Below are 288358 nucleotides of genomic sequence, written 5' to 3'. Positions count from 1 at the left end.
GAAACTCTCCCCTCTCTAAACAGTAACTCTCCACTCTCTCCCCTCCCTCATCAGTAACTCTCCCCTCCCTCATCAGTAACTCTCCCCTCCCTCATCAGTAACTCTCCCCCTCCCTCAACAGAAACTCTCCCCTCTCTAAACAGTAACTCTCCACTCTCTCCCCATCCCTCATCAGTAACTCTCCCTCCCTCATCAGTAACTCTACTCCTCCCTCAACAGAAACTCTCCCCTCTCCCCCTCCCTCATCAGTAACTCTCCCCTCTCCCCCTCCCTCATCAGAAACTCTCTCCTCCCTCAACAGTAACTCTCCACTCTCTCCCCCTCTCTCATCAGTAACTCTCGCTCCCTCATCAGTAACTCTACTCCTCCCTCAACAGAAACTCTCCCCACTCTAAACTGTAACTCTCCACTCTCTCCCCCCTCCCTCAACAGTAACTCTCCACTCTCTCCCCTCCCTCATCAGTAACTCTCCACTCTATCCCCTCCCTAATCAGTAACACACTTGTTTTGCTTTCTGTTGCACAACGATTTGAAAGTAGTTTCAATGCACTCACTTCTGCCAACAGGTTATCTCTTGTACAGTGTTATCAGTGAATGACGAGAGAGAGAGTGTGTGTGTTAGCATTCATTAGTTCTTTATAAAGCTTATGCTGACACGAGTCAGTGGCCCAATATTTAAGTGTTTCCAATATGGAAGTGTTTCCAATAGGGAAGTGTTTCCAATAGGGAAGTGTTTCCAATAGGGAAGTGTTTCCAATATGGAAGTGTTTCCAATATGTAAGTGTTTCCAATATGTAAGTGTTTCCAATATGTAAGTGTTTCCAATTTGTAAGTGTTTCCAATTTGTAAGTGTTTCCAATATGTAAGTGTTTCCAATTTGTAAGTGTTTCCAATTTGTAAGTGTTTCCAATATGTAAATGTTTCCCAATATGTAAGTGTTTCCAATATGTAAGTGTTTCCAATATGTAAGTGTTTCCAATATGTAAGTGTTTCAAAGCTAGTCGGCTCTAAATTCACAATCCTTCTAAGTATGTGTGTGAAGTGATAATGTTTTGTCAATCTTCATTTAGGCTCAATAAAATATCTGTCAAAACACAAACAACTGTGTCAGTCTCAGTAGAACAAGCCATGTGAAACATGTTCTCTTTTCTCTGTCTTAAAAAGTGTTCAACCACATAGAGATCAAAATGAATGAAAAGAACATTGTTTATAAATCACAATCTCTAGGTTCAATTTCTGTATTAGAAAATCATGGAAGAATAATGTACCTTATGCGACTATCCCCTCCTCTTCCCCCTCCTCATCCTCCCCCATCCTCCTCTTCCCCCTCCTCATCCTCCCCTTCTCCTCCTCTTCCCCCTTCTCATCCTCTTCCCCCTCCTCCTCCTCTTCCCCCTCCTTCTCTTCCTCCCTATAGAGCTACTGCCTTGCTGACAGTTACCATATCCATTGAAAACTAAATATATACTGAATCCAGTAGACAAGACATACTTCAACACATTCAATGGTCCACTGCTGTGTGGCTGTTTGTCTACAGTCTGTCTCTTCCATCTAACACTCTCTCTTGTCTTCCTCACAGTTTGACTGAGGAGAACAGATTTGGTCCTCTGTCTCTCTTTAACATGTCTAGCCAAAGAATAGCCTGTTTTATAGACGGCGTGTGTGTGAGCTTCTGGTGGGTTGTTTCACGACACATACACATACACAGACACACGTGAAAGTGTGTAAAGTGTAAGGGGATCTGAGGCTGGCAGGGATGGGGGATAAATGGAGGTTGAGGCTGGTAGGGATGGGGGATAAATGGAGGTCTGAGGCTGGTAGGGATGGGGGATAAATGGAGGTCTGAGGCTGGTAGGGATGGGTGATAAATGGAAGTTGAGGCTGGTAGGGATGGGGGATAAATGGAGGTATGAGGCTGGCAGGGATGGGGGATAAATGGAGGTCTGAGGCTGGCAGGGATGGGGGATAAATGGAGGAGAGAGGAAGAGAGGAACAGAGGGGGTACAATCTCCAATGGACAATGACAATGATTGAGTCTGATAAGTCTGCTCTCAGCTGTGTGATGCTCTAATGACCCGAGCTTTGGTAGTAGCAGGGTCTGTAGTGTGTGTATGTGTGATTTGCGATGGTGTAATTACCAGAGGGTTTAGTACTACGGGTCTGCAGCGTCATCATCATCTGCCGCCTATGTCACTATGACAACCAGCTGCTCTCTCTCTGTCCATCTTTCATTACACACATACCCATGGTGCTGGATAGTAAAGGCAGCTGATAGCAGTGTGTTACACTTTGGAAATGGAAAAACATGTCCCCTGCTGCAACTCCTCACACTGCATCCATCTACCTCACTGCATCCATCTACCTCACTGCATCCATCTACCTCACTGCATCCATCTACCACACTGCATCCATCTACCACACTGCATCCATCTACCTCACTGCATCCATCTACCTCACTGCATCCATCTACCACACCGCATCCATCTACCTCACTGCATCCATCTACCTCACTGCATCCATCTACCTCACTGCATCCATCTACCACACCGCATCCATCTACCTCACTGCATCCATCTACCACACCGCATCCATCTACCTCACTGCATCCATCTACCTCACTGCATCCATCTACCTCACTGCATCCATCTACCTCACTGCATCCATCTACCACACTGCATCCATCTACCTCACCGCATCCATCTACCACACTGCATCCATCTACCTCACTGCATCCATCTACCACACCGCATCCATCTACCTCACTGCATCCATCTACCTCACTGCATCCATCTACCACACTGCATCCATCTACCTCACTGCATCCATCTACCTCACTGCATCCATCTACCTCACTGCATCCATCTACCTCACCGCATCCATCTACCACACTGCATCCATCTACCTCACTGCATCCATCTACCACACTGCATCCATCTACCTCACTGCATCCATCTACCTCACTGCATCCATCTACCTCACTGCATCCATCTACCTCACTGTAGCCCACTGCTTCTGATCGTATTGAAACTCCCTGATGTTTTATTTACTTAACAGTTATTTAACTAGGCAAGTCATTTAAGAACAAATTCTTATTTACCTTATTTATAACGACGGCCTACCCCAGCCAAACCCGAACGATGCTGGGCCAAATGTGCACTGCCCTACGGGACTCCCAATCACGGCCGGTTGTTATACAGTCTGGAATCCAACCAGGATCTGTAGTGACGCCTCAAGTACTGAGATGCAGTGCCTTAGAGCGCTGCACCAATCGGGAGCCCGATATATTTTGTCTAATAACATCTGTAAATATTTTAAATAGATGCTCAATAACTTATAGAATAATATTTACAGTTGAAGTCAGAAGTTTACATACATCTTTACCAAATACATTTAAACTCAGTTTTTCACAATTTCTGACATTTAATCAGAGTAAATATTCCCTGTCTTAGGTCAGTTAGGATCACCACTTTATTTTAAGAATGTGAAATGTCAGAATAATAGTAGAGAGAATTATTTATTTCAGCTTTCATTTCTTTCATCACATTCCCAGTGGGTCAGAAGTTTACATACACTCAATTAGTATTTGGTAGCATTGCCTTCAAATTGTTTAACTTGGGTCAAATGTTTCGGGTAGCCTTCCATAAACTTCCCACAATAAATTGGGTGAATTTTGGCCCAATCCTCCTGACAGATCTGGTGTAACTGAATCAGGTTTGCTCCTTGCTCACACACGCTTTGTCAGTTCTGACCACAAATCTTCTATAGGACTGAGGTCAGGGCTTTGTGATGACCACTCCAATACCTTGACTTTATTGTCCTTAAGCCATTTTTCCACAACTTTGGAAGTACGCTTGGCTCCATTGTCCATTTGGAAGACCCATTTGCGATTTCCTGACATGTCTTGAGACGTTGCTTCAATATATCTGCAGAATTTAAATTACATCTATTTTGTGAAGTGCACCAGTCCCTCCTGCAGAAAAGCACCCCCACAACATGATGCTGCCACCACCATGCTTCAGGGTTGGGATGGTGTTCTTCAGCTTGCAAGCCACCCCCTTTTTCCTCCAAACATAACGATGGTCATTATGGTCAAAAAGTTATATTTTTGTTTCATCAGACCAGAGGACAATTCTCCAAAAAGTACAATATTTGTTCCCATGTGCAGTTGCAAACCGTAGTCTGGCCATTTTTGGCGGTTTTGGAGCAGTGGCTTCTTCTTCCTTGCTGAGCGGCCTTTCAGGTTATGTCGAAATAGGACTCGTTTTACTGTGGATATAGATACTTTTGTACCTGTTTCCTCCAGAATTGTCACAAGGTCCTTTGCTGTTGTTGTGGGATTGATTTGCACTTTTCGCACCAAAATAAGTTCATCTCTAGGACATAAAATGCGTCTCCTTCCTGAGCGGTATGACGGCTGCGTGGTCCCATGGTGTATATACTTGCGTACTTTGTTTGTACAGATGAACGTCGTACCTTCAGGCATTTGGAAATTGCTTCCAAGTCTCAACGACTCAACGATTTGAACGACCAGACCTCCAATTGACTCAAATGATGTCAATTGGCCTATCAGAAGCTTCTAAAGCCATAACATCATTTTCTGGAATTTTCCAAGCTGTTTAAAGGCACAGTCAACTTAGTGTATGTAAACTTCTGACTCACTGGAATTGTGATAAAGTGAAATAATCTGTCTGTAAACAATTGTTGGAAGAATGACTTGTGTCATGCACAAAGTAGATGTCCTAACCAATTTGCCAAAACTATAGTTTGTTAACAAGACATTTGTGGAGTGGTGAAAAATGAATTTTAATGACTCCCGTCTAAGTGTTTGTAAACTTCCGACTTCCACTGTATAGTCGGCTAACTCCAATATTTTTCTGTTGTTCAAGGCTCAAACCATGAATCCATTCAGCAAAACCCCTCCCACAATCACCAATGAAGTTGCAGCTCTGGCTGCCGTTGTGCCCTTTCCAAATATATTTTTAAAGTGACTTGTAAATATTAGACTTTTTATTAGTTCCAATAGGCGTAAAGTGTTGTTGGATGGTTGCTTGTACAGTTGCTCAGGTTTGTTAGCTTTGATTGTCAATTTTTTTTCTTCTCCAGATGCAGCAGGGTTAGCTACTTAGCTAGATAGCATTGCTAACATTAGCGCCAAAGATACAGGCTTCAATCATGAGAGACCTCGATTCTGTAGTGATTTGCCTGTGTTACGTTCCCCAGTTTCTGTGTTGTAGTTTGTTAGGTGTGTATTTCAGGATGGCTTCCTGAAATCCCCCCAAGCAGCTGATTGGTCAATTCCATGACAAATTGGAGAGCTGACCCCGCCCCCTCGTCAGGACGCAGCTGTCTCCAATTACCAATGCCTTCTGAAGCAATATAAAAACCATTGTTCTGTTGCTCAGAAAGAAAAAAAAACACTGCTGAGGCTGATGGCTGAGAGAGGAGGCTAATGGCTGAGAGAGGAGGCTAATGGCTGAGAGAGGAGGCTAATGGCTGAGAGAGCAGGCTAATGGCTGAGAGAGGAGGCTGATGGCTGAGAGAGGAGGCTGATGGCTGAGAGAGGAGGCTGATGGCTGAGAGAGGAGGCTGATGGTTGAGAGAGGAGGCTGATGGCTGAGAGAGGAGGCTGATGGCTGAGAGGGGAGGCTGATGGCTGAGAGAGGAGGCTGATGGCTGAGGGTTATAGCATATGTTGGTTGTTTCTCAGAAAGAAATTTGGTATGTATTGTGTTAGTTGTTGCTGAGGGAGCTGATTGGTTATGTATTTGTGTCAATAGGATGCAGTGTTTTGATTATTGAAATAGTTTGTTATTCTTGTCACAGGCCGGCTCATAGCCTGTGGCAAAAGTGAGGGGACACGAACAACAAGTATAGGCCAATCAAAAAGGTTCTTTATTGTAAACCAAAACTGAACTTTAAACAAAGAAAAGGAATGAGGTGTGAAAGTATCATAATGTGAGGTGTATGTAAAGTGCAGGCATGCGTGAATCTGTGTGTGTGAATGACTGAGTGAAAACAATGCAAAACTACAAAGGAACAGGTGACTCCAATCACTAACGACCCTCCTCTGCCTGCAGGAGGAACCGCCCCTGCACTGCAGAGGAGGGGCCGTGACATTCTGTTTCATTTGTTCCCAGGGGGGAAGGGGAATGCACCGAGGGAGTGCTTAGGCAAGAGATCCGCGGGCATACATATACCCACAATATATTCACTGTTAAGGCACACTAGGTAAGACCTGGGCAGAACACCCCCTGTATTTCGGTTAGGGCACCAGGTGGTGCTAAATTAGGTAAGTAGTGGGCAGGCAGGTAAGGTAGGAGAGGTTAGGTAAGTAGTGGGTAGGCAGGTAAGGTAGGAGAGGTTAGGTAAGTAGTGGGTAGGCAGGTAAGGTAGGAGAGGTTAGGTAAGTAGTGTGTAGGCAGGTAAGGTAGGAGAGGTTAGGTAAGTAGTGTGTAGGCAGGTAAGGTAGGAGAGGTTAGATAGGTAGTGAGTAGGCAGGTAAGGTATGAGAGGTTAGGTTAGGTAAGTAGTGGGTAGGCTGGTAAGGTAGGAGAGGGTAGGTTAGGTAAGTAGTGGGTAGGCAGGTAAGGTAGGAGAGGGTAGGTGGGTAGGCAGGTAAGGTAGGAGAGGTTAGGTAAGTAGTGTGTAGGATGGTATGGTAGGAGAGGGTAGGTTAGGTAAGTAGTGTGTAGGCAGGTAAGGTAGGAGAGGTTAGATAGGTAGTGGGTAGGCTGGTAAGTTAGGAGAGGGTAGGTTAGATAAGTAGTGGTTAGGCAGGTAAGGTAGGAGATGGTAGGTTAGGTAAGTAGTGGGTAGGCAGGTAAGGTAGGAGAGGGTAGGTGGGTAGGCAGGTAAGGTAGGAGAGGTTAGGTAAGTAGTGTGTAGGATGGTATGGTAGGAGAGGGTAGGTTAGGTAAGTAGTGGGTAGGCAGGTAAGGTAGGAGAGGTTAGGTAAGTAGTGGGAAGGCAGATAAGGTAGGAGAGGTTAGGTAAATAGTGGGAAGGCAGGTAAGGTAGGAGAGGTTAGGTAAGTAGTGGGTAGGCAGGTAAGGTAGGAGAGGGTAGGTTAGGTAAGTAGTGGGTAGGCAGGTAAGGTAGGAGAGGGTAGGTTAGGTAAGTAGTGGGTAGGCAGGTAAGGTAGGAGAGGGTAGGTTAGGTAAGTAGTGGGCAGTCAGGTAAGGTAGGAGAGGGTAGGTTAGGTAAGTAGTGGGCAGTCAGGTAAGGTAGGAGAGGTTAGGTAAGTAGTGGGAAGGCAGATAAGGTAGGAGAGGTTAGGTAAATAGTGGGAAGGCAGGTAAGGTAGGAGAGGTTAGGTAAGTAGTGGGTAGGCAGGTAAGGTAGGAGAGGGTAGGTTAGGTAAGTAGTGGGCAGTCAGGTAAGGTAGGAGAGGGTAGGTTAGGTAAGTAGTGGGCAGTCAGGTAAGGTAGGAGAGGAGGCTTTGACATTTACTTCCTTTGCTTTGGTTCCGTCCAGCCCCTTTTCCCCATATTACCGTGTGAAGTGATAAATTCCTTGTAAACAGTACCACTGTCTGCCTTTGTCATCCTTACTCACACCTACAGTCCCATACCTCTTTCACTTCACGGGGAGTTGAGTGGTAGCAGGGTGTTGCGTTCCCCCTTCACAGAGGAGTGTGTAACAGCCTGCAAATGTCATTCTAAATGTTGTAACAGACCTACATGCTGATTGGACTGTTTAAGACAGTAACTTTTGGTATCTATATCAATTTTTTTGTTGAGTAATCCAGTTGATTGGTGACAATGACATGAACATATAGTCATTGTGATATTCATGCAAGCATTCTAATATATATGCTGAACAAAAATACAAATGCAACATGTAAAGTGTTGGTCTTAGGTTTCATGAGCTGAAATAAAATGTTCCTACAAGCTTATTTCTCTCTAATGTTGTGTACAAATGTGCTTACGTCCCTGTAGTGAGCATTTCTCATTTGCCAAGATAATCCCAACCACCTGACAGGTGTGGCATATCAAGAAGCTGATTAAACAGCATGATCATTCCAGAGGAGCACCTTGCGCTGGGGACAATAAAAGGCCACTCTAAAATGTGCAGTTGTGTCACACAACAAGCATGCTGACTGCAGGAATGTGAACCAGACCTGTTGTCAGATAATTGAATATTCTCTACCATAAACCACCTCCAACGTCATTTTAAAGAATTTGGCAGACGTCCAACCAGCCTCACAACTGCAGACCACGTGTAACCACGGCAGCCCAGGACCTCCACATCTGGCTTTAATTTTGTTATTTTTATGTAACCTTTATTTAATTAGGTAAGTCAGTTAAGAACAAATTACTATTTACAATGACAGCCTACAGGGGAACAGTGTGTTTAACTCATTTTGATTGGGTGTGCCTATGCCCTCCCAGGCCGACCCATGGCTGCACCCTTGCCTAGTCATGTGAAATCCATAGATTATTTCAATTTACGGATTTCCTTATATGAACTGTAACTCAGTAAAATCGTTGAAATTGTTGCGTTTACATTTATGTTCAGTATAATTACAACCCAAAAGTAATCTGAAATGCACTCATAATTTATGACATAAACTTCGTCTGCAGACTGGGCGGAGCATTGCATCCTGTGAGGTGAAATGCACTCTAGGAATTGTAGTATACCGTAGACGAGGGCAATGCAGAAGCTTCAAAAATGACAAAAACAAAATGTGTATCATATCTTACAGTAGTGCAAGTATACTAACAACATAACTGGTTATAAAGGGTGGAATTGTACTTTAAGCATGCAAGCGCACACACACACACACACACACACACACACACACACACACACACACACACACACACACACACACACACACACACACACACACACACACACACACACACACACATTTTCTCCAATCTCTATTGGTCTCTTTCTAGGAACAGATTGCACACTGAGCGGGTTCATTTAGTTAATGCAGGTTCACCATTGTTTACAGTAAAAGGCATTGGCACATGAAGGCTGAGATCAGACACACACACAGAGAGAGATCAAGCATGCTGTGGTGTTCAGTTCATGTTGCTGGGCTTTCAACAAGACACCCACACACTGTTCCTACTGTCTGTGTCTAGCTGTCTGTCTGACTAACTGATGGAGCTGTCTGTCTGTCTGTGATGGAGCTGACTGTCTGATTCATGGAGCTAACTGTCTATCTCTGTCTATTGATCTCTCTGTTCTTCCTTTCTAATGGGTCGGAGTGTTGGTCTTTGTGTCTGTTGGAAGGAGATTCTACCCCAAACATTACACAGTGAACAGCACGTCTGGGTTATACTTCTGAACGACAGCCATAATAGACTATATCTAACCACTGACCATCCATGTATTGTAGCCAACTGCTCAGTTTTGTAAAGTTCAGTATCTGTATTCAGAAGTTGGTTACTGAAGGTTGTGTCACGGTGCAAATTAGAATCCAAATCATTATACTGGATACTGTGACTGACATACAGCAAACGGCTATCCTTGGACCGGACACACACACACACACACACACACACACACACACACACACACACACACACACACACACACACACACACACACACACACACACACACACACACACACACACACACACACACACACACACACACACACACACACACACACACACACACACACACACATATACAGACACACACACACACACAGTAATATTGTTGTATTGTACAATTTTTATTATAAATGTTTAAAAAAGTAATAATAATAATGTCTTGGTGTAGGCTGTTCTTACGGTTTGTTGTAATGTCATTTTTTTAAATCCCGTTTCGAACCCCAGGAAGAGAAGCTGCTGCCATGCAACAGCTAATGGGGATCCTAATACATACACACCGAAATACACAAAAATAAGGGCAGACCTCTACAGAACTGTGTGTGTGTGTGTGTGTGTGTGTGTGTGTGTGTGTGTGTGTGTGTGTGTGTGTGTGTGTGTGTGTGTGTGTGTGTGTGTGTGTGTGTGTGTGTGTGTGTGTGTGTGTGTGTGTGTGTGTGTGTGTGTGTGTGTGTGTGTGTCCTCTCCTGAAGATAATTGATCAGCTGGTAGGTGAGCCATAGAAACTGATCAGGTCAAGAGCCTTGGCTGCTGACTGGAATGGGGCACACTTGTTCACAGGAACACTGACATCCAGAACTCTCTGCAGTCTCACAGGACCACTGACATCCAGAACTCTCTGCAGTCTCACAGGACCACTGACATCCAGAACTCTCTGCAGTCTCACAGGACCACTGACATCCAGAACTCTCTGCAGTCTCACAGGACCACTGACATCCAGAACACTCTGCAGTCTCACAGGACCACTGACATCCAGAACTCTCTGCAGTCTCACAGGACCACTGACATCCAGAACTCTCTGCAGTCTCACAGGACCACTGACATCCAGAACTCTCTGCAGTCTCACAGGACCACTGACATCCAGAACTCTCTGCAGTCTCACAGGACCACTGACATCCAGAACTCTCTGCAGTCTCACAGGACCACTGACATCCAGAACACTCTGCAGTCTCACAGGACCACTGACATCCAGAACTCTCTGCAGTCTCACAGGACCACTGACATCCAGAACTCTCTGCAGTCTCACAGGACCACTGACATCCAGAACACTCTGCAGTCTCACAGGACCACTGACATCCAGAACTCTCTGCAGTCTCACAGGACCACTGACATCCAGAACTCTCTGCAGTCTCACAGGACCACTGACATCCAGAACACTCTGCAGTCTCACAGGACCACTGACATCCAGAACTCTCTGCAGTCTCACAGGACCACTGACATCCAGAACACTCTGCAGTCTCACAGGACCACTGACATCCAGAACTCTCTGCAGTCTCACAGGACCACTGACATCCAGAACACTCTGCAGTCTCACAGGACCACTGACATCCAGAACACTCTGCAGTCTCACAGGACCACTGACATCCAGAACACTCTGCAGTCTCACAGGACCACTGACATCCAGAACTCTCTGCAGTCTCACAGGACCACTGACATCCAGAACTCTCTGCAGTCTCACAGGACCACTGACATCCAGAACTCTCTGCAGTCTCACAGGACCACTGACATCCAGAACTCTCTGCAGTCTCACAGGACCACTGACATCCAGAACTCTCTGCAGTCTCACAGGACCACTGACATCCAGAACTCTCTGCAGTCTCACAGGACCACTGGCTATTTAGGATTCACTGGTACCAACACACATACATAGGCGTGTGCATACGTTGTCATGGGCACGCACACTCACACATTTTCAGTCACACACACTCTGTCATAAACACATACATTTTATTTTCAGGGTAGCAGGCCAGGCCGTTGGTGGAAGACTGCTACTCTGGGATCGCACATGACTGGCTGTCAGTGCCTGTTACCATGCCACCCAGATGACAAGCTCTCAAGCATGTCAGTCAGTCACTGTCATCACCTACAGAGATCACAACAGTACAGTAATCGCCAACATAGATCACAACAGTACAGTAATCACCTACAGAGATCACAACAGTACAGTAATCACCTACAGAGATCAAAACAGTACAGTAATCACCCAGAGAGATCACAACAGTACAGTAATCACTTCGCAGAGATCACAACAGTACAGTAATCGCCTACAGAGATCACAACAGTACAGTAATCGCCGACAGAGATCACAACAGTACAGTAATCGCCTACAGAGATCACAACAGTACAGTAATCACCTACATAGATCACAGCAGTACAGTAATCACCTAGAGAGATCACAACAGTACAGTAATCACCTAGAGAGATCACAACAGTACAGTAATCACTTAGCAGAGATCACAACAGTACAGTAATCGCCTACAGAGATCCCAACAGTACAGTAATCACCTACAGAGATCACAACAGTACAGTAATCACTTCACAGAGATCACAACAGTACAGTAATCGCCTACAGAGATCACAACAGTACAGTAATCGCCTACAGAGATCACAACAGTACAGTAATCTCCTACAGAGATCACAACAGTACAGTAATCACCTACAGAGATCACAACAGTACAGTAATCACCTACAGAGATCACAACAGTACAGTAATCGCCTACAGAGATCACAACAGTACAGTAATCGCTGACATAGATCACAACAGTACAGTAATCACCTACAGAGATCACAACAGTACAGTAATCACCTACAGAGATCACAACAGTACAGTAATCGCCTACAGAGATCACAACAGTACAGTAATCACTGACATAGATCACAACAGTACAGTAATCACCTACAGAGATCACAACAGTACAGTAATCGCCTACAGAGATCACAACAGTACAGTAATCACCTACAGAGATCATAACAGTACAGTAATCACCTCACAGAGATCACAACAGTACAGTAATCACCCAGAGAGATCACAACAGTACAGTAATCACCTCGCAGAGATCACAACAGTACAGTAATCACTTCGCAGAGATCACAACAGTACAGTAATCGCCTACAGAGATCCCAACAGTACAGTAATCACCTACAGAGATCACAACAGTACAGTAATCACTTCGCAGAGATCACAACAGTACAGTAATCGTCTACACAGATCACAACAGTACAATAATCTCCTACAGAGATCACAACAGTACAGTAATCACCCAGAGAGACCACAACAGTACAGTAATCACCTACAGAGATCACAACAGTACAGTAATCGCCTACAGAGATCCCAACAGTACAGTAATCACCTACAGAGATCACAACAGTACAGTAATCACTTCGCAGAGATCACAACAGTACAGTAATCGTCTACACAGATCACAACAGTACAATAATCTCCTACAGAGATCACAACAGTACAGTAATCACCCAGAGAGATCACAACAGTACAGTAATCACCTACAGAGATCACAACAGTACAGTAATCACCTACAGAGATCACAACAGTACAGTAATCACCTCACAGAGATCACAACAGTACAGTAATCACCTCACAGAGATCACAACAGTAGAGTAATCACCTACAGAGATCATAACAGTACAGTAATCACCTACAGAGATCACAACAGTACAGTAATCACCTCACAGAGATCACAACAGTACAGTAATCACCTCACAGAGATCACAACAGTACAGTAATCACCTACAGAGATCACAACAGTACAGTAATCACCTACAGAGATCACCACAGTACAGTAATCTCCTACATAGATCACCACAGTACAATAATCTCCTACAGAGATCACAACAGTACAGTAATCACCTACAGAGATCACAACAGTACAGGAATCACCTACAGAGATCACAACAGTACAGTAATCGCCTACAGAGATCACAACAGTACAGTAATCGCTGACATAGATCACAACAGTACAGTAATCACCTACAGAGATCACAACAGTACAGTAATCGCCTACAGAGATCACAACAGTACACTAATCGCCTACAGAGATCACAACAGTACACTAATCGCCTACAGAGATCCCAACAGTACAGTAATCACCTACAGAGATCACAACAGTACAGTAATCACCTCACAGAGATCACAACAGTACAGTAATCGCCTACAGAGATCACAACAGTACAGTAATCGCCTACAGAGATCCCAACAGTACAGTAATCACCTACAGAGATCACAACAGTACAGTAATCACTTCACAGAGATCACAACAGTACAGTAATCGCCTACAGAGATCACAACAGTACAGTAATCGCCTACAGAGATCACAACAGTACAGTAATCTCCTACAGAGATCACAACAGTACAGTAATCACCTACAGAGATCACAACAGTACAGTAATCACCTACAGAGATCACAACAGTACACTAATCGCCTACAGAGATCACAACAGTACAGTAATCGCTGACATAGATCACAACAGTACAGTAATCACCTACAGAGATCACAACAGTACAGTAATCACCTACAGAGATCACAACAGTACAGTAATCGCCTACAGAGATCACAACAGTACAGTAATCGCTGACATAGATCACAACAGTACAGTAATCACCTACAGAGATCACAACAGTACAGTAATCGCCTACAGAGATCACAACAGTACAGTAATCACCTACAGAGATCATAACAGTACAGTAATCACCTCGCAGAGATCACAACAGTACAGTAATCACTTCGCAGAGATCACAACAGTACAGTAATCGCCTACAGAGATCCCAACAGTACAGTAATCACCTACAGAGATCACAACAGTACAGTAATCACTTCGCAGAGATCACAACAGTACAGTAATCGTCTACACAGATCACAACAGTACAATAATCTCCTACAGAGATCACAACAGTACAGTAATCACCCAGAGAGACCACAACAGTACAGTAATCACCTACAGAGATCACAACAGTACAGTAATCACCTACAGAGATCACAACAGTACAGTAATCGCCTACAGAGATCACAACAGTACAGTAATCGCTGACATAGATCACAACAGTACAGTAATCACCTACAGAGATCACAACAGTACAGTAATCGCCTACAGAGATCACAACAGTACACTAATCGCCTACAGAGATCAGAACAGTACACTAATCGCCCACAGAGATCACAACAGTACAGTAATCGCCTACAGAGATCACAACAGTACAGTAATCGCCTACAGAGATCACAACAGTACAGTAATCTCCTACAGAGATCACAACAGTACAGTAATCACCTACAGAGATCACAACAGTACAGTAATCACCTACAGAGATCACAACAGCACACTAATCGCCTACAGAGATCACAACAGTACAGTAATCGCTGACATAGATCACAACAGTACAGTAATCACCTACAGAGATCACAACAGTACAGTAATCACCTACAGAGATCACAACAGTACAGTAATCGCCTACAGAGATCACAACAGTACAGTAATCGCTGACATAGATCACAACAGTACAGTAATCACCTACAGAGATCACAACAGTACAGTAATCGCCTACAGAGATCACAACAGTACAGTAATCACCTACAGAGATCATAACAGTACAGTAATCACCTACAGAGATCACAACAGTACAGTAATCACCTACAGAGATCACAACAGTACACTAATCGCCTACAGAGATCACAACAGTACAGTAATCGCTGACATAGATCACAACAGTACAGTAATCACCTACAGAGATCACAACAGTACAGTAATCACCTACAGAGATCACAACAGTACAGTAATCGCCTACAGAGATCACAACAGTACAGTAATCGCTGACATAGATCACAACAGTACAGTAATCACCTACATAGATCACAACAGTACAGTAATCACCTACAGAGATCACAACAGTACACTAATCGCCTACAGAGATCACAACAGTACACTAATCGCCTACAGAGATCCCAACAGTACAGTAATCACCTACAGAGATCACAACAGTACAGTAATCACCTCACAGAGATCACAACAGTACAGTAATCGCCTACAGAGATCACAACAGTACAGTAATCGCCTACAGAGATCCCAACAGTACAGTAATCACCTACAGAGATCACAACAGTACAGTAATCACTTCACAGAGATCACAACAGTACAGTAATCGCCTACAGAGATCACAACAGTACAGTAATCGCCTACAGAGATCACAACAGTACAGTAATCTCCTACAGAGATCACAACAGTACAGTAATCACCTACAGAGATCACAACAGTACAGTAATCACCTACAGAGATCACAACAGTACACTAATCGCCTACAGAGATCACAACAGTACAGTAATCGCTGACATAGATCACAACAGTACAGTAATCACCTACAGAGATCACAACAGTACAGTAATCACCTACAGAGATCACAACAGTACAGTAATCGCCTACAGAGATCACAACAGTACAGTAATCGCTGACATAGATCACAACAGTACAGTAATCACCTACAGAGATCACAACAGTACAGTAATCGCCTACAGAGATCACAACAGTACAGTAATCACCTACAGAGATCATAACAGTACAGTAATCACCTCGCAGAGATCACAACAGTACAGTAATCACTTCGCAGAGATCACAACAGTACAGTAATCGCCTACAGAGATCCCAACAGTACAGTAATCACCTACAGAGATCACAACAGTACAGTAATCACTTCGCAGAGATCACAACAGTACAGTAATCGTCTACACAGATCACAACAGTACAATAATCTCCTACAGAGATCACAACAGTACAGTAATCACCCAGAGAGACCACAACAGTACAGTAATCACCTACAGAGATCACAACAGTACAGTAATCACCTACAGAGATCACAACAGTACAGTAATCGCCTACAGAGATCACAACAGTACAGTAATCGCTGACATAGATCACAACAGTACAGTAATCACCTACAGAGATCACAACAGTACAGTAATCGCCTACAGAGATCACAACAGTACACTAATCGCCTACAGAGATCAGAACAGTACACTAATCGCCCACAGAGATCACAACAGTACAGTAATCGCCTACAGAGATCACAACAGTACAGTAATCGCCTACAGAGATCACAACAGTACAGTAATCTCCTACAGAGATCACAACAGTACAGTAATCACCTACAGAGATCACAACAGTACAGTAATCACCTACAGAGATCACAACAGCACACTAATCGCCTACAGAGATCACAACAGTACAGTAATCGCTGACATAGATCACAACAGTACAGTAATCACCTACAGAGATCACAACAGTACAGTAATCACCTACAGAGATCACAACAGTACAGTAATCGCCTACAGAGATCACAACAGTACAGTAATCGCTGACATAGATCACAACAGTACAGTAATCACCTACAGAGATCACAACAGTACAGTAATCGCCTACAGAGATCACAACAGTACAGTAATCACCTACAGAGATCATAACAGTACAGTAATCACCTCACAGAGATCACAACAGTACAGTAATCACCCAGAGAGATCACAACAGTACAGTAATCACCTCGCAGAGATCACAACAGTACAGTAATCACTTCGCAGAGATCACAACAGTACAGTAATCGCCTACAGAGATCCCAACAGTACAGTAATCACCTACAGAGATCACAACAGTACAGTAATCACTTCGCAGAGATCACAACAGTACAGTAATCGTCTACACAGATCACAACAGTACAATAATCTCCTACAGAGATCACAACAGTACAGTAATCACCCAGAGAGATCACAACAGTACAGTAATCACCTCGCAGAGATCACAACAGTACAGTAATCACTTCGCAGAGATCACAACAGTACAGTAATCGCCTACAGAGATCCCAACAGTACAGTAATCACCTACAGAGATCACAACAGTACAGTAATCACTTCGCAGAGATCACAACAGTACAGTAATCGTCTACACAGATCACAACAGTACAATAATCTCCTACAGAGATCACAACAGTACAGTAATCACCCAGAGAGACCACAACAGTACAGTAATCACCTACAGAGATCACAACAGTACAGTAATCACCTACAGAGATCACAACAGTACAGTAATCGCCTACAGAGATCACAACAGTACAGTAATCGCTGACATAGATCACAACAGTACAGTAATCACCTACAGAGATCACAACAGTACAGTAATCGCCTACAGAGATCACAACAGTACACTAATCGCCTACAGAGATCAGAACAGTACACTAATCGCCCACAGAGATCACAACAGTACAGTAATCGCCTACAGAGATCACAACAGTACAGTAATCGCCTACAGAGATCACAACAGTACAGTAATCTCCTACAGAGATCACAACAGTACAGTAATCACCTACAGAGATCACAACAGTACAGTAATCACCTACAGAGATCACAACAGCACACTAATCGCCTACAGAGATCACAACAGTACAGTAATCGCTGACATAGATCACAACAGTACAGTAATCACCTACAGAGATCACAACAGTACAGTAATCACCTACAGAGATCACAACAGTACAGTAATCGCCTACAGAGATCACAACAGTACAGTAATCGCTGACATAGATCACAACAGTACAGTAATCACCTACAGAGATCACAACAGTACAGTAATCGCCTACAGAGATCACAACAGTACAGTAATCACCTACAGAGATCATAACAGTACAGTAATCACCTCACAGAGATCACAACAGTACAGTAATCACCCAGAGAGATCACAACAGTACAGTAATCACCTCGCAGAGATCACAACAGTACAGTAATCACTTCGCAGAGATCACAACAGTACAGTAATCGCCTACAGAGATCCCAACAGTACAGTAATCACCTACAGAGATCACAACAGTACAGTAATCACTTCGCAGAGATCACAACAGTACAGTAATCGTCTACACAGATCACAACAGTACAATAATCTCCTACAGAGATCACAACAGTACAGTAATCACCCAGAGAGACCACAACAGTACAGTAATCACCTACAGAGATCACAACAGTACAGTAATCACCTACAGAGATCACAACAGTACAGTAATCGCCTACAGAGATCACAACAGTACAGTAATCGCTGACATAGATCACAACAGTACAGTAATCACCTACAGAGATCACAACAGTACAGTAATCGCCTACAGAGATCACAACAGTACAGTAATCACCTACAGAGATCATAACAGTACAGTAATCACCTCACAGAGATCACAACAGTACAGTAATCACCCAGAGAGATCACAACAGTACAGTAATCACCTCGCAGAGATCACAACAGTACAGTAATCACTTCGCAGAGATCACAACAGTACAGTAATCGCCTACAGAGATCCCAACAGTACAGTAATCACCTACAGAGATCACAACAGTACAGTAATCACTTCGCAGAGATCACAACAGTACAGTAATCGTCTACACAGATCACAACAGTACAATAATCTCCTACAGAGATCACAACAGTACAGTAATCACCCAGAGAGACCACAACAGTACAGTAATCACCTACAGAGATCACAACAGTACAGTAATCACCTACAGAGATCACAACAGTACAGTAATCGCCTACAGAGATCACAACAGTACAGTAATCGCTGACATAGATCACAACAGTACAGTAATCACCTACAGAGATCACAACAGTACAGTAATCGCCTACAGAGATCACAACAGTACACTAATCGCCTACAGAGATCCCAACAGTACAGTAATCACCTACAGAGATCACAACAGTACACTAATCGCCTACAGAGATCCCAACAGTACAGTAATCACCTACAGAGATCACAACAGTACAGTAATCGCTGACATAGATCACAACAGTACAGTAATCGCCTACAGAGATCACAACAGTACACTAATCGCCTACAGAGATCACAACAGTACAGTAATCACCTACAGAGATCATAACAGTACAGTAATCACCTACAGAGATCATAACAGTACAGTAATCACCTCACAGAGATCACAACAGTACAGTAATCACCTCACAGAGATCACAACAGTACAGTAATCACAGTACTCAAAGATTAGTGACCTGAGAGAAAACAATAAATAATCACTTTGGAAGGAGGGAAACAGTGAGTGAACATTCTCTTTTTCCTATGCTTTGGATCTTGCTTTAGTCCAACTCCTTTTAATAATGTTGATCTGTGTAAAATCCCCTCCATTCACTGAGGTGAACCATCACCTCAGAGCTCAAAGTAGACAATAGGGATGAGATTGGTAATCAGCTCTTTTCTCTGAATATATATCAATGATGTCGCTCTTGCTGCTGGTAATTCTCTGATCCACCTCTACACAGACGACACCATTCTGTTACATCTGGCCCTTCTTTGGACACTGTGTTAACAAACATCCAAACGAGCTTCAATGCCATACAACTCTCCTTCCGTGGCCTCCAACTGCTCTTAACTGCTAGTAAAACTAAATGCATGCTCTTCAACTGATTGCTGCCCGCACCTGCCCGCCCGTCCAGCATCACTACTCTGGACGGTTCTTATTTCGTAACAAAGCCTCCTTCTCTCATGCTGCCAAACATACCCTCGTAAAACTGACTTTCCTACCGATCCTTGACTTCGGCGATGTCATTTGCAAAATAGCATCCGACACTCTACTCAGCAAACTGAATGTAGTCTATCTCCTGTTTCGTCACCAAAGCCTCATATACTACCCACCACTGCGACCTGTATGCTCTTGCTGGCTGGTCCTCGCTACATATTCGTCGCCAAACCCACTGGCTCCAGGTCATCTATAAGTCTTTGATAAAGCTCCACCTTATCTCAGCTCACTGGTCACCATAGCAACGCCCACCCGTAGCACGCGATTCCAGCAGGTATATTTCAGCAAGTATACTTCACTCCAGCAGAGAATTTTCTATCCCCAAAGCAGACATCTCCTTTGGCCGCCTTTCCTTCCAATTCTCTGCTGCCAGTGACTGGAACGAATTGCAAAAATCACTGAAGTTGGAGACTTATATCTCCCTCACTAACTTTAAGCATCAACTGTCAGAGCAGCTTACAGATCGCTGCATCTGTACACAGGCCATCTGTAAATAGCCCATCCAACCAACTACCTACCTCATCCCTCATATTTGTTTTTGTTTTTCTGCTCTTTTGCACACCAGTATTTCTATTTGCACATCCTCATCTGTACATATATCACTCCAGTGTAATTACTTTGCAACTGTTGGCCTATTTATTGCCTTACCTCCTTATTTCATTTGCACACTGTATGCAGATTTCTGTTATGTTATTGACTGTATGTTTGTTTATCCCATGTATAACTCTGTTGTTGTTTTTGTCACACTGCTTTGCTTTATCTTGGCCAGGTCACAGTTGTAAATGAGAACGTGCTCTCAATTGGCCTACCTGGTTAAATAAAGGTGAAATAAAATACATTTAAAAATCATCAGGGCTGCGTCTACCTGCGTCATCACAACCAGTCAGCTCTCTCTTTCTCTGCTCTCTCTCTCTTTCTGCTCTCTCTCTGTCTGCTCTCTCTCTGTCTGCTCTCTCTCTCTCTGTCTGCTCTCTCGCTCTGTCTGCTCTCTCTCTGTCTGCTCTCTCTCTGTCTGCTCTCGCTCTGTCTGCTCTCTCTCTGTCTGCGCTCTCTCTCTCTGTCTGCTCTCTCTCTGTCTGGTCTCTCTCTCTCTCTGTCTGCTCTCTCTCTACTATCTCTCTGTTTTCTCCCTCTCTCTGCCTCTGTTTTGTCTCACCTCTCTACTTCTCTCTATCTACTTCTCTTTCTCTCTCTCTCTCGCTCTCAGCCTCTCCTCTACCTTTTGTCATGACATAGTTGGCCTGGGGGTAGGTTTATGAAAGTCATAAATACCTCTTCCCCCCTTTTTCCTCTCTCTACCCTACTGATGTGAAATTTTAAAATCCCTTGAGTTATCAGAGATTCTGGGAACATCAGAAGGTGGGGTGAAATTAACTATATTCTGGTAATCCGACCAATTGAACATATGCGGTGGTACTTAATGAATATGATGTCAGTTCGGTTGTCATCTGAGACATTCTCATCAATGATAAGATGACATAAACTCTACAGTGGAAAGTCTGCACATTGTAGTTATCGGATTCACATGGAATTGTTGTTCAATTTAAATGTTTGAATATAAAATTATTGGTGAAGAGATTAAATGTAATTTTAGCTTCCAAATGAGAGATTTGGGTTTTCACAAGGTTAAAGGAGCATTTATAGGGCTCTGCTCAATCAGTGGCCCGCCCCTGTGAAGGGACATGGGTTATAAAACTTTTCAAACACGGCCTCCTCTCCCTTCCTATATAACCTCCTGTTCTGAGGATGTGAGGAAGACTGTCCGATGTCAGAATGGTTCAGATGATAACTACAGAATGAAGCCAACATCAGCGTGAGCTTTGGTTGCGAATGGTATGAACTTTGAACTCTTATTCACTACAGAAGTGATACCTCCTAGCTGTTGATTTAGCAACAGCAGCTGCAAACGATGGTTAGGAAGGAACAGACAGATTATCCCGTCTATCACACAACAACGTTACTACAACGTATCCAATTGACCACCAGAGACATTCTTCAAAGGACAAAGGACTCGGTTTGGCAACACGGCCTTCCATCTACCACCAACCTACCGAAGCGCAGTTCAGAGTAAATATTTATTGCATTTTCCTTTTCCAAATGGGTGGTAATTTAGAATGCATAAGATACTGTATTTACAATAGCACAGCTTTTTCCCTTTGTTCCTCAGTCTTCCCGCTCTTTCACTCAAACCCAGCCCTTTTCTTTTGTGTAACAAGCTGTCATATCTGTTCCGCCCGCTAGGGACGTTTTCCTTTATGACGTAATTTGTAATCAAGGTATAATTCATTCTTTGTATATGTAATTCTGTGTGATTAGTTAGGTATTTAGTAAATAAATAATTAAACCCAATTTTGTATTGCTGATTCAACCTGTTAGCCAGGGTTCGTGAAGATAACCAAGAATTTACAACTTTCAGATAAGACTGAATTAAGGTGATGACTAATATTGACTGCTATTGATGTAAAATATTACTAGGTCTTTAAGAGTTTATTCGGAAGACGACAGCTCTATAAATATTATTTTGTGGTGCCCAGACTCTCTAGTTAATTACATTTACATGATTAGCTCAATCAGGTAATATTTATTACGGAGAAATTATTTTATAGAATAGCATGTCATATCACTTAATCCGACATAGCCAAAGACACGACACTCTCCAGCTCTGGCCCCTAGATTACAGATTACATTTTACACACTCGGCTGAAATGGACACTCTTCCCATCAGCCAGTGGGTCTGGGCAGGGGCCACTCTCAGATAGATGGACGGACAGACAGACATAGGGAGACATCCTGAAACCACTGGCCTGAGTCACAAAGTCGACACCTCTGAAAGACTGGAGACTCCTTAACAGGCAGGCTGAACTGTAATATATGCTACTTTACACTTACCGAATTGTACTATACATTGTATCACTAAATACACCGTGCTTTAGTTGGATGTATCTTTTATGTAAAAGCTCATTGGTAAGCTACCTGTCTTCAGAGAACCTAAGACCTCTGGAACACACGGAGCTAGCCCTCTTAGTACCCAGGTTTATGACCACACACACACACACACACACACACACACACACACACACACACACACACACACACACACACACACACACACACACACACACACACACACACACACACACACACACACACACACACACACACACACACACACACACACACACACACACACACACACACACACAGGGCCTGATTGCAGCCATTTGTTAATTGCTCAGGTTTATTTTGGTGGCTGCCCTCCTGCTAGTTATTTAGTATTTTGGTGCTCCTTTGCTTAATGAGGACTGGCACTTGGCTGTTCTCCCTCTCTCAATTCCTCCATCCACCCAGTCTCCTTCTCCCCTCTCCCTCCATCCCCTCTCCCTCCATCCTCTCGCCTCAACCTCCATCCCCTCTCCCTCCATCCCCTCTAAGTCTATCCCCTCTCCCTCCATCCCCTCTCCCTCCATCCCCTCTCCCTCCATTCTCTCACCTCTGCCTCTATCCCCTCTCCCCCCATCCCCTCTACGTCAGGGAGGTAGTGAAAAGGGGCTGGGGTGGTTACAGTATGCATGTGTTGAGGTTATAATGCTGGTCTCAAGCATCTTTAGGCCTGGCAGAGCAAGGCCAAGCTACAGAGGTGGTTCAGTAGTCTCTCAGAGCACGTCCAGCCAGCTTGACTATGCTGCAGTGCAGAGGTTACGCAGCCAGGGAAGAGAGTAGAGGATGAAGGGAGAGGGGAGAGGATAGAGGATGGAGGTAGAGGGAAACTGGGTGGATGGAGGAGGGTAGAGAGGGAGAGAAGGGAGATTGTGGGCAGCTGTGCTGTTATTGATGCGGAGGAAGAGGTAAAGGAGGGAGAAAGAGAGAAGTGGCGCAGGGTGAAGAAGGGAGGAGGGAGAAGAGAGAGAGAGAGAGAGAGAGAGAGAGGGGAACAGCCAAGTGCCAGTCCTCATTAAGCAAAGGAGCACCAAAATACTCGACTCTCACTATGAGAGTGATGACAGACTGTCTGTATGATGATGGTACTGTAGGGGACATGAACCATAACTAGTCTCTCCACTATGAGAGTGATGACAGACTGTCTGTATGATGATGGTACTGTAGGGGACATGAACCATAACTAGTCTCTCCACTATGAGAGTGATGACAGACTGTCTGTATGATGATGGTACTGTAGGGGACATGAACCATAACTAGTCTCTCCACTATGAGAGTGATGACAGACTGTCTGTATGATGATGGTACTGTAGGGGACATGAACCATAACTAGTCTCTCACTATGAGAGTGATGACAGACTGTCTGTATGATGATGGTACTGTAGGGGACATGAACCATAACTAGTCTCTCCACTATGAGAGTGATGACAGACTGTCTGTATGATGATGGTACTGTAGGGGACATGAACCATAACTAGTCTCTCCACTATGAGAGTGATGACAGACTGTCTGTATGATGATGGTACTGTAGGGGACATGAACCATAACTAGTCTCTAAACTCCACACACACAGAAACACGTGCACACACCCATGAGTCACACAGACAAAACTACTTGTCCTGATTAGGAACTCTCCTTTCACTGGTATACTGGGACAGGTTGCCCCCTTTTACTGGTATACTGGGACAGGTAGCTCCCTTTTACTGGTATACTGGGACAGGTGTCCCTTTTACTGGTATACTGGGACAGGTTGTCTCCTTTTACTCGTATACTGGGACAGGTTGCCCCCTTTTACTGGTATACTGGGACAGGTTGCCCCCTTTTACTGGTATACTGGGACAGGTTGTCTCCTTTTACTGGTATACTGGGACAGGTTGTCTCCTTTTATTGGTATACTGGGACAGGTTGTCTCCTTTTACTGGTATACTGGGACAGGTTGTCTCCTTTTACTCGTATACTGGGACAGGTTGTCTCCTTTTATTGGTATACTGGGACAGGTTGTCTCCTTTTACTGGTATACTGGGACAGGTTGTCTCCTTTTACTGGTATACTGGGACAGGTTGCCCCCTTTTACTGGTATACTGGGACAGGTGTCCCCCTTTTACTGGTGTACTGGGACAGGTTGTCTCCTTTTACTGGTATACTGGGACAGGTGTCCCCCTTTTACTGGTATATGGGGACAGGTTGTCTCCTTTTACTGGTATACTGGGACAGGTTGTCTCCTTTTACTGGTATACTGGGACAGGTTGCCCCCTTTTACTGGTATACTGGGACAGGTTGTCTCCTTTTACTGGTATACTGGGACAGGTTGTCTCCTTTTACTGGTATACTGGGACAGGTTGCCCCCTTTTACTGGTATACTGGGACAGGTTGTCTCCTTTTACTGGTATACTGGGACAGGTTGTCTCCTTTTACTGGTATACTGGGACAGGTTGTCTCCTTTTACTGGTATACTGGGACAGCTTGTTTCCTTTTACTGGCATACTGGGACAGGTTGTCTCCTTTTACTGGAATACTGGTACACGTTTACTCTTTTTACTGGTACACTGGGAAAGGTTGTCTCCTTTTACTGGGACAGGTTGTCTCCATTTACTGGTATACTGGGACAGGTTGTCTCCTTTTACTGGTATACTGGGATAGGTTGTCTCTGTTTACTGGTATACTGGGACAGGTTGTCTCCTTTTAATGGTATAATGGGACAGGTTTACTCTTTTTACTGGTATACCGGGACAGGTTAACTCTTTTTACTGGTACACTGGGACAGGTTCACTCCTTTTACTGGTATACTGGGACAGGTTGTCTCCTGTTACTGGTATACTGGGACAAGTTGTCTCCTTTATCTGGTGTACTGGGACAGGTTGTCTCCTGTTACTGGTATACTGGGACAAGTTGTCTCCTTTATCTGGTGTACTGGGACAGGTTGTCTCCTGTTACTGGTATACTGGGACAAGTTGTCTCCTTTATCTGGTGTACTGGGACAGGTTGTCTCCTTTTACTGGTACACTGGGACAGGTTGTCTCCTTTATCTGGTGTACTGGGACAAGTTGTCTCCTTTATCTGGTGTACTGGGACAGGTACCCTATGATTTTCACTTCAACTGCCATCCATCAAGATTTTCAAAAACAGGTTTTGCTAAATGGATGCAGCAAGAGTAGGCCTATGAGTCGAATAGATATACTGTATCTTGTCATGATTTCTCTTAGGTGCTACTGCTGTAGATGTCTGGCAATGTGATGATGTACTGTTGCCACTACAGAACAGTAGCTAGATGTTGGTTTGTGTAGAAACCACAGCATTCCATTTTAAGGAGAGCTGTAGCAAAGACTAGCTGCCCTCTCTTAGCTAGTTTCTCTGAGCTGCTGTGTTGGCTACGAAAGACGAGCTGAGCTGTCATATATCTAGACTAGCTGCTGGGCTGTGAGCTGCTAGGTTGGCACCATCAACCTTCATTTCCTCTGCCATGCTGAGGATAAACCCACCTAACCTTGCCACCACTCACGCTCACAGTCAGACTGCAGATATTACCACACAGACGTTTCACACCGAGACATTAGCAACTGACTTATTGGAGTCAACAATAGGAGATGAAAACGGAACCCTCTACCTTACTCATTCCCTTTGTATGATCTGCTTACTGTGGTCACGTTGTTGTGTTAGAGTAGACAGGCTGTATACAGGATGATGTTCATCATCATCATAGCTATGCTATCTTCATCCTCACCTTCATCTTAATGTGTATGTAGTGGAGAGGTGACTGGAGCCCAGATACTCAGATGGTAGTGGAGAGATGACTGGAGCCCAGATACTCAGGTGGTAGTGGAGAGATGACTGGAGCCCAGATACTCAGATGGTAGTGGAGAAATGACTGGAGCCCAGATACTCAGATGGTAGTGGAGAGATGACTGGAGCCCAGATACTCAGATGGTAGTGGAGAGATGACTGGAGCCCAGATACTCAGGTGGTAGTGGAGAGATGACTGGAGCCCAGATACTCAGATGGTAGTGGAGAGATGACTGGAGCCCAGATACTCAGATGGTAGTGGAGAGATGACTGGAGCCCAGATACTCAGATGGTAATGGAGAAATGACTGGAGCCCAGATACTCAGATGGTAGTGGAGAGATGACTGGAGCCCAGATACTCAGATGGTAGTGGAGAGATGACTGGAGCCCAGATACTCAGATGGTAGTGGAGAGATGACTGGAGCCCAGATACTCAGATGGTAGTGGAGAGATGACTGGAGCCCAGATACTCAGATGGTAGTGGAGAGATGACTGGAGCCCAGATACTCAGATGGTAGTGGAGAGATGACTGGAGCCCAGATACTCAGATGGTAGTGGAGAGATGACTGGATCTCCTGCTGGGAAGATAATACTGGAGTACGCAGGCTCTGCGAGTGTGAGTGAGATGATTTGTGGCCCTCAAGTCTCTAGCAGCAGCTGCTGACCGCACTCTAGCACAGAGCAAAACCAGACAACCGGCCTGGTATACACACACACACACACACACACACACACACACACACACACACACACACACACACACACACACACACACACACACACACACACACACACACACACACACACACACACACACACACACACACACACACACACACACACACACAACACACACACACACACACACACACACACACACACACACACACACACACACACACACACACAAACACGCTAATTAATAGCATAGATTGTGATTCCATATGACAGCTGGCTATGGGCCCAGGACCAGGAACAGGACCAGACCTGGTAGGAAGGAGACTGGGCCCTGATGCCTGCTCAATGATGCCTGCTTAAGGCCTTGAACTCATTATATAATACTCATTGTATTCTCCAGATCCTCTTAAACCCCTACCATACAAGATGAGATTTTTTCTGAATAAAAATATATATGCAAGCATTCGGACCCAATCATAGCTACAAGTGAGCAAAGCAAAAACACAAATGATGATGAAAGCAGCAACAACAGTTTATTTGGTCTTGAGTATCTTTGTGCTTAGTATCTCTGTCTATGTACTAGTATATCTGTCCTTAGTATCTCTGTCCTAGTATCTCTGTCCTGGTGTCTATGTACTAGTATATCTGTCCTTAGTATCTCTGTCCTTAGTATCTCTGTCCTAGTATCTCTGTCCTTAGTATCTCTGTCCTAGTATATCTGTCCTGGTGTCTATGTACTAGTATCTCTGTCCTAGTATCTCTGTCCTAGTGTCTATGTACTAGTATCTCTGTCCTTAGTATCTCTGTCCTAGTATATCTGTCCTGGTGTCTATGTACTAGTATCTCTGTCCTAGTATCTCTGTCCTAGTGTCTATGTACTAGTATCTCTGTCCTAGTATCTCTGTCCTTAGTATCTCTGTCCTAGTATATCTGTCCTGGTGTCTATGTACTAGTATCTCTGTCCTAGTGTCTATGTACTAGTATCTCTGTCCTAGTATATCTGTCCTTAGTATCTCTGTCCTAGTATATCTGTCCTGGTGTCTATGTACTAGTATCTCTGTCCTAGTATCTCTGTCCTAGTATATCTGTCCTAGTATATCTGTCCTAGTATCTCTGTCCTAGTATATCTGTCCTTAGTATCTCTGTCCTAGTATATCTGTCCTGGTGTCTATGTACTAGTATCTCTGTCTTAGTATCTCTGTCCTAGTGTCTATGTACTAGTATCTCTGTCCTAGTATCTCTGTCCTAGTGTCTATGTACTAGTATCTCTGTCCTAGTGTCTATGTACTAGTATCTCTGTCCTAGTATCTCTGTCCTAGTGTCTATGTACTAGTATCTCTGTTCTAGTATCTCTGTCCTAGTGTCTATGTACTAGTATCTCTGTCCTAGTATCTCTGTCCTAGTGTCTATGTACTAGTATCTCTGTCCTAGTATATCTGTCCTGGTGTCTATGTACTAGTATCTCTGTCCTTAGTATCTCTGTCCTAGTGTCTATGTACTAGTATCTCTGTCCTAGTATCTCTGTCCTGGTGTCTATGTACTAGTATCTCTGTCCTAGTATCTCTGTCCTAGTGTCTATGTACTAGTATCTCTGTCCTAGTGTCTATGTACTAGTATCTCTGTCCTAGTATCTCTGTCCTAGTGTCTATGTACTAGTATCTCTGTACTAGTATCTCTGTCCTTAGTATCTCTGTCCTAGTATATCTGTCCTGGTGTCTATGTCCTCAGTATCTCTGTCTTAGTATCTCTGTCCTAGTATATATGTTCTGGTGTCTATGTGCTAGTATATCTGTCCTTAGTATCTCTGTCCTCAGTATCTCTGTCCTAGTATATCTGTCCTGGTGTCTATGTCCTCAGTATCTCTGTCTTAGTATCTCTGTCCTAGTATCTCTGTCCTAGTATCTCTGTACTAGTATCTCTGTCCTAGTATCTTTGTCCTAGTATCTCTGTACTAGTATCTCTGTCCTAGTATCTCTGTCCTAGTATATCTGTCCTAGTATATCTGTCCTTAGTATCTCTGTCCTAGTATATCTGTCCTTAGTATCTCTGTCCTTAGTATCTCTGTCCTAGTATCTCTGTCCTTAGTATCTCTGTCCTAGTATATCTGTCCTTAGTATCTCTGTCCTAGTATATCTGTCCTAGTATATCTGTCCTAGTATATCTGTCCTTAGTATCTCTGTCCTAGTATATCTGTCCTTAGTATCTCTGTCCTTAGTATCTCTGTCCTAGTATCTCTGTCCTAGTATATCTGTCCTAGTATATCTGTCCTGGTGTCTATGTCCTCAGTATCTCTGTCTTAGTATCTCTGTCCTAGTATCTCTGTCCTAGTATCTCTGTACTAGTATCTCTGTCCTAGTATCTCTGTCCTAGTATCTCTGTACTAGTATCTCTGTCCTAGTATCTCTGTCCTAGTATATCTGTCCTAGTATATCTGTCCTTAGTATATCTGTCCTTAGTATCTCTGTCCTAGTATCTCTGTACTAGTATCTCTGTCCTAGTATCTCTGTCCTAGTATATCTGTCCTAGTATATCTGTCCTTAGTATCTCTGTCCTAGTATATCTGTCCTTAGTATCTCTGTCCTAGTATATCTGTCCTTAGTATCTCTGTCCTTAGTATCTCTGTCCTAGTATCTCTGTCCTAGTATATCTGTCCTAGTATATCTGTCCTTAGTATCTCTGTCCTAGTATATCTGTCCTAGTATATCTGTCCTCAGTATCTCTGTCCTAGTATATCTGTCCTTAGTATCTCTGTCCTAGTATCTATGTACTAGTATCTCTGTCCTAGTATATCTGTCCTTAGTATCTCTGTCCTAGTGTCTATGTACTAGTATCTCTGTCCTAGTATATCTGTCCTTAGTATCTCTGTCCTAGTATATCTGTCCTTAGTATCTCTGTCCTAGTGTCTATGTACTAGTATCTCTGTCCTAGTATATCTGTCCTTAGTATCTCTGTCCTAGTGTCTATGTACTAGTATCTCTGTCCTAGTATATCTGTCCTCAGTATCTCTGTCCTAGTATATCTGTCCTTAGTATCTCTGTCCTAGTATCTATGTACTAGTATCTCTGTCCTAGTATATCTGTCCTGGTGTCTATGTACTAGTATCTCTGTCTTAGTATCTCTGTCCTAGTATATCTGTCCTAGTATATCTGTCCTAGTATATCTGTCCTTAGTATATCTGTCCTAGTATATCTGTCCTTAGTATATCTGTCCTAGTATATCTGTCCTAGTATATCTGTCCTTAGTATATCTGTCCTAGTATATCTGTCCTAGTATATCTGTCCTTAGTATATCTGTCCTAGTATATCTGTCCTAGTATATCTGTCCTAGTATATCTGTCCTAGTATATCTGTCCTTAGTATATCTGTCCTAGTATATCTGTCCTAGTATATCTGTCCTTAGTATATCTGTCCTAGTATATCTGTCCTAGTATATCTGTCCTTAGTATATCTGTCCTAGTATATCTGTCCTAGTATATCTGTCCTTAGTATCTCTGTCCTAGTATATCTGTCCTTAGTATCTCTGTCCTAGTATCTCTGTCCTAGTATATCTGTCCTGGTGTCTATGTCCTTAGTATCTCTGTCCTAGTATCTCTGTCCTAGTATATCTGTCCTGGTGTCTATGTACTAGTATATCTGTCCTTAGTTTCTCTGTCCTAGTTTATCTGTCCTAGTATATCTGTCCTGGTGTCTATGTCCTTAGTGTCTCTGTATTGGTGTCTATGTACTAGTATATCTGTCCTTAGTATCTCTGTCCTAGTATCTCTGCCCTAGTATATCTGTCCTGGTGTTTATGTCCTCAGTATCATGGTCCTAGTATATCTGTCCTGGTGTCTATGTCCTCAGTATCTCTGTCCTAGTATATCTGTCCTGGTGTCTATGTCCTAGTATCTCTGTCCTAGTATATATGTCCTAGTATCTCTGTCCTAGTATATCTGTCCTGGTGTCTATGTCCTCAGTATCTCTGTCTTAGTATATCTGTCCTAGTATATCTGTCCTGGTGTCTATGTACTAGTATATCTGTCCTTAGTCTCTGTCCTAGGATCTCTGTCCTAGTATATCTGTCCTGATGTCTATGTCCTCACTATCTCTGTCCTAGTATCTCTGTCCTAGTATATCTGTCCTTAGTATCTCTGTCATAGTATCTTTGTCCAAGTGTCTATGTACTAGTATCTCTGTCCTAGTATCTCTGTCCTAGTGTCTATGTACTAGTATATCTGTCCTTAGTATCTCTGTCCTTAGTATCTCTGTCCTAGTATATCTGTCCTGGTGTCTATGTCCTCAGTATCTCTGTCTTAGTATCTCTGTCCCAGTATATCTGTCCTGGTGTCTATGTCCTCAGTATCTCTGTCTTAGTATCTCTGTCCCAGTATATCTGTCCTGGTGTCTATGTCCTTAGTATCTCTGTCCTAGTATCTCTGTCCTAGTATATCTGTCCTGGTGTCTATGTACTAGTATATCTGTCCTTAGTATCTCTGTCCCAGTATATCTGTCCTGGTGTCTATGTCCTCAGTATCTCTGTCTTAGTATCTCTGTCCCAGTATATCTGTCCTGGTGTCTATGTCCTTAGTATCTCTGTCCTAGTATCTCTGTCCTAGTATCTCTGTCCTGGTGTCTATGTCCTCAGTATCTCTGTCCTAGTATATCTGTCCTGGTGTCTATGTCCTCAGTATCTCTGTCCTAGTATCCCTGTCCTAGTGTCTCTGTCCTAGTATCTCTGTTCTCAGTATATCTGTTCTTAGTATCTCTGTCCTAGTACCTGTGTCTTAGTATCTGTGTCTTAGTATCTGTGTCTTCGTATCTCTGTCCTAGTACCTGTGTCTTAGTATCTGTGTCTTAGTACCTGTGTCTTAGTATCTGTGTCTTAGTATCTGTGTCTTCGTATCTGTGTCCTAGTATCTGTGTCTTAGTATCTCTGTCCTAGTATCTCTGTCTTAGTATCTGTGTCTTAGTATCTCTGTCTTAGTATCTGTGTCCTAGTATCTCTGTCTTAGTATCTGTGTCTTAGTATCTGTGTCTTAGTATCTCTGTCCTAGTACCTGTGTCTTAGTATCTGTGTCCTAGTATCTGTGTCTTAGTATCTCTGTCCTAGTATCTCTGTCTTAGTATCTGTGTCTTAGTGTCTCTGTCCTAGTATCTCTGTTTCCAGTATCTCTGTTCTTAGTATCTCTCTCCTTGTATCTCTGTCTTAGTATCTGTGTCCTAGTATCTCTGTCTTAGTATCTGTGTCCTAGTATCTGTGTCTTAGTATCTCTGTCCTAGTATCTCTGTCTTAGTATCTCTGTCCTAGTATCTCTGTCTTAGTATCTGTGTCTTAGTGTCTCTATCCTAGTATCTCTGTTTCCAGTATCTCTGTTCTTAGTATCTCTCTCCTTGTATCTCTCTCCTTGTATCTCTGTTCTCAGTATCTCTGTTATCAGTATCTCTGTCTTAGTATCTGTGTCCTAGTATCTCTGTCTTAGTATCTGTGTCCTAGTATCTGTGTCTTAGTATCTCTGTCCTAGTATCTCTGTCTTAGTATCTCTGTCTTAGTATCTCTTTTCTTAGTATCTCTGTTCTCATTATCTCTCTCCTGGTATCTCCGTTCCCAGTATCTCTGTTATCAGTATATCTGTCCTAGTATCTCTGTTCTCAGTATCTCTGTCCTAGTATCTGTGTCTTAGTATCTGTGTCTTAGTATCTGTGTCTTAGTATCTGTGTCTTAGTGTCTCTGTCCTAGTGTCTCTGTCCTAGTGTCTCTGTCCTAGTATCTCTGTCCTAGTATCTGTGTCATAGTATATCTGTCCTAGTACATCTGTCCTTGTATCTCTGTCCTAGTATCCCTGTCCTAGTATCTCTGTCATTGTATCTCTGTCCTAGTATCTCTGTCCTAGTATATCTGTCCTCGTATCTCTGTCCTAGTGTCTCTGTCCTAGTATCTCTGTCCTAGTATATCCGTCCTAGTATATCTGTCCCAGTATCTCTGTCCTAGTATCTCTGTAGTAGTGTCTCTGTCCTAGTATATCTGTCCTAGTATCTCTGTCCTAGTATCTCTGTCCTAGTATATCTGTCCCAGTATCTCTGTCCTAGTATATCTGTCCCAGTATCTCTGTCCTAGTATCTCTGTCCTAGTATATCTGTCCCAGTATCTCTGTCCTAGTATCTCTGTTCTAGTATATCTGTCCTAGTATCTCTGTCCTAGTATCTCTGTCCTAGTATATCTGTCCCAGTATCACTGTCCTAGTATCTCTGTCCTAGTATCTCTGTCCTAGTATCTCTGTCCTAGTATATCTGTCCCAGTATCTCTGTCCTAGTATCTCTGTCCTAGTATCTCTGTCCTAGTATCTCTGTCCTAGTATATCTGTCCCAGTATCTCTGTCCTAGTATCTCTGTCCTAGTATCTCTGTCCTAGTATCTCTGTCCTAGTATCTCTGTCCTAGTATCTCTGTTCTAGTATATCTGTCCCAGTATCTCTGTCCTTGTATCTGTCTCCATAGAGGAGGAAGTGCTGTAGTCTGCAAAGTTTGTTTATCAAGCCTGTTCTGACCTTTTCTCTATTGTTTTGAAACAATAATGTACTGCAGAGTGAGGTCTCAGGTCGAGGTGAGTGACTGCCTTTCTCTTCTAGACACAACCAAGACAGGGCTCTCATGGTCAGACAGAGAGTGTTAGCTTTATCTCGGATACAAGACTGAATAACTCTCTCACACACACACACACACACACACACACACACACACACACACACACACACACACACACACACACACACACACACACACACACACACACACACACACAAACTGAAAACAATATATGCTCAGCTCAGCTTCACAGATCTGTTGGGTGAGTACCTTCTGTGATCTCTGCTGTGTTGTTATGGGAAGATTATTTTCCAGTCCTCTATCAAGTGGTTCTCCAGGGAAAACTAACTAGCGAGAACATCTAATCAGGCAGAGTCAGAGTGTTACTCTGCACTGTCTGCATAACTCAAGCCAACTGTGTTTTCCCGTGATTCACTTAGATCAGTGGTTCACAAACGTTTATAGTCCCGTACCACTTCAAACATTCCACCTCCAGCTGCGTATCCCCTCTAGCACCAGGGTCAGCTGTACCCCCTCTAGCACCAGGGTCAGCTGTACCCCCTCTAGCACCAGGGTCAGCTGTACCCCCTCTAGCACCAGGGTCAGCTGTACCCCCTCTAGCACCAGGGTCAGCTGTACCCCCTCTAGCACCAGGGTCAGCTGTACCCCCTCTAGCACCAGGGTCAGCTGTACCCCTCTAGCACCAGGGTCAGCTGTACCCCCTCTAGCACCAGGGTCAGCTGTACCCCTCTAGCGCCAGGGTCAGCTGTACCCCCTCTAGCACCAGGGTCAGCTGTACCCCCTCTAGCACCAGGGTCATCTGTACCCCTCTAGCACCAGGGTCAGCTGTACCCCCTCTAGCACCAGGGTCAGCTGTACCCCCCTCTAGCACCAGGGTCAGCTGTACCCCTCTAGCACCAGGGTCAGCTGTACCCCTCTAGCACCAGGGTCAGCTGTACCCCCTCTAGCACCAGGGTCAGCTGTACCCCCTCTAGCACCAGGGTCAGCTGTACCCCCTCTAGCACCAGGGTCAGCTGTACCCCCTCTAGCACCAGGGTCAGCTGTACCCCCTCTAGCACCAGGGTCAGCTGTACCCCTCTAGCACCAGGGTCAGCTGTACCCCTCTAGCACCAGGGTCAGCTGTACCCCCTCTAGCACCAGGGTCAGCTGTACCCCCTCTAGCACCAGGGTCAGCTGTACCCCCTCTAGCACCAGGGTCAGCTGTACCCCCTCTAGCACCAGGGTCAGCTCACTCTCCAATGTTGCTTTTTGCCATCATTGTAAGCCTGCCACACATACTATACGATACATGTATTAAACATAAAAATTAGTTTGAGTTTTTGTCACAACCCGGCTCGTGGGAATTGCTCTTATAGGACCAGGGCACAAATAATAATATAATAATAATCAATCATTTTACTCTTTATTTAGCCATCTGTCAATTAAAACCTTATTTGTTCTTCAAAAATGGTGAATACCTCACCACAGATCAATGAGAAGGGTGTGTTTGAAAGGATGCACATAACTCTGCAATGTTGGGTTGTATCGGAGAGAGTCTCAGTCTTAAATCATTTTCCACACACAGTCTGTGCCTGTATTTAGTTTTCATGCTAGTGAGGGCAGAAAATCCACTTTCACATTGGTACGTGGTTGCAAAGGGCATCAGTGTCTTAACAGCACAATTTGTAGACGCAAGAAACTCTGAGCGCAGCCCTATCCAGAAATCTGGCAGTGGCTTCTGATTAAATAACATTTTCACAGAACCGCTTGTTGCAATTTTGATGAGACTCTCTTGTTCAGATATCGGTAAATGGACTGGAGGCAGGGCATGAAAGGGATAACAAATCTAGTTGTTTGTGTCGTCCGTTTAGGGAAAGTAGCTACAGAATTGTGCACCCAACTCACTCAAGTGCATGTGCTTGATAACCAGCACACTTCTGTATGTTATAAAAGCGTTACATGATCGCTGCCCGTATCATTGCATAGTGCAGAAAATACAGGAGAGTTCTGGGGCCTTGCTTTAACAAAGTTAACCATTTTCACTGTAGTGGCCAAAACGTCTTTCAAGTGGTCAGGCATTCCCTTGGCAGCAAGAGCCTCTCGGTGGATGCTGCAGTGCACCCAAGTGGGGTCGGGAGCAACTGTTTGCAGGCGCGTTACAACTCCACTATGTCTCCCTGTCATGGCTTTTGCGCCATCAGTACAGATACCAACACATCTTGACCACCAAAGTCCATTTGATGTCACAAAGCTGTCCAGTACTTTAAAAAATCCTCTCATGTTGTCCAGGTTTCCATTGGTTTGCAGAAGAGGATGTCTTCCTTAATTGACCTCAATAACATAACGGACATATACCAGGAGCTGTGCCAGGCCTGTCACGTCTGACTCATCCAGCTGTAACAGACATATACCAGGAGCTGTGTCAGGCCCGCCACGTATGTTGACTCATCCAGCTGTAACAGACATATACCAGGAGCTGTGCCAGGCCTGCCACGTCTGTTGACTCATCCAGCTGTAACAGACATATACCAGGAGCTGTGTCAGGCCCACCACGTCTGTTGACTCATCCAGCTGTAACAGACATATATACCAGGAGCTGTGCCAGGCTGTTGACTCATCCAGCTGTAACAGACATATACCAGGAGCTGTGTCAGGCCCACCACGTCTGTTGACTCATCCAGCTGTAACAGACATATACCAGGAGCTGTGCCAGGCCTGTTGACTCATCCAGCTGTAACAGACGTATACCAGGAGCTGTGTCAGGCCTGCCACGTCTGTTGACTCATCCAGCTGTAACAGACATATACCAGGAGCTGTGTCAGGCCTGCCACGTATGTTGACTCATCCAGCTGTAACAGACATATACCAGGAACTGTGCCAGGCCTGCCACGTCTGTTGACTCATCCAGCTGTAACAGACATATACCAGGAGCTGTGCCAGGCCTGTTGACTCATCCAGCTGTAACAGACATATACCAGGAGCTGTGTCAGGCCTGTTGACTCATCCAGCTGTAACAGACATATACCAGGAGCTGTGCCAGGCCTGCCACGTATGTTGACTCATCCAGTTGTAACAGACATATACCAGGAGCTGTGCCAGGCCCACCACGTCTGTTGACTCATCCAGCTGTAACAGACATATACCAGGAGCTGTGCCAGGCCCTCCACGTCTGTTGACTCATCCAGCTGTAACAGACATACCAGGAGCTGTGCCAGGCCCGCCACGTATGTTGACTCATCCAGCTGTAACAGACATATACCAGGAGCTGTGCCAGGCCCACCACGTATGTTGACTCATCCAGCTGTAACAGACATGTACCAGGAGCTGTGCCAGGCCCTCCACGTCTGTTGACTCATCCAGCTGTAACAGACATACCAGGAGCTGTGCCAGGCCCGCCACGTATGTTGACTCATCCAGCTGTAACACATAGAATTCACTGGCTTGTATGCAAATCAGTAATTGTTTCAAAACATCTCCTGCCATGTCTGTCATGCAGGTGAAGGAGGACCCAAACGCGACTTAACAGAAACAGAGTTTATTAATGTTCAAAACCGAATAACTGAAATCCTCTAGATTAGTAGAGGGGAAAACAACTGGAGAAGCGGCCACAGACTGCAGGTCGCTTCGGGTAGGCGCGGGCCGTAGTCAACTGAGACACCTGCTCACACGCAGCGTCTGAAGAAGGCACAAAACACGACAGGACAGGGTGATACACAATCACGGCAAAAAACACGACAGGACAGGGCGAAACGCAATCACAGCATGGAATACAAAACAAGGAACCGATGGAACAGGAACGGATCACAAAGGAATAAATAGGGAGTCTAATCAGGGGAAAGGATCGGGAACAGGTGTGGGAAGGCTAAATGATGATTAGGGGAATAGGAACAGCTGGGAGCAGGAACGGAACGACAGAGAGAAGAGAGAGCGAGAGAGTGAAAGGAGGAGGGGGAGAGAGAGGGATAGAACCAAACAAGACCAGCAGAGGGAAACGAATAGCATGGGGAGCACAGGGACAAGACATGACAATAAATGACAAACATGACAGTACCCCCCCACTCACCGAGCGCCTCCTGGCGCACTCGAGGAGGAATCCTGGCGGCAACGGAGGAAATCATCGATGAGCGAACGGTCCAGCACGTCCCGAGACGGAACCCAACTCCTCTCCTCAGGACCGTAACCCTCCCAATCCACTAGGTATTGGTGACCCCGTCCCCGAGAACGCATGTCCATAATTTTATGTACCTTGTAAATAGGTGCGCTCTCGACAAGGACGGGAGGGGGAGGGAAGACGAACGGGGGTGCGAAGAAAGGGCTTAACACAGGAGACATGGAAGACAGGATGGACGCGACGAAGATGTCGCGGAAGAAGCAGTCGCACAGCGACAGGATTGACGACCTGGGAGACACGGAACGGACCAATGAACCGCGGAGTCAACTTACGAGAAGCTGTCGTAAGAGGAAGGTTGCGAGTGGAAAGCCACACTCTCTGGCCGCAACAATACCTTGGACTCTTAATCCTGCGTTTATTGGCGGCTCTCACCGTCTGTGCCCTGTAACGGCAAAGTGCAGACCTCACCCTCCTCCAGGTGCGCTCACAACGTTGGACAAACGCTTGAGCGGAGGGAACGCTGGACTCGGCAAGCTGGGATGAGAACAGAGGAGGCTGGTAACCCAGACTACTCTGAAACGGAGATAACCCGGTAGCAGACGAAGGAAGCGAATTGTGAGCGTATTCTGCCCAGGGGAGCTGTTCTGCCCAAGACGCAGGGTTCCTGAAAGAAAGGCTGCGTAGTATGCGACCAATCGTCTGATTGGCCCTCTCTGCTTGACCGTTAGACTGGGGATGAAACCCGGAAGAGAGACTGACGGACGCACCAATCAAACGACAGAACTCCCTCCAAAACTGTGACGTGAATTGCGGACCTCTGTCTGAAACGGCGTCTAACGGGAGGCCATGAATTCTGAATACATTCTCAATAATGATTTGTGCCGTCTCCTTAGCGGAAGGAAGTTTAGCGAGGGGAATGAAATGTGCCGCCTTAGAGAACCTATCGACAACCGTCAGAATCACAGTCTTCCCCGCAGACAAAGGCAGACCGGTAATGAAGTCTAAGGCAATGTGAGACCATGGTCGAGAAGGAATGGGGAGCGGTCTGAGACGACCGGCAGGAGGAGAGTTACCCGACTTAGTCTGCGCGCAGTCCGAACAGGCAGCCACGAAACGGCGCGTGTCACGCTCCTGAGTCGGCCACCAAAAGCGCTGGCGAATAGACGCAAGAGTGCCTCGAACACCGGGATGACCCGCTAACTTGGCAGAGTGAGCCCACTGAAGAACAGCCAGACGAGTGGAAACAGGAACGAAAAGGAGGTTACTAGGACAAGCGCGCGGCGACGCAGTGTGCGTGAGTGCTTGCTTAACCTGTCTTTCAATTCCCCAGACTGTTAACCCGACAACACGCCCATAAGGAAGAATCCCCTCGGGATCAGTAGAAGCCACAGAAGAACTAAACAGACGGGATAAGGCATCAGGCTTGGTGTTCTTGCTACCCGGACGGTAAGAAATCACAAACTCGAAACGAGCGAAAAACAACGCCCAACGAGCTTGACGGGCATTAAGTCGTTTGGCAGAACGGATGTACTCAAGGTTCTTATGGTCTGTCCAAACGACAAAAGGAACGGTCGCCCCCTCCAACCACTGTCGCCATTCGCCTAGGGCTAAGCGGATGGCGAGCAGTTCACGGTTACCCACATCATAGTTGCGCTCAGATGGCGACAGGCGATGAGAAAAATAAGCGCAAGGATGAACCTTATCGTCAGACTGGAAGCGCTGGGATAGAATGGCTCCCACGCCTACCTCTGAAGCGTCAACCTCGACAATGAATTGTCTAGTGACGTCAGGAGTAACGAGGATAGGAGCGGACGTAAAACGTTCTTTTAGAAGATCAAAAGCTCCCTGGGCGGAACCGGACCACTTAAAACACGTCTTGACAGAAGTAAGAGCTGTGAGAGGGGCAGCAACTTGACCGAAATTACGAATGAAACGCCGATAGAAATTAGCGAAACCTAAAAAGCGCTGCAACTCGACACGTGACCTTGGAACGGGCCAATCACTGACAGCTTGGACCTTAGCGGAATCCATCTGAATGCCTTCAGCGGAAATAACGGAACCGAGAAAAGTAACGGAGGAGACATGAAAAGAGCACTTCTCAGCCTTTACGTAGAGACAATTCTCTAAAAGGCGCTGTAGAACACGTCGAACGTGCTGAACATGAATCTCGAGTGACGGAGAAAAAATCAGGATATCGTCAAGATAGACAAAAACAAAAATGTTCAGCATGTCTCTCAGAACATCATTAACTAATGCCTGAAAAACAGCTGGCGCATTGGCGAGACCGAACGGCAGAACCCGGTACTCAAAATGCCCTAACGGAGTATTAAACGCCGTTTTCCACTCGTCCCCCTCTCTGATGCGCACGAGATGGTAAGCGTTACGAAGGTCCAACTTAGTAAAGCACCTGGCTCCCTGCAGAATCTCGAAGGCTGATGACATAAGGGGAAGCGGATAACGATTCTTAACCGTTATGTCATTCAGCCCTCGATAATCCACGCAGGGGCGCAGAGTACCGTCCTTCTTCTTAACAAAAAAGAACCCCGCCCCGGCCGGAGAGGAAGAAGGCACTATGGTACCGGCGTCAAGAGACACAGACAAATAATCCTCGAGAGCCTTACGTTCGGGAGCCGACAGAGAGTATAGTCTACCTCGAGGAGGAGTGGTCCCCGGAAGGAGATCAATACTACAATCATACGACCGGTGAGGAGGAAGGGAGTTGGCTCGGGACCGACTGAAGACCGTGCGCAGATCATGATATTCCTCCGGCACTCCTGTCAAATCGCCAGGTTCCTCCTGAGAAGTAGGGACAGAAGAAATGGGAGGGATGGCAGACATTAAACACTTCACATGACAAGAAACGTTCCAGGATAGGATAGAATTACTAGACCAATTAATAGAAGGATTATGACATACAAGCCAGGGGTGACCCAAAACAACAGGTGTAAACGGTGAACGGAAAATCAAAAAAGACATAGTCTCACTGTGGTTACCAGATACTGTGAGAGTTAAAGGTAGTGTCTCAAATTTGATACTGGGAAGATGACTACCATCTAAGGCAAACATGGGCGTAGGCCTGTCTAACGGTCTGAAAGGAATGTTATGTTTCCGAGCCCATGCTTCGTCCATGAAACAACCCTCAGCCCCAGAGTCAATCAAAGCACTGCATGTAGCACCCGAACCGGTCCAGCGTAGATGGACCGACATAGTAGTACAAGATCTAGATGAAGGGACCTGAGTAGTAGCGCTCACCAGTAGCCCTCCGCTTACTGATGGGCTCTGGCCTCTTACTGGACATGAAATAACAAAATGTCCAGCAACTCCGCAATAGAGGCACAGGCGGTTGGTGATCCTCTGTTCCCTCTCCTTATTCGAGATGCGAATCCCTCCCAGCTGCATGGGCTCAGTCTCAAAGCCAGAGGAGGGAGATGGTTGCGATGCGGAGCAGGGAAACACCGTTGATGCGAGCTCTCTTCCACGAGCCCGGTGACGAAGATCTACCCGTCGTTCTATGCGGATGGCGAGAGCAATCAAAGAGTCCACATCTGAAGGAACCTCCCGGGAGAGAATCTCATCCTTAACCGCTGCGTGGAGTCCCTCCAGAAAACGAGCGAGCAGCGCCGGCTCGTTCCACTCACTAGAGGCAGCAAGAGTGCGAAACTCAATGGAATAATCCGTTATGGACCGTTCACCTTGGCATAAGGAAGCCAGGGCCCTAGAAGCCTCCTCACCAAAAACTGAACGGTCAAAAACCCGAATCATCTCCTCTTTAAAGTTCTGGAATCTGTTAGAGCAATCAGCCCTTGCCTCCCAGATAGCTGTGCCCCATTCTCGAGCCCGGCCAGTAAGGAGTGAAATGACGTAAGCAACCCGAGCTCTCTCTCTAGAGTATGTGTGGGGTTGGAGAGAGAACACAATCTCACACTGCGTGAGAAAGGAGCGGCACTCAGTGGGCTGCCCGGAGTAGCAAGGTGGGTTATTAACCCTGGGTTCTGGAGGCTCGGCAGGCCAGGGAGTAACAGGTGGCACGAGACGTAGACTCTGGAACTGTCCAGAGAGGTCGGAAACCTGAGCGGCCAGGTTCTCCACGGCATGGCGAGCAGCAGACAATTCCTGCTCGTGTCTGCCGAGCATGGCTCCTTGGAACTCGACGGCAGTGTAACGAGCGTCTGAAGTCGCTGGGTCCATTCTAAGATCGGTTCCTTCTGTCATGCAGGTGAAGGAGGACCCAAACGCGACTTAACAGAAACAGAGTTTATTAATGTTCAAAACCGAATAACTGAAATCCTCTAGATTAGTAGAGGGGAAAACAACTGGAGAAGCGGCCACAGACTGCAGGTCGCTTCGGGTAGGCGCGGGCCGTAGTCAACTGAGACACCTGCTCACACGCAGCGTCTGAAGAAGGCACAAAACACGACAGGACAGGGTGATACACAATCACGGCAAAAAACACGACAGGACAGGGCGAAACGCAATCACAGCATGGAATACAAAACAAGGAACCGATGGAACAGGAACGGATCACAAAGGAATAAATAGGGAGTCTAATCAGGGGAAAGGATCGGGAACAGGTGTGGGAAGGCTAAATGATGATTAGGGGAATAGGAACAGCTGGGAGCAGGAACGGAACGACAGAGAGAAGAGAGAGCGAGAGAGTGAAAGGAGGAGGGGGAGAGAGAGGGATAGAACCAAACAAGACCAGCAGAGGGAAACGAATAGCATGGGGAGCACAGGGACAAGACATGACAATAAATGACAAACATGACAATGTCACTGATGCGTCGTGAAACAGGGTTGTTTGATGAAGACATTGTCTGTATAGTCTTTTGACCTTTTCCCCCAGCATTGTCCCAGCCATATGCACGGCAGCAGGAAGAATGAAGTCCTCCACAATAGTATGGGACTTGCCTGTCCTAGCCACTCGGTAACTCACCATATAAGACGCTTCTAGCCACTTCTTATTAATGGTATCTGTTGCTTTTATACATGTCTTACTACTAGAAAGTTGTCCTATATAAATATATATATAAATAAATATAGGACAAAACAAACATCAAAACAAGAGAGACAATACTACATAAAGAGAGACCTAAGACAACAACATAGCAAGTTGTTGATGACAACACAGCATGGTAGCAAAACAACATGGTAGCAGCACTAAACATGGAACACACATTATTGGGCAAAGTCAACAGCACAATGTGCAAGAAGGTAGAGACAACAATGCATCACACAATGCAGTCACAACTGTCAGCAAGAGTGCCCATGATTTAGTCTTTGAATGAAGAGATTGAGATAAAACATTTTGAGTGTTTATTGCAGCTCGTTACAGTCGCTAGCTGGAATTGAGGCCTAAGAGGGTTTTATAAATAAGCATTAATAAGTGGGTCTTGCAACAGGTATACAGAGATGACCAGTTTACAGAGGAGTATAGAGTGCAGTGATGTGTCCTATAAGGAGCATTGGTGGCAAATCTGATGGCCAAATGGTAAAGAACATCTAGCCGCTCTCGAGCACCCTTACCTGCCACTCTATAAATGATGTCTCCGTAATCTAGTATGGGTAGGATGGTCATCTGAATCAGGGTTCGTTTGGCAGCTGGGGTGAAAGAGGAGCGATTACGATAGAGGAAACCAAGTCTAGATTTAACTTTAGCCTGCAGCTTTGATATGTGCTGAGAGAAGGACAGTGTACCGTCTAGCCATACTTCCAAGTAACTGTATGAGGTGACTACCTCAAGCTCTAAACCCTCAGAGGTAGTAATAACACCTGTGGGAAGAGGGGCATTCTTCTAACCAAACCACATAACCTTTGTTTTGGAGGTGTTCAGAACAAGATTAAGGGTAGAGAAAGCTTGTTGGACACTAAGACAGCTTTGTTGTAGAGCATTTAACACAACATCTGGGGAAGGGCCAACTGAGTATAAGACTGTATCATCTGCATATACAGTGCCTTGCAAAAGTATTCCTTTAGTGTTTTTCCTATTTTGTGGCATTACAACTGGAAATGTAAATGGATTTTTATTTGGATTTCATGTAATGTACAAAAACAAAATAGTCCAAATTGATGAAGTGAAATGAAAAAAAATGACTTGTTTCAAAACATTTGAAAAAAAAAAGTTTTAAAAAACTGGTGCGTGCATATATATTCACCCCCTTTGCTATGAAGCCCCTTAATAAGATCTGCTGCTGCCAATTACCTTCAGAAGTCACATCATTAGTTAAATAAAGTCCACCTGTGTGCAATCTAAGTGTCACATGATCTGTCACATGATCTCAGTATATATACACACACCTGTTCTGAAAGACCCCAGAGTCTACAACACCACTAAGCAAGCGGCACCATGAAGACCAAGGAGCTCTTCAAACAGGTCAAGGACAAAGTTGTGGAGAAGTACAGATCAGGGTTGGGTTATAAAAAAATATCAGAAACTTTGAACAACCCAAGGAGCACCGTTAAATCCATTATTAAAAAATGAAAAGAATATGGCACCACAACAAACCTGCCAAGAGTGGGCTGCCCAAAACTCACGGACCAGGCAAGGAGGGCATTAATCAGAGAGGCAACAAAGAGACCGAAGATAACATTGAAGGAGCTGCTAGGCTCCACAGCAAAGATTGGAGTATCTGTCCATAGGACCAGTTTAAGCCGTACAATCCACAGAGCTGGGCTTTACAGAAGAGTGGTCAGAAAAAGATATTGTTAAATAAAAAAAGAAGCAAACACATTTGGTGTTCGCCAAAAGGCATATGGGAGACTCCCCAAACATATGGAAGAAGGTAGTCTGGTCAGAGGAGACTAAAATGGAGCTTTTGTGCCATCAAGGAAAACGCTATGTCTGGCGCAAACCCAACACCTCTCATCACCCCGAGAACACCATCCACACAGTGACGCATGGTAGTGGCAGCAGGTTCACCCTCCAGCAGGACAATGACCCTAAGCATACTGCTAAAGCAACACTCGAGTGGTTTAAGGGAAACATTTAAATGTCTTGGAATGGCCTACACAAATCCCAGACCAAAATCCGTGGTATGACTTAAATATTGCTGTACACCAGCGGAACCCATCCAACTTGAAGTAGCTGGAGCAGTTTTGCCTTGAAGAATGGGCAAAGATCCCAGTGGCTCGCGGTGCCAAGCTTATAGACAAACCCCAAGAGACTTGCAGTTGTAATTGCTGCGAAAGGCTCTACAAAGTATTGACTCTGTTTTTTTGTCATATCTTGTTTGTTTCACACACAAAAAAATATTTTGCATCTTAAAAATGGTAGCCATGTTGTGCATTTCAAATGATACACAACCCCCAAAAAATATATTTTAATTCCAGGTTGTAAGGCAACAAAATAGGAAAAATGTCAAGAGGGGGTGAATAATTTTGCAAGCCACTGTAAATGCATGAGAGAGCTTCCTTCTGCCTGAGCTATGTTGTTGATGTAAATTGATAAGAGTGTGGGGCCTAGGATTGAGCCTTGGGGTACTCCCTTGGTGACAGGCAGTGAATGAGACAGCAGATTTTCTGACTTTATGCACCGCACTCTTTGAGAGAGGTAGTTATCAAACCAGGCCAAAGACAATTCAGAGACACCAATACTCCTTAGCCAGCCCACAAGAATGGATTGGTCTACCGTATCAAAAGCTTTGGCTAAGTCAATAAAAATAGCAGCACAACCTTGCTTTAAATCAAGGACAATGGTGACATCATTGAGGAGCTTTAAGGTTGCAGTGACACATCCATAATATAAATGTACATTTTTTTAATGTGAATTTTTATTTGGCATACCCCCGACGGCATTGCTCTCTAGTTTGGGAATACCTGACTTAGACAATTATAGATTATTAATTATATATTATTATTAATTATTAATTATTATTGATTGTTAATTATATACATTACACGATTATCTGGAACTAACACTTGTTTATGGGATGTGTTTCTACTCTGTAGCAAAACAAAAACAAGTGTTTTTCTTTATCTGTTTTTTCAAATGTTCAAATTTGGACTCATCAGACCAAAGGTCAGATTTCCACCGGTCTAATGTCCATTGCTCGTATTACTTGGCCCAAGCAAGTCTCGTTTTCTTATTGGTGTCCTTTAGTAATGGTTTCTTTTCATTAATTCAACCATGAAGGCCTGATTTACACAGTCTCCTCTGAACAGTTGATGTTGAGGTGTGTCTGTTACTTGAACTCTGTGAAGCATTTATTTGGACTGCAATCTGAGGTGCAGTTAACTCTAATTAACTTGTCCTTTGCAGCAGAGGTAACTCAGGGTCTTCCTTTCCTGTGGTGGTCCTCATGAGAGCCAGTTTCATCATAGCGCTTGATGGTTTTTGCAACTGCACTTGAAGACATTTTCCGGGATTGACTGACCTTCTTGTCTTAAAGTAATGATGGACTGTCGTTTCTCTTTCCTTATTCGACCTGTTCTTGCCATAATATGGACTTGGTATTTCACCAAATAGGGCTGTCTTCTGTATGCCACCTCTACCTTGTCACAACACAACTGATTGGCTCAAACGCAGAAGAAGGAAAGAAATTCCACAAATGAACTTTTAACAAGGTACAACTAACCTGTTAATTGAAATGCATTCCAGGGCACTACATTATGAAGCTAGTCGAGAGAATGCCAAGAGTGTGCAAAGCTGTCATCAAGGCAAATTGTGTCTACTTTGAAGAATCTCAAATATCAAATATATTTAGACTCTTTTGGTTACTACATGATTCCAAATGTGCTATTTCATCATTTTAATTTCTTCACTATAAGTCTACAACGTAGAAAATAGTACAAATAAAGAAAAACCCTGGAATGAGTAGATGTGTCCAGATGTTTGACTGGTACTGTATATAATAATCACAATGGACAAATGAGACCAACAAGTCATGATGATGATGATGTCATGATGATACACCATTTCAGTGCTCTTAGAGAGAACAACATACCAGGATGTAGTTGTGAAGTAAACACATAGTGTGCCAGTCAGGCATGTACTGTACGTGCTCATCTCATTATTGCTGGCAGCATGATGCTGAAGGAGGAAGACAGATAAGCTCAATGTGGAGGTGCATGGAATTTCTAGAATTATTTTTCCTCAGATCTCTATTGGTCTCTCATACTTTCTCTGTCTCCCTGCTCTCTAACTTAATCTCCATCTCTCCCTCTCCTGGAGATTCTTTCTAAACAAGGTATGGAATGAACTTTTGTGTTTACTAATTAGTTCCCTCTATCTTCTGTTCAGGGCGTTTCCAAACACAGCTGGGAGAGAGAGAGAGAGAGAGAGAGAGAGAGAGAGAGAGAGAGAGAGAGAGAGAGAGAGAGAGAGAGAGAGAGAGAGAGAGAGAGAGAGAGAGAGAGAGAGAGAGAGAGAGAGAGAACGGGCAGGGGAAGAGAGAGAGAGGGCCAGGGGAAGAGAGAGAGGGCCAGGGGCAGAGAGAGAGGGCCAGGGGCAGAGAGAGAGGGCCAGGGGAAGAGAGAGAGGGCCAGGGGCAGTGAGAGAGGGCCAGGGGCATAGAGAGAGAGGGCCAGGGGCAGAGAGAGAGGGCCAGGGGCAGTGAGAGAGGGCCATGGGCAGAGAGAGAGGGCCAGGGGCAGAGATAGAGGGCCAGGGGCAGAGAGACAGGGCCAGGGGAAGAGAGAGAGAGGGCCAGGGGAAGAGAGTGAGGGCCATGGGAAGAGAGAGAGGGCCAGGGGAAGATAGTGAGGGTCAGGGGCTGACAGAACGGGCAGGGGAAGAGAGAGAGAGGGCCAGGGGCAGAGAGAGAGGGCCAGGGGCAGAGAGAGAGGGCCAGGGGAAGAGAGAGAGGGCCAGGGGAAGAGAGAGAGGGCCAGGGGCAGAGAGAGAGGGCCAGGGGAAGAGAGTGAGGGCCAGGGGAAGAGAGAGAGGGCCAGGGGAAGAGAGTGAGCGCCAGGGGCTGACAGAACGGGCAGGGGAAGAGAAAGAGAGGGCCAGGGGCAGAGAGAGAGGGCCAGGGGCAGAGAGAGAGGGCCAGGGGAAGAGAGAGAGGGCCAGGGGAAGAGAGAGAGGGTCAGGGGAAGAGAGAGAGGGCCAGGGGCAGAGAGAGAGGGCCAGGGGAAGAGAGTGAGGGCCAGGGGCTGACAGAACGGGCAGGGGAAGAGAGAGAGAGGGCCAGGGGCAGAGAGAGAGGGCCAGGGGCAGAGAGAGAGGGCCAGGGGAAGAGAGAGAGGGCCAGGGGCTGAGAGAGAGGGCCAGGGGCAGAGAGAGAGGGCCAGGGGAAGAGAGAGAGGGCCAGGGGAAGAGAGAGAGGGTCAGGGGAAGAGAGAGAGGGCCAGGGGCAGAGAGAGAGGGCCAGGGGAAGAGAGTGAGGGCCAGGGGCTGACAGAACGGGCAGGGGAAGAGAGAGAGAGGGCCAGGGGCAGAGAGAGAGGGCCAGGGGCAGAGAGAGAGGGCCAGGGGAAGAGAGAGAGGGCCAGGGGCTGAGAGAGAGGGCCAGGGGCAGAGAGAGAGGGCCAGGGGCAGAGAGAGAGGGCCAGGGGCAGAGAGAGAGGGCCAGGGGAAGAGAGAGGGGGCCAGGGGAAGAGAGAGAGGGCCAGGGGAAGAGAGTGCGGGCCAGGGGCTGACAGAACGGGCAGGGGAAGAGAGAGAGAGGGCCAGGGGCAGAGAGAGGGGGCCAGGGCAAGAGAGTGAGGGCCAGGGGCAGAGAGAGAGGGCCAGGGGCAGAGATAGAGGGCCAGGGGAAGAGAGAGAGGGCCAGGGGCAGAGAGAGAGGGCCAGGGGAAGAGAGAGAGGGCCAGGGGAAGGGAGAGAGGGTCAGATGAAGAGAGTGAGGGCCAGGGAAGGAGAGAGAGGGCCAGGGGCAGAGAAAGAGGGCCAGGGGAAGAGGGAGGGGGCCAGGGGAAGACAGAGAGGGCCAGGGGAAGAGAGAGAGGGCCAGGGGAAGAGAGAGAGGGCCAGGGGCAGTGAGAGAGGGCCAGGGCAGAGAGAGAGGGCCAGGGGCAGTGAGAGAGGGCCAGGGGCAGAGAGAGAGGGCCAGGGGAAGAGAGTGAGGGCCAGGGGCTGAGAGAGAGGGCCAGGGGCAGTGAGAGAGGGCCAGGGGCAGAGAGAGAGGAGGTTGGTGGCAGGGGGAGAGAGAGAGGGCCAGGGGAAGAGAGGGCCAGGGGGAGAGAGAGGGGGCCAGGGGCAGAGAGAGAGGGACAGGGGAAGAGAGTGAGGGCCAGGGGGAGAGAGAGAGGGCCAGGGGGAGAGAGTGAGGGCCAGGGGCTGAGAGAGAGGGCCAGGGGCAGTGAGAGAGGGCCAGGGGCAGAGAGAGAGGAGGTTGGTGGCAGGGGGAGAGAGAGAGGGCCAGGGACAGTGAGAGAGGGCCAGGGGCAGAGAGAGAGAGGGCCAGGGGAAGAGAGAGAGAGGGCCAGGGGCAGTGAGAGAGGGCCAGGGGCAGAGAGAGAGGGCCAGGGGCAGTGAGAGAGGGCCAGGGGCAGTGAGAGAGGGCCAGGGGCAGAGAGAGAGGAGGTTGGTGGCAGGGGGAGAGAGAGAGAGGGCCAGGGGCAGTGAGAGAGGGCCAGGGGCAGAGAGAGAGGGCCAGGGGAAGAGAGAGAGAGGGCCAGGGGCAGTGAGAGAGGGCCAGGGGCAGAGAGAGGAGGTTGGTGGCAGGGGGAGAGAGAGAGGGCCAGGGGCAGTGAGAGAGGGCCAGGGGCAGAGAGAGAGAGGGCCAGGGGAAGAGAGAGAGAAGGCCAGGGGAAGAGAGAGAGAGGGCCAGGGGCAGAGAGAGAGGGCCAGGGGAAGAGAGAGAGAGGGCTAGGGGCAGAGAGAGAGGGCCAGGGGAAGAGAGAGAGAGGGCCAGGGGCTGAGAGAGAGGGCCAGGGGCAGTGAGAGAGGGCCAGGGGCAGTGAGAGAGGGCCAGGGGCAATGAGAGAGGGCCAGGGGCAGAGAGAGAGGAGGTTGGTGGCAGGGGGAGAGAGAGAGGGCCAGGGGCTGAGAGAGAGAAGCCTCCACTGCTGTCTACACAGACTTTGATCTACTGTACTACACATCTGGTCTCTCGCTCAGTGTATTCCTAGAATGTCTGCAGTCTAGGTTAATGCACAGCTGCATGTCTCCCAGGTGGTTCTGTAGTGTAGAATGATGCTTAGTTGTGTCAATGAATAAATGGCCATTTAGCAGCCAAATCTTTTATCGAAAGCTACTTATCGAATGGTCAACATTGACTGTGACAGATGGTTTAAATCCCATGCAATCAAACCAACAACCCCAGTGTAACAGGAACCATCTTTAATCCTACTGAGACATTAGAACCAATGCAAACAGTATTATCATAAAGCCAGTATCTAGGCTGAACAAAATAATCCCACTGAGACATTAGAACCAATGCAAACAGTATTATCATAAAGCCAGTATCTAGGCTGAACAAAATAATCCCACTGAGACATTAGAACCAATGCAAACAGTATTATCATAAAGCCAGTATCTAGGCTGAACAAAATAATCCCACTGAGACATTAGAACCAATGCAAACAGTATTATCATAAAGCCAGTATCTAGGCTGAACAAAATAATCCCACTGAGACATTAGAACCAATGCAAACAGTATTATCATAAAGCCAGTATCTAGGCTGAACCTGTAAGGTGTTTGTCTCATGTTACCATCTGCCTGGTACAGTTGAAACCAGGATTCATCCGTGAAGAGCATCCTCCTCCAGCGTGCCAGTGGCCATCCAAGGTGAGCATTTGCCCACAGAAGTCGGTTTCGATGCCAAACTGCAATCAGGTCAAGATCCTGGTGAGGACGACGAGCCTGAGACGGTTTCCGACAGTTTGTGCAGAAGTTCCTCGGTTATGCAAACCCACAGTTTCACCAGCTGTCCGTGTTGCTGGTCTAAGACGATCCCGCAGGTGAAGAAACCGGATGTTGAGGTCCTGGGCTGCAGTGGTTACATGCGGTCTTTGGTTGTGAGGTCGGCTGGTAACAGCTCCGGGGGACATTCCTGCAGTCAGCACGCTCCCTCAAAACTTGAGAGGTCTGTGGCATTGTGTTGAGTGACACAACTGCACATTTTAGAGTGGCCTTTTATTGTCCCCAGCGCAAGGTGCTCCTCTGTAAGGATCATGCTGTTTAATCAGCTTCTTGATATGACACACTTGTCAGGTGGATGGATTATCTTGGCAAATGAGAAATGCTCACAAACAAATTTGTGCACAAAATTTAAGAGAAATAAGCTTTTTGTGTGAATAGAACATTTCTGGGATCTTTTATTTCAGCTCATGAAACATGGGACCAACACTTTACATGTTGCACTTATATTTTGGTTCAGTATATTTCAATTGACTGAATTCCTTATATGAACTGCACCTTAGTTAAATCTTAGACATGTTTTCATGTTGCTTTAATATTTCTGTTCAGTGTAGTAGTGTAGAAAGCAAGTATATAGTAGTGTAGAGAGCCAGTATAAAGTTGTGTAGAGAGCCAGTATATAGTAGTGTAGAGAGCCAGTATATAGTAGTGTAGAGAACCAGTATATAGTAGTGTAGAGAGCCAGTATATAGTAGTGTAGAGAGCCAGTATATAGTAGTGTAGAGAGCCAGGATATAGTAGTGTAGAGAGCCAGTATATAGAGAGCCAGTATATAGAAGAGCCAGTATATAGTAGTGTAGAGAGCCAGCATATAGAAGTGTAGAGAGCCAGTATATAGAGAGCCAGTATATAGAAGAGCCAGTATATAGTAGTGTAGAGAGCCAGGATATAGTAGTGTAGAGAGCCAGTATATAGTAGTGTAGAGAGCCAAGATATAGTAGTGTAGAGAGCCAGTATATAGAAGAGCCAGTATATAGTAGTGTAGAGGGCCAGTATATAGAGAGCCAGTATATAGAAGAGCCAGTATGTAGTAGTGTAGAGGACCAGTATATAGTAGTGTAGAGGGCCAGTATATAGAGAGCCAGTATATAGAAGAGCCAGTATATAGTAGTGTAGAGGGTCAGTATATAGAGAGCCAGTATATAGAAGAGCCAGTATGTAGTAGTGTAGAGGACCAGTATATAGTAGTGTAGAGGGCCAGCATATAGTAGTGTAGAGAGCCAGTATATAGAGAGCCAGTATATAGAAGAGCCAGTATATAGAAGAGCCAGTATATAGTAGTGTAGAGAACCAGAGTATAGTTGTGTAGAGAGCCAGTAAATAGTAGTGTAGAGAGCCAGTATATAGAAGAGCCAGTATATAGAAGAGCCAGTATATAGTAGTGTAGAGAACCAGAGTATAGTTGTGTAGAGAGCCAGTAAATAGTAGTGTAGAGAGCCAGTATATAGTAAGTAGTGTAGAGAGCCAGTATATAGAGAGCCAGTATATAGAAGAGCCAGTATATAGTAGTGTAGAGAACCAGAGTATAGTTGTGTAGAGAGCCAGTAAATAGTAGTGTAGAGAGCCAGTATATAGAAGAGCCAGTATATAGAAGAGCCAGTGTGTAGTAGTGTAGAGGACCAGTATATAGTAGTGCAGAGAGCCAGTATGTAGTAGTGTAGACAGACAGTATAGAGTAGTGTAGAGAGACAGTATATAGTTGTGTAGAGAGACAGTATATAGTAGTGTAGAGGGCCAGTATATAGTAGAGTAGAGAGCCAGTATATAGTTGTGTAGAGAGCAAGTACATGTATATAGTTGTGTAGAGAGCCAGTATATAGTTGTGTAGAGGGCCAGTATATATGTGTGTAGAAGGCCAGTATATAGTAGAGTAGAGAGCCAATATACATGTGTATAGAGAGACAGTATATAGTTGTGTAGAGGGCCAGTATATAGTAGAGTAGAGAGCCAATATATATGTGTGTAGAGAGCCAGTATATAGTTGTGTAGAAGGCCAGTATATAGTAGAGTAGAGAGCCAATATACATGTGTGTAGAGAGCCAGTATATAGTTGTGTAGAAGGCCAGTATATAGTAGAGTAGAGAGCCAATATACATGTGTGTAGAGGGCCAGTATATAGTTGTGTAGAGGGCCAGTATATATGTGTGTAGAAGGCCAGTATATAGTAGAGTAGAGAGCCAATATACATGTGTGTAGAGAGACAGTATATAGTTGTGTAGAGGGCCAGTATATAGTAGAGTAGAGAGCCAATATATATGTGTGTAGAGAGCCAGTATATAGTTGTGTAGAAGGCCAGTATATAGTAGAGTAGAGAGCCAATATACATGTGTGTAGAGAGTCAGTATATAGTTGTATAGAGGGCCAGTATATAGTAGAGTAGAGAGCCAATATACATGTGTGTAGAGAGCCAGTATATAGTTGTGTAGAGGGCCAGTATATAGTAGAGTAGAGAGCCAATATACATGTGTGTAGAGAGCCAGTATATAGTTGTGTAGAGGGCCAGTATATAGTAGAGTAGAGAGCCAATATATATGTGTGTAGAGAGCCAGTATGTAACAGTGGCTGGATCAGTGTGCTACTGTGTACACAGAGCAGATGGATGGGCTGTTGAGGGTGACACCCTGGTGATTATTTTTACTCTAGTTATTGTTCCTAGGCAGTCTCCATCCGTCCATCCGCCCCCCGCCTCCCTCTCTTTCTCTCTCTATATCTCTCTCTCTGTGTGTGTAGGGCAATGCTGCAGGGGACTCGTATACCCCTCTGTGGGAGCGCTGTGCTGATTCCCTCTGATAGTCCTTCATTATGCCTCCCAGGCATCATCTCAGCTCAGTCTGTTCCTCCCTCACTCTCTCCTTGTTGCTGGGGAAAAGCTCAGAGAAAACAGATGCAGGTGAAAGCTTGGGGGCCGATGAGGGAGCGGGCGAGGTGGGACGTTGTGGTAAACACATCAACCAAAGCAGCCGCTCAGATGAAGAGGAGCCACTCAGATGAAGAGGAAGGCATCGATAGAAAATGAAAGGAGAAGCATAGTTCTCTATAATTTTTCTATTCTGCTGCTGACAGCAGTGCCTGCCTCTCTAGACTGATTACTCCCACACTCCATATACCTCTCCTCCCCTACTCCATATACCTCTCCTCCCCTACTCCATATACCTCTCCTCCCCTACTCCATATACCTCTCCTCCCCTACTCCATATACCTCTCATCCACTACTCCATATACCTCTCCTCCCCTACTCCATATACCTCTCCTCCCCTACTCCATATACCTCTCCTCCACTACTCCATATACCTCTCCTCCCCTACTCCATATACCTCTACTCCATATACCTCACACACACACACACACACACACACACACACACACACACACACACACACACACACACACACACACACACACACACACACACACACACACACACACACACACACACACACACACACACACACACACACACACACACACACACACACACACACAAAGACACAGACATACACACACACAAACACACAGACAGACACAGACATACACACAGTTGTGCATGGTAGTCCTTTTATTTCTTGGGCGAAAGTAAAGTAGGGCAGGAGGTTTTAGGGATTGGGGTTGGGGTAAGGTAGGAGGTTTTAGGGGTTGGGGTAGGGTAGGGTAGGGCATGAGTTTTAGGGGTTGGGGTAGGGTAGGGTAGGAGGTTTTAGGGGTTGGGGTGGGGTAGGAGGTTTTAGGGGTTGGGGTAGGTAGGAGGTTTTTAGGGGTTGGGGTAGGGTAGGGTAGGAGTTTTAGGGGTTGGGGTTAGGTTAGGTTAGGAGGTTTTAGGGGTTGGGGTAGGGTATGAGGATGTTATGGGTTGGGGGTAGGTAGGAGGTTTTTAGGGGTTGGGGTAGGTAGGAGTGGACTGGGTAGGAGGTTTTAGGGGTTGGGTAGGGTGGGGTAGGAGGCTTTTAGGGGTTGGGGTAGGGTAGGAGGTTTTAGGGGTTGGGGTAGGGTAGAAGGCTTTTAGGGGTTGGGGTAGGTAGGAGGTTTTTAGGGGTTGGGGTAGGGTAGGAGGTTTTAGGGGTTGGGGTAGGGTAGGAGGCTTTTAGGGGTTGGGGTAGGTAGGAGGTTTTTAGGGGTTGGGGTAGGGTAGGAGGTTTTAGGGGTTGGGGTAGGTAGGAGGTTTTAGGGGTTGGGGTAGGGTAGGGTAGGGGTTTTTGAGTGGTTGAGGTAGGGTAGTAGGCTTTTAGGGGTTTGGGTAGGGTAGGAAGTTTTAGGGGTTGAGGTAGGGTAGGGGGTTTTTAGTGGTTGGGGTACGGTAGTAGGCTTTTAGGGGTTTGGGGTAGGGTATGAGGTTTTAGGGGTTGAGGTAGGGTAGGGTAGGGGTTTTTAGTGGTTGGGGTAGGGTAGTAGGCTTTTAGGGGTTGGGGATAGGTAGGAGGTTTTTAGGGGTTGGGGTAGGGTATGGGTAGGGTAGGGTATGAGGTTTTTAGAGATTGGACTGGGAAGGAGGTTTTAGGGGTTGGGGTAGGGTAGGGGTTTTAGGGGTTGGGGTAGGGTGGGAGGCTTTTAGGGGTTGGGGTAGGGTAGGAGGCTTTTAGGGGTTGGGGTAGGGTAGAAGGCTTTTAGGGGTTGTGGTAGGGCAGGAGGTTTTAGGGGTTGGGGTAGGGTAGGAGGTTTTAGGGGTTGAGGTAGGGTAGGGTAGGGGTTTTTTAGTGGTTGGGGTAGGGTAGTAGGCTTTTAGGGGTTGGGGTAGGGTAGGAGGTTTTACGGGTTGGGGTAGGGTAGGAGGTTTTAGGGGTTGTGGTAGGGTAGGAGGTTTTAGGGGTTGGGTATGTAGGAGGTTTTTAGGGGTTGGGGTGGGGTAGGGTAGGGTAGGAGGCTTTTATGGGTTAGGATAGGTAGGAGGAGGCTTTTAGCGGTTGGGGTAGTTAGGTGGAGGTTTTTATGGGTTGGGGTAGGGAGGAGGAGGCTTTTAAGGGAAGGGTTAGGGAGGAGGAGGCTGTCGTTGGTTCAGGGAGAGGCTAGGAGAAGCAGGGAGCAGAGCTACAGCTGCTCAATAACTCTATGACTTACGACCCCCGTCTTCTCAGAGGCCAAGATGAGCTAGCCTGGCACCAAACAACAAAACACTTCAACAATGCTACAGGCCTGCGCAGTTCTGACCAAATACTAAAAACATCACCAGGTTGGATGCTTCCTGTCAGATTATGAAATATGACTCAAACTAACAGCCAAACACTTTCATGATTTTTCATGCCTTTAATCATTTTATATTAAAATGGTTTTAGGGGTTGGGGTAGTGTAGGAGAATTTTAGGGGTTGGGGTAGGGTAGGAGGCTTTTAGGGGTTGGGGTAGGTAGGAGGTTTTAGGGGTTGGGGTAGGGGTAGGGTATGAGGTTTTTAGAGGTTGGAGTAGGGTAGGAGGTTTTAGGGGTTGGGTTAGGGTAGGGTAAGAGGCTTTTAGGGGTTGGGGTAGGGTAGGAGGTTTTAGGGGTTGAGGTAGGGTAGGGTAGGGATTCTTTAGTGGTTGGGGTAGGGTAGTAGGCTTTTAGGGGTTGGGGATAGGTAGGAGGTTTTTAGGTGTTGGGGTAGGGTAGGGTAGGGTATGAGGTTTTTAGAGATTGGACTGGGAAGGAGGTTTTAGGGGTTGGGGTAGGGTAGGAGGTTTTAGGGGTTGGGGTAGGGTAGGAGGCTTTTAGGGGTTGGGGTAGGGTAGGAGGTTTTTAGGGGTTGGGGTAGGGTAGGAGGCTTTTAGGGGTTGGGGTAGGGTAGAAGGCTTTTAGGGGTTGGGGTAGGGCAGGAGGTTTTACGGGTTGGGGTAGGGTAGGAGATTTTAGGGGTTGGGGTAGGGTAGGAGGTTTTAGGGGTTGGGTATGTAGGAGGTTTTTAGGGGTTGGGGTAGGGTAGGGTAGGGTAGGGTAGGAGGCTTTTAGGGGTTGGGGTAGGTAGGAGGAGGCTTTTAGCGGTTGGGGTAGTTAGGTGGAGGTTTTTATGGGTTGGGGTAGGGAGGAGGAGGCTTTTAAGGGAAGGGTTAGGGAGGAGGAGGCTGTCGTTGGTTCAGGGAGAGGCTAGGAGAAGCAGGGAGCAGAGCTACAGCTGCTCAATAACTCTATGACTTACGACCCCCGTCTTCTCAGAGGCCAAGATGAGCTAGCCTGGCACCAAACAACAAAACACTTCAACAATGCTACAGGCCTGCGCAGTTCTGACCAAATACTAAAAACATCACCAGGTTGGATGCTTCCTGTCAGATTATGAAATATGACTCAAACTAACAGCCAAACACTTTCATTATTTTTCATGCCTTTAATCATTTTATATTAAAATGGTTTTAGGGGTTGGGGTAGTGTAGGAGAATTTTAGGGGGTTGGGGTAGGGTAGGAGGCTTTTAGGGTTTGGGGTAGGTAGGAGGTTTTAGGGGTTGGGGTAGGGGTAGGGTATGAGGTTTTTAGAGGTTGGAGTAGGGTAGGAGGTTTTAGGGGTTGGGGTAGGGTAGGGTAGGGTAGGAGGCTTTTAGGGGTTGGGTTAGGGTAGGATGTTTTAGGGGTTGGGGTAGGGTAGGGGTTTTTAGAGGTTGGAGTAGGGTAGGAGGTTTTAGGGGTTGGGGTAGGGTAGGGTAGGGTAGGAGGCTTTTAGGGGTTGGGGTAGGGTATGATGTTTTAGGGGTTGGGGTAGGGTAGGGTAGGGGTTTTTAGGGGTTGAGGTAGGGTAGGAGGCTTTTAGGGGTTGGGGTAGGGTATGATGTTTTATGGGTTGTGGTAGGGTAGGGTAGGGGGTTTTTAGGGGTTGGGGTAGAGTAGGAGGCTTTTAGGGGTTGGGTAGTGTATGATGTTTTAGGGGTTGGGGTAAGGTAAGGTAGGGTTTTTTTAGGGGTTGGGGTAGGGTAGGCGGTTTTAGGGGTTGGGGTAGGGAGGAGGAGGCTTTTAGCGGTTGGGGTAGGGTATGATGTTTTATGGGTTGTGGTAGGGTAGGGTAGGGGGTTTTTAGGGGTTGGGGTAGAGTAGGAGGCTTTTAGGGGTTGGGTAGTGTATGATGTTTTAGGGGTTGGGGTAAGGTAAGGTAGGGTTTTTTAGGGGTTGGGGTAGGGTAGGAGGTTTTTAGAGGTTGGAGTAGGGTAGGCGGTTTTAGGGGTTGGGGTAGGGAGGAGGAGGCTTTTAGCGGTTGGGGTAGGGAGGAGGATGCTTTTAAGGGTTGGGTTAGGGAGGAGGAGGCTGTCGTTGGTTCAGGGAGAGGCTAGGAGAAGCAGGGATCAGAGCTACAGCTGCTCAATAACTCTATGACTTACGACCCCTGTCTTCTCAGAGGCCAAGATGAGCTAGCCTGGCACCAAACAACAAAACACTTCAACAATGCTACAGGCCTGCGCAGTTCTGACCAAATACTAAAAACATCACCAGGTTGGATGCTTCCTGTCAGATTATGAAATATGACTCAAACTAACAGCCAAACACTTTCATTATTTTTCATGCCTTTAATCATTTTCTATTAAAATGGTTTTAGGGGTTTTAGGGTTTGGGGTAGTGTAGGAGAATTTTAGGGGTTGGGGTAGGTAGGAGGTTTTAGGTGTTGGGGTAGGGGAAGGGTATGAGATTTTTAGAGGTTGGAGTAGGGTAGGAGGTTTTCGGGGTTGGGGTAGGGTGGGGTTGGAGGCTTTTAGGGGTTGCGGTAGGGTAGGAGGTTTTAGGGGTTGGGTATGTAGGAGGTTTTTAGGGGTTGGGGTAGGGTAGGGTAGGAGGCTTTAGGGTTTGGGTTAGGTAGGACGTTCTAGGGGTTGGGTATGAGGTTTTTAGAGGTTGGAGTAGTGTAGGAGGCTTTAGGGGTTGGGGTAGGGTAGGAGACTTTAGGGGTTGGGGTAGGGTAGAAGGCTTTATGGGTTGGGGTAGGGTAGGAGGCTTTAGGGGTTGGAGTAGGGTAGGAGGTTTTAGGGGTTGGGGTAGGGTAGGAGTCTTTTAGGCATTGGGGTAGGGTAGGATGTTTTAGGGGTTGGGTTAGGGTAGGGTAGGGTGCTTTTTTAGGGGTTGGGGTAGGGTAGGAGTCTTTTAGGGGTTGGGTAGGGTGTGATGTTTTAGGGGTTGTGGTAGGATAGGGGGTTTTTAGAGGTTGGAGTAGGGTAGGAGGTTTTAGGGGTTGGGGTAGGGTAGGGTAGGGTGCTTTTTTTAGGGGTTGGGGTAGGGTAGGAGTCTTTTAGGGGTTGGGTAGGGTGTGATGTTTTAGGGGTTGTGGTAGGATAGGGGGTTTTTAAAGGTTGGAGTAGGGTAGGAGGTTTTAGGGGTTGGGGTAGGGTAGGAGGCTTTTAGGGGTTGGAGTAGGGTAGGCGGTTCTAGGGGTTGGGGTAGGGGTAGGGTAGGGTAGGAGGTTTTTAGGGGTTGGGGTCGAGAGGAGGAGGCTTTTAGCGGTTGGGGTAGGGAGGAGGAGTCTTTTAAGGGTTGGGTTAGGGAGGAGGAGGCTATCTTTGGTTCAGGGAGAGGCTAGGAGAAGCAGGGAGCAGAGCTACAGCTGCTCAATAACTCTATGACTTACGACACCTGCTCCTCCTCTCTCTGTCCATCTCTTTCACCCCCACAGTGGGCTCCTCCTCTCTCTCTCTGTCCATCTCTTTAACCCCCACAGTGGGCTCCTCCTCTCTCTCTATCCATCTCTTTCACCCCCACAGTGGGCTCCTCTCTCTCTGTCCATCTCTTTCACCCCCACAGTGGCTCCTCCTCTCTCTCTGTGTCCATCTCTTTCACCCCCACAGTGGGCTCCTCCTCTCTCTGTGTCCATCTCTTTGACCCCCACAGTGGGCTCCTCCTCTCTCTCTGTCCATCTCTTTTACCCCCACAGTGGGCTCCTCCTCTCTCTGTGTCCATCTCTTTGACCCCCACAGTGGGCTCTTCCTCTCTCTCTGTCCATTTTTTTACCCCCACAGTGGGCTCGTCCTCTCATGCTGAGTAGTATCCACCACCAGCTCCCGGTCACTGCCAAACACTAAACGTTCAACAGTAAAAGCTCATGTTTATGCATGTCATTAGCCTCCCGGGTGTCTCACACACACACCACACATTCACATATCATCAAGTTGTACTAAGGAACCCATTGATTTTGTTCATCCATAGCTAAGCATTGATTAGAAAGATTGGAGTTGTTTGTCTTGACTTGGTGGCTGCTTGGAGGTTTATTGAGGTCCAGATTGCTCCATTGATTTGACTGTTTGTATTCTGCAACGACTGCATTGCAGTCACCACCCTTGATGGAGGGGATGGAGCGGAGCAAGAGACGGGGAAGGGAGGGAGGACAGGAAGCTTTCGTTCTATTGGCATACATTACTGACGAATATCTCAGCCAGTCTCGTTAGCCTACTCCTCTAGGTCATGAATATCTCAGCCAGTCTCCTTAGCCTACTCCTCTAGGTCATGAATATCTCAGCCAGTCTCCTTAGCCTACTCCTCTAGGTCATGAATATCTCAGCCAGTCTCCTTAGCCTACTCCTCTAGGTCATGAATATCTCAGCCAGTCTCCTTAGCCTACTCCTCTAGGTCATGAATATCTCAGCCAGTCTCCTTAGCCTACTCCTCTAGGTCATGAATATCTCAGCCAGTCTCCTTAGCCTACTCCTCTAGGTCATGAATATCTCAGCCAGTCTCCTTAGCCTACTCCTCTAGGTCATGAATATCTCAGCCAGTCTCCTTAGCCTACTCCTCTAGGTCATGAATATCTCAGCCAGTCTCCTTAGCCTACTCCTCTAGGTCATGAATATCTCAGCCAGTCTCCTTAGCCTGCTCCTCTAGGTCATGAATATCTCAGCCAGTCTCCTTAGCCTACTCCTCTCGGTCATGTGTGACATTAAGGTGACATTTAATCACAAATAGTAGCCTTTTCCCTGTAAAGTGCACTACTATTGACCAGAGCCCTATGGGAATACGGTGCCATTTGGGACGCAGACCCTTATGATGATGTGAGACGGATCTCTGTGACCATCTCCTCTACCATCCTCTCGTTTATCTGACAAGTCTACCAGGGTTACTCACCATTACAGAATGAGTGAGACCAGCATGGGATTCTAGACAGGATTCTAGAACAGCATGTGGCTCTAGACAGGATTCTAGAATAGCTGGGGATTCTAGACAGGATTCTAGAATAGCAGGGGATTCTAGACAGGATTCTAGAATAGCAGGGGATTCTAGACAGGATTCTAGAATAGCAGGGGATTCTAGACAGGATTCTAGAATAGTAGGGAATTCTAGACAGGATTCTAGAATAGTAGGGGATTCTAGACAGGATTCTATAATAGCAAGGGATTCTAGACAGGATTCTAGAATAGTAGGGGATTCTAGACAGGATTCTATAATAGCAAGGGATTCTAGACAGGATTCTAGAATAGCAGGGGATTCTAAGCAAGCGAATAATACTGCAATATGCAGAGACAACATTGTTGAGAACTGGGACCGCATGGCACATCCAGAACCACATTTTCTACTGTTTTACCTCCAAACAGCACAACACAAACGGAAGCAACCCTGGCCACGTGTAGTCAGCTTTCAGTCAGCCGTCTGAAAGAGCTTACCCTAACAGAACAAGGAACCTTATCCAGGTTACACTGAGCTATCGAGTATGGAAGCAGCACACTTCTATAGTAGCCTAGTGCATCAACTACTCACGGGATGCTAAGCCAGTGCTAACCACATGGACTTAATCTGTAAAGTAAGTCTAGATCTGGCCTCATATTGATATTCCAAATGTAATTTTGTTAGTTTCCCAAAAGCACCAGTCATTAAAGTAGATCAAGGTCTTTCCTAGTTATTACTGGCAAATATAAATCATCTGGTTTTATTGGATTAACACACAGTAACTTCATGTTGGATCAAAACGAGTCTATATTAACTTCATGTTGGATCAAAACAAGTCTTATAGTAACTTCATGTTGGATCAAAACAAGTCTAATAGTAACTTCATGTTGGATCAAAACAAGTCTTATAGTAACTTCATGTTGGATCAAAACAAGTCTAATAGTAACTTCATGTTGGATCAAAACAAGTCTAATAGTAACTTCATGTTGGATCAAAACAAGTCTAATAGTAACTTCATGTTGGATCAAAACAAGTCTAATAGTAACTTCATGTTGGATCAAAACAAGTCTAATAGTAACTTCATGTTGGATCAAAACAAGTCTAATAGTAACTTCATGTTGGATCAAAACAAGTCTAATATTAACTTCATGTTGGATCAAAACAAGTCTAATAGTAACTTCATGTTGGAATATAACAAGTCTTACAGTAACTTTGTGTGGGATCAAAACAGTAAAAAGGCTACCCAGCAGCTTTTTCCACCAGCAATAGATTACGTTCATTCTCATTTATCGACTTAAAAACTCAAAACTTACAAGAGAGAGAGAGAGAATGAGAGCAAGAGAGGGAAAGGGGTAGGGACAGAGAGAGAGAGTAGCTGTTTTGACTAAAATAGCTTGCTGTTTGAGGTGGTGGAATTCTTCAGAGTAGCCAAGTCTGAAGAATCAGCTCCAACCCCTGGTGTTTTAATCCATCCACGTGCTGCACCTATTTAGCCAACACAGACACCCAGATGGGTGATACCTCTCTCAAGGACCTAAACACACACAAACTGACACGCAATATTTTTCTTCTCTCCATATTACCAGTAGATTCTGTGACTTCTACATGCCCTGTCCCTGCCTCTCTCTACAGTACACAAGCAAATACACACACACTATTCTAGGCCCTGTCCCTGCCTCTCTCTACAGTACACAAGCAAATACACACACACTATTCTAGTCCCTGTCCCTCGTCCCTGTCCCTGTCTCTCTACAGTACACAATCACACATCTGTTGCTCCAGCTGGGGGCAGTGTGGAGGAGAGGAGCAATAGGCACACTTAAACTATTAGTACACACTACACAGTACACTCTCCCTGCAGAACAGAGAACCAGATAAGGAGGTGGTGGCTGGACATCTGAGCAAATATGGCAGAGATGGACGAAAATGAACTGACAGTGATATTACAGGGAAGAAGAGCTGACAAGTTACAAATCTGTCATCCTGCCCCTGAACAGGCAGTTAACCCACTGTTCCTAGGCCATCATTGAAAATAAGAATGTGTTATTAACTGACTTGCCTAGTTAAATAAAGGTAAAATAGAAAATGAGAAGGGTAGTAGTTGGGTTGTTGAATCACACAGACACATGCATACACACACAATATATAAACACACACACACACAACAGCAGACGTGTGTGTATTGTACTACTAACCTCTGACCCGGGCATAGCAGCAGCCACACTTGATCAGGACTTTACGGAATAAGTGTTGGCAGGCACAGCCCCTGTGGAGGTGGCCCCCTTTTAATGATGTACCCCTGGCGCTGGATGACCGGCCACCAGTGGCGGGCATGGCCCAGCGAACACACAAACACACTAGACCCTCGCGGTGCGGTCCGAGTAAATCACAAAGGAATGTCCAGAGAGTGTCCACAGATAACAACACAGAGGAAGCAGAAAGTCCAGGTAAAACGCCGAATCAGAGGAACCTCTCTTAGAGAAACAAACTTTCATACTGAAAGACAGAAAGTCATGAGAATAATTATTTTTCTCTTTCTCCTTCTCTTTTTCTTTCCAGTTGCTGAGCTCTCTCCTCTGTTAACTGCCTGGTCAGACGACAGAGTAGCAGACTTCCTCAGCGACAGAGAGAGAGAGAGTGAGATGGGGAAAGAGGAAGAGATGAAGCGAGAGGGGAGGGGTTGAGGGGGAGGAGTCTGTTACAGCTCTAGTTGCTGCCTGGCTATTCCAGGGTACTGTTCTCACTCCCCTTCTTTCCTTCTCTCCTCTCTTCCTGTCAAGTTTGTCTTCTGTTTCTCTTGGCGACCCTTCTCTCCTCTCTCTTTTTCTCTTCTTTCTGCCATCCCTCTGTCCCTCTCCTCTCCTGCTCCCTCTCTCCTTCACTCACCTCCTCCACCAGTCTCTCTCTCTCTCTCTCTCTCTCTCTCTCTCTCTCTCTCTCTCTCTCTCTCTCTCTCTCTCTCTCTCTCTCTCTCTGTCTGTCTGTCTGTCTGTCTGTCTGTCTGTCTGTCTGTCTGTCTGTCTGTCTGTCTGTCTGTCTGTCTGTCTGTCTGTCTGTCTGTCTGTCTGTCTGTCTGTCTGTCTGTCTGTCTGTCTGTCTGTCTGTCTGTCTGTCTGTCTGTCTGTCTGTCTGTCTGTCTGTCTGTCTGTCTGTCTGTCTGTCTGTCTGTCTGTCTGTCTGTCTGTATTATTTGCTATGTTCTTTCTACATGGCTGGATGCTGGATGTGACTTTGGCAGACTGACTTAACACCTCTAACCTAACACCCTGAAGGACTCCTATTAGAAACCCAACACTTCCCACAGGCTAGCTGAAATGCCTCTCTCTCTTTCTCATTCAGATTGCTTTATTGGCATGAAATACAATTAGTAGATTTTGCCAAAGCAGTGTAGTGGTACACAATGTTCCCACTTTTTGTTTTCAGTACTGAGCAGATGTCAGGTCTGCTGAGTGCAAACTTGAACATTGTGAAAATTCTGTGCAACATCTGGTATGTGTTCACTATGAACACTGAGGCTGTACCTAATTTAAGTTACAGTTTTAACAGTGGTCAAGTAGGCTACTGTGGCTATTTGATCATAATGTGGGACTACCAGAGCAGCCTACCATCAACAACAATGGAGAAAATGCATCCCATCACATTTTAACATGGAAATAGCTGTTCTATCATTCAGCCTACAGCAGCAGCCAATGTGTGGTGTTCAATGTAGACCTGCATTCCATGAGACTTAAAAAACATGCAGGACTTGACATTAACCTGTTAAGCCACTTGTCCTTCAGACAAAGTGACTAAACATGTTGTTGTGTTGTTTGATGCAAGAAATAAATGTACAAAATAAAAAGCATTATTATTCCCATACCATTATTACAGAGAATCAGACACATTATGCTCCCCTCTGCCTATTGGCTGATTAGATTATTCAAGCCTGTCTCAAAATACAACACTGGCCCTTGAAGACAGTGTGGCTTTGTTGGGTTGTGGATGACTTTCAACCTTCGTCTCTCCCAAGTCCGTACGGGAGTTGTAGCGATGAGACAAGATAGTAGCTACTAAACAATTGGACACCACGAAATTGGGGAGAAAAGGGGGTAAATTCAACAAAAAATAAATAAATAACAATTCTTATACTAGTAAGTTATATACAATGGAAGTACTTCAGGGAATTCCTGATAGGCCGTCCCCAGGTGGTGAAGGTAGGCAACAACACCTCCACTACACTGAACCTCAACACAGGAGCCACACAGGGATGCATGCTCAGCCCCTTCCTGTAATCCCTGTTTATGCAGCCCCGCATGCCTCCAACTCAATCACCAAGTTTGCAGACACCACAACAGTGGCAGACCTGATTGTTTTATTTTACTAGGCAAGTCAGTTAAGAACAAATTCTTATTTTCAATGACGGCCCTTGTCAGCTCAGGGATTCGAACTTGCAACTTTTCGGTTACTAGTGCAACACTCTAACCACTAGGCTACCCTGCTACCCTTACCAACAATGATGAGACAGCCTACAGGGAGGAGGTGAGGTCCCTGGTGGAGTGGTGTCAGGAAAATAATCTCTCCCTCAATGTCAACAAAAGGAGGAGCTGATCATGGACCAGGACACAACAGAGGGAGCACGCCCCCATCCACATCAACGGGGCCACCTCATGTGGCTGGAGTGTGTCAGCAGTTCCTGCAAGAGGAAGGCATTGATGCTATGGACTGGCCCGCCCGTTCCCCAGACCTGAATCCAATTGAGCACATCTGGGACATCATGTCTCGCTCCATCCACCAACGCCACGTTGCACCACAGGCTGTCCAGGAGTTGGCGGATGCTTTAGTCCAGGTCTGGGAGGAGATCCCTCAGGAGACCATCCGCCACCTCATCAGGAGCATACCCAGGCGTTGTAGAGAGGTCATACAGGCACGTGGAGGCCACACACACTACTGAGCCTCATTTTGACTTGTTTTAAGGACATTACATCGGAGTTGGATCAGCCTGTAGTGTGGTTTTCCACTTTCATTTTGAGTGTGACTCCAAATCCATGCCTCCATGGGTTGATTTACTTGATTTCCATTGATCATTTTCGTGTGATTTTGTTGTCAGCACATTCAACTATGTAAAAAAAAGTATTTAATAAGAATATTTCATTCATTCAGATCTAGGATGTGTTATTTTAGTGTTCCCTTTACTTTTTTGAGGAGTGTACATATCTAGCAGTAATATTTGCAGTTTTCTCTCAGCTTTATGTCATTAGTAAATGCACAGAAGTTGGGAATTGAATTGAATTAGATATCTTCTTTAAAAACCTATTTTCTCATTTGGAAGTATTTCACAGTAGAGGAAACAGTCTCTCCTCCCCAGTCATGCAGAGACCACATAGACGCTACTCTTGTCTAGCCATGTCTTTTTGTGTCTCCCTTTTTCTATAGCCAATTGGTGGTCGCTGTATTTGGTCTGTTTGTTTTGTGTCTCTGACAGAGTAGAGATATTCTGACAGAGTAGAGATATTCTGTAGAGGTATTCTGACAGAGTAGAGATATTCTGTAGAGATATTCTGACAGAGTAGAGATATTCTGACAGAGTAGAGATATTCTGTAGAGATATTCTGACAGAGTAGAGATATTCTGTAGAGATATTCTGACAGAGTAGAGATATTCTGTAGAGATATTCTGACAGAGTAGAGATATTCTGACAGAGTAGAGATATTCTGACAATTAGTATTCTCAAATAGCCATTTAGTTCATTCTGTGTTTATGTTTCATTTTAACAATTTGTCAAATAGGAGATTTTAATTTCTGTGACAATTCTATTGATTTCCCTGTGTGTTTGGATAATAGGGCTGTTTAATGTTTTTAATAGCCGATTTAGGGTCTCTCTCTCTCTCTCTCTCTCTCTCTCTCTCTCTCTCTCTCTCTCTCTCTCTCTCTCTCTCTCTCTCTCTCTCTCTCTCTCTCTCTCTCTCTCTCTCTCTCTCTCTCTCTCTCTCTCTCAGAGTAAAATAAAAACATGCTGGTCATAAGTGTAATAATACATTGATGTAAGTATTTCTATGCTAAAGAGGTGATACATGATTCTATTTGAAGTAGGTCTATGTTAGGAGGAAATGGCTCCTCACCCTGTCCTGTAAGTCAGTTAATGCTGGTATTATGAGAGGCACACACACACAGGGAGTATTTTGGTCTGTTTACTGTTAGTGTTGTCTCCATGGATCATAGTGGTGGGATTTTCTTCCTGAAAGGTTAGCGCTGGATATTGACTTGTGTGTTCGTTTATGATAGAGGGGCCAACAGGGAAACAGAGCTCTCTCTCTCTCTTCCATGGAGCTCTAGGCTACAATTTCACGTGTGTGCATGCATAGTGTGTGAAGGGAGGTAATCCTAGTCATTCACCCTAACATTTCAACATCAGCAGTGGGAGAGTCAAACTAAGGGGAGTTCCTAAGTGAAAAGGGGCCCTGAAAGTCTACTGAGAGCAGGATTGGGGGCATGATACTAACAGTGTGTGTAAATATCTTACTTAGCCAACAGAACATGGAAACCTCTACAGGCCACTCATTCAGATAGATCTGGGACTTAGACAACACTCAAACCTAGTGAAGAACTTGGTGGACGGGATATTCTTTAGGTTAGGTTTTACTGGATATTCTTTAGGTTAGGTTTCACTGGGTATTCTTTAGGTTAGGTTTCACTGGGTATTCTTTAGGTTAGGTTTCACTGGGTATTCTTTAGGTTAGGTTTCACTGGGTATTCTTTAGGTTAGGTTTCACTGGATATTCTTTAGGTTAGGTTTCACGGGATATTCTTTAGGTTAGGTTTCACTGGCTGTCTCTTTGCCCTGGTCTAAACGCCCTCTTCTGGTCAGCTGGTAAAGTGCAATGCTGAGGTAAATGAATGACAATAGCTGGGCTATAGTTTGTTTTTAAACACATGAACTTTCCAGATGGATCTCATATCAGCAACAGAAGCAGAGACAGAGACAAAGGCAGTAAGAAAATGTTAAAGCTTACACACACACACACACACACACACATCAACCAAAGCAGCCGCTCAGATGAAGAGGAGCCACTCAGATGAAGAGGAAGGCATCGATAGAAAATGAAAGGAGAAGCATAGTTCTCTATAATTTTTCTATTCTGCTGCTGACAGCAGTGCCTGCCTCTCTAGACTGATTACTCCCACACTCCATATACCTCTCCTCCCCTACTCCATATACCTCTCCTCCCCTACTCCATATACCTCTCCTCCCACACTCCATATACCTTTCCTCCCCTACTCCATATACCTCTCCTCCCCTACTCCATATACCTCTACTCCCCTACTCCATATACCTCTCCTCCCCTACTCCATATACCTCTCCTCCCCTACTCCATATACCTCTCCTCCCCACTCCATATACCTCTCCTCCCTACTCCATATACCTCTCCTCCCCTACTCCATATACCTCTCCTCCCCTACTCCATATACCTCTCCTCCCCTACTCCATATACCTCTCCTCCCCTACTCCATATACCTCTCCTCCCCTACTCCATATACCTCTCCTCCCCTACTCCATATACCTCTACTCCATATATCTCTCCTCCCCTACTCCATATACCTCTCCTCCCCTACTCCATATACCTCTCCTCCCCTACTCCATATACCTCTCCTCCCCTACTCCATATACCTCTCCTCCCCTACTCCATATACCTCTCATCCACTACTCCATATACCTCTCCTCCCCTACTCCATATACCTCTCCTCCCCTACTCCATATACCTCTCCTCCCCTACTCCATATACCTCTCCTCCACTACTCCATATACCTCTCCTCCCCTACTCCATATACCTCTACTCCATATACCTCACACACACACACACACACACACACACACACACACACACACACACACACACACACACACACACACACACACACACACACACACACACACACACACACACACACACACACACACACACACACACACACACACACACACACACACACAGAAAGGCAGAGATGGAGAGAAAGAGAGGCAGTCTGTGTTCCCACAGTGTTTGTAGATGAGGTGGTTGGTCAGGACTTTGTTTAACCTTGCTGAGAGCTGATATGTACTGAGAGATTAACTATAGTTTTAGTTGTGATTTTATATGTGTACTGTAGCATATGATGTTGTATGCTGATGGTTTGATGTTGAGAGAGAGAGAGAGAGAGAGAGAGAGAGAGAGAGAGAGAGAGAGAGAGAGAGAGAGAGAGAGAGAGAGAGAGACTTTCCAACACGGAATCAGATATAGAACCCATTGCCCTTGATGGTTGCGAGGTCTGGGTTCCGCTCACCAACCAAGAATTCACTAAATGGGACAAACACCACATTGAGACTCTGCATGCAGAATTCTGCAAAAATAAAGAGAGAGTACACATTGGCAGAATACCTGACCAGGGTGACGACCCAAACTTAAGGAAAGCGTTGTTGACTATGGACAGACTCAGTAAGTGTTACGCCCTGACCTTAGAGATCCTTTATTCTCTATTTTGGTTAGGTCGGGGTGTGACTAGGGTGGGCATTCTAGTTTCTTTATTTCTAGGTTGGCTCGGTATGGTTCCCAATCAGAGGCAGCTGTCTATCGTTGTCTCTGATTGGGGATCATATTTAGGCAGCCTTTTCCCACCTGTTGGATGTGGGATCTTATTTGTGTGTAGTTGCCTTGATCACTGCATAGTGACACGTTCCTTTCTTTCTTCTTCATTGTTTTTATTATTCACCTTAAATAAAGATGAACCAAAACCACGCTGCATTTTGGTCCGATTCTTACAGCAACGTTTGTGACAGTAAGCATAGATTTGCTATTGAGAAAGGTTGCCGTAGGCAGACCAGGCTCTCAAGAGAAGACAGGCTATGTGCACACTGCCCACAAAATGAGGTGGAAACTGAGCTGCACTTCCTAACCTCCTGCCCAATGTATGACCATATTAGAGACACATATTTCCCTCAGATTACACAGATCCACAAAGAATTTGAAGAGAACCCAGATTTTGATAAAGTCCCATATCTACTGGGTGAAATACCACAGTGTTCCATCACAGCAGCAAGATTTGAAGACCCGTTGCCACAAGAAAAGGTCAACCAGTGGAGAACAAACACCATTGTAAACACAACCCATATTTATGTTTATTTAATTTCCCTTTTGTACTGTAACCATTTGTACATTGTTACAACACCGTATATATATAGATAATATGACATTTGTAATGTCTTTATTCTTTTGGAACATCTGTGAGTGTAATGTTTACTGTTCATTTTTATTGTTTATTTCACTTTTGTATATTAATGCAACCGCTGTATCAGGTTTTTTCTTTACTTTCCTGAAAAAGCACAATCTGAGGACAGCGCTCAGAGCCCAAAATCCCAAATCGCGTTCAGGTCCAGTTGGACGAAAAGTTCAAAAAGTTATATTACAGGTCGAAGAAACTTGTCAAACTAAGTATAGAATCAATCTTTAGGATGTTTTTATCATAAATATTCAATAATGTTCCAACCGGAGAATTCCATTGTCTGTAGAAAAGCAATGGAACGAGAGATTGACTGAGAACGAGGCTGCTGGCAGACCCCTTAGTCAAACAGCTCCCATCCGGCCCCCCTTCACACGAGCAGCCTGAAACAACGTTCTAAAGACGGTCGTCATCTGGTGGAAGCATTAGGAAGTGCAACATAACCCATATCCCACTGTGAATTCGATAGGGGCTGAGTTCAAAAACTACAAACCTCAGTTTCCCACTTCCTGTTTGGATTTTTGTGCAAATATTAGCATCTGGGACTGAGTAGGAGGAGGCAGTTCACTCTGTGCACACTATTCATCCAAAAGTGAAAATGCTGCTCCCTACTTCACTTGCTTTGGCAATGTTAACATATGTTTCCCATGCCAATAAAGCCCCTTGAATTGAATTGACTAATGTGTGATAGAGGAAAATATAGTTTAGATGGTCAATTATGTATACATTAATGATTAGAAACATTCATGCTAATACTATTATATTATGATTTGAAAAGTATGGGTTCTTAATTGTACTGTTACTGAAAATGTAAGCAGAAATTAATTGTGTCTGTGTCTCCTGGGAAAGTTTTAAAGCAGAGATAAGATAGTACTTCAAACAGATAAGAATGTTTTGGTTGGATTCCATTAGCAGAGAGAAGTATATCCTTTAGGCAGGTTGGAATGTAGTTTATGAGGGAGTGAAACTATCTCCAGGACCGAATACTACGCCATTGTAAGACTGGGAGAGGGGGTGTAACTGATGACGTCATTTTATGTCTTCTTCAGATGTAAAATGTAATGTTCTTTGTATTTTGGGTCAGTACTCATCAAGAATAAATGCTGAACTTGTTTTTTAAGACTGGTCTCTTGCTAATTCATGCAAAGGATAAACTTACAACTTATCATGAATTAGAAATGAGTGCGAATTTAATTGGTTTTGGCAATAAAACATAAGGGAATTTAAAATTCCTCTATCAATTTGGTCCTTCGAAGCCGGATCTAAATATCTTTATCTGTTATCTGAAGGTAATACGCTGAAAATCGTGCACGGACGAGTTTGACTCGTTTTACTAAAGACCTGACCTCTGAATTGAGGTTAACTTAAACAGGCCTGCGTATTATCACAGAGAACAGAGAGAGTGACTAGATAAAATGAACATTGCTTTCCCAGTCGGCGATAAGGTCAGTATTTTTTATTCTTGATTTTGGGGGAATTGAGTTTTTTAATTGATGTTGTGAGAATTCATCAATAGTGAGAACTTTGCTATCCCCACAAGGGTGTATGATCATCATACAATGGGTTTTGTAGAACCGATATATACGGAAGCAGGTTCGAAAATAACCTGTGGTAAGGTGCACTACCATAAATAAACTAAAGCTTAGTCATGAGTGGCACACCAGCCCGAGATTAAGAAGGGATATTAAATAGGTATTGGGAGATAGGACGGGATCTTGTACAAATACTGGGCGTAGAGAGACGGCAAGAATGCGCAAGATAACTGGATGGGTCATGTAAATAGTGGCAGCATTGATCACCGTCCCGATTCAACTAATACTATGGAAAATATCCAAATGAGGAGGAGAGGGAAACTTAAATCTAAAGAAATGAGATAAAAGCCATATCTATAGACATGACAGTTCCAGGCGAGAGGGAAACTTAAATCTAAAGAAATGAGATAAAAGCCATATCTATAGACATGACAGTTCCAGGCGAGAGGGAAACTTAAATCTAAAGAAATGAGATAAAAGCCATATCTATAGACATGACAGTTCCAGGCGAGAGGGAAACTTAAATCTAAAGAAATGAGATAAAAGCCATATCTATAGACATGACAGTTCCAGGCGAGAGGGAAACTTAAATCTAAAGAAATGAGATAAAAGCCATATCTATAGACATGACAGTTCCAGGCGAGAGGGAAACTTAAATCTAAAGAAATGAGATAAAAGCCATATCTATAGACATGACAGTTCCAGGCGAGAGGGAAACTTAAATCTAAAGAAATGAGATAAAAGCCATATCTATAGACATGACAGTTCCAGGCGAGAGGGAAACTTAAATCTAAAGAAATGAGATAAAAGCCATATCTATAGACATGACAGTTCCAGGCGAGAGGGAAACTTAAATCTAAAGAAATGAGATAAAAGCCATATCTATAGACATGACAGTTCCAGGCGAGAGGGAAACTTAAATCTAAAGAAATGAGATAAAAGCCATATCTATAGACATGACAGTTCCAGGCGAGAGGGAAACTTAAATCTAAAGAAATGAGATAAAAGCCATATCTATAGACATGACAGTTCCAGGCGAGAGGGAAACTTAAATCTAAAGAAATGAGATAAAAGCCATATCTATAGACATGACAGTTCCAGGCGAGAGGGAAACTTAAATCTAAAGAAATGAGATAAAAGCCATATCTATAGACATGACAGTTCCAGGCGAGAGGGAAACTTAAATCTAAAGAAATGAGATAAAAGCCATATCTATAGACATGACAGTTCCAGGCGAGAGGGAAACTTAAATCTAAAGAAATGAGATAAAAGCCATATCTATAGACATGACAGTTCCAGGCGAGAGGGAAACTTAAATCTAAAGAAATGAGATAAAAGCCATATCTATAGACATGACAGTTCCAGGCGAGAGGGAAACTTAAATCTAAAGAAATGAGATAAAAGCCATATCTATAGACATGACAGTTCCAGGCGAGAGGGAAACTTAAATCTAAAGAAATGAGATAAAAGCCATATCTATAGACATGACAGTTCCAGGCGAAAGAGGGAAACTTAAATCTAAAGAAATGAAATAAAAGCCATATCTATAGACATGACAGTTCCAGGCGAGAGGGAAACTTAAATCTAAAGAAATGAGATAAAAGCCATATCTATAGACATGACAGTTCCAGGCGAGAGGGAAACTTAAATCTAAAGAAATGAGATAAAAGCCATATCTATAGACATGACAGTTCCAGGCGAGAGGGAAACTTAAATCTAAAGAAATGAGATAAAAGCCATATCTATAGACATGACAGTTCCAGGCGAGAGGGAAACTTAAATCTAAAGAAATGAGATAAAAGCCATATCTATAGACATGACAGTTCCAGGCGAGAGGGAAACTTAAATCTAAAGAAATGAGATAAAAGCCATATCTATAGACATGACAGTTCCAGGCGAGAGGGAAACTTAAATCTAAAGAAATGAGATAAAAGCCATATCTATAGACATGACAGTTCCAGGCGAGAGGGAAACTTAAATCTAAAGAAATGAGATAAAAGCCATATCTATAGACATGACAGTTCCAGGCGAGAGGGAAACTTAAATCTAAAGAAATGAGATAAAAGCCATATCTATAGACATGACAGTTCCAGGCGAGAGGGAAACTTAAATCTAAAGAAATGAGATAAAAGCCATATCTATAGACATGACAGTTCCAGGCGAGAGGGAAACTTAAATCTAAAGAAATGAGATAAAAGCCATATCTATAGACATGACAGTTCCAGGCGAGAGGGAAACTTAAATCTAAAGAAATGAGATAAAAGCCATATCTATAGACATGACAGTTCCAGGCGAGAGGGAAACTTAAATCTAAAGAAATGAGATAAAAGCCATATCTATAGACATGACAGTTCCAGGCGAGAGGGAAACTTAAATCTAAAGAAATGAGATAAAAGCCATATCTATAGACATGACAGTTCCAGTTCAGGCGAGAGGGAAACTTAAATCTAAAGAAATGAGATAAAAGCCATATCTATAGACATGACAGTTCCAGGCGAGAGGGAAACTTAAATCTAAAGAAATGAGATAAAAGCCATATCTATAGACATGACAGTTCCAGGCGAAAGAGGGAAACTTAAATCTAAAGAAATGAGATAAAAGCCATATCTATAGACATGACAGTTCCAGGCGAGAGGGAAACTTAAATCTAAAGAAATGAGATAAAAGCCATATCTATAGACATGACAGTTCCAGGCGAGAGGGAAACTTAAATCTAAAGAAATGAGATAAAAGCCATATCTATAGACATGACAGTTCCAGGCGAGAGGGAAACTTAAATCTAAAGAAATGAGATAAAAGCCATATCTATAGACATGACAGTTCCAGGCGAGAGGGAAACTTAAATCTAAAGAAATGAGATAAAAGCCATATCTATAGACATGACAGTTCCAGGCGAGAGGGAAACTTAAATCTAAAGAAATGAGATAAAAGCCATATCTATAGACATGACAGTTCCAGGCGAGAGGGAAACTTAAATCTAAAGAAATGAGATAAAAGCCATATCTATAGACATGACAGTTCCAGGCGAGAGGGAAACTTAAATCTAAAGAAATGAGATAAAAGCCATATCTATAGACAGTTGAAACTTAAATCTAAAGTTCATATCTATAGACATGACAGTTCCAGGCGAGAGGGAAACTTAAATCTAAAGAAATGAGATAAAAGCCATATCTATAGACATGACAGTTCCAGGCGAGAGGGAAACTTAAATCTAAAGAAATGAGATAAAAGCCATATCTATAGACATGACAGTTCCAGGCGAGAGGGAAACTTAAATCTAAAGAAATGAGATAAAAGCCATATCTATAGACATGACAGTTCCAGGCGAGAGGGAAACTTAAATCTAAAGAAATGAGATAAAAGCCATATCTATAGACATGACAGTTCCAGGCGAGAGGGAAACTTAAATCTAAAGAAATGAGATAAAAGCCATATCTATAGACATGACAGTTCCAGGCGAGAGGGAAACTTAAATCTAAAGAAATGAGATAAAAGCCATATCTATAGACATGACAGTTCCAGGCGAGAGGGAAACTTAAATCTAAAGAAATGAGATAAAAGCCATATCTATAGACATGACAGTTCCAGGCGAGAGGGAAACTTAAATCTAAAGAAATGAGATAAAAGCCATATCTATAGACATGACAGTTCCAGGCGAGAGGAAACTTAAATCTAAAGAAATGAGATAAAAAATCTAAATGAAATGAAACTTAAATCTAAAGAAATAAAAGCCATATCTATAGACATGACAGTTCCAGGCGAGAGGGAAACTTAAATCTAAAGAAATGAGATAAAAGCCATATCTATAGACATGACAGTTCCAGGCGAGAGGGAAACTTAAATCTAAAGAAATGAGATAAAAGCCATATCTATAGACATGACAGTTCCAGGCGAGAGGGAAACTTAAATCTAAAGAAATGAGATAAAAGCCATATCTATAGACATGACAGTTCCAGGCGAGAGGGAAACTTAAATCTAAAGAAATGAGATAAAAGCCATATCTATAGACATGACAGTTCCAGGCGAGAGGGAAACTTAAATCTAAAGAAATGAGATAAAAGCCATATCTATAGACATGACAGTTCCAGGCGAGAGGGAAACTTAAATCTAAAGAAATGAGATAAAAGCCATATCTATAGACATGACAGTTCCAGGCGAGAGGGAAACTTAAATCTAAAGAAATGAGATAAAAGCCATATCTATAGACATGACAGTTCCAGGCGAGAGGGAAACTTAAATCTAAAGAAATGAGATAAAAGCCATATCTATAGACATGACAGTTCCAGGCGAGAGGGAAACTTAAATCTAAAGAAATGAGATAAAAGCCATATCTATAGACATGACAGTTCCAGGAAACTTAAATCTAAAGAAAGAGGGAAACTTAAATCTAAAGAAATGAGATAAAAGCCATATCTATAGACATGACAGTTCCAGGCGAGAGGGAAACTTAAATCTAAAGAAATGAGATAAAAGCCATATCTATAGACATGACAGTTCCAGACATGACAGAGAGGGAAACTTAAATCTAAAGAAATGAGATAAAAGCCATATCTATAGACATGACAGTTCCAGGCGAGAGGGAAACTTAAATCTAAAGAAATGAGATAAAAGCCATATCTATAGACATGACAGTTCCAGGCGAGAGGGAAATCTAACAATTAGTGGTGTGAGATAACGATTATTAGAGTTCTTTACTGACAACCGGAAAATAAGATTTTAACTAGGGCCTTACAAACCCTGGGCTTATAGTTGTTAGGTTAGACCTAAAAGTCTGATTCAAAAGTCAAAGCTATTGGTAAGATATCCATAAAAGAGCTAAACTTAAATCATGAGAAAAGCACCCGACCGAGATGGAAAATACATACTGATTATTTTTAAAGGAACACACACATAGGCAGACAGGATAGTAACTAGAAGTAACTAAGTAACGGTAAATTACAAATTTATAGAACTGCACGCACATAGAATTTAAAATTATATAGAAAGGCATAGATAAGTGATTAGATACCATAGCTACAAAAGAACGGCAAGGATTTATAATGGGTAGTAACACTTCTAAACTGCTTTCTGCAAAGACGGAAGATTACCGTTATATGAAACAAAAAGATAGAAGGAATGTAGATTTCTGTCCTAAATGGGAAAAGGGTATGGTTTTGACGGACGCCTAGATGTCGAAAAGTTAGAACCCCTTCTAAAACAGATACAAATGGAGCGAGATTAATGAGAATCCTAAACTGAGAGAAAACGTTGGCGTTTAAATTTGGGCTATTTTCTGTTGTCTAGATGTCGGAGTAACAAATACAATTAACTATGAAAATGGGCTACCCTTTCCACTACTGTTCCATCGATGTGGATAGGGGGGTGTTCCCTCTGCTGTTTCCTGAAGTCCACAATCATCTCCTTTGATGTTGAGTGTGAGGTTATTTTCCTGACACCACACTCCGAGGGCCCTCACCTCCTCCCTGTAGGCCGTCTCGTCGTTATTGGTAATCAAGCCTACCACTGTTGTGTCGTCCGCAAACTTGATGATTGAGTTGGAGGCGTGCGTGGCCACGCAGTCGTGGGTGAACAGGGAGTACAGGAGAGGGCTCAGAACGCACCCTTGTGGGGCCCCCGTGTTGAGGATCAGCGGGGAGGAGATGTTGTTGCCTACCCTCACCACCTGGGGGCGGCCCGTCAGGAAGTCCAGTACCCAGTTGCACAGGGCGGGGTCGAGACCCAGGGTCTCGAGCTTGATGACGAGCTTGGAGGGTACTATGGTGTTGAATGCCGAGCTGTAGTCGATGAACAGCATTCTCACATAGGTATTCCTCTTGTCCAGGTGGGTTAGGGCAGTGTGCAGTGTGGTTGAGATTGCATCGTCTGTGGACCTATTTGGGCGGTAAGCAAATTGGAGTGGGTCTATGGTGTCAGGTAGGGTGGAGGTGATATGGTCCTTGACTAGTCTCTCAAAGCACTTCATGATGACGGAAGTGAGTGCTACGGGGCGGTAGTCGTTTAGCTCAGTTACCTTAGCTTTCTTGGGAACAGGAACAATGGTGGCCCTCTTGAAGCATGTGGGAACAGCAGACTGGTATAGGGATTGATTGAATATGTCCGTAAACACACCGGCCAGCTGTTCTGCGCATGCTCTGAGGGCGCGGCTGGGGATGCCGTCTGGGCCTGCAGCCTTGCGAGGGTTAACACGTTTAAATGTCTTACTCACCTCGGCTGCAGTGAAGGAGAGACCGCATGTTTTCGTTGCAGGCCGTGTCAGTGGCACTGTATTGTCCTCAAAGCGGGCAAAAAAGTTATTTAGTCTGCCTGGGAGCAAGACATCCTGGTCCGTGACTGGGCTGGGTTTCTTCTTGTAGTCTGTGATTGACTGTAGACCTTGCCTCATGCCTCTTGTGTCTGAGCCATTGAATTGAGATTCCACTTTGTCTCTGTACTGACGCTTAGCTTGTTTAATAGCCTTGCGGAGGGAATAGCTGCATTGTTTATATTCGGACATGTTACCAGACACCTTGCCCTGATTAAAAGCAGTGGTTCGCGCTTTCAGTTTCACGCGAATGCTGCCATCAATACACGGTTTCTGGTTTGGGAATGTTTTTATCGTTGCTATGGGAACGACATCTTCGACGCACGTTCTAATGAACTCGCACACCGAATCAGCGTATTCGTCAATATTTCCATCTGATGCAATACGAAACATGTCCCAGTCCACGTGATGGAAGCAGTCTTGGAGTGTAGAGTCAGCTTGGTCTGACCAGCGTTGGACAGACCTCAGCGTGGGAGCCTCTTGTTTTAGCTTCTGCCTGTAGGCAGGGATCAGCAAAATGGAGTCGTGGTCAGCTTTCCCGAAAGGGGGGCGGGGCAGGGCCTTATATGCGTCGCGGAAGTTAGAGTAACAATGATCCAAGGTTTTACCACCCCTGGTTGCGCAATCGATATGCTGATAAAATTTAGGGAGTCTTGTTTTCAGATTAGCTTTGTTAAAATCCCCAGCTACAATGAATGCAGCCCCCGGATAAATGGTTTCCAGTTTGCAAAGAGTTAAATAAAGTTCGTTCAGAGCCATCGATGTGTCTGCTTGGGGGGGGGATATATACGGCTGTGATTATAATCGAAGAGAATTCTCTTGGAAGATAATGCGGTCTACATTTGATTGTGAGGAATTCTAAATCAGGTGAACAGAAGGATTTGAGTTCCTGTATGTTTCCTTCATCACACCATGTCCCGTTAGTCATGAGGCATACGCCCCCGCCACTCTTCTTACCAGAGAGATGTATGTTTCTGTTGGCGCGATGTGTGGAGAAACCCGTTGGCTGCACCGCCCTGGATAGCGTCTTCCCAGTAAGCCATGTTTCCGTGAAGCAGAGAACGTTGCAGTTTCTGATGTCCCTCTGGAATGCCACCCTTGCTCGGATTTCGTCAACCTTGTTGTCTAGAGACTGGACATTGGCAAGAAGAATGCTGGGAAGTGGTGCGCGATGTGCCCTTTTTCGGAGTCTGACCAGAACACCGCCGCGTTTCCCTCTTTTTCGGAGTTGTTTCCTTGGGTCGCTGCATGCGATCCATTCCGTTGTCCTGTTTGTAAGGCAGAACACAGGATCCGCATCGCGGAAAACATATTCTTGGTCGTACTGATGGTGAGTTGACGCTGATCTTATATTCAGTAGTTCTTCTCGACTGTATGTAATGAAACCTAACATGACCTGGGGTACTAATGTAAGAAATAACACGTAAAAAAAAAAAAACTGCATAGTTTCCTAGGAACGCGAAGCGAGGCGGCCATCTCAGTCGGCGCCGGATGCTTTGTAGTCCTGTTCTGATGAAGGCGGTGCTATGCTTTGCAGTACATGCGCGGCAGCACCCCCTTTGATCTCTAATTAGTGAGCCACACGTACACACACACACTCTTGCTCTCACACACACAAACACTTGGTTATCCCAAGCCATGTCCTGCCATTGTGCTGTTTCGTGCCTGTGCTGTTAATCTTCAGCATCTTAAAATGTAACCCTCTGTCTCTGTGCCCTTACCAGCACATGGGAGAGAACACACAAACTTAACCTAAAGAATATCCTGTAAAGCCTCACCTGGCACATTTCACTTTAGCCTCCAATCATTCTCTCCGCTGTGAAACAGACTTAAGGACGAAATGAACATTGACTTTGTCTTGAGAGGCATGTGTGTAGAGTCGGGAACGTCAGTGGAAGTATGGAAAAATTGCATTCTTCCAATAAACCGCTTGTTTCCAGTAAAAAAGAAGGATGAAAGGAGGGAGGGAAAGGAGGGAGGGAAAGGAGGGAGGGAAAGGAGGGAGGATGAGAGGTGAAGCATTGACTCCCATCCATCTCATTTCCTTCTCTCTCTCTCTCTTCCTACCTCTCCTCTGTCTCTCCCTGCTCTCTCTTCCTACAACAACTCCTCTCGCTCTCCCTCCTCTCTAGATAACTCCCTCTCCTCTCTACCTCCTCTCTAGATAACTGCCTCTACTCTCTACCTCCCTCTCTATATATAACTCCCTCTCCTCTCTATATATAACTCCCTCTCCTCTCTATATATAACTCCCTCTCCTCTCTATATATAACTCCCTCTCCTCTCTATATATAACTCCCTCTCTTCTCTATATATAACTCCCTCTCCTCTCTATATATAACTCCCTCTCCTCTCTCTATATATAACTCCCTCTCCTCTCTCTATATAACTCCCTCTCCTCTCTATATATAACTCCCTCTCCTCTCTATATATAACTCCCTCTCCTCTCTCTATATAACTCCCGCTCCTCTCTCTATATAACTCCCTCTCCTCTCTATATATAACTCCCTCTCCTCTCTATATATAACTCCCTCTCCTCTCTCTATATAACTCCCTCTCCTCTCTATATATAACTCCCTCTCCTCTCTATATATAACTCCCTCTCCTCTCTCTATATAACTCCCTCTCCTCTCTATATATAACTCCCTCTCCTCTCTATATATAACTCCCTCTCCTCTCTATATATAACTCCCTCTCCTCTCTATATATAACTCCCTCTCCTCTCTATATATATAACTCCCTCTCCTCTCTATATATAACTCCCTCTCCTCTCTATATATAACTCCCTCTCCTCTCTAAATATAACTCCCTCTCCTCTCTCTATATAACTCCCTCTCCTCTCTATATATAACTCCCTCTCCTCTCTCTATATAACTCCCTCCCCTCTCTATATACAACTCACTCTCCTCTCTATATATAACTCCCTCTCCTCTCTATATATATAACTCCCTCTCCTCTCTCTATATATAACTCCCTCTCCTCTCTATATATAACTCCCTCTCCTCTCTCTATATATAACTCCCTCTCCTCTCTCTATATATAACTCCCTCTCCTCTCTAAATATAACTCCCTCCCCTCTCTATATACAACTCCCTCTCCTCTCTCTATATATAACTCCCTCTCCTCTCTAAATATAACTCCCTCTCCTCTCTCTATATAACTCCCTCTCCTCTCTATATATAACTCCCTCTCCTCTCTCTATATATAACTCCCTCTCCTCTCTCTATATAACTCCCTCTCCTCTCTCTATATAACTCCCTCTCCTCTCTCTATATAACTCCCTCTCCTCTCTATATATAACTCCATCTCCTCTCTATATATAACTCCCTCTCCTCTCTATATATAACTCCCTCTCCTCTCTATATATAAGTCCCTCTCCTCTCTATATATAACTCCCTCTTCTCTCTATATATAACTCCCTCTCCTCTCTATATATAACTCCCTCTCCTCTCTATATATAACTCCCTTTATCTAAATTCCTGCCACCTGCCACCTGCACACTCTAAACATGATTCATCCTTACACACATCGTCAAGCATAAACACAGACGTCTAGACGTAGCTGGCAAGCATACTGAGCACGCTGAGGGAAGAAGGGAAAATCTATATAATGTCCATACTGGAACACACTACATATAAACTAGCCCAAACTGGAATACACAGCTACATATACACCAGTCCATACTGGAATATACACTACATATACACTACCCCATAGTGGAATACAAACTACACATACACTAGTCCATACTGGAATACACACTACATATAACCCATACTGGAATCCACACCACATATACACTAGTCCATACTGGAATATACACTACATATACACTACCCCATACTGGAATACACTACATATACTCCATACTGGAATACACACTACATATACCCAATACTGGAATACACACTACATATACACTAGTCCATACTGGAATTCACACTACATATACACTAGTCCATAGTGGAATACAAACTACACATACACTAGTCCATACTGGAATACACACTACATATAACCCATACTGGAATCCACACCACATATACACTAGTCCATACTGGAATATACACTACATATACACTACCCCATACTGGAATACACTACATATACTCCATACTGGAATACACACTACATATACCCAATACTGGAATACACACTACATATACACTAGTCCATACTGGAATTCACACTACATATACACTAGTCCATACTGGAATATACACTACATATACACTAGTCCGTACTGGAATACACACTACATATACACTAGCCCATACTGGAATATACACTACATATACACTATTCCATACTGGAATATACACTACATATACACTAGTCCATACTAGAATTCACACTACATATAAACTATTCCATACTGGAATATACACTACATATACACTATTCCATACTGGAATATACACTACATATACACTAGTCCGTACTGGAATATACACTACATATACCCCATACTGGAATATACACTACATATACACTAGTCCATACTGGAATATACACTACATATACTCCATACTGGAATATACACTACATATATCTCATACTGGAATACACACTACATATACACTAGTCCATACTGGAATACACACTACATATACACTAGTCCATACTGGAATACACACTACATATACCCCATACTGGAATATACACTACATATACAGTAGTCCATACTGGAATACACACTACATATACACTAGTCCATACTGGAATACACACTACATATACCCCATACTGGAATACACACTACATATACACTAGCCCATACTGGAATACACACTACATATACACTAGTCCATACTGGAATACACACTACATATACACTAGCCCATACTGGAATACACACTACATATACACTAGTCCATACTGGAATACACACTACATATACACTAGTCCATACTGGAATACACACTACATATACCCCATACTGGAATACACACTACATATACACTAGTCCATACTGGAATACACTACATATACGTCATACTGGAATACACACTACATATACACTAGTCCATACTGGAATACACACTACATATACCCCATACTGGAATACACACTACATATACACTAGCCCATACTGGAATACACACTACATATACACTAGTCCATACTGGAATACACACTACATATACACTAGTCCATACTGGAATACACACTACATATACCCCATACTGGAATATACACTACATATACACTAGTCCATACTGGAATATACACTACATATACACTAGTCCATACTGGAATACACACTACATATACACTAGTCCATACTGGAATACACACTACATATACCCCATACTGGAATATACACTACATATACACTAGTCCATACTGGAATATACACTACATATACCCCATACTGGAATACACACTACATATACACTAGTCCATACTGGAATACACACTACATATACACTAGTCCATACTGGAATATACACTACATATACACTACCCCATACTGGAATACACACTACATATACACTAGTCCATACTGGAATACACACTACATATACACTAGTCCATACTGGAATACACACTACATATACCCCATACTGGAATACACACTACATATACACTAGCCCATACTGGAATACACACTACATATACACTAGTCCATACTGGAATACACACTACATATACACTAGTCCATACTGGAATACACACTACATATACCCCATACTGGAATATACACTACATATACACTAGTCCATACTGGAATATACACTACATATACACTACCCCATACTGGAATACACACTACATATACACTACCCCGTACTGGAATACACACTACATATACACTAGTCCATACTGGAATATACACTACATATACACTACCCCGTACTGGAATACACACTACATATACACTACCCCATACTGGAATACACACTACATATACACTACCCCGTACTGGAATACACACTACATATACACTAGTCCATACTGGAATATACACTACATATACCGCATACTGGAATACACACTACATATACACTACCCCATACTGGAATACACACTACATATACACTAGTCCATACTGGAATACACACTACATATACCCCATACTGGAATATACACTGCATATACACTAGTCCATACTGGAATATACACTACATATACACTAGTCCATACTGGAATATACACTACATATACACTAGTCCATACTGGAATATACACTACATATACACTAGTCCATACTGGAATACACACTACATATACCCTATACTGGAATATACACTACATATACACTAGTCCATACTGGAATATACACTACATATACACTAGCCCATACTGGAATACACACTACATATACACTAGTCCATACTGGAATACACACTACATATACACTAGCCCATTCTGGAATATACACTACATATACACTAGCCCATACTGGAATACACACTACATATACACTAGCCCATTCTGGAATACACACTACATATACACTAGCCCATTCTGGAATACACACTACATATACACTAGTCCATACTGGAATACACACTACATATACACTAGCCCATTCTGGAATACACACTACATATACACTAGTCCATACTGGAATACACACTACATATACCCTATACTGGAATATACACTACATATACACTAGTCCATACTGGAATATACATGACATATACCGCATACTGGAATACACACTACATATACACTAGTCCATACTGGAATACACACTACATATACACTAGCCCATTCTGGAATACACACTACATATACACTAGTCCATACTGGAATACACACTACATATACCCTATACTGGAATATACACTACATATACACTACATATACACTAGTCCATACTGGAATATACATGACATATACCGCATACTGGAATACACACTACATATACACTACCCCATACTGGAATACACACTACATATACCCTATACTGGAATATACACTACATATACACTAGTCCATACTGGAATATACACTACATATACACTAGTCCATACTGGAATATACATGACATATACCGCATACTGGAATACACACTACATATACACTACCCCATACTGGAATACACTACATATACACTAGTCCATACTGGAATATACACAACATATACCCCATACTGGAATATACATTACATATACACTAGTCCATACTGGAATATACACTACATATACAGTAGTCCATACTGGAATACACACTACATATACACTAGCCCATACTGGAATACACACTACATATACACTAGCCCATGTACCATGTTGTTATGTACCATGTATGTATGTACCGTGTATGTATATACCATGCCTGTATGTGCTATGTCTGTATGTACCATGTCTGTGTATTCCATATTCTGTTTTATGTCTGTATGTTGCGTGTTTTTAACATGTATCACATGTACACACTGCAACCACACATGTGCAATAGCATACATGCATTATGAACATTGCCACTAATCAAGCAAATGTAGTTGGTTATTCAGATTACGTCTCCTCACCCCTACCGTCAACCCCACCCCCTCTCTCTAATGCACATTAAAGTCTCTCTCCCACCACAGTCCCCTGTTGAATGCAATCCAAGAAATGTGCCTTTTTATACATTTACATTTACATTTAAGTCATTTAGCAGACGCTCTTATCCAGAGCGACTTACAAATTGGTGCATTCACCTTATGACATCCAGTGGAACAGTCACTTTACAATAGTGCATCTAAATCTTAAAGGGGGGGGGGTGAGAGGGAATACTTATCCTATCCTAGGTATTCCTTAAAGAGGTGGGGTTTCAGGTGTCTCCGGAAGGTGGTGATTGACTCCGCTGTCCTGGCGTCGTGAGGGAGTTTGTTCCACCATTGGGGAGCCAGAGCAGCGAACAGTTTTGACTGGGCTGAGCGGGAGCTGTACTTCCTCAGTGGTAGGGAGGTGAGCAGGCCAGAGGTGGATGAACGCAGTGCCCTTGTTTGGGTGTAGGGCCTGATCAGAGCCTGGAGGTACTGAGGTGCCGTTCCCCTCACAGCTCCGTAGGCAAGCACCATGGTCTTGTAGCGGATGCGAGCTTCAACTGGAAGCCAGTGGAGAGAACGGAGGAGCGGGGTGACGTGAGAGAACTTGGGAAGGTTGAACACCAGACGGGCTGCGGCGTTCTGGATGAGTTGAAGGGGTTTAATGGCACAGGCAGGGAGCCCAGCCAACAGCGAGTTGCAGTAATCCAGACGGGAGATGACAAGTGCCTGGATTAGGACCTGCGCCGCTTCCTGTGTGAGGCAGGGTCGTACTCTGTGGATGTTGTAGAGCATGAACCTACAGGAACGGGCCACCGCCTCGATGTTGGTTGAGAACGACAGGGTGTTGTCCAGGATCACGCCAAGGTTCTTAGCGCTCTGGGAGGAGGACACAATGGAGTTGTCAACCGTGATGGCGAGATCATGGAACGGGCAGTCCTTCCCCGGGAGGAAGAGCAGCTCCATCTTGCCGAGGTTCAGCTTGAGGTGGTGATCCGTCATCCACACTGATATGTCTGCCAGACATGCAGAGATGCGATTCGCCACCTGGTCATCAGAAGGGGGAAAGGAGAAGATTAGTTGTGTGTCGTCTGCATAGCAATGATAGGAGAGACCATGTGAGGTTATGACAGAGCCAAGTGACTTGGTGTATAGCGAGAATAGGAGAGGGCCTAGAACAGAGCCCTGGGGGACACCAGTGGTGAGAGCGCGTGGTGAGGAGACAGATTCTCGCCACGCCACCTGGTAGGAGCGACCTGTCAGGTAGGACGCAATCCAAGCGTGGGCCGCGCCGGAGATGCCCAACTCAGAGAGGGTGGAGAGGAGGATCTGATGGTTCACAGTATCGAAGGCAGCCGATAGATCTAGAAGGATGAGAGCAGAGGAGAGAGAGTTAGCTTTAGCAGTGCGGAGCGCCTCCGTGATACAGAGGAGAGCAGTCTCAGTTGAATGACTAGTCTTGAAACCTGACTGATTTGGATCAAGAAGGTCATTCAGAGAGAGATAGCGGGAGAGCTGGCCAAGGACGGCACGTTCAAGAGTTTTGGAGAGAAAAGAAAGAAGGGATACTGGTCTGTAATTGTTGACATCGGAGGGATCGAGTGTAGGTTTTTTCAGAAGGGGTGCAACTCTCGCTCTCTTGAAGACGGAAGGGACGTAGCCAGCGGTCAGGGATGAGTTGATGAGCGAGGTGAGGTAAGGGAGAAGGTCTCCGGAAATGGTCTGGAGAAGAGGGGAGGGGATAGGGTCAAGCGGGCAGGTTGTTGGGCGGCCGGCCGTCACAAGACGCGAGATTTCATCTGGAGAGAGAGGGGAGAAAGAGGTCAGAGCACAGGGTAGGGCAGTGTGAGCAGAACCAGCGGTGTCGTTTGACTTAGCAAACGAGGATCGGATGTCGTCGACCTTCTTTTCAAAATGGTTGACGAAGTCGTCTGCAGAGAGGGAGGAGGGGGGGGAGTGGGAGGAGGATTCAGGAGGGAGGAGAAGGTGGCAAAGAGCTTCCTAGGGTTAGAGGCAGATGCTTGGAATTTAGCGTGGTAGAAAGTGGCTTTAGCAGCAGAGACAGAGGAGGAAAATGTAGAGAGGAGGGAGTGAAAGGATGCCAGGTCCGCAGGGAGGCGAGTTTTCTCCATTTCCGCTCGGCTGCCCGGAGCCCTGTTCTGTGAGCTCGCAATGAGTCATCGAGCCACGGAGCGGGAGGGGAGGACCGAGCCGGCCTGGAGGATAGGGGACATAGAGAGTCAAAGGATGCAGAGAGGGTGGAGAGGAGGGTTGAGGAGGCAGAATCAGGAGATAGGTTGGAGAAGGTTTGAGCGGAGGGAAGAGATGATAGGATGGAAGAGGAGAGAGTAGCGGGGGAGAGAGAGCGAAGGTTGGGACTGCGCGATACCATCCGAGTAGGGGCAGTGTGGGAGGTGTTGGATGAGAGCGAGAGGGAAAAGGATACAAGGTAGTGGTCGGAGACTTGGAGGGGAGTTGCAATGAGGTTAGTGGAAGAACAGCATCTAGTACGTATTGCCTGCCTTGTGAGTAGGGAGTAGGGGGGGGGAAGGTGAGAGGGTGAGGTCAAAAGAGGAGAGGAGTGGAAAGAAGGAGGCAGAGAGGAATGAGTCAAAGGTAGACGTGGGGAGGTTAAAGTCGCCCAGAACTGTGAGAGGTGAGCCGTCCTCAGGAAAGGAGCTTATCAAGGCATCAAGCTCATTGATGAACTCTCCGAGGGAACCTGGAGGGCGATAAATGATAAGGATGTTAAGCTTGAAAGGGCTGGTAACTGTGACAGCATGGAATTCAAAGGAGGCGATAGACAGATGGGTAAGGGGAGAAAGAGAGAATGACCACTTGGGAGAGATGAGGACCAGAAGCTCTCGCTGACCAGAAGCTCTCGGGGTGTGCGAGAACACGTGGGCGGACGAAGAGAGAGCAGTAGGAGTAGCAGTGTTGTCTGTGGTGATCCATGTTTCCGTTAGTGCCAAGAAGTCGAGGGACTGGAGGGAGGCATAGGCTGAGATGAACTCTGCCTTGTTGACCGCAGATCGGCAGTTCCAGAGGCTACCGGAGACCTGGAACTCCACGTGGGTCGTGCGCGCTGGGACCACCAGATTAGGGTGGCCGCGGCCACGCGGTGTGGAGCGTTTGTATGGTCTGTGCAGAGAGGAGAGAACAGGGATAAACAGACACATAGTTGACAGGCTACAGAAGAGGCTACGCTAATGCAAAGGAGATTGGAATGACAAGTGGACTACTCGTCTCGAATGTTCAGAAAGTTAAGCTACGTAGCAAGAATCTTATTGACTAAAATGATTAAAATGATACAGTACTGCTGAAGTAGGCTAGCTGGCAGTGGGTGCGTTGTTGACACTACACTAATCAAGTCGTTCCGTTGAGTGTAATAGTTTCTGCAGTGCTGCTATTCGGGGGCTAGCTGGCTAGCTAGTAGTGTTGTTTACGTTACGTTGCGTTAAAAGAACGACAATAGCTGGCTAGCTAACCTAGAAAATCGCTCTAGACTACACAATTATCTTTGATACAAAGACGGCTATGTAGCTAGCTACAATCAAACAAATCAAACCGTTGTACTGTAATGAAATGAAATGAAAATGTGATACTACCTGTGAATGCGACCGGGTTGTTGAGTTCTATTCAGTAGACGTTGGCTAGCGTTGGCTAGCTGTTGGCTAGCTAGCAGAGTCTCCTACGTTAAGGACGACAAATAGCTGGCTAGCTAATCTCGGTAAATTAAGATAATCACTCTAAGACTACACACTCTAAACCTAAACAACACAATTATCTTGGAACGAAGATACGAAGACAGCAAAGACAGCTATGTAGCTAGCTAACACTACACTAATCAAGTCGTTCAGTTGAGTGTAATAGTTTTTCCAGTGCAGCTAATCAGTGGACGTTAGCTAGCTGGCTAGTGAAGACTACGTTAGGACGGCGAAATACGATAATTACGCAATTATCTTTGATACAAAGACGGCTATGTAGCTAGCTGAGAAGAAATTGCTAAGATTAGACAAATCAAACCGTTGTGCTATAATGAAATATAATGAAATGTAATGAAATGTAATGAAAAAGTTATACTACCTGCGGGAGCGAAGTGCGATGCGACCACTCGCTCCAAACCGACAGGATGATTTATTATTAGATTTCATATTTTTACTCAGATCTCATCACTTCACTCTCTGAATGTCTTTGGAGGGAGGGAGCAGTGTGTACGTGTCCTGTTCCATCCAGTACCTCCCACTGTCCTGTTCCATCCAGTACCTCCCACTGTCCTGTTCCATCCAGTACCTTCCACTGTCCTGTTCCATCCAGTACCTCCCACTGTCCTGTTCCATCCAGTACCTTCCACTGTCCTGTTCCATCCAGTTCCTCCCACTGTCCTGTTCCATCCAGTACCTCCCACTGTCCTGTTCCATCCAGTACCTCCCACTGCTCCTTCCACTGTCTTGTTCCATCCAGTACCTCCCCTGCTCCTTCCACTGTCCTGTTCCATCCAGTACCTCCCCTGCTCCTTCCACTGTCCTTCCACAGTACCTCCCACTCCTGTTCCATCCAGTACCTCCTTCCACTGTCCTGTTCCATCCAGTACCTCCCACTGTCCTTCCACTGTCCTGTTCCATCCAGTACCTCCCACTGCTCCTTCCACTGTCCTGTTCCTGTCCCTGCTCCTTCCATTCCATCCAGTACTGCTCCTTCCACTGTCCTGTTCCATGCTGCTCCTTCCACTGTCCTGTTCCATCCAATACCTCCCACTGCTCCTTCCACTGTCCTGTTCCATCCAGTACCTCCCACTGCTCCTTCCACTGTCCTGTTCCATCCAGTACCTCCCCTGCTCCTTCCACTGTCCTGTTCCATCCAATGTTCCACCTCCCACTGCTCCTTCCACTGTCCTGTTCCATCCAATACCTCCCACTGCTCCTTCCACTGTCCTGTTCCATCCAGTACCTCCCCTGCTCCTTCCAGTTCCATCCTACCCCACTGCTCCTTCCACTGTCCTGTTCCATCCAGTACCTCCCACTGCTCCTTCCACTGTCCTGTTCCATCCAGTACCTCCCACTGCTCCTTCCACTGTCCTGTTCCATCCAGTACCTCCTTCCACTGTCCTGTTCCATCCAGTACCTCCCCTTCCACTGTCCTGTTCCATCCAATACCTCCCACTGCTCCTTCCACTGTCCTGTTCCATCCAGTACCTCCCACTGCTCCTTCCACTGTCCTGTTCCATCCAGTACCTCCCACTGCTCCTTCCACTGTCCTGTTTCCACTGTCCTGTTCCTGTTCCATCCAGTACCTCCTTCCACTGTCCTGTTCCATCCAGTACCTCCCCTGCTCCTTCCACTGTCCTGTTCCATCCAGTACCTCCCCTGCTCCTTCCACTGTCCTGTTCCATCCAGTACCTACCTCCCCTGCTCCTTCCACTGTCCTGTTCCATCCAGTACCTCCCACTGTCCTGTTCCATCCAGTACCTCCCACTGTCCTGTTCCATCCAGTACCTCCCCCTGCTCCTTCCACTGTCCTGTTCCATCCAGTACCTCCCACCTCCTTCCACTGTCCTGTTCCACTGTCCTGTTCCCAGTACCTTCCACTGTCCTGTTCCATCCAGTACCTACCCCCTGCTCCTTCCACTGTCCTGTTCCATCCAGTACCTCCCCTGCTCCTTCCACTGTCCTGTTCCATCCAGTACCTCCCCTGCTCCTTCCACTGTCCTGTTCCATCCAGTACCTCTTCCACTGTCCTGTTCCTTCCACTGCTCCTTCCTGTTCCATCCAGTACCTCCCACTGTCCTGTTCCATCCAGTACCTCCCCTGCTCCTTCCACTGTCCTGTTCCATCCAGTACCTCCCACTGCTCCTTCCACTGTCCTGTTCCATCCAGTACCTCCCACTGTCCTGTTCCATCCAGTACCTCCCCTGCTCCTTCCACTGTCCTGTTCCATCCAGTACCTCCCACTGTCCTGTTCCATCCAGTACCTCCCACTGTCCTGTTCCATCCAATACCTCCCCCTACTCCTTCCACTGTCCTGTTCCATCCAGTACCTCCCACTGCTCCAACACACACACTGTCTCTGGAACACACACACACACACTGTCTCTGGAACACACACACACACTGCCTCTGGAACACACACACACACACTGTCTCTGGAACACACACACACCACACTGTATCTGGAACACACACACACTGCCTCTGGAACACACACACACACACACACTGTCTCTGGAGCACACATACACACTGCCTCTGGAACACACACACACTGTCTCTGGAACACACACACACACACACTGTCTCTGGAACACACACAAACACACACTGTCTCTGGAACACACACAAACACACACTGTCTCTGGAACACACACACACACACTGCCTCTGGAACACACACACACACTGTCTCTGGAACACACACACACACACTGTCTCTGGAACACACACACACACTGCCTCTGGAACACACACACACACTGTCTCTGGAACACACACACACACTGTCTCTGGAACACACACACACACTGTCTCTGGAACACACACACACACTGCTCCACACACACACACACACACACACACACACACACACACACACACACACACACACACACACACACACACACACACACACACACACACACACACACACACACACACACACACACACACACACACTCTATCTCTGGACACAGACACACACACTCTGCCTCTGAACACAGACACACACACACACTCTGCCTCTGGACACACACACACACACTCTACCTCTGGACACAGACACACACACTCTGCCTCTGGACACAGACACACACACTCTGCCTCTGGACACACACACACACAGCCTCTGGAACACACACACACACTGTCTCTGGAACACACACACACACACAGCCTCTGGAACACACACACACTGTCTCTGGAACACACACACACACACTGTCTCTGGAACACACACACACACTCTGCCTCTGGAACACACACACATACACACACACACACACACACACACACACACACACACACACACACACACACACACACACACACACACACACACACACACACACACACACACACACACACACACACACACACACACACACACACACACACACACACACACACACACACACACACACACACACTCTGCCTCTGGACACAACACACACACACTGTCTCTGGAACACACACACACTGTCTCACACACACTGCCTTTGGAACACACACACACACTGCCTCTCTGACAGTCTCTGGAACATGGCTGTGTAGCGTATATACACCAGAGCTGTGTTTGAGTGATGAATGTGTCGAGGGTTTAAATCTGAACTAAAACATCTCCCTGAAGGAGTGAACATTTGCTAAACACTGTTCACATGTTCAGCCGCCTAACGTTGGCCACACATGAAGTGTAAAGACCTAGGCAGCCCTTGTCATTTACTTCAACCAGAACCTTTTCTACAAACTTTTATAAAAGTGAAATTAGTCAATAAGTGTTTTTCCTCCACTCTCTGCCATTAATAATGTATTTGTTCCAAATCTTGCTCTGGTAGATAAACTTTATGTTGAGGGTAATTTTTCACAATTATAATCATGAGATGGAACCGGTTCAGGGAACAGAACAGAAAACCAGAAGGAAAAAAAACGGAATTCTTCGAGGAACAGAACCAGAACAGAGAACGAAAGTGAGCTATACTGTTCTGGAGCAGAACAGTTACTTTAAAAGCATGGGAACTGGTTAATAACATGCTTTTAGTTTCTAGGGGGGGGGGCAACAAAGTGCCTAGGCAAAGCCCTCACTGTCACTCAGAAACGTATTCCAGTGTCTGCCTGCCAGTGCAGGTGCATTTATACGGAGACTTGATTACACACAGGTGGATTGTATTTATCATCATTGGTCATTTAGGTCAACATTGGATCATTCAGAGATCCTCACTGAACTTCTGGAGAGAGTTTGCTGCACTGAAAGTAAAGGGGCTGAATAATTTTGCACGCCCAATTTTTCAGTTTTTGATTTGTTAAAAAAGTTTGAAATATCCAATAAATGTCGTTCCACTTCATGATGGTGTCCCACTTGTTGTTGATTCTTCACAAAAAAATACAGTTTTATATCTTTATGTTTGAAGCCTGAAATGTGGCAAAAGGTCGCAAAGTTCAAGGGGGCCGAATACTTTCGCAAGGCACTGTAGTTAAGGATACTATATTTATCACATTTCACTTTGGATTTATTAACTACAAAAAGGCAAGACCTTATTTTCTGGTGCTGCTCTGCACACACAAGCTTGTTAGCTAGCTCTGGTCTAGCTCTCAAACTCTAGGCGGCATTATGTGTAATGGAACTGAGAGTCATGATCAAGGGCAAGCTCTGGTTCAACGTTAGTTAAGCCAACTCTCTGAAGTTCAAAGACATTCAAAATTACTTCATAGAAGCCACTCCTCCGTAGGTATAATTCTGTGGGCCTAATTCAGATAATGCATGTCATAACAACAAGATGCCCAACCCTCTCACTCAGCCCTTTCCATAAAATGTCAAATGTCGCACCCTACTATGCACTTGTCTGTCCAATGCATATAAATAGCTTGCTCGCTCATTAGCAAGCTGCTCTATCCATTAATTAATTAATTTAATGTTGAGCTAAATTAAAAAATATATATATTTCAGAGGTTTAAAAAGGAACAGAAACTAACAATATAAACCATTACTTTTTGGGGGTTCGAATCGGTTCAGAACTTTATTTTTGCTGGTCGGAACAGTGGAATGTAACAAATAAAATTGGGTCTGTTCAGAATCAAAACGTTTGAAAAATATTTCAGTTCTAACCCCTGTTTACAATGCAATCAGCTGAAAAAGTTAAGCTTTTTTCTTTACTTCCTAGTAAAGAAAAGCAGATCTAAATGTCAGCCGTATTCTGGAGCAGTGGTCTGTAAGGAAGTATTTTCTCCAATCAGCTGAAAAAGTTCAGCTTTTTGACAGGTGATGATCATGATCATTACATGACCCCCTCCTTAGGACCATCTGGCAGAACGCCCAGAATATGTTCTATAAGTTAAGATAGGAGACGATGCCAAACACATACAGGAACCAACCGTATGTAACTTGTCTGTGTAAGCAGTATATAAGAGATCTAACGGGACTGAGTTCACTTCAGACCTGTACTTTATGCATTTAAGTTTGACTGTGACCTCTCCAGTTCACTGTTAATAAACAATGGTTCATTTAAGATTGACTTTGATTGTCCCAAGTGTAGAATTTACACGACAATTTGGCATCAACGAACAGGATGATTGATTCTGCCTGCGGTGCTTTCAAGTGACAGTCTGCGAGGAAAACCAGTAGCGCATTTCATAAAGCGTAAGGGGAATTCCCATCTGACCAAAAGAGGAAGAGGACCCGCCCAGACCAGACCCTTACTGTGAGCTGTCCAAGAGGAGACACATCGTCCGCAAACAATTGAGGGACATGTCTTCCGAATTTCAGTAAGTTAATTTAAATGAATTTGTACAAAAATGTTTCAATAAAATGATAAAACCAATTAAATTAAAGTGAGTAACGCATAAAAAAAGGTACCCACAGTCTTATATAAGAGAAAGCTATTTACTGGTCTAATGAGAAGACTAGAGCGAGAGTGTAACAGTACTATGGAAAGCCCCACTGACAGCTGCCTGTAGGCATTTATAAGAGAAGTGTCTACGTGGTCTGCAGCCACTACTAATAGCATGTGGTGTTATTATATATGTATGTGAAAGATACTTCCTATGCACCATATGTAATGACAGAGAGTCGTTGAAGATGCACATAGGGTAACAAGGGAGATTACGGAGTGTGGTTGAGAATAGTACTAAGTGAATGAAGATAGGAAAGTTGTGTGAGTGTGGAAACGATTTGGATATTAAGCTGACTGAAATTTAGATAACAAGAGAATTGAAATTTGGATAATAAGCTGATTGAAATTTGGATAATAAGAGATTTGAAATTAACCTATTTAGTACTGAGTGAATGAGAGCTGTCAGGGCACTAGCTCCGGTGTGAAAGAGGTCTGAATGAATACCCAAACCAGTTCTGTTTGTGCTGCGTTTTTCGATCTCTAACATTATCTACGGTTCTGTTATCTAGATGTTCCGTCCACTAGGGTCAACTAGGATCCTAGTTGAAGGAAACAGATATGGAGGCTAGTGAAAGTAACAACATGAATGGAAATATTAGTGGCTTTCAGGTCGCACTCAATAATACAATAGCTTAGTAATTTGAAGAAGTAAATGTTTCATACAAGGTCACATGACGAACAGAGGGACTGAGCATTGGGACTGATATTAAATTAGAGATAAGTTTGATGGGGAATAATAGATTGCAGCAAGTAATCACTGAACTTAAACAGACACCATTTGATGTCGACATCCACTGGCTATGCTAACTGTGATGTCAACATCCACTGGCTATGCTAACTGTGATTTCGACATCCACTGGCTATGCTAACTGTGATGTCGACATCCACTGGCTATGCTAACTGTGATGTCGACATCCACTGGCTATGCTAACTGTGATGTCGACATCCACTGGCTATGCTAACTGTGATGTCGACATCCACTGGCTATGCTAACTGTGATGTCGACATCCACTGGCTATGCTAACTGTGATGTCGACATCCACTGGCTATGCTAGCTGTGATGTCGACATCCACTGGCAATGCTAGCTGTGATGTCGACATCCAATGGCTATGCTAACTGTGATGTCGACATCCAATGGCTATGCTAACTGTGATGTCGACATCCACTGGCTATGCTAACTGTGATGTCGACATCCACTGGCTATGCTAACTGTGATGCTGACATCTACTGGCTATGCTAACTGTGATGTCGACATCCACTGGCTATGCTAACTGTGATGTCGACATCCACTGGCTATGCTAACTGTGATGTCGACATCCACTGGCTATGCTAACTGTGATGTCGACATCTACTGGCTATGCTAACTGTGATGTAGACATCTACTGGCTATGCTAACTGTGATGTCGACATCCACTGGCTATGCTAACTGTGATGTCGACATCCACTGGCTATGCTAACTGTCTTTCTTTGCTCTATGTTGTTCTTCTGACTCACCGTTATTATTATGTTGATATTCCACCCAGGGATGTGTTGTAATGTGTTGCAGTGTAGCTGAGACTATTACCATAGTATTTTATAATTTATCATATTCAAACCCAGAGAGGAATCCTAAAATGAAAGACAACAGAGTGTCCAGATGTTTTAAGTACTTTGTAAAGTATAGAAGTCTTTATAAAGTTGCATGGATTTAAATCAGTGGAGGCTGGTGGGTGGAGCTATAAGATAATGGGCCGTGTGTACTGGCTGGAATGGAATTCATAGAATGGAGTCAAACATGTGCTTTCCACATGTTTGATGAGTTTGATACCGTTCCATTAATTTCATTCCAGCCATTACAATGAGCCTGTCCTCTTATAGCTCCTCCAACCAGCCTCCAATGATTTAGATAGAATAATTCGCCAGACTACCATTGACAACATGTCTTGATACTACTCTGTAGCATACATATTCAATGCCTCCGTAGCCCATATTAAACATCTGATGAAAATAGGTTATAAGAGTCTGTGTATTCTCTGCTGCTGTTGTAACTCTCCAACATTACTCTGTGCAATACAGATCTATCTACCATAATACTACTTGTTACATATCAGTTTGGCCTTCATATGTCCTGTATGTCATCACTATGTCTGTTCTGCTGGACCTAAAGCTACATGAAGTCATGTGTGCTGTATCTGTGTGTGTGAACACTTTGCACTGGCTACAGGTCGACTGTGAGCACTTTGCCAAGGTTACGGTTCAGGAAGAGGACATGGAGGAAAAGAGAGGAAGATGGAGGGAAAGAGAAGGAAGATGAGAGAGGAAGGATAGGAAAGAGAGGAAGAGGTAAGGGTAGGAAGGAAAAGAGGAAGTGGAAAGGAAAGGAGAGTGAATTATCTTCCTCCTATGTGCTGCGTCATGTGGTTGTGGTTCCTGTGAAGCCACCAGATGCTTCTCCTGTCCTCTCCCCTCCTCTCCTGTCCTCTTTCCTTCTATCCTCTCCTGTCCTCTCCCCTCCTCTATGACCTTTCCTCTCCTCTCCCCTCCTCTCCTCTCTGTTCTCTGAAACCCCACAAAACTAGAGGACACACACAAAGGGTGAATGGGCAGAGGGACACACGTCACTGAGAATGTAATCTTTAAAATGCCATGGTGTAAATATGGGATATTGTGTCAGTTATAAAGAATCAGTTGACAAAAACATACAATGGACTAGACCTGGGTTCAAATAATATTGTTCCGTGCTGTGATTGAGTTGACCTGGATCAATGGAGACAATGGAATAGTTCCAAAAGTGCAAACCCTACCAATCTGACACCCCAGACAAGGTCAAGCAAATGCCCAGTATTTAAAATGATATTTGACCACAGGTCTGCAATGGACCAAACAGGACTGGCACAAACAAGCAACCACCGAGCTCTAACTCTCCTCCACACATCCATTCATGGACTATGAAACCATGCATTTCTGCACTCGCCTGAGGGAAGGCTAAGATAATATTTGGCTGCATTTGCTTCGCCAGCACAAGCCGTGTAAGTACAGCCATTATACATAAACATCGCTGACAGCTTCCTCCTCTGTCTCTCACACACACACACACACACACACACACACACACACACACACACACACACACACACACACACACACACACACACACACACACACACACACACACACACACACACACACACACACACACACACACACACACACACACACACACACATGCACACTCACACACACACGTACACGCCAAACAAACATCATGTTCTGCTCTGCACACGACTTAGTGGTTTGGTTACAGCCACATGGTAGTACGTTAGACAACCACCCACCCCACACACTCCAATCCTCCATCCAGCTACAAAGCTCCTTTTGTTCGGTTGCACTCAAGGAAAATGGGAATGCATACAAACCTTCTCAGAGCTAAGTCAACCAAGAATGGCTGCCTGCAACCAATAGTGGGATTTTCCTCAACATTTCCCCACATCTGGAAACAGTGGGCCACACATCCTCACTACTCTGGCACACACAAACACATGCTGGCACGCAAACACAAACACACTGATTCCAACTTTCCTATATGGTACATTAACCGGGTTAACTAGGCACCGATCCTCCCATTGGTCAGATTAGGTCCTCTGTCATCCTATCAGTACTAACACTGCAGATACAGGGAGGTAGTTCATTACCTGCTAACCACCAAGCTTCAGGAAGCTGTGGGTGACTCCCATCTGATTACACACCTGCTCATTATCTAAAATGAGGTCAGATAGATCTATTTTAGGTACATTTACAAGCAGAGGTGTAATGGAGGGTAAACACGTGAATGTACAGTCATGGCCAAAAGTTGAGAATGACACAAATATTAATTTTCACAAAGTCTGCTGCCTCAGTTTGTATGATGGCAATTTGCATATACTCCAGAATGTTACAAAAAATTATCAAATGAATTGCAATTAATTGCAAAGTCCCTGATTGCCATGCAAATGAACTGAATCCCCCTAAAATATTTCCACTGCATTTCAGCCCTGCCACAAAAGGACCAGCTGACATCATGTCAGTGATTCTCTCGTTAACACAGGTGTGAGTGTTGACGAGGACAAGGCTGGAGATCACTCTGTCATGCTGATTTAGTTAGAATAACAGACTAGAAGCTTCAAAAAGAAGGTGGTGCTTGGAATCATTGTTCTTCCTCTGTCAACGTTGGTTACCTGCAAGGAATTGCTTTTCATTGCTTTGCACAAAAAGGGCTTCACAGGCAAGGATATTGCTGCCAGTAAGATTACACCTAAGTCAACCATTTATCGCATCACCAAGACCTTCAAGGAGAGATGTTCAATTGTTGTGAAGAACGCTTCAGGGCACCCAAGAAAGTTCAGCAAGTGCCAGGACCATCTCCTAAAGTTGATTCAGCTGTGGGATCAGGGCACCACCACTACAGAGCTTGCTCAGGAATGGCCGCAGGCAGGTGTGAGTGCATCTGCACGCACAGTGAAGCGAAGACTTTTGGAGGATGGCCTGGTGTCAAGAAGGGCAGAAAAGAAGTCACTTCTCTCCAGGAAAAACATCAAGGACAGACTGATATTCTGCAAAGGGTACAGGGATTGGACTGCTGAGGACTGGGGTAAAGTCATTTTCTCTGATGAATCCCATTTCCGATTGTTTGGGGCATCCGGAAAAAATCTTGCCCGGAGAAGACAAGGTGACCGCTACCATCAGTCCTGTGTCACGTGTGGGGTTGCTTCTCAGCCAAGGGAGTGGGCTCACTCACAATTTTGCCTAAGAACACAGCCATGAATAAAGAATGGTACCAACACATCCTCCGAGAGCAACTTCTCCCAACCATCCACAAACAGTTTGGTGACAAACAATTCCTTTTACAGCATGACGGAGCACCTTGCCATAAGGCAAAAGTGATAACTAAGTGGCTCGGGGAACAAAACTGTCATGTTTGTCATTTATTATCATGTCTTGTCCCTGTGCTCCCCATGCTATTCGTTTCCCTCTGCTGGTCTTATTTGGTTCTTTCCCTCCTTCTATCCCTCTCTCTCCCCCTCCCTCTCTCACTCTCTCGCTCTCTCTTCTCTCTATCGTTCCGTTCCTGCTCCCAGCTGTTCCTATTCCCCTAATCATCATTTAGTCTTCCCACACCTGTTCCCGATCCTTTCCCCTGATTAGAGTCCCTATTTATTCCTTTGTGATCCGTTCCTGTCCCGTCGGTTCCTTGTATTGTATTCACCATGCTGTGATTGCGTTTCGCCCTGTCCTGTCGTGTTTTTGCTATGATTGTGTATCGCCCTGTCCTGTCGTGTTTTTTGCCTTCATCAGATGCTGCGTGTGAGCAGGTGTCTCTGTCGACTACGGCCTGCGCCTACCCGAAGCGACCTGCAGTCTGTGGCCGCTTCTCCAGTTGTTTCCCCTCTACAAGTCTAGAGGATTTCTGTTATTCCGTTTTGGACTTAAATAAACTCTGTTTCTGTTAAGTCGCTTTTGGGTCCTCTTTCACCTGCATGACAGAAGGAACCGACCAAGGAATGGACCCAGCGACTACAGACGCTCGTTACACTGCCGTCGAGATCCAAGGAGCCATGCTCGGCAGACACGAGCAGGAATTGTCTGCTGCTCGCCATGCCGTGGAGAACCTGGCCGCTCAGGTTTCCGACCTCTCTGGACAGTTCCAGAGTCTACGTCTCGTGCCACCTGTTACTTCCTGGCCTGCCGAGCCTCCAGAACCTAGGGTTAATAACCCACCTTGCTACTCCGGGCAGCCCACTGAGTGTCGCTCCTTTCTCACGCAGTGTGAGATTGTGTTCTCTCTCCAACCCAACACATACTCTAGAGAGAGAGCTCGGGTTGCTTACGTCATTTCACTCCTTACTGGCCGGGCTCGAGAATGGGGCACAGCTATCTGGGAGGCAAGGGCTGATTGCTCTAACAAATTCCAGAACTTTAAAGAGGAGATGATTCGGGTTTTTGACCGTTCAGTTTTTGGTAGGGAGGCTTCTAGGGCCCTGGCTTCCTTATGCCAAGGTGAACGGTCCATAACGGATTATTCTATTGAGTTTCGCACTCTTGCTGCCTCTAGTGAGTGGAACGAGCCGGCGCTGCTCGCTCGTTTTCTGGAGGGACTCCACGCAGTGGTTAAGGATGAGATTCTCTCCCGGGAGGTTCCATCAGATGTGGATTCTTTGATTGCTCTCGCCATCCGCATAGAACGACGGGTAGATCTTGTACTACTATGTCGGTCCATCTACGCTGGACCGGTTCGGGTGCTACATGCAGTGCTTTGATTGACTCTGGGGCTGAGGGTTGTTTCATGGACGAAGCATGGGCTCGGAAACATAACATTCCTTTCAGACCGTTAGACAGGCCTACGCCCATGTTTGCCTTAGATGGTAGTCATCTTCCCAGTATCAAATTTGAGACACTACCTTTAACTCTCACAGTATCTGGTAACCACAGTGAGACTATTTCTTTTTTGATTTTCCGTTCACCGTTTACACCTGTTGTTTTGGGTCATCCCTGGCTAGTATGTCATAATCCTTCTATTAATTGGTCTAGTAATTCTATCCTATCCTGGAACGTTTCTTGTCATGTGAAGTGTTTAATGTCTGCCATCCCTCCCGTTTCTTCTGTTCCTACTTCTCAGGAGGAACCTGGCGATTTGACAGGAGTGCCGGAGGAATATCATGATCTGCGCACGGTCTTCAGTCGGTCCCGAGCCAACTCCCTTCCTCCTCACCGGTCGTATGATTGTAGTATTGATCTCCTTCCGGGGACCACTCCTCCTCGAGGTAGACTATACTCTCTGTCGGCTCCCGAACGTAAGGCTCTCGAGGATTATTTGTCTGTGTCTCTTGACGCCGGTACCATAGTGCCTTCTTCTTCTCCGGCCGGGGCGGGGTTCTTTTTGTTAAGAAGAAGGACGGTACTCTGCGCCCCTGCGTGGATTATCGAGGGCTGAATGACATAACGGTTAAGAATCGTTATCCGCTTCCCCTTATGTCATCAGCCTTCGAGATTCTGCAGGGAGCCAGGTGCTTTACTAAGTTGGACCTTCGTAACGCTTACCATCTCGTGCGCATCAGAGAGGGGGACGAGTGGAAAACGGCGTTTAACACTCCGTTAGGGCATTTTGAGTACCGGGTTCTGCCGTTCGGTCTCGCCAATGCGCCAGCTGTTTTTCAGGCATTAGTTAATGATGTTCTGAGAGACATGCTGAACATTTTTGTTTTTGTCTATCTTGACGATATCCTGATTTTTTCTCCGTCACTCGAGATTCATGTTCAGCACGTTCGACGTGTTCTACAGCGCCTTTTAGAGAATTGTCTCTACGTAAAGGCTGAGAAGTGCTCTTTTCATGTCTCCTCCGTTACTTTTCTCGGTTCCGTTATTTCCGCTGAAGGCATTCAGATGGATTCCGCTAAGGTCCAAGCTGTCAGTGATTGGCCCGTTCCAAGGTCACGTGTCGAGTTGCAGCGCTTTTTAGGTTTCGCTAATTTCTATCGGCGTTTCATTCGTAATTTCGGTCAAGTTGCTGCCCCTCTCACAGCTCTTACTTCTGTCAAGACGTGTTTTAAGTGGTCCGGTTCCGCCCAGGGAGCTTTTGATCTTCTAAAAGAACGTTTTACGTCCGCTCCTATCCTCGTTACTCCTGACGTCACTAGACAATTCATTGTCGAGGTTGACGCTTCAGAGGTAGGCGTGGGAGCCATTCTATCCCAGCGCTTCCAGTCTGACGATAAGGTTCATCCTTGCGCTTATTTTTCTCATCGCCTGTCGCCATCTGAGCGCAACTATGATGTGGGTAACCGTGAACTGCTCGCCATCCGCTTAGCCTAGGCGAATGGCGACAGTGGTTGGAGGGGGCGACCGTTCCTTTTGTCGTTTGGACAGACCATAAGAACCTTGAGTACATCCGTTCTGCCAAACGACTTAATGCCCGTCAAGCTCGTTGGGCGTTGTTTTTCGCTCGTTTCGAGTTTGTGATTTCTTACCGTCCGGGTAGCAAGAACACCAAGCCTGATGCCTTATCCCGTCTGTTTAGTTCTTCTGTGGCTTCTACTGATCCCGAGGGGATTCTTCCTTATGGGCGTGTTGTCGGGTTAACAGTCTGGGGAATTGAAAGACAGGTTAAGCAAGCACTCACGCACACTGCGCCGCCGCGCGCTTGTCCTAGTAACCTCCTTTTCGTTCCTGTTTCCACTCGTCTGGCTGTTCTTCAGTGGGCTCACTCTGCCAAGTTAGCTGGTCATCCCGGTGTTCGAGGCACTCTTGCGTCTATTCGCCAGCGCTTTTGGTGGCCGACTCAGGAGCGTGACACGCGCCGTTTCGTGGCTGCTTGTTCGGACTGCGCGCAGACTAAGTCGGGTAACTCTCCTCCTGCCGGTCGTCTCAGACCGCTCCCCATTCCTTCTCGACCATGGTCTCACATTGCCTTAGACTTCATTACCGGTCTGCCTTTGTCTGCGGGAAGACTGTGATTCTGACGGTTGTCGATAGGTTCTCTAAGGCGGCACATTTCATTCCCCTCGCTAAACTTCCTTCCGCTAAGGAGACGGCACAAATCATTATTGAGAATGTATTCAGAATTCATGGCCTCCCGTTAGACGCCGTTTCAGACAGAGGTCCGCAATTCACGTCACAGTTTTGGAGGGAGTTCTGTCGTTTGATTGGTGCGTCCGTCAGTCTCTCTTCCGGGTTTCATCCCCAGTCTAACGGTCAAGCAGAGAGGGCCAATCAGACGATTGGTCGCATACTACGCAGCCTTTCTTTCAGAAACCCTGCGTCTTGGGCAGAACAGCTCCCCTGGGCAGAATACGCTCACAATTCGCTTCCTTCGTCTGCTACCGGGTTATCTCCGTTTCAGAGTAGTCTGGGTTACCAGCCTCCTCTGTTCTCATCCCAGCTTGCCGAGTCCAGCGTTCCCTCCGCTCAGCGTTTGTCCAACGTTGTGAGCGCACCTGGAGGAGGGTGAGGTCTGCACTTTGCCGTTACAGGGCACAGACGGTGAGAGCCGCCAATAAACGCAGGATTAAGAGTCCAAGGTATTGTTGCGGCCAGAGAGTGTGGCTTTCCACTCGCAACCTTCCTCTTACGACAGCTTCTCGTAAGTTGACTCCGCGGTTCATTGGTCCGTTCCGTGTCTCCCAGGTCGTCAATCCTGTCGCTGTGCGACTGCTTCTTCCGCGACATCTTCGTCGCGTCCATCCTGTCTTCCATGTCTCCTGTGTTAAGCCCTTTCTTCGCACCCCGTTCGTCTTCCCTCCCCCTCCCGTCCTTGTCGAGCGCACCTATTTACAAGGTACATAAGATCATGGACATGCGTTCTCGGGGACGGGGTCACCAATACCTAGTGGATTGGGAGGGTTACGGTCCTGAGGAGAGGAGTTGGGTTCCGTCTCGGGACGTGCTGGACCGTTCACTCATCGATGATTTCCTCCGTTGCCGCCAGGATTCCTCCTCGAGTGCGCCAGGAGGCGCTCGGTGAGTGGGGGTACTGTCATGTTTGTCATTTATTATCATGTCTTGTCCCTGTGCTCCCCATGCTATTCGTTTCCCTCTGCTGGTCTTATTTGGTTCTTTCCCTCCTTCTATCCCTCTCTCTCCCCCTCCCTCTCTCACTCTCTCGCTCTCTCTTCTCTCTATCGTTCCGTTCCTGCTCCCAGCTGTTCCTATTCCCCTAATCATCATTTAGTCTTCCCACACCTGTTCCCGATCCTTTCCCCTGATTAGAGTCCCTATTTATTCCTTTGTGATCCGTTCCTGTCCCGTCGGTTCCTTGTATTGTATTCACCATGCTGTGATTGCGTTTCGCCCTGTCCTGTCGTGTTTTTGCTATGATTGTGTATCGCCCTGTCCTGTCGTGTTTTTTGCCTTCATCAGATGCTGCGTGTGAGCAGGTGTCTCTGTCGACTACGGCCTGCGCCTACCCGAAGCGACCTGCAGTCTGTGGCCGCTTCTCCAGTTGTTTCCCCTCTACAAGTCTAGAGGATTTCTGTTATTCCGTTTTGGACTTAAATAAACTCTGTTTCTGTTAAGTCGCTTTTGGGTCCTCTTTCACCTGCATGACAAAAACATTGATATTCTGACATAATTATCTAAAGACACTGAAGCAGCAAACTTTGTGAAAATTAATATTTGTGTCATTCTCAAAACTTTTGACCACGACTGTAGTACAAGACATGCACACAAGACAAGTGGGTGACAGAAATTAAGTCCTAAGAATATTCTAGTATTTCTCAAGAGGCCAGGTGATTGAGTGGTCAACCAACTTGCTTTTTAATGTCACTGAAAGGACACCTGAAACCCTACCGCCCTGGGCATTGGAACAAGGAGCAGACCAAAACATGGACGTTCGTTTTCCACGTGGGGTCAAATGGTTGGATGGAGCTAGACATGTTAGGTGAGGCCATTGTTTGGCCTGGCAATTGTCTATAACACTGTGTGCATTAAAACACATATCCCTATTCTATCCTGAACTTTGTTGAACCTAGGGAAACTATTTTCTAAGGACCATTCTTATTGGTTCTGGCAGAGCCTATTGAAGGTTAATGGAGATGGACGCAATGAGGTATCACTCCTCTTCAGAGAGAGAGAGAAAAGAGGAGAAATTAGAAAAGGGGAGCGAGAGAAGAGGGGTATAGCGATACAGAGAGAGGAGGAGAGAGAAAGAGGGAGAACGAAGGGGAGAGACAGAAGGAGAGAGAGGAAAAGAGAGAGAGAGAGAGAGAGAGAGAGAGGGGGATCATTACCATGTAGTCAGTCACTACACCCGTGAGAAAAGAGCAAGAGGAGAGAGGGAGGAGAGAAAGGAGAGGAGGGAGATAGAGAAGGAGAGAGGGGAAGAGAGAGATGGAGAAGAGGGAGAGGAGAGGAGGGAGATAGAGAAGGAAGGAGGCGAAGAGAGAGAGGGGAAAGAGAGAGAGGAGAGAGAGCGAAGGGGGAGGGGAAGAGAGAGAGGGAGAAGAGGGAGAGGAGAGGAGGGAGATAGAGAAGGAGGGAGGGGAAGAGAGAGAGGGAGAAGAGAGAGAGAGAGGAGAGGGAGATAGAGAAGGAGGGAGGGGAAGAGAGAGAGGGAGAAGAGAGAGAGGAGAGGAGAGGAGGGAGATAGAGAAGGAGGGAGGGGAATAGAGAGGGATCATAATTTTTTGTTCCATCTCTAGGGGAGGAAATAATTTATCTGAATAGCTAGATAGTCACTTTGTGTTAGGAGAGGAAGCCACTGGTCTCTGCTGTCCCTGTTGCCTCGTGCTCTGTTCACAATCTGATGAAGTGCAACTTGCTGTCCAAACCTTGCTTAATTGTTATTAAATGGAAAGTCACCTTTATATTTTTGACAACTTTTATATCACCACATTCCTAAAGAAAATTATGTACTTTTTACTCCATATATTTTCCATGACACCCCAAAGTACTCGTTACATTTTGAATGCTTAGCAGGACAGGAAAATTGTCTAATTCACAGGCTTATCAAGAGAACATCCCTAGTCGTCCCTACTACCTCTCACTAAACACATGCTCTGTTTGTAAATTATGGCTGAGGTTGGAGAGTGCCCCTGGCTATCTGGTTTGCTTTATATAAGGTATTTGAATTATTTATACTTTTACCTTCACGTTTGATACTTACGTATATTTAAAACCAAATACATTTAGACTTTACTCAAGTAGTATTTTACTGGGTGACTTTCACTTTTACTTTAGTCATTTTCTATTAAGGTATCTTTCATGCACCGGCAGAACAGAGACACTACTTTTGGTAAGACGAGGGGTGAGGGTGTGTGCCTATTTGTCAGCAGCTGGTGTCAACAGCTGGTGCGCGATGTCTAATATCAAAGAAGTCTTGAGGTATTGCTCGCCTGAGGTAGGGTACCTTATGATAAGCTTTAAGCTATAAACCACACTATCTACCAAGAGACTTCTCATCTATATTATTCATAGCCATCTATTTACCACCACAGAACGAAGCTGGCAATAATACCGCTCTCAACCAACTCTATAAGGCCATAAGCAAAGAAGAAAATGCTCACCCAGAAGTGGTCCTCCTAGTGGCCGGGGACTTTAATGCAGGCAAATTTAAATCAGTTTAACCAGAATTTTTTCCAGCATGTCACATGTGCAACCAGAGAGAAAAATCCTAGAGCACCTTTACTCCACCTACAGAGATGCTTACAAAGCTCTCCCCCCGTCCTTCATTTGGCAAATCTGACCATAATTATATCCTCCTGATTCCTGCTTTCAAGCAAAAACTAAAGCAGGATGTACTAGTGACTCGCTCAATACGGAAGTGGTCAGATCATGGATGCTACGCTACAGGACTGTTTTACTAGCACAGACTGGAATATGTTCCGGGATTCATCCAATGATATTAATGAGTACACCACCTCAGTCATCGGCTTCATCAATAAGTGCATCGACGACGTCGTCCCCACAGTGAATGTATGTACATACCCAAATCAGAAGCCACGGATTACAGGCAACATCCGCATCGAGCTAAAGGCCAGAGCTGACACTTTCAAGGAGCGGGAAACTAATCCAGACGCTTATAATAAATCCCGCTATGCCCTCAGACGAACCATCAAACAAGCAAAGCGTCAATACAGGATTAAGATTGAATCCTACTACACCGGCTCTGATGCTCGTCGGATGTGGCAGGGCTAGAAAACTATTACGGATTACAAAGGGAAACCCAGACGCAAGCTGCCCAATGACGCGAGCCTACCAGACGAGCTAAATCATAGCATCAGCTTTTCCGGACGACTGTGTGATCACCTTTAAACAGGTCAATATTCACAAAGCTGCGGGGCCAGATGGATTACCAGGACGTGTGCTCCGGGCATGTGCTGACCAACTGGCAGGTGTCTTCACTGACATTTTAAACATGTCCCTGATTGCGTCTGTAATACCAACATGCTACAAGCAGACCACCATAGTCCCTGTGCCCAAGAACACAAAGGCAACCTGCCTAAATGACTACATACCTGTGACACTCCCGTCCGTAGCCATGAAGTGCTTTGAAAGGCTGGTAATGGCTCACATCAACTGTAGTGGAGCAGGTTGAGAACTTCAAATTCCTTGGTGTCCACATCAACAACAAACTAGAATGGTCCAAACACACCAAGACAGTCATGAAGAGGGCACGACAAAGCCTATTCCCCCTCAGGAAACTAAAAAGATTTTGCATGGGTCCTGAGATCCTCAAAAGGTTCTCCAGCTGCAACATCGAGAGCATCCTGACCGGTTGCATCACTGCCTGGTACAGCAATTGCTCGGCCTCCGACCGCAAGGCACTTCAAAGGGTAGTGCGTACGGCCCAGTACATCACTGGGACAGAACTGCCTGCCATCCAGGACCTCTACACCAGGCGGTGTCAGAGGAAGGCCCTGAAAATTGTCAAAGACCCCAGCCACCCCAGTCATAGACTGTTCTCTCTACTACCGCATGGCAAGCAGTATCGGAGTGCCAAGTCTAGGACAAAAAGGCTTCGCAACAGTTTTTACCCCCAAGCTATAACACTCCTAACCAAATGGTTACCCGGACTATTTGCATTGTGTGCCTCCCCAACCACTCTTTTACGCTGCTGCTACTCTCTGTTTATCTTATATACATAGTCACTTTAACTATACATTCATGTACATACTACCTCAATATATATATTTACAACTTTCTCCGCATACCTTTTTATATATATTTTTTATTTTCCATAAACTCATCTTCAAAACATTCTTCTGCAACCCGCCTCACCAATTTATATTTTAAAAAATGAAAGTATTATTTACCTCAAATCTGTAATCCTCCATAGAAGCTATCCAGGAGCTAACCAGAAGCTAATCTAGAAGCTAGCCAGAAGCTAGCTATTTTTTTAAAATGCCTTCCTAACCATCTTAAATAAGCATGCCCCATTCAAGAAATTTAGAACCAGGAACAGATATAGCCCTTGGTTCTCCCCAGACCTGACTGCCCTTAACCAACACAAAAACATCCTATGGCGTTGTGCATTAGCATCAAACAGCCCCCGTGATATGCAGCTGTTCAGGGAAGCTAGAAACCATTATATACAGGCAGTAAGAAAAGCCAAGGCTAGCTTTTTCAAGCAGAAATTTGCTTCCTGCAACACTAACTCAAAAAAGTTCTGGGACACTGTAAAGTCCATGGAGAATAAGAAAACCTCCTCCCAGCTGTCCACTGCACTGAAGATAGGAAACACTGTCACCACTGATAAATCCAATATAATTGAGAATTTCAATAAGCATTTTTCTACGGCTGGCCATGCTTTCCACCTGGCTACCCCTTCTAAGGTCTTCGAAAGCCAAGTCAACAAACAGATTACCGACCATTTCGAATCTCACCATACCTTCTCTGCTGTGCAATCTGGTTTCAGAGCTGGTCATGGGTGCACCTCAGCCACGCTCAAGGTCCTAAACGATATCTTAGCCGCCATCGATAAGAAACATTACTGTGCAGCCGTATTCATTGATCTGGCCAAGGCTTTCGACTCTGTCAATCACCACATCCTCATCGGCAGACTCGACAGCCTTGGTTTCTCAAATGATTGCCTCGCCTGGTTCACCAACTACTTCTCTGATAGAGTTCAGTGTGTCAAATCGGAGGGTCTGCTGTCCGGACCTCTGGCAGTCTCTATGGTTGGTGCCACAGGGTTCAATTCTTGGACCGACTCTCTTCTCTGTATACATCAATGATATTGCTCTTGCTGCTGGTGAGTCTCTGATCCACCTCTACGCAGACGACACCATTCTGTATACTTCTGGCCCTTCTTTGGACACTGTGTTAACAACCCTCCAGGCAAGCTTCAATGGCATACAACTCTCCTTCCGTTGCCTCTAATTGAGCTTAAAACACAAGTAAAACTAAATGCATACTCTTCAACCGATCGCTGCCTGCACCTGCCGCCTGTCCAACATCACTACTCTGGACGGCTCTGACTTAGAATACGTGGACAACTACAAATACCTAGGTGTCTGGTTAGACTGTAAACTCTCCTTCCAGGCCCACATCAAACATCTCCAATCCAAAGTTAAATGTAGAATTGGCTTCCTATTTCGCAACAAATCATCCTTCACTCATGCTGCCAAACATACCCTTGTAAAACTGACCAAATCAAATCAAATCCAATTTTATTTGTCACATACACATGGTTAGCAGATGTTAATGCGAGTGTAGCAAAATGCTTGTGCTTCTAGTTCCGACAATGCAGTGATAACCAACAAGTAATCTAACTAACAATTCCAAAACTACTGTCTTATACACAGTGTAAGGGGATAAGGAATATGTACATAAGGATATATGAATGAGTGATGGTACAGTGATGGTACATCCCTCCCCCTCTCTCTGTCATTTCCTTCTACCTCTCCCCCTCTCTCTGTCGTCTCCTTCTATCCCTCCCCCTCTCTCTATCGCCTCCTTCTATCCCTCCCCCTCTCTCTGTCGCCTCCTTATATCCCTCCCCTCCCTCTGTCATTTCCTTCTATCCCTCCCCTCTCTCTATCGCCTCCATATATCCCTCCCCTCCCTCTGTCATTTCCTTCTATCCCTCCCCCTCTCTCTATCGCCTCCTTCTATCCCTCCCCCTCTCTCTGTCGCCTCCTTATATCCCTCCCCTCCCTCTGTCATTTCCTTCTATCCCTCCCCCTCTCTCTATCGCCTCCTTCTATCCCTCCCCCTCTCTCTATCGCCTCCTTCTATCCCTCCCCCTCTCTCTGTCGTCTCCTTATATCCCTCCCTTCCCTCTGTCATTTCCTTCTATCTCTCCCCCTCTCTCTGTCGTCTCCTTCTATTTTATAACCTCAATATTCATTAGGACTCTGGAAAGAATTTGCATCCAGACAACTGAATCTGCATGGATGGGAACATCAGGAAGTATCTGGTTTGGAAGATGTTTGCAAAAATATCCTCCCTTGGAAAAATATAGAATTCACATGCTGAACTGTGTTTAATTTTCTCCTCAACCAGTAAAATCCCCAATTTTCAGTTCGTTTCCACTGTGAAAACGTAAAACATGGCTTTACTAACCAACTGTTGTCGCATCCATCGACGATATGGTTGGTGCAGGTGGACTATACTCTGCTGCCACCATCTGGTACTGGTTGAAATTGCAGTATGTAGTGAATAGGGTGCCGTTTGGGACTCATCTCATGTGTATTTTGGCCTCTTCACTGCTCCCACTTCATTAGATGAAAAAGCCAGGCTGGTCCTACATAGATTTGCCCTCGGATTTCTAGATTCAGTCCATAGTTCTAACTATTATGCCATAGAACCAGTTGGTGAGATGATAGTATCCAAATAGCACCTCTGTCCATAGGGACTACCTCTTATTGCGGTATGGATCTTTTAGTTTAGTAAAAATAACAGCATTATGTTATTTTGAAAGATAATTTTACTGGTACCACAAAATTGATCTGACAGTAGAGAAAAGGCCGTTTTTATGAACGGTGGAACATCTTCAATGCGGTGACTTCATCTGGTTTAAACGTCTCCAGAGACAATATCTCTCTCATCATTACTCAATGCCTAGGTTTACGTCCAATGTACTCACATCCTACCATACCTCTGTCTATACGCCTTGAATCTATTCTATCATGCCCAGAAACCTGCTCCTTTTACTCTCTGCTTCGAACGCACTAGACGACCAGTCCTGATAGCCTTTAGCCCTCATCCTACTCCTCCTCTGTTCCTCTGGTGATGTAGAGTTTAATCCAGGACCTGCAGTGCCTAGCTCCACTCCTATTCCCCAGGTGCTCTCATTCGTTGAATTCTGTAAACGTAAAAGCATTGGTTTCATGCATGTTAACATTAGAAGCCTCCTCCCTAAGTTAGTTTTATTCACTGCTTTAGCACACTCTGCAACCCCGGCCGTCCAAGCCTTGTCTGAATCCTGGCTTAGGAAGACCACCAAAACCCCTGAAATTTCCATCCCTAACTATAACATTTTCCGACAAGATAGAACTGCCAAAGGGGTTGCGATCTACTGCAGAGATAGCCTACAGAGTTCTTTTAGGGGTGCAGATTTAAAAATCCACCTTTCCAGAAACAAGTCGCTCACCATTGCCACTTGCTATAGACCACCCTCTGCTCCCAGCTGTGCCCTGTACACCATATGTGAATTGATTGCCCCCACCCCATCGATCTTCAGAGCTCGTGCTGTTAGGTGACCTAAACTGTGACATGCTTAACACCCCTGCCCATCCTACAATCTAAGCTTGATGCCCTAAATCTCACACAAATTATCAATAAACCCACCAGGCACAACCCCAAATCCGTAAACACGGGCACCCTCATAGATATCATCCTACCAACTTGCCCTACAAATACACCTCTGCTGTTTTGTCAACCAAGATCTCAGCGATCACTGCCTAATTGCCTGCATCCGTAATGGGTCTGCGGTCAAACGACCACCCCTCATCACTGTCAAACGCTCCCTAAAACACTTCAGTGAGCAGGCCTTTATAATCGATCTGGACAGGGTATCCTGAAAGGATATTGACCTCATCCCGTCAGTAGAGGATGCCTGGTTATTCTTTAAAAGTGCCTTCCTCTCCATTAAATAAGTATGCCCCATTCAAAAAATGTAGAACCAGGAACAGATATAGCCCTTGGTTCTCTCCTGACCTGACTGCCCTTGACCAGCACAAAAACATCCTGTGGCTTTCTGCATTAGCATCGAATAGCCCCCGTGATATGCAACTTTTCAGGGAAGTTAGGAACAAATGTACACAGGCAGTTAGGAAAGCTAAGGCTGGCTTTGTCAAGCAGAAATGTGCATCCTGTAGCATAAACTCAAAAAAGTTCTGGGACACTGTAAAGTCCATGGAGAATAAGAGCACCTCCTCCCAGCTGCCCACTGCACTGAGGCTAGGAAACACTGTCACCACCGATAAATACACTATAATTGAGCATTTCAATAAGCATTTTTCTACGGCTGGCAATACTTTCCACCTGGCTACCCCTACCCCGGTCAACAGCCCTGTACCCCCCACAGTAACTCGCCCAAGCCTCCCCCATTTCTCCTTCACCCAAATCCAGATAGCTGATGTTCTGAAAGAGCTGCAAAATCTGCACCCCTACAAATCAGCCAGGCTAGACAATCTGGACCCTCTCTTTCTAAAATTATCTGCCCTGAAATTGTTGCCACCCCTATTACTAGCCTGTTCAACCTCTCTTCCGTGTCATCTGAGATTCCCAAAGATTGGAAAGCAGCTGCGGTCATCCCCCTCTTCAAAGGGGGGGACACTCTTGACCCAAACTGCTACAGACCTATATCTATCCTACCCTGCCTTTGTAAGGTATTCGCAAAGCCAAGTTAACAAACAGATCACAGACCATTTCGAATTCCACCGTACCTTCTCTGCTATGCAATCTGGTTTCAGAGCTGGTCATGGGTGCACCTCAGCCACGCTCAAGGTCCTAAATTATATCTTAACCGTCATCGATAAGAGACATTACTGTGCAGCCGTATTCATCGACCTGGCTAAGGCTTTCGACTCTGTCAATCACAATATTCTTATTGGCAGACTCAACAGCCTTGGTTTCTCAAAAGATTGCCTCGCCTGGTTCACCAACTACTTCTCTGATAGAGTTCAGTGTGTCAAATCGGAGGGCCTGTTGTCCGGATCTCTGGCAGTCTCTATGGGGGTGCCACAGGGTTCAATTCTCGGGTCGACTCTCTTCTCTGTATACATCAATGATATTGCTCTTGCTGCTGGTGAGTCTCTGATCCACCTCTACGCAGACGACACCATTCTGTATACTTTTGGCCCTTCTTTGGACACTGTGTTAACTAACCCCCAAACGAGCTTCAATGCCATACAACTCTCCTTCCGTGGCCTCCAACTGCTAACTAAATGCATGCTCTTCAACTGATCGCTGCCCGCACCTGCCCGCCCGTCCAGCATCACTACTCTGGATGGTTCTGACTTCTGAATATGTGGACTACTCCAAATACCTTGGTGTCTGGTTAGACTGTAAACTCTCCTTCCAGACTCACATTAAACATCTCCAATCCAAAATTAAATCTAGAATCGGCTTCCTATTTCGCAACAAATCATCCTTCACTCATGCTGCCAAACATACCCTCGTAAAACTGACTATCCAAATTAGCCTCCAACACTCTACTCAACAAATTGGGTGCAGTCTATCACAGTGCCATCTGTTTTGTCACCAAAGCCCCATATACTACTCACCACTGTGATCTGCATGCTCTGGTTGGCTGGCCCTCGCTTCATACTCATCGCCAAACCCACTGGCTCCAGGTCATTTACAAGTCTCTGCTAGGTAAAGCCCCGCCTTATCTCAGCTCACTGGTCACCGTAGCACTCGCTCCAGCAGGTATATCTCACTGGTCACCCCCAAAGCCAACTCTTCCTTTGGCCGCCTCTCCTTCCAGTTCTCTGCTGCCAATGACTGGAACGAACTGCAAAAATCACTAAAGCTGGAGACTTATCTCCGTCACTAGCTTTAAGCACCAGCTGTCAGAGCAGCTCACAGATCACTGCACCTGTACATAGCCCATATGTAAATAGCCATCCAACTACCTCATCCCCATAATGTGTTTATTTAATTACCTTGCTCCTTTGCACCCCAGTATCTCTGCTTGCACATTCATCTTCTGCACATTCTACAGTGTTTTAATTGCTATATTGTATTTACTTCACCACCATGGCCTATTTATTGCCTTTACCTCCCTTATCTTACCTCATTTGCACACACTGTATATAGACTTTTTCTACTGTGTTATTGATTGTATGTTTGTTTATTCCATGTGTAACTCTGTGTCGTTCTGTGTCGAACTGCTTTGCTTTATCTTGGCCAGGTCACAGTTGTAAATGAGAACACTTTCTCAACTAGCCTACCTGGTTAAATAAAGGTGTTCTCAACTAGCCTACCTGGTTAAATAAAGGTGTTCTCAACTAGCCTACCTGGTTAAATAAAGGTGTTCTCAACTAGCCTACCTGGTTAAATAAAGGTGTTCTCAACTAGCCTACCTGGTTAAATAAAGGTGTTCTCAACTAGCCTACCTGGTTAAATAAAGGTGTTCTCAACTAGCCTACCTGGTTAAATAAAGGTGTTCTCAACTAGCCTACCTGGTTAAATAAAGGTGTTCTCAACTAGCCTACCTGGTTAAATAAAGGTGTTCTCAACTAGCCTACCTGGTTAAATAAAGGTGTTCTCAACTAGCCTACCTGGTTAAATAAAGGTGTTCTCAACTAGCCTACCTGGTTAAATAAAGGTGTTCTCAACTAGCCTACCTGGTTAAATAAAGGTGTTCTCAACTAGCCTACCTGGTTAAATAAAGGTGTTCTCAACTAGCCTACCTGGTTAAATAAAGGTGTTCTCAACTAGCCTACCTGGTTAAATAAAGGTGTTCTCAACTAGCCTACCTGGTTAAATAAAGGTGTTCTCAACTGGCCTACCTGGTTAAATAAAGGTGTTCTCAACTGGCCTACCTGGTTAAATAAAGGTGTTCTCAACTAGCCTACCTGGTTAAATAAAGGTGTTCTCAACTAGCCTACCTGGTTAAATAAAGGTGTTCTCAACTAGCCTACCTGGTTAAATAAAGGTGTTCTCAACTAGCCTACCTGGTTAAATAAAGGTGTTCTCAACTAGCCTACCTGGTTAAATAAAGGTGTTCTCAACTAGATAAAGGTGAAATCTAAAAAATAGGTGAATGACATTTGATTGACAGGGATTGGAAGCCAGAAACAGCAGTGAGGTGTTGTTAGCATCAGCAGTTGTCTGTCTAATTAACTCTTAATACGAGATCAACTGACAGATCTCAACCTGTCACAGTGTTGACGGGTTGTTAGAGCAGGGGCTTCAATTGGCGATATCTGCCATACTTTCATTGTTCATTTTATGAGTAAAGCTACAGGGTTTTTGAAAAGAAAGAGATTTGCCCTTCCATCGCTCTATGAGGCATAGTGATGTAAATGTAGTTGTTGGTGCATTCGTATTGTCCATGTGGTCACCTCAGTGAGAGGAGGGGCAGAGAGCTCAGAGAGCACAGGTACCTTCGGTTGTGGCTAATGTCCTTAGGCCTGTTTTAAAAGGCTCAGCTTAACAGTGCCCTGAAATATACACTCAGTCTATTTTAGTTATCCTAAGACATGGGCCCTTCTGTTGCTGTATGGTGAAGTTGGTAGAATATTCCACTTTCAACATCAGGATTGTGGTATAATTCCCTCTTGGGCCACCCATGCAAAAATGTATGCAGGCGCTACTGTTAGTCATTTTGTATAAAAGTGTTTGCTATACGGCATGTGTATATTACACTTTGAACACCTGTAGCACCTGATCGAATGGACAGGACTGTCCTGGAGATGTAGTGATTCTCTTTAAAACCAGCAGGGGTCAGACTGCTCTCTCTCCATTACTTGGTAACTGGAGCTCTGTGCTAAACTGGTGTGTCCCCACATCAGGGCATAAGGCATAAAGCTAAAGAACTCAGTCGTGTCTCAACATACAGTTGAGAGTTAGAATAGTAGAATACAGCAGGTGCACTTTCAAAATGTGGTTGTGCATCAGTAGTTTTGCCAGTTTGTCAGCTATCTAAAGTTGTAGTAATCATGACCGAATACCGACTGGGCACACAGGGCATGTGCCCAGGGGCCCTGACCTCCATGGGACCCCCATTGATTTTGTTAGTGACTCTCACTTAGATATCATTAACATGGCATAAGTCATGGAAAAATGGGTAGAATGGCAGGATATCTGTCATAAAATTACAACAACTTGTCCCTGCCCCATGGCAAAATGTGTAGAATTGCAGGGAATTACCTTTAAAACGAAAATGTTTCTCTCCATCATCAAGAGAGGGGCCACTAAAATGTATTTCCTGCGAGGTAGGGGGTCCTTCCAACCAAATCTCGCTTATGGCCCCCAAAAGGCTCGGGCCGGGCCTGACCCTGATTACACATTGAAATATCTTTATGTGAACATGTTGTGTGTGAATGTGGACGGACATGTGCCTCTACCTTCCTCTGTGTGTGTGTGTGTGTGTGTGTGTGTGTGTGTGTGTGTGTGTGTGTGTGTGTGTGTGTGTGTGTGTGTGTGTGTGTGTGTGTGTGTGTGTGTGTGTGTGTGTGTGTGTGTGTGTGTGTGTGTGTGTGTGTGTGTGTGTGTGTGTGTGTGTGTGTGTGTGTGAACTGACGAGGCCCCTGTCTCTCAGTAACAGGTTAGTTTGTTTCCCTTCCAATGGCTTTACATGGTAAAACTGCTAGGCTAACAGGCTCCAGGCTGTGTGTACTTCTCTGGAGCTGTTCACTGTCACAAAAAGACTGGGAGTGGGATTATACAACCGGACAGGGGGGCAGGGGATCAGGGCGTACACACACACACACACCGGGTCCATTCCACTACAACAGACTGACTTACATAACGTGTGATTAAATCATAGGACTTATCTTAGACCTTTAGAGAGGTTGTCTATGACAGAAGAAGAGATATTGAGAATGCCTGATAGAGGTAGAAGAGTAGGAGAGAGAATGGGAGGAGGGAGAGGGAGAAAGAGAAAGAAAGGGGGAGAGAAAGAGGGAGGGCGAGAGAGATTGAGAATGCCTGATAGAGGTAGAAGAGTAGGAGAGAGAATGGGAGGAGGGAGAGGGAGAAAGAGAAAGAAAGGGGGAGAGAAAGAGGGAGGGCGAGAGAGATTGAGAATGCCTGATAGAGGTAGAAGAGTAGGAGAGAGAATGGGAGGAGGGAGAGGGAGAAAGAGAAAGAAAGGGGGAGAGAAAGAGGGAGGGCGAGAGAGATTGAGAATGACTTGGAGAGACAGAGGGAGAGAGAGAGCAGTCCCTCCTGCTCAGCTTCTAGCCAGCCTGTCAGGTGAAATGCTCTCCTTCCACTGTTTCTTTCCTTCTAATCCTCCTGTAAATCTCCTGTAATCGGGCGAGAGCATGCTGCCTCCTGACAAACTTACAGCTACAGGCTGCCTGCTGCCTGACTTTGTGTTCATTGTCTATGTAAAGACCTGGGAGGAGGATGGTGTGGCGGTGGTGATCTATCGGACAGCCTAGGCACACTGTAAGGAGGGGGTTAGAGCACTTTAGCTGGAGCAGCACGGGTCTGTTGTTGAGGAACAGAGGAACAGAGGAAGAGGGGATGCATATGCTGTATTGTCCCAGGAAGACGGAGAAAGGGAGTAAACAGAGGGAGAGAGAAGAGGACAATACCCGCCATTGGATAGACAACCATCTTATGGTGAGACTTATTGGCATGTATGATTTTGTAACTCTGTCAAAGGTCATGGTCCCACTACTTTCTGTACAGAATCTTATCAGAGGCACATGCTGTGGATTGATAGCACCTTTTATAATGTTCTCCTTCCACAGTTTGTTGTTTGGGAGAAACAACAGAGACTTGTGAAGTTGTTAGAGAACAAGTTGTTGTTATGTGACCCAGTAGCACAGGAGGTTGGTGGCACCTTAATTGGGGAGGATGAGCTTGTGGTCATGTCTGGAGCGGAATCAGTGGAATGGTATCACATCAACCACATGGTTTACAGGTGTTTAATACCATTCCATCTGCTCCGTTCCAGACATTATCATGAGCCGTCCTCCCCTCAGCAGCCTCCACTGCTCAGTGGTATATTGTCCAAGCCAGGGAAGTTGCTGCATATGGTTGTGCAGCCAGGCAGAGGAAAACAGAAGAGAGTGAGAGAGGACACGTTGTAGTGATATCGATCTTCATTCTTCTAAGACGAACAGCAAAGGAATGAAAATAAAGGCTTGTGGGACTTTAAGAGGTTGAGTGTTCCTATCTGTGTTTAAACTAGATCCTACATGATCCTACTTAAAGGAAGCTTTTAGACTAATGAGTAGGCTAAGCTGTAGTCATGTAGGTGGTTAAAAAACGTGGTAAGGCTAATTCTTTGGGAAGAGATTGGAAAATGTTGCTATGTGATTCTGTAGGGAAAAGCAGGGCCAAGTCAAGCAGCTCGAGAGATAAAATCACATCAATGCCCCTCTGTGGACAGCAGCTTTGTTTATGTTGCGGTGAAAAATAAGGTTTTCCCATCCCTGCCCCTTCACACAAACACAAACACATGCACACACACACACACACACACACACACACACACACACACACACACACACACACACACACACACACACACACACACACACACACACACACACACACACACACACACACACACACACACACACACATGCACACACACACACATGCACATAAAAACACATGCACACACACACACACACACACATATAAACACATTGTTTTTCTGTAAGCAAGGGACAGAGAAGCAGCATCAAGGAAGGCTAAATATAGCAGTCAGTCCTTGAAACAAAATAGCCATTCTTTTTCTGTCTGAGCACAGAGATGCATTTGGGAATTTTGTTTTATGCAACGTGAGAAGTTACAGATAACTTTCTCAAACAACATTGTTGCTGATTGTTACCGGGGCAGTTACCAATATTGTTGCTGATTGTTACCAGGGCAGTTACCAACATTGTTGCTGATTGTTACCAGGGCAGTTACCAGCATTGTTGCTGATTGTTACCAGGGCAGTTACCAACATTGTTGCTGATTGTTACCAGGGCAGTTACCAACATTGTTACCAGGGCAGTTACCAACATTGTTGCTGATTGTTACCAGGGCAGTTACCAACATTGTTGCTGATGGTTACCAGGGCAGTTACCAACATTGTTACTGATTGTTACCAGTGCAGTTGGTGTGTGTGTGTGTGTGTGTGTGTGTGTGTGTGTGTGTGTGTGTGTGTGTGTGTGTGTGTGTGTGTGTGTGTGTGTGTGTGTGTGTGTGTGTGTGTGTGTGTGTGTGTGTGTGTGTGTGTGTGTGTGTGTGTGTGTGTGTATACACAGATTGGTTGATTAGTACCCAGCAGGCTACTCTAGTTGAAGGTGAAGCCCCATGCAGTGACAGATGCTGAGCAGGCCTGGCCCAGCCTGGCTTCCCAGACATGATAGCAGGCAGTCAGTCTGCACCATATGCCCTGTCTATACCCATTACACACACCCTATCACTTAGCCTACATAGGCTGACTCACTGAGAGAGAAGCCATAGCTTTTTGCTGAATTTCTTAGTCCTGAATACATCATTCTTGTTAGTCTGTGTTCAGCAACAGTAGACCTCCCTTTCCATGTTCTTCAGATAATTGCTTTAAGAGTAAATGCATTGAATGCTTATTAAACTCTCCCTGATAGTTTATGCAGTGCGTATAAAGCAGGCTTACAGTGTGTGCTCAGTATAGACATTAGAAAACTTCCCAAGAAGCTTTATTTAAACGCAAGGTTTATCTATTAATCCTGGTATTGACCTCCAGATACAGACTAGAACGTCACGTTCAGTGTGTCTCCGAGTAGGGTGTCCTGGTGTCCAGTAGGGCGTCCTGGTGTCCAGTAGGGCGTCCTGGTGTCCAGTAGGGTGTCCTGGTGTCCAGTAGGGCGTCCTGGTGTCCAGTAGGGTGTCCTGGTGTCCAGTAGGGCGTCCTGGTGTCCAGTAGGGTGTCCTGGTGTCCAGTAGGGTGTCCTGGTGTCCAGTAGGGCGTCCTGGTGTCCAGTAGGGCGTCCTGGTGTCCAGTAGGGTGTCCTGGTGTCCAGTGGGGTGTCCTGGTGTCCAGTAGGGCGTCCTGGTGTCCAGTAGGGTGTCCTGGTGTCCTGTAGGGTGTCCTGGTGTCCAGTAGGGTGTCCTGGTGTCCTGTAGGGTGTCCTGGTGTCCAGTAGGGTGTCCTGGTGTCCAGTAGGGCGTCCTGGTGTCCAGTAGGGTGTCCTGGTGTCCAGTAGGGCGTCCTGGTGTCCAGTAGGGTGTCCTGGTGTCCAGTAGGGTGTCCTGGTGTCCAGTAGGTTGTCCTGGTGTCCAGTAGGGTGTCCTGGTGTCCAGTAGGGTGTCCTGGTGTCCAGTAGGTTGTCCTGGTGTCCAGTAGGGTGTCCTGGTTTCCAGTAGGGTGTCCTGGTGTCCGGTAGGGTGTCCTGGTGTCCGGTAGGTTGTCCTGGTGTCCAGTAGGGTGTCCTGGTGTCCAGTAGGGCGTCCTGGTGTCCAGTAGGGCGTCCTGGTGTCCAGTAGGGCGTCCTGGTGTCCAGTAGGGCGTCCTGGTGTCCAGTAGGGCATCCTGGTGTCCGGTAGGTTGTCCTGGTGTCCAGTAGGTTGTCCTGGTGTCCAGTAGGGTGTCCTGGTGTCCAGTAGGGCGTCCTGGTGTCCGGTAGGTTGTCCTGGTGTCCAGTAGGGTGTCCTGGTGTCCTGGCCTCAATCCAGTTACAAAACGTCTATCGGTAGCGCGTTGGTTGCACCGTGACGAGGCTGAGAGGGCAGATTATTTCTGACTGCTGTAATTGTTCAGATTACAATACTCCTCCTGTCAACCACACCTGGCTGGGAGAGGTTCACTTCAGGTTCTCCTCAGCCTGAGTCACACTATAGGACCTAAGCTACCCAACCCTAGCCGAGCTGTACTAGGCTGGCCTGGTTACGAATCCCCCATAGTTGATATAACTGTGCTGAAAAGGACAACGTAAAAAATAAAATATGGGTTGCATCAGCCCTAGAAGGTGAATTGGTCATTAAGGCTCTCCTCAGGTCTGGGGGATTGAGGCTCATCTACTTTACAACCTCACTCACTCTGACTAAGACCAATCAGTGGACCAGTCCTTACACTCAGACCAGGCTGGAAATAGAAAACATAGGAGTTATGACCGTCTCAGGTTAATGGGAACCTTAGGAGGCTGGTCAGGGGCAACTTGACAGATCAACATCGAATGAAAGATGTGGAGATGAGAGGGTCAACCAACTATGTAGGATCATATCTTGGGGAAATGGAAGTGAAGGGAACCAAAATAGGGTACGAACAGGACGTTTGATTCATCACATCCATAATTGAGTTGCCAGTTGTTTCACAATGTGTAATTGAATTAGAGCTCTCTCTGTGGTGTAAGAGTGTGACAGTCATATTGTGTGTGCAAGTGTGTGTGTGCGAACGCGCTCTTGCTGTTCTGTGTCTGTTTGTCTGTGTCCCTCCAGTCATGTATGTCTGTGTCTATTCTTCCAGAGAGCAGTTGTGATGTGGTAATCATCAGCAGGGTCCAGGCAGGGTCCTCTCCACATCTCATCCTCCCGTGGGCAGAGGAGGCCTCTTGGTCGGGTGTGATCCCCTCCTCTCGGTGGTCCACCTGGTGGTCCAGTGATGGCTCAGGCACAAGATGATCCCCAACTAGGCGCTGGCCCGTCCGAGGATTCTGAACTCTCTGAGAATGAGTCCGAAACGGCGAGCTTGGTGTCGGAGGACTCTGTCATGCCAGACTATGAGATGGTGCGGGGTAGTGGAGGCACCACCTCTACGCTGTACGAGGCCTGTAACAGGAACGAGGCGCTGACGCTACAGAGGGTCCTGGAGAGGGGGGTTACTAAGGAAGAGGTTATGGAGCTGGACATCAATGGCATGGTAAGGACTATGTCATGTTTCCCTCAGGTGGTTCTGGGTTCAACAAGTATTTGATTTCTCTCTGCCTTAGAGCAGTGTTTCTCAACCTTTGGCCTGCGGACTGGCAATGATTCCCGGGATGATACTGACTGGTCTTTGAGATGGTTGGCTTATACTTTTTTAGTGAGTTACTCAAATGTTAATTTTAATGTAAGGGGTCCCACAAGGAGGAAGAACAAAAGCTTGGCGGTTTCTGGTACATAAAAGGTGGAGAAACACTGCATTAGAGCATATTGAATGACCACATCTGGGCTCGGCTTTGTTTCCATGTCAGAATGGTCTGATGCTTGCTGTCTCCAGAGGCTATGTGGACATGGTCTACGGTCTACACACGTGTCCACTGATCGACATTAACCATCAGGACAACGAAGGCAACACAGCACTGATGATCGCTGCCCAGGCCGGTAAGCATTGCAATAATATGCTGGCTAGCTTTGGTGAGCATATCATATATATCATATCAATAGAAGCGCCTATTCCATGATCTGGTAGGGGTCACAGCATTATACTCAGGGGTGTAACTGGAACTAAATCAACTGGGAACTTAATAATCACAGTCAACGGCCATTCAGTTACAACACTTGTTAAAATGTTCCCCTGAAGATCCCCACCCAATTCCACTGGTGATAACAACTATGGCAACTTAAACCTTCCTAATAACAGCCCCTCTCTCCACCCAGGCTACACCTCCATTCTAAACTTCATCCTGAACTACTACCCTAAGATAGACCTGGAAGTGAGGGACACCCGGGGCTTCACTGCCCTCATCAAGGCAGCCATGCAAGGCAGGGTAGACTGTGTGTCTTCCCTCCTCATGGCCGGTAAGTGGCTATAGTCAGTCAAATCAAGAATTGGAGTAGTCATTGAACAGAAGTCTTTGAGTGCAGGGTTGGAAGGACTTCCAAAGACTATTTCCAATGGGTTTTCCTTTTCCAAGTGGCGCAAAAAACCTTCCTCTCCATACTGACAACTTCCTAACTGATATCTTTATAAAAAAAAATGTCAAATCAGTAGAAGCACAGTTACTATGGTGAAATGGGTTATCAACTTATCATCATAGAACTAGATTGACTATTGTATTATTCATTAGGTTTCTATGGTTACTGTGAATGTGTTAAAGAAAATTTAAAAAAAAATAGTGCACTATATAGGGAATAGGGTGCTATTTCAGACACAAACCAAGTGTATGATTATGACAGCCATTTAGGTGGAGAAGGATGATGACGCACATCTATCTGAGTTCAAGGGTCAAATCTGAGGACGTTGGTTTTCTATTCTCATCTTCTTGTCTAATCTGGGACTAGCTGTTTTGGGTTGCAGGCTGGATTAGCTTTGTGTGGATTTACCAGGACTGATAGAGACATGGCTGTGGTAACACCTATTAACGGTACATAAGTCAAAACAGGTCACCATCACGTCACCCTACTACCTATTATTATCTGTACCACAGCAGGCTGCTGAGGGGAGGACGGCTCATAATAATGGAATGGAGTGAATGAAATGGTATCAACCACATGGAAACCGTGTGTTTGATGTGTTCAATACCATTTCATTATTTCCGTTCCAGTGATTACAATGAGCCCGTCCTCCCTAATTAAGGTGCCAATGGCCGCCTGTGATCTCTAGGCACAAAAAACAGCTTTGGGTGTAATTTGTGTTACGTCCACATGCCTTATAATGCATTCCTCTTCAGCTGAGTAAATGCTTGAGGACAAGCCTCTGTAATAGACACCATCCAATAATGCATCCAAGTAAATAATTAAGAACTAATTAACCAAATAACCTAAAAGCGGCAATCAGCACTAGAAACACTGTTTCAACTGCTGATTGTCCCTTTAATTGAAACCCTTGATTCTCCTGCTTCAAACTGGATGTTCATAAACACATACTGTCTCATTATTAGCCAATCAAATAGTGACAGTTCTCCTCTCCGTAGCCGCCAGGCTGTTCAATCCGGCCCTGGCAGGCCAAAACATTTCTGTTTTTTTGCTTCTACCTGTAAATTGGATTCACCTGGTGTCCCAGGTCTGAATTGGTCCCTGATTCTAAGGAGGTGAAAATGGAAGTGTTTCAACCCCACAGAATATTGTAAGTCGCTCTGGATAAGAGCGTCTGCTAAATGACTTAAATGTAAATGTAAATGTAAATGAATAGCCCAACTCAAAGTGTATTGCTGTTTATGTTTATATCCTCTATCTCCCTCCACATTTTACAGTTCCTTCACTGGCCACTTAGTAGGACGATTACATTGACTTGAATTTTCTTTGAACTGTCAGAGTACATGCCTCCCACATTACATTATAAAAATCTAATCTTGATCAGTTTCCCTCATTTAGTGCCTAACCTTGTTGCCTAGCTCCTGTGATCATTTTGGATGTGTGTTCATGTTTCTCTGTCTCCCTGCCTTTCCCGATGTCCAGGTGCAGATATCAATGTAGTGGATGAGGTCCGGGGGAAAAGCATCATGGACTGGGCCCTGAAGACGGGTCGCTTCGAGGTCCTGCAGCGTCTCCGTTTTCTCCAGGAGCACCCCATCGCCGAGCAGTTCTGCGACAGCTACGTGATAGAGTGGCCCGAGCTGAAGGAGCTGGTTGCCAAAGGTTAGAGAGGCAGGCCAGCAACCAGAGGGTTGCCGTTTACAATCCCTGCCCCGGCTGGGAAAAAGCTGGTGGGCAGTGGTCCAGTAGCCTGCTGTTGTAACCTATAAACTGCTCCAAGGGCGCTGCACTGCGGCTGACCCATTTATCCAACCTCTCCATTGGGCGTGCGTAGAGCGTAGAATATGTGTGTTTCTCTATAGTGTGCCTCTGTGACAATAAATCTGCATCAAACTGTATTGCAATGCAACAAATGTTACTAGGTGTTCTACATAGAAGTAATCTTCTATCTTCTGTCTTCTTCTAAAGCCATGATCCCCAAAACACTGACTCAACGTCTGAAGGACAGCCTGACCATTAGCTTACCCAGGGACCCTCAGGACAACGGAGTGATGGACCACCTGGTGAAGATGACCACATCCATCCACAGCCCTCTAGTCTCCACTGGCTGCCGGCCCCTCTGCCCCACAAGCCCCCCCGAGCTCGGGAAGAGGCGCCTGGCCGTGCCGGAGCTGATGGAGAAGCACAGCAGTAAGGACCTGGAGGAAAGCTCTGTGTGTCATAGTAACGGTGTGAAATGTTCCTTCAAGCCTGCGCCAGCGTCGTCAAGCCCCTTCTCACTCGCCAACTGCTGCTCGAACACGGAGTGGAGGGATAGTATTCTCTCGATGGCTGCCAGCGGCGTCCGGAACTTCATTCCTTGTTCCATTGCCCACCGGAACTCTGTATTCCCGTCTGGTTGCATCCCCAAGATCACCTTCACCAAGTCTCAAGACAAAACACCCAAGAAGGCGAAGAAGGCGAAGAGACACAAGGGCCACCTGGAGCCTCCAGTCTGGAAGTACAAGGCGGCGAAGCAGGAGAAGAAAAAGGAAAAGGAAAAGTTGGAGGAAGAGAAGCAAGCGCAAGAGAAGGCACTTAAGAAAGCGAAGAAGAAGGCAGCCAATGTGGCGGCCAAGTCAAAGGAGCCTGCCAAGGCAAGTTAAACTGCTTTCTGTAAAGTGCCACAGAGTGGGAGCACAGAACTCTGGGAAAATAGAGCGACCTCTGTGCTGTCATCAGACGGAAGAGGAAGCGAGACACCCCACTCGCAGTTTTGTTTACTGATTGAATGAAAGTCAATGAACTGAGTAGACCAGACCCAGCTGCTATTGCATTGGTGTCCATGGGAGACCCACCCCTGTTAAGTAGACCATTTTTTTCAATGATAAACGGCCTGAGAGAACTATCTTGATTTATCCACCATCTTTGCTGTCATCTGCTACTAACTCCATTGTATCCACTGTGATGATGTCATATAAGACGGACAAGGGGACAACTCCCCTGTGGTGGCACCTGCCTGGGGTCATCCTGGAGGCTCAGTTGCAGCCCTACCTTGGGGCCTCCAATAACATGGGTGGAAACTAGCATCTAAGCCGGACTAAATCTAATGGATTGACTGTTGTTTTTCCTCTCTGCTGGGATATGTGGCTGTAAAGACTGCAATGGCCTGGACATTCCTAGACATTATTATGTGGAATTCTCTTTTTCTGTTTTAAATTATTTTGTTGATTTATTTATTTTTGAGAGTTCAGTTGTTAAAAAGATCAGTAGAGTTTGTTTGGTCTTCCATGTTCATAACTAACCAATCAAAACTGTGAGGGAACCAGAGCCATAGCAAAGAAATCTCTAGTTTCTGATAAGCAAGGTACTTCCTGAAAAAGAAACAGGACATTAACATGAGTTAGGCAAATGATTAGGGAGGATTATGAACAAGGTTTCAGAGATGCCTGTTTGATAAACATCATGGTCAGATATAGCACAACCAGACCTGGGGTCAAATACAATTTAAAAGCATTTCAAATGTTTCAGCTGTGCTTGAGAGAGCTTGCCTGTTGATATGGAAACAATATAAATGTCCCAAAAGTGCAAACCACATCCAACTGGCACTCCAGGCAAGCTAAAGCAAACGCTGAATGTTTTTGTAAGATTTTGAATAGTATTTGAATCCAGGTCTGACTACAACGCACGTCTGAGTTCCAATCTGCTCTGTGCTTTGTTTTCCTATGTACTCCAATTAGCTGTCTTCCGAAAGAAGTAGATTTTACACTGTTACCGGTGAGAGGACTTTTATCAAGAGTAGGAATATAATATCAGGGATCCCCTCAGTTTTGTTGAGGCTCAGGTATTTAAAGATAAACCTGAGTGGCGTATTATTACGCTGCACAAACCTGCTCAGTTAGAAGAAATTGTTTGTTGATCCAGTTCACATGTTGTGATGGAGCTGAAATTTGAAGTATGTTATTCAGTAGGAATCAACTTCTGTCCTAATAGTATGTGATGGTTCTTTTTAAATAACACCATCATCCTCGTCAAGGATCCAGAAAATCGTATGTGTAGTGGCTTTTGCCAGTCAAAAACCATTGATGTGTCAGATACGGCTCCTACAATATGAAAAGATACAATAGGCCTAATGAATATTCTATTACAAAACCAAAATTAAAACGTTTAAAAACACAACATCCATGTGACTTAGTGATGATCCTTCTTCCCCCTATATCCGATAGATTTAGCAGCTTTGGCTATAGGCTAAGCTGGGTTAGTGTGTGAGCTCAGTGAGCTTGTTAACTGGTACTATTATAGTCACAGTCAGATCAGACAATAACCATGTAGCCTAACCATGGATACAGCTGTAACCATGGGGTGTAACCATACAACCTAACCATAGATACATCTGTAACCATGGGGTGTAACCATACAGCCTGACTATACAGTACTTTCAGAAAGTATTCACACCCCTTGAATTTGTCCACATTTTTTGTGTTACAAAGTGGGATTCAACTGGATTTAATAGTACATTTTTTTGTCAACGATCTACACAAAGGTTTCTCATATCAGCCATTTAACTCTGTAACTCGTTTAAAATCCCCATTGGCCTCATGGTGAACTCCTTGAGCGGTTTCCTTCCTCTCTGGCAACTGAGTTAGGAAGGACGCCTGTATCTTTGTGACTGGATGTATTGATACACCATCCAAAGAGTAATTATTAACTTTACCATGCTCAAAGGGATCTACTACAGAGCCTAAATATAGATACATCTGTAACCATGGTGAGTAACCCTACAGCCTAAATATAGATACATCTGTAACCATGGGGAGTAACCATACAGCCTAAATATAGATACATCTGTAACCATGGGGCATAACCACACAGCCTAAATATAGATACATCTGTAACCATGGGGCGTAACCATAAAGACTAACAATACGTCTGTAACCATGGGGCGTAACCATACAGCCTAAATATATATACTGTACATCTGTAACCATGGGGCTTAACCATACAGCCTAAATATATATATACTGTACATCTGTAACCATGGGGCGTAACCATAAAGACTAACTATACGTCTGTAACCATAGCGACTAACTATAGATATGCCTGTAACCATGGGGCGTAACCATACAGCCTAAATATATATACTGTACATCTGTAACCATGGGGCTTAACCATACAGCCTAAATATATATATACTGTACATCTGTAACCATGGGGCGTAACCATAAAGACTAACTATACGTCTGTAACCATAGCGACTAACTATAGATATGCCTGTAACCATGGGGCGTAACCATACAGCCTAAATATATATACTGTACATCTGTAACCATGGGGCTTAACCATACAGCCTAAATATATATATACTGTACATCTGTAACCATGGGGCGTAACCATACAGCCTAACTATACGTCTGTAACCATAGCGACTAACTATAGATATGCCTGTAACCATGGGGCGTAACCACACAACCTAACCATAGGTAGCGGCATAACCTAAAGGATGCATTACATGGGAGGGGTAATGTCCACTCGGCCAGTAATCCTCCAAGTCATTGTGCAGATCTCTTTTGTACTTAAAACTTAATGGGGCTTTTTTGTATTTTACCCCCTTTTTTCTCCCCAATTTCATGATTTCAATCTTGTCTCATCGCTGCAACTCCCCAATGGGGTCGGGAGAGGGTCGAGTCATGCGTCCTCTGAAACATGACCCGTCAAACCGCGCTTCTTAACACCCACCCACTTAACCCGGAAGCCAGCTGCACCAATGTGTCGGAGGAAACACCCCAAGTAAAGCCCCCCCGGCCAAACCATCCACTAACCCGGATGACACTGGGCCAATTGTGCGTCACCCTATGGGACTCCCGGTCGGTTGTGACACAGCCTGGGATCGAACGCAGGTCTGTAGTGACGCTCCAAGCACTGCAGTGCTCTTAGACCGCTATCTCCAGACCATAAATATCAGTCTATAAATAAACAAACAAGATCCATTTGGAAAAACAAACAGACAAATAGGAGGAATAAGATTCAAACTAAAGCAATAATTTTTTAATTTACAAAAGACACTCATCAACTTTTCATGTCAGTAGATCAACCTACCAAGATAGAACCAATGAAACTTTCTCAAAGTATCTCTGCAATATTTGTCTCAGTTCCCCTTTGCAGTTGGGGAACTAGTCAATATACAGTCTACATCAAAATAAAAGCCCTAAGGAGGTCAGAGAGAGACCATAGTAGCACCTTTGACTAAAGACTGAGTCTGCCTCCAAAATGGCAACCTATTCCCCATGTAGTGCACTACTTCTGACCAGAGCCCTATGGGCCCTGTTCAATAGTGGCATTTGTGACTGGGAGTCCTCAGACAGGAGATACATACTGTATATCACAGACTGTTTATGCATTTCCATGATGACTCATGTTTTCTATAACTTAGAAAAATGGCTGCACGGCACATTATGTTACTGTACAAAAGCACATTTATGTTTCACAGGTATTTTCATTCAGGATGTGCTCTACTTTAAAATTTGAAAAGTGCTCAACTTCTTTTAGAAGCAGACATTGCCTGTCTCTCTATTCTATTGAATAAAATCCTAAACAGGTTTTAATTCTCCCTCCTGTCTGTGAGATTATGGCACAACAACAAAACAAACTGTGCTGTTATGCTGTCCTTAGAAATAGAATGATATCCTTCTAATCCTTCTATTTTTCTGGTGCTGCCTAGCTGGTGCTGCCTAGCTGGTGCTGCCTAGCTGGTGTTGCCTAGCTGGTGTTGCCTAGCTGGCGCTGCCTAGCTGGTGCTTCCTAGCTGGTGTTGCCTAGCTGGTGTTGCCTAGCTGGTGTTGCCTAGCTGGTGCTGCCTAGCTGGCGCTGCCTAGCTGGCGCTTCCTAGCTGGTGCTTCCTAGCTGGTGTTGCCTAGCTGGTGCTTCCTAGCTGGTGCTTCCTAGCTGGTGCTTCCTAGCTGGTGTTGCCTAGCTGGTGCTTCCTAGCTGGTGCTTCCTAGCTGGTGTTGCCTAGCTGGTGCTGCCTAGCTGGTGCTGCCTAGCTGGTGCTTCCTAGCTGGTGCTTCCTAGCTGGTGCTGCCTAGCTGGTGCTTCCTAGCTGGTGCTTCCTAGCTGGTGTTGCCTAGCTGGTGCTGCCTAGCTGGTGCTTCCTAGCTGGTGCTTCCTAGCTGGCGCTGCCTAGCTGGTGCTTCCTAGCTGGTGCTGCCTAGCTGGTGCTGCCTAGCTGGTGCTGAAAGAATGTTACAAACAACCCAGATCTCAACATCTCACAGATTAATTTTGGGAAGGAAAAAGACATGCTGCTGATCAAAAATAACAGTTTGCTCTCTCTTTGCTAAAACAGTTGATTTGAGGGTTACCAGCTGTGCGTGTATCTGTACACAGCCCAAGAGGATAGATTAAGGGCCATGAGAACAAGAAATTCACATTACTGAGAAGAAAATATCTCACCCACGCTTCAGTGTAATTCAGCGTTCCCATAAAGGAGGCAGCCATATTTGGATCATGGTGGGAGATCAACAGTTCAGTATTAGATAAAGTGTTCCACTGGATCTAGATAGCTACATTTAATAGATTTAGACTGTAGGCCTTGCAGACTTCCTTTTCTAGGATATTTCATAATGACCAAAGCTGGCCAAAATGGTGCAATATTTCCCAAAGCTCTAGGTTCGAGCCCTGAATGCTGATTGGCTGACAGTCGTGGTATATCAGACCATATACCATGGGTATGACCAAACACATATTTTTACTGCTTTTATTACATTGGTAACCAGTTTACAATGGCAATAGCAATATGGCCAATATACCACGGCTAAGGGCTGTGTCCCAGCACTCTGTGTTGCGTCCAGTAAGAATAGCCCTTAGACGCAGTATATTGGCCATACCCCCCCCGGGCCTTATTGCTTAATTATAGTGAAGGCCTAAACAGTGTGTGTTCAAATATGGTTTTCATATTTGTTTCTGAAACATTAAAGGGTATGGTGACCGGTTACCAGTTGCAATACCATGGACAGTGACAGTGAGCCCATTAGTCAGATCTGCAACCACTGAAGGGTTCCGTCCAATGGGTAAGAGTAGGGATCGATGTGGGACTGGCTGTCTCAGTCAGAGCGGTGTCCTGAATGGCACCCTATTGTCTATTATATTCCACTACTTGCTCAATGGGCAAGAAGTACCCTATTCCCAAGAGTATAGTGCACTACATAGCAAATATGGTGCCATTTGGGATGGACCTCTGTCTCTCTTGGGGTCCAGTCAGCGTCCTCAGGAAGCGCCATGCCGTTGGACGGCTGCTCTGCTAACGTCCCACTTTGCACAGTAACCTCAGGTCAGTATCACTTTGTTAATGATACATCGACAGTGAGCATTACCCCCCCCCACACACACACACATAGGCCTAATAATCAAGTTAGAATTTAAGTTCAAGAGCAAAAATGTTGTCTGCTTGATGCTTTATTATGTGCTGTAGCATTTACAACAGTCGATCTTCAACTCCCACACTGAGAGACACCAAAGCCACATCTGTAACCCTTTAACTGCAGTATTCAGAGAAGCCAGGCTACATGGGGAGAACCAGAGGAGTAAATAAGAGGTTATCCAGAAACAGGAGAACCAGAGGAGTAAATAAGAGGTTATCCAGAAACAGGAGAACCAGAGGAGTAAATAAGAGGTTTGCCAGAAACAGGAGAACCAGAGGAGTAAATAAGAGGTTATCCAGAAACAGGAGAACCAGAGGAGTAAATAAGAGGTTATCCAGAAACAGGAGAACCAGAGGAGTAAATAAGAGGTTATCCAGAAACAGGAGAACCAGAGGAGTAAATAAGAGGTTTGCCAGAAACAGGAGAACCAGAGGAGTAAATAAGAGGTTTGCCAGAAACAGGAGAACCAGAGGAGTAAATAAGAGGTTTGCCAGAAACAGGAGAACAAGAGGAGTAAATAAGAGGTTTGCCAGAAACAGGAGAACCAGAGGAGTAAATAAGAGGTTTGCCAGAAACAGGAGAACCAGAGGAGTAAATAAGAGGTTTGCCAGAAACAGGAGAACCAGAGGAGTAAATAAGAGGTTTGCCAGAAACAGGAGAACCAGAGGAGTAAATAAGAGGTTTGCCAGAAACAGGAGAACCAGAGGAGTAAATAAGAGGTTATCCAGAAACAGGAGAACCAGAGGAGTAAATAAGAGGTTTGCCAGAAACAGGAGAACCAGAGGAGTAAATAAGAGGTTATCCAGAAACAGGAGAACCAGAGGAGTAAATAAGAGGTTTGCCAGAAACAGGAGAACCAGAGGAGTAAATAAGAGGTTATCCAGAAACAGGAGAACCAGAGGAGTAAATAAGAGGTTTGCCAGAAACAGGAGAACCAGAGGAGTAAATAAGAGGTTTGCCAGAAACAGGAGAACCAGAGGAGTAAATAAGAGGTTTGCCAGAAACAGGAGAACCAGAGGAGTAAATAAGAGGTTATCCAGAAACAGGAGAACCAGAGGAGTAAATAAGAGGTTTGCCAGAAACAGGAGAACCAGAGGAGTAAATAAGAGGTTATCCAGAAACAGGAGAACCAGAGGAGTAAATAAGAGGTTATCCAGAAACAGGAGAACCAGAGGAGTAAATAAGAGGTTATCCAGAAACAGGAGAACCAGAGGAGTAAATAAGAGGTTTGCCAGAAACAGGAGAACCAGAGGAGTAAATAAGAGGTTTGCCAGAAACAGGAGAACCAGAGGAGTAAATAAGAGGTTTGCCAGAAACAGGAGAACAAGAGGAGTAAATAAGAGGTTTGCCAGAAACAGGAGAACCAGAGGAGTAAATAAGAGGTTTGCCAGAAACAGGAGAACCAGAGGAGTAAATAAGAGGTTTGCCAGAAACAGGAGAACCAGAGGAGTAAATAAGAGGTTTGCCAGAAACAGGAGAACCAGAGGAGTAAATAAGAGGTTTGCCAGAAACAGGAGAACCAGAGGAGTAAATAAGAGGTTATCCAGAAACAGGAGAACCAGAGGAGTAAATAAGAGGTTTGCCAGAAACAGGAGAACCAGAGGAGTAAATAAGAGGTTATCCAGAAACAGGAGAACCAGAGGAGTAAATAAGAGGTTTGCCAGAAACAGGAGAACCAGAGGAGTAAATAAGAGGTTATCCAGAAACAGGAGAACCAGAGGAGTAAATAAGAGGTTTGCCAGAAACAGGAGAACCAGAGGAGTAAATAAGAGGTTTGCCAGAAACAGGAGAACCAGAGGAGTAAATAAGAGGTTTGCCAGAAACAGGAGAACCAGTATGAGAGCAGGTTCCAGCCAGACTCAACACGATGATGGGTGGGATAATCTCTGTAGGGCTTATCTTCCACTTGAATCAGGAACAAGTTAGGTTCATAGGCAGGCTACGTACTTTATTGAGAGGAGGCGATGGGGTTGTTTGTGAAGTTATTTCAAAGTGAAAGACTGACGCCTAGTGTTCCAGACCCGAGCTTAGTGTTTTCGATTTTCAGTGAAAGATTTTTGCCCGAGATAAAGCGTCACTGCGCCGCTCTTGCGACGAGACAAATCTGGTCAACTTGGAACGTATCTCTGACATATGTAGGAGGTTCCCATCAAAGTGTCTTGGATGTTCAGTTTAGAGTTTTTTTTATTGGAGCAGAACAGTCTTTTTTTAAACAAAAAGTTAAGAGGAGCACCAAAGCCTAAATAGCCCACTGAGCTTGATCCCAATCAAAAGAGTCAAGGATCTAGATGAGGAAAGATTTTAGGATTCAGTGTTTTACGTCTGACTTGGGATCAGTGGACGTAAAAGTACAGTTTACTTCCGAGCTGTGTCACAAGAAGGAGAAAAAATAATAAAATTGATTGAATAAATAAATTATGATTAAAGCTATTTTTATTAGATGCTAAGAACTATCTCCAGATCATAAATATCAGTATATAGAATAAACATTCGATACCATTTAGGAAAAACAAACAGACAAACAAACAGACAAACACCTGTGACTAAAGCCTGAGGTTACCTCCCAAATGGCACCCTATTCCCTATGTAGAGCACTACTTCTGACCAGAGCCCTATGGGCCCTGTTCAATAGGGAATAGGGTGGCATTTGTGATGCACACTGAGACTGGGAGTCCTCAGACAGGATGTACATACTGTATATCACAGACTGTTTATGCATTTCCCCTCGTGTTTTTTATAACTATAAAAATGGTTGCACAGCACATTATGATACCGCACCGAAGCATATTTTTTTATGACAGGTATTTTCATTCAGGATGTGGTCTTTAGTTTCAAATTAGAAAAGTACTCAACTTCTTTGGAAAGAAATGGCGGTCGGCTGTCAAAGGAAAACATTACTCTGACTTTCTCCATTCTATTGAAGTTCATCATATAAACAGGATTTCATTCTCCATCCTCTCTCTGTGCGATTATTGCACAAAAAACAAAGACTTTCAGCATAGCCTGGAAAGAAAAGAGACAAACTGGGCAGCCCAAAGAAATAGAATGAGATGTCCTACTGATTTCTGTAGTGTTGCTTGGCTCTGAAAGAATGCTGAGAACAACCTGGATCTCAACCTCTCACAAGTGTAATGTGTGGAAGGAAAAATACATGCTGCTGATGGAAAAAGGAAGAGCATATTGCTTTATTTTCCCTTAGACTGTTGGTGTGAGGCCTCCAAGCTGTGTAGCAGCTGTACATAGGCCTAGAGGATAGATGAAGGACCATCCATGTGAACGATGAAGGGAACACATATTACACCAATGAAGAGAGATATCACCCAGGCTGTTTTGTTAGCTAGGGTGACCTGGTTAAAATAGTGAAATATTTGCGTAGAGCTCCGACTGTCCTTTTGAGGAGGATATGAGCCTAATATAGTAACATATTTGATACAATGTGTGTTCAAAAATAGTTATTTGTTGCTGTAACACAACAGAGGAAGGAGGCCGGATACCAGCTGTAATACCACTGACATCATCATCCATGGGGGTAGCAGTAGGGGCAGGGAGCAAATGGACAGGTTATGTCCCAAATGGCACCCTATTCTCTATATAGTGCAGACCCAAAGCTTGTAACTCTGTAATGGCAGTATACAGAGACGCCAGGCTACAAGTGCGAAAACCAGAAGAAAAAAATGAGATGCTTGTCAGAAACAGGAAAACTGCTCTGAGAGCACATTCCAGCCAGATCCCTTCCAGGACAATGAGGGGTGGGACAAAATTGTGTATTTAAAATCTCCGTAGGCTTGATATTGCGCATGAATCAGGAACAGAGCAAAGTTAGGTTCCTGGGCATTCTAATTAGGATACTTTATCGAGATGGAGATATTAGCTGTTTGAGAAGGTATTTAATTGTGTTAGTTAAGTTCTTTATTAAAAGCAGAAGACTGACGTCTAGTAGCCTATGTTTCAGGCTCGAGTTTCGTGTTTTCGGTTTATCAGTGGAAGATTTTAGCCCGAGATACAGGGTCATTGTGTTGCGCTTCAGACGATACACATATGTTCAACTTGGACGGACTATATCTCGGACATGAGGATCGCTCATTTTTCCTCAGATATTTTGGAGTTTCAGTTTAGAACCGTTTTTATTGGATGTGTGACATAGTTTTAAGAGACCGAAAAGGTTGAGAGGAGCAGTCCGTGTAGTGACTGATCAGCATCGAAAGGGGAAAGGATGTGGTGAGATTTTAGGTTTGAACATTTGGAACTAAAAGCGTTCACTGAACTCAAAAGTTGACACACGATTGAAGACGTATCTCATACATGACTTTTGGGTGTCTTTTAATACTTTAAAATACACATTTCGTTTTTAATATGGGACAAACGTGCTGCATTTCCATGGTACACCATTTGGCTTCCGCGTGAAAAGCAAGAGGAAAGAGAGCTGCACGTAGAAGGGAAAAACAGGTAAAAGTCACATTCGATCTGACATTTGTGACAGCTGTTCGTTTACATTTTTGTCTCGGTGTGGATTGCTTTTCTAATAACTGGGAACATTTAGTTATTACAAGTATCTGTTGTAAGGCTATGATTGTGAGAATGAACAGGTGGATGCTTGTAAATCACGTAGCCTACCTCTAATTAAGCAATAATGCCCGACGAGGTGTGGTATATGGACAATATACCACGGTTAAAGGCTGTTCTTATGTACGACGCAACGCAGGAGTGCCTGGATACAGCCCTTAGTCGTGCTATATTGGCCATATACCACAAACCCCCAAGGTGGCTTATTGCTATTATGAACTGGTTACCAACGTAATTACAACAGTAAACAAGTAATTTTGTGTGATACCCGTGGTATAAGGTCTAATATACCACGGGTTTCAGCCAAACAGCATTCAGGGCTCAAACGAGCCGGTTTATAATGCCTAACTGACATATGTCACACCTGGACCACAACGGACAACTCTGAACCACAGCGGCGCTTATTGGATAGAACGCCTTCAAATGTTTCCACTCTAGAATGTCTCCAGCAGGGACATTGAGCATTATCCTTTTCAATTATGGGCTAAATTAGTGTACAAACGGGCTTTAAAATTAAGGAAAATGTCCTGATATAACCATGTTATCATGCTTTAATAATATAGTTGGATATTTAGCAGTTTCTCAGTATTCCAAAAACATCTGGAAATATCCTTTGAGAACTAAATATTTATTTGAGTTAAAGGAATGGAGGACAAAGAAGCAGAGAAGAAATGTGTAATATAAACATGACTTCTACATGTTAACTATTCATACCAAGATAAAGCACGGTTCAGGTTACAGGATAGAACATTGCAAAACATGGTCCGTTATTGAGTCTATTGAAAGCAAAACCCAGAGCCCATATTCATAAGGCAATGTCAGAGTAACAGTCCTGCCCATCTAAGACCGGGTTTGCCTTTTAGATAATAATGAATATGATTATATGAATGAGGGACATGATGCTAGATCAAGGGCCTCATTCATAAAGCGTCTACGAGTCGGAGTGCTGATCTAGGATCAGGTCCCCCGTCCATGTAATCTTATTCATTAATATCTAAAGTCAAAACTGTTCCATCACTCCTACTCAACACTTTATCTTTCCCATCATCAGTAGTCTTTTAAGGTGTTGTGTGGGCTATTATGACGAGCCATGGTGCAGGCCATCTGTAATAGAGGAGCCAGGTGTGGTTAACTGTACCAGGTAGCCATCTGTAATAGAGGAGCCAGGTGTGGTTAACTGTACCAGGTAGCCATCTGTAATAGAGGAGCCAGGTGTGGTTAACTGTACCAGGTAGCCATCTGTAATAGAGGAGCCAGGTGTGGTTAACTGTACCAGGTAGCCATCTGTAATAGAGGAGCCAGGTGTGGTTAACTGTACCAGGGAGCCAGGTGTTGTTAACTGTACCAGGGAGCCATCTGTAGTAGAGGAGCCAGGTGTGGTTAACTGTACCAGGGAGCCAGGTGTGGTTAACTGTACCAGGGAGCCATCTGTAGTAGAGGAGCCAGGTGGGGTTAACTATACCAGTGAGCCATCTGTAGTAGAGGAGCCAGGTGTGGTTAACTGTACCAGTGAGCCAGGTGTGGTTAACTGTACCAGTGAGCCAGGTGTGGTTAACTGTACCAGGGAGCCATCTGTAGTAGAGGAGCCAGGTGTGGTTAACTGTACCAGGGAGCCAGGTGTGGTTAACTGTACCAGGGAGCCATCTGTAGTAGAGGAGCCAGGTGTAGTTAACTGTACCAGGGAGCCATCTGTAGTAGAGGAGCCAGGTGTGGTTAACTGTACCAGTGAGCCAGGTGTGGTTAACTGTACCAGGGAGCCATCTGTAGTAGAGGAGCCAGGTGTGGTTAACTATACCAGTGAGCCAGGTGTGGTTAACTGTACCAGTGAGCCAGGTGTGGTTAACTGTACCAGTGAGCCATCTGTAGTAGAGGAGCCAGGTGTGGTTAACTATACCAGTGAGCCATCTGTAATAGAGGAGCCAGGTGTGGTTAACTGTACCAGTGAGCCATCTGTAGTAGAGGAGCCAGGTGTGGTTAACTGTACCAGGGAGCCAGGTGTGGTTAACTGTACCAGGGAGCCAGGTGTGGTTAACTGTACCAGGGAGCCAGGTGTGGTTAACTGTACCAGTGAGCCAGGTGTGGTTAACTGTACCAGTGAGCCAGGTGTGGTTAACTGTACCAGTGAGCCAGGTGTGGTTAACTGTACCAGGGAGCCAGGTGTGTTTAACTGTACCAGTGAGCCAGGTATGGTTAACTGTACCAGGGAGCCAGGTGTAGTTAACTGTACCAGTGAGCCAGGTGTGGTTAACTGTACCAGGGAGCCATCTGTAGTAGAGGAGCCGGGTGTGGTTAACTGTACCAGTGAGCCAGGTGTGGTTAACTGTACCAGGGAGCCAGGTGTGGTTAACTGTACCAGTGAGCCAGGTGTGGTTAACTGTACCAGGGAGCCATCTGTAGTAGAGGAGCCGGGTGTGGTTAACTGTACCAGTGAGCCAGGTGTGGTTAACTGTACCAGGGAGCCAGGTGTGGTTAACTGTACCAGGGAGCCAGGTGTGGTTAACTGTACCAGGGAGCCAAGTGTGGTTAACTGTACCAGTGAGCCAGGTGTGGTTAACTGTACCAGTGAGCCAGGTGTGGTTAACTGTACCAGTGAGCCAGGTGTGGTTAACTGTACCAGTGAGCCAGGTGTGGTTAACTGTACCAGTGAGCCAGGTGTGGTTAACTGTACCAGGGAGCCATCTGTAGTAGAGGAGCCGGGTGTGGTTAACTGTACCAGTGAGCCAGGTGTGGTTAACTGTACCAGGGAGCCAGGTGTGGTTAACTGTACCAGTGAGCCAGGTGTGGTTAACTGTACCAGGGAGCCATCTGTAGTAGAGGAGCCGGGTGTGGTTAACTGTACCAGGGAGCCATCTGTAGTAGAGGAGCCAGATGTGGTTAACTGTACCAGGGAGCCATCTGTAGTAGAGGAGCCAGGTGTGGTTAACTGTACCAGTGAGCCAGGTGTGCTTAACTGTACCAGTGAGCCAGGTGTGGTTAACTGTACCAGTGAGCCAGGTGTGGTTAACTTTACCAGTGAGCCATCTGTAGTAGAGGAGCCAGGTGTGGTTAACTGTACCAGGGAGCCAGGTGTGGTTAACTGTACCAGTGAGCCAGGTGTGGTTAACTTTACCAGTGAGCCATCTGTAGTAGAGGAGCCAGGTGTGGTTAACTGTACCAGGGAGCCATCTGTAGTAGAGGAGCCAGGTGTGGTTAACTGTACCAGTGAGCCATCTGTAATAGAGGAGCCAGGTGTGGTTAACTGTACCAGTGAGCCAGGTGTGGTTAACTGTACCAGTGAGCCATCTGTAGTAGAGGAGCCAGGTGTGGTTAACTGTCCCAGGGAGCCAGGTGTGGTTAACTGTACCAGGGAGCCAGGTGTGGTTAACTGTACCAGTGAGCCAGGTGTGGTTAACTGTACCAGGGAGCCAGGTGTGGTTAACTGTACCAGGGAGCCAGGTGTGGTTAACTGTACCAGGGAGCCAGGTGTGGTTAACTGTACCAGGGAGCCAGGTGTGGTTAACTGTACCAGGGAGCCAGGTGTGGTTAACTGTACCAGGGAGCCAGGTGTGATTAACTGTACCAGGGAGCCAGGTGTGGTTAACTGTACCAGGGAGCCAGGTGTGGTTAACTGTACCAGGGAGCCAGGTGTGGTTAACTGTACCAGGGAGCCAGGTGTGGTTAACTGTGACAGGGAGCCAGGTGTGGTTAACTGTGACAGGGAGCCAGGTGTGGTTAACTGTGACAGGGAGCCAGGTGTGGTTAACTGTGACAGGGAGCCAGGTGTGGTTAACTGTGACAGGGAGCCAGGTGTGGTTAACTGTGCCAGGGAGCCAGGTGTTGTTAACTGTGACAGGGAGCCAGGCTCTGTTTGCAAATCCCTTGAATTATTCTGTTTCCATTTATCATGTTGGTTTAAGCATGAGAGTATAGAGGAGAGCTGATTCTACCTCACATGTTAGAGAGAACATGTACAATACCTGAGTCCCAAAAGGCACCCTACTCCCTACACAGTGCACTACTTTTGACTGGAGTCCTATGGGTCCTGATCAAAAGTAGTGCACTAAATACGTGATACGGTGCCATTTGGGATGTAGTCAGTAATTGAACCTTACAGACAGACCACTGAGCCTTGCTTTGCCATGTCTGTCTAATACAGATACAATTAGACATACCAGACCAGACTCCCAGTCTCTCTCTCATCGTAACAAGCTCTGAGTCACAACAATCACAGGATTAAAGCTGTCAATACTTTACTAATCAGCAGATACTAAACATACAATCATGGATATCTGTGGGGGAAACATATTAGCTGAATGACAAAGATTCTTCTGTCATCTCATCCTATGTAGTAAATTGTTTTACAAAGTTAAATAGATCGGTTCAGTTGTTTAGGCCTATAATGTCCCAATGTAGTAGAATGCTGCTGTTGCCTCCACTGGTTCCTTTCCTCCCCACCACCACAACATCTATCTAATCCAGAGGGGACTTTCCTTCCCCCACCACCACAACAACTATGTAATCCAGAGGGGACTTTCCTCCCCACCACCACAACAACTATGTAATCCAGAGGGGACTTTCCTCCCCACCACCACAACAACTATGTAATCCAGACGGGACTTTCCTTCCCCCACCACCACAACAACTATGTAATCCAGAGGGGACTTTCCTCCCCACCACCACAACAACTATGTAACCCAGAGGGGACTTTCCTCCCCACCACCACAACAACTATGTAATCCAGAGGGGACTTTCCTTCCCCCACCACCACAACAACTATGTAATCCAGAGGGGACTTTCCTCCCCACCACCACAACAACTATGTAATCCAGAGGGGACTTTCCTTCCCACCACCACAACAACTATGTAATCCAGAGGGGACTTTCCTCCCCACCACCACAACAACTATGTAATCCAGAGGGGACTTTCCTTCCCACCACCACAACAACTACGTAATCCAGAGGGGACTTTCCTTCCCCCACCACCACAACAACTATGTAATCCAGAGGGGACTTTCCTTTCCCCACCACCACAACAACTATGTAATCCAGAGGGGACTTTCCTCCCCACCACCACAACAACTATGTAATCCAGAGGGGACTTTCCTCCCCACCACCACAACAACTATGTAATCCAGAGGGGACTTTCCTCCCCACCACCACAACAACTATGTAATCCAGAGGGGACTTTCCTCCCCACCACCACAACAACTATGTAATCCAGAGGGGACTTTCCTCCCCACCACCACAACAACTATGTAATCCAGAGGGGACTTTCCTTCCCCCACCACCACAACAACTATGTAATCCAGAGGGGACTTTCCTCCCCACCACCACAACAACTATGTAATCCAGAGGGGACTTTCCTCCCCACCACCACAACAACTATGTAATCCAGAGGGGACTTTCCTCCCCACCACCACAACAACTATGTAATCCAGAGGGGACTTTCCTTCCCCCACCACCACAACAACTATGTAATCCAGAGGGGACTTTCCTCCCCACCACCACAACTATGTAATCCAGACGGGACTTTCCTTCCCCCACCACCACAATAACTATGTAATCCAGAGGGGACTTTCCTCCCCACCACCACAACATCTATGTAATCCAGAGGGGACTTTCCTTCCCACCACAACATCTATGTAATCCAGAGGGGACTTTCCTCCCCACCACCACAACATCTATGTAATCCAGAGGGGACTTTCCTTCCCACCACCACAACTATGTAATCCAGACGGGACTTTCCTTCCCCCACCACCACAATAACTATGTAATCCAGAGGGAACTTTCCTCCCCACCACCACAACATCTATGTAATCCAGAGGGGACTTTCCTTCCCCCACCACCACAATAACTATGTAATCTAGAGGGGACTTTCCTTCCCCCACCACCACAATAACTATGTAATCTAGAGGGGACTTTCCCCCCCACCACCAAAACATCTATGTAACCCTGAGGGAACTTTCCTTCCCCCACCACAACAACAACTATGTAATCTAGAGGGGACTTTCCTTCCACCACCACAACAACATCTATGTAACCCTGAGGGAACTTTCCTTCCCCCACCACAACAACAACTATGTAATCCAGAGGGGACTTTCCTCCCCACCACCACAACATCTATGTAATCCAGAGGGGACTTTCCTCCCCACCACCACAACATCTATGTAATCCAGAGGGGACTTTCCTCCCCACCACCACAACATCTATGTAATCCAGAGGGGACTTTCCTCCCCACCACCACAACATCTATGTAATCCAGAGGGGACTTTCCTTCCCACCACAACATCTATGTAATCCAGAGGGGACTTTCCTCCCCACCACCACAACATCTATGTAATCCAGAGGGGACTTTCCTTCCCCCACCACCACAATAACTATGTAATCTAGAGGGGACTTTCCTTCCCCCACCACCACAATAACTATGTAATCTAGAGTGGACTTTCCCCCCCACCACCAAAACATCTATGTAACCCTGAGGGAACTTTCCTTCCCCCACCACAACAACAACTATGTAATCTAGAGGGGACTTTCCTTCCACCACCACAACAACATCTATGTAACCCTGAGGGAACTTTCCTTCCCCCACCACAACAACAACTATGTAATCCAGAGGGGACTTTCCTCCCCACCACCACAACATCTATGTAATCCAGAGGGGACTTTCCTCCCCACCACCACAATAACTATGTAATCCAGAGGGGACTTTCCTCCCCACCACCACAATAACTATGTAATCCAGAGGGGACTTTCCTCCCCACCACCACAACATCTATGTAATCCAGAGGGGACTTTCCTCCCCACCACCACAACATCTATGTAACCCAGAGGGGACTAGAGTCCTCACAAGGATAGTAAAATAAGGACAATTCAGACAAGTGGGGACATTTAGTCTGCGGTGGAGAAGGGAGATCTGAACTAGAGAAGGAATCAGAGACAGTGGGGTTAGTGCTCCTCCATAGAGAATAGGCCAATTCAATGGGTGGAGCTGTGTTTACACAATGTTTGTCTTCATAAAGGCCCTCAGATTCAAACACAGCTGACATGTCGGATGCTGCATGATACAGTGAAGAATGGGGTGCATGCATGTCCCAAAAACATAACAGTTACTATTCAGTTAAATATAAGGTGGCCCTGAAGTTTCAGCTGCTGGGCTTTTCTCAAGGGATGCATCATACAGGAAATGCTAACAAACTCTCTGCTAGTCAGTGTGTAATAATGCACCACGGATTGGCTTGGCGACGTATTGTGGTAGGGCTGTGGGACGCAGCGATTACAGCCTAGAGTCTTCTTCGGGTATGATGCTACAAGCTTGGCACATCTGTATTTTGGGAGTTTCTCCCATTCTTCTCTGCAGATTCTCTCAAGCTCTGTCAGGTTGGATGGGGAGCGTCGCAGCACAGCTATGTTCAGGTCTCCAGAGATGTTCGATCGGGTTCAAGTCCGGGCTCTGGCTGGGCCACTCAAGGACATTCAGATACTTGCCCCGAAGCCACTCCTGCGTTGTCTTGGCTGTGTGCTTAGAGTCGTTGTCCTCTTGGAAGGTGAACCTGGAGCAGGTTTTCATCAAGGATCTCTCTGTACTTTGCTCCGTTCATCTTTGCCTCAATTCTTCTCCCAGTCCCTGCCTCAGCATGATGCTGCCACCACCATGCTTCACCATAGTGATCGTGCCAGGTTTCCTCCAGACATGACAGGCCAAAGAAACCCATTCTCCAGCCTAGCCTCTCTAGCTTGCGGGACCCACAGAAGTGCAGAACTGAACAATGAGCACCCCCCCCCCAACACACACACACACACACGATGAGCCGACCTGAGTCTCCCTCTGTGGCGGGCCGGCCAGGGTGTGGCCTCTTAATGGGAGTATGCATTGTAACTGACTAGCCTGGGTCTGGGCCAGGGCAGCTACACACACACACACACACACACACACACACACACACACACACACACACACACACACACACACACACACACACACACACACACACACACACACACACACACACACACACACACACACACACACACACACACACACACACACACAGACACGGGGGCTGGACACACACAAAGCCTCCTCTCCCATCACCTACTGTAATTACAGACCAGGCAGACTGACTGGACCCTGCGCCTGGCACTCACTCTGTTATTGTTTTTGACCTCACAACTTCCTCTGCTGACAGACTGGGGACTAACTGACTGGGGCTGTATGACTCCGACCACCAGCTGGGGCCAATGTTGTCATAACGTTAGCTGGAAACCAAACTGGGGACTCCATTGGGAGGTTGTAGGAAAGTTGACTGTTTGCTGGGCTGGAGCTGCATGGATCTGACTGCATCTGGTTCCATTATATTATTATTATTATTATATTATTTTTGGCAGACATGCCCACTCAGCTCAGCCACCGCAGCCAGGCCTGGCTGTCACACTCAGACAGCGAGAGTGGGAGGACTGATTGATAGGAGCTAAGAGAGAGAGAGAGAGAATAGATATAGAGAGAGCGAGAGAGGGGAAATGAGAGGAAACCTAGAAGTTGACGTTAATTGTGAAGCTGAGTAGGAGCTTATGAAACTGCATGTGAGAGAGAACTGTGTGTTCCAAGATTCTTTCTTTGAGTCTCTAAAAGCCTTAAACGAAGCATAATCACGGCAGCTCTAATTGCTGTCTTGTCTCTCTGACAGAGATGGGGGGTGCTGCAATGCTCACAGTGCTGCTATCTGGGATATGCCTGTGGACCACCACCGCTCATGCAGGTAATTCAACAAAGGTGATGTGTGTGTGTGTGTGTTTGTATCTTTAGGTGTGCTAGCTTACATAATCACAAGTGTGTTTGTGTGTTTTTTAAAATCTTTGTGTATTTGTGTCTGTTCTTTTGTTTGTGTATCTGAGTGTAAGTGAGTGTGTTGCTGCTGCTGGGGAATCAGCTGGGTGCAGATGTGTGTGTAATGTAGATGCTCGTTTTCATACTGTAGTGAAACAACAGAGAAAAGGAAGTGTGGGTGCGACCCCTGACCTGTTGGCCTCAGGGAGAGAGAAACCCCCCTCAGAGAGAGCGAGAGAGAAACCCCCCTCAGGGAGAGGGAGAGAAACCCCCCTCAGGGGAGAGAGAAACCCCCCTCAGGGAGAGAGAGAGAGAAACCCTCCTCAGGGAGAGAGAGATATCCCCCTCAGGGAGAGAGAGAGAAACCCCCCTCAGGGGAGAGAGAAACCCTCAGGGAGAGAGAGAGAGACCCCCTCTGGGAGAGAGAGAGAGAGAGAGAGAGAGAGAGAGAGAGAGAGAGAGAGAGAGAGAGAGAGAGAGAGAGAGAGAGAGAGAGAGAGAGAGAGAGAGAGAGAGAGAGAGAGAGAGAGATAACCCCCTCTGGGAGAGAGAGAGAAACCCCCTCTGGGAGAGAGAGAGAGAGAGAGAGAGAGAGAGAGAGAGAGAGAGAGAGAGAGAGAGAGAGAGAGAGAGAGAGACCCCCTCTATAGTCTCCACTGAGGTTTCTCTTTTGCTCCAGTCAGGCCCATCCTCAGGCCCATCCTCAGGCCCAGTCTCAGGCCCAGCCCCAGGCCCAGCTCTATCCTCAGGCCCAGTCAGGCCCAGTCTCAGGCCCAGCCCCAGGCCCAGCTCTATCCTCAGGCCCAGTCTCAGGCCCAGCTCTATCCTCAGGCCCAGTCTCACGCCCAGTCTCATGCCCAGTCTCAGGCCCAGTCTCAGACCCACCAAACCTGGACTTTCTCTCACCACTGTCTTTTATATTTTTCAGATCAGTCATCCGTGGGGTCATCATCAGAGGGTACATTTGTTTCTGTGTAATATTGTGAACCACGGTTACTCTATAGAGCTGTGTTACTGTTTATTATAAATCTGTCCTGTGCCTTTATGTTCACGTTTGTGTGTGCGTGTGTGCGTGCGAGCATGTGTTTTTTGCATACTTAAACAGCACACACACTCAATGGTTCCCTCTCCCCCAGGCCCTGACGACAGCACCAACCTTCTGTGTACATGTGAGAACAACAAGGGTACGTGTAGGAACGGCACCTGTAGAGGTGCCTACTGCTTCTACACCAAGGTGCATGGCAGAGAGGAGAGGGGCTGCTTCCACAAGGACCACTACAAGGAACAGTGTTCCACCAACTTCCTGGGACTGTATGTCCTCTGCTGCTCCAACAACCTCTGTAATGTCAACAGCTCCGCTCCACCAGACCCAGGTCAGAACACTGGAGATACATGTTCTTTAGTCTAGAACCCCCTCTCTGTAATGTCAACAGCTCCGCTCCACCAGACCCAGGTCAGAACACTGGAGATACATGTTCTTTAGTCTAGAACCCCCTCTCTGTAAGGTCAACAGCTCCGCTCCACCAGACCCAGGTCAGAACACTGGAGATACATGTTCTTTAGTCTAGAACCCCCTCTCTGTAATGTCAACAGCTCTGCTCCACCAGACCCAGGTCAGAACACTGGAGATACATGTTTGGGAGTCTGACTAACAGGGCAGTGTCATACAGAACTCTGATGCCCCCTGGTGGCTGTTGGTGGGCTTTTATATCAAAATCATCTTGTCTTTTTGTTATTCCCTCTCACCTGTATGACCCTGTGTGCGTCGACTGTCCAGCAGCTGAGCCTACGAGGGAGGGGAACAGTGTGATTCTTCTGGTGGCTGTCCCCCTGCTGCTGCTGCTGATCCTCACTGTGGGTGTGTGTGGCCTGGTGTCATGGCTCTGCTCCAGATCACAGCACCACAGGCTTGGCTACAACAAGGACCATGACGTCACCATGCTCAAGGTCCCCAGTGGGGCAGATCCAACCTATGGGGTAAGAATGGAATTTTATGAAATTTAATTTAATTGTATTGATACACAAGAGGACATTTAGATGTCACAGAACCAGTACCAAGATCACAGCCCCTTTAGCAATAATATTGGTACTTAAAGTATATTATGAAATTGCTACATGACAACAAGTGTCAGGGGACTGTGATCCTTGATGTGTGTGACTCTCTCTGCAGGATGTCTTTGATGAGTTCTGTACCTCAGGCAGTGGGACTGGTCTGCCATACCTGGTACAGAGGACCATGGCACGACAGATCTCTCTGGTCGAGTGCATCGGTAAAATACTCTTCTTCATTCTCACTGTCTCCTTTATGTCTCTCAGTGCCTTACTCAAACTCACTTGTTTATGTACCAATATGTTATGGAGTTCATGTACCAATATGTTATGGAGTTAATGTACCAGTATGTTATGGAGTTTATGTACCAATATGTTATGGAGTGTATGTACCAGTATGTAATGGAGTTTATGTACAAGTATGTTATGGAGTTCGTGTACCAATATGTTATGGAGTTAATGTACCAATGTGTTATGGAGTGCATGTACCAGTATGTTAAGGCGTTCATGTACCAATATGTTATGGAGTTAATGTACCAATATGTTATGGAGTGTATGTACCGATATGTTATGGAGTTCATGAACCAATATGTTATGGAGTTAATGTACCAGTATGTTATGGAGTTCATGTACCGATATGTAATGGAGTTTATGTACCCTTGGGTTCATTTCAGTCTTATTAGTGTGATAACATCGTTATACCAACCCACTCCATCTCTGCTGTGTGCCTGTTCCTCTGTCCCTCTCTCTCCCCAGGTAAGGGCAGGTATGGAGAGGTGTGGAGAGGCACCTGGATGGGAGAGAGTGTTGCCGTGAAGATCTTCTCCTCCAGGGATGAGCAGTCTTGGTTCAGGGAGACAGAGATTTACAACACTGTACAGCTCAGACATGACAACATCCTGGGTGAGTCAGCGTAATCCTGTTAGTTCACTTTTAGAACAATTCCTACATTTCTAACAATTCCCCTGGAATCAAAATAGTGTTTGTTTCCTTTCAATGACTTCTGGTACACTTGATTTAGCTGGCCTGGTCTGGCCTGCCCTGGTCTGGTCTGGTCTGGTCTGGTCTGACGATCACAATACATTCTGTCTTCTCTCCCCCCAGGCTTCATAGCATCTGACATGACGTCTCAGAACTCCACTACTCAGCTGTGGCTGATCACCCACTTCCACCAGCTGGGTAGTCTCTACGACTTCCTCCAGTACAGCAGCCTGGACCCAGAGGGCTGCCTAAGGATGTGCCTGTCTGTAGCCTGTGGTCTGGTCCACCTTCACACAGAGATACTCAGCTGCCAGGGAAAACCCGCCATCGCCCACCGAGACCTGAAGAGCCGAAACATCCTGGTCAAGATGAACGGACAGTGCTGCATCGCTGACCTGGGTGAGAGGAGGATGAGGTGGGAGGAAAGGAGAGGGCTGAAGGAGAAAGGGATTGAGGAGAGAGGGCTAGAGGAGAGAGGGCTAGAGGAGAGAGGGCTGAAGGAGAGAGGGATAGAGGAGAGAGGGCTAGAGGAGAGAGGGCTGAAGGAGAGAGGGCTGGAGGAGAGAGGGATAGAGGAAAGAGGGATAGAGGATAGAGGGCTGAAGGAGAGAGGGCTAGAGGAGAGAGGGCTAGAGGAGAGAGGAATAGAGGAGAGAGGGCTGAAGGAATGAGGGCTGAAGGAGATAGGGCTAGAGGAGAGAGGGCTAGAGGAGAGAGGGCTAGAATAGAGAGGGCTGAAGGAGAGAGGGATAGAGGAGAGAGGGCTAGAATAGAGAGGGCTGATGGAGAGAGGGCTAGATGAGAGAGGGCTAGAGAGAGAGGCCTGAAGGAGAGAGGGCTAGAATAGAGAGGGCTGAAGGAGAGAGGGCTAGAGGAGAGAGGGCTGAAGGAGAGAGGGCTGATGGAGATAGGGCTAGAGGAGAGAGGACTAGAAAAGAGAGGGCTAGAGGAGAGAGGGCTAGAGGAGAGAGGGCTAGAATAGAGGGGGCTGAAGGAGAGAGGGCTGATGGAGATAGGGCTAGACAAGAGAGGGCTAGAGGAGAGAGGGCTATAATAGAGTGGGCTAGAGAAGAGAGGGACAGAGGAGAGAGGGCTAGAGGAGAGAGGGCTGAAGGAGAACTAAAATCTGTTATTATTGTGCAAATTCAGGTTTGACCTCCCTGTTTCAAAATGTTTTCTCCCCAGTGAACATGGCCCTGTTGTGTCCCCAGGTCTGGCTGTGATGCATTCCCAGACCAGTGACTATCTGGATGTGGGGAACAACCCCAGAGTGGGAACCAAACGTTACATGGCCCCGGAGGTCCTGGACGAGAGCATCCGCATGGACATCTTTGAGTCGTACAAACAGACAGACATCTGGGCCCTGGGCCTAGTCCTCTGGGAGATTTCCACAAGGACCATAGTAAATGGTAACACACACACACACACAGGAACACACATGTAACTATGAGGTCAACAAAAATGCTCTGTTGTCTTTAATTGAAACATGAACTGTGGCCCAGTTTGTAAGAGTGTAGTGCTGGTAACGTCATGTGTTCAATTCCCGCAGGGATCACATAAACGTGTGCTGTACTCTCTGTATTAAAGCTTCTGTCTGAATGCATATGAAGCCATTCTAACCAAAGGAACATGAGGTGTGTTTCTCATGTCTGATCATTTAATACACTTACCCACATACTGGACCACAACATCCAGTCAAGCATAGTACTGAGAATCCAATTTCAATTGTCTAAATACTCATGCACCAGAACTATTGGACCTCTAGAACATGCAGCCTCCATCCCAAATGGCACCCTATTCCCTATGTAGTGCACTGCTTTTGACCCCTTTGGGTCTTGGCCAAAAGTAGTGCACTATATAAGGAAGAGGATGCCATTTGGGATGTAGTCGAGCAGTGTAGGATGTTCTATCTGGCAGTCTGTGTCTGTCTCTATCCTCTCCCATGATTAACCCTCTAGTAATTATAAACACTCTTATCTGGTGTCAGCACTCTCCCACCTCACATAGGCCAGATGCTCTCTGTCTCTCTCTCTCTCTGTCTCTCTCTGTCTCTCTCTCTCTCTCTCTCTCTCTCTCTCTCTCTCTCTCTCTCTCTCTCTCTCTCTCTCTCTCTCTCTCTCTCTCTCTCTCTCTGTCTCTCTCTGTCTCTCTCTCTCTCTCTCTCTCTCTCTCTCTCTCTCTCTCTCTCTGTCTCTCTCTGTCTCTCTCTCTCTCTCTCTCTCTCTCTCTCTCTCTCTCTCTCTGTCTCTCTCTCTGTCTCTCTCTCTGTCTCTCTCTCTCTCTCTCTCTCTCTCTCTCTCTCTCTCTCTCTCTCTCTGTCTCTCTCTCTGTCTCTCTGTCTCTCTCTCTCTCTCTCTCTCTCTCTCTCTCTCTCTCTCTCTCTCTCTCTCTCTCTCTCTCTCTCTCTCTCTCTCTCTCTCTCTCTCTCTCTCTCTCTCTCTCTCTCTCTCTCTCTGTCTCTCTGTCTCTCTCTCTCTCTCTCTGTCTCTCTCTCTCTCTCTCTCTCTCTCTCTCTCTCTCTCTCTCTCTCTCTCTCTCTCTCTCTCTGTCTCTCTGTCTCTCTGTCTCTCTCTCTCTCTCTCTCTCTCTCTCTCTCTCTCTGTCTCTCTCTGTCTCTCTCTGTCTCTCTCTCTCTCTCTCTCTCTCTCTCTCTCTCTGTCTCTCTCTCTCTCTCTCTCTCTCACACATATGCATACACTCACACACACAAATACACACACAAATACACACACACACACACACTCTCTCTCTGTCTCTCTCTCTCTCTGTCTCTCTCTCTCTCTCTCTGTCTCTCTCTCTCTCTCTCTCTCTCTCTCTCTCTCTCTCTCTCTCTCTCTCTCTCTCTCTCTCTCTCTCTCTCTCTCTCTCTGTCTCTCTGTCTCTCTCTCTCTCTGTCTCTCTCTCTCTCTCTGTCTCTCTCTTCTCTCTCTCTCTCTGTCTCTCTCTCTCTCTCTCTCTGTCTCTCTCTCTGTCTCTCTCTCTCTGTCTCTCTCTCTCTCTCTCTCTCTCTCTCTCTCTCTCTCTCTCTCTCTCTCTCTCTCTCTCTGTCTCTCTCTCTCTCTCTCATATGCATACACTCACACACACAAATACACACTCTCACACATGCATACACACGAACACACGCGCACACACATGCATACACGCATACATACACACATACACACATTTGGTCACACGCACACATACGAACACAGTTGCACACATACACACACAACCAGGCCGCCCATAACTCAATCACAATACACTCACTCTCCAGGCATTCTGTATCTCAGCTCTTTTTAGTCCAACATATAGCTCAACTCTCCTACTCTCCACTATCTGAAGTACAGAGTACTGTTTCAGTCCTGTGAAGTTCTCTGTCTCTCTGTGAAACCAACATCTGTCGGATGTTTCTAAGGTTGGAGTCATTAAAACTCGTCTTTCAACCACTCCACAAATGCCTTGTTAACAAACTATAGTTTTGGCAAGTCGGTTAGGACATCTACTTTGTGCATGACACAAGTCATTTTTCCAACAATTGTTTACAGACAGATTATTTCACTTATAATTCACTGTATCACAATTCCAGTGGATCAGAAGTTTACATACAGTAAGTTGACTGTGCATCTAAACAGCTTTGAAAATTCCAGAAAATGATGTCATGGCTTTAGAAGCTTCTAATTGACATAATTCAAGTCAATTGGAGATGTACCTGTGGATGTATTTCATAGCCGAGCTTCAAACTCTGTGCCTCTTTGCTTGACATCATGGGAAAATCAAAAGATATCAGCCATGAGCTCAGATTTTTTTTGTATATGTCCACAAGTCATCCTTGGGAGCAATTTCCAAATGACTGAAGGTACCACGTTCATCTGTACAAACAATAGTACGCAAGTATAAACACCATGAGACCACGCAGCCGTCATACCGCTCAGGAAGGAGACGCGTTCTGTCTCCTACAGATGAATGTACTTTGGTGCGAAAAGTGCAAATCAATCCCAGAACAACAGCAAAGGACCTTGTGAAGATGCTGAAGGAAACAGGTACAAAAGCCTCTATATCCACAGTAAAACGAGTCCTATATCGACATAACCTGAAAGGCCGCTCAGCAAGGAAGAAGCCACTGCTCCAAAACCACCATAAAAAAGCCAGTCTACTGTTTGCAACTGCACATGGGGACAAATATCGTACTTTTTAGAGAAATGTCCTCTGGTCTGATGAAACAGAAATAGAACTGTTTGGCCATAATGACCATCGTTATGTTTGGAGGAAAAAGGGGGAGGTTTGCAAGCCGAAGAACACTATGCCAACCGTAAAGCACGGGACTGGCAGCCTCATGTTGTGGGGGTGCTTAAATGCAGGAGGGCCTGGTGCACTTCACAAAATAGATGGCTTCATGAGGGAGGAAAATTATGTGGATATATTGAAGCAACATCTCAAGACATCAGTCAGGAAGTTAAAGCTTGGTAGCAAATGGGTCTTCCAAATGGACAATGACCCCAAGCATACTACCAAGGTTGTGGCAAAATGGCTTAAGTACAACAAAGTCAAGGTATTGGAGTGGCCATCACAAAGCCCTCTATCTCATTTCTGTTTTGTCTGTCTTGGAATCTTGATTGTTATTCCAATGTCACTGAGTGTCATGGTGTCTGTAATATCATGGTGTCTGTAGTGTCATGGTGTCTGTAGTGCCATGGTGTCTGTAGTGTCATGGTGTCTGTGGTGTCATGGTGTCTGTAGTGCCATGGTGTCTGTAGTGTCATGGTGTCTGTAGTGTCATGGTGTCTGTAGTGTCATGGTGTCTGTAGTGCCATGGTGTCTGTAGTGCCATGGTGTTAAGATGTCTGTATTGTCATGGTGCCTGTAGTGTCATGGTGTCTGTAGTATCATGGTGCCTGTAGTGTCATGGTGCCTGTAGTATCATGGTGTCTGTACGATAATGGTGCCTGTAGTGTCATGGTGCCTGTAGTGTCATGGTGTCTGTACGATAATGGTGCCTGTAGTGTCATGGTGCCTGTAGTGTCATGGTGTCTGTACGATAATGGTGCCTGTAGTGTCATGGTGCCTGTAGTGTCATGGTGTCTGTAGTGTCATGGTGTCTGTAGTGGCATGGTGTCATGGTGTCTGTAGTGGCATGGTGTCTGTAGTGTCATGGTGTCTGTAGTGGCATGGTGTCTGTAGTGTCATGGTGTCATGGTGTCTGTAGTGTCATGGTGCCTGTAGTGTCATGGTGTCTGTAGTGTCATGGTGTCTGTAGTGTCATGGTGTCTGTAGTGTCATGGTGTCTGTAGTGCCATGGTGTCTGTTGTGTCATGGTGTCTGTAGTGTCATGGTGTCTAGTGTCATGGTGTCTGTATTGTCATGGTATCGTGGTGTCTGTTGTCTGTAGTGTCATGGTGTCTGTAGTGTCATGGTGTCTGTATTGTCATGGTATCATGGTGTCTGATGTCTGTAGTGTCATGGTGTCTGTAGTGTCATGGTATCTGAAGTGTCATGGTGTCTGTAGTGTCATGGTGTCTGTAGTGTCATGGTGTCTGTAGTGTCATGATGTCTGTAGTGTCATGATGTCTGTAGTGTCATGGTGTCTATTGTATGTAGTGTCATAGTGTCTGTTGTGTCATGGTGTCTGTCATGTCATGGTGTCTGTAGTGCCATGATGTCTGTAGTGTCATGGTGTCTGTAGTTCATGATGTCTGTTTTGTCATGATTTCTGTAGTGTCATGGTGTCTGTAGTGTCATGATGTCTGTAGTGTCAATTTGTTTGTTGTATCGTGATGTCTGTAGTGTCATGGTGTCTGTAGTGTCACGGTGTCTGTAGTGTCAATTTGTTTGTTGTATCGTGATGTCTGTAGTGTCATGGTGTCTGTAGTGTCAATTTGTTTGTTGTATCGTGATGTCTGTAGTGTCATGGTGTCTGTAGTGTCAATTTGTTTGTTGTATCGTGATGTCTGTAGTGTCATGGTGTCTGTAGTGTCACGGTGTCTGTAGTGTCAATTTGTTTGTTGTATCGTGATGTCTGTAGTGTCATGGTGTCTGTAGTGTCACGGTGTCTGTAGTGTCATGGTGTCTGTAGTGTCACGGTGTCTGTAGTGTCATGGTGTCTGTAGTGTCATGATGTTTGTTGTATCGTGATGTCTGTAGTGTCATGGTTCCTGTAGTGTCACAGTGTCTGTAGTGTCATGGTGTCTGTAGTGTCACAGTGTCTGTAGTGTGATGGTGTCTGTAGTGTCACAGTGTCTGTAGTTTTCCCACCAAATCCTTGCCACCTCAGTCATCATTAAGATGGAATGTTGGCTGACTCCTTTGGAATGAAGACGTAGATATACTGGTACTGACTGTATATGTAACATGTTCCTCAGGGGTGATTGTGTTTGTTGTTCCAGGGATAGTGGAAGAGTACCGTCCGCCCTTCTTTGACATGGTGCCCTCTGACCCCAGCTTTGAGGAGATGAAGAAGGTGGTGTGTTTGGACAAGCAAAGACCCAGTATGCACAACAGGCTGCACTCTCACCCGGTGAGACACACAGATGCACATACTCTGAGTGTACAAACATTAGGAACACCTGATATCTCCATGACAGTCTGACCAGGTGAATCCAGGTGAAAGCTATGATCCCTTATTGATGTCACTTGATAAATCGACTTTAATCAAATCAAAATCAAATGTTATTGGTAGCAAAATGCTTACAGTGTAGCAAAATGCTTACATGCGTATATGAACGGGAGGAGACAGATTAAAGAAGGATTTTTAAGCCTTGAGACAATTGAGACATGGATTGTGTATGTGTGCCATTCAAGACAAAATATTTAAGTGCCTTTGAACGGGGTATGGTAGTAGGTGCCAGGCGCACCGGTTTGAGAATGTCAAGAGCTGCAATTCTGCTGGGTTTTTACCCTCAACAGTTTCTTGTGTTTATCAAGAAAATGGTTCTCCACCCAAAAGACATCCAGCCAAGTTGATGCAACTGTGGGAAGTACTGGAGTCAACATGGGCCAGCATCCCTGTGGAAGGCTTTCCACACCTTGTAGAGTCCATGCCCTGACCAATTGAGGCTGTTCTGAGGGCAAAAGGGAGTGCAAGTCAATATTTGGAAGGTGTTTCTAATGTTTTGTACAGTCAGTGTATAGACACGCGCACACACACCATCAATAGTGACTTTCTACTGTACGTACAGTGATAGAACAGTGTGATTTTATGGTGGGTCTCTCTCTTCCTATGTGTACAGATCCTGTCTTCCATTACCAAGATAATGAAGGAGTGTTGGTTCCAGAGCGCTCCAGCCCGCCTAACAGCTCTCCGTGTCAGGAAGACCCTCTCCAAGCTGGACCAGGACCATGGCTACCCCACAGAGAAACTCAAAATGGATCTGCAGGCCTCAACTCCAGACTACAAGCAGGACGTCTAGACCTTAACATAAGACTACAACCAGCACACCAACATTAGGGCTGATAGTCTTGTATAGAGACTATCTATATCCTTTGCTTCTATGTAAGACTCTCAGTGTCCCATATTTCTGGTGCCTCTTCCTAAAAGGCCCTCACCAACCTTCCGTATACTGCCTGGACCATTTCATCAGGAATACCATAGAAGAATTGTATGTATTTGCTTCGGCATATTAATTTGGCGAGATCTGGAATGGGACAAGCATAAGCATCGACAAATAAGGACTTGGATTTTTGACGAGTTCACTGAAAGGACTTCCACAGGATCATGGACATAGTTTTCTCCAAGCGGCCCACAGGATTGAGAGATCATCGGGGTTTGGTGCTTGTTATAGCCTTATCCTGTGATACTTTGAGGATGGACATGCCACCTTTGGATCAGTGAGGCCTTGTGATGTATGATCAGAATGATCATTACAAGCGGCCGTTAATGTCTTGCTAATGCCTTCTTTGTTTTGATGCACTATACAGAATCTATACATATTCATTGATTTTGTATATCCTGGAAGCCTTTAGAGCTGACCATAAACAGTACCCTGATAATGTGTTACTCATGATCGTAGTATAAGCCCAGAGCTAATGAAGTAGTTGTATCTAGCAATAGAATAATGTATCTTTCACCAGCGTTGGATTTACTGTAAAAGCTGCTCAAAGTTAAAGTACCTATGTATATTATGATATTTATGTATTTCTATTTATATTTTATCTGAAATGATATATGCCATACTTTCAGTGTAGAAATACTGTCATTATCATCACTACCATTCAACATTAAGGGAATTAAAAAACATTACATCGATTACAGGGTATTTAATTTATCCATAGACACATGTTTATTAACCTACTAAAAATGGTTGAAATGTGTTTGTGTGCTGCTCACCTCACTCTGAAATGACATTTGAATTCGGCTACTAAAAGATAAGTTGTTATGCTGGTCGGGAAAAGGGCCTAATTGTCCACCAGAGGGCACCAGACACGATATAGATCATCTTTGACTCAAATGAATGATCCCTTTGGTTCAGTGGAGTAGTCTTCAGCTATGTTTTTCAGCATTGGATAACAATCCAAAACAATCCAAAATATTGTCAAAATCTGTCTCTTTTTTGCATATTCACTTTGTCTTTGATTTTAATTTGTTCTATTCAGATGTTATTTTTTAAGTGTCAGTTGGCACTGTGTCAGTTTTTTAAGTGTCAGTTGGCCAGGTTTTATATCCGTCTCTACGAGGAGCTATCAGCAGATATTTCAGATCTGTCAATCACATTTCAGAAGGAGAATACACCCAGACTATTTCACCCAGACTTATCGTATATTTACTGTTATGTGAATGGGACAAACTCCTGCTCCTCCTCAAACATAAACAAATACTCTTACTGTATATCTATATGTGTGTGAGTGTCTGCATACATGTGTGTGTGACTGTGTTTGTATCTCTTTGTGTTACAATGAGAGAGGCATTTCTCTCCCAGATATTTTCTGTTTTGACCTAGTTAGAAAATGCCAAAGTGTGGAGTTAGTGAAGTGTGAAAGAAGCAGGTCTAATTTGGCCAGCACATGTTTCTATTACGTCTGGAGATTCTCCTTTTATTTCCACAAAGAGAAGACAAGTAAAGGTTATCAAAGTTCATCCGTGTCTATTCAACATGAGCTTAGAACACTGTGTGAGTGTGGACGGAAATGGATTCCAGTCTATCTGTCCATTCATCTACAATATCGATTCTTCAGCCTGTGTGGGTGTGTGTGTTACTCTATCTGTCTGGCTGGTGTTGACCAAACTCCAGAGAGATAATTACGCTCCATGCCGCAGTCTGTCAGTCTGGCCATGCAGTCAGATTAAGAGCTGGTTATTTTTAACACCGTAGAAGGGGGTTGTTCAAGTATCAAAGGCCAAGCGCCACTTTCCTTTTGAGAGAGAGAGTGAGCTGTGCCCCTCTCATGTCTGTAGTGACAGCCTCTAGCACTGAGATGCAGTGCCTCAGACCACTGCGCCACTTGGGAGCCCATTAAAGTGTAAACTATCTCAATTTGACTCAATTATCTTTCACTAAATCTTCTAATATGTACTTGCCCAAAATGTTTTTTTCCCACAGAGGCTTTTTCATCATGTTGGCAAATAACCTAAAATACTACTAAAAGATACAGTAAGTGACCTGATACATTATGTGACAAATATTCCAGTCAGGCAATATATCTGAATCCTTTACCACGAATTGTTAAATCGTGTAGAAATGATCAAAAACATTCAGAGTAGTCAGAATATGAATTTGCATCACAGACAATCCAATCATTCTAGCGTCGGGTCTACCATAAGAAAGGGGCTGGAATCAGAAAGAGCGCACCCCTTTAAAACCGAATACACACCCATTTAATTAACTACGCTGTCCGCATCACAACGCCTGGCTTTTTGTCTTTTATTTTCATCCCACACGTTTGGAGGCGACAATACACCTTTTTGCTTGTAGTTGTCCATAAAACCCAAAGAAGAAGACTTCGCCTGGCTGGTTGTCTGTCTGTCTGTCTGTCTGTCTGTCTGGCGGTGGCTGTATGGTTTGTGGTGTGTTTAGGTCTGACCGTGGTGTTTACAATACGATGGGAATGCTGAAGAAATGGCTTTAAAACAGATCATTCTCACGTTACTGGTCCTGTTCGGGTTAGTAACCATCGGTGATGGTAAGTGAAATGGTTTACGTTTGGCCCCTTTGGCTTTTGTCTTCGTGTATGTTTTGTTTGTTGGAGAGGGAGAATGTCTTGGCTGGCGTCGCCTGTCGATCATGGCGCTGCCTGTCTAGGGTTTAAACAGCAAACACATTATAGCTAAGTACTACGTGCTAAACTCGTTGAATAACACGGCCGGTGAAACATGTCACGTGTATTTCTGTAATACATGCACCTGGTTTGCTTAACTGGTTCTATAAATAGAAAATGTGATTTAGTGTGTGTGTGTGTGTGTGTGTGTGTGTGAGTCGATGTAGCTCGCTAACAAAACATGTTTGCGTCGGTTTCGAGCTACTGTAGCTGTTTGGCTAGTTTGCTAACCAGGTGTGCACAAAGGGACCAGGCTAACCATGTAGTCTGTGCATTTCAACATTGCTTCATGTTTATGTCTTGAAAAGAAGCCAGACGTCTCTGACGTTAACGCTGCAGTTATCTGTGAGCGACGGTGTTATGCGTTGGTGTTTACTAAACAATCGCCTGGCGGCCCGTGATTAGAATAGGCTCGAGGGGGGGGGGGGGGCTCTTCCGCATGTAACAAGACCCATAGTCAAGCGTTTAGAGCTGTTTATGATTGTATGTGTGTCTAATAGCTATCTCAACTGAAATAATGTATATCCTTCAACCAATAACTGGGTACAGGAATCCAGACAATTTATTATTCAGAGGGGGTACTATTTTATGTGTGTAAATAAATGGTTACTGTTTTGTGACCACCACTACCCTAGCCAAGTGTACTGACAGTGGTGCGACACCAGCCGTCCATTCAGACGACCCAGACAGAAGTCTGGGTTCTTTGTGATGGAAATGTGGCGAATGGGGGTCTTTTCAGGCTACCCCCCCCGCCCACACACACACGCACACAGCGGGAATTTGGCATATGGTGTCTTTAGTCTATATAGCTACTAGCTAGACGTGTTTGTGTTGTTGGTTACACTGCCTGGTTGTGTTAAACTTACTGAAAAAGCCAGACTGTCACTTTTTTAACTGTTGAGAGAGGGTAAAGTTTATTTCAGATTCAAAATCATTTGAACATGATTGTTCCACTTGAGGCATTGTAGAGAAGGGCTGGGTGTGTGTCGTTGTTTTCCTCTGATATTTTCTTCTCTATATGGAAAGACATTGCAAGTTAGAATTTGGTGGCCTCCTGTGTGATGCAGCAGTCTAGGGCACTGCCTCAGTGCTTGAGGTGTCACTACAGACCCAGGTTCATTCTAAGGCTGTGTCACAACCGGCCTGCTGCCTGGAGTCCAATAGGGCGGTGTGCAATTGGACCAGCGTCATCCGGGTTAGGGGAAGGTTTTGCCGGGGGGGGGTCTTTACTTGGCTCATCATGCTCTTGTGGCGGGGTGAGAGCCTGCAGGCTGCCTTTGATTGTCAGTTGAATGGTGTTTCCTCTGACACATTGGTGCGGCTGGCTTCCGGGTTAAGCGAGCAGGCGTTGCGAAGCGCTGTTTGGCGTGTCTTATTTCGGATGACGCATCACTCGACCTTCGCCTCTCCCAAGCCCGCTGGAGAGTTGCAGCGATGAGAGAAGATCATAATTGCATATCATGAAAGAGGGGTGAACTAGTGTGGGAGAGGTGGAGAAATGATTATTGATCAATTATGACAAACCTCCTGGCATTGACAACTTAGATGGAAAGTTACTGACGATGGCAGCTGACTCTATAGCCACTCCTATCTGTCATGTCTTTAATTTGAGCCTAGAGGAAAATCTTTGTCCTCGGGCCTGGAGGGAAGCCAAATTGTGTGAGCTGTACTGTTAGATATCAGTGCTGCCTTTGACATTATTGACCATAACCTGTTGTTGAGAACCTGTGTTATGGCTTTTCACCCTCTGCTATATCGTGAATACAGAGCTATCTATCTAATAGAACTCTGAAGGGATTCTTCAATGGAAGCTTCTAATGTTAAACATGTAAAGTGTGGTGTACTGCAAGGCAGCTCTCTTGGCCCTCTACTCTTCTATTTTTACCAATGACCTGCCACTGGCCTTAAACAAAGCATGTGTTTCTGAGTATCCTGATGATTCAACCATATACGCATCAGCAACCACAGCTAATGAAGTCACTGAAACCATTAACAGAGTTGCAGTCTGTTTTGGAATGGGTGGCCAGTAATAAACTGGTCCTGAACATCTCTAAAACTCAGAGCATTGTATTTGGTACAAGTTATTTACTCAGTTCTAGACCTCGTCTGAATCTGGTAATGAATGGTGTGGCTGTTGAACAAGTTGAGGAGAAGAAATGACTTTGTTACCTTAGATTGTAAAGTGTCATGGTCAAAACATACAGAATCAATGATTGTTAAGATGGGGAGAGGTGTCCGTAGTAAAGAGATGCTTTGTGGAGTCAAAAAAGCAGAGCAAGTCCTGCAGGCTCTAGTTTTATCTTGTCTAGTGCTACAAAGAAATACCTAGTTAAGCTGCAGCTGGCCCAGAACAAAGTGATACGTTTTGCTCTTCATCGTAATCGGAGGGCTAATATTAATACTAGGGGTGTCACTCACCTGGTTAAGAGTTGAGGCTGACTGTTTCACTTCTTGTTTTTATAAGGAACATTGTGTTGGAAATTCCAAATTGTTTGCATAGTCAACTTACACACACTTATGCCACCAGGGGTCTTTCACAGTCCCCAGGCCCAGAACAAATTGAAGGAAACGTACAGTATTATACATTACATTTACATTTAAGTCATTTAGCAGACGCTCTTATCCAGAGCGACTTACAAATTGGTGCATTCACCTTATGACATCCAGTGGAACAGTCACTTTACAATAGTGCATCTAAATCTTAAAGGGGGGGTGAGAGGGATTACTTATCCTATCCTAGGTATTCCTTAAAGAGGTGGGGTTTCAGGTGTCTCCGGAAGGTGGTGATTGACTCCGCTGTCCTGGCGTCGTGAGGGAGTTTGTTCCACCATTGGGGGGCCAGAGCAGCGAACAGTTTTGACTGGGCTGAGCGGGAGCTGTACTTCCTCAGTGGTAGGGAGGCGAGCAGGCCAGAGGTGGATGAACGCAGTGCCCTTGTTTGGGTGTAGGGCCTGATCAGAGCCTGGAGGTACTGAGGTGCTGTTCCCCTCACAGCTCCGTAGGCAAGCACCATGGTCTTGTAGCGGATGCGAGCTTCAACTGGAAGCCAGTGGAGAGAGCGGAGGAGCGGGGTGACGTGAGAGAACTTGGGAAGGTTGAACACCAGACGGGCTGCGGCGTTCTGGATGAGTTGTAGGTGTTTAATGGCACAGGCAGGGAGCCCAGCCAACAGCGAGTTGCAGTAATCCAGACGGGAGATGACAAGTGCCTGGATTAGGACCTGCGCCGCTTCCTGTGTGAGGCAGGGTCGTACTCTGCGGATGTTGTAGAGCATGAACCTACAGGAACGGGCCACCGCCTTGATGTTAGTTGAGAACGACAGGGTGTTGTCCAGGATCACGCCAAGGTTCTTAGCGCTCTGGGAGGAGGACACAATGGAGTTGTCAACCGTGATGGCGAGATCATGGAACGGGCAGTCCTTCCCAGGGAGGAAGAGCAGCTCCGTCTTGCCGAGGTTCAGCTTGAGGTGGTGATCCGTCATCCACACTGATATGTCTGCCAGACATGCAGAGATGCGATTCGCCACCTGGTCATCAGAAGGGGGAAAGGAGAAGATTAATTGTGTGTCGTCTGCATAGCAATGATAGGAGAGACCATGTGAGGTTATGACAGAGCCAAGTGACTTGGTGTATAGCGAGAATAGGAGAGGGCCTAGAACAGAGCCCTGGGGGACACCAGTGGTGAGAGCGCGTGGTGAGACAGATTCTCGCCACGCCACCTGGTAGGAGCGACCTGTCAGGTAGGACGCAATCCAAGCGTGGGCCGCGCCGGAGATGCCCAACTCGGAGAGGGTGGAGAGGAGGATCTGATGGTTCACAGTATCGAAGGCAGCCGATAGATCTAGAAGGATGAGAGCAGAGGAGAGAGAGTTAGCTTTAGCGGTGCGGAGCGCCTCCGTGATACAGAGGAGAGCAGTCTCAGTTGAATGACTAGTCTTGAAACCTGACTGATTTGGATCAAGAAGGTCATTCAGAGAGAGATGGCGGGAGAGCTGGCCAAGGACGGCACAGAGCCATGAGAGTGTGTGGAACCTTCCATCTCATATAGTGCAAGTGAGCGGCAAGTAGCCTAGTGTTTAGAAATGCTGGGCCAGTAACCGAAAGGTTACTGGATCGAATCCCTGACCTGACAAGGTAATCTGTTCTTTCCCCTGAGCAACGCAGTTAACCCACTGTTTCCTGGGAGCTGAAGACATGGATGTCAATTATGGCAGCCCCCCACATCTCTCTGACTCAGTTGGGTTAAACCCCAAAGTTGCATTTCAGTTGTAAAACTCACTAGGTATCCCCCTTTCCCATGTGACCTAGTTGTTGTGTGTATGTGTAACTGACGAGGTATCCCCCTTTCCCATGTGACCTAGTTGTTGTGTGTATGTGTAACTGACTAGCTATCCCCCTTTCCCATGTGACCTAGTTGTTGTGTGTATGTGTAACTGACTAGCTATCCCCCTTTCCCTTTCCCATGTGACATGTGACCTAGTTGTTGTGTGTATGTGTAACTGACTAGCTATCCCCCTTTCCCATGTGACCTAGTTGTTGTGTGTATGTGTAACTGACTAGCTATCCCCCTTTCCCATGTGACCTAGTTGTTGTGTGTATGTGTAACTGACTAGCTATCCCCCTTTCCCATGTGACCTAGTTGTTGTGTGTATGTGTAACTGACTAGCTATCCCCCTTTCCCATGTGACCTAGTTGTTGTGTGTATGTGTAACTGACTAGCTATCCCCCTTTCCCATGTGACCTAGTTGTTGTGTGTATGTGTAACTGACTAGCTGTCACCATCTGCTAAGGGGGATCCTGATAAATAAACAATCTTCCCGTTGCAACTTGCCACTGACAAAAACATTTTAAAATGGAGAGACCGAGAAAGTTACCCAGATCTGCCAATGTCAATAACCTTAAGTGACTCATTCAACTTCCAAGAAGCAGAGAGCAACATTGCATTCCTCCCTTGACCGGATGGTTTTTAGATGAGGACATGGTGCACTTTGATCGCTCACATTTGGGTATTTTCCAAGAGGCCGTGTTGAAGTGAGCTGGGTAGAGGTGAGAGCAGCCTAGACTACAGGGTTGAGACTATGCGAAAGTATATCTAGGACTGGCTGGGATGTACCGGAGTTGACCATTTGACTGGGTTGGCCAAATGTCACACCCCAGTGTCATGTAGTCCTCTAGTACCAGTGAGAGCGGGGGAGGTTGGTTTCTCAGGCCAAGCAGACAGACTGGGCATGAAGGGTTTGTCCAGCTGGGCTGGGGCTGCTTTATGAAAAGGGGCCCACTCGGCTCTGTCTGGGGCCACAGTTTCACACCGCATAATGGATTATGCCATGGCAAAGCTGAAACCAGATGGTACCAGAAGTAGTCTAGCTAGTGCGGTTAAAAGGAAAAGTTGTTGGGCTACTGTAGGCCCTGGGGGTCTGGTCTGTGACTCAATTTACTCACAGGATCGTCATGCCTCACAGGACACCAGTTTCATCTCCTGTTGATGGCATCATTTGAACTTACCAGTCATTAGCTTAGTCATCATGAGGCCTACATGCCTTTGTGATGTAACTTATTTTTGTGAATCGATTGTTTTTCTCTATGCTTTGGTGCACAATTAAAGGTCAATACTGCTTTTCAACCAGTCAGGAATAATCTAATGAGTTCAGGGCTTATAAAAGTATACCTAGGCTAAATAGAAGCCTTCAACAACCATAAGATCCACCAATAATTACATTATTTTATCAAAATGATCTGCTTTTTTTTTTTTCAATCACCGATCTGGCATTCAAGCCTATGAAAATGGCCATTTTGTTACAATTGTAACCAGAACCATGCACATCCACTAATAATGAACAACATCTGGTAGCAGTCTTTATAGAGCATTAACACAGGTTTCAAACAGTTTCTCAAGCACAAGCCCACCACTACCGAGTAGCCAGCTAATTTGTATATTTAAAGTCTAGCCAACTTGGATCTATTTGTTTGTTAACAAGGTAGAACAGTTGAACTGTTATAAATGCACCCTGCCGTCTGTCTCCAACTGTTTAAACAGCCTGTTGGCTTTCAGATGTTGAAATCAAGTAGGCTACCTAGATAAGGTGATGCTTATTACTCAGTCTGCTCTGTTCTAAATGTTGGCAATTGAGTCATGAAAATGTCTCGTTAGGAGAATCAACTGATTCTGTTGGACCAAACTTCAAATGTAAATGGGGAGTTGACACTTTCTCTGACAACAAGCAGTTATCTTTTGTCTTTATTGTTGTGAGTGGCAGGGGGAGGGGCTTGGTGTCTGTGTGTACGAGTGGGAAGTAGCTAAGCAGACATCACACAGAAGGAGTTAAGGAGATGAGACCAAAAAGACACATGCTCATAATAATAATTAGATATATTGCCTAGTCCCAAATGGACCTGACCACAGCTCTGCATAGCCTATAGTATATTTATTTTATGCTAATAAGGTTAATTTATTGCCTTAGAAGGCCTTGCCTATATATAAAGATCTATTGGTTAACCAGAAGAGCATCTAGAACTGGGGTCTGTCAGGTACATTCAGCCTCAGGTCTGATTGCCCCCCTCCCTTCCTTAAAAAAACAGCTTTTTTATCGAACCTGGGTCTGATTGTCTGTCTGGGTCCAACTTTTTGCACCCGAGAAGAGCTCTACCAGTGACACTGCTGTGAGGCAGTGCAAGGCACATCTCTCCTGCTTTCGCTTCCTCTCTCTCCTGCTTTCTCTTCCCCCCCTCTCTCTCTCTCTCCTGCTTTTCTTTCTCTCTCTCTCTCTCTCCTGCTTTCTCTCTCTCTCTCTCTCTCCTGCTTTCTCTTCTTTCTCTCTCCTGCTTTCTCTTCCCCCTCTCTCTCTCTCCTGCTTTCTCTTCGTCTCTCTCCTGCTTTCTCTTCCCTCTCTCTCTCTCTCTCTCTCTCTCTCTCTCTCCTGCTTTCTCTTCCCTCTCTCTCTCTCTCTCTCTCTCTCTCTCTCTCTCTCTCTCTCGCTTTCTCTTCCCTCCTCTCTCTCTCTCTCTCTCTCTCTCTCTCTTTCTCTTTCTCCTGCTTTTCTCTTTCTCCTGCTTTTCTCTCTCTCCTGCTTTTCTCTTTCTCCTGCTTTTCTCTTTCTCCTGCTTTTCTCTTTCTCCTGCTTTTCTCTTTCTCTCTCTCTTTCTCTCTCTCCTGCTTTTCTCTTTCTCTCTCTTTCTCTCTCTCTCTCCTGCTTTTCTCTTTCTCTCTCTCTTTCTCTTTCTCTCTCTCTCTCTCTCTCTCTCTCTCCTGCTTTCTCTTCCCTACTCTCTCTCTCTCTCCTGCTTTCTCTTCCCTACTCTCTCTCTCTCTCCTGCTTTCTCTTCCCTACTCTCTCTCTCTCTCCTGCTTTCTCTTCCCTACTCTCTCTCTTTCTCCTGCTTTTCTCTTCCCTACTCTCTCTCTCTCCTGCTTTCTCTTTCTCCTGCTTTTCTCTCCTCTTTCTCTTTCTCTCTCTCTCTCTCTCTCTCTCCTGCTTTTTTCTTTCTCTCTCCTCTTTCTCTTTCTCTCTCTCTTCCTCTTTCTCTTTCCCTCTCTCTCTTCTCCTACTTTCTCTTTTCTCTTCTCTCCTGCTTTCTCTTCCCTACTCTCTCTCTCTCTCCTGCTTTCTCTTCCCCTCTCTCTCTCTCTCCTGCTTTCTCTTCCCTCTCTCTCTCTCTCTCTCCTGCTTTCTCTTCCCTCTCTCTCTCTCTCTCCTGCTTCCTCTTCCCTACTCTCTCTCCTGCTTTTACTTTCCCCCCCTCTCTCTCCTCTTTCTCCCCCCCCTCTCTCTCTCTCCTGCTTTCTCTTTCCCCCCCTCTCTCTGTCTCTCCTGCTTTCTCTTTCCTTTCCCTCTCTGTCTCTCCTGCTTTCTCTTTCCCCCCTCTCTGTCTCTCCTGCTTTCTCTTCTCTCGCCCTCTCTCTGTCTCTCCTGCTTTCTCTTTCCCCCTCTCTCTGTCTCTCCTGCTTTCTCTCTTCTCCCCCTCTCTCTGTCTCTCCTGCTTTCTCTTTCCCCCTCTCTCTCTCTCTCCTGCTTTCTCTTTCCCCCCTCTCTTTCTCTCTCTCCTGCTTTTCTCTTTTCTCTCTCCCCTCTCTCTCTCCTGCTTTCTCTTTCTCCCCCTCTCTCTCTCTCCTGCTTTCTCTTTCCTCCCCTTTCTCTCTCTCTCTCCTGCTTTCTCTTTTCCCCTTTCTCTCTCTCTCTCCTGCTCTTCTCTCTCTTTCCCCCCCTCTCTCTCTCTCCTGCTTTCTCTTTCCCCCCTCTCTCTCTCTCCTGCTTTCTCTTTCCCCCCTCTCTCTCTCTCCTGCTTTCTCTTTCCCCCCCTCTCTCTCTCTCCTGCTTTCTCTTTCCCCCCTCTCTCTCTCTCCTGCTTTCTCTTTCCCCCCCTCTCTCTCTCTCCTGCTTTCTCTTTCCCCCCTCTCTCTCTCTCCTGCTTTCTCTTTCCCCCTCTCTCTCTCTCCTGCTTTCTCTTCCCCTGTGTCACATTCACAAAGCCTATAGTGGACCTGGCTGTCCCATCAGACTTTTATCTGTCGTCCCACTTATGCTTCCTTCCTCTGCCCACTCTGCCAGTAACCTATAGACATATCTAGTCTGGGTTCTGTTTCCTTGTCGGTAAAGGAAGCTCTGTGTGATTTAATAGCTCCAACTAGCCTGTCGTTGCTGCTGTATTACACAGCCAAGGCTACCTCTCTTGTAGCCACTGCCTGTCGTTGCTGCTGTATTATACAGCCATGGCTACCTCTCTTGTAGCCACTGCCTGTCGTTGCTGCTGTATTATACAACCAAGGCTACCTTTCTTGTAGCCACTGCCTGTCGTTGCCGCTGAATTATACAGCCAAGGCTACCTCTCTTGTAGCCACTGCCTGTCGTTGCCGCTGTATGATACAGCCAAGGCTACCTCTCTTGTAGCCACTGCCTGTCGTTGCTGCTGTATTACACAGCCAAGGCTACCTCTCTTGTAGCCACTGCCTGTCGTTGCTGCTGTATTATACAGCCATGGCTACCTCTCTTGTAGCCACTGCCTGTCGTTGCCTTGTGTGTTCAGAATCAAATCTCATGTAATCAGAGATGACTTGATAAATACAAGAAAATACCAATTTTTTTTTTCCTTGGCTAAACTGTAAACAATATGATTCGGTGTGGTGCTGAACTATCTCTACAGCTACTGGTGTGGTGCTGAACTATCTCTACAGCTACTGGTGTGGTGCTGAACTATCTCTACAGCTACTGGTGTGGTGCTGTTTCATGTCCTACTGGTGTTGTGGAATGAGAAGGAGCGCATCAAGTCAGATTCCAACATGTGCATGCCCGTCTACCAGATTAGAGTCAGGGGAATGTACAGGAACAGAGCTGCCTGGGAGTCACAAGTGACTTCAGGGATGTTGGGACTCTTTTTACTGGCTGATCTTTTCAACTCGTTCAGTGGAAAAGAACAGATCTTTCTACTAATTTAGTTAGTTTGATTCAGTAATGCCTAGAGCACGCAGGACCAGGGAACGAGGAACTTAACTTGAAAGAATCATCATTCTACAAGCTTCTCATTCACCATAGGGGGCTTATTGGTGCTGCCATTGAACACTGTTATGCACAAATATGCTTATTTATTAATCCAACCTCTTTATGTGGGTAAAGTATATGTGGGTTATAAAATGGCCTGATGGAAACGGAACATTTTTCTGGGGCGGCAGGGTAGCCTAGTGGTTAGAGCGTTGGACAAGTAACCGGAAGGTTGCAAGTTCAAACCCCTGAGCTGACAAGGTACAAATCTGTTGTTCTTCCCCTGAACTGGCAGTTAACTCACTGTTCCTAGGCAGTCATTGAAAATAAGAATTTGTTCTTAACTGACTTGCCTGATTAAATAAAGGTTAAATAAAAAAAAATGTGGACAAAACAAAATACGCTAAACAAGGTCAGATGTTGTCGGTAAAATTAACTGAGAAATGTCGGTGAAAATGTGATTATGTGCGAATATTGATAATATTATTGAAATATTGATAATCTCATGTAGGCAATATGTGCGCTCTGTTATCTGCGCTCTGTTGGCTAGAGCTCACATGCCAATACCAGAGTATCACACAACTATATAACACCACATCAGTAGAGTTGATAATGTGATGTAAACCCATTTTGTGCACAACTTCCGTCACGTATAGCATTTTAATTTGCAACAAGTCAAAACATATCGTTTTATACAGATTTTTAAAATCTATTTGCATGTGAATCTGTTGCCAGTTGGCTGTAAATCTAGTTGTTGATACTTTTTTGAAACGAGGTCTAGTTGTGGCTGCAACCGGACGAGCTTATGAACGGCTCTTGTCGGAATGCTTGAGCCTTCCCTGTTTGTTGATCAGTGGTAGAACCAAAACACAGCCTACAAGGCTGACCTTCAATAAAACTCAATCAATTCGTTGCATTCATTCTTACATCACGTGATCAATTATCAGTTAGTTTCCTTCTCTGTGCTGCCTGCTGCATGACCTATTTTCCTTCTTGCACATATACAGTTGGTGGTTGGAGCCAGTCTCTGGAGCTGCCAGCAGGTCGGGCTTTATTGCCAAAATCCAGAACTATCCCTTTAACGACCTGGCTAATAACCTCTTCTTCTCTCTGTGTGGTGAATGTTGTAGCCTGGGTCCGCTGGGGATGAGTGTAGCTTTCCCCTTTAATTACCCGGCCCTCTAATGACCTCCATCAACCGAGAAAGCTCTGGATGGCTAATTACAGCTGCAGACATTCTGGCCTCTCATTGACCCGTGGACATAAGTGCTCTGGTATTGTTGCTGTTGGATGAAAACCTCTTATCTGCAAAACAGAAACCTTTCAGTAAATTGGGGGGCTGGGGATTTTCCATAAATTAACATACAATTATACAACTTCAGAAGCTATTTAGGAAACAAATGATTGGGGTCCAGGGGTTCTCAAAGTGGGGTCTGGTCCGTGGAGGTACTGCATTTCATTTCTAACATATTCAATGACTTTCGACCAAAGGATTTGTGGAATAAGTTTTAAATTGTGTAATACAATTCCTATTCATCTACCATGTACAGTTGAAGTCGGAAGTTTACATACACTTAGGTTGGAGTCATTAAAACTCATAGTTTTGGCAAGTCGGTTAGGACATCTACCTTGTGCATGACACAAGTCATTTTTCCAACAATTGTATACAAACAGATTATTTCACTTATTCACTGTATCACAATTCCAGTGGGTCAGAAGTTTACATATACTAAGTTGACTGTGCCTTTAAATAGCTTGGAAAATGTCATGGCTTTAGAATCTTCTGAAAGGCTAATTGACACTATACTGTGGATGTATTTCAAGGCCTACCTTCAAACTCCGTGCCTCTGCTTGAAATCAAAAGAAATCAGCCAAGACCTCAGGAATAGTTTTTTAGACCTCCACAGGTCTGGTTCATCCTTGGGAGCAATTTCCAAATGCCTGAAGGTGCCACGTTCATCTGTACAAACACTAGTGCGCAAGTATAAACACCATGGGACCACGCAGCCGTCGTACCGCTCAGGAAGGAGACGTGTTCTGTCTCCTAGAGATTAACGTACTTTGGTGCATCTCAATCCCAGAACAACAGCAAAGGACCTTGTGAAGATGCTGGAGGAAACGGGTACAAAAGTATGTGTCTCCACAGTAAAACAAGTCCTATATCGACATAACCTGAAAGGCCACTCAGCAAGGAAGAAGCCACTGCTCCAAAACTGCCATAAAAAAGCCTGACTACAGTTTGCAACTGCACATGGGGACATAGATGGTACTTTTTGGATAAATGTCCTCTGGTCTGATGAAACAAAAATAGAACTGTTTGGCCATAATGACCATTGTTATGTTTGGAGGAAAAAAAGGGGGATACTTGCAAGCCGAAGAACACCATCCCAACCGTGAAGCACGGGGGTGGCAGCATCATGTTGTGGGGGTGCTTTGTTGCAGGAGGGACTGGTGCACTTCACAAAATAGGTGGCATCATGAGGAAGGAAAATTATGTGGATATATTGAAGGAACATCTCAAGACATCAGTCAGGAAGTTAAAGCTTGGTAGCAAATGGGTCTTCCAAATGGACAATAACCCCAAGCATACTTCCAAAGTTGTGGCAAAATGCCTTAAGGACAGTAAGGAGGCCAACAAACCTGACTCAGTTACACCAGCTGTCAGGAGGAATGGGCCAAAATTCAACCAACTTATTGTTGTAAGCTTAGCTAGCGTCCCACCACGCTAGCGTCCCACCTCGACAACAGCCAGTGAAATTGCAGGGCGCCAAATTCAAAACAGAAATCTCATAATTAAAATTCCTCAAACATAAGTATTTTACACCATTTTAAAGCGAAACTTGTTGTTAATCCCACCAGTGTCCGATTTCAAAAAGGCTTTACGACGAAAGCACCAAACGATTGTTTGATCAGTACCTAGTTACAGAAAAACACAGCCATTATTCTAGCCAAAGGGTAGTCCCAAAAAGCAGAAATGGAGAAAATGAATAACTAACCTTAGATCGTCATCAGATGGCACAGGACTTCATGTTACACAATACATTTATGTTTTGTTCGATAAAGTTCATATTTATATCCAAAAATCTCAGTTTACATTGGCGTGTTATGGTCAAATGCATTGTCTCAAACAAACATCAAGTGAAAGTGCAGAGAGCCACTTCAAATTGCAGAAATACTCATACACATTTATAAACGATACAAGTGTTAAACATACGAATACAGAAACTTCTCTTTAAGGCAACCGCTGTGTCAGATTTCAAAAAGGTTTTACGGAGAAAGCACACTTTGCTATTGTTAGGTCTGCACCTAGCCACAGAAACTCATACAGCCATTTTCCAGCAAAGGAGAGTGTCAAAGTCAGAAAAAGCATTAAAATGAATCACTTACCTTTGATCTTCATCTGGTGGCACTCCCAGGTCTCCATGTTAGACGACAAATGTTCGTTTTGTTCGATAATGTCTCTTTCTGACCAAATACCTCCTTTTTGTTTTCACTTTTGTCCAGTAATCCAAATACTTAAGGCGCATGCACTAAAGAAATCCAGACAAAGTTATTTTATTTTTTTCCCCAAGTACAATAAAAGTTAGTAGAAACATGCCACACGATGTTTAAAATCAATCCTCCACTTCATCAATAGGAAAGGAGAAACCAGAAAGGCGCGTTCCCGATCAGGCGCATGGCTGATGAACGGAAATGTCCACTGGCCACTGATTGAAAGTGCTGCATCTCCCTCATTTGTCAGAGTAAAAGCCTGAAACAATGCCTAAAGACTGGCCACATGTAGCGGAAGCCATAGAGACCGTGAACTGGGTCCTAAGTCTTTGCATGGTGGATAGGCTTTCAATGGAAAAACAGCCTTTCAAAATAATAGTACTTCCTGGTTGGATTTTCCTCAGGTTTTCACCTGCCATATCAGTTCTGTTATACTCATAGACATTATTTGAACAGTTTTGGAAGCTTTAGAGTGTTTTCTATCCAAATCTACTAATTATATGCATATCCTATCTTCTGGGTCTGAGTAGCAGGCAGTTTAATTTGGGCACGCTTTTCATCCAAAATTCCAAGTGCTGCCCCCTACCCTAGTGAAGTTAAGCAATTTTAATGCAGTGCTACACTCAATTAGTATTTGCTATGTAAACTTCTGACCCACTTGGAATGTGATGAAATAAATAAAAGCTGAAAAAAATCATTTATTCTGACATTTCACATTCTTAAAATAAAGTGGTGATTCTAACCGACCTAAAAACGGAATTTGTACTTGGATTTAATGTCAGGAATTGTGAAACTGCGTTTTAAATGTATGTAAACTTCTGACTTCAACGGTATATTCTTAACCCTGGGCAACATGGGCCTGGGAGGCTCACATGGATATTGGTATCCACAGCACTCTACCAATTATACATTTTTTTTTCAGATGTTGAAATCAAGTGGCCTTCCTTACTTCTCAGAATGACAGCGCGTTGCCAACTCCTTAAACAACTATCCTTTATGCTTATTGCCCATTTCTAAAACTGACCAGATGGCTAGTATAACAGTCTGACTAAACTGCTGCTAGTGGTACATGGTACCACATTGTGCGACAGACTGAGCAATCATTTTCCTCAATCAATGTTCATCGATACTCCTGTTTTAGTAGTGCCTGCTCTGCACACAATATGAGGAGTTGAGACAAACCGGGTATCGTTATAAAGGTTAACCTCTATTACAGTAACATAAATGTTGCCATGTCTTTCGGTGTCCATATGACCGATTCTGTTGGCCCAAACCTCAAATGCTAATAGCAAGTTGAAACCGCTCGTCAGAGAGGAAGAAGTGATGTCATCTTTGATGTGAGGGGGAGGGGTGTAAAGGGGCGTGTCACCGCAGAAGGAGAACAAGAACACGGGTGGGTGTTAGAAAGACTCTCATAAAAATACAAATATACCTGCTTCTTGTGATACAGACATACGGAATGTTGACCTTAAAACGTTAAAATTAAGCCCGATATTCCAAATCTGACAGACTCGACTCTTACAAAGACATGTAGCTAGATAAGTAGCCGATTTGGTTGCTGCAACCCAGAAGGTCATCTGATTCCGATATGAATTAAATACTTTATTTTAGATTTGTTACGCTATATCAGCAGGACAGGTATTCAGAGGGGGACAACACACTGATCCCCAGTCAGTTAGGGGAGGAACAAACTGGGATGCGAGTTAAGAGTGGCAGCTTAAGAACGGATCCAAGGACAATGGCAGTAGCCTGGTTAAACCAGACTAAACGCTGTGCTCAATGGTGAATATAGGGTTCCTACCGTTTTTAACCTGGCTACAATAGTTGCCCAATCACTGTGGCATTAGAATATATTCAAACCCTGAGGGGGACAGGGTGGATTCAGGCTTGGTACCTACTAAAGACAGACCCCTAAAGGGCTTAGCGCCGTCAGACTTCAACATCCTCCGGATGAATAAAAAAGGGGGGTTTACTCTGAAGCGTTCTGCTAATCCTTTCCCTGTTCTGGAGGCTTTTCAAACAGCCCTTGAGCTCTCTCCTGTTAGCACTAGTCTCTGTCTCTCCAACTCACTGGCAAGCCATGTCAGTACACGCTTTAGGACAACCTCTAGGTTTGGACTTTCAACAGCAACATAATTTCTATAAAACCTGCATAAAAAGGGTAACCACCACACATATCTCCTTGGTATCAATTCATCTTTCTCTGAGTTTTTTTCACTATTCCCTCTCCTCTCGGTCTTACTCAACCCACTTCCCAGGTTTACTCATTCCCACACACACATTGCAACATCATGATGAGTGACGGTGACCTGCAAGTGGCCAAACCACTCCACCCAAGTCCTGGGAGCGATTCCCACAGTTAAACAGCTGCTGTGTTTTGCGTAGGTGTGGGTGTGTTTTTAAACGTGTGCTCACATTTTACATGCGTGTTGTTGGAACAGTGTTTTTTTTTTCTGGAAAAAGTGTAGTGAGTCTGTCTTGCTACATGTCGGTCTGACCGGGAAAATGCCAGTAAGTAACTCCTAGTGGAGCGTGTTCATGTTCAATAAAGTTCACGCACATTTCCTGCAGATTATACAGCGGTGAAGCAGCAGGCTCTGACAAAGGGAGAAAAACAAGCCAGTGCCACATCCTTCTAACCTGCAGCTATATGGAGAACATGGTTTAGCTAAATATGACCGGGAGAAAGACTCGGGCAGAGAGGCTACTGCAGACCTTCTATAGCCTGGTGATTGGCCCAGACAACACACGCAGTTTACAGATGTTTTCAAAGCCTCAGGGAAGGTTTCCATAACACAGGGGATCAGCCTTGAACTAAGAGTGAGGTACAAGGACAGTCTGCTATGCTACAGACTCCCTCTAGCCTTATGATGACTGGAGAACAGAAGTCTTCTTGAATACATCAGAGAATGTCAATGTGGCCATTCCTTAGATGTCAGATCAATCTTGAACATATTTTCAGAAAATGAGAGAAACTCATAATTGACTGTATTCAAACACACCTCTATTGAGCAGCTCACAGACAATATAGAGGTGATGGGCTTTCTGGGTACATAGACAGAACCAGCACGCCAGCAACTGAGGAAGGAAAATCAACATGGCTGAACACAGCACAGCAGCCGTTCCTAGAAGTAGTTAGTGACTGGTCACTGTGTGGTCTGTGGCCTACCAGAGCCTTGTGTTGTGGCCAGTTAGTCCTTATGGTAATTATGGCTTTAAAACTAGCCAAGCTGAATCTGATCTGGACCTTGAGCTGCACAACAGCTGTACAAGTGTGAAAAGATCACAATTTCTCCAAGCTCAATTAAAAAACCTAGATGGTAACATACTACACTTGAACATAGATTTTGAAGAAAGAAAAAATGACCAATGTTCTCAAATTGAGAATGAGGGGCGGGGGGGGAACTAATATAATAATAATAATATATGCCATTTAGCAGACGCTTTTATCCAAAGCGACTTACAGTCATGTACCACGACACATCAGTGCCCAACATAAACAGAGCCGTCAGAGAACAACATTTCTGCTCATGATTTAATTTCCTTGGCGTTTCGAAACAGAATTGAGTAGGCCTAATATCTAAATACGAATGGCCCGTGGGAAGGACAGTTGGGCACAGTGTGGCGTTTGAGTTGGTTGGGTGAACTCTGCTCTTGTATCCAGTTCACATAATTGGTGTCCTTACACTGGTCCTTTGTGCTGAGATTAGAGGGAAACGAGGAGCGACTGGACTGGCCCTGTGCCCAACAAAGAGCAGGGAAGCATGGAGAGGGTGAATGGGGGAGGGGCAGCCGGAGTGGCGTGTGGGTCACACTCACCAGACCTTGTGGTCTGGGGATAGAGAATAAAGATCAAATACCATGATGTCATTTGATGAAACGTGTTGGTTTTGAACAATGTATTTTTGATGCAAACTTCTAATGTCCTATAAAGAGTGTCTGAAAATGTAGTCTTCTGTGGAGAACTGATATGATGGGAGGGGACAATAAGGGTGGTAGTGGGGGGTGGGGGCTTAAGCATCCCCCCCAGCTGTGAGGTCTACAGCTAGCTAGAGCAAGCAGCTGTGACATTCAGTCATTAAAACCCAGTCTAGACTTTGACTTAAAAAGAAAATAAATAATTAAATGCAGGATAGATGGAGCTGTTTTGGCTGCAAGGAAGTGTGAAGTTCCTATCATTCCTGCTGTGTTCCTGCCAGACAGACATGAACTGTCCCAAATGGCTCCCTATCTAGTGCACCAGAGCCCCAGTAGCACACTAAATACGGAATAGGCTGCCATTTTGGACGTAACACAGTGAAGGAAGGAATTAAGAAAACGTTGTTGCCACAACCGGTGCTTCCGTTTTTAATTTTGACAGAGCTCAGGACAGGCCTAGTATTTGAAATCCACATATAATATGAATGACCACCTAATTATATTCCGGGTCTGCATTCGCAACCAATTAAGAGTAGGCCCAACTAACATGCTTGAGGAAATAAACTGCCAAGGACCCAGACAGGTGGAACAAGTTGTACCGAGGGATGAGGAATACTCTACTGTGAGAGCAGTGATCATGTCCACAGGTCCGTGAGAGGCTACACTGTCTGAGACTGCAATTGGTGGTCACACTTAATTTCAGGTCTGACATCTGTACCCTATTTGACAAGGTAACTAACATGACTGAAGTCCCCTACTTCGGTCTGTAATATACTGTCAATGTCGGACCATGTAACTCCATTTTTCCACTAGTATTGAAAGCAGTAGCCTAACTGCCCTCCAATTCACTAGAAATTTCATGACTCAAACCTTTTGGGACCAGGGACCCCTTTTTGTAATAGCAAATTTCTCAGGGACCCCCTCATAGTCAGAACATAATGTGAGATGAATAAAATCTACAACAAGGAGTTTTACTGTGACTTCGGCTGTGCATGGCCGGATGAATCAGGTCCCTCGGGCAATGGGGAAATAACATTTTAAAGGTCCAGAAATGTAAGTTCTGTCATCTTCATTGAAAGCTATTCAAAGAAACGGTAGATCTGTTCTGTGTGCACTATTTCTATGCTTCCCGGTCTTAAGTTTAGTTTTTGCTTCTTTTGATTTTGTACACCAACTTCAAACAATATTTTTGGTTAAGGAAAATATATTTCACAGTGGTTTAGATGGTTCAATGATTCTCTACACGAGCTTGTTTTGTAACAAACTGAAATTAGGCGAACTCTTCAAATTTTTGCAACCAGGAAATGGTGGGGTGATTTCTGCATAGTGCATCATTTAAATGACTGTTTATGTAAGTTTTTAAACTTTTTTTTTAGGAATAAAAGGTTTGAATAAAAGTTTTTGTTCAGATGCTGTATAAGGAATTGACAACTTGTTCTCATTCTGAGAAAAAGGAAGGCCACTTGATTTCAACATCTGAACAAAAAAGATGTACTGTGGATACCAATATCCCTGTGAGCCTCCCAGGCCCATGTTGCCCAGGGTTAAGAACCTACGTGGTAGATTGACACCCCACACACCAAGCCCCTCCCCCTGCCACTTACATCAAAGATGAGATCACTTCCTCTCTGACGAGCGGTTTCAACTTGCTTTTAGCATTTGAGGTTTGGTCCAACAGAATCGTAAAAAAGACATGGCAACATTTATGCTCATCGCATGCTCATCCTCACCAGAGTCTTGACCCTACTGCAATTTGGTGTCGTAACTGACTTCTGTCGGCAAATGGTCACCTTCTATGGCCACTAGTATGCTGGAGAAGTGTGTTCTTCATGGATTAATTGTGATTTTAACTGTACCGGGCAGAAGACCGACAGCGTGTATGGTGTTGTGTGGGCGAGGGGTTTGATGTTGTGAACTGAGTGCCCCGTGGTGGTGGGGTTATGGTATGGGCAGGTATAAGCTACGGACTACGAACACAATTAACATTTTATCCATGGCAATTTGAATGCACATAGATACTGTGAGTTCCTGAGAACCATTGTCGTGACTTTCATCCACCACCATCACCTCATGTTTCAACATGATAATGCAAGGCCCCATGTTGCAAGGATCTGTACACAATTCCTGGAAGCTGAAAATGTCTGTTCTACCATGGCCTGTATACAGACTTCACCAGCCATGTCACCCAATAAGCATGTTTGGGATGCTCTGGATCGATGTGTACGACACAGTGCTCCAGTTCCCACCAATGTCCAGCAATTTCACACAGCCATTGAAGAGTGGGACAACAGGCCACAATCAACAGCCTGATCAGCTCTATACGATGGAGATGTTGTGCTGCATGAGGCAAAAGGTTTTGGAATGAGGTGTTGGCTGAGCAGGCATCCACATACTTATGGTCATGTGTTGTATCTCAACAATAAGTTTAAATATATTTATTTTTTAGGCCATATCGCCCATCTGCCAGTGTTGTGATTGGCTGTGATTTTTCACCTTTTTTGATTTCTCCTAACGGGCTGGTGTCTATTTTTTTTTTTACTGTCTTATATAGTGTAAATTGGGTCATGCGGCCAATGTAGAAACCGCGCTGTCATTTCCTGGTTGCTCAAATTCTACATTGTAGGCTCCCAGGACAGTGTCCTCTCCCTTCCTCTCCTGTGTGTTTTGGGTTCATCTGCAGTGGTGGATCTTGTTTCAGCCACAGGGCTGTCTGGACAAACCCCACTCCACTGGGTGTGTTGTCTATTCTGATTGGGACTATCCTGGGTAGTCCGTTTTAGATGGAATGTGTGCATGTTTTTCTTAATTGTTGGTTTAGGATGCCCTCTGCTGGAAATAATGTGGTCACTGCAGTAAGTCAACTGCTTTCCGCTAATGGATTGATGCTCAAGGCCACAACGACATTCTGTTCTGGAAATAAATCATGCCGATTTTTTTATATATTTTTTTATTGATTTTTTAAAAATTGATTTGTAATAATGACAATTACAACAATACTGAATGAACACTTATTTTAACTTAATACACCAATAAAATGTAGCCTCAATTAAATAATGAAACCTGTTCAATTTGGTTTAAATAATGCAAAAACAAAGTGTTGGAGAAGAAAGTGTATGTGCCATGTAAGAAAGCTAACGATTCAGTTCCTTGCTCAGAACATGAGAATATATGAAATCTGGTGGTTCCTTTTAACATGAGTCTTCAATATTCCCAGGTAAGAAGTTTTAAGTTATAGTTACTATAGGAATTATAGGACTAGTTCTCTCTATACCATTTGTATTTCATATACCTTTGACTATTAGATGTTCTTATAGGCACTTTAGTATTGCCAGTGTAACAGTATAGCTTCCGTACCTCTCCTCGCTCCTCCCTGGGCTCGAACCAGGAACACAACGACAACAGCCACCCTCGAAGCAGCATTACCCATGCAGAGCAAGGGAAACAACTACTCCAAGTCTCAGAGCGAGTGATGTTTGAAACGCTATTTGCGCGCACCCCGCTAACTAGCTAGCCATTTCACATCACATCTTTACACCAGCCTAATCTCGGGAGTTGATAGGCTTGAAGTCATAAACCGCAGAGCTGCTGGCAAAACACACACAAGTGCTGTTTGAATGAATGCTTATGAGCCTGCTGGTGCCTACCATCGCTCAGTGAGACTGCTCTATCAAATAACATAACACACAGAAATGCGAGCCTTAGGTCATTAATATGGTAGAATCCAGAAACAATCATCTCGAAAACAAGACGTTATTCTTTCAGTGAAATACGGAACCGTTCTGTATTTTATCTAACGGGTGGCATCCATAAGACTAAATATTCCTGTTACATTGCACAACCTTCAATGTTATGTCATAATTATGTAAAATTCTGGCAAATTAGATCGCAATGAGCCAGGCGGCCCAAACTGTTGCATATACTGACTCTGTATGCAATGAACGCAAGAGAAGTGCCACGATTTCACCTGGTTAATATTGCCTGCTAACCTGGATTTCTTTTAGCTAAATATGCAGGTTTAAAAATATATACTTCTGTTTATTGAGTTTAAGAAAGGCATTGGTGTTTATGGTTAGGTACACGTTGGAACAACGATACGCACTGCATCGATTATATGCAATGCAGGACACGCTAGATCAACTAGTAATATCATCAACCATGTGTAGTTATAACTAGTGATTATGATTGATTAAGTTTAATACTAGCTAGAGACTTACCTTGGCTTCTTACTGCATTCGCGTAACAGGCAGTCTCCTCGTGACGCAGGTGGTTAGAGAGTTGGACTAGTTAACCGTAAGGTTGCAATATTGAATCCCTGAGCTGACAAGGTAAAAATCTGTCGTTCTGCACCTGAACAGGCTGTTAACCCACCGTTTCTAGGCCGTCATTGAAAATAAGAATGTGTTCTTAACTGACTTGTCTGGTTAAATAAAGGTGTAAAAACAACAACAATTAAATAGGCAAAATCAGTGTCCAAAATGACCTATTTTCCGATTTTGTTCTGACAACTTGAAATCGGCCCTAACTAATCGGCCATTCCGATTGATTGGTTGAACTCTACCCTCTGTCTGTTATCTTGGTCTCTGATTCAAGCTTCCATGATGCTCCTCAGACCACAACGGAAATGTCTGACTTTGCAATCCCGATCACAATTGTTTTTACTGACCAAATAAAAATCATCAATTGGCAGTTTTTCTAACCTCCTTCCTCTCTCTTTTCCACAGCCCTGCGGTGTAACTGCACCAACTGTGCAAAGTCTGGTTATGAGTGTGAGACGGACGGGGCCTGTATGGCCTCCACCTCCTTCATCCAGGGGCATGAGCAGCATGTAAGGATCTGTATTACCAGAGACAGCCTTGTGCCCCCTGGCCAACCTTTCTACTGTCTGAGTGCTGAGGGACTTCTCAACACACACTGCTGCTACACTGACTACTGCAACAGCGTTGACCTCAAGGTCCCCTCGCGTGAGTAAAGCTGAAGTTACACCAGCCGTGTATTGCATGTGCATTCCACCAGAATAACTTCCTGTCATCGTCTCCTTTATCTGCAGTCATTTGAGAGAACAGGACTGGTGAAGGCCACCCCCTTGTAGACATTCCCCATGGTGCTTTTATCCTTCCAATTCTTTCATATCAGTGCAGATAAGGGAGAGGTGATGAGAGGAAGCCACTTTGGACTATTGAGATGCACCCTTTGTGTTTAGTTTAAACCGGAAAGATAGTAATACCACTACCTTGTTCTCAATGTCTCCCTCTCCAGTTCCAGTGAGCTCTGGTGGCCCCTGGGGGCCAGTGGAGCTTGTGGCTGTGATCGCAGGGCCAGTCTTCCTTCTGTGCATGCTGCTACTGGTGGGAGTGTTCCTGTTCCAACACCACCAAAGGGCCTACAGGTGAGTTGGCACTGCGTGATGGGAGGGCCCTCCAGGTTGGTTGGCACTGCGTGATGGGAGGGCCCTCCAGGTTGATTGGCACTGCGTGATGGGAGGGCTCTACAGGTGGTCCATCAGGTAGCCTAGAGGTTAGAGAGGTGGGCCAGTAGCTGGAAGGTTGCTAGTTCAAGCCCAGAGTGGGAACTGACCTGGCAACTGGAGGGCTGCTGGTATCAGATCTGTGTGGGTTGAGATGACCAGAAGGTGCATTTTAGGTTCTCACAATAGAGACAATACATCTCTCTTCTGGTACAGCCACAGGCAGAGGCTGGAGGTGGAGGACCCCTCCTGTGAACACCTCTACCTGGCCAAGGACAAGACCCTGCAGGATCTCATCTACGACATGTCCACCTCCGGGTCTGGTTCTGGTGAGTAGACTGAGCCTACACTGCTTGAATAAAAGGTTTGAGATATGGAACTGCAAAGCATGCTTATTTTTTTAGCAGTATCCTCTACCCTCTCGAGCAAGCAGAGGGTATACATTGCTGTTCAATGTTAAGAATATCTTTTAGTTATCTCCATAAGGAATTTAGTAGATGCATACAAGTTTGTATTTAGGTAAAAGCCAAACGGCATCAGCCAGGAGTACCACTATTTGCTCTTCTCTCTGCTTCCCCCTGCAGGCCTGCCCCTGTTTGTGCAGCGTACCGTAGCCAGGACCATTGTTTTGCAGGAGATCATAGGGAAAGGCCGCTTTGGAGAGGTGTGGCGGGGGAAATGGCGTGGAGGAGATGTGGCGGTGAAGATCTTCTCTTCCCGGGAGGAGCGGTCGTGGTTCAGAGAGGCTGAGATCTACCAGACCGTCATGCTGCGACACGAGAACATTCTGGGATTCATTGCCGCCGACAATAAAGGTGAGCGTTCTCTCACCACACACACAGAATAGGGCAGGGTTTCCGTTGTAGCGCTGGGCGTTTCACCAGTAACATTCACTTATTTACCAGACATTTTATACATGTACTGGACCCACATGCATTGCATGTGTTATTTGATTTTTTTACCTTTATTTAACTAGGCAAGTCAGTTAAGAACAAATTCTTCAATGACTTTCAATGATTCTTACGAAATTCCGATGCTCACTTTGAAGATGTTTAGGATAATTGTTTACATTTACTTTTCCTCAGCCAGCAAGACGAGTAATGAATAGCAACATCGCTAGCCTATGTCAATCGAATATCCCCCACAGTAGAAAAGTGTACCTATTCTATTGGTCAGCTTGTTGTTCTGTGCATGAAAGAAATGGCCTATTAACTGTTGTGGGACGATAGATCCCAAGTTCATCCTACCAGTAGGACCGAGGCTACATAAGAAGCAATGAGGCTGATACAACTAATCAGAACGTTTGGCTTAAGATGTTGATCAACTATTATTTCTTCACATTAGAAACGCAGCAATGTGCACAAAGCAGCAGGCTATGCGCAAATGTTTGTTCCATAATGCAATTAGTGGGGAAACACTGTCAAAAGGGCACATGCGAGCAGTTTCATGTGACAGATGAAAATATCCATTATAAATGTAGAAAGATGAGAGATCTAAAGATGCAACAACTAGCATGGGTTGCTAATATGACTAGGATTGTCAACAACTAGCATGGGTTGCTAATATGACTAGGATTGTCAACAACTAGCATGGGTTGCTAATATGACTAGGATTGTCAACAACTAGCATGGGTTGCTAATATGACTAGGATTGTCAACAACTAGCATGGGTTGCTAATATGACTAGGATTGTGCCTTTGGTGAATGGACAATGAAAGAAAGTTGATTTGAAAACCAAGAGAACATGAAAAAAATAGGCTACTGGTTTCAATGGTATATGGAAATCATTATAAAATAATTGCGTCTATGGTTGGATATAAATTTGAAGCAAGGTAAGACTGGCCTCATCTGAAGCAAGACGTTCAGGTTTCAAACAAATAAGTATATGTTTTCAGAAAAATAAAAACCAGATACCTTATTTAGATAAGTATTCAGACCCTTTGCTTTGAGACTTGATATTGAGCTCCGGTGCATCCTGTTTCCATTGATCATCCTTGATGTTTCTACAACCGGATTGGTGTCCACCGGTGGTAAATTCTATTGATTGGAGTCCACCGGTGGTAAATTCTATTGATTGGAGTCCACCGGTGGTAAATTCTATTGATTGGAGTCCACCGGTGGTAAATTCTATTGATTGGAGTCCACCGGTGGTAAATTCTATTGATTGGAGTCCACCGGTGGTAAATTCTATTGATTGGTGTCCACCGGTGGTAAATTCTATTGATTGGAGTCCACCGGTGGTAAATTCTATTGATTGGAGTCCACCGGTGGTAAATTCTATTGATTGGAGTCCACCGGTGGTAAATTCTATTGATTGGAGTCCACCGGTGGTAAATTCTATTGATTGGAGTCCACCGGTGGTAAATTCTATTGATTGGAGTCCACCGGTGGTAAATTCTATTGATTGGAGTCCACCGGTGGTAAATTCTATTGATTGATTGGAGTCCATTGGAGTCCACCGGTGGTAAATTCTATTGATTGGAGTCCACCGGTGGTAAATTCTATTGATTGGAGTCCACCGGTGGTAAATTCTATTGATTGGAGTCCACCGGTGGTAAATTCTATTGATTGGAGTCCACCGGTGGTAAATTCTATTGATTGGAGTCCACCGGTGGTAAATTCTATTGATTGGACATGATTTGGAAAGACACACACCTGTCTATATAAGGTCCCACAGTTGACAGTGCATGTCGGAGCAAAACCAAGGAATTGTCTGTAGAGCTCCAAGACAGGACTGTCGAGGCACAGATCTGGGGAAGGGTACTAAAACATTTCTGCAGCATTGAAGGTCCCCAAGAACACAGTGGCCTCCATCATTCTTAAATGGAAGAAGTTTGAAACCACCAAGACTCTTCCTAAAGCTGGCTGCCTGGCCAAACTGAGCCAGCAGGACTGAAGGTCCTTGCTTAGGGAGGTGACCAAGAACCCAATGGTCACTCTGACAGAGCTCCAGAGTTCCTCTATGGAGATGGAAGAACCTTCCAGAAGGACAACCATCTCTGCAACAACACTCCATCAATCAGGCCTTTATGGTAGTGCTGCCATGCAGGAGCCACTCCTCAGTGAATGTGCATCTTAAAACATATTATTTTGATGTTTGTATTGTGGAAAACATTGATTCATGTGAATACTTTCTGAAAGCATTGTATCTCTGGTGTTATGTAGGTGCATTTCAAAACAGCACACCTACTGCCTGTAGTTTATTGACCATAGAATTCTCCTCCCTCTCTTCTCTCCCTCGCCAGATAACGGCACATGGACTCAGCTGTGGCTGGTGTCAGACTACCACGAGCACGGCTCTCTGTTTGATTACCTGAACCACTACTCTGTGACCATCGAAGGCATGATCAAACTGTCCCTGTCTGCTGCCAGCGGCCTGGCTCACCTGCACATGGAGATACTTGGAACGCAGGGTTAGCACAGCGGGGAGATTTAATTATATGGACCATCCACGTTCACTGAGCCCATACGTTTTTACATTCATAGACTAGGGTGCGTTCAGCAGGTTTGGAACATTCAGATAGAAATATGTTATGTACAACAAACATTCCTCTGACATGTAGAACAAGGAATCATGTCAGCTCTATTCATGCCATTTCTATCTGCAATGTTTGGCAGCTGAACGTGGCCCAGGTAACCAGATCGATTTGTGGTTTAGATCCTCCCTTGTTAAAATATTCCAGATATTAGTAAGGAAGTTGGCCTTGCCCGAGCCAGAACTGCTAAATGTAAATATAATGTATTCCAGATATTTGTTTTGCTGATTTTAATTGTTTTTCTTCACTTTACATGTTACACCCCTCACCATGGCCATAGCTTGCACCTACTGCCCTGCCTTTGAATTTCATAAGGATTCTCATTAGCTGGCGCCTTGCCGACAGCTAATCTTCCTGGCGTCCAACACACAACTGAAAATACATTACAGACAAAATACTTGACTGTTTACAAAGTAGTAGACATTAAAAACCTTTAACAAAATAGACAGTACAGATATTAATTGACCTGGTTTAAATATTGTGTGCTCCCTCCATTCCAATCTTCCAACTCAGTGTGTGTTCCCCTCTAGGCAAACCTGGCATCGCCCACCGTGATCTGAAGTCTAAGAACATTCTGGTGAAGAAGAATGGCATGTGTGCCATTGCTGACCTGGGGCTGGCAGTACGCCATGAGTCAATCTCTGATACTATAGACATCGCCCCTAACCAGCGCGTTGGCACCAAGAGGTACTGAGACCACTGGTTGCCCCATCACACACACACACACACACCTTTTCAATCTTTGAATTGGTTTTAAAAGTAACTTTAATTCAATCCTGTCTGTTCCAGGTATATGGCTCCAGAGGTCCTGGAAGAGACCATCAACATGAAACACTTTGACTCATTTAAGTGTGCTGATATCTACGCCCTGGGGCTGGTTTACTGGGAGATCGCACGTCGCTGCAACACTGGAGGTAAGACACTGACTGGGTTTCAAGTCTTTCTTGGAGTCGTGTTGCGCAGATGATCAAATCTCACAACGCCTGGAGAAGGTTTGTACGCGCATGAGATTGATTAAATAACAAACTGCAAAGAATCACTGATCTACAAATCACCTTGTGCCCCAAATAACTAGTCACTATGAGTTCAACATTAGGGATTCTGTGCCACACCCTGTAACTTCTCAGGAACCACATTAATATGAACAAATGTTCTGATATGTGTTCATGAGTGACCTGGCTGCTCCTCTGCCCCCCTATAGGTATCCATGAAGAGTACCAGCTCCCCTACTTTGACCTGGTGCCCTCTGACCCTTCCATAGATGAGATGAGGAAAGTGGTGTGTGACCAGAGGCTGAGGCCTAATGTACCCAACTGGTGGCAGAGCTATGAGGTAATGACACAAATACAAACAACACTGGACAGAAACATCACATTTGTTGACTTGCTGGACAGAAACATTGTGTTTGACTGAGCGTTTAAATGTAGATCTGGTGGAAACAAAACAATCTTAATTATTTTTATTGGACTTTATTCATTTCCTTTGTGCGTGTATGTAGTTGGTTGATCGAACCCTCTCACTCTTCTCCAGTCTCTGCGTGTGATGGGTAAGATCATGAGGGAGTGCTGGTACTCTAACGGCGCAGCCCGCCTCACAGCTCTACGCATCAAGAAGACCCTGGCTCAGCTCAGTGTCGAAGAAGACATCAAGATGTAAGCTCAGTGTGGGACGGACGGCAGAGCCATGTAGCTCGCTGGAGACTCACAACTACAGAAGACATGAAATGTGTCCCAAAGGGCACCCTATTCCCAGTGTAGTGCACTACTTTTGACCAGGGCCTATAGAGCTCTTGTCAAAAGTAGTGCACTATATATGCACTAGAGTGCCATTTGGGACTAGACTACAGAGAGCGGAGTGACACTACACAGGGAAAGAAAGGACAGACCAAATCCTGCCAGTTTAAAAGCCACTCTCCAAGTTGTGACAAGGCCTACCTCAACTTTTTATCCAAAACTACTGAGAAATTCCCTTCTGCCCTTTGTTCTCCTTCACCATGTTATCCCACCCTCCTCTCCTTCCCATTTCACCTCACTACCGCTGTTAATACTACTATTATTATCAGTACAAACTGCCCTGTTCAGTTTGTTTTGTGTTCTGAAGCAGGAATTATTACTATTGTACAGTGACGGGGTAAAAAAAAAAATAATCTTAAGAAAAACAAGTGTTCCCTTCAACGGACTAGCTGCATCCTGAAAACTCATTGATGTGACTTCATGCCCACCATTTTAAGTTAGAATATTGTGTTATAACTTGTTTGTTTTCATGGCAATGTATTGCTGTTGCATGTGGGAGAGTAGAACAAGCACGGTTTTTGTCCTCCAGCCCCACCTTCTGTACAGGATGAAACAAACCTACCATATAAGGCAGGAAAGTCACTTCTATAGGCATGTCCCAAGATGCATCAGCAGAGTAGACTGTAGCTATTCCAATACTGTTTTCAGAAGCCTGGAAAAAACTACAGCCTATTGGACAACATTTCACATTTGTCATTTAACGTTGTGTTTTTATTTAAACCGATGTAGTGTGCATTCTGCTACTTGAATAATCCACAAAAATCATGTTGCACTCCAAGTCTGTGACTCGCTCCTCCTTGTACGTGACTCCTATATGTATCTAATTTTATATTTGGTCCAGTTTTTTTTTATTTAAATGTTTTAAATCTGGCAGGGATGTTTTAAGGGTTTTATTTATTTGTTAATAGTTGCATTATTTCATATTTTGATGAATACACTGTGATTTTTGATGTGATGAGGAAGCAAGTGAGATTTATAACATTTTAATTCTGCATTTGTGATAAGTTAGCTGGGGTAGCTCCAACCTCTAACTACTGGCTTTCACATGTTCACTCTAACAAAATGGACTCATTTCTCCTTGGGGTAGTGCTAGTGGCCAATACACTGAGCAATGAAAATCCTGTTTTATTATAGACACTACTGATGGATCTGTTTTGATTTGTATATAAACATCTTTTATCTCATTGGGGGTGTAAGTCATTTTTCAGCGACATCTTCAGTGGTTCTGAGATGCAGAACGCAAAGGAAAGCTTGTCGCAGAGCAAAACACTCTGTCCTTTCTTGGGTTCTAGCCATTTTCCTTTTGACACTGGAATAGTTATCTCCCCATAATTGGGGCAGCAGGGTAGCCCAGTGGTTAGAGCTGTCATTCTGACCCTGAACAGGCAATTAACATTACATTACATTTAAGTCATTTAACCCACTGTTCCTAGGCCGTCATTGAAAATAAGAATTTGTTCTTAACTGGCTTGCCTGGTTAAATAAAGGTAAAAAAATATATTTTATTTTCGATCGAACAAGGCAAGAATAGGTTGGATGTGCATTATAATGGTTATTAGGCTAACACTTGTCCTGTTTCAGAGAGCCTAGTTCATGATAGTTCTGATAGTCCCTTGTTCTGCCACTAAGCAAGGCAATTAACCCACTGTTCCCTGAGTGCCGAAGTCGTGGATGTCAATTATGGCAGACACCAGCACCTCTTAAGTGGGGTTAAATGTGGTAGACACATTTCAGGTGAACTGACCCTGTACCCCCCCCTTTCCCTTGTTCTGCATGCCGTCTCAACACTGGGACGTCCATCTTTCTGGAGGTAAAGATGCATGCTATTTGTTTTTTCATTTTGATATAGGGCGTGTATACCAATAATAATTATACCACTGATTTAAGTACTTTGGGGTCAATCCTGGTATTTCACGAGCTTTGAGGAACAAATGGTTGTCAATAGAACCTAATGTCATATTCCGGTCTGTCATGGGATTTAGTTATCAAACATCCTGTTCATACTGTACACACCTTCAATATTTCAAACCATGTTAAACCAATCTTTTCCAGAATAGTTTGTAGTTAGTCAATGTCACTTAGATTTAGCCTACTTTAACTTTAACCTATTTTAAGTCTCATTCTAATCTCAAGTTAATATTTTTTATAGAACAAATGCAAGATCCAAGTTTATATTTAAAATGCATTTTATTTTCCTTTACAAGAAAAAAAAAAGCAGAGAAAGAAATGGGAGAAGCTGTAACCTCTGCCGTTGTCCAAAACAACGTACAATTCAAAATTATATTCATTCAAAACATGCCACAAACTTTTTTTTTTATATTCCCTAAAAGCGCTGCTGTAACAAACATTTTTAAAAAGGTTAGGTAAAAAACTTTTTTTTTTTTAGCAATCTTTAAATCATAAGAAATGATTTAGGCTGAAATTCAGTGAGCTGCAAAATGTCTCATGGTCTTTCCTTGAAATATAAATATACCAAGAAAGAAATGGCAATCGCTGCCTCAACTTTTAGAGATTTACTCCATTCATTTACTATTGAGTGCAATTCATTCTCAGGTACGGGAAGTACGGAGTTCACTTTGAATATTTAGTTATGACACACAGGCCGAGTAGCAGTTTTCACAAGATATACCAACACGTTCACTTCTATAGGGAAGATAAAACACCATATTTAATAACTAATCTCAGTCAAGGAAGAGTTGAAGATGATCCATTTACTTATAAACCAATGATGACCAAGGTATAGATAGTTTTTGTAACGACAAGCAGTAGCATAAATGAAAACTAAATGAACAAAATGTTATGCACCGTTGTACTCCTTTTACACAGTAAGTGATTTCTCATGTAATAATCATGACAACTTTCCATAATGTATGAACATTTATTCCACCAGTTGCTTCTCGTCCAAGTCATTGGAGAAGCCCAGTCGTGTCCACATACCTATTAACAAACTGTCTTTGAAATCTTATAGCAAAAAACGCTAATAGAAAAACAGGTCAATGCAAAAACACTGGTTCATTTACATAGAGATATTACGTAGTTCCTTATATACACACAGCTTCATCTCTCATAAAATGATATCCAGTGGTAGATTTTTTAAATCAACTTTATTTCTCTACAATTTTAGATTTTTATTGATTAAAAAGGGGTTGATAGTTTCTTGCCCCCTATAGTATATAATATACAGTTTGTACACTTTTGCATTTTTCTTATGTGAGGTCAAGGTAGGAGTACAAGTAGAAGGGAGACGTCGTCATGGAGACCTCAGAACCCCCACATACTTTCTTTAAAGATTTACTTTGTTATTAATTTACTTTCATAGAAAAATGCCCTTTTTTTAAAAACAAGTCTTCCCCTGCCATTTCTTCAAGCCTCCAGTATAGAAGACCGTACTACCACTAGGAAACCACAACACAGGGACCTTTAGAAATACACCTAGCTGTGGTGTGGTGAGACAGGCAGGGAAAGACTCACTACAGTAAAGTTTACAACAGTCCACTACATGATAAAGAGAGGAAGAGGCTAGATTCATGGTTGATGGTCATTCAAGAAAAGAAAAGATCAAAATGCAGATGGGATTTGAAGGACTAAAAGGTGAAAAACAAATGGGATAGTAGTCTAGTCTTGCATCATTAAGCTTTTTGCTTAAAGTGTGACTTAAAGGCATTAAGCAGCAAGCGTACATTACATTTCCTTCACTCATTAGTTGGACTTGATCGTCTTGCCAAAGACTTGTTCAATTAGCGGTGTGATCCTGCTTCACTTTACATAATGATTGTTGCTTACACAGCTTCAGTCACACCAATCTCTCCCTCTCAGTCCTCAGCAACACAAGGGTGACTTATATTGTGTCAATTCCCACACAAAGGAAAAACAATAAAAGATACATAGAATCCAGGATGATCAGGAGTCATTTAAAGACACCTATTAAGCTTGTGATTGATCTTAATGCGATGGTTTAACCAATAAACAATCATAGAATTCCTTTTGTCTGTATTAATTAATAATAGGATTGTTGGCTAATTATTGTAAAATGATCAACAGCATAGAACAGAGAACAAACCTGCTGTTAGTTAAAGTTTCCCTGCTTCTCCGAGAAGGCTATATACTATTAGCCTAATGAAAACAACATTCTCTCCCCCCTCCACAGTAGCAGTTAACAGTATTTATACAAAGTAAGCAGTCACTTCCCACTAGATTAATGAGGTAGACTGAGGGTCCAACTAACCCACCTTTAAACTCCTTTAGTCAGGACAAGAATAAAACACCTGTCTGTCTGGTGCCTCTGGAGCCACAGGTCAACTTTTATAGTATTTGACATCTTTCTCTTCTGCCTCAACGATACATAGTTCTTCTCTACACACTCAGAGCCACTGTCTTCAGGATTGTCTAGCTAGCCAATAATATCCACGTTGGGAAGTCAATCTTCACCAATGACGATGGGAACGTGTATTGTCCTTGGGGGTAGGAAGGGGGGGAGTGCAGGATAGGTCTGCTTTTTTTTTTTAAATGCATTAGTTATTTATTAGTACTTAAAATGGCTTCTTTCATCAAAGCTCAAGGTAAGGTCTGCCCTAAGAGAGTATTGATATCACATAGAACCTGAACATTTGGTAGATGTGGAGAGGATTGTAATTCCATCCATAGTTACTGAAGGGGTAGCAGTAGGTAGAGGAAAGAGTTGCTTTTGGCAGAGAGGACACAGTTCATCCACAAAAAGACTGTCCCATCATTCGACTGGATGTCAATACAGGTGGTTTGTTTGCTTGTATATCCATAATGCTCTTCAAACCTTTGGCTACAGGTGTGAATGCAAACGTCTTAGTCTTATTGTTTTGGAGGTCAGTTTCCCTCCTCGTTCGTCAGCTTATGAACAGCTTACGAACAGCTTATGTACTGGGTAGTAGTAGCAATATTCTAAAGGCTTTGGCGCAGTAGTGTTCTGGCACCGGGGAGAAAGATACATATTTTTTTCCCTCTCCATTTCTCACAGTTAGTTTAGTTCATCCACTTTCGGCAATTCCAGGCTCCGCAGTGGCAAGGGATCTTGTGCTGATCGTCCTCAAAGTCAAACTGATAGTCGTACGTCAGCTAAGAGAAGAAACAGAGGTCAGTAACAACACTCTGCTGTAACATGTATTCATAAAACCTGGTTCAGTTGTCCAAACATGCTTTACAGTAACACAACCAAGACCCTCTAAAGAGCCAGTTAAGATTTAAACGACTAAATCAGTGAAGGAAACTGTATATTATGTACACAGTGGTACAAAAACAGTATACTGTGTATGTACAAAACTATAAATGGACATGCAGATGGTGACCAGGGCTCTGTGTCTCACCTCTTCTCCCTTGGGGATCCTGCGACTGGAGATGATGATGATCTTGTCCTCTTTGTCAAACGTAACCACCTCGGCAACACAGTTGGGCGCACAGGAGTGATTGACATAGCTGAAGAGGAAAACAGGGTGAGACGGGGACTAACAAGCATAATATGAAATAAAAAAAATAGACCCAACACTTACCGAGCAGGACCGCCGGTCAGAGTGGCATCGATCACATGCTCGTTATTGGTGCGGAACATGTAGATCCCACGGTTCTAGAAGAAAAGAAGCAGGAAGAGAGGTCATGTAAACATTTCCGATCCACTGATACCTTATGGACAAAGATATTACAACCTTAGTATTTTCACCTTCTTATTAAGTTTGTGTGTAAAATCAATAAACAATTGATCACAGCTAATGGGGATCCAAATAAACAAAGACTATTGTCTGCTACTACTAGCCAACTACCTAGACTACTACTCAAGAGCCACCCACCTGTTCCTCATAGATCTTCTCGCGGCGGTTGGCCACCTCGTTGCGGATGATGGTTCCTATATACTCAATGACCATGGTGTGTTTGTCCAGGTCCTTGGCAGCATATAGCCCCAGGCCCTGGATCTGGGACCGGGCCAGGTAGACGTTGTTCTTCCACTCGGTCTTCAGGCGCCGGTACTGGGAGGACTTGGAGTGGACAAACTGCTTGCTGTAGGGTGTGTTGATCTCGCCGGTGAAGGTGCTCTGGTAGGCCTTGGACATGGACGTACTGTTCAGGGTGTGAGGCCTAAGAGAGAGAGACACAGAACTAGATCAGAGTCAGTCTGCACAGTCATCATGTCAATCATTCAGTTTAGACTTGTTAGTTTACTACTAAGAAACTACTAGTTTCACTGCTCAGTATAACAACATTTGATAAAACACATGAGGGGGTGTGGTATATGGCCAAAATACCACAGCTAAGGGCTGTTCTTATGCACGACACAACGCTGAGTATATACCACAAACCCCCAAGGTGCCTTATTGTTATTATAAACTGGTTACCAACGTACAGTGCATTCGGAAAGTATTCAGACACTATAACTATTCCCACATTTTGTTAAGTTACAGCCTCATTCTAAAATGGATTAACATTGTTATCTCCTCTCGTCAAGCTAAAACACAATACCACAAAATGACAAAGCAAAAACAGGTTTAGACATTTTTCCAAATGTATTACAGAGGAAAAACTGAAATATTACATTTACATAAATATTCAGACCCTTTACTCAGTACAATGTTGAAGCACCTTTGGCAGCGATTACAGCCTGGAGTCTTTTGGGATATGACACTAAAAGCTTGGCACATCTGTATTTGGGGAGTTTCTCTCATTCTTCTCTGCAGATCTGTCAGGTTGGATGGGGAGCGTCGCTGCACAGCTATTTTCAGGTCTCCAGAGATGTTCGATTGGGTTCAAGTCCAGGCTCTGGCTGGGCCACTCAAGGACATTCAGAGACTTGTCCCGGAGCCACTCCCACGTTGTCTTGGCTGTGTGCTTAGGGTCGTTGTCCTGTTGGAAGGTGAACCTTCAACCCAGTCCCTGTCGCTGAAAAACATCCCCACAGCATGATGCTGCTGCTGCCACCACCATGCTTCGCCTTAGGGATGGTACCAGGTTTCCTCCAGACGTGACACTTGGCATTCAAGCCAAGAGTTCAATCTTGGTTTCATCAGAGGAAAGGATCTTGTTACACATGGTCTGAGTCCTTTAGGTCCCTTTTGGCAAACTCCAAGCGGGCTGTCATGTGTCTTTTACTGAGGAGTAGCTTCCGTCTGGCCACTCTACCATAAAGGCCTGATTGAGTGCTCCACAGAGGAGCTCTGGAGCTCTGTCAGAGTGACCAATGCGTGTTTGGTCACCTACCTGATCTAGGAAGGGTCTATGTGGTTCCAAACTTCTTCCATTTAAGAATGATGGAGCTCACTGTATTCTTGGGTACCTTCAATACTGCAGAAATGTTTTGGTACACTTCCCCAGATCTTTTCCTCGACACAATCCTGTCAGAGCGTGACAGACAATTCCTTCAACGTCATGTCTTGGTTTTGCTCCGACATGCACTGTCAACTGTGGGACCTTATATAGACAGGTGTTTGCCTTTCCAAATCATGTCCAATGAATTGAATTTACCACCGGTGGACTCCAATCAAGTTGTAGAAACATCAAGGATGATCAATGGAAACAGGATGCACCTGAGCTCAATTTCGAGTCTCATGGCAAAGGGTCTGAATACTTATGTAAATAAGGTATGTTTCTTTTTTATAAATTTGCACAAAAAAAACATTTCGCTTTGTCATTATGGGGTATTGTGTGTGTGTGAACTGATGATATTTTGTAAATGTTGATCCGTTTTAGAATAAGGCTGTAACGTAACAAAATGAGTGAAAGGGGAAGAGGTATAAATACTTTCTGAATGCACTGTACATTTTTTGTCCTACCCGCAGTATACGGTCTGATATACCACGGCTTTCGGCCAATCAGCATTCAGGTCTCGAACCACCCAGTTTATAATAGAACTATTACTATAGATCTATTTGGAATAGTATATTGCAGTCTTACATCTTGCAGTGCAAGAGGATCTTGATCCTACCTGCAGTTTCTCTCTACAGTACAATAACAATCTGTGGAGGACTATACTGCATTCTTACCTCTTGCAGTGTGTGAGGATCTTGGGTTCGGAACGGGCGCAGCCAGTGGGGTTGATCATGAGGGGCAGCTCCATCAGAGGGTGGCGACCATAACGGAACACATAGTTCTGGCAGTTCTCCACTCCAGGCAACTGATAATGTAACACACAGGATGTTAGTGAAGTTAACGATGAACTAACATTGTCTATCTCTCAGATTAAACCTTATTTCCTCTACAGTTCACTACTGTTAACCAAAGTCCTTGGTGACTCTGGTCGAAAGGACTCAAAGTAGGGCACTGTATGGCTTAATAGGGTGACATTGGAGACACAGACATTGATATTATGGAAACAAATGAAAGCAGAGGGGAAAAACTAAATGGCGATGCCGCTTTCCCTTAGGACTTCTTACCGACTCAGTGATGCGCAGCACGGCGTGGACAGTGAGGCCGTACATCTCCTCTGCCTTAACGTGATCAGTGAACAGTTTCAGCATGGCAGACTCTTCTCTCAGCTTAGCTACAGACTGAACCACTCTGTCCCAGATACCTAGAGGAAACACAGGACATGGTTACAGACCAGATTAGTAAATAGCAGAGGTGGAGTCAATTTCATTTAAATTACCGAAATGGCTGGGATTGCAATGAAATTCTGAATTAAAAGGCAATTTAGACATATGAACCTGAACTGTGGTCAGTTCTGTGACTACACATTTCAACAGAGGGCAGCGAGAGCAGAGTGTGGGGATAGACTTTAAGAATGTACCTTCTGGGCTGGTGTCGCGGTAGTGCAGGTCCTCCTGTCCATGCTCCAGCACCCGTACCTCGAACATCGGCCTTCCCTCCGTCTCGCTGATACGGCAACGATACCGACACCGGCGATTAGGCACCCGCGTGCTCCAGTAGATCCTGGTAGCCTCGAAGCCCACGGGGAAGATGGCGGTCGGGGAGTGGAAGGCTTGCATCTGAGACGGCAGCAGCTGACCTACGGCGTGGAAGATGAGGCCACCTACGCGGAACAGGTGGATGCGGTCGCCGCGTTGTAAGATACTGGCGATCTGCTTGACCTCGTCTCTCTCGATGTAAACGCGCCGGAACACGGCGAAGCCCGTCAGCTCCTCCTCGCTGGGTCCTTTCAGTTTGTGTTGGGTGCACAGCATGGTCTTGTCCCTGAAGAACATGCAGCGGGCCCGGATGCCGCAGGTGAAGTGGTAGACGTTGGGGCAGCGCAGGCGGTTGCAGCTGTTGGTAGCACCAGTCTTCTGGCAGCAGGCACAGCGGGTGCGGAGACCGCGCCTCAACGCCATTTCTACGTTCATCAGCGCGCCTCCCTGCGTCTCGTACACCTCCGTGCTCCACAGGGCGCAGTTGAGATGAACCCACAGGTCCACATCGATGTTGAGGAGCCTGGCGGGGCCGTCTGTGGCGCCGTCGCCCTCCTCATGGCAGAAGCAGCACTTGCGTTTGTCCCGGGGCAGCTTGTCAGGTCTCAGGGTGATGCGGAGACGCTCCATGAGCTCTGAGACCCCGCGGCTGCTCTCCTTCTTGGAACCTCCTTTACGGATGGTGATGACGATCTGGAGACGCTTCCAGCGGAGGCCCTTCCACTTTTTCACCTTGGGCCGGACCACCATCTCCTCAGGGTCGGGGGAGAGGGGCCTGCTGCGGTGCTTCACCTTGGGGGAGGTCACCTCCAGGCTGGGGGTTGGGGAGGAGGGGATGTCCTGGGGGGCTGGCTGATCAGCAGACTTGGCATCATAGTCTGCCTCAGCACTAGCATCAGGAGGAAGGATGGCTTCAGCGTCAGGCTCTATTTTGATCTGAACAGGGGTGGTGGCAGGCTCTGTTTTGACCTGAATGGTGGTCTGAGCAGGGCTGGAGGGAGCTTGAGAGGGAGATGCTGGCTGGGTGGTGGAGGGGGATGCTGGCTGGGTTGGAGGCTCAGTCTCAGGCTCACTAGTAAGAGCAGGGGCAGGTGGTGGAGGAGAAGGAGAGGAGGGCGGGGAGTCTTCAACAGGGATGACAGGAAGGTGGCGTACATCCAGGTCAGACACATTAGTTGTATAACAGTGCTGAACCGGTTTGTCCTCCTGCTCCGGCAACTCCTGAGAGAGAAATTAAAGTGTTTTTAGTGATCATCTCCAGGTCACTGACAAAAAGAAAGCCATGTGCAAAGGTCTCCAGCTAACCAGACTAATAGTAATTGATTGGATTTACAATGGCTTTTTTCCTATGTTGTTGCCTTGCAACCTGGATTTTGGGGAATTTTGTATCATTTGATTTACACAACATGCCTACCACTTTGAAGATGCAAAATAATTTTTTATTGTGAAAACAAAAAAAAGACAAAAAACAGAAAACTTGAGCGTACATAGCTATTCATCCCCCCAAAGTCAATACTTTGTAGAGTCACCTTTTGCAGCAATCACAGCTGCAAGTTTCTTGGGCTGTGTCTCTAAGCTTGGCACATCTTTCCACTGCAATTTTTGCCCATTCTTCAAGGCAAACTTCTCCAGTTGGATGGGTTCCGCTGGTGTACAGCAATATTTAAGTCATAGCACAGATTCTCAATTGGATTAAGGTCTGCGCTTTGACTAGGCCATTCCAAGACATGGAACTCGAGTATTGCTTTAGCAGTATGCTTAGGGTCATTGTCCTGCTGGAAGGTGAACCTCCGTCCCAGTCTCAAATCTCTGGAAGACTGAAACAGGTTTCCCTCAAGAACTTCCCTGTATTTAGCACCATCAAACATTCCTTCAATCCTGACCAGTTTACCAGTCCCTGCCGATGAAAAACATCCCCACAGCATGATGCTGCCATCAGGTTGATTCACTGTAGGGATAGAAAACTCGAGGTGATGAGATGTTGGGTCTGGGCCAGACATAGCGTTTTCCTTAATGGCCAAAAAGCTCAATTTTAGTCTCATCTGACCAGAGTACCTTCTTACATATGTTTGGGGAGCCTCCCATATGCCTTTTTGGCAAACACCAAATGTGTTTGCTTACTTTTTCTTTTTCTGGCCACTCTTCCGTAAAGCCCAGCTCTGTGAAGTGAACAGCTTAAATTGGTCCTATGGACAGATACTCCAATCTCTGCTGTGGAGCTTTGCAGCTCTTTCAGGGTTATCTTTGGTCTCTTTGTTGCCCCTCTGATTAATGCCCTCCTTGCCTGGTCCGTGAGTTTTGGTGGGCAGCCCTCTTTTGGCAGGTTTGTTGTGGTGCCATATTCTTTTCATTTTTTAATAATGGATTTAACGGTGCTCTGTAGGATGTTCAAAGTTTCTGATATTTTTTTATAACCCAACCCTGATCTGTACCTCTTCACAACTTTGTCCTTGACCTGTTTGGAGAGCTACTTGGGTCTTCATGGTGCCGCTTGCTTGGTGGTGCCCCTTGCTTAGTAGTGTTGCAGACTCTGGGGCCTTTCAGAACAGGTGTATATATACACTGAGATCATATGACACTTAGATTACACACAGGTGAACTTCATCTAACTAATTATGTGACTTCTGAAGGTAACTGGTTGCACCAGATCTTATTTAGGCGCTTCATAGCAAAGGGGTGAATACAAATGCACACACCACTTTTCCTTTTATTTATTTTTTAAATAAGTACTTTTTTAAAAATTTCACTTCACCAATTTGGACTATTTTGCGTATGTCCATTACGTAAAAATCATAAAATTACAGGCTGTAATGCAACAAAATAGGAAAAAACGCGGTGAATACTTTTGCAAGACACTGTATATAGCTATTTCCAGATGCTCAAAGGATTTTACATAATAAGGGATAAAGGGTCATTTTTGGAATGTTAAGTATAGACAAGCACAGATTTATATGAGCATACTATTAAAATATTTGAGCTAAAATATAATGATAATTATAAACTGGGTATTTCAAGCCCTGAATGCTGATTGGCTGACAGCCGTGGTATATCAGACCATATACCACAGGTATGACAAAACATTTTTACTGTTCTAATTATGTTGGTAACCAGTTTATAATAGCATTAAGGCACTCCGCGTTGCGTCGTGCTTAAGAACAGCCCTTAGCCGTGGTATATTGGTCATATACCACACCTCCTCTGGCCTTGTTTAAATATAGCTACATCATAAATATACAAGGTTATATCATAGGGAGACTGTACAGGGATGTGATCAGGATGTTGGCGTAGCGATAGGTCTGCAGACTCAATTGTCCCAAGTCTGCACAACCTGACCTCCCAGACCTGCTGTTTTCTAATCTCTCTAACGCACGCACCTGCTGTCTCAAACTCCGAATGCTCGGCTATGAAAAACCAACTGACATTTACTCCTGAGGCGCTGACCTGTTTCCCCCTCTACAACCACTGTGATCATTATTATTTGACCCTGCTGGTCATCTATCAACATTTGAACATCTTGGCCATATTCTGTCATAATCTCCACCCGGCACAGCCAGAAGAGGACTGGCCACCCCTCAAAGCCTGGTTCCTCTCTAGGCTTCTTCCTAGGTTCCTTCCTAGGTTCCTAGGGAGTTGTCCCTAGCCACCGTTCTTCTACATTTGCATTGCTTGCTGTTTGGCGTTTTGGGCTGGGTTTCTGTATAGCTTTATAAATACATGTGATTGATTGATTCTATATTATTGGAGAATAAATATAAAAAAGTAAGCCTTTCTGATTAATCAGGAAATATCCCATTCCTGAAATAAATAGAATGCAGTGGGACGTACCTGTTTGATGAGTGAGAGGATGTCCACCTGTTTCTTCAGAGTGCAGCCTGGCAGAGAAATATCAAACTGTCTCAGCCACTCTGCATTCTGGCTGGGTGAACTACCTTCTATACCACCAGTCTTCACACACAGGGCACCTGAGGGGAGACTTCACTGTTACCATGATTGGTTTTATCAATAAATGTATCTGACCATTTCATGTTCTGTTTCTCCAATACATTTATCTAGCTAACCATGTTCTCCAAAGTAAGACGGGGTAAATTCAACCTGTAGAAACGTTAAACTCAGGATGAGCTTATCCTCCTCACTAAACCTTAGGTTTCTGGTTAGATCAATATTTAGTAGGTAACAACATTGTATCTACATTATATTTGGGACTTTTTAAGTGTGAAGATAAATATAATACAAGTCAACTGGAGGTCCAGTACCTTGTTGTACGGGTTCTTTGCCGGGTCCTGAGGCTCCTGCCCTGCCTGGGCTGGGAGAGAAAGCTACCTCATAGGAACCAGGCATCCGTATGTGCAGCAGCTGAGCCACCACCACCATCACATGGTTCAGATTCTAGAGAAATATACGTCAACCAATCGTTCAAGATCTTGGTTGTTTTCAATGAGACACAGCTCATGGTTCAGTTCAGGCAGGTGATCGCCTGGTGCCACATCGGTTTGTGTCATATTGCCAAACATGATGCAACAATTACCATAGGAGTTGGCAAGACAGCACAAACTGATCTGGGACCAGTCTAGATAGGAGAGGGGTTGAAGTGAAAGTGAGAGTGGGTAGGAAAGGGGTGTAAGGATGGAAGGGGGTTAGCTCGGTACCTTGGCTGCAGCGGAGGACAGTGTGAAGGTCACAGCAACCTCGTTGCTCTTGGCTTTGTCCCAGGGGTTGGTTGTAGACACCGCCTTGCCATCAGCTGCTTCAAACGGCTTCTCTGGAAACACTGGACAAGGACAGAAAAAAGGTGACGTGGACTGGCAAGACAGAATGAATCCACAAGTAAGTTATTTCAGAAGTGATAAAACAAATATTTGTTTTATGTACATTTTAAAGTATTTTAGTTATTGAGCAATGCTCTTAGATGCTCAAGAATCACCTACAATAAGTGCATTTTCAACAAATATATTTTTTATGCCTGTATAGTGGTCCTACCAGGGATGGCAGTGCGGGGGATGAGTGGTATGGTAGGGGAGATGGTTCTCTCCATCTCCTCCTCCTTGGGTTCTCGGAAGCGAGGGAAGCGTAGCGCCTCGTCACCTAAGTCACACTCAGGAGAGGACGCTGGGACAATACTATCTGGAGCATCACTGTCCTCATCACTTTCCATCCTGAAAGATACAGGGAAGGTCATGTCTGAGATTTACGTCATACTAAATAACTATTCATTATTATTGGAGTACTTTTTTAGTATTGAGAGCAAAATTGATGCTCTCCATCCTGGAAAATACAGTTGGTCAGTCTAAAGGCCACACTGGGTAATATTATGGGAGGTAATATACGTGGCAGAGAAGTAGAGGAGGATGGTCGCCCTCAAAATATTGAGGGAAAGTTTAAAACAGTAACAGCAATGTGATCCCAATAAAGCATGTCATCCCATTGGCTTAGGCTATTTAAGAAGTTATTTTCTCAAATGTATTTTCACCCATCCTCCTTCAAAACGCTTTAAATCACTAACACAGCCGTCACTGATACGCTACATGTCACGCAGAGACGCAGGATTCAGACAGGCTCTGTATCATACCTGATGTCCTCGTTCTGGTTGTGAGGTGGGGTGGGGAGCGCAGCTAAAATATCCACACTCTTCACCTCCTCAGTCACAGAATCTACAGGGAAATTATAGGAGATACAACTATTAACATACTGTTCAGCTGCTCATCAAGTCGGACTGCACTCTACAAAATCCTTACATTGGTCCTTCAAGCCGGATGGGAACACAAAATTGCTGAGGGATTTAGATTACACAATTCACTACCTGAATTTTGGGGTGGCTGTACAAAACCCCACAGACGTTCAGAAGGGAGACTAAGTGTGATTTTATTTTTAATAAAAATAAATAAAAGCCTCTTCTTACCCATAGTGTCCTCCGTTTCCTGTTCCTCAGTCAGCTCCTCCACAGCTGTAGCCCCGTTGAGCAATTTGTGCTGCACCGAGGGGGGTGGTGTGGGGGGCAGGGAAGACGGAGGTGTCGGTGGATTACTAAGGTTACTCTGTTAGGATATAGGGTTAGCCAAGGTTACACAGTTGACAGTGGGATAATTGAGAGCAATAAAAGTGCTTGTTGTCATATGCACATATTCTTAAACTCAGTTGCTGGGTGAGTGAATACATACTGAACAAAAATAGAAACACAACATGTAAAGTGTAGGTCCCATGTTTTATGAGATGAAATAAAAGATCCCAGAAATGTTCATTTCCTCCAACATCATTTTAGAGAATTTGGCAGTACATCCAACAGGCCTCACAACCCGCAGACCACGCGTAACCACGCCAGCCCAGGACCTCCACATCCATCTTCTTCACCTGCGGGATCGTCTGGAACCAGCTACCCAGACAGCTGATGAAACTGAGGAGTATTTCTTGTCTGTAATAAAGCCCTTGTGGGAAAAAACTCATTCTGATTGGCTGGGCATAGCTCCCCAGCGGTAGGGCCCTCCCAGGCCCAGCCATGCACTCTGCCCCTGCCAAGTCATGTGAAATCCATTGATTAGGATCTAATTTATTTATTTAAATTGACTGATTTCCTTTTATAAACTGTAACTCAGTAAAATCGTTGAAATTGTTGCATGTTGCTTTTATAGTTTTGTTCAGTATACACACTAATACTCCTGCATCAAGAGCAATATGCAGCTGGAAATTTGGACCACAACAGTAAGTCCATGCTGTACACATCAGGTTGCTTAACGGAACATACCTTGGTGAGCAGCTGAGAGTAGTAGTCTGGGATGTTCCCCAGTAACGCATTTCCAAAGGAGCCCTTGAGCTGGGCCTTTCCGTTGGCTGGGCTGCTGCCGAAGGGGGCGAACAGGTCCAGACTGGCAGTGATGGAGGGCTCCATCAGGGGAAGGAGAGAAAGGCCCTGGAAGAAAAGAATGACAAAAGTGTTACGTTTTTGTCACAGCAACAAAACAAGCCACATTAGGTATTACTGTCAACAGTGGCATCCTACCAAACATGTACTGTGTAAATAAAGTAGTTTTTTCTATAATGCTTTTCATCACACATTAATTGAACAAAAATATATACAGTTCCACCCTTTCATTAAATTCAAGTGTCACACTACGTTTCAGTGAGAAAAGGTGTTACCTGTTTCAGTTGTTTCATCAGGGCCTCAGTGCTCTTCCCAATCTCCTCTTTCTTCTTCTTACGGGACTGGGGTGCTCGTTCTCCAGGCTTGTTGGATCGCTTTGCCTTGGCAACAGGAGCCCTCTTTGTGATGGACTGCAGATCCTGAGACAAACAAAAGCAATGAAGCAATTCATTGGCACAAATTCATCCACTTCAACTTTTAAAATAGAAGTAGATCTGTAGGCATCCATGGCACTGTTTTAAGCATCAATTTGTTCCCACGTTCTTACCCAAATTGTGTGCAACACCGTTTAAACTCTAATATTCCTCAAAACACAGGGACGGGATAATGACCTTGGCGTTTGATGAAAAACAGCAGCTTTTTGGGGGAATAATAACCTCCATGCCAGGTAAAAATGACTGACATGGCAGATTCTGACCGGACAAAATTTACAGATGTAGTCTTTTGTGAAAGTAATTACATTACCCGACCTCCCCCAGTAAAACTAAACCTGTCCAAATAGGGCTTAAGTCCATTTCTATGACTAGTACCTACTAGTTTTCAACATGGAGAAGACAGACATCTGTAACGGACAGGATATATCCGACTCACCTCCATATTGCGTGGAGTCCCCTGTAGTTTCTGCTCCAGCATGGCCAGCTTGCTGTTTATGTGACCGTTTATCTCATTGTGGATGCCCTCAGAGGGCCTCTGAGCGGCCAGCTGCAAATTCTTGGTCCTCAGAAGCTTCTGCAGTAGCTGTTGTCCTGTCTCAGTCCTAGGGACGTGGGGTCCAGGGTCCCCTCCTAGTCCAGGACCATTGTTACCAAACCCTCCAACCGGCTCCCCAGTCACCTCCCTTTTGATGGCCCCAGAGTGAGGACCACTACTTCCTTCCCCGTCACAAGTCAACTCTCTGGGCTCCTGTTTGATGTTCTGTAGGGTCATCTTACACAGAGTTCCCTCTCTGGAGCCTGGTGGAGGTTGAGGACCACCCTGGTTCACTGAGCCCTGTTGTGGATGCTGTTGCAGTCCATTCTCGCCCTTCTGAGGCGAAAGTCTATTCGGGGGGACTTGACTCTGGGTTGTGTCGCCACTTTCGGCCTTAAGACCAGGGTAGTCCAGGGGACTCTTGGATGCTCCAGGCGACCTGAGAGGAGAGGGCTTGCTCTGACTGTAAGGACTACGTTTCCCAGCTGCCCCGTCGGTTACAGACGGAGAGGCAACGTGGGTGGAGTGTGGCGTGCCTGGGGTAGCTGGGCTCATGCCTGCTTCTGGTTTCTGGACTGAGGATCCTGCTGGGGAGCCTGCGTGGGAGGGAGAGCCCTGGAAACATTTTTGAGCCATGTGGAGCTGTTGTTGCTGGTGTTGCATGACTTGGTTTGGGTTGGGTTGACGCATCCCCAACCCCTGTGTCATGGCGTGCCGCTGGGGGTCTCCTGGGGAGTTGGCCAGGGGTTGACGGGGAGACACGGGCCTGATCTGGCAGCCTTGGGGGGGCCCACCACGTACCTGACCCATGGGGGAGCGAGTCATGGGCAGCTGGCCTCTCATCTGGTGTTGTTGGGCCTGTTGCTGCATCATCTGCTGCTGTTGGACACTCAAGGCGTACTGAGGTGAGGCTCCTGGCTGCTGCTGTTGGACTACAGGTCCCATGATCCCTTGCTGCTGCAGCTGAGGAGTCACCACGCCTGGTGGTTGGCCGGGGGCTATCATCCCTGGTTGTTGCGTGGAGCCCAATCCCCCTGGTTTCCCCAGAGCTCCTCCATAGTGCATCTGCTGGGCCTCCAGACCTCCAGGCATTCTCTGGATCTGTCCCACCTGCTGCCCCAGACCAGGGGGCCCCTGGGGCCTCATCTGCCCTGACTGTCCCTGACACACCTGGAGCCTCATCATCTGGCCCTGTTGTTGTTGCTGCAGTTGGAGCTGGCGCTGTTGGATCATGGCCTGGATGTGCTGGATCTGCTGGTTGGGGGTGAGGTGTCGGAGCTGGGGGTTCTGGGCTATGATAGCCTGGATGTTGACTGGGGTGCGTATCTGACCGGGTGGAACTCCAGGCCTCTGGCCAGGCATGACCTGCTGCTGGGTTCTCAGCATGCCCATCATGGCCTGCTGCTTTTGCTGCTGGGCCTGCTGTGCCATGAGGGCCTGTTGCTGGGGACTAGGATGGCCTGGCATACCAGGGACAGGTTGAGGCTGACCAGGGTGGTTCTGTTGACCTATCACATTCTGCATCTGGCCCATACTGTCATGTTGTTGTTGTTGCTGCTGTTGTCCAATTGGGTCTTGGGCTTGCTGCATAAGATTATGTTGTTGTAACTGTTGTTGTCGTTGTTGCTGTTGTTGTTGGGCCATGAAACACATCTGCTGTCCTTCCTGCTTGACGGTGACCAAACCAGACTTTGAGGGATCAGCATTGAGGGAACTCTGTCGCTGTAAAGACGTTTGTTGATGAAGCTGCTGTTGCTGCTGTGGTTGTTGCTGTTGTACTTGGGGATGCATGCCAACCTGTTGGTAACTAGCTTGCTGTTGAAGTCCAGCTTGAGTATTTTGAGGAGGTTGTTGTTGCTGTAATGCCGGCTGCAGCTGCTGGGCCATGTACTGTTGCTGTTGTCCCACTGCCACCTGTTGCTCTCCAGAAGCCCCTGGTTGGGTCATCTGGCCCGGGATTGAAGGTCCAGGTCCACCCTGCTGTGGAGGGGTCCTAGAAATAGGACTAAGGATGCCACCCTCCCCCTGCTGCAGCACCTCAGCTGGTTGAGGGGTGACCCGAGTGCTCCCCCCTGCTGAAGCTGGAGAAGTGCCCATTTGACCTGGGGTGGCAGGTTGAGGGAGTCCTCCCTGGGAGTCTTGAGACTGGTTGGGTTGGCTGATGAAGCCCTGTGGTGGTGGTTGAATGAGCTGTTGTTGTGCCACTTGTTGCTGCTGCTGTAGCTTCAGTTGCTGCTGCGCCAACATGCGCTGAGCCAGGATTTGTTGTTGTTGAGGTGTGAGCTGGGCCTGGCCAGGTCCTCTGAGTCCGTGGAGCTGAGGGGGTCCCACTACTCCCTGCTCACCCATCATGAGCTGAGGCCTCTGTTGCTGCTGTATACCTGTCTGGGCCCCCGTCATGCCTAAAGGCTGGTTCATAGGCTGCCCTCCCATCAGTGTCTGCGGTGGCTGGGGCACAGCCTGGCCTGGTACTGGAATCTGGGGCAACATGGCCTGGTTGGGCATCATTCCCTGTTGGAGGTTTGGTTGTTGACCCATCAGAGGGTTACCCATGATGGCTGGCTGTGATTGTGGCAACATACCTGCTTGGCCACCTGGATGTGGCATGGGCTGCTGGCCTTGCATCATCGCCTGTTGTTGCTGCTGCTGTTGTAGTTTCTGAATTATCTGCATCCTGTGTTGTCTCTCCTGGAGAAGTCTTGGGTCTGCTCCTTGGACTCCTCCTGGACCCTGGGGGAAGAATGATGCGGGTGGACCACCAGGAGGACCAGGAGGTCTAACTCGCAGAGTTCCAAGGTGCTGGCCTCCTCCCAGGAACGGCTGCCCCTGTGGGGGCATTCGGATGGGCATACCTCCCTGGGGCATGATTCCTGGAGGTTGGCTTATCACAGGAGCCCCTTGCTGGCCCATCATCTGCCCAGGCATTTTGGAGAGACTGTGGGGCCCCTGAGTAGGGGGCCCTGGAGCCAGGAGACCAGAGCACTGCTGGTGCTGCTGCTGCTTGCTTCTGTACTCTGCAATCAAGTTGGTGTGTTCCTTCTGCTGCTTTCGCACCTGAATCACAGCAAGAGATACACGGGTTAACAGGTGCCTAATACCATCTTCAGACTGGAAACATGAGGGTTGGTGGATGGATGAAGAGGGTAAGGATTTTCAGAGTTTCTTCCCCACCTGGTCCAGCTGTTTCTGGATCTTGCTTTGCTCCTCAGTGACCAGTTTCAGTTTCTCTGCGTCAGCCTCGGCGAACTCACGGCCGGCCTTCTTGGCAGTGCGCTGCTTGGCACACAGAGCCTTGCGGGACTTGCGGTGAGCTCCGATCTGCTCCTCCAGGAACTTCAGCTGCATCTGCAGCAGCTGCTGGGTGTGCAGGAGCCACTCTTCATACTGGTGCTGCTCTGCATCGTCTGGTAGGGAGAACAGGGGGTGATTAGTTGACCAATTCAAATCAGGTTGGCTTGCACTGGAATATATCAAATATGTGCAATGGCTGGGGGTACTCAAGGAGAGGTATGGGAAACACTGGACTACATCAACTAACTGAAATACATTTAAGTACTAGAAAGATTAAACACTTGTAGAACTTACTGATGATCCCTTGTACAAACTGGGGAGGGTTGGGTCTTGATTGTGTTGGGTCACTGCATTCCCCTTCCTGAAAATAAAAAGTACTCAAAATATATCAAATCAACTAATCAAGTGATTGTGTTTTGAAGATCCCATAGCAATTGATCTGCTTTACAAAATAAATATTATGAACACATATTGTCCTGGTTATGTTTGGACAAGTGACACTGTACCTTAGATGGGCCAGATGCGAGTTGACCCTGAGGGTCTCCTGTTCCTGGCGCTGAAGCTAGTCTCTGGGCCAACAGAGAGACCTGTTGCCTGTTGATGCCGGAGGGAACCCCCATTGGGTCCTGTGCCAAAACTCTCTTGATGCCCTTCAGTGCCACCATCTTCGCCTTGGCGATGGGATCCATGATGTCGTCCGTCACAAACTTGTCTAGATCTGTGAGCAAGCAGAAACACCAGGTCAAATATATGAAAGGAAAGCGTCATGATTCAAACAAGTGTCATGATTCAAACAAGAGTCATGTTCAAACAATCTCAAGAACTCATATGTATTTACCTTTATCAGGGAAGAAGTTATTAGCCAGAGCTGACTGTTTGACAATCTGCTGCGGCTGAGGGTTGAGTCCTGGGTGAATGCCACCAGGCTGCCCCACCCTCATCACTCCTTGTTGCTGAGCCATGGCAGCCATGTGCTGCGGCGTTATCCCAGGTTGTCCCATGAGTCTTTGCTGCTGCAAAAGGTGTGGAGGGCGTGGCACCATACCTGGCAGTCCCATCATGCTCTGGGGTGGGGGGCGGTGGTGCTGGGGCAGCATGATATGTCCAGGACCCCCCTGGGGGTTGGGGTGGCCTACCATATGCCCCCCCATCGCCCCCTGGTGGAGGGAGCTGAGCTGCTGCTGTTGCTGCTGCTGTTGTTTCTGGAGCTCCTTCTTCTCGTGCTCCAGCAGGTCCTGGATCAGCAAGGGAAGCTCGCTGGCTTCCAGGGAGCTCTCAACTTTGTCTAGATCCACGGCAGGGGAGTGCTGTCCCCCTCCGTCGGGTAGCGCCAGGGGGTCCTCCCCCAGGGAGGATAATGAATCAGCCTGACCCGGCAGAGGGTATGGGAGCCCTCCTAACCGCACAGAGCTCAGTGAAGCACCCTGGTTCTCTGGTTGAGTGGAGGGTTTGTTTGTTTGAAGGAGCATGGAGACAGCATCTCCCATCTCATCCTTCACCACAGCTTGACCTGGCTCCAGCTTTATCCTGGAGGTGACGGCAGACTCAGAGGAGGACGGATGGAGAGTTGAGGAGTTCATGGAGCCCCCTGTGTTTGGGGTTGGGTTTTGCTCAACTTTTGGTTTCTGTTCCACTTGGTTGTCCTGAGCCCCAGAGGTACCTGGAGTTTCACCCTCTGCTTCCACCAACCGCAGCTGGTCCGAGAACACATCCTTGGGGTCCCCTTGGTCCAGCTCGGGGTCCGTATAAGCCAGCAGGTCAAACTCATCACTGTTGAGTAAGTCGTCTAGGTGTGGGTCCGTGGTTTCCAGGTTGTCAAGATTACCCAGGTCGTCGTCACCCTTATCAGGGTCTAGATCCAGAGCCAGATCATCCTCATCTTCCACTCCTCCATCCCCGGGGGCATCTCCTAGCCCTTTGGGGGCAAACGGGTCCTCCAGGTCAGGCTCCGGAAGATCAACACTAGATTCCCCTGGAACTCCAGCCTGGGTCTCTGTGGAGGTCTGGTGCTGCTGCCCAGAGTGAGAGCTGAGAGTGTTAGGGGTCTGAGGAGTGCCTGTCTGGGATTGGAGATGGGGTTGTTGTTGTTGTTGCTGATGCGAAGAGCCAGTGCTCTGCTGTGGCATTAATAGACCCATACTACCCTGCTGTAGCCCCAGCCGTGAGTCTCTGACCCCCTCTGTCTGAGGGTCCATACCTTGAGGCACTGGATGCTGAACAAACTGGCTGGGGGCCATTTCCTGCTGCTGGGGGATGTAGAGGGGGGGCCGTTGCTGGGTCCCTCGTTGGGGATTCTGGGGCCCCAGGGGCAGCCTCTGGGAGTTGTGCCTTAGCTCGATGAACTGTGGTGGGGGTCCTCCGGGGTCCATGCTTTGCTGCATGGGTTCCGCTCCAGGGCAAGGCACCAGGCCACGGGGGTTAGCCATACCCTGCTGCATGGCCTGCTGGATGTTGAGGGGAGTGTTGAGGTGGTGGCTGGGGCCCACACCCTCCATGCCAGGCTGAGGGAAGCGACGGGGACCTGGGCCCTGCTGCCACTGCCCAGGGAACTGAGGACGACCATACATACCCTGGGGGTTGGGTGGCCCTGGTTGTCTACAAAAGACAAATACAGACAACAAATGCAAAACATTTACAGCGAGCTAATGAGAAAGTATTGTGCACAAAAGTTATCTTTGCTAAAAACAAATAGATGTAAAGAGAAGGGGGGGGCCATACCTGAGCTGGTTGGGGTCCATCATGGCAGGGGTCCCTGGGGGTGGCGGACAGCCAACATCCATGGGACCCACAGCATGGGGCATCTTCCCTGCCAATGATGCCTGGGAACCAGCAGCAGTAACGGCACGGTCCTATAGGAACAAACAACAAGGACCTACTATTAATTCAAAACTATCAATCCCTTCAGGAGCATTTAAAACAAAATACTAAGAACCCGCTGAGAAGGGTTCAGTAAGGCTAACTGTAGCAAAACGTTTTGCAATAGAAAGGACAAAAAAAGCGTTGTTATTGGACAGGTACTGCCTCCCAGTTTCAAAACATTTTTGAACACAACCCAAGTTGATTTCAGACGTTGGTTGACATAACAGTGTACCTGTGGGTAGGGTGGTGGAGCACGTTGGGCTTTGTCTTGCTGATATGCTGCCATGTCTCCTCCAGGCCAACCGGTGGCAGCACTGCTGGTTGCTGCAGCCTCTTTCTCCTGCCGGATTGAGTTTCGCTGCATCTGCTGCCGGATCAAAAACTCCCTCAGTTTCTGTCGCTATCAGATGAAAATAAGAAATACAGGCCAGAGGTCATCAGGACAAAAAAAATGTCAAATATTTACCTGTAGATGTTGAAGGATTCAGAAGCCCTGTGGTGGAATAAAAGATCCTCATCAAATAGAACATGTACCTGTCTGTGCTTCTCCAACTCAGAGGGGCTGAGGCCCAGTAGTGAAGGATCCTGAACTGCTGACATGTCGGGCATCTCCTGGGCACCGGGCATAGCCCCCAGGGGGTGAGGTGCCTCCGGGGGGCCGGGGGCTGTGGGGTTCTGCTGGAGGGGCATCCTGGAGTGGAAGTCGGCACCTATAGTCTGAGTCTGTTGTTGTTGGAGTTGTTGTTGTTGTTGGTTGGAGTTGTTGCTGTTGATGTTGTTGGAGGAGTTGTTGTTGTTGTTGCTGCTGGGCCATTTGATAGGCTATGTTGGGGCCCCGGCTGAACCCATGCGGCCCAGAGGGTTTCCCAGAGAGGGGGTTCCCCACAGGGGTGGACGACGGGGGGAGTGAGGGAGGCTGGTTGGGGTGAGGTGAGCCTCTGAAGCTGGGGGTGCCCTCAGGAGCAGCAGAGGTGGGCCGGGGGGGCTTGTGCAGAGCAGCGAAGGGGTCCCTGGACTGAGGGCGTGAGGGGGCGGGAGTAGGGGTCAGGGGACTGGAAGCGGGAGGTGGAAGCTGGGGACTGGACAGAGAATGCGTCGTTGGAGGGGGCTCCAGGAGTGAGGGGGGAGAGGGAGCTGCCCTGGGACTGGGGGCTGGAGGGGACCCTGGGGCAGGACTCCTGCTGAGTCTGGGGGTGCCTCTGCTGGGGGAGGGGGGAGCAGCTGTCCCCAGACTGGGGCCTTGGGGTGAGAGGAGGCTGGGCATAGGGGTCCTGGAACGGGGTGGAAGTGGACTGGCGGTAGCCCTCAGAGGGGTGGTTGGGTGAGGCTCCGGGATGGAGTACCACCCCACTCTCTCCTTGGTGCATCCGTGGTGTCATGGGAGCCTTGAACAAGCCATCCCCAGAGTCCAGCATCCCTGCAGGGGAGCCCGTGTTACTCAGGTCCTGACGTCCCGTGGAGGAGGAGCGGGGAGAGGGTCCCCCGCTCATATCAGCCCTGTACTGCCCATGTCCCATCCCAGAAGGCGAGGATACCTGGGAGGGGGAGGAACCGTATTCTGGACGCCCCATCCCCTGCTGCTGGCCTCGGAACGGGTCTCCATAGTGGGTGGTGTGGGGCGGGGAGAAGAGAGGAGAGTCCCCGGGCCCTCCACCCCTGGACCGAGGGCTTTCTGGGGGGCCTAAGTGCTCCTGAGAGCCCTGCTGTGACTGGGACAGGTGACCCTGAATCTGCTGTTGCTGCGGCCTGAAGAAGGGGTCGACCTGCTGAGCCCGCCGGGGATTCCCTGGCTGCATGTCGAAGGGGCCAAGGCTAGCCGGGTGTCCCTGAGGGGCCTGTGGCCCGGGGTGGGGGTAACCTGAGGAAGAGGCCTGGCCCTGCATGGGGCTGGAGGCGGCCTGGTGGGAGGAGTATGGGGTGGAGAGGTGGGGTGACTGTGGAGGCAGCTTGGCAAAGGGATCTGTCCGCATATCTGCCGATGCCGAGCCCGGGGTCTTGACAGGACCGTCGGGGAAGAAGGTGGAAGAGGATCCCGAGTCAGGGTGGAAAGGGAAGGGGCTCTCAGCCGAGCTGGGTTGGGAGGAGGTGGAGACAGAACCTGAGGGCGGGGGGATCTGGAGGTGCAGGTTGGGACGTTCACCTTTGACACGAACACCACCACCCGCCTCGGTCTTGATAGGCCGACACACCTGGCTCTCTGCCTGCTGTGGAATGAGAAGAGACAGTTGGAGAGAAGCAATGAGGTTGCATACAGTGACAACCTTATGCTTTGGGCTGGTTTCCTGAAGATTAAGACTTCAAGTGGACTTAGTTTAGGAGTGTTGTTGGTCTGGGTCAACGAAGCTGGCCCTATGAATCAATGCTCTGGCCTAAACTCACCTTCTGTGCCTTGTTGATCCGCTGAGCCGCTCGATTGTCTTTGGCCTTTTGCAGGAAAGGAACCTTGTCAGCAGCTGAAATCTTCCTCCAGATCTTCATGATCTGTTTACAGCGACTGGACCAGTCTGTCAGAGAGGATCACAACTTACATTATTTCTATACCAGTCAATTGAAGTGAAAACATTTGATATTTGGTTCATTTTCACAGATAAAAGAACTCTGGAAGCACCATCTCATTAAGATTAGAATATTCCACGTTTTTATAGTCTTTTATTTTTACTCTTAACTCACCTGGGTAGTCCCGTCTGAGAGTGGGGAAGTTTGTGTTTGCGTAGAGTACAGGGGAGATGGTGGACATCTCTCCTAGCTCCTCGTCCTTCTCCCAGCGCTGGAGGCTGCGCTGGTTATAGGACAGCCCGTCTCCATCTGCCTCGGTCGGGGTAGGAGGGGTGGAGGGGGTGGCTGGGGTGGAGGGGTTGGCCCACGGGCTCTCCTCTCCGCCATCTGGACTGAACAAGCCACCCCTTTCCCGCATGTCAAAGAAGGGAGACTGAGAAAGTCCAGGGAAGGAGTCCATCATACCAGCAGAGGGCAGGGATACTGAAAGAGATCAGCTTGTATGAAAGACATGTCCTGTTTTACCATGACCTTTGAATGGCCATGAGCGGTTCCTGAACATAAAGGGACCTTTACAACAACAAACTATTGCTCCATATAGCATCACACTGTTCCCCTTGTCTAGTCCTTTCTCTAAGTCAGATGTCTAAGTTCAACATCACACTCATTTCTACTTCCTCTAAAAGTGCGCTCTCTAGGTATGATAGTGTGAAAGGGTATTGATTCCCCCTAGCAGCGCTTCAGGTCTGTACCACTCACTACCTGTGAGAAGGCTCCTCTGTGGCAGACTGCTGCAGTTCATATCCCCCTTTCCTCCCTCTAGGATGGGCCTCATGCTGCTCTGTAGGGACCCTCCTAGAGACACTCCCTCTGATGACCCCAGGACCTTCCTGAAGAACTGCTCAGAGTCCTGACTCTCCATGCCCCCAGGAAGTCCTGGGAGAGAGAAAAAATAAGAGTGTAGGACAGTGGGCAAAAACATTCACCAAGACCAAATTGATAGCATGTCAAAACACAATTCCTGTAAGTTAGTAGAAAAGAACGTTTTGAAGTGTCAATTTTATTACAATTGGCAACATTTTAGCATCTATGATATCTTACCTTCATTTTTCTCCTTTTCGGAGACTTGAGGATCCGTTGAGCCCTGATCTTTGACAGCTGAAGACAACACTGATCCCTCGACCTGAGCCTGTGATCCCTCACCCCCCTCCTGCTTCAGGTGTATCCCAGCCCCCATCGCTCGCTCCCGGACCTCCACTGTGTCAGGAGCGGTGGGTCTGGCCCCCTGTGCATGAGGCAGTGGAGGACGTAGGAGACCCATGGCCCCATGATGCCTCTGTCCTGGGGTAACCAGGAGAGCCTTTTTACTCAGGTCCATCAGTTGTCTGCCAAAGAATGCCTCCTACACACATAGACAGAGAGAGAATGATGATGTTAGCCTATATGGAGTTGAATGGTCACTAGACACTATGGGCTGGTTTCCCAGACACAGATTAAGTCTAGCCTTGGACTAAGAAACAAAATCAATCGAGAATCTCAATTGAGCACGCTTTGTAGTCCATTAGGCTAAATTTGTATCGGGGAAACTGGTCCTTTAGGTTGCCATATGAATGACTTAGAATAGCCCATGGTGAGAAGTGGTGAGCGAGAAGGTACCTGCAGGTAAGCTGGGAACATGTCCTCCAGTTTGCTCTTCTTCCTGCCTCGTCGTTTCTTGGCCTGCTCCCCTTCTCCCTCGGCTGGCTTAGTCTCCGGGGCGCCATCTGTAGGTGTGTCTGGGTGAGGCCCTGTCAACGAACACAACCCGGTGTCATTTCAGATGTTCAGAATGCCAATTTTGAACTGAATTTTATTCAATTTTATTTTGGGTTAACAAACAATGTTTCGTACAATTTGTTTTGGGACTGAGCAAATTTCTGGTTTGCTGAGCAGAAATTTGAACATTGTGAAAATGATGTGCAACTTTCAAGTGCGCGTTTACTGTGAATGTTAAGGCTGTACCTGCTTTAAGTTACAGTTTTAACAGTGGCCAAGTAGGCTACTGTGGCTATTTGATCATAATGTGGGACTACCAGAGCAGCCTACCATCAACAACATGGAGAAAATGCATCCCATCACATTTTAACATGGAAATAGCTGTTCTATCATTCAGTCTACAGCAGCAGCCAAAAAAAACAAACATGCAGGGCTTGACATTAACCTGTTAATCCACTTGTCCTTCAGACAAAGACGAAGCGGCAGGTAGCCTAGCAGTTAGAGCGTCGGACCTGTAACCGAAAGGTTGCAAGATCGAATCTCCGAGCTGACAAGGTAAAAATCTGACGTTCTGCCCCTGAACAAGGCAGTTAACCCACTGTTCATAGGCCGTCATTGAAAATAAGAATTTGTTCTGAACTGACTTGCCTGGTTAAATAAAGGTAAATTAAAATTTAAAATGGGAGGTGACTGAAAATGTGTGGTTTGATTCAAGAAACCACTTGACAAAATAAATGAATATCACAGAGAATCAGACCAATTATGCTACCCTCTGCGTATTGGCTACTTATTCAAAATACAACACTGCCCCTTGAAGACCAAAAAAATGTATCTTTACCTGACTTGCTTTTCAAAGATGTACACGTTTTGTGCTCTTGTAGGAAACAAATCACTCCTATTGCTGCCTACAAATGATCTATAACTGGGCTAATAACTAACTAAATAGCAAAGGATATGAATAAAATGTGCACACGTGGCTACATGCAGTATCGCTTCAAAACAAGACATCTACTCACAACCGCTCATGCTGTAAACACAGTCCAGTTCAAAATAAATGGCACAAATCCATATATGGCAATGGACTATTTGCATATAGGTCAACTGCAGCTCTGATTGTTTATCCCACACGGGTCTGTTTAGAGTACGGGCTAAGTAGTGCGGGTCAATGAGATAGAATCCTACTTGCATAGTTTGTTGTATTTCGGTATGTTGTATTGAAAGTGGCTAATATTGCGTGTCACAATTGCCTCAGTAAAGAGAAACGTTGATAGTGAAAAAGGGAAAACTCTAGAACAGTGGTCACCAACATTTTTTGAGTCAAGATCACAAAATGTAAGCCTATGCAACATTAACCAATTAAAAACAGTACTGTAGCAATTAGGTTTGTGCAGTAAGCTATAGGCCCAATACATTATCATGATATATTGGCTTTGCTTGAATTACCCTGCCAATACATTGCTTTTCAGGAATGTTTTATAAATTATATTTCTACATTTAATGTAGGCTATATGATCACGCCGGTAATAGATCCGTTGTTTTATTACTGGTGAGGCATAGCTGAGTGAGTATACATTTAAATAATTAGCTTTTTATTTTACTGGGCTGATGGCGCCTGTATCTGATGTTCAGTCTCAGCGGAGGGAGAGAGCAGCAGACTGAGGGTCAGTCTCAGCGGAGGGAGAGAGCAGCAGACTGAGGGTCAGTCTCAGCGGAGGAAGAGAGCAGCAGACTGAGGGTCAGTCTCAGCGGAGGGAGAGAGCAGCAGACTGAGGGTCAGTCTCAGCGGAGGGAGAGAGCAGCAGACTGAGGGTCAGTCTCAGCAGAGGGAGAGAGCAGCAGACTGAGGATCAGTCTCAGCGGAGGGAGAGAGCAGCAGTCTGAGGGTCAGTCTCAGCAGAGGGAGAAAGCAGCAGACTGAGGGTCAGTCTCAGCGGAGGGAGAGAGCAGCAGACTGAGGGTCAGTCTCAGCAGAGGGAGAAAGCAGCAGACTGAGGGTCAGTCTCAGCGGAGGGAGAGAGCAGCAGACTGAGGGTCAGTCTCAGCGGAGGGAGAGAGCAGCAGACTGAGGGTCAGTCTCAGCAGAGGGAGAGAGCAGCAGACTGAGGGTCAGTCTCAGCAGAGGGAGAGAGCAGCAGACTGAGGGTCAGTCTCAGCAGAGGGAGAGAGCAGCAGACTGAGGGTCAGTCTCAGCAGAGGGAGAGAGCAGCAGACTGAGGGTCAGTCTCAGTGGAGGGAGAGAGCAGCAGACTGAGGGTCCACCTGTCAACATCCCTCCAGTCTCCCTTTCCTCCACTCACACTGACCAAAAAGGACGGTCTTCCAGCTGATGGCCAAACTCGAGTCGCACCACATTATTTCTGCCTCTTGCACAAATTCATGTTGTTACTCCTATGAACAGATAAATATTATTCCTCGATATTACAAAAGACCCAAGCCTGTAATAATAACATCAACGCTAGCCTAAAGATACACTTTCCTACTCATTCATTACTGCTGCAGTGCTTGTTGTAGCGCTGTGTGGAAACAGCAGCTCTTTACTGTATTCGTTGACAGTCTCTTTAGTCTTGTTTTAAACGTTTAGAAATCTCACAAGTATCAACTTTGCGTTAGCTTTTTCTTAATGCCTGCTAAGTTACTGAAGACACGGTCATCTGAGACATCTGATTGGCCAGCGTTAGGCCTATAGTGCACCTGATTTGATATCTGCGCCCACCAGGAAGGCAGAGTTTGTACCTTCAGACACATGAAATGGTTGAAAAAGGCAACAGTTGGCTGACCCGGTGCGCAGGACAGCTGAATCAGGTGCACCTACTGCCAGACAGACGAATAAAACAAAAAAACAACATGGCTTTATCGTTGCTTTTTAACAGAAATATTTGGAGATCAACTAGGAATGCCTTGGAGATCAACTAGGAATGCCTTGGAGATCAACTAGGAATGCCTTGGAGATCAACTAGGAATGCCTTGGAGATCAACTAGGAATGCCTTGGAGATCAACTAGGAATGCCTTGGAGATCAACTAGGAATGCCTTGGAGATCGACCAGTCGGCTGGAATTGACCGGTTGGTGACGACAGCTCTAGAAAGTTGAGTGAAGTTGAATCTCATGCTTCTCTCTGTGGGCTGATATTTCTGCGTGGCAGTCTCAGGGCTACCGCGCTCAGCTTAGAGGGAACATTAATTACAAATAAAATCATACATCAACACGATAAACATTTAAATCCCGGAGGATGACACATTAAAACACATGAATGAAAACACTTATTTCCGTTGTGGTCGTCAAAGGTTTATCATATTCCTTGAAGAAATTAGAATTTGACTTCTAATAGATAGTGGTCAAACACTGAAATGTTCTGACTGAGATGGCTTCTGTAACTGTAACTTGCCTTCCTCTAGGGCAGGCTTCTCTCTTGTCGGTCTGGCTGTCGTAACAGTTCCGTCTCCAGCCAGATGAGACAGATGGGGGAACAGACCCTTCTTCATCCGTGTGTGACACTTTCTCTGACGCACCATGAAGCCACCGATCCCTGCAGGAGATAAAAATGTTTTTTTTAAAGTACATTTCAAAACGTTGAATTGCAGTTGGCTTGAATGTGACAAATTATATCCTCTCACTACTTTTTATTTTATTTTCACTTTACTTTACCTTTATTTAACCAGGCAAGTCAGTTAAGAACAAATTCTTATTTTCAATGACGGCCTAGGAACAGTGGGTTAACTGCCTGTTCAGGGGCAGAATGACAGATTTGTACCTTGTCAGCTCGGGGGTTTGAACTTGCAGCCTTACGGTTACTAGTCCAACGCTCTAACCACTAGGCTACCACTAGGCTACCCTGCCGCCAGGGGTCTGTTGGACAGACCTGGGCTCTAATAGTAGCTGTTTCCTTTCAAATACGTGGAGTGCCAGACCTGCACTTTCAGGACGTTTCATTAGTTTCATTGCACCAGGCAAACTCAAATCAAGCAAGTCAAAGAAAACAAATACTATTTTACACAAGATGTTTAATAAGAGTTCTGACCTGGTCTGTAGGGTTTCCTCTTCCTCTTCTTTCCCTCGTCCGTCTCCTCTACTCCTTTGAGGCCTTCCTCCATACCCTCAGCACCTCCCTCTGCTCCCAGCTCCCTGTATGGGCTCCCTGAAGGCTCCTGTTTTACACCAGGAACTCCTGGCTCACACTCCATGGGCTCCCCACAGCCTTGAACAACAGATCGGGATTAAAGGTCAATTCAGAGGGTAAGGCAGGGTGGGTAGTCAAATACATGCCTGATGTACTGTATCCAAGCAGACCTGTTAAAGCAAGTAGACACAGTGGGTAGAAGTTGGTCAGTTCTGGGATCAGCTAGCTTACCAAACCCCAGTCTTATCCATTAGGGGAAAAACACAAATCTGACCATAGATCAGTATCAAAGGGCAACCGGCAATCCTTCTCCTTTACAACCCCCGTCACATGGACAGTTAAATCATGGAAAGAGAAAGAAATGGCAACACCCACCTTTTCCTTCGTCTCCGTCCCCGTCCTTTAGCTCCATGCTGTCGGGTCCTCCATCACCACACAGCATGCCCAGGCGAGAGCGCCGCTGCCGTCTCTTGTGTAGGGGAGACATGGAAATCCTGCGCAGTAGGGACATGCCCGTCTCGGTCAGCCACACCCCCTCCAACCGGTAGAACTGAGGCTCTAGACGGGGAGGAGGAAGTGTTTGGAGATGGACTGATATGAAATTATACAAACAGTGAATATGCTATACCAAGTTGTCATTGCAAGTAAGATTAACGTAAATTCACCCCATTCCGTACAAATGTGCGCAACCGCGACATTCAAACGAGACCGCAAAGAAAACTAATGGGACTGTAGCGACTGTGTTGACTTCAAAATCGGGGGTGTGAACTAGGGTTCTATTCAAGCGATGATCAACATGGTAACGGCTCTATAGTATTGGAGAAAAGTTGAAAAAAAGGACCCTCCGTTACATCTCGACGTGTCATGCCGTAACGTACAGCACGCATAAAGCAACTATTTCTGTCTTACAATCTCTCCACCGGGTGTATAGCACTTCTCTCATCCTTTAAAAACAAGACATGGACAGTGACGGGGGTAAGGGGGTGTGAGGTAGAAGTTAGTCACTGGCCGCGGGCAGCATTTGGTACTTTAACGCACGCACACATTCATCACTCCTCCCTGCTCTGTTATCAGATGAGTTAACAATGTGGGTCGACACACAAGTTAACTTCTCTGTCTAAGTACATACATTTCACACTTATGTCAGTGTTCATGTTTAATATAAGCAATATTTATTATACTTATCCATGTTTTGGATGAGCATGTTTGTTTGTTCTGTTCCTCTCCATCTCTGTAGCTTCCGGGTATCCTGGATAAGGACCCGAGCTAAGGGAATTGGGCTGACTTTAATGAGCCATTTGGGACAGGCACTACAATGTAAATGGGAATATTGAAAGACACTGTCAGTAGTGATGTCATTTTGTAAATGTTAGGTTGTGATATTGTTTCATAAACATGTTGCAATGTATATACTTTAGTATGTTTAGTTAAATTGTATAGGTAATTGCTTAATTAATTAGTGTTGTTCTGAGGGGCTAGCCCTACAAAAGGAGCCTCTCTTTCAGTTCATGGAGAGGCATTTTGGATTGAGCTGTGGATGGGGCAGTATTGTGTTTAGCTGTCCCATAAGGTCCCATAAGGTATACGTTTGATGGCAGTACTGTCGTTTTTGTTCCGGAATCACTTTGTAAATAAACGCACTTGCACAGAAGAACTTTTGATTTTCATAGAGGTTAGGTTTTCCTGTTTAGCCTTCTGGCTTACTCTACGTGACAGGGGGGATACCTAGTCATTTTTTGCGTCATCACTGCAAGTGATCATGACTCTCAAAAGCCGCTGTTTACTTCTGAAGATCACTTTGACACCGCCCTAAAAACCCAATTCAAATTTGACACAAACCTTCAAATAGGTATGTAATTACACATTATATAAACTCTCTATAGTGTTTTATTTACATTTTAAAAAGGTGATAAGTAGGATAGATGGAGTGAAAAAAAGCAGTTTCCCCACACGACATCTCTCCACCACGCATTAGTTTCGCTTCCCCACCTGCAATTTAAAAAAAGACCCAACGGAGCTCATTGCCTTGTTGAATCATGCAGAAACGTGCAGCGGAGGTCTCGGCATGGATTTAGTTGGAAAGGGGAGAAATTGTGCTTTACAATGCTATTGACATTACGTTTTCTGGGCGCTAAAAATAAGGTCATTGTACGGACCAAGGTGATGTACAAAAGTGAGTGAGTTTACGTTAGCTGAATTACAAACTGAGGAGACGAAAACATACCTGTTTCTTTTATCTTCATGGCTGTCATGTAGGTTGAATCCACCGTTACTGCAGACAGAGAAGCAATGTGAGAAATCCACAAGTCACTGAATGTTCCCCTTTTCTACTCATATGTTTTAAGTTGATAGACTTGCCTATGGGTTTGGGGACATAGGGAGTGCAGGATGTGCAAGCAAAGCCCTCATCAGAGGCCTGCTCCACCTCGTCCTCAGTGTACAGACTCTCACACACAGCGTGCACCCACCTGCATGAAGAGAAACAATGCAGGATAGAGCTCTTATTCTGATAAAACATTAACATGGTTTGAAACTTCAAGAACCATGTGGTAAGTTCATGTTTTAAGTATCCCAAATTTCTGTTATTACGGTGCTATCACTCTGTTATTAGTACGCCTGCTCCGTAGTCTCACTGGAGATGGACCTGGCTGGAATGTGAAGGTGACTATGTACTGTGGAAATACGGTGAAGTAAACGTTGTTAAACTGGAACCTAGTCGTTGTATCATTTGAAGTTAACATTGGTAGCAGAGGATGGCTAACTACAATGGGCCCCCTCACCTTGACGAGAAGAGGTCCTATGAAAGTTGGACTTGGAATCTGAACACGGGTTACTAATCTGGACGAGAAAAAGCAAGCACTAGCGGTGGTATTATCGCTGGAGGGAAGAGTGAGAGATACAGCACTGGAAATATCCCTGAAGGATTTAAACAAGGATGACGGTATGGTAAATTTGATTCTGTATTTCTTAAAGAAGAAGAGAAAGACTGTGCCTACGAGCCATATTCAAACTTTGACAGTGTTACTAGTGTCACGGCCCCTCTGCAGTGCAGGGGTGGTTCCTCCTGCAGACAGAGGGTCATTAGTGATTGGAGTCACCTGGGCTCAGGGTATTTAAACGGCTTCACTAATCACTCTCTCTGCTCCTCCAGGTATGATCCTGTTTTGTTCGTTCCTTTGTAGTTTTGCAGTTTTCACTCAGTCAATCACACACACAGATTCATGTATCCCTGCACTTTACATACAATTCACATTATGATACTTTCACACCTCATTCCTTTTTCTTTGTTTAAAGTGAATAGTTTTGGTTTATAATAAAGAACCTTTTGATTGGCCTATACTTGTTGTTCGCGTCCACTCATTGTTGCCACAGGCTTTGAGCCGGCCCATGACACTAGAGGTATTCCGGGTTGCAGTAACGGACTACATCATTGATTTCAGACAGAGGTACAATAGGGTGCACAAGTACGACATGGTTCTCCTGGATGCAGTGTTATCTTTCAAGTTGCTAGATACAGCCTGTCTGTATGGTAGGGAGAAACCGTTGGCTTTGACTGCTTGTACTGTGCTGACTTTTGTCGGCAATATAAACATTTTTTGGTGAAAATACATCTGTCAGGCCAATAACAGATGGAATGCAAGTGAGTTTCACTGAGCAGCAGAGAAAAGGCACCAACAAGTTACGTTCTCAAGACAACCAGAAGAGGGCGCAATTTCTGGGCAAATATCCACAGGACCTGTATGGAAGGAGATAAAAATGTGCCATTTGTCAATGCACTTATCATTGGGTTAAAAGACTGTTCTCATAAAAATGAACAAATTAAAAAGGAAAACTGTTCTAGAGCATGGCGCTTGTAAAAATTCCCGGGACCAACAAATGTATGCACAATGACTGTAAGATAAAAGCGTCCACTAAATGGCATATATTATTATTATTATATATTATAAAATGTAAACACAGAGATAGAGCAGTTACATTACACTGTTTCCAAACCAATCTGCTTCTGATACTGAGATCTTTATAGTTGAAACCTTAGGATCTGCTGTGATTGAAACTGCATGTACACGGACAGTGTGTGGTGCAAAATCCCTTGATAGCCATGTCAGTAAACTAAATATGAAAGAAGTACAACATATGAAGGACACACCAAGCAACAGAGCTTTCACATTTGGAGATGGGAGAATTGTCCATTCTACCAAGAGAGTTAAGATACCAGCAAAAATGTGTCAGGCTAAAAATGTGTCAGCCCATACCAACTAGTGTTCAGGCAGAACCCTAATCTTCCCTCTGTACTGGTTGACAAGCCACCAGCACTAGAAGGGACCAGTGTGAGTCCATAGGGGGCAGCACCTTTCAGCACTACATGCAGCGAGATAAGTATTCCCTGAAGCAGTGTTCAGAGAGAATTCACAGGGCTCTGTGTAAACAGCCGCAACCCAAAGATGAGAAGTACGAGACTGGAAACAATCTTTCAGATATCTACTGTATGTATGTTTGTGTAGTTGTAATGAGTGGTACCCACCGGTCACAGTGTTGGCACTGCAGCAGCAGCTCCTCCTCCATGAAGTTCTCCCTGCAGACAGGGCAGGTGACCAGGCTGGCACAGGGGCCACAGTGGGTGTAGTTGTTCTGCCACTCACAGTGGAACCCTGGGCTGCTGGCACCACACTGCATACAGGACACACACCTAAACAGGGAACAACCAATTAATGAATCAATAAATCATAAAACAACCTTTTAAAAAAGGTGTGTACAAGTACATTCGATTGACAATAGCAAATAGGCCAATGAGCCGTCAGGTTAAAGTTCAACACCTATCAGACCAAGTCAAAATTCAGGTGAAATCCAGAGATGGAAGAGGATGTTATGGACAGAGTGAGGCAGAGGATGTTATGGACAGAGTGAGGAAGAGGATGTTATGGACAGAGTGAGGCAGAGGATGTTATGGACAGAGTGAGGCAGAGGATGTTATGGACAGAGTGAGGAAGAGGATGTTATGGACAGAGTGAGGCAGAGGATGTTATGGACAGAGTGAGGCAGAGGATGTTATGGACAGAGTGAGGCAGAGGATGTTATGGACAGAGTGAGGAAGAGGATGTTATGGACAGAGTGAGGCAGAGGATGTTATAGACAGAGTGAGGCAGAGGATGTTATGGACAGAGTGAGGCAGAGGATGTTATGGACAGAGTGAGGCAGAGGATGTTATGGACAGAGTGAGGCAGAGGATGTTATGGACAGAGTGAGGCAGAGGATGTTATAGACAGAGTGAGGCAGAGGATGTTATGGACAGAGTGAGGCAGAGGATGTTATGGACAGAGTGAGGCAGAGGATGTTATGGACAGAGTGAGGCAGAGGATGTTATGGACAGAGTGGACAGAGTGAGGCAGAGGATGTTATGGACAGAGTGAGGCAGAGGATGTTATGGACAGAGTGAGGCAGAGGATGTTATGGACAGAGTGAGGCAGAGGATGTTATAGACAGAGTGAGGCAGAGGATGTTATGGACAGAGTGAGGCAGAGGATGTTATGGACAGAGTGAGGCAGAGGATGTTATGGACAGAGTGAGGCAGAGGATGTTATGGACAGAGTGAGGCAGAGGATGTTATGGACAGAGTGAGACAGAGGACTGAACTTTCAAGCTTAGCAGCAGGACTTTTATGCATATCATGCAGACTCCCCATTTCAGTTCATTTTCATCTGAACCTTTTCAGATCCAAAATGACTGAACAGGGAGTGTCATGGATGGTGAGAGTTGGCTGCCATCTCAAACAGGTGTCTCTTGTAAAATAGATATTATTTTTCAATGAGAATAACCTGCATGAATAAAGGTTAAATGAATGAAAGAGTTGTACCATTTGCACTTCCACCCGCCCTTGGGAACAGTGTGTAGGGGCGGGTCCAGGCAGTAGGTGTGGTAACTGACGTCACAGTCGTCACAGAGCAGCAGGCGGGCCGGGTCTGAGGCTTTGCCACACACCTCACACACGATACATTCCAGACAACGCCAGCCCTTACGCAGCATCATCTTAGTCATCTGTAGGAGGGAGACAAGAGGGGCATAGCGTGGGGAAATCAAAAAGAGATTTACATGTTTCATTCCTGAAAATGTCATCAGGAAGCCAGATGTGTTGTTGCAACACTTGAACCCTTGATTTTGATTTCTTATAGTGGCCTACTGTAAAGCATCTATAGGAATGCAAAAGGTGCTATAACAATGACATGTTTTATTATTAGGGAGACTATCCGTGGTGAATGCGTCTGCTTAAATAACAAGTTCTAAAAAATAAAGAGGTTGAATGCTTACTTTGCTGTTCACACAGTATGGATGGTAACACTGGGCACACTGAGCACACGCCAGAAGCTGCCCCTCCACACCTTTCCCAAAACTGCCACACACCACACACATGTCCTGTTGGAGAGAGAAAGAGAGAGAAGAAAAAACCCTGTCAGCTTGAGTTACAGCAAAGGTTCTCAAGTGTCTAAGACTATCTGACATGGTAAATGCCACAGGGTAACCGGAAAATGTCAAACGGAAAAGCATGAAGCCATTACCTGAAGCAGGACAAATTTATCAGTGTTTGAGAAAAGCACCACTGTGTTCTGCATAGCCTCATCTTCCTCCCCCTCCTCCTCCTCTTTACTGAGTCCAGTGTCTGCTGCTGTCATGCTCAGCTGGGGAAAGGAACAGTAGTGTAAAGTACTTAAGTAAAAATACATAAAAAGTCATTTTAAGTAGTATCTGTACTTTACTATTTATATTTTTGACAATTTTTACTTCACTACATTCCTAAAGAAAATAAATGTACTTTTTACTCCATACATTTTCCCTGACACCCAAAAGTACTTGTTACATTTGGAATGCTTAGCAGGACAAGAATTCACGCACTCATCAAGAGAAAATCCCTGGTCATCCCTACTGCATCCGATCTGGCAGACTCAATAAATACAAAATGCTTTGTTTGTAAATTATGTCTGAGTGTTGCGGTCTGCCCCTGGCTGTTTGTAAATTATGTCTGAGTGTTGCGGTGCGCCCTTGGCTGTTTGTAAATTATGTCTGAGTGTTGCGGTCTGCCCCTGGCTGTTTGTAAATTATGTCCGAGTGTTGCGGTCTGCCCCTGGCTGTTTGTAAATTATGTCCGAGTGTTGCGGTCTGCCCCTGGCTGTTTGTAAATTATGTCTGATTATGTCGAGTGTTGCGGTCCCCTGGCTGTTTGTTGTCTGAGTGTTGCGGTCTGCCCCTGGCTGTTTGTAAATTATGTCCGAGTGTTGCGGTCTGCCCCTGGCTGTTTGTAAATTATGTCTGAGTGTTGCGGTCTGCCCCTGGCTGTTTGTAAATTATGTCTGAGTGTTGCGGTCTGCCCCTGGCTGTTTGTAAATTATGTCTGAGTGTTGCGGTCTGCCCCTGGCTGTTTGTAAATTATGTCTGAGTGTTGCGGTCTGCCCCTGGCTGTTTGTAAATTATGTCTGAGTGTTGCGGTCTGCCCCTGGCTGTTTGTAAATTATGTCTGAGTGTTGCGGTCTGCCCCTGGCTGTTTGTAAATTATGTCTGAGTGTTGCGGTCTGCCCCTGGCTGTTTGTAAATTATGTCTGAGTGTTGCGGTCTGCCCCTGGCTGTTTGTAAATTATGTCTGAGTGTTGCGGTCTGCCCCTGGCTATCAGTTAAAAAAAACTGAAAAATCGTGCCGTCTGATTTGCTTAATATAAGAGATGTGAAATTATTTATACTTTTACTTTTGATACTTAAGTATATTTAAAACCAAATACTTTTACTCAAATAGTATTTTACTGGGTGACTTACACTTTTATTTGAGTCCTTTTGTATAAAAGGTATCTTTACATTTACTTAAGTATGACAATTGGGTACTTTTTCCACCACTGGGAAAGTATTATACATAGAATGTATTACATTCTGATAAAGTCAAGTTCCAATCAAGTGGTTTGTGTCAAATGAAATTTAGACAGAGATCAAGCTCCAAACATTCAAGATCTCTGTGATAAATTGCTGCTGTGGGTTGTATATACTGTAAAGTTAAATGTCAACATTTGATGACACAATCCAATGAGTGAGTGGATGGATGGATGATGGATGGATGAAAGTGTGAATGTTTATGTATCGTCGGTCAGTTCAACTCACCAGGAACGCGTCGATGCAGGAGGCCATGGCTTTGAGGCGGTTCCTACCTCCCCGGCCCCTTCCACCGCCCGCCGCCACCACCACCACCACCACCACGAGGCCGCCGCTTCCCCGGGAAACTGCTGCTGCCCCGCCCCTGAAAAGACCAACACCAACCATGCCAATACCTCACATACTGAATCTAGCTATCACCCTACACAGAAGTGTTTGCAGAGACAGTTTTGGAAGCGCATTATCACTGTGAAATGGCCTTCTGCTCCATGGCAGTTAACACTCATTCCAAAGTCTAACTGTCTATGACCTGTTACTGGACCTTACCTGTTTGACCCTGGAGCGTCCCGGCGAGCCTCTCCTCTTCTTCTCCCCGTCTGGTTTGAGGGGGTCAAAGGGCAGCGAATCGTCTGTCTCAGTGAGCAGAGAGTCGGAACGCGAGCGTTCGGTGGGTATGAGGCTGAGCTCCATGGAGAGCTGTGCATCGGGCTCTGCCTCCCCTTCAGTCGGGGAGCCCAGGAAGCCAGAACTGCTCTCGTCCCCGTGACTCGGATGGCTCTGATTGGACATCTCATCCAGGAGGAGCTGATCAGGCTTCCTCTGCTCCTGGGGTTCCTGCTTGATCTTGACCCTTCTGTGATGACTATGATGACCCTCTCTGTCTGCATCCTTCCCCTGCTCCTCCTGTTCTCCAAACTCCTCCTCTTCCTCGGAGTGAGTAGCCCTGACCTCCATGTCCACAGTAGGAACAGCCTCCTGTGTGTCGGCACATGGAGCAGGAGGAGACCCTGAGCGCTCCTGCTTTGGGTTCCTTGCGGCTTCCTCCTTTAGCCCCACCTCATCTGTGTCCACGGAAACATGCTCCACCTCTTGCGTGGAGATGGGAGGGGCTGGTGACACTGGCGAGGTGGTAGACATGCCCTCACTGCTTCTCTTCTCCTCCAGTTTGGTCTGCTGCTGTGTTGAGGGTTTGACTTCCTGGTTCTCCCCATTCTTCTCCTTTCTGTGCACAGGGCCCAGCTCTACTACTGCTGCTGGCTCTGGCCACTGTGGCGGTTGCTGTTCTGGTGACTCCGGAGACTCAAGGACATGGCTGGCCTGGGGTTGGGGTGGCGGACTAGGAGCCTTCTCTGGCCTCTCATCCACAGGTAAACTAGAAGCCTCCTGTTGTTCTGTTGTTTCACATTGTTCTAGAACCTCAGCCTGGCCCATGGGCTGTTCTGCAGGGACTTCCTCCGTTCCCAGCTGAGGCCCCTCCTCTACCCCTGTCGTTTCTACCACTTCAGCCCCCGTCCCTGTTGAAAAGACTAAATCAGCTTCATCACACCACTAACACCACACACTCAGATTCTATACCATTCTTTAGTGCATCCCAGAAATTACTTTGAGTCAGGTTGGCTTAGATAAGATAAACGAGGGTAGAGTTAATCATTTTGCTCTATCAGAGATGGAGCAGTCAACTCTACCCGATCAACATCTGTAGACCCTTTTATCAACATCTGTAGACCCTTTTATCAACATCTGCAGACCCTTTTATCAACATCTGCAGACCCTTTTATCAACATCTGTAGACCCTTTTATCAACATCTGTAGACCCTTTTATCAACATCTGTAGACCCTTTTATCAACATCTGTAGACCCTTTTATCAACATCTGTAGACCCTTTTATCAACATCTGTAGACCATTTTATCAACATCTGTAGACCCTTTTATCAAGGACAACAGAAAGCAGTCCAGTCAACGTACCCAGCTCCATGGGCACCTCCTCGTCCGACTTGGTCTTCGTCTGTACCCCGGTCATCTTGGACACGTCCGTCTGTCCTTCTATCGTCACCTCACCCGCTGCTTCTGTCTGGAGTGTCATCTCAGCCAATGTGTCAGTCTGTCCTTCTATCGTCACCCCACCCGCTGCTTCTGTCTGGAGTGTCGTCTCAGCCAATGTGTCTGTCTGTCCTTCTATCGTCGCCTCACCCGCTGCTTCTGTCTGGAGTGTCATCTCAGCCAATGTGTCCGTCTGTCCTTCTATCGTAACTTCACCCGCTGCTTCTGTCTGGAGTGTCATCTCAGCCAATGTGTCAGTCTGTCCTTCTATCGTCACCTCACCCGCTGCTTCTGTCTGGAGTTTCATCTCAGCCAATGTGTCAGTCTGTCCTTCTATCGTAACTTCACCCGCTGCTTCTGTCTGGAGTGTCATCTCAGCCAATGTGTCAGTCTGTCCTATCGTCACCTCAGACCGGTCTTTCTCTGTAATCTGCATTTCCACCATGTCTGTCTCTGTGACAGGGTCTGCCAGAGGCTCTCTGTCTCGGCAGAGCGAACAGATACACTTTTCCTCAGGTGGCTCTGATATAGAGGAGCATTCACTGTGAACCCACCTAGGGAGATGACAGAGGATTGGTCAAGAATGGATGAATTAGAGTGGGCCAAATGCTACATAAATAGTGGTAGTTATCGACGTCTGTTGTTGCTCTATAGGCCGGGTCACTGTCAAATACAGTGTGACAACTTGATGAAAAAGGTTTATTAACTTGCCAATTGAATCATTCTGAGGCCGGAGACGTACCTGGGGGCAGGAGACGTACCTGGGGGCAGGAGACCTGGGGGCAGGAGACGTACCTGGGGGCAGGAGACGTACCTGAGGCAGTTGATGCAGCGCAGCAGCATGACGGGTGGTTCCGAGGCTTTGCTGCAGACACCACACATAGAGCTGCGGGTACGTTGGCAGCCCTCACACACGGCATAGTTGTCAAACCAGTGGGTTGAGCCGGGCAGCGTCAGACCATGAGCACCACAGTCCACACACACCCGACACCTCTGATATGAGGAATACATGGGGGAAATTAAATTAGTAATTCACACAGGAAACACAAACTGCTACATTTTCAGAATTGATCACGTACTGGAAAAAGATTATATTTCTGCATACCCTTATTTTAATTTACAGAAGTAATTGTCATTCAAATGTTTCCAATGAAAACCTCTAAAAAAACAAAAACAAAGCAATAACATGAACCATTTACAGTAAGACATGGTCAACATATGGGAAAGGACTTATAGTCCTTTATAGTGCACCGTTATCCTTCTTTCCTAACAGAGGAGACAATCGTCAGTGGAGGTGAGACATGGTCTTACTCTGCACTTCCATGTGTCGGAGGGAAGAGAGGTCATGGCTGGCTGGAGACAGAAGGTGTGGTAGCCCTTATCACAGGCATCACATACTAACATCATGGAGTCTTCCCCTGGTTGCCTGGAAAATGTGAGAACCCAAATTTTACCCTCCAGAGTCTACCTATTCAATGACAGCTACATGCCTCGTTTCTAAGACCCAATAGACTTTAACAACTGCCAATACTTTTTCCCCCTGGTAATGTCACATGATTAGGGAAACCCCTGCCCCTACTGATTGACAGCATGTGGTAGTAGATGGTCATGGTAGATAGTGTTCAGGAACAGCTCTTCACAGTCTCCCAAATCCCACATCAATTCAGTGAACAAAAAAATGTATTTTACAAGTAAAAAATTGAGAGCTTTTTAAACAAAAATATTACCAAAAAATGTGTAATGTGAGATTGGGCAGCAAAGAGACACTCACCTGCATGTCTGGCACACTTTACACTCCGGGCACTGCCACCCTGATCTCTGTATGGGCGTGGCACTGATCTCCAGACAGGAGGCGTGGTAGTGCTGCCCACAGCCTGTACAGAACAGCAGGTTCAGCAGCTCCCCCGCAGAATCACAGACAGCGCACCACGCCTCCTCACCCGCTGGAGGGCAGACAAACCATAGTTAGCAAACCAAGTGACCAAATCATTACACAAAGCACAGAGGACACACACCTCACTGTTACAGAGCATAACCTAATAATCGAGTTTGGGCTTTAACCTCAACTAGATTGGGAGGTGTCCTTACCCATCTCCTCAGCCTTGTCCACGTGCTCTGGACAGAGGAGAGCCAGGAGCTTCATGGACTGGAAGGAGCCGCTGGCAGCAGAGCAGGGGAAGTGGTAGAACCGTGAGCAGCCCTCAGCATGGCAGCGGATGGTAGCACCCAGACGCTTGCAATATTCACACAGCTAGAAGGAAGGTTCAAAGACAAGGTTACGGGTCAAGGTTACGGGTCAGAGATTGTGCCAGTAGGAAGAATTTCAGAACCCCACAATTGAAATGAATTAGAATTCTTAACTATTACTTCCAGATGCTGTATGTATACATTTTGTTCTTCAACTGTACCACTCTAGGGTGCCTACATGTTTATTCCAAGAACAATCGCCAAATTGTGACTTCAGACTTTGCACAGATTTCTATCAAGAGGTGTCATTTGTTTAACCTACCCGCTGTGTCCCTGAGATGACGGCCTTGTCCACATTCTCCAGCTCCTCCTCCGCCTGCTTCACTCCCTCTGACCATACAGCACACCAGTGATGCACCCAGCAGCCCCCTGTTCACCACAACACACGATTAGACACTACTCATCTGTATGGTTCCTCGCTTCTGATCAGGATTATATCTCTCCCGGATCAATCAATTTGCTTTAAAACTACAACAAAAAATGGGAGGTGAAATGGGATTTGATGGAAAACAAGTGCCTAGAGAATTTTGATTAAACCCTTTCCAATATGGTTTTGGGATAGGTTTACTGTGCAGGGTGCACATTGTGTATAATATCAACGGTGGGTATAAGGTATTTTAATTTAACCTTTATTTTACCAGGTAGTCCCATTGAGGTCAAAATACCTCTTTCTCAAAGGAGACCTGACCAAGAAGGTAACTCGAGTAAAAAACTAAATCAAAATGTGATGAGATGTTTGAAATCAAATCAAATTGTGTTTGTCACATGCACCGAATACAACCTTACAGTGAAATGCTTAATTACAAGCCCTTAACCAACAATGCAGTTAAGAAAAATACCTTAAAAAAGAAACGAAAGTAACAAATAATTAAAGAGTAGCAGTAAAATAACAATAGCAAGGCTATGTACAGGGGTACAGAGTCAATGTGCGAGAGCACCGGTAAGTCGAGGTAAATGAGGTAATAAACTCAACAAAAAAAGAAACGTCCTCTCACTGTCAACTGCGTTGATTTTCAGCAAACTTAACACATGTAAATATTTGTATAAACATAACAACTGAACAAGTTCCACAGGCATGTGACTAACAGAAATGGAATAATGTGTCCCTGAACAAACGGAGGTCAAAATCAAAAGTAAACAGTCAGTATCTGGTGTGGCCACCAGCTGCATTAAGGTACTGCAGTGCATCTCCTCCTCATGGACTGCACCAGATTTGTCAGTTCTTGCACAAAGGCACCTGCAAGCTCCCGGACATTTCTGGGGGGAATGTGCCTAGTCCTCACCCTCCGATCCAACAGGTCCCAGACGTGCTCAATGGGATTGAGATCCGGGCTCTTTGCTGGCCATGGCAGAACACTGACATTCCTGCCTTGCAGGAAATCACATACAGAACGAGCAGTATGGCTGGTGGCATTGTCATGCTGGAGGGTCTTGTTAGGATGAGCCTGCAGGAAGGGTACCACATGAGGGAGCAGGATGTCTTCCCTGTAAAGCACAGCATTGTGATTGCCTGCAATGACAACAAACTCAGTCCGATGATGCTGCAACACACCGCGCCAGAACCTCCACCTCCAAATCGATCACACTCCAGATTACAGGCCTCTGTGTAACGCTCATTCCTTTGACGATAAACACAAATCTGACCATCACCCCTGGCGAGACAAAACCGTGCACTTTTTGCTAGTCCTGTCTGGTCCAGCGGCAGTGGGTTTGTGCCCATAGGCAACGTTGTTGCAGGTGATGTCTGGCGAGGACATGTACATGTAGGTAGAGTTATTAAAGTAACTATGCATCGATAATAACAGAGTAACAGCAGCATCCCACCTGTGTCATCAAAGAGTGCTGCCAGACAGGATGCGTCGGAGTCTGAGAATCCGATGGAAGACAGGTCATCGTTCCCGGGCCCTGGCAGTGAGGAAGCGGAGGGCTCCAGGGCGGGCCGGGAGGAAAATGGCCCAAAATGTCTGAGTTCCCGTTGTCCGTGCAGGCTGCGCTCCACACAGTTACATAGAACACAGACCCTTACACTGCTCTCCCTGTGCAGGTAGAGAGTCAGTATTAAACAGACAGCATGCAGTTAAATGGATCCAAATAAGGACTAGCTTGTGGATCAAGAAGTAATATTACTAAAGCACTCAATTCAATTCTATTCCATATTATACTCCATACATTATACTCCTCCAACATGAACAAACACAGAAAATATAAAACCCAGCTTAGACTATTTGGGAGTACACCTCTAACTGCATGTCTCCCATGTAATGCTGGGCAGTGCACTACAGCCCTCATGATCTGAGGATATTTAGCAACTGTTGGCAGCACAGTGAGAGTTTGTTTGAAAAATCAATATTTTGTGGTGAATGTTATATGGGTATGACTTGTTAACATATAGGTATTGCCAAAAATTATCATTTGAAATGTTGACTAAGAAATCTATTTTTTTCTAGCACTATGCCTTTGTTAGGGTATCTGAGAAGGGACTTACACATCTGTGCTGGAAGAGGCAGCAACAGTTTCAGAGGAGTCCTCTGCAGCCAGAGGGGCCTCTGACTCCCCCTCTGAGGGGATTGGCTGCTCCATAGGGGCGCTGTCATCAGCTGGGAAAGGCATTAGTCCACATGTTTTACCAATTTAACCTATATTTGTCTTCAATTTTAAAGAACATTCCAATAAGCTACTGTATGAAAATACATGCAACAAATTGAAAAATAAAGAATTATTATAATTAGCAACAACTACTTTTTTTCTGACACCACAGCAGGTATGTTATTGTACCTGTCGGTTCAGAGTCATTTTCTTCGCAGTTTGATTTCTGCTCGTCCATCCCCTCTCCTAATCTCCTTGACAGAGGCCTGAAACGTAAACAAAGTTGCCGAATAATATTAGAGGTAAGGCACATCATAATTTACCAAAATTAACAACAAAACATTAAATACACACATTATTTACCACAGTCGTACGCGGGAAATAACAACTACCGGTAGTCACATTTATGCTATCTGACGTCCAATCGCAAAATCCAGCGAGGCTCAATTTCCCTTTGTGCCCAGCAAAGCCCAATATTTCACATTGCTGCAGTATAACAGCTAGATTAAAATAGATAGCCGACGTCAGCTAGCTGATTTGGCTAACGTTAGCGTATAACCTCAGACGTGACAAATTCACAAGAACTGTATAAACAATAAATATAGCTAGCAATAAGCGTATTTAATACAAACCTTTAGCTATATGCATGGGATACTAAATACATAATTTTAAAACTCGTAATTGATTAACCGCGATCCAATCTAGATGAATGAATATGGCTGTTTATGTCCTCAATTTAGTTGAAACCGCAAGCTAGCTAACGTTAGCTACGTCGTTAACTGGTAGCATTCTTGCTAACAAAGTAGCTCGCTAACGTTACTCGGGATTCGCAAACTCTGCATGAAAATAGCGTGTCAGTGACTAGCTAACTAAATAAATAATACATGTTTGAAGACATTTCCATCTTTGTTTTGCCAGAAATGCATAATCCAAACCCACATAAGACATGTATGGAAAAATAACAAAATATAGGAACTGAAATGTTGTTTTCTTTAAATAAAACAACCCTAAACCGAGATACACAAAGAAAATACAACTTCCTTGTACATTACTTCCTGTTGCAACTGTCAAAATCGTGCTAAAACCCCATCACTGTGCAGCATAGTTCCGACTAAAATATACGGACTAGAGGTACATTAATATTTTTTTTTAATCCACAATTGTAAGAGTAATCGATTTGTGATATGTTGACGATGAAAAAACTATGTAGTAATATGACAGATTTAGTGAGCGTTTAAACCAGTTCTAGCCACACAACTTTCTGTAAAACTCAGGAAAGCATTGAGCCCATACCACCTCCTCCAGTAATGGCTGCAGCCCGAATGAGCCCAACAACAGTTTATTCCAAAATCTGCCTGAGGTTTTCAGTTTTCAAAGTGGTCTTACGTCAAATGGTCCACACTAATTGTTGTGTATGGCTATGCCTTAACCCTAAAATGAATGAAAAACAGGGGATTGGATGAGAGCTGAGAAGACAATATCTGTACAAACCTCCTCTACTGTGTAAAACACTAGCTAAAAACAAATCAAATGTACCTCGCCTCCACCTAATGATGTAATGTACGCGTGTGATGTGTGTATGCGTGTAGTGCACAATGGGTAGCCACATGGAGGGTTTACTTTGGCGTATCCCATTCAACAAATGTGTCACTAACTTGGGCCTTGAAGCAGAAACTCACAAATCACAGTGTTATAGGCTACCTGTGTTTACATCAATCCATGGTTAGTTACTTGAGTAACAATGTGTTCCAATGCAATTGGTTGTGTTCAGATCACAATTTGCACATATTGCCATGAAAATGAGCAGAGTGCGATTTACACATCAACATCAAAAGTTGGCACATAGTCTGAATCATATAGCTAACGTTACTAGCTGTGTGATTGAAATAACTCTGAATATAATGTATGTGTTTGGGGGACTAGTCCATTTCCCCTGCACTGAAGGGAGACTATTACAGTACAATGTTCCACTGCTACCTAAAGTTACTACACAGCCATGTAACTAGCTAGTAGTTATCCGTCATGTAACCAAACCCAATAACTAGCTATAATCTATCAGCGACCACTATGATGATTACTGTAAACTCAGACCACATAACTGAAAGCCACTGACAACACACTTATAAACCAGAGAACTCCACTTGATTGCTAGCTAGCTAAAAATCAATGCGTCCAAAACGGCAACTTCAAAACCTCAAAAGCTTGTTGGCATTAACCGTTAGGTAAACTCGCTAGCAAAGTTACATGCTAGTTAGCTAACTAGGAAACAAGATAGTTAGGTCGCCTGCCAACTAAGGCACTCACTCAGTTGGCTAGCTACGCAGTTGAAATAATAAGGGTGTTCAGTTTAACTAAATATGTAGCTTACATTTACGTTAGCTAATGTCATTTGAGTGAATTATTATATTAATTCGTGTTAGCGAGTAGCTAGTTAACTTAGTGTCGTTAGCTAGCTAGACGTTAGCCATCCTGATCAACGAACTTAACGTTAGCTAGCTACAACCTAGCTAGCCTTAAAGGTCAGAGAAATTGATTCGTCAAATAAGTTCGTTAGTGATGTTATTCAAACAAATGACTCACCTTACAATGAGATGGTTGTGTCCTCATACATCCAAACAATCCATATTTGTAGTAGTCTACACCGTTAAATGGTTGATGCTTGCCTCATTTTACTTAGCGGGCTTGCCGGCTGGAGAATGAGGTGAGTGGGGGAAGTGCACGGCGTGTGGCTGGATAACCAGCCAGCCACGGAGCTCAAAAGACAAGAGTTGATGGCCAGTTGCTAACACGCCGTGAAAATTGTTAAACAAAAAGCAATGGTCGACGAATATAACATTATAGCCAATCTTCCATAAAAAATGCACGATCGACAGCCCAATGTTCCGAAACATAGGGGAATGTTTAGTAGTTGATGGTAACTAAATTAGATAGACAGATAACGTTAGCTAACTAACGGCACAAATTAACTAGCTTCTCTGCATTTTACTGGTTCGGACTTGCATTAAGTTGGCATCCGATATTCGACCAAAAATTGGGTAATATCTCAATTTATTAACGTTAAACTTTCAGACATTATCTGAAACAATGTTTTCGATGTTAACGTCTTAACTTTAGCGAGCTATTCCTGTCCGGATCACCACTAGTGTGTCGGTGTGTATGTTCCGTCAAGTCAATAAAACAACAACATTTCTCATGTCTGCAAGGGAGCATTCTGTACGCGCCTCTCCAAGTTGTTATCTTATTTGCTTTGAGCTGAACTAGTTAGTTATCTTAACTTTTTCAGAGTTATAATATTTTAGTGGATAGCATATTCTGATTTTTAACTTGTAGGACGAGATTTTGAAAATCATTTTTTACACCATATGTTAGATCATCAGACTGAGCCCAAATGCAAATTCATTAAAAAGGCAAAACATTGACTCGTCAATGTCCATGCACATTGTGTATAGAAGAGCGCATGAAACAATAATGGAATAATGGCTTTGGATGCCTCTATTGTATGTTAGATTTTAGGAGGATACATTGGCTATCGTGTGACATTCGAGAGGTTATGGTATTCATTGCTATAATTTGCCTCTTTCTCTCACACATGCCCAGATTCAGTCCTACTTCTCCTGTTGAATCGGTAGGCTTCTTGCCTTGAATGACCCCTTCACCCTTCCCAGAGTCCTAGTATGTTACTTTCCCATTGTATAGCACTGGCCCTTCAGCTCCATAGTGACTCCTGTCTCCTGGCTATGCACTACCATGCCCTTATCTGAGAACATGGCAGTATGTCCCACTGATCTTGCATGTTTTCAGAGGAATCAATCAACCTCATTCTGCCCACATCCACCTAGTACAGTTGAGTTTCTAGAAGGATCATGTGCTTTCTCACTTTGGTCTACACCACTGCAACTCCCATTTGACTATCATTTATATGCTTGGACCAATAATGTCTTTTCCCAGTCCAAAATGCTTCTTCTGGCAATTTAGTTATTGTTGCACTTAGGCCTAATTCTAGGTAGGATATTAGGCATCTCTGATTCCTCTTTTTTGGATGTGGGCATTAATGCTTGGATCAAATTCAAGGCCCTGATGCTATATCTTGATCAAGACACTCATACGTGACACTTCATACTTCTGTATGTTGGATTTCGGTGGGTAAGAGTATCCATTGGTTGAGCAAAAATGATGCATATTAAACAATGCAATGTTGCACAATGTTTTGCAACTTTGTACACAATAAACATGTCTCAACATTCACTCCTGAGTCCTGACTTTGTCACATCCAAGACCAAAACATGTTCGTGTCTCACAACCGTTCACCATACTGAATTTCACCCCAATTGTTTAATTGATGAAAACATGTCTGTCCATCTGTCTGTCCACATTGAATCAATATTTATGAGGCCTACACCAGTACAGACTGTTCAACTTTCTATTAAAAGATCTGCTCTCAGAGATCTCTCCCAGATCAGAAGAATAGTTTTTCTGGCTATGAACTAACTAACCATAAATGATTGGTTGTGCTGGTTTGGTTTTCATAATGAAATAGGCGATTAAAATACTGGTTGCCCTGACAGGATTACCCAACTCCCACTCAATTTTAGCAGGATTCGATTGGATTTTTGAGGGCAGGGATTGGTCGGGATTCTCAGACAATCTGACACTGCTGTGATTGGTCAACAATGGTAAAAGGTGGGTGGTATTATGTTGTTGGGCTTCTCCCGTTGGTCTGATTTGATGAGTGTGTGCATTCTAATCTGCCCCTTCTATCTCAAGGATAATCTCCTGGATGGAATACCTCCACAGCTGTGAGCTGTCTACTACACAATGCTAACTGGAACAATGACATTCAGTTTGTTTCCTTTTTATTTTTAATTTATTTGATTTTGTACCCATTTCAAGTCCCCCACCCACTGCTATTATTCTGCTCTTCTCCAATGTGCCTGATGATCCTATTCTGCACACAACACTGGTCAGGTTTAATGTCATCTTTGAATGATTTCCAAAATATGGAGCTGATAGAATATAGTATCGTCTCCCTCTCTCAACAATCAGGCTATTCCTTCTTCTAGGATCTATTGAGTATCCAGAATGAAGGTACTATGGGAAGATGGAACACTTACCTGGTCTGGATAACTCATTACTATGCATTCATTACATTTGTATATACATTTCTATGTTAATAATAGCATCAATAAAGTGTTGTTAGTTGCTATTGTTTACTGCATTATTACACAGGCAGGTATAGGAGCAATAGCTGCAAAGACCCAAAAGTAGATATAATCCACAAATATGATGTCAGTTACTCCACAAGGGGGTGTATAACCTTGTATTACACATCACAGGATGTACTCACTGTGTAAATCTGAGGATAAAGGAGCTGAGAGGAGAACGTTTCAAGATAAATAAATGTGACAAAACAGAGACAAGGCATTGTTCGTTTAGGTTAATAACAGAAAGGAAGTGTCAATGACAGGACAGGTCACCATTAACAAGCTATGTTGCAAATACACTGAAATACTCGGAAAATCAGAGCATAGAGATTCCATTACTCAGGAGCCCAGGATGGAGAACATGATTAAGATAAACACAGAGAGATCGGGCAGCAAGGGAGAATATTAAGTCTGGGTTTCTTATTAACTACTGTAGACTGGCCCACCAGTTCTGCTGGATGTCTGAGTTTGAACCCTTTCTGCTATAGTACACATGCTCTGTTACAGTACACATGCACCAAGAAGACAGCTCCCACTGTAATTCGGAGGCTCCAAATATGACTATAGGCCGTGGTCAGATTTCTCAAGTTTTTCATGTAGTCTTTTTGGTATTTTATTAGGATCCCCATTAGCTGTTGTGAAAGCTGCTGCTACTCTTCTTGGGGTCCACATGAAACATGACATAATACAGGACATTAATAGACAAGAACAGTTCAAGGACAGAACAACATCAATGAAACATATTCTAACATCTTCTGTAAATGTCATTTGCAAACCCTAGGAGAGACAGAAGGATTTAACGGAGAGAATCTACATGTAAAACAGGAACACAAGCAAGGTTTACTTACACAATAATGTATTATAATTTGTTTAATTACAACTTTAAAAGAGAACATAACAAATGAGGCCATAGTTATAATAATTACAATAAATTGCTACATTTATATATTATGATTCAGAAGGTACAAAAATAAAGCTTTTATTTGTTCTGGCACATACTCATTTTTCCTCATTGTTTTAGAATAATAAAGCATATAGGAAACCCACATTTTATGTTGGTTTATACTGTAGATGTTATCTAAATAAGACACATATACAATGGATTCTTGACAATACACATGTACAATGGATTCTTGACAATACACATGTACAATGGATTCTTGACAATACACATGTACAATGGATTCTTGACAATACACATGTACAATGGATTCTTGACAATACACATGCTGATTCCGTTATTATGGTGTCCATTTCTCTCAGGAATTAACCTGTATAAAAGCCTTCTATAACGCATCATCTTTGAAGACATAGTCTCTACATGCACCCAAACCAACCATCAACACATTTACTGAGTGTAAAAGAGGAAATACAATGTTAATACATAAATACATTACAATGCAATTACCGGTGAGTAAAATGCAAATATACTCTTTCGGGGTGCATAAGGTTTAACATTTTAGTAAAAGACAGGGCAGTAGAAAAATAAGAGCATAAGTGGAAATGTAACAGTAGCAATTATCTGTAGGACACTGTGGAAATGTAACAGAAGCAATTACCTGTAGGACACTGTGGAAATGTAACAGTAGCAATTATCTGTAGGACACTGTGGAAATGTAACAGAAGCAATTACCTGTAGGACACTGTGGAAATGTAACAGTAGCAATTACCTGTAGGACACTGTGGAAATGTAACAGTAGCAATTACCTGTAGGACACTGTGGAAATGTAACAGTAGCAATTATCTGTAGGACACTGTGGAAATGTAACAGTAGCAATTACCTGTAGGACACTGTGGAAATGTAACGATAGCAATTATCTGTAGGACACTGTGGAAATGTAACACTGTGGAAATGTAACAGTACAGTAGAAATTATCTGTAGGACACTGTGGAAATGTAACAGTAGCAATTACCTGTAGGACACTGTGGAAATGTAACAATAGCAATTATCTGTAGGACACTGTGTAAATGTAACACTGTGGAAATGTAACAGTACAGTAGAAATTATCTGTAGGACACTGTGGAAATGTAACAGTAGCAAATATATATAGGACACTGTGGAAATGTAACAGTACAGTAGCAAATATCTATAGGACACTGTGGAAATGTAACAGTACAATAGCAATTATCTGTAGGACACTGGAAATGTTACAGTAGTAATTATCAGTGGTATACAGGCACCAGAGTTGAGCCTATAGTGCCTTTAACCTAATGATAAAATGTCTTTGGGTCTAGAAAGAACTGTCCAATTCTGTGTAGCAGCCTAGCATACCAGTGCACACTCAAAACCTCTTTTCGCACAGAGTCACAGTGTCCCCCCTCAATGTCTCTGTTTATGGGTACAGCAGCGCAACTGCTTTGTCTGTCTGAAGTGTTTGTATTCACATACACGCCTGGGCTGTTGAGTGTCTGATTCACACAAATGTGTTGAGTGTTGCAGTGAGTGGGCTTCTTCGTGTGCTCTCTCTCTGCCTCTGTGACCTGCGCTCCCAGTGTGCCCTCCCCCCGAACCAGCTGGGTGAATGACAGCAGCAGTCTCAGAGGCCCAAATGCCCAGTGTGCCAGCCTATGGTCCTCTATAAGTGCATAGCTGGATGCCAGCACCCCATCCACAAACAGAGTGCCGTGTTCTGTAAGTGGTGCGTACACACCCATCCCTTCCTCCTGCGATACAGATGTGATCCTGGATGGTTGTACTCGGCCGTCCGCTCCATGGACGAGTACATAGTCCCCCGGTTTGGCTCTACTGGCAAACTGAGCCTTGTACTCACTGTAGTGGAGTTTGTGATGGGGTGCAAGGAAGACCAGGTGGTGGGGAGTGAGGGCTAGGCGGCGGCCATCTTTTGTGGCCAGGACCAGGAAAGTGGACCTGCTCTCATGGTCTTGGTGTAGGAATAGAAGGACGCGGCTGAGGACGATGTGTCCTGACCCAGACAGGGCCAACACTCTGTCTCCAGGCCCCAGGGAGGCCAGGGTCTTCTGTCCCCCTCCGGCCAAGGTCACTCGGGCCCAGCCTGGGAAACAGCCCCCTTTCTCCACCGCCACAGAGTGATCTGAGGGGGGAATCAATAGAGAAGGACCTACTGTAAGATGACTAAAACACTATATTTTGTTAATAACATTGACATGGTATAATATGACATAAGATATGTATGAAAATAATGACAGGAATAAATGTAAAATACATCCAAAGGCAAATCACTGGAAATAATATATTTGTCATGTATTAAATATACCAGTTAATATCCACTTGACTTACCAGCTTTGACAGAGCAGTGCACATGGTACTTGGACTCATAGTACACAAAGTCAAAGCCAGCCTCCACAGCCAGCTGGGCTAGCATGCCGTACTTGTCTGGGATGCGGTCTGACGTGGTGATGTCCACGGCCCGTCCCTCATAATGAAGAGAGTCAGGGGGGTGATGGCCGTCCTCATCCCAGGCCTCTGTCACCCTCAGTTTCGTCCCAGGCCAGTGGTTCATCACCGCTATGGCTAGTTTGTTGAGGCAGTCTTTACAGCGCTGAGGGACAGGGAGAGGGGTGGAGAGATTTCATTAATACAATATGATATGATACCTTTCAATTGAACTATGCTGTCATAATGTATCTACTGTATGCCAATAGAGTCATTCATTTGCTCTCAATGATTGCTCTCAATTAAATTAGCCCTCATATTCTCGTGAGAATTATTAGGCAATTGGCAAGTATTTTCAGCATTATAGGCGGGTCTGTCGATAGCAACTCCAGGACTATTGACGTGTATGAACCCCCTTAGAGGGGAGGTACCAGAGACAGTTTTAATCATTCATTAACGAGGGAAAGGGAACCGCTTGAGACAAAGAGTAGATATGAGCCTGTTGTCTACCTCACCCACAATGACCCTATATTCATTCACTCATAGTCTCATTCAACCCCTTGTAACTCAATACCTAAAACCTCAACACTACTGCAACTAACTGTATTCCTCCTGTTATCCCCGCTAGGTTATTTGTCTATAGCCTGGTCCCCCAACATTTTTTGCTGTCTTGCCACCTTGCAAAAAAACTGATCTGGAACCAGGCTAATTTGTCTCTCCATTGACATCATCAGATTTAAATAGTCTGTATTCAGAGCTACTAAAGGCCATTGCCACCCTCTCCAACCTTTCTCAAACAATTAGAACATAAGAACTCAAAGCTACTGTAGCCATTGTAGAACATTCCTTGGCCTTTTCTGCTGGGTGAGGGAATAATTAAGGCCATTCAGTGAGTCAGTGGCACCTCTTTGAGACATTTGATCAGAAATGTGAACACCAGATATACACCCACTACTGGGCTGCAATGATACATACTGTATTATGTTTGAATGTCACAGGTAGGTAGGTAGCAGCAGGTAGCCTAGCAGATAAGAGCGTTGGGCCAGTAACCGAAAGGTTGCCGAAAGGTCACTGTGCAGACTAGTTGGTAAATCTGTCTGTGCCCTTGAGCAAGGCACTTAACCATAATTTGTCCTGTATGTCACCATGGATAAGAGTGTCTGCTAAATGACTCAAATGTAAATGTAAAATGTAACATCACACAATGGCAGTTTACAATATGTCATGTCAGAGGCTAAATCTCTGTACTCTGATTAATACAACGTAACACTCTCACAGGTAATAGGTTAACTGTACAGACTAGAGGGCGACCGATTAATCGGAATGGCCGATTAATTAGGGCCGATTTCAAGTTTTCATAACAATCGGAAATCTTTATTTTTGGACACCAATTTGGCCGATTAAAAAAATTATGTTTTTTTAGACCTTTATTTAATCTTTATTTAACTAGGCAAGTCAGTTAAGAACACATTCTTATTTTCAATGACGGCCTAGAAACGGTGGGTTAACAGCCTTGTTCAGGGGCAGAACGACAGATTTTTAACTTGTCAGCTCAGGGATTCAATCTTGCAACCTTACAGTTAACTAGTCCAACGCTCTAACCACCTGCCTCTCATTGCACTCCACAAGGAGACTGCCTGTTACGCGAATGCAGTAAGCCAAGGTAAGTTGCTAGCTAGCATTACACTTATCTTATAAAAAACAATCAATCAATCAATTATAATCACTTGCTAACTACACATGGTTGATGATATTACTAGTTGATCTAGCGTGTCCTGAGTTGCATATAATCGATGCAGTGCGTATCGTTGTTCCAATGTGTACCTAACCATAAACATCAATGCCTTTCTTAAAATCAATACACAGAAGTATATATTTTTAAACGTGCATATTTAGCTAAAAGAAATCCAGGTTAGCAGGCAATATTAAACAAGTGAAATTGTGTCACTTCTCTTGCCTTCATTGCACGCAGAGTCAGTGTATATGCAACAGTTTGGGCTGCCTAATTTGCCAGAATTTTACGTAATTATGACATAACATTGAAGGTTGTGCAATGTAACAGGAATATTTAGTCTTATGGATGCCATCCGTTAGATAAAATACGGAACGGTTCCGTATTTCACTGATGATAGTTTCCGGATTCGACCATATTAATGACCTAAGGCTCGTATTTCTGTGTGTTATCATGTTATAACTAAGTCTATGATTTGATAGAGCAGTCTGACTGAGCGATGGTAGGCAGCATCAGGCTTGTAAGCATTCATTCAAACAGCACTTGTGTGCGTTTGCCAGCAGCTGTTTATGACTTCAAGCTTATCAACTCCCGAGATGAGGCTGGTGTAACCGATGTGAAATGGCTAGCTAGTTAGCGGGGTGCACGCTAATAGCGTTTCAAACGTCACTCGCTCTGAGACTTAGAGTAGTTGTTCCCATTGCTCTGCATGGGTAACGCTGCTACGATGGTGGCTGTTGTCGATGTGTTCCTGGTTCGAGCCCAGGTAGGAGCGAGGAGAGGTACGGAAGCTATACTGTTACACTGGCAATACTAAAGTGTCTATAAGAACATCCAATAGTCAAAAGTTAATGAAATACAAATGGTATAGAGGGAAATAGTCCTATAATTCCTATAATAACAACAACCTAAAACTTATTTTTGTGAATATTGAAGACTGTTGTTAAAACAAACCACCAGCTTTCATATGTTCTCATGTTCTGAGCAAGGAACTTAAACGTTAGCTTTCTTACATGGCACATATTGCACTTTTACTTTCTTCTCCAACACTTTGTTTTTGCATTATTTAAACCAAATTGAACATGTTTAATTATTTATTTGAGGCTAAATTGGTTTTATTGATGTATTATATTAAGTTAAAATAAGTGTTCATTCAGTATTGTTGTAATTGTCATTATTACAAATAAATAAATAAAAAATTGGCCGATTAATCTGTATCAGCTTTTTTTGGCCCTCCAATAATCGGTATTGTTGAAAAACCATAATCGGTCGACCTCTAGTACAGACCATCAAACTGAGGCAAACTTTTAAGAGGCTCTTAAGCATTGCCTCCTGAAAGTCCCAAATCCCTAGGAATTGGAACCATATAGATATCATTGAAAGACTCCAGCACTGCACAGGGCGGTAAGTCACCAATATTAGCTTGACACTTTTTTTAAACATCAAAAGAAGAAGAAAATTGTACTACGTTAAAATGGATGATGTCACAGATGCCACAATGGCACAGACACAACGTTGCAATCTCTATACATCTCTATGGTTGGAACAGAGTTTGTTAACCATATTTCAGAGAGAGAGAGACTTGGCAAGAGCGACGCAGAGCAGCTAAGAGGTCCAGGTCCAGGCTAAGTGAGAGGGCAGAGATACAGATGGGAGGAATGCATGGGCATGCACTCAGCCAGAGTGAGAAAAGAACTAGGGATACAAAACAAACTGCCTACATTTTTCTCGCCATGCCATTGAAGAGAGGCGTTTCATTGTCATTGAACTACAATAGTCGGTTTTTCCGACGGTGCCATTACTTCAGCAGGCGAGAATTTTGTATAGGCGACCCCTCTGAGTGTCCAAACCCTACACAAAGAACGTCTTTCACATCTGGCCAGAGAGAGGGGCACATGCACACATACTGTACACACACACACACTGACGCAGACACACACACACACACACACTGGTACATGCACGCATATACACACTGGTCCTCAGACTGGGAATCAAAAGGGCATACACACACTCAACCACAGATTTCCATCACATACTGTACACTCCTTCAAAAAAAGAAAGAACACAGACTGAACTCCAAGCATCACCACATGAGTAGCCTGCATTTACAGAAGAAATGTTATGCTCAATTGTGAAGGATAGTCTTGATGTTACTAATGATGGTGCATTTTAAGAATCTGACAGTTAGTTTGAAGATGACAGTAGGCCTACTGTATGTCTTAAATATCCCATGTCCAAGATTACATTCCTCTTGTACATGGATCGATTCTCCCTTGACATCAGAAGTTGAGAATACCAGCCATTTGAGAGAAATAACAATATGTTTCTTGTTCCACGGCCTCAACTCAAAATGCTAACATCACACTGTGGCTTCCTTGATATTCCAAAGAGTCAGATATGACACAAGAAAGAGGCCTGAGCCTGTCTGGGAACTCCTCAATTCCTGGTCATATTTGAATGGTCATATGTAGGGTTTTAAATTCCTGGGAACTTTGAATCAATTCCCTGATTTTCCCTAAATCTGTTTGGAGGATTCCCGGAATCAGGAGGAAATCAGCTCCTGGAATCCTCCAACCAGGATGTATGAATGATCAGGGAATTTATTGAACTTTCCTGGAACTTTGCAATCTTCGTCATGTGGCAAACCTGACTCTAATGCAAGTTTACCTACCTGGCCTCACCTACGAATCCCTTCTAGTATGCACACACAGAGCAATAGAACCAGAGGAATCGTTTTATTACCAAGCAACAAAGACTTTGGTTAAAGATTAAGAGGACATGATCCCCACAAGTTGGAACCCATTCTCCCAGAGTCATATTAAATTACATCCTGATCCCCCCCATCTTATGAAGAAGGAGGGGGGAAAATTAGACACCTGGAACAGAATGATTTGATTAAACAAGAAGTTCACAATAGTTCAACCAGAGACTGTAAACTGTCCATTACTGAAGTATCTATGGTTTAGCACCTTGTGAGTAACTATCCAGCCCACTATTTATTTGATTGCCTTTTATCAAGTAACAAACTAGGAAATTCAGGGAAAGTGATAAATGAATTAACATCAGTTTATCAAGTTGAAGTTGTGGATTGGAGAAAATGAATCCTGAAAATGTCACAATAGTGATAAAAAATCTATGTATACCACTACTTGCTGCAGTTCATCAATCATCCAGCAGAGAGATTCCCCTTATGAGCTAGCACAGAGAACCTGTTTCCTCCTGTGGTATTATACTAGGGACCTACTGGCCTGTCTAATAGTAACTATATTACTGTACCACATGGTCATGAGTGACCAGTGACTTAAACCGGTCAATGGAAAGGGCACCAAGTGGGTCGATGGGATCTTGACGTTGTCACACAGTAAATGTCCTACAAAATCAAACTGAAACCTGGAGATAATTGTACTTGATTAGCCATTACAAACAGTGTCTGACCCAGTCTGTCAACCAGTCTTACCTTGGTCATGAAGCGGTCAGCAAGGGTTTTCTCCTCATCTTTGAAGATAATATCGGTGTTGTAGTTACACACCAGTTCATTAAAGCGTTCAGAGTTACGTGTGATCTTGCCCTCCACCCTCCCGCTGGCACCTAGGTTGTTCTCGGAAAGTTTGGGGAAGGAGGTCTTGTAAGGCATGGGGATGAGTTTCCTGGGCCTAGGGCGGTTGCCGTACCCAGGGCCTGGCCCGCACCCCTGGACCAGGGAGCTCCACGTGAAGATAGCGAGCAGGCCAAGCCGTGCCAGGCTTTCCAACCAGGAGGACACCTTCATTGGGGACACCTTCAATGATCCACCGTGCCCACTAAGCAAGCCCCGTCTCGGGCACTTAAATGCATTTGAATGATGGGGTTCAAATCTTGGTGGTGGTCCATTCCAGACCATGAGTTGTAAAGGAGTTCTAATGTTTCTATAGAGCAAGGTTGGCCATTATGGATCAAAATCCACACTGGAAGTACAGGGACGCCGGTCTTCTGTAAAATCCATGTTGACTCTTTAAAATGAACTTTAATCTCTACTGTATTGTTATATCCTCTTGCTTATGTAGTTTAATGTTTTATCGATTACTCCCTTAATAATTTATGCCACTTGAAAACTATTTTCCTTTCCAGAATGTTTAAGATTTATCATCCTTTATGCTGTTCACAATAAATTAAAAAATAAATAGTTCTCATCCTTATCAGTCTTTGCAGGTACAGGTACCTGTTGCCATGCAGGTGTTTCTCGAGCTTCCAGTCGCCTACCTACTTACCTACCGCCTCTCTCTCCAGTCACCCGGCAGTTCAGCAATAGCAAACCTGACGCGGACCTACATCACTGTTGGGTCTCTGTGAAATATCTCCTCTACGAATTCTCAGAATCTCATCCCATTCCTGCCTCCAGCAAGCGCCTCGAGATGTTGTGTCCGTCCACTTGTGTCTCGTGTCGTGTTGAAGCGCTCCTGCCCGCCGTGCGCCAGCCATTGGGTTCTTATTAGAGTCTGGACAAGATTGCCCTCCCTTCCTATACACGCTACCACCGCGACAGCGCACGCCTCCACTTACGTTATTGCCGGACTTTATGTTGTTATACAGTAGGACGTGACCGGTCTTTTTCCCTCCCAAGAGGCAGAGGTGAAGATAACCGGATTACGAATTATGGTGATGTTGGTTTTATTACACACACTCATTTGGGGAGGTCGACCAGGGGGATTATTAACCTACTTGTTCGACAACTCATTTAACACAGAATCATGGGATACGAACGATTTACAGCGGCAAGAAAAAGTATGTGAACCTTTTGTAATTACCTGGATTTCTGCATACATTGGTCATCAAATGTGATCTGATCTTCATCTAAGTCACAACAATAGACAAACACATTGTGCTTAAACTAATAACACACAAGCTATTGTAGTTGTCTTGTCTATATTGAATACATTTCAACATTCACAGTGTATGTTTGAAAAAGTATGTAAACCCCTAGGCTAAAGACTTCTCTAAAAGCTAATTGGAGTCAGGAGTCAGCTAACCTGGAGTCCAATCAATGATACGAAATTGAAGATGGTTAGAGCTGCCCAGCCCTTTTAAAAACACTCACAAAATTTGAGTTTGCTATTCACAAGAATCATTGCCTGATGTGAACCATGCCTCGAACAAAAGAGATCTCAGAAGACCTAAGATTAAGAATTGTTGAATTGCATAAAGCTGGAAAGGGTTACAAAAGTATCTCTAAAAGCCTTGATGTTCATCAGTCCACTCTAAGACAAATGGTCTATAAATGGAGAAAGTTCAGCACTGTTGCTACTCTCCCTAGGAGTGGCTGTCCTGCAAAGATGACTGCAAGAGCACAGCGCAAAATGTTCAATGAGGTTAATAAGAATCCTAGAGTGTCAGCTAAAGACTTACAGACATCTCTGGAACATGCTAACATCTCTGTTGATGAGTCTACGATACGTAAAACACTGAACACAAATGGTGTTTATGGGAAGAAATCATGGAAGAAGCCACTGCTGTCCAAAAGAAACATTGCTGCATGTCTGAAGTTCACAAAATATCACCTGGATGTTCCACAGCGCTTCTGGCCAAATATTCTGTGGACAGATGAAATTAAAGTTGAGTTGTTTGGACTGAACACACAACACTATGTGTGGAGAGAAAAAAGGCACACCAACATCAAAACCTCCTCCCAACTGTAAAGTATGGTGGAAGGAGCATCATGGTTTGGGGCTGCTTTGCTGCCTCACGGCCTGGACAGCTTGCTATCATCACTCCACGTTGTGCAGGTCGGATCCACAACTACAGAAAATGTTTGGTTGAAGTTATTGCTGCCAAAAGGTGGGTCAAGCACTTATTAAATCAAAGGGTTCACATACTTTTCCCACCCTGCACTGTGAATGTTTACACAGTGTGTTCAAAAAACACATGAAAAGAAATCATTGTTTGTGTGTTATTAGTTTAAGCAGACTGTGTTTGTCTACTGTTGTGATATGATGAAAATCAGATGACATCTTATTACCAATGTATGCAGAAATCCAGGTCATTCCAAAGGGTTCACATACTTTTCTTGCCACTGTATAAAAAGAGGCAAATGGTTAGAGTTTATTGTCTAACCTAATAAAATATACTTTGTTACACATTTAACAGGTTGGTTAGAATGGAATTGAGTTCCTACACCAATAAACATCCTGATATATCCCTCTGAACTTTGTTTGCCCTTGTCCACAGGTCATTCCTACTTGGAGGGATTCCCCACTACTGTTATTCATTTATTAATAGATAAAAGGTGAAGAGGGTCCATGACAGAAAGGCTGTGTAAGAGCTTCCTGCTCAGTAAAGAGCTACTCCAGCCCTATCTCTCTCTCTCTCTCACACACACACACACACACACACACACACACACACACACACACACACACACACACACACACACACACACACACACACACACACACACACACACACACACACACACACACACACACACACACACACACACACACACACACACACACACACTCTACTGTCTCTCTCTCACTTCCAGCTTTGCTTTCCTTTGTTTTCTGGAGACCCAGGTTGACACCTTGGCCCTTGACCCCCGCCCTGATCCTCCTCAACCCAGCGCACCCAATACCTCTCAGCTGGAAACAACCCGCTAGCCACTGCTGGCTCTATCAACATATTATGTGTATTCGTCTCAGAACAATAGCTGAGATTAGAGAGAGTCATAAAAAGGGGAAATATTATGTCACAATGAAAGGGATAATTAAGAATCTGTGTCTCCAGGAGTCTGATGTTACTTATCATTTATAGAGGCTTAAATAAACAGAGAGGTCAGAGGTAGACGTTTGTCATCCGATTCTTCTAGCTTCCTGGATATTTCCTGAACACTGTCTGTTTGCCAGTGGATACAATATACTGGCCTTACAATACTACTGTACTACAAGTCTTGTGCTGCCTCGAAAAACAATTCACACTTTTAGGAGAACTCTTTAGCCCTTCAGCCTATGATACATCGTGACCCATAGATGTTGATACGTCACTCTCACATGCCCCTCATTCTTTCCCGATATTACAATGTTGTTTCAACCATATATTTCTATATCAGAAGACACCAGGAATAACACTATTCACAGCCAGAGGTCAAACAGTCATAGCATAATAGTGAATATAGTGTAATTGTTATTTCTCTGAATAATCAAAATGGACATGAGAGAATACTGAGATGATACAGGCCAAAGAGGAAAAGCGATGGGGGTTTGTGGGAAGGTAGGAGAAGATTTTGAAGGGAGGGAAGGTGGTCAGGGCTGTGAGGGCCGAGACTCAGATGAGAGATATCATAGTGCATAATGACAAACGTAGGGAATGCCATTGTCCAGCTCAATCAAAAGAACAAACTCATTTCACATTAATCGAAACAATCAGTGATATTGATATTGTTATTTTTGAAAATGGACTTGGCGGGCCACAAAGAAGAAAGGAGAGATTTCATCTCATCAGACATTAAAGAGAGAGGAAGGAAGCTAACATCTATGTGTTAAAGATGGAAATAAAGTAATTCTTATCCTTTTTATTTGGGGGATGGTGGTGCAGCCTATACCCCTCCCTCCCTCCCTCCTCCTGGCTCTTAACAGGATCGATCACTCCCCCAGCACCCAGTCCAGGATGGAAGTATATGGCTGGGTGAATGGCTGAGTTTCCTGCACAGCCACAGCACAGAAAACAAGATCTTTCCTGCCTGGGAAGGCTGGGTCTGCGTCCCAAAACGGAACCTTGTTCCCTATCTAGTGCCCTAATTTTGACCAGAGCCCTATAGGCCCAGGTCAAAAATAGTGCACTATATAGGGAATAGAGTGCCAATTGTATGAGGCGGCAGGTAGCCTAGTGGTTAGAGAGTTGGGCCAGTAACCGAAAAGTTGCTTATTTGAATCCCAGAGCTGACAAGGTAAAAATCTGTCATTCTGTCCCTGAACAAAGCAGTTAACCCACTGTTCCTAGGCTGTCATTGTAAATAATAATTTCTTTACTGACTTGCCTAGTTAAATGAAGGTTGGCTCATGGTCAAAGTAAACTACAATCATGTCACACTGTCACTTTTCTGGTTTGTCTAAAGCTGTTAGTGACACTGGCAGGAATATATTACTCTCACATGTCCACAATTGGCAGATTTTGGCACTTAATGGAGTCGTAACTGTACTGTGAGGTTAGTTTAGGAAACAACTTGGGAGTTCTTTCTGTAATATAACTTTAAGGGTTTGTAATGTAGTTAGTGTAATGCAGCAGTCGTTATGTTTCCAGAACAATGCTTGGTTTTGACATCTTAAAAAAGGGTTTGTCTTTTAGAGCTGAATAGACAATCTGCAGGATTCACTTCCTTAGACAGAGGCCGTTGGGAGTGGTGTGTCTGTCTCTCACCCTGGCCTGTTATCAGTGTCAGGAAGAGGCATGCTGGTGTGTCTAGGAGAGACAGAAGAGAGAGAGATTCAAATCTAAGAGGATATAAGAACTCAACAGTTACCAAAATACATACAAAACAAAATCCTATTTAATCACAAACTTCAATGTTACCAAATTCTAAATAGAGATATCAAATTAACACATCTTGTCAAAATCAAAAAATTGAAACAAAGGAAGACATTAACAATGCACGGACTCAGTGACCAATAGAGACAGGACGCCATAGAAAAACATGGAAGTTCAGAGAGGAGAGACTTTGAAAGTACTGTGGGTCAGGTGAAGTTTAAAGAAAGAATTGCAGGATTTCTTAAACTGCCTGTTGAGGGAAAATCTTTTGTTTGGATAAAACGTAGACAGTAGATCTTGCTACAGATGATGTCTTGGTCTGTCATAATATGAAATAGACAGTAGATCCCTGTCATACACATGAGCCGTCGTAGATTTCATTTCTCAAATGTTTTCCTTTTTTGTGTAATTATTTTCAATGTCTGATTGTTTTTGTTGATCAAACATATTGTTAATTTATGTAATAGTTCATATACAGGCTTTGGCAACATCTGCAACCACCCATTCGTGTCAATAATGCATGTATTGGAGAGAGCAAGAGAGATGCTACAGTACAGGGAGGTTGAATGGATTCTGGCTCCAGATCTCTGAGTCACCCTGATAAAGAGGCCTGTTTTGTGAAGCTGTATGTGTCCTGCTGTATATGTAAAGCAACATAGCCATGTGACGTGTCATAATGTCATGTATACATTAACATGTTAAGTCCAGATTTCCGTACAGTCTCTTCATTCACTCTATAATAGTATGTACTCACGAATAGAGGATCGCACACACACACACACACACACACACACACACACACACACACACACACACACACACACACACACACACACACACACACACACACACACACACACACACACACACACACACACACACACACACACACACACACACAGTATCTTTAAAAAATATATATAACCTGTTGGGAGTTGATGCGTCAGTCAAATGGACAATAGTGGACCAGGGTGGAACTTCCTGGTCTGAAACAAACAGGTCAGAGGTCAACCATAGCGCTACTGTACCTCTGATACTGTATCTGCTACTGTACTAGATTTATATATCCTCCACAACATGCATATCCCATTTACACATGTATAACAACACCCCACACAACTTCATCATTTAGATATGTCTGATGTCAGAGGGCTGTCATATTAACGGAGACTGTGTGTGTGTTGCTTCCCACTTCAAGTGTTCTTATACTCGTTTCTAACACTTTCAACTGTACTGGGCTGGCTTTGATATGTTCCTTTCACATTGTCTTTCCAGGACGGTTCCCACAACTATGGTTCCAGGCCATCACAGTACAGCTGGGCTCAGTTGTGTGAAATGGGTATCAGACTTCATTTTCTGTGTGAGGCCTTGTCTGACAGGTCCATTTCTATTGGATTCTCATGTGTGTAATGCCTGTTTATTGGGTGTATAGAGAGATCAGAGGACTGCCCAGCCAGTCTGCCTGCTGAGCCTAGTCCACCCAGTGTGTGAAGCAAGTGTGCCGTGAGTGTGTAGGCAGGGTGGGGGTCCGCCTGCCCTGCCGTCCCCGGGGCAAACGGACAGTGTCAACGCCTTTATAAGTTGATTAGCTAGAAAGTCTCGCCTTTTCCTGTGAGCAGCTCTGTGTGTTGCCAGCCAGCTAACAGCGGGAAGAATAGAACCCTAATGCACTTTGGCCAACACATCAAATGGCCAGCTGTCAGGAAAGCTAGTCTGTGTCTTTTTTCCCCTCGATTCTTGTGTTTTGACAATAAAGATAACCTATCTCATCCCGTTACAATACACGCTGGCTGTCTCCCAACTCCTGCCTCGTTTCTGATATGGACACTGAACTACCAGTCAGATGGTGGCCTTGCGTGTGTTAGTTACCCTACTGGACTTCTTGTCTGTGACACCACACAAAAAGAGAATAAAAAATGAACGGCACACACTCGTCTCTCCTTGCAGTGAACTTCTAGGACCAGCGCTGTAACCACCAATCTTTAACTCGTAGCCTTCAAACAAAACAGCAACTCCCAGGGTTCATCTTCCCACAGTGTTTCAGTAAACAGAAGATAGTATTTGAAAAATAATTGATATAGACCTAGACCTCATGACGTAGTGTTTATTTACATATAAAGGTGAGGTTTAAGTTCAGGGAAATAGTGAATGGGGACATGTTTATTGGAGCGCATAAAAGCAAAAACAGTTTTTTTAAATGATTGCAAATTGATTAAAAATAAAACTGAAATATCACATTTCCATAAGTATTCAGACCCTTTTCTCAGTACATTGTTGAACTACCTTTGGCAGCATGGAGTCTTCTTGGGTATGACGCTACAAGCTTGGCACCTGTATTTTGGTAGGTTCTTCATAAACCATGTGCCATGGAGTCGGCACATCAAATCTCTTCACAAAGTGCATGGCACCGCTGTCAATATTTATCCTCAAATGAAACTAAGACTTGTTAATTGTTACCAAGAAATGATTTGATATGGAAATAAAAACAGCTGCATCGGACCTTTAATAATGACTATAGACTAAATTGTCCAGTTGTTAAATGGATAAATTGAAAGGCATCACTATTGAACGTGATGGGTTATTTGCAGGACTACTTAGAGAGCATTGATCTATTGTTTTCCTTCCCTGTCAGTTATGCCAAGTTATGACATTGTTGTATTACAAATGCCACCTCATTCTCAAGGCGCTTGTTTACTATCAAATCCTCTCATAAGAAGATTATTTCTAAGAAATTTACACAGCAACTCAAAAGTCTTATTGTGATAAACAGAACTAATTTCACAAGGCCAGTTTGCACATTCACTAAAATAATTAGGTTAAAATAGTTAGGTTGAAATGTCAATTGGTCTGAAAGTTTCAAACAGGTAGGCACTTGGTGGGGGAGGGGGTCAATGTATTCAAAGTGCCATGTGTGTGTGCCTACAGCCCACAGGGCGAACCAAACCTCTAATATGTACATTTGTATGTTTGGCATAGGTCCTCAGATCCTCAAAAAGTTCTACAGCTGCACCATCGAGAGTGTCAATGCCTGGACCGGCAACTGCCTCCGACCGCAAGGCACTACAGAGGGTAATGCATACTGCCCAGGACATCACTAGGGTCAAGCTTCCTGCCATCCAGGATCTCTATACCAGGCCATGTCAGAGGAAGGCCCTAAACATTTTCAAAGACTACAGCCACCCTAGTAATAGACTTCTCTCTGCTACCGCAAGGCAAGCGGTACCGGAGCTCCAAGTCTAGGTCCAAGAGGCTTCTAAATAGCTTCTACCCCCAAGCCATGACTCCTGAACCGCTAATTAAATGGCTACCCAGACTATTTGCATTGCCCCCCCCACTTTTACACTGCTGCTACTGTTTATTATCTATGAATAGTCACTTTAGTAACTCTACATGTACATATTACCTCGACTAACCTGTGGCCCTGCACATTGACTCTGTACATAGCCTCGCTATTGTTATTTTACCGCTGCTCTTTAATTATTTGTTACTTAAAAAATTTAATAACAGATTTTTCCATAAAACTGCATTGTTGGTTAAGGGCTTGTAAGCATATCACTATAAGGTCTACTACATCTGTTGTATTCGGCGCATGTGACAAATCCAATTTGATTCACAGGAAGTAGCATTCTGGAAACATTTAGACGCTCCCTTTTAGTGGAGGAAAAGGCAACACAAAACAAAAGACAAATCAAACATCCAACAAAAGAAAACAAGAAAGAAACGCAAACAAAAATCAAGGAGAAACAATGATTTATTTTTCTTCCTTCCAAGAGGAAATGAATAATATGCAAGGAAAACTGGTGGAGGAAAAAGAGGATTAGGTGGGTGGTGGTGAAGGAGAGCGCGCTCGAGAGAGTCTCCTCTTGATTTGTGTGTGGGCTTTGGTTGTAGCGGCGTCAGGGACGGCCTCTGATGACAAACAGGACAAAATACAACAGCTTTGTTCTGGACCTGATTAAAGCAAGGCGACTAAAGGGTGGAGGGACAGAGGACAGACACGCACACGACACTCAGAAGACAGACACACTGGCACAGGATGGGCCGACACTCGCAATCACACAGCCCGGAACCGGGATGGGCTGGACAATGAGACCCGATGATTTATAGATGTACTCTAGATCTAACTGCACTCTAAACAGTCTTATTACTCATACCAATTCAGATTACAGACTATGTATAGGAAAATGCAATACATTTGTCCTTTTTCCTCCCTAGTACATAAAAATATATATAATTGCTGAAAGCAACACCTACGGTCACATTCTCATTACGTTAGCGTTTTTAAACAATACAAAATAAAATGTCCATCAGCTCCCAGATTAAAGAGAGGTTCTAAAAAATGCCCTTGATTAACTAATAAAAAGAGTAGCACTTTAACATTATCACCCCTAAGTAACCAGCCCACTCAAACATTGTGTTCCCCAAAGAATATATTGAATTGATGGGTGCCAGATCTGTTTCTGCTCACTTGCCAAATTCTTATGGAATCTTAATGCTGTTTAGCATGACAATGAGTGGCAAAGGAATTGGCAAGATGGCACAAACAGATCTGGGACCAGGCTAGTGAAATTAGTCAACTTTAATGACTGACCATCGATCAAGGATAAAAGAACTTCAGGTAAACGTTCAGCAGGCTGCCAGGTGAGTTTGGTGAATTTGGAGACCCTGCCCCCTGCTGGTGATGAACGGAACAGAACCCTGACTATCAGCTAATAATAAAGAATACTACCACAATTTAACATGCTGATACAGCAAAGGAGAACCATGACACAAATAAAAACAACAATCATTGACTATTCCAATATGAATTGAACAGAAAAAAACATCTGGAATTGGCAGTGGACAGTAACCAGTATTGCACTTAGGTTAATATTAACAAACGTTAACAACATTCACAGTAAGATTGGTCCAAGGCAGGATACCCAAAACTAGTGAGCGTCACTTTGCATTTAGGAAGCTCTCCTTTAGGGGGTTAAAAACCCATGAGAAAAAGTAAACTTTAATGCCATTATACGAGCAATGACACAACCTCCTTAAAAAATAAAATCATCTTTTCATGCATCATTCACTTATTCCAAATGATGAGTTTAAAAACAAGTCATGGGTCGTGTTCATTAGGCACCACATGGAAGAAAAGAAAAAGCAAACTTTCTGTTGCAAAAAGTTTTCAAACGTAACCTAATGAACACAACCCTTTCCTGTCCCGTTCTCTTCCTCCACGATATGAAGGTCAAGGTATGTAGAATAGAGTGAGTAATCCCTCAACCCTCATTTTAAAACATCCTCCTCTCATTAACAAACACAACACCATTAGACAGACGTCTTAAAAAACATGGAAGTGGGATTCACAGGATGAGTGAGGCCCAAAAAGAGTGGTTTAACATGAGGGGGGAGGCGGCAGCGAGCGAGAGACGATTCAAACGCTGAACCCCAGAGCAGGAAAAGGAAATGTCAGTCAGTCACAATGTAATGTTCCAAAATAGCTTTGACACGTGTGTCCAAAGAGTAAAGTAAGTCAGTCCCAGCTCAACCTCTCAAACCCACAGAGTTTCTCAAGGCATTAGGACATCCAGGATGCTCTGTATGTTGTCACAATGTCAACAAGAACCCTGATACAGATTAGAGCTCTTTTTCAGTTCCAGAATCTTTTATTGGTTCCAGAACATCTCGTTTTTTGGCTCAGATTACTGTGCACAATGATTCCAATATAACCCCAGTATTGTCGTCTGAGACGATTTAAATTGATTCCCCAGGTCAACTTGTATTAATTGGGGATTAGTCAGTGAGCAGCGCTCTACTGCACCATTGGCCAAACTGCACTTCTACTCCTCCACTTCTGTCTTTTCATTCTGGTGATCCAGACACCGATAGGTTGGAGGACTGAAGACAAGGTGCCTTTTGTTCCAATGGGAATGCTCTTCGGGAGGCTTAGGTCCCGGTCGGGTGTTAGAGATGACAATTGATTGGTCAAGGGAATGTCAGTCACTGGATCTTTGTCAGGCCATTGTCCAGGAGGAGCTTGAGGGGGATGGTGGTGCGGGACACAGTCAGAGGTAGTTTGTGGAGACCTGCGGAGACACATACGGTTAAAAAGGTGTAACGACACGTTTACCGCCAACACACACACACAGATCACGAGCAAGAGAGAAAGACGGTGAGCAAAGGAAAGAGAGGGATAGAGTAGGTGGGCAAGAACGTTTGGGTGCTAAGAAAGTCCATCAATCACAAAACAGAACAAAAGCAGTTGGGGAGGTCACGGGAAAAGAGAGATGACATCTGTTGTGAGTAAGGGGTGTGTGTGATATATATATATATATATATATACACACACACTGTTGTTTTTGTTGGGCAGAGGCTGTGGTGCATGTGTGTGAGGGGCTGTGCATGTGTGTGAGGGGCTGTGCATGTGTGTGAGGGGCTGTGCATGTGTGTGAGGGGCTGTGCATGTGTGTGAGGGGCTGTGCATGTGTGTGAGGGGCTGGGGAGTGGGCCAGCGGCTAGACCTACAGGCCCCTAGGGGACTCCTACTCCCCTCTCACTTTCCTGAGAGAATTGTATAGGCTTTTATCTGATATTTAATTGTATCTGAGGAAGGAGAGCAGCCCATTGGGAAACATGGCCAGGCACAGAGTTGGGAGGGAACACCTTGCTAGCGTGCTCACAGTTCAGTCACTCTGAAAACACACTGACCATCGGCAGCTAGCACAGACCTTCTACTGCATAATGAAAGTAACACAATATGACGAATCAAATACATATTCAATAGCTGATGAGGGGATTCGGCTGCAGCCAAGATAAGTGGACAAATCATGTACGGTTGTATTTGGAGTGGAACATCCCTTTAAATGGAAAGATGGAAAGCTATATGAAAGCATTATTATTTTAAAAACTAAACAAAGAGCCAACATATAGAACAATCAGGAAACAGGTCCAGAGACGTATCTTCCTGTCAAGCACTGTTTCATGTATATAGAGGCTTTAGAAATACATTTGGATTGATTGATGTAAGTACCAAAGGCACGTATGAGTTCTCTCTGCACAGTCCAGGTGAGAGTGTTGATGAGGCAAGCAGAGGTGAGGCCAGCGAACAAGATGTTGTACAGGAACACTATGTGGAAGTTCCCCAGCCAGTTATACCTCCCAAAGTCTCCCAGCAGGTCAAACCGTGTGATGCCTGAAGAACAAATAGAATGTGGTTAGGTTCAACGCTCTGGAACTGCTTTACTGCTCATCATGGATGGATAAAGTTCAGATCCTCGGACTGGTGAGGGTGTATTTGTGAAGCGCAGTACTTGAACATGGCCAAGGTCACACAGCGGTTATAGTGGTTGACTGCATAGACACGCCCTCCTCTGGTCAGAAATGATAATGCAACCAGAAGCTCTGTCTAATAACAGTAGGCAATGCGTCACTTTTTGTTCAACCATATGAGACAAGAACACAGAAACTCAAACCAGGGGAAAGGGGAGAGCCCTTACCCAGAGTACGAGAGAAGACTGGCAGTGCTGAGCTGAGGACCAGAAGAGAGACACAGTTCCCAATGATCTGTGTGAGGTTGGTGTCCTGAGTGTGGGGCAGCAGGAAGGTGAAGAGAGGAGAGCTGTAGAAGCCCACCACAGACGACACCATCAGGTACATGATGAGGACCACCTGCACTGCTGCTCCCAGAGAACCAAACATGGAGAAGGAAGTTGTCCCCAGACGAGGGTCCTATCACGCAGAGGAAACACACGGTTAATGCCAATTGGTTGTAAAATGTTCCCTCCCTCCCTCCCTCCTCCGCATAATCCTCGTATTTGTGTCGTCTTAAATCAATATAACATATAATGGTCCTCAGTAACTTCTTATAGAATAGAACAGGCTATTCAGGAGCAACAGTGGCAATATACAATTGGAACTCAACATACACTACATGATCAAAAGTATGTGGACAACTGCTTGTTGAACATCTCTTTCCAAAATCATGGGCATTAATATGGAATTGGTCCTCCCTATACCAGTCCCCACTCCTCTGGGAAGGCTTTCCACTAGATGTTGGAACATTGGAAGCAAGTCCCTGCAGCATTCAGCCACAATAGCATTAGTGAGGTTGGGCGATTAGACCTGGCTCGCAGTCGGCGTTCCAATTCATGACAAATATGTTCGATGGGGTTGAGGTCAGGGCTCTGTGCAGGCCAGTTAAGTTCTTCTCCGATCTCAACAAACCATTTCTGTTGCCACAAAGTTGGAAGCACAGAATCATCTAGAATGTCATTGTATGCTGTATCATTAACATTTCCCTTCACTGGAACTAAGGGGCCTAGCCCGGACCATGAAAAACATCCCCAGAACATTATTCCTCATCCACCAAACATTACAGTTGGCACTAGCGTTCTACTGGCATCCGCCAAACCCAGATTCACGCGTCGGACTGCCAGATGTTGAAGCGTGATTCATCAATCCAGGGAATGAGTTTCCACTGCTCCAGAGTCCAATGGTGACGAGCTTTACCCAACTCCAGCTGATGCTTGGCATTTTGCATGGTGATCTTAGGCTTGTATGCGGCTGCTCACCCTTGGAAACCTATTTCGTGAAGCTCTCGAAGATCTTGTGCCGACGTTGCTTCCAGAGGCAGTTTGGAACTTGGTAGTGAGTGTTGCAACCGAGGACAGAATTGTTACGCACTTCAGCACTTGGCGGTCCCGTTCTATGAGCTTGTGTTCCTACCACTTCGTGACTGAGCCGTTGTTGCTACTAGATGTTTCCACTTCGCAATAACAGCACTTACAGTTGACTGGGGCAGCTCTAGCAGGGGAGAAATTTGACAAACTGACTTACTGGAAAGGTGGCATCCTATGACAGTGCAATGTTGAAATCACTGGGCTCTTCAGTAAGGCCATTCTACTGCCATTGTTTGTCTATAGAGGTTGCATGGCTGTGTGCTTGATTTTATACACCAGTCAGCAACTAATTTGAAGGACTCACTCATACGTATGAAAAATATATATAATAATTAAATCGAGATAAGTTTTCGGCCATATCGCCCAGCCCTACAAGAAGACTAACAGCACGTGGTCTAGAATTGATGCTATAAAAGCCAATAATCCATACAAAGCCCCTACCAGCTCAAACATCCCCTTATTCCCCTTGGTAGAGTCCTCACCCCCATTCCTCTGGGCATGGCCGTCTCGTCGAACAGGAGCTCCAGAACGTGGAAACATACCATCAACACACACACCACCGTTAGAGCTAGGAGCAGGAGCATGGCCAGAGGGTAGAACAGGTTCCGCTGCCATGGTGATGCTCTCCTCCGCATCTCTGCGGGGGGAGGGGGGGGAGACAGAGCGAGAGAGGCAGAGCGAGAGAGAGACAGAGACACAGAGACACAGAGAGAGACACAGAGACACAGAGAGAGACACAGAGACACAGAGAGAGACACAGAGACAGAGTGAGAGGCAGAGCGAGAGAGAGACAGAGCGAGAGAGACACAGAGACACAGAGAGAGACACAGAGACACAGTGAGAGACAGAGACAGAGCGAGAGACAGAGACAGAGCGAGAGACAGAGACAGAGCGAGAGACAGAGACAGAGCGAGAGACAGAGACAGAGAACCATTGTACACAATGCGGTCTGTCGCCCGGTGAGCAATGTTGCTATTCCTGGACTTTTTATAATGCCTGAATGAAATCAATGTTGTACTTATATAATAATAATCTTCAAATGAATGCTATCCAACCCTAGTATCCCCACAGTGATCCCTGTATGCTGCAGCCCTAAATCAGTCAATACCCACAGAAGGTAATAAAACACAGTAGTATTATATACACATCTTGGTCTTACGGAGGGCGATGCGTTTGGCCTGGACGCCGAGGAACTGCATCCTCAAAGGCTCCACGTTTACACTGATTCTGCATGACGTGCTACCGCCTACAAGGAACAGAGCAAGGTCAACACCACCTCCTCTAGGATGACTCATAATAGCATGGTGTAGTGTGAGCATCATGTCTGTGAACTCTAGCACACGGTAGTCAACTCACTGTTGAGTTTCCTGGAGAGCGAAGCCTCCTCGAACGCAGCACAGTTCATCTCCACCTCCACATTCTCCAACAGCTGAAGAAACACAGGGGAAGGATGTCATCAAGTTATAACAATGGTATAGTGTTGTTATTGTCTGTATATAGGGGTATAGTATGTGGATTGTCACTCACCCCTGGTTTGACCAGTAGGCTCCCAGTGACACTGAACATGCGGGACAGCCCGAAGGGAGTGCACACTGCAGGGAGACAGGAAGTGGTAGGGTGGCAAATAGTCTAGCGGTTAAGAGCGTTGGGCCAGTAACTGAACAGTCGCTGGTTCGTATCCCAGAGCCAACTAAGTAAAACAAATCTGTCGATGTGCCCTTGAGCAAGGTACTTAACCCTAATCGCTCCTGTAAGTCGCTATGGATAAGTGAGTCTGCTAAATTACTAAAATGTAATACAAAAAAATATCTGACCATGACCAACTGATCACAAGTTAGTCAGCTACTTACACAGGAGCAGGAGCACTCCAAACAGAGAGATGGCAGAGTAGAGGTAGGGCAGGTAACACTCCCACACGTCTGAGATGGCATATCAAAAAGGCACCAGAGGAAAAGGGTTTTCATATATGGTTCTCAGAAATAAAGGACTCCAATTCAATTCTTCAAAATACCCATTGCAAACAGTAGCAAAATGGCTTATATGAATAGCAAAGTCAAAGATCAACTGACCGTAGAGGCTCTCCCTGGCCGTGTTGTTCAGCAGGGCAACACCCACCCACACCATGCCCAGCACCAGCAGAGTGAGCAGCAGCAACACCACCGCCGTCTCATACACCCGCGCCATCACCCCCTTCTTACAGCCCACGAAGCCCTCCGACTCAGTGAAGAAGTAGGCGAAGGGCATGAGGAAGACCAGGGACAGGTTGGAGAACAGGAACACTAGGTTCCATAAGCCTGATGGAGAGAAAGAAGAGACATGGTCAAAACATGACAGATTAGAACGCTATGAAACACCATTAAATAGATATAACAATCTATTAGCCAATATTAACAACAGGCCCAAAGGTGAAGTACGTCTGACTGTTAACAGTACCACAGTCCGCCACAAGGAGGCGCAGCCTGGCTGGATAGGGTAAAACTATTGGGGGGCATACAGTCAAGTCCACTAACATCTGTAGGGATCCGTGGCAATAAGCTACAGGGTTCAGTGACGTAGAGTTGGAGTTGACAGTGCTCCTTGTTATTCACGCCAACAACTAACATATGGGACCCACTTCTGCTGGTTGTTTAATTACTGTGAAAGGATAACATGACTCGCCTTTTCCAAACACCACACTATATTTGCCATAAACCCAAAGGCAACAGTTGTGGCTGCTTTGTGTGATGTATTGTTGTCTCCACCTTCTTGCACTTCGTGCTGTTGTCTGTGCCCAATAATGTTAGTTCCATGTTTTGTGCTGCTACCATGTTGCTACCATGTTGCTACCATGATGTGTTGTCATGTGTTGCTGCCTTAGGTCTCCCTTTATGTAGTGTTGGGTTGTCTCTTGTCGTGATGTGTGTTTTGTCCCATTTAACAATTTCCAACGTCAAGAACGGTTCATATTGATTTCAAGCTCACTGACTATCGATACTTAGGATTTAAATATGGTTTAAAACAGAAGGCTATAGAAGTACAGATTGAGTGCGTTGTTGTGGTGTAGACATGAAATGCTGTGTCGGTTGTAGTATAGACAAGGTACAGTACCGTGGATGAGTGATCCATTGAGCCACTGCATGTAGTAGCTGTGAGGAAAGGTGAGCAGCACCTCATTGGACAGGATGGAAATGGGGAGGAGCAGCACAGCACACACCGCCACAGAGAGGGTGAATGTACACAGCCACAGCCTGGAGGGGGAGAGAGTTTGTGACAGTGTAGAAATTCATTTTCATGGAAATGGACAATAAAGCATTTTGGAGTGTGTGTTTCCTGTAGCTTCTCTGTGAGAAGGTGACAGTATAGTGTGTGTTTCCTGTAGCTTCTCTGTGAGAAGGGGACAGTATAGTGTGTGTTTCCTGTAGCTTCTCTGTGAGAAGCGGACAGTAGTGTGCATTTCCTGTAGCTTCTCTGTGAGAAGGGGACAGTATAGTGTGTGTTTCCTGTAGCTTCTCTGTGAGAAGGGGACAGTATAGTGTGTGTTTCCTGTAGCTTCTCTGTGAGAAGGGGACAGTATAGTGTGTGTTTCCTGCAGCTTCTCTGTGAGAAGGGGACAGTATGAGAAGGGGACAGTATAGTGTGTGTTTCCTGCAGCTTCTCTGTGAGAAGCTTCTCTGGGAGGGGGGACAGTATAGTGTGTGTTTCCTGCAGCTTCTCTGTGAGAAGGGAAGGGGACAGTATAGTGTGTGTTTCCTGCAGCTTCTCTGTGAGAAGGGAAGGGGACAGTATAGTGTGTGTTTCCTGCAGCTTCTCTGTGAGAAGGGAAGGGGACAGTATAGTGTGTGTTTCCTGTAGCTTCTCTGTGAGAAGGGAAGGGGACAGTATAGTGTGTGTTTCCTGTAGCTTCTCTGTGAGAAGGGGACAGTATAGTGTGTGTTTCCTGTAGCTTCTCTGTGAGAAGGGAAGGAGACAGTATAGTGTGTGTTTCCTGTAGCTTCTCTGTGAGAAGGGAAGGGGACAGTATAGTGCCAACTGGTATGACAAAGGGTAGGAAGGACATTAACAGTTACACCGGGCAGACTGATACAACTACAGCCAAGTGGTGTTGTCATTCCATTTAGTCACATTGACTGAGATACTAGCTCAAACGCTCTGCTCACACTGACACAGTGAGTGACTGAGTCAACGTGCTGCAGACTGCTACCAAGTCAGTTTGTTCAGCCTTACGCTCTTTACTTACGCAATTTTGTTGACGGTCGCATCTTCAATGTCATCTGAAAAATGGCGAAAAACATATGAGTGAGTAATACATTTATACCAACATGCTAGTAAGGCAACCTAGTACTGACTAAAGGAACATGAGCATCTTGGCAACTGAAGGAAACCTTGAAAACAGACAGCTCCAAACCAAACAACTAGACAGATAAGAGAAGTGAAATGGTAGGAATGTTGATGGAGCCTGGAGGTAGAGGAGAGGAAGGCGGTAAAGGAGGCGAGGAAGAGGTAAAGAGGTAGAGGCGAGGAAGAGGTAAAGAGAGGTAGAGGTAAAGAGGTAGAGGCGAGGAAGAGGTAAAGAGAGGTAGAGGTAAAGAGGTAGAGGCGAGGAAGAGGTAAAGGCGAGGAAGAGGTAAAGAGGTAGAGGCGAGGAAGAGGTAAAGAGGAAGAGGGTAGGAAGAGGTAAGGCGAGGAAGAGGTAAAAGAGGTAGAGGCGAGGAAGAGGTAAAGAGGTAGAGGCGAGGAAGAGGTAAAGAGGTAGAGGCGAGGAAGAGGTAAAGAGAGGTAGAGGCGAGGAAGAGGTAAAGGCGAGGAAGAGGTAAAGAGAGGTAGAGGTGAGGAAGAGGTAAAGGAGAGGAAGATTCTAAAAACAGAGCGGTAAAACAGTAAGACAGATCAAAATGGATGGAGGGGAAATAAGGAGTTGGCCTCAACATCAGAGATATGCAGAGTACACCGTGTTCAAGAGGTCCAAAGAACAAACATCTCTGGTATGCCTGTATGAGTCAAGAAGAGGAACAGAAGAGTTTGAAAAAACACAGTCTGAGTGCAAGACAAACCAGTTAGTAGCATCTCAATTGATTCAGACCATCAACACCCCACTATTCAAGCTGTGAGGCACAAACGTTCTGCTGGTGGTGTTGACTGACTGCTGAGGACATTCATTGAATTCAAAAACACTGTATTGCTAATGCAGAGCAGGTTCAGCTGTCCACCTTTCCAAAACCCAATAAGCACACTGGCTGAGTAGGCTGTGGGCTGGCCCACTACCAAACCTCTGCCAGAAGGATATGGATACAGACGTAGGGAGGTGCTACAGCTGTTTTCTATAACCACACCTTATTGGAGTGATTACATAAAGCCACATAACCAATTGCATTTGCACATCCACACTTTGTGTTCACTTGAGAGCAACATAACACACATTCAATTATAAAATGGTCATACTTGGAAAGGACAGGGTACAAGTTTATCTTAAAAAGAACATTCGTCCCACCCCTCACCCAGCTGACCCACAAGCCTGAGGTGTTTCCATAACAACCTCCTGCAGCAGTGTAGGGCCATGTGTGTTCTGGCCAAGGCCCCTATAGGCCCAGATAGATAGCTGCTACCCCTCCACATTTGCATGTTTCCCTATCAACCTGTACAACACACATTCAATTACTGATGGGGGGGTCTGTACAGTTAAATGTTGAGATATTACTTCGTTTACTCCAGTTTCGTGATATCCAATTGGTAGTTACAGTCTGGTCCCATCGCTGCAACTCCCGTGCGAACTCAGGAGAGGCGAAGTCAAGAGCCATGCGTCCTCCGAAACACGTCCCCGTCAAGCCACACTGCTTCTTGACACACTGCTCACTAACCCAGAAGTCAGCCTCACCAATGTGTGGGAGGAAACACCGTACACCTGGCGACCCGGTCAGCGTGCAGTGCTAGAGTAACACCTCTTTCACTGCATGCAATGCAGTGCCTTAGACTGCTGCACCACTCAGGAGGCCCAGAGATATTAGTTTTGACAATGTATCGTATTATTTTGACAATATCACAATATTATTTTTGTGCTAGTTGGCTGTACCAAAACGTCAGTATTTTTTGTTCATAGCTTGTTCTTTTTAATATAGGGAGACAATTTGTTTTGTCAAAAAATATTTACTGGAACATTGATATGGCCTTACTGCCATTTGCACATAGAAATGCATTGAATAACATACATTTTGGGGGAACTATGTGGAAGTTTGTTTTGAAGTGTCTGTCCTATATCTGAGAGATATAAGAAAGATCAGGAAACGTATAAAATACATTCTACACATATTTAATGCTCCCTTTTGGGGGGGGTAAACAACTTCCATACATACTTCCATTAATTTTTTTAACTGGTACTGCCTTCAGGCGAGTCCTGAGGCTTGTGGACGTCCTAGAGCAAGACAATGTACAGTATTCTAGCAGCCCTTACAATAGACTAACTCAAAGAAACCAATGAACTGATTTCACTAAATCTACATCCAAGGCTGTTTACACAGGCAGCCCAATTCTAATAGTTTTTTCCATCTAATTTGTCTTTTGACCAATTACATCAGATATTTTTCAGAGCTAGTCTGATTGGTCAGAAGATCAATTCCAATAATCAGAATCTGACTGCTTGTGTAAAATACAGTCTAAGAGGTCTGAACAATAGGTTTCTGCTGTGCACACAAGGGATGGTGTGGTCTCCATAAACATAACACCACAAGAACCTTCCAGAAAGAAAATGTCATCTAGAGGTTTTTCAACAGCTTCCATTTCCTCTAACGGACTGTTAGTTTGGTTTGATGGATGGATGTGTTTAACATAATCTCTCAAGTCATTTCAGCCAGGCAAGCAGACTTCCATACTCACCAGTGGTGATATAGTCTGCATTCTTCTTGAAATGGGTGAGGATGAGGTAGGACAGTATGTAGAGGCAGGTGAAGAGGAGAACACAGATCTTGACAGAGGAAATAAACAAAATACCAAAAGATTAGGCTAATACAGATCATTGCATATCACCAGGATTTTACTTGAAAGACATCTTTTGTTTTCTTGGAAAATATGCAGCTCAGTTCAATAATCCCAACCTCAGTCTAGGAGCCATTCCCCATTATTTTAATCTCTACTTTGTACATTCTTCCACTGCAAATCAACCATTCCAGTGTTTTACTTGCTATATTGTATTTACTTTGCCACCATGGCCTTTATTTGCCTTATCTCACCTGCTCACATTGTATATAGACTTGTTTCTACTGTATTATTGACTTTATGTTTGTTTTACTCCATGTGTAACTCTATGTTGTTGTATGTGTCGAACTGCTTTGCTTTATCTTGGCCAGGTCACAATTGTAAATGAGAACTTGTTCTCAACTTGCCTACCTGGTTAAATAAAGGTGAAATAAATCAATTCTAAAAAAAAGTCTAAATAAATATCAGGTAAATGTTGAGATAATATCTTCAGATCAGCACATTACAACAGATCAAGTCACCTAGGTCATTTGGTTTAAACTCAGACTCTCTGACAGTTGATTATAATCTTGATTTACATTTGAGTCATTTAGCAGGTCTACGCTCTTATCCAAAGTGTATACTTTTCCATACTGGCCCCCAGTGGGAATCGAACCCACAACCCTGGCATTACAAGCGCCATGCTCTACCAACTGATCCACACAGGACCCTGTTATGTTGGTCATCATCACTAGGAGCTGTACTCATGGCTGACATGAATTGCTGTGAAAGTGATTATCGAAGAAGCTTGACAAGGTTGGGGGTCCTTGAGTGTGGAGACATACTTTAGGACTGTACCAAGGTTATTATAGTAAACTGAAAATAAAATTACAACTAAATGAATAAAATATTTAGTAAACTGAAATACTAACTATTATCTTTGACTCCAAAACTAACTAAAATCCATCACAGATTATGTTAAGTGTCTTTATTCTAAATTTAGGACAAAAATCAAATGGGGTTTTCAAGCTTTTTTTCAAATGGGATTTTCATCCTTCTGACAGGTCACATGGAGATACCGTTAAATGATCAAGTCAGACTCAGCAAGATGATATTTCCACCAGCAGCACAGCAGATATTGACATGAGCGCCATGCAATACCTCTCACACAGTCACTGCGCTGTGCTACAAGTGGTAGCTGTAGCTACAGGACCAAAACAGCAGAGAAGTTTAGCCTCACGCATCAACACTCCTGGTTGCTGCTGAAATCGACCCACTACTATCGTTTACATCTACATCACCTCGCTGAGTCTACCTTCAAACCTAATCTATAACCTGACCCATCACTTTATGCAATACTGCTCCACAATGGCAAGAAGTGACATCCCAGAACATATACATACATGGCTCCTAGCCTCCCAAGCATAGGTTACTTCATCCCCTAAAAATACATATAAAAACAGAAGTAGTATCTTTTTTTTAGCAAACTTTAAATAAATAAAAAAATTAATAGTCAATATGATCTAAAAAAAATGAAACTGAATTTCAAATAGAAATCTTAACTAATAAGAAAAACTAAAGAAAATCACAACAGTAATAACCCTGGAATTTAGAGAACAGGAGGCCAGACAGGATAACAGGAGGCTAGACAGGATAACAGCTGGCTAGACAGGATAACAGGAGGCTAGACAGGATAACAGGAGGCTAGACAGGATAACAGGAGGCTAGACAGGATAACAGGAGGATAGACAGGCTTTGGATAAAAGCGTCTGCTAAATGGCATATATTATTATTATTATAACAGGAGGATAGACAGGATAACAGCTGGCCAGACAGGATAACAGCTGGCCAGACAGGATAACAGCTGGCCAGACAGGATAACAGCTGGCCAGACAGGATAACAGCTGGCCAGACAGGATAACAGCTGGCCAGACAGGATAACAGCTGGCCAGACAACAGAGGAGGATAGACAGGATATAGCTGGCTGGACAGGATAACAGGGGGCTAGATAACAGAGGAGGACAGACAGGATACAGCTGGCTGGACAGGATAACAGGGGGCTAGATAACAGAGGAGGATAGACAGGATATAGCTGGCTGGATAGGATAACAGGGGGCTAGATAACAGAGGAGGATAGACAGGATACAGCTGACTGGACAGGATAACAGGGGGCTAGATAACAGAGGAGGATAGACAGGATACAGCTGGCTGGATAGGATAACAGGGGGCTAGATAACAGAGGAGGATAGACAGGATACAGCTGGCTGGACAGGATAACAGCTGGCTGGACAGGATAACAGGGGGCTAGATAACAGAGGAGGATAGACAGGATATAGCTGGCTGGACAGGGTAACAGGGGGCTAGATAACAGAGGAGGATAGACAGGATATAGCTGGCTGGACAGGGTAACAGCTGGCTGGACAGGGTAACAGGGGGCTAGACAGGATAACAGGGGGCTAGACAGGATAACAGGGGGCTAGACAGGATAACAGGGGGCTAGACAGGATAACAGAGGAGGATAGACAGGATAACAGAGGAGGATAGACAGGATAACAGAGGAGGATAGACAGGATAACAGAGGAGGATAGATAGTCTGGTTGTTCTCCTTTCTGACTGGCACAGTTGTGCAACTAGCTATCTAGTCAAGATGAGTGGGTTGGACTCAGGAAGCCTCACCCAGTCAATGTTTTGAAGTAAACCGTTTCAGGTCACAATAAGCTAGGATTTGTTTCTTCCATCACAATGCATTACTATCCACTGTCAACGGTGCGGTGGGTTTTGAAATGACCCAGCCTGTATAGTGACATGGTGACAGAGACATGCAAGACAAGGCCATTAGGCCAAGAGAAACAGATGGAGTCTGCAGATTAGATATACCAGCTTAGCCAGATGAAGAGAGCGGGAGAAACAGGGTGAGAGTGGGGGACTGGGATCAGGTTAGGACGGGAAGGAAGTGTGCAACTAGACAGACCTTAAACCCCTATTTGGGTCAATATACAGCCAGCCTCAATGAATCTAGGGATATTGTCTTCTGTAAGAGAACGGACTCCTTGACCAACTGAACATTGATTAATCCCATTTAATCGGATACAGTCTAATAGCTGTCTGCCGGGCCTGGTTATCTGGGGTAAAAATCTGAGAATGTGCCTCTTGAAACTAAATCAGTGGTCAACTGTTCACAACTATACTCACAGAGCTTCAACTCTAAAATCACAGGATGTGGTGAGAGATTAATGTTTCGCCATTGGTGTTGGAGGAAATGCTGAGTTAACTGGGACTATTCAGAGAGACAACCAAGGACACACATAAAACACAACATGTAAGGCCTAGACAAACATCCTCTCCCCAGCCCAGAGGAAGAGAGGTGATGGTGGCAGGATTCAGGAGTTCACCCTGAGGTGACATTAACTGCAGAAAACAATAGTTGAGAAAGAAAGTTACCTCATCCTGAGAGAGTGGCAGAAATGTGACAAAATGGCTACCACTGCCTGGAAAAAGACTGTTTCCTGTAGATTGAATAATGCTTGCCCAAGCACATCTTGTCCTTGTGAAATAAATAAAATGGTACCTTTGACAGTCAATCCAATGAAATATGATAGAATTCCTCTTATTCAATTGTAGGCCTATTTGTTCAATACATATGATCACGTTTCTAGGGCATTATTTCACTGCAGTAGAAGGTCAACAACTTCTTGTTCTATTCTTCACTGTAGAATAACATTTAAGGAGAGGAAAACACATCTGCACACGCACCCACCTTCATGTCAATGCCTAGACACTACATTCCTCGGACATACAAAGTACATTGAACAACAAGAGGAGGACATATAGTACAGTGACAAAGTGGGGTTCCTCCTCCAATCCATGGGTGGGACAGGCGATCTCCCTGTCCCTCTTTCTAGGATGGCAACAATGAGATTTGGGGAAAACCAGTGGTTGTATCACCCATATTAACAACTGGGCCCTAACCACAGTGAAGTTCCTAAAAATCGCTGCCATTGCAGGATTGTTTCTCATTGAGGCAGTGAGAATAGATCCAACACTATAGCCTGGTTGGGCTGATGTCCCCAACAGTGACAAATTAGCACTTGGACAATAGATTCCAGCTAACAGGACAGGTATCTGAGACTGTCTACAATGTTTTGTTTTCCCCAACATGAACTGAATGCAACACAAAACAATGCCTTCTCTACAGACATGACTGGTGACAATCATTCCCATTCACTGTTCCTTACATTACGCATACGCCAAGTAGCCTATGGTTTTGTAGGTTTGTTGAGAAATTCTTACCAATCGTGACGTATAGCTAGCCTGGTACCGCAAAATGTCAAATGCATGTCGCAACAAAACAATGACGCTACAAATGCTCAGCATCAAAATTAGCCAACAAACTGTGGAGGAAATCGTTCAATGTGCTGTGTTCGCAATAAGCCTGCTATATCCCACAAAGAGAAAGTACCGGTAGGTAGTCCAGGCAGTTCTAAATAATGAGCTGGGCTTAGAAGAGGTTTTAACGGCCGGAGGCTGGGCTTTCTGTCCAGGCAGTTCTAAACAAGGAGCTGGGCTTAGAAGGGGTTTTAACGGCCGGAGGCTGGGCTTCTGTGGTGGTGGACAGTTGGGCAAACTTAAAATGAATAAACCCTTTCATGCATGGTGTTCTACTGCTCACTTACTGCCCCAACATGAACCTGGTTGTTGAGAATAGGCCGAGGAGCTAGAGTTTAGAGTGTGTCTAACGGCCAAGGTCTCTGCCTGCCTGAGCTTGTGTTGAAGGCACTGCCAGGGTTGGCCAGGCATTTGAGAACAAGGAGATGGAGTTTCAAGAGGGTTCAATTTGGGTTTAACAGCCAAATGATGGGCTTTTGTATTGAAAGCGGTGCAGAAAGTGGGCGCAACATTGTACAGATGGAGCCAGCGGCAGAGTAAAAACCCATTCTGTACAGATGGAGCCAGCGGCAGAGTAAAAACCCATTCTGTACAGATGGAGCCAGCGTCAGAGTAAAAACCCATTCTGTACAGATGGAGCCAGCGGGTCAGAGTAAAAACCCATTCTGTACAGATGGAGCCAGCGGCAGAGTAAAAACCCATTCTGTACAGATGGAGCCAGCGTCAGAGTAAAAACCCATTCTGTAAGATGGAGCCCAGAGTAAAAATTCTGTACAGATGGAGCGTCAGAGTAAAAACCCATTCTGTACAGATGGAGCCAGCATCAGAGTAAAAACCCATTCTGTACAGATGGAGTAAAAACCCATTCTGTACAGATGGAGCCAGCGTCAGAGTAAAAACCCATTCTACAGATGGACAGATGGATTCTGTACAGATGGAGCCAGCGTCAGAGTAAAACCCATTCTGTACAGATGGAGCCACAGAGTAAAAACCCATTCTGTACAGATGGAGCCAGCGGCAGAGTAAAAACCCATTCTGTACAGATGGAGCCACAGATGGAGCGGCAGAGTAAAACCCATTCTGTACAGCAGAGTAAAAACCCATTCTGTACAGATGGAGCCAGCGGCAGAGTAAAAACCCATTCTGTACAGATGGAGCCAGCGGCAGAGTAAAAACCCATTCTGTACAGATGGAGCCAGTAAAAACCCATTCTGTAAAAACCCACAGATGGAGCCAGCGCAGAGTAAAAACCCATTCTGTACAGATGGAGCCAGCGTCAGAGTAAAAACCCATTCTGTACAGATGGAAAAACCCATTCTGTACAGATGGAGCCAGCGTCAGAGTAAAAACCCATTCTGTACAGATGGAGCCAGCGTCAGAGTAAAAACCCATTCTGTACAGATGGAGACAGAGTAAAAACCCATTCTGTACAGATGGTAAAAACCCATTCTGTACAGATGGAGGAGTAAAAACCCATTCTGTACAGATGGAGACAGCGTCAGTAAAAACCCATTCTGTACAGATGGAGACAGCGGCAGAGTAAAAACCCATTCTGTACAGATGGAGACAGCATCAGTAAAAACCCATTCTGTACAGATGGAGACAGCGTCAGTAAAAACCCATTCTGTACAGATGGAGACAGCGTCAGTAAAAACCCATTCTGTACAGATGGAGCCAGCGGCAGAGTAAAAACCCATTCTGTACAGATGGAAGCGTCAGTAAAAACCCATTCTGTACAGATGGAGCCAGCGGCAGAGTAAAAATAAAAGCTGCAGCTACCTCGCTTTCAAAGCAGCTTTCATGCCAACAAATTGAAGAGTTTGTACAATGCTAAGTTTACAAGTGGAACAAGAGGATAAATCTAATTGATGCGCAACAGCCAAAAACAATCAACAAATGGTATGGAACATGAAAAGTCTGCATGTCCTTATAATAATAGTCCAAATATTTTCCATTACCGAGAGGAAGTTGAATAACAGATCAATACTGATGTGGAACAGAACATCTTCTGGTCTCTGATACACTTTGGAAGGATGACGTCACAAGATTACTGAAACGTTAACTACCAAGTCATTTTCAAGGTAGCAAGATGAGAGGGGCTTGTATCAGGATCAATGATGATAAGCTAAGGCTAAAGCCCCTTTAATGACCAGAGGTCAAATGATTACACCATGTGTGAGAGAGAGAACAAACAGTGAAGAAATAAGCTTAGGACTGTATGGTAGCTAAAAGGTTAAGCAAGGCCCGGGGTACTTGAGAAGAATTAGGCCTAGGTGAAAGGGACAATGTCAAGATAAGCTTTGGGCATTGAAGCATATTTTTAGTATTAAGCCTACTGGGCGATTCCACACCAGCGTAGCCCGAAAGTGTTTTTGGCATCTCAGATTGTTCTGGCAATTCTCACATATTCAAAAAAATATTATTATTTTTGGGAGGGGGCGGGGGGGGCTGGGGCGTTTCACATTTGTATCAACCATATTTTTGTTGTCGTGATGAAATTTTAAGGACCCATAAGACCATATGACCGTGAACCATACATGATACACACCTCATCTTTGTATAATTCTACCCATTATAGTCTGCTGTAACATATGGAGTATGTCTAGATTAGAGGTCGACCGATAAATCAGAATGGACGATTAATTAGGGCCGATTTCAAGTTCTCATAACAATCGGTAATCTGCATTTTTGGACACCGATCACGGCCGATTACATTGCACTCCACGAGGAGACTGCGTGGCAGTCTGTTATGCGAGTGCAGCAAGGAGCTAAGGTAAGGTGCTAGCTAGCATTAAACTTATCTTATAAAAAACAATCTTAACATAATCACTAGTTAACTACACATGGTTGATGATATTACTAGTTTATCTAGTTTGTCCTGCGTAGCATATAATTGATGTGGTGCCTGTTCATTTATCATTGAATCACAGCCTACTTCGCCAAACGGGTGATTTAACAAGCGCATTCGCGAAAAAAAGCACTATCGTTGCACCAATGTGTACCCAACCATAAACATCAATGCCTTTCTTAAAATCAATACACAATAATGTATTTTTAAACCTGCATATTTAGTTAATATTGCCGGCTAACGTTAATTTATTTTAACTAGGGAAATTGTGTCACTTCTCTTGCATTCTGTGCAAGCAGAGTCAGGGTATATGCAACAGTTTGGGCCGCCTGGCTCGTTGCGAACTGTGTGAAGACCATTTCTTCCTAACAAAGACCGTAATTTGCCAGAATTGTACATAATTATGACATAACATTGAAGGTTGTACAATGTAACAGCAATATTTAGACTTAGGGATGCCACCGGTTAGATAAAATATGGAACAGTTCCGTATTTCACCGAAAGAATAAACGTTTTGTTTTCAAAATGATAGTTTCCGGATTTGACCATATTAATGACCTAAGGCTCATATTTCTGTGTTTATTATATTATAATTAAGTTTATGATTTGATAGAGCAGTCTGACAGAGGTGGTAGGCAGCAGCAGACTCTTAAGCATTCATTCAAACAGCCCTTTCCTGCATTTGCCAGCAGCTCTTCACTGTGTTTCAAGCATTGCGCTGTTTATGACTTCAAGCCTATCAACTCCCGAGATTAGGCTGGCAATACTAAATTACCTATTAGAACATCCAATAGTTAAAGGTATTTGAAATACAAATGGTAGAGAGAAATAGATCTATAATAACTACAACCTAAAACTTCTTACCTGGGAATATTGAAGACTCATGTTAAAAGGAACCACCAGCTTTCACATGTTCTGAGCAAGGAACTTAAACGTTAGCTTTTTTACATGGTACATATTTAACTTTTACTTTCCTCTCCAACACTTTGGTTTAAATAATGCAAAAACAAATTGAACAGGTTTCATTATTTATTTCAGACTAAATTAAAGTTAAAAGTTCAAATAAGTGTTCATTCAGTATTGTTGTAATTGTCATTATTACAAATATATGTATATATTTTTTGTTTTTAAATGGGCCGATTAATCGGTATCGGCTTTTTTTGGTCCTCCAATAATCGGTATCGGCGTTGAAAAGACATCAGTCGACCTCTCTAGTCTAGATACTGAAATACAATTTCACATCATGAGGGTCTTGGCATTCTGCAACGTTGTCGTCATTTCTGACTCACAGAATAAGCCTACAAAACGCAAGATTAGATGTGGTCTTTAAAGTACAGTGCTGTTATCTTTTTGGCTCATGGAACAAGGCGTGCTCTGCTGTAGCTAGGTCTACATGAGAACTGCTGTGCGTTGTGGGGTTAAGGGTCATCTCGATGTGCCCTGTTGAAGCAATAGTAATCAGGTCTGAAGTTCAGCAGGAGCTGTTCTGTGCCATCTATACAGTGTTGTATTTAGTAAGGACAAAACGTTTTAAAACTGAGTGAAAGAGGTACTACCAAAACTTCTCCAAATAGAATGCAGATATACATTTAATGTTGCAAAACGTTTTGCTGCAGTGTGCCCTACTGAACACAACCCAGCGTAACATCCCATAAAGAAGTCAATGTGGTTGAACCAGGTGGCAACAGTTCAGGTAAAATCATTACATATCTATACAACTATAAGTTATGCATGGCTCGCATTACACACAACCATGATAAGTCTACAGCCAAGGCTTTACAAGAAGAAACATACAGAAATGCATATGGATGGAGGCCCAATGACCAGCCACACACCCCTGTAAAGGGATTCCCTTGTAATAAGTTATAGGCTACAGTAACCACAGAACTTCAGTAGAGGAAGAAACGAAATCACTATCAGTATGCAAACTTTTATGAACATAATACAGCCACTTCCCGAAATGCACCACGGATTAATATCTCGCTGAAATTATTTTTGTGTTGAGGTTTATAAACAAAGAGCATTAGCGTACTTACAAAAATCTCTCGCACTTTGTTGTGGAAAAGTTGCTCTCTAACCGACACGTCGTCTACTTCCATCCTACGAAACCATGACGCAGGGGTTAAAATATGATAAAACGTGGCTAAAAGCGCTGGGACGGGATGGTAGTACAGTAAAACAACAAAGCATCTCTCGCTGGTTAGAACAGTGTGGCAAGCGAACTACATTTGTCCTAAACTTCTCAAACTAACGACAAAGCTACGGTCGCGGACCCTGTTTCGTTTAAACTCCACAAACAAGCAACCGTCCTCCGTGCGCGTTACACATAGGGGGTGGCGACTGGGCGGGCGATCCGGGAGAATGGGTGGTGGTTAGATGTACCGCTACCTGGGCTGCGTTCAGTACGTTGTTATTCATGGATCTATATATTTCTTTTCTCGAACACAATCATAATTGCTTCTATTTTACCAGGGCTCTGTTTCAGAAAGCAGGGTTAACAAACTCTGAGTTTAAACCTGAACTCTAGGTTGACTAACTCTAGGCTGTCAAACTCAAGAGTTTTCGGCTTTAGAACAGATGATAAATTGAAATCAATCAAATCAAAGTTTATTTGTCACGTGGCCGAATACAACTGGTGTAGTAGACATTACAGTGAAATGCTTACTTACAGGCTCTAACCAATAATGCAAAAAAGGTATTAGGTGAACAATAGGTAGGTAAAGAAATAAAACAACAGTAAAAAGACAGGCTATATACAGTAGGGAGGCTACATACAGACACCGCTTAGTCAGGCTGATTGAGGTAGTATGTACCTTTTAGATAAGGTTAAAGTCACTATAAATATATGATGAACAGAGAGTAGCAGTAGCTAAAAGAGGGATTGACAAGGGGTGGTGGGTGGGACACAATGCAGATAGCCCGGTTAGCCAATATGCGGGGCATTGGTTGGTCGGCCCAATTGAGGTAGTATGTACATGAATGTATAGTTAAAGTGACTATGCATATATGATAAACAGAGAGTAGCAGCAGGGTAAAAAGAGGGGATGGGGGGAGGCACACAATGCAAATAGTCCGGGTAACCATTTGATTACCTGTTCAGGAGTCTTATGGCTTGGGGTTAAAAACTGTTGTGAAGCCTTTTTGTCCTAGACTTGGCACTCCGGTACCGCTTGCCATGCAGTAGTAGAGAGAACAGTCTATGACTGGGGTGAATGGGGTCTTTGACAATTTTTAGGGCCTTCCTCTGACACTGCCTGGTGTAGAAGTCCTGGATGGCGGGCAGCTTAGCCCCAGTGATGTACTGGGCCGTACGCACTACCCTCTGTAGTGCCTTGCGGTCAGAGGCCGAGCAATTGCCGTACCAGGCAGTGATGCAACCATGCTCTCGATGTGGCAGCTGTAGAACCTTTTGAGGATCTCAGGACCCATTTCAAATCTTTTTAGTTTCCTGAGGGGGGATAGGCTTTGTCGTGCCCTCTTCATGACTGTCTTGGTGTGTTTTGACCATTCTAGTTTGTTGTTAATGTGAACACCAAGGAACTTGAAGCTCTCAACCTGCTCCACTACAGCCCCGTCGATGAGAATGGGGGCGTGCTCGGTGCTCCTTTTCCTGTAGTCCACAATCATCTCCTTAGTCTTGGTTACGTTGAGGGATAGGTTGTTATTCTGGCACCACACGGCCAGGTCTCTGACTTCCTCCCTATAGGCTGTCTCATCATTGTCGGTGATCAGGCCTACCACTGTTGTGTCATCTGCAAACTGGCCATACAGTCATGGGTAAACAGGGAGTACAGGAGGGGACTGAGCACGCACCCCTGGGGAGCTCCAGTGTTGAGGATCAGCGTGGCAGATGTGTTGCTACCTACCCTCACCACCTGGGGGAAGCCGGTCAGGAAGTCCAGGATCCAGTTGCAGAGGGAGGTGTTTAGTCCCAGGATCCTTAGCTTTGTGATGAGCTTTGAGGGTACTATAGTGTTGAACGCTGAGCTGTAGTCAATGAATAGCATTCTCACATAAGTGTTCCTTTTGTCCAGGTGGGAAAGGGCAGTGTGGAGTGCAATAGAGATTGCATCATCTGTGGATCTGTTTGGTCGGTATGCAAATTGGAGTGGGTCTAGGGTTTCTAGGATAATGGTGTTGATGTGAGCCATTACCAACCTTTCAAAGCACTTCATGGCTAAGGACGTGAGTGCTACAGGTCTGTAGTCATTTAAGCAGGTTGCCTTTGTGTTCTTGGGCACAGGGACATGGTGGTCTGCTTGAAACATCTTGTACCACCTGCAAGTTGGTCAGCACATGCCCGGAACACACGTCCTGGTAATTCATCTGGCCCCGCAGCCTTGTGTATGTTGACCTGTTTAAAGGTCTTACTCACGTCGGCTACGGAGAGCGTGATCACACAGCCATCCGGAACAGCGGATGCTCTCATGCATGCCTCAGTGTTGCTTGCCTCAAAGCGAGCATAGAAGTGATTTAGTTTGTCTGGGCTTGTGTCACTGGGAAGCTCGCGGCTGTGCTTCGCTTTGTAGTCTGTAATAGTTTGCAAGCCCTGCCACATAAGACGAACGTCGGAGCCGGTGTAGTATGATTTAATCTTAGCCCTGTATTGACGCTTTGCCTGTTTGATGGTTCTTCACAGGGCATAGCAGGATTTCTTGTAAGCTTCCGGGTTAGAGTCCCGCACCTTGAAAGGGGCAGCTCTACCCTTTAGCTCAGTGTGAATGTTGCCTGTAATCCATGGCTTCTGGTTGGGGTATGTACGTAGTCACTGTGGGGACAACGTCCTCGATGCACTTATTGATAAAGCCAGTGACTGATGTGGTGTACTCCTCAATGCCATCGGAAGAATTCCGGAACATGTTCCAGTCTATGATAGCGAAACAGTCCTGTAGTTTAGTATCTGCTTCATCTGACCACTTTTTTTTATATACCCGAGTCACTGGTTCTTCCTGCTTTAATTTTTGCTTGTAAGCAGGAATCAGGAGGATAGAGTTGTGGTCGGATTTACCAAATGGAGGGCGAGTGAGAGCTTTGTACGCGTCTCTGTGTGTGGAGTACAAGTTATCTAGAATTGTTTTCCTTCTGGTTGCACATTTAACATGTTGATGGAAATTTTTTAGAACTTAGTTCAATCAACTTTGAGTTAAGTTAACCCTGAATAAAGCACGTGCATCGGGAGATAAAAAAAAGCCCTCATCAATGGAATGCAGATAACATGATTCATCATGGCAACAGGAGAAAAAAGGGCTCGAACCTCCTACTTCGCCGGGTGGAGTTAGAAATATGAATTAATGCGTACACAGAATATGAGTATATATTTAAGAAAAAAAGCAATACAATAGCAGCAGCAAAATAACGTGAGCTGGTGTGGCAGAAAATTGCTGACCGAGTCAATGTGTGAGTATTAATTGAAAAAAAAGATACGTTTTATCTCAAGTGTTCCACTTATTCAACATTTATATAGTGTGTGTGTCTGTGTGTGTGTCTGTGTGTGTGCGTGCGTGCATGTTAATATTTATGCAGGTGCAACCCAACAGGCACAAAACATACTTGGCAGCAACTGAAGATTAAATATAAAAATACTTCAAACAGGTAAGGTATAATTTCATTACAAGCAATTGTGATGTTGTTTAGCCTACCCTTCCTAATTAAACAGCATTCAGTGGCTACATTCAACATGTGATATATTTAAGTAGTTATTGAAAAAAAAAAATCAAAGGAAAAGAAGTTGTTTTTTCAGCCATCCCAACACTGGCAGTATTTAATATTGTCTATTTGGAAGTAACACCTAAATGCCTTTATACATACATGTATACATGCTTACTGGACATGTTCAAATTTGACCTCCATTATATCCAATATAAAAAAGTCTGAGGGCTTAAAAACACTCAGAGGATGAAGAGATGGCCCTCAGTCTAAACAGTGGATGACGTATTCCTGAAAGCATCTCTGGAGGAAGATATTCTGACCCAACCAAACCCCAGGACACAAGGGCCTACATAAGAGGTTAGTTATTCAAATTCATGATATATTTACATTCATCCTTTTACCTCAGTTACGCCCACACATCCATCTTAGAAACAACTTTGCACATTGATTTTATTGTATCAGTACAATTATTTGTAATTAACTGCTGTTACTTTTTCAGATTCTTAGTCATCCTTCAAACATAATCTATTTTAAGGTGACTCAGAGTTATATATTTGAGAAATTGTAGTGTGGCCTGCACACAGTTGTAAAATAAAAATTAGGTGGGGCACTTTTCTGGGTAAAGTTATAATTGAACTGTCTAATCTTCTACCAGTTACTGACAGTGTGATCTGTCTGGTGGAGGCTTCTGCCATAACTGACCTCCATGCAGTTGAAATACTCAGCAGATTTTTCATAACGGGTTAGAGTAGAACACCAAAATTGTTCATTTTCATTACAGGAGGATGAAGACAGCTTGTCAGCTGCCACAGAGAGGGATGATACAGAGAGGCCTATAGAGGTTTACACCTTAAAAATAACATCTAACAGTTGATGATAGTGTTGTACCATAATAAAACTTCCACCTTTTTCTCTAACAGAGCAATGAAATTACAATGAGGGTCCATCTACCTCCACAGCACAACTTGTTCAGCGTTGTTTTTTTTGCCCTTTATTTAACCAGGCAAGTCAGTTAAGAACAAATTCTTATTTACAATGATGGCCTAGAAACAGTGGGTTAACGGCCTTGTTCAGGGGCAGAATGGTAGATTGTTACCTTGTCAGCTCAGGGATTCGATCGAGTAACATTTTGGTTACTGGCCTAACGCTCTAACCACTATGCTACCCGCTGCCCCAAAATATGAGCATTGGCCCATGACTTGCAATGAAACGAAGTAGACCTGGCACTGTGAAATTCAATGCCATTTTGTTGTGTCCCTATAGCTCCCTGTGGAACAGCTGTACAGGTTGTACTTAGAGAAACAAATTGAAGAATGTAATTTAGAAACTGACCACATAAGGCTGCAGATGCAAAAGGTAAAAATAGAAATACAACTGCTGGAACATCAGTTGAAGGTGGTGAGGTGCCCACAGGTAGAGCATCAGTTAAAGGTAGGTGAGGTGCCCACAGGTAGAGCATCAGTTAAAGGTGGTGAGGTGCCCACAGGTAGAGCATCAGTTAAAGGTAGGTGAGGTGCCCACAGGTAGAACACCAGTTAAAGGTATTGAGGTGCCCACAGGGAGAACATCAGTTGAAGGTGGTGAGGTACCCACAGGTAGAACATCAGTTAAATGTGGATGAGGTGCCCACAGGTAGAACATCAGTTAAAGGTGTCCACAGGTAGAACAACGGTTGAAGGTGCTGAGGTGCCCACAGGGAGAACATCAGTTGAAGGTGTCTACAGGTAGAACACCAGTTGAAGGTGGTGAGGTGCCCACAGGTAGAACACCAGTTAAAGGTGTCCACAGGTAGAACACCAGTTGAAGGTGTCCACAGGTAGAACACCAGTTAAAGGTGTCCACAGGTAGAACACCAGTTGAAGGTGTCCACAGGTAGAACACCAGTTGAAGGTGTCCACAGGTAGAACACCAGTTGAAGGTGGTGAGGTGCCCACAGGTAGAACATCAGTTAAAGGTGTCCACAGGTAGAACACCAGTTGAAGGTGGTGAGGTGCCCACAGGTAGAACATCAGTTAAAGGTGTCCACAGGTAGAACACCAGTTGAAGGTGGTGAGGTGCCCACAGGTAGAACACCAGTTGAAGGTGGTGAGGTGCCCACAGGTAGAACACCAGTTGAAGGTGGTGAGGTGCCCACAGGGAGAACATCAGTTGAAGGTGGTGAGGTGCCCACAGGGAGAACACCAGTTGAAGGTGGTGAGGTACCCACAGGTAGAACATCAGTTAAAGGTGGATGAGGTGCCCACAGGGAGAACATCAGTTGAAGGTGGTGAGGTACCCACAGGTAGAACATCAGTTAAAGGTGGATGAGGTGCCCACAGGGAGAACATCAGTTGAAGGTGGTGAGGTACCCACAGGTAGAACATCAGTTAAAGGTGGATGAGGTGCCCACAGGTAGAACATCAGTTAAAGGTGTCCACAGGTAGAACATCAGTTAAAGGTGGTGAGGTGCCCACAGGTAGAACATCAGTTGAAGGTGGTGAGGTGCCCACAGGTAGAACATCAGTTAAAGGTGTCCACAGGGAGAACACCAGTTGAAGGTGGTGAGGTACCCACAGGTAGAACACCAGTTGAAGGTGGTGAGGTGCCCACAGGGAGAACACCAGTTGAAGGTGGTGAGGTACCCACAGGTAGAACATCAGTTAAAGGTGGATGAGGTGCCCACAGGTAGAACATCAGTTAAAGGTGTCCACAGGTAGAACATCAGTTAAAGGTGTCCACAGGTAGAACATCAGTTAAAGGTGCCCACAGGTAGAACATCAGTTAAAGGTGTCCACAGGTAGAACATCAGTTAAAGGTGCCCACAGGTAGAACATCAGTTAAAGGTGTCCACAGGTAGAACATCAGTTAAAGGTGTCCACAGGTAGAACATCAGTTAAAGGTGGATGAGGTGCCCACAGGTAGAACACCAGTTAAAGGTGGTGAGGTGCCCACAGGTAGAACATCAGTTAAAGGTGTCCACAGGTAGAACATCAGTTAAAGGTGTCCACAGGTAGAACATCAGTTAAAGGTGGATGAGGTGCCCACAGGTAGAACATCAGTTAAAGGTGTCCACAGGTAGAACATCAGTTAAAGGTGGATGAGGTGTCCACAGGTGGATGATTTTACTTGTTTGAACAAAATAAAAATAAAAACTACTGTACTGCATTTGTACTTGCAGGAAATAAAGAAGAAAAAAGAAAGGCATATTGTCTTTATTTGACACTGGGGAGGTGATGGGTCAAACAGAAATGATGGTAGCATACTGCTCTTCCATCTGGTGTGTCAGCAGGGTGTCAGCAGGGTGGTCAGGATCGTTCACTGGTTGAGTAGGACATTGTTCTCTAATTGTGGCAATGTTGTGGAGAATCACACAAGCCACAATAATGTCACATGCCCTTTCGGCAGCTCGGCATTTAACACCATAGTGCCCTCCAAGCTTGTCATCAAGCTCGAGAGCCTGGGTCTCGACCCCGCCCTGTGCAACTGGGTACTGGACTTCCTGACGGGCCGCCCCCAGGTGGTGAGGGTAGGCAACAACATCTCCACCCCGCTGATCCTCAACACTGGGGCCCCACAAGGGTGCATTCTGAGCCCTCTCCTGTACTCCCTGTTCACCCACGACTGCGTGGCCACGCACGCCTCCAACTCAATCATCAAGTTTGCGGACGACACAACAGTGGTAGGCTTGATTACCAACAACGACGAGACGGCCTACAGGGAGGAGGTGAGGGCCCTCTGAGTGTGGTGTCAGGAAAATAACCTCACACTCAACGTCAACAAAACTAAGGAGATGATTGTGGACTTCAGGAAACAGCAGAGGGAACACCCCCCTATCCACATCGATGGAACAGTAGTGGAGAGGGTAGTAAGTTTTAAGTTCCTCGGCGTACACATCACAGACAAACTGAATTGGTCCACCCACACAGACAGCATCGTGAAGAAAGCGCAGCAGCGCCTCTTCAACCTCAGGAGGCTTAAGAAATTCGGCTTGTCACCAAAAGCACTCACAAACTTCTACAGATGTACAATCGAGAGCATCCTGTCGGGCTGTATCACCACCTGGTACGGCAACTGCTCCGCCCACAACCGTAAGGCTCTCCAGAGGGTAGTGAGGTCTGCACAATGCATCACCGGGGGCTACCTGCTACCTGCCCTCCAGGACACTTACACCACCCGATGTCACAGGAAGGCCATAAAGATCATCAAGGACAACAACCACCCGAGCCACTGCCTGTTCACCCCGCTATCATCCAGAAGGCGAGGTCAGTACAGGTGCATCAAAGCTGGGACCGAGAGACTGAAAAACAGCTTCTATCTCAAGGCCATCAGACTGTTAAACAGCCACCACTAACATTGAGTGGCTGCTGCCAACACACTGACTCAACTCCAGCCACTTTAATAATGGGAATTGATGGGAAATTATGTAAAATATATCACTAGCCACTTTAAACAATGCTACCTAATATAATGTTTACATACCCTACATTATTCATCTCATATGTATACGTATATACTGTACTCTATCATCTACTGCATCCTTATGTAATACATGTATCACTAGCCACTTTAACTATGCCACTTTGTTTACATACTCATCTCATATGTATATACTGCACTCAATACCAATCATTTGATTTGATGATTTGATGTGATTCTGGGGTGACCCTGACCCCACAAAGGCACTGGAACCGGGCCCTGAGCATCTCGATGGTCATCGCTACCCTGGCTCGTGTCCTGCAGTGAGCCAAGTTATAATGTTGCTGCAGGCCGGGCTCTGGGTAAGCAAATAGGGCTGGTCGGGGTACCCTCTATCGCCGAGCAGGTAACCATCGGACTCTCCTATAATAATATAAGGATTCAGTTGCAGTAAGAGGAAACAAAATATTGATTATAATAGGATATAGCTATATATATATATATATATATATATATAAACTCACCACAAGCAAATCTAGCGATCAGTGTACACTCACAAAAAAATGTGCTAGTCATGCACAGACCCAGGCCACTTTGCTTCCATGTTGCTGATGATGTGGGCTGCATCACATGATCTTCTCAGTGCAGAACAGTAATTAGCTGTATTGTGAAGTATCTTTCATTTGGAATGCTAATTAATAATATTTAGGCCTACCTGCACAGTAATGCTGTGGAAAGACTTCCTATTCACATAATCTCCTTCATTAACTGAAGGAGCGGTGATAGGAATATGAGTGCCATGTATACAGCCAATCACAACTGGAAACCCTAAAATATATCAAATTAACTGATTAGTGCTTCAAGTCTCAAAGCTTCATACTAAATAAAGTATTGCTTAGACTGATATCTGCAATTTTATGGAATTCTTCTTTGAGTCTTGAGGCTCTGTAACTTGGGAACACCACAAGTGTACAGTAAACGTTTCAGTGCAAGAGTCACATTTCTGACAGCCCGACGATTGCCTTGGAAATATGCTCAGCGTCACCGATGTTATATAGAAAACTCCTATTGGCGACAAAAAGGAAGTGCAACACAAAGAATTTGTTCCGAACTGAGAGCATGCCAACGATGTGTCATATGAATGATATGAGGGCTGGGAATATTGTTCCGGTGAATGATCGATTGTGCAGAAAAACGGAAATACTCAAACAGACAATCATCAGGGAATGATAAAACATCCAAGCGGGATCTGATCACCCGACTCAGATTTCTGCGGAGTATTTGTGCTTCAATATCAACTGGCTCTTCAAGAAAAGGACACGCCATGTCTGACACCTCCAGTCTGCATGCTTCAGCTAAAGAAGAGGTGAAACTCAGGGTTAGTTGAAGAAAACCTGCCCGCGAGCAGGTTAGCTTCACGTATTATGTTGCCATAGTAACTGACTCAGCGTTAAACTGAACTGGTTTTGTGAAACCGAAAACCCAGAGTTTCCTTCGACTAACTCTTGAGTTTTCACTAAACCCGCTTTCTGAAACAGGGCCCAGATGTATGTCCTTGAACCGATTACTTTAAAATCACACAGACGAAGGATAAGGATAATTTTGTTGCAAATTGCAGCCTGCAGTACCTCGGTCGGCCTTCAACTTGAGATACTCAATGAGAGGTGGCAGTACTGATCTAGCCTGCAATGTCCCTTCCTAGAGTAGCTGAAACTGCGCATGGAATGTTTCCAAAAACTCCTCCACAGACAGATGAGAGAACATAGTAGAACATCTTTGACTCCTCCATGTGATAATAACGGCGACACACTAATGACACTTCCACTTCCTTTGACAATAAACATAAACACAAATAGACAAAAACAACGGACAACTTAACATTTACATACAGTTGAAGTCGGAAGTTTACATACACTTAGGTTGGAGTCATTAACTCGTTTTTCCAACACTCCACAAATTTATTGTTAAAAAATCTATAGTTTTGGCAAGTCGGTTAGGACATCTACTTTGTGTATAACGCAAGTAATTTTTCCAACAATTGTTTAGAGACAGATTATGTCACTTATAATTCACTGTATCACAATTCCAGTGGGTCAGAAGTTTACATATACTAAATTGGCTGTGCCTTTAAACAGCTCGGAAAATTCCAGAAAATTATGTCATGGCTTTAGGAGCTTCTGATAGGCTAATTGACATCATATGCAGCAAATGGAGGTGTACCCGTGGATGTATTTGCAGATTCAGAACAGGTGTATATATACTCAGATCATGTGACACTTAGATTGCACACAGGTGGACTTTATTTACAGTTGAAGTCAGAAGTTTACATACCCCTTAGCCAACTACATTTAAACTCAGTTTTTCACAATTCCTGACATTTAATCCTAGTAAAAAGTCATTGTCTTAAGCCAGTTAGGGTAACCCCTTTATTTTAAGAATTTAAAATGTCAGAATAATAGAATAATAGAAGAGAGAAGGATTTATTTCAGTTTTTATTTCTTTCATCACATTCCCAGTGGTTCAGAAGTTTACATACACTCAATTAGTATTTGGTAACATTGCCTTTACATTGTTTAACTTGGATCAAACCTTCCACAAGCTTCCCACAATAAGTTGAGTGAATTTTGGCCCATTCCTCCTGACAGAGCTGGTGTAACCGAGTCAGGTTTGTAGGTCTCCTTGCTCGCACACACTTTTTCAGTTCTGCCCACACATTTTATATAGGATATCAGGGCTTTGTGATAGCCACTCCAATACCTTCACTTTGTTGTCCTTAAGCCATTTTGCCTTTGGAAGTATGCTGGGGTCATTGTCCATTTGGAAGACCCATTTGCGAACAAGCTTTAACTTCCTGACTGATGTCTTGAGATGTTGCTTCAATATATCCACATCATTTTCCTCTCTCATGTTCCATCTATTTTGTGAAGTACACCCGTCCCTCCTGCAGCAAAGCACCCCCACAACATGATGCTGCCAGCCCCGTGCTTCACGGTTGGGATGGTGTTCTTTTTCCTCCAAACATAACGATGGTCATTATGGCCAAACAGTTCTATTTTTGTTTCATCAGACCAGAGGACATTCCTCCAAAAAGTACGATCTTTGTCCCCATGTGCAGTTGCAAACCATAGTCTATCTTTTTTATGGCGGTTTTGGAGCAGTGGCTTCTTCCTTGCTGAGTGCCCTTTCAGGTTATGTCGATATAGGACTCGTTTTACTCTGGATATAGACACTTTCGTACCTGTTCCCTCCAGCATCTTCACAAGTTCCTTTGCTGTTGTTCTGGGATTGATTTGCACTTTTCGCACCAAAGTACATTAATCTCTAGGAGACAGAACGCGTCTCCTTCCTGAGCGGTATGACGGCTGCGTGGTCCCATGGTGTTTATACTTGCGTACTATTTTTTGTACAGATAAATGTGGTACCTTCAGGCGTTTGGATATCGCTCCCAAGGATGAACCAGACTTGTGGAGGTCTACCTTTTTTTCTGAGGTCTTTGCTGATTTTTAAAATATTTTTTATATGATATTAAATAAAGAGCAATTGATTTTGAGGGTAAGCAAGGGGCCCCACAAAGCAAGTGGCACCATGAAGACCAAGGACCTCTCCAAATAGGTCAGGGACAAACTTGTGTAGAAGTACAGACCAGGGTTGGGTTCTAAAAAAATATCTGAACAAAAAAACTTTGAACATCCCACAGAGCACCATTAAATTCATTATTAAAAAATGGAAAGAATATGGCACAACAACAAACCTGCCAAGAGAGGGCTGCCCACCAAAACTCACGGACAAGGCAAGGAGGGCATTAATCAGAAAGGCAACAAAGAGACCAAAGATAACCCTGAAGGAGCTGCAAAGCTCCACAGCGGAGATTGGAGTATCTGTCCATAGGACCACTTTAAGCTGTACACTCCACAGAGCTGGGCTTTACGGAAGAGTGGCCAGAAAAAAAGCCATTGCTTAAAGTGTTCACAAAAAGGCATGTGGGAGACTCCACAAACATATGGAAGATAGTACTCTGGTCAGATGAGACTAAAATGGAGCTTTTTGACCATCAAGATAAACGCTATGTCTGGCGCAAACCCAACACCTCTCATCACCCCGAGAACACCATGGCAGCATCATGCTGTGGGGATATTTTTCATCAGCAGGGACTGGGAAACTGGTCAGAATTGAAGGAATGATGGATGGCGCTAAATACAGGGAAATTCTTGAGGGAAACCTGTTTCAGTCTTCCAGAGATTTGAGACCGGGATGGAGGTTCACCTTCCAGCAGGACAATGATCCTAAGCATATTGCTAAAGCAACACTCAAGATGTTTATGGGGAAACATTTAAATGTCTTGGAATGGCCTAGTCAAAGCCCAGACCTCAATCCAATTGAGAATCTGTGGTATGACTTAAAGATTGCTGTATACCAGCAGAACCCATCCAACTTGAAGGAGATGGAGCTGTTTTGCCTTGAAGAATGGGCAGAAATACCAGTGGCTATATGTGCCAAGCTTATAGAGAAATATCCCAAGAGACTTGCAGCTGTAATTGCTGCAAAAGGTGGCTCTACAAAGTATTGACTTTGGGGGAATGCATAGTTAGGCACGCTGAAGTTTTCAGTTTTTTTGTCTTATTTCTTGCTTGTTTCACAATTTAAAAAAAAGGCATATTCAAAGTGGTAGGAATGTTGTGTAAATCAAATGATACAAACCCACAAAAAAATCCATTTT

General features: G+C 45.0%; 7 protein-coding genes across 13 annotated transcripts in view; 3 read left to right on the top strand and 4 right to left on the bottom strand.

The window, feature by feature from the left end:
* The window catches only part of LOC124032283 (rho guanine nucleotide exchange factor 25-like), a 113682-nt gene extending 50275 nt beyond the window's left edge, over nucleotides 1–63407 (bottom strand). For all 4 annotated transcript variants that reach the window (XR_006838248.1, XM_046344552.1, XM_046344553.1 and 1 more), the window contains exon 1: nucleotides 62991–63407. Coding sequence is in view for 3 of the 4 variants with exons in the window: in XM_046344552.1 (XP_046200508.1) it covers nucleotides 62991–63129 (139 nt within the window). In the remaining variant the exon portion in view is untranslated. The remainder of the gene's footprint in view (nucleotides 1–62990) is intronic.
* A 54259-nt stretch (nucleotides 63408–117666) lies between these two features.
* On the top strand, nucleotides 117667–129015 carry LOC124032282 (photoreceptor ankyrin repeat protein-like). The gene is made up of 6 exons (XM_046344551.1): nucleotides 117667–118128; nucleotides 121952–122344; nucleotides 122658–122787; nucleotides 123064–123204; nucleotides 124804–124983; nucleotides 125290–129015. The coding sequence occupies exons 2-6, from the start codon at nucleotides 122087–122089 to the stop codon at nucleotides 125964–125966; spliced, it is 1386 nt and encodes a 461-aa protein (XP_046200507.1). The 5' UTR covers nucleotides 117667–118128; nucleotides 121952–122086; the 3' UTR covers nucleotides 125967–129015.
* Nucleotides 129016–135428: 6413 nt separating this feature from the next.
* Nucleotides 135429–157164, top strand: LOC124032281 (serine/threonine-protein kinase receptor R3-like). Of its 4 annotated transcripts, none has more exons than XM_046344548.1 (11): nucleotides 135429–135600; nucleotides 144943–145014; nucleotides 146011–146040; nucleotides 146219–146455; nucleotides 146860–147059; nucleotides 147253–147352; nucleotides 147888–148034; nucleotides 148236–148511; nucleotides 149324–149521; nucleotides 154478–154608; nucleotides 155321–157164. In XM_046344548.1, the coding sequence occupies exons 2-11, from the start codon at nucleotides 144945–144947 to the stop codon at nucleotides 155498–155500; spliced, it is 1569 nt and encodes a 522-aa protein (XP_046200504.1). In that variant the 5' UTR covers nucleotides 135429–135600; nucleotides 144943–144944; the 3' UTR covers nucleotides 155501–157164. The 4 variants fall into 4 exon arrangements, with proteins under 4 accessions (XP_046200504.1, XP_046200506.1, XP_046200503.1 ...); XM_046344547.1 differs by having other exon boundaries at nucleotides 135430–136163; XM_046344549.1 differs by having other exon boundaries at nucleotides 135431–136163; nucleotides 146863–147059.
* A 702-nt stretch (nucleotides 157165–157866) lies between these two features.
* Nucleotides 157867–187200, top strand: LOC124032280 (activin receptor type-1B-like). The gene is made up of 10 exons (XM_046344546.1): nucleotides 157867–158207; nucleotides 179946–180185; nucleotides 180481–180610; nucleotides 180905–181017; nucleotides 181273–181503; nucleotides 183933–184100; nucleotides 184754–184910; nucleotides 185013–185137; nucleotides 185425–185555; nucleotides 185754–187200. Exons 1-10 carry the CDS (start codon nucleotides 158144–158146, stop codon nucleotides 185877–185879), a joined length of 1485 nt encoding a protein of 494 aa, XP_046200502.1. The 5' UTR covers nucleotides 157867–158143; the 3' UTR covers nucleotides 185880–187200.
* A 984-nt stretch (nucleotides 187201–188184) lies between these two features.
* On the bottom strand, nucleotides 188185–235168 carry LOC124032266 (histone-lysine N-methyltransferase 2D-like). The gene is given in 52 exon segments (XM_046344529.1): nucleotides 188185–191104; nucleotides 191353–191461; nucleotides 191536–191609; nucleotides 191830–192115; nucleotides 194014–194144; nucleotides 194404–194540; nucleotides 194757–196095; nucleotides 198700–198836; nucleotides 199128–199260; nucleotides 199521–199642; nucleotides 199852–200027; nucleotides 200441–200522; nucleotides 200771–200906; nucleotides 201611–201775; nucleotides 202003–202146; nucleotides 202598–205750; nucleotides 205868–206100; nucleotides 206282–206348; nucleotides 206494–206705; nucleotides 206826–208582; nucleotides 208706–208836; nucleotides 209079–209246; nucleotides 209381–209600; nucleotides 209602–209877; nucleotides 209879–211050; nucleotides 211226–211350; nucleotides 211517–211825; nucleotides 212102–212278; nucleotides 212444–212744; nucleotides 212999–213129; nucleotides 216483–216623; nucleotides 217116–217292; nucleotides 217590–217772; nucleotides 219439–219486; nucleotides 219573–219682; nucleotides 221737–221901; nucleotides 223066–223247; nucleotides 223518–223622; nucleotides 223766–223885; nucleotides 225348–225434; nucleotides 225436–225483; nucleotides 225666–226633; nucleotides 227085–227713; nucleotides 227974–228152; nucleotides 228471–228585; nucleotides 228931–229102; nucleotides 229248–229410; nucleotides 229669–229775; nucleotides 231231–231442; nucleotides 231892–232003; nucleotides 232182–232258; nucleotides 234573–235168. Coding segments are annotated over 51 exon segments (15768 nt in total). The 5' UTR covers nucleotides 232231–232258; nucleotides 234573–235168; the 3' UTR covers nucleotides 188185–191011.
* Nucleotides 235169–237404: 2236 nt separating this feature from the next.
* On the bottom strand, nucleotides 237405–246807 carry LOC124032271 (indian hedgehog protein-like). The gene is made up of 3 exons (XM_046344537.1): nucleotides 245741–246807; nucleotides 240453–240714; nucleotides 237405–240246 (listed from the first exon to the last, which is right to left on the bottom strand). The coding sequence occupies exons 1-3, from the start codon at nucleotides 246161–246163 to the stop codon at nucleotides 239402–239404; spliced, it is 1530 nt and encodes a 509-aa protein (XP_046200493.1). The 5' UTR covers nucleotides 246164–246807; the 3' UTR covers nucleotides 237405–239401.
* Nucleotides 246808–254512: 7705 nt separating this feature from the next.
* On the bottom strand, nucleotides 254513–275986 carry LOC124032272 (limb region 1 homolog-like protein). Its single transcript, XM_046344539.1, has 13 exons — nucleotides 275634–275986; nucleotides 266286–266373; nucleotides 263656–263689; nucleotides 262527–262666; nucleotides 261509–261733; nucleotides 261290–261358; nucleotides 260967–261031; nucleotides 260796–260868; nucleotides 260599–260685; nucleotides 259922–260076; nucleotides 258258–258489; nucleotides 257792–257953; nucleotides 254513–256847 (listed from the first exon to the last, which is right to left on the bottom strand). The coding sequence occupies exons 1-13, from the start codon at nucleotides 275694–275696 to the stop codon at nucleotides 256762–256764; spliced, it is 1479 nt and encodes a 492-aa protein (XP_046200495.1). The 5' UTR covers nucleotides 275697–275986; the 3' UTR covers nucleotides 254513–256761.
* Nucleotides 275987–288358: the final 12372 nt, after the last annotated feature.

The sequence above is a fragment of the Oncorhynchus gorbuscha genome, linkage group LG03 (assembly GCF_021184085.1).
Source record: "Oncorhynchus gorbuscha isolate QuinsamMale2020 ecotype Even-year linkage group LG03, OgorEven_v1.0, whole genome shotgun sequence".
NCBI lineage: Eukaryota > Metazoa > Chordata > Actinopteri > Salmoniformes > Salmonidae > Oncorhynchus > Oncorhynchus gorbuscha.
Note: the sequence above shows the minus strand (reverse complement) of the source record. Positions and strands in the feature narration are given on the sequence as shown.

Excerpts from the sequence above, each read along its gene's own strand:
- LOC124032282 (XM_046344551.1), top strand. The coding sequence starts at position 122,087 with ATGGCTCAGGCACAAGATGATCCCCAACTAGGCGCTGGCCCGTCCGAG. Across the intron at positions 123,205-124,803 it reads GTCTTCCCTCCTCATGGCCG|GTGCAGATATCAATGTAGTG; the intron begins GTAAGTGGCTAT and ends CCCGATGTCCAG. Across the intron at positions 124,984-125,289 it reads GAAGGAGCTGGTTGCCAAAG|CCATGATCCCCAAAACACTG; the intron begins GTTAGAGAGGCA and ends CTTCTTCTAAAG.
- LOC124032281 (XM_046344548.1), top strand. The coding sequence starts at position 144,945 with ATGGGGGGTGCTGCAATGCTCACAGTGCTGCTATCTGGGATATGCCTG. Across the intron at positions 149,522-154,477 it reads CACAAGGACCATAGTAAATG|GGATAGTGGAAGAGTACCGT; the intron begins GTAACACACACA and ends TTGTTGTTCCAG. Across the intron at positions 154,609-155,320 it reads ACAGGCTGCACTCTCACCCG|ATCCTGTCTTCCATTACCAA; the intron begins GTGAGACACACA and ends CTATGTGTACAG.
- LOC124032280 (XM_046344546.1), top strand. The coding sequence starts at position 158,144 with ATGGCTTTAAAACAGATCATTCTCACGTTACTGGTCCTGTTCGGGTTA. Across the intron at positions 158,208-179,945 it reads GTTAGTAACCATCGGTGATG|CCCTGCGGTGTAACTGCACC; the intron begins GTAAGTGAAATG and ends TCTTTTCCACAG. Across the intron at positions 181,018-181,272 it reads CACCTCCGGGTCTGGTTCTG|GCCTGCCCCTGTTTGTGCAG; the intron begins GTGAGTAGACTG and ends TTCCCCCTGCAG.
- LOC124032271 (XM_046344537.1), bottom strand. The coding sequence starts at position 246,163 with ATGGTCTGGAATGGACCACCACCAAGATTTGAACCCCATCATTCAAAT. Across the intron at positions 240,715-245,740 it reads CTGACCGCTTCATGACCAAG|CGCTGTAAAGACTGCCTCAA; the intron begins GTAAGACTGGTT and ends CCTGTCCCTCAG. Across the intron at positions 240,247-240,452 it reads GCACTGCTCTGTCAAAGCTG|ATCACTCTGTGGCGGTGGAG; the intron begins GTAAGTCAAGTG and ends TTCCCCCCTCAG.
- LOC124032272 (XM_046344539.1), bottom strand. The coding sequence starts at position 275,696 with ATGGAAGTAGACGACGTGTCGGTTAGAGAGCAACTTTTCCACAACAAA. Across the intron at positions 260,869-260,966 it reads GCCTACTGGTCAAACCAGGG|CTGTTGGAGAATGTGGAGGT; the intron begins GTGAGTGACAAT and ends GTGTTTCTTCAG. Across the intron at positions 260,077-260,598 it reads GGCCAAACGCATCGCCCTCC|AGATGCGGAGGAGAGCATCA; the intron begins GTAAGACCAAGA and ends CTCCCCCCGCAG.